Raw genomic sequence first — 288,358 nt, 5'->3', positions numbered from 1 at the left:
AATTAATAGGTCTGGAAGCTAATGATTGGGGCATTGTTTCCAGTCCTGACACAGACTTTCGTTGAGACCTTGAGGCAAAATACAGAAACTCTCAGTTGCCTCAGTTTCCCCATCTGTAAAACAGAGATAATAATACTTGCCTACTGCATAGGTTTGGATTTATGAAGCACCGTGAGATACCCTGAGGGAAGGAGCTATGTAAATGCAAAGGATTATTATTTTTTCTGCTTCAGTCAAAGACATGAATAATTGTAATTTATTTGACTCTGAATGTTTATTTCAGTCCCATATGTCCAAAAAGTTTAAAAACCCAAGAAAACTAGATCAGCGAATAGCAATATACATGAGAGATGGGAGTGATAGCCTCATTCTTCTGAGATTCTCTGCTATGTCACCAGGAACTACTGATTTTATCAGTCACTCCATCCCCTCTTTCATCTCTCTCAGGCACTCCTCTCTTTGATCCAACAGTTAAATCCTCTCATTCAGATGTTTGTCACCTTTCTGGTGCTCTGATGGATGACCTGTTCAGATTGCTTATGCTTCTATAGTTCCCCATTGATCTGTACCAGAGATTTATTGACAGAGAAACTCCATGTGTGACCAGCCATCCCAGACTCAGAAGAAGAGAAGACTGGTTGGATCATGTTACAAAGTCTCCTTAAAGGTACTGAAATCAAGGGCTGGGGTTGCAAAGAGATGAAGAAATAAAGCTTGGGGGTGAGGAAGGAGTCTAGTGAAGTCATGGGGAGGAGGGAAGGAAAACCCTAAATAAAGTAGGGTAGGAACCTTCCAAAACAAAATAGTGTTTCCATTTCTTGCTAGAATGATATTCTTGCTGTTTGGTATCTGAGTCCACATACATTCCTGCCAGTATCTAGACACCAGAAGATATGCAGAACTGCATGAAACTTTTGCAGTGAAACCCCCAACTGTATGAAAGTTGGCAAGTATAGAATTCACGTATGGAAAGAAATCAGCAGAATTTTATCTCAAGCCGAGAAACCTTTCAGCAAAACTCAAAGTGAGGAGTTTTGTTGTCTTTAGATAAATCAGTCACATGATAGGTTTCTGGGCCAGGTAAACTCTTGTGGATGAACAGAATTTCCAGGTCAAAAGAAGCTAAATCTTAAAATGAAACTCAAGGAATTCATAATAAAAAAGTTGAACAATTTTGGTTAAAAAATCCACATCATCCAAAACTCTGGCAAGTTTCAAACAGTTCTAAAGATACAGTGGGAGGAAACCTGGATAAGTGCAATGCAACAGAGGACAGCCAACATGGACTCACTCAGGAAGAGTCAGGCTTAATGGATCTGCTGAAGTTCTTTGAAGATGCTACAGCAATAATGAATAGAGAACAAATAGGTGGTTCTGGAGTGCACTGACCTTTGGTTGGGAGGAGATTGGAATTAAGTGGGCCTAACATGCAAACTTTGCTCCTCCCACTTCCAGCTCAGATATTCAGTATCCCACACCACGCTCCTGAACTCCTGGCTTGTTAGGCTTTCAGAGAATAAGCTCTGTCTCTGCAACGCTCTGTGTGTACTGTCTGCCTTGACAGGAAGTCTAGAGCACTGATCTCTGAAGTTCCTACAGTTGCCACAGAGAGCTGCAATCTAGCAGTCTTTGGGGAAAATCAGAGTGCAAGCTACAAAAAAATGCAGAGTAAAATACAAAAGCTGTTTGTATATTAAAGGGTGGAAGGGCAAAATCAGTCTTCACTCCTCTGTGTCCACTTTATTGTCTTCTCTCACTCCCAGCCCCTAAGCTGTATTTTCTATTTTTCCACAGCATTATCTCTCTTTTTTAATTGCTCCCATTCCAAGTTTTGCCTTATTTCTTGCTTCCCTCCTTCTATCTCTAAAATGTGTCCTAGTCCTCCTTTTCTGCTTCTCAGTTTTCAGGGCCTAATGTTCTTTGCTTTTTTTTTTTAGTCTCTTCGCTTTTTTCTTTGACTCTCCTATCTTTCCCCTCAACTTTCTATCAACAACGTCTTTCTTCCTCCTTCCCTTTCCTGTTCTTCCTCGCCAATAAGGTTTCTTTCTTTTTCTCCCTCTTTGTCTCCAACCACCCTAAACCCAAATATAGGTGTGTCTCTTTCATGGCCCCCAAACACCTACCATCTGTGTCCTCAAATGTCTGCTGGAAATATTTGTATGTGTCTCTCTGCAATTTTGATACAGTTAAGAGGCCTCAGCAGAACCCAGTACTCACCTCTTTAATAACACAATGCTTATTTATATGTCTCATTGCACAGGTGCACCTTCAGCAGCACTGTGGCTCCTAGCATGGTGCTTGGGCATTTCATTCAGAACTTACTCAGAGTGAAGAGTGCCACCAACTAAATCCCCATCACAATTTCCTACCCCAGTTTGGAGTTCCCCCATTTCCCTAATTGTGAGGAGAGGGGGCAGGAAGAGCCAGAACCGGGGTAGGATGCACCAGATGCCTGTTCCTTGGGCTGAGGGGCCAGGCTGTCATAGAATCACAGAATATCAGAGTTGGAAGGGACCGCAGAAGGTCATCTAGTCCAACCCCCTGCTCAAAGCAGGACCAATCCCCAACTAAATCAGCATTCTGTCACTCAGCACAGAAGGAGAACAACTCTGATTAGCCAATCACAAAGCAGGGGATTGAGGAAAAGTAGACATTTGGGGAGAGGGATTTCACATAGAACGGCCCAAACATCATGGTCTATGGGGAAAACCTGTAGAGTTAGTAGGTGTGTATCTCTCCATGTGTGTGTGACTATGCCTGTAAGTGCATGTGTATCTGTATTCAGGGCTCTCTCTCCACGGTCTGTGTCTCCCAGTGTCCATCTACCACCCCAGTGCTGCCCATCAGTGAGGCAAAGAGGACTCTGTTGCAGCACAGGAGGAGAACACAGAGCATGGTTTGGTTCAGGAGGCAGTAAATAGAGATTAACAGCAGTATGAGAGCATCTTTTAAGGGAGAGAGAGAACCCTTTTTATTCTGTCCTTTCCAGCCATAGGTAAGCAAAGTTGGAAGGAAGGGGATGTGTCCCTGTGGCTGCATGTATGTGGACAAAGTCTCCTAGCAGCTAGAGCAGGAAGAAGGCATTTTCCCCCTGCTACTTGGGCATCTGGTGTTTGAGAAGTTCAGTATACACCAGACTACATCATAGCATACTGCGGAACAGAGGAGGAATACCCTGGTGTTATGATGAGCACCTCAAACATTTCCTGAGCCTTGCCCTCCATGATGGGATGTACCAACCCCACATTGGACTAGGGCGGTGAGAGAATAATGGTCTGCCCTGGAGACAGGACTTAGTTCTTCACCTGCCAGAAGTGACAAGCCTGGAGGGAGAGGCCCTCTGTCTGTAGTAAATAATCAGGAGGTGAGAGGAAATTAGGTATCGGAAGGGGGCCTGCCTTGACTGAGACAAGACACACCTCTCCCAGTTTTAGAAGGCATGGGCTCATGAAGCCTAAGGATGACAGCCAATTTGTGAGAAAAGGGATAGTGGGACTTCTTTTGGGAAGGGGAGGGTCAGCCCACATCTTTTTTGACCATTTACTGAGTGGGGAAGAATGGCCAGATTTCCCCAAGGTAAGGGAAAGCCTGGGAAAATAATATGAGGGGTTTTTTTTCGTCCGAGGTCAGATGGATGACCCCTCAGTGAGATGGGATGGACTCTAGAGTCCTCCCTGAAGAAAGGGAAAGGGATATAGAGTAGATGGCCAGTTGGTTGGCCAAAGTTATCCTTCAAAACTGCCCCTAGTCGATAGGTGATTCGGGAAGTTTACTGGTTGCTTTGATTTTGTGGTTTGAGTAAAGATTCCCTCACCCCCTCACACATCCCCCAAGGTGTTCTTAGGCGCCTTTCTTTTTGGCTCCAGCTATGACCTGTTGGCAATCTACGGACATGACACTTGCACATCCAGGTTCAGTTTGAGCCATCTACTCTTCAACTTCTTGCATGCACTGTGTCATGATTGGGATGGTACTGCTCATGTCTATTACAAATTGTTGGCAGAGGAACTCATTCCATCTTATAACCGCTTTCATACAGTAATTGTAGAAGAGAGTGGACAGGTCTTGTGTGACTCTAGAAGTGAGTGCTCTTCTGGAAGAGCAGAAGTTGCCCGTCATCACTCTCTGGGTCTTATTTGAGAGGAATGAATGGAGCCATTGTAGTGCTGCACCATCTGGAAGCAATAGGATGCAGAGTAAATAATGAGGAGCAGTGCAATCAGATTGAAAAGGATTTGGATTGCTTAGGTATTAGGTCAGTAGATGGCACACACATTTCAATGTAAAAAGTGCAAAATGATCAGGAGCAAGGAACCAAGCTAGTGGGTATTAGCTAAATGGGACAGTCATGTTACACATGAATTAGGGAAAGGATTTGAGGGCCATTATGGGGAAATAATTTAAACTCTCAGCCAAGTGTAAATGCACATGAATTTTGATGCTATCCTACTGTAAATGAATGGAGATCAGTTCAAGGCTGTTAGCTTACTGTATCCTATTGGGACTGACTACATATTTCTGACTTAACTCAGTGTCATTAGTGAGTTTTAGTGCAAACATTTTTAGTACGAAGGGTAGTTGTAGGTGGTTAATATTAGGTATTATTAATACAGGTATTTATACACATCAAGTGTAGGTTTAGGCTATAGGCTAGGGGCAAAATCTTGACTCCAATGAAGTCAGTGGAAGCTTTGTCACTGACTTCGGTGTGGCCAGGATTTCACCCTGGTCTTGGGTTCAAGGCTGAATCAGGGCTAGGTTTCACATTTAGATACAGATTTAACTATGCTGAAATGTAGTGATCTTTTCAGGTATGACATTGACTGCATCCTAAAATAGAGGTCTCTTCAGGTTTGCATCTGACTTGGAGACAACACCTTAGGGGCAGGCATGGATGTGATAACTCAAATCTAAACCTTCACAAAAATTCAAGGGATTTTGCTTCAGGTTTCTGATTTTGGTCTGTCTCAAGTTACTGTCAGTAATTATTTCAATAAAATTAAGTCCCATAGTGTGCAACACATATCTTTATTATATAACCAAACATTTGTCATGTTATTTCTTGTGATTATGTTAAGAGTTCAGAGGAAATGCTTTTAAGTATCTCTGCACTTTCCCCCACTCTCCATAGTCCTGGCTCCCTGGCATGGGTGCTTGCAGCAATTCCCATTAGTAGCAATCGGTATTGAATAGAATTTTGTTTTCCTTAATGCTGCTTCAACAATGCAAGGTCAATGATTCTTTCCCTCTGGTTTTCCCATCCCAAGAAAGTAACATTTTTGAACAGCAATCTCCAGTGTTTAGAGCTAGGATGAACCCAATCCCGAACCTTTGCTACTAAGAACAAAACTGAATTCTCTATAGTGCAACGTGCACATGATATTAACCCTGTAACTGGCTAGACTCCTTTCACCGTCTGCAAAAATAAATCCGAAGAGTCTGTTTACAAATCATAGTGATTTTCCCAGAAATACTACCTTGTAAAACAACAGATTTGCCTGGAACACATTTGGATTTTTCAAAACAATTTTATCTTGAAAGAAATCCTGTAAGCCTTATGAAGCAAAGCCCTAGTTCCAGTGTATCAGTTTGCTGAATTAAACAATGCTAAACAGTTAACATTAAAAATGAATTATGCTGGGAGATGTAAAGAAAGCTGAACTGTAAGATGAAATGTAGGACAAACTCAAAAGGATGTTATGCCTGTTTCATTCAGCATTGGTATCTTGTCTATAGGCCTCCCTTTGAAATAATCTCTGAACATGGTTACCATATAATTAGCTGAGCAATAAGTTAGGTGTTTAAAAATATTTTTTCAGGTGCTTTTTTGTATTCATGATAGCTTCTCAACACCAAAAATCAATCTCAATCAAAGCTGCAACTGAGTTTATCATAAATTATCATGAAAAGATTTTCTACTGAGTAGATGGTTAATTACTATCTAATTTGAATAATTTTGCATATTAATGAGAAATGAATGAAAATCATTTTTAGATTTTTAACTTCAGCTGAGAAACCCGTGGAGATAATGGCCCCCTTTTAAGATGCATGTGAGCCTGTTACTAAAAGAGATTGAGAATTTTTTTTCATTTACCAACTTGTTTTAAATTGATTAATGGATTAGTGTTTTTGTCATTAATAAACTATATCCAAATGAAAGACAAGTTCATTATTTGACTCTGTGGCCTTATATCTGCTGCCAGAAAAAAAGAAACTGATTGAAAACAGATTAAGCCTTTGCTTAGGGAATATGTAGCCTTGCACAATCCTTTGTAAATGCCAGAAAGCCAGGAAACTGCAAAGTTATGCTTTGCTGGTTTTAGGTGAATAGCAGTGCACATATTTCAATATATGCAAACATGGGTATGTGTAACATGCACAGACTGTACTAAAGCCAAAACCTTCTCCTCAACACCTACTTCAGACAGCTTGACTGGGTGCTGGAGAACTCGGTGGTCATAAAGGGAAGGAATCTTCCTTGCAGGCAGCAAAATAGCAGCAGAGATATTTCACAGCTGCTATTTCATCCTAGTGGCTGGAGTAACGTCTGTGGCTCAAGCAAGTTCCTGCATAGGTGGGGAAGGACCAGAGGAGCTGTGCTGTAGCAGCATTGCCCAGCCCTCCGTCCATTCCTGCCAATCCAACACATGCCGGTTGATGTATCAGTGTACAGAGAACTTGGCAATGTTACTCTCTGAGCCATTGGATCACCTGTGCCCTTTTGTTGTTTAGCAGGATCACACTGGTTCTGCTGCAAGAGGACCCTTTGCACCCACAATGGAAGAGAATGAGGTGCAAAAATCTATGTTGCATTAAGATTACAAAGTCAATTACACAAGAAGTTGGGAAGTGTAACTTGAGATTAATCTGGCTTCATTGCATACCTTATTTATTTTGTTATACTTAGACTGTAAGCTCTTTGGAGCATGGATGGTCTCTTTGTTATATTTTTACAGAGCTTAGCACATTGGGTCCCTGATCTTCTAGGGCACGACTGTAATCCAAATAAATAATTATACAACACAGACTAATATATTAAACTACACATTTAACCAGGAAATATTAGAAAATATCATCTTTCTGCAATATGACTGAGTTAATGCAGCTGCTGGAATTCTGACTTTTGTACTTCCTCACTTTTTGATTTTAATTGTAATATCTGAACACACATTTAAGCACAGAGAGACAGACAATGAAATTGAAAGGTTGTGTATTAAAAACTGGGCACACAATGCATAATAGACTGTGGAATTCATTGCCGCATGATATTGTTGAGGGCACAAGCTAAGCAGTATTCATAAAAGGATTGGACATTTATATAGATATACAGAGTTATAATAGTAAATGTTAAAAAAAAATCAAGAATTGTGGAAGGGACATAAGTCCTCCTGCTTCAGAGCATCTGCCAGCCTTTGACTAATTGGAATTAGGGAGCTACTTCTTGTGGACAAGTTATTCCATCACTGCCTGCTGTAGGGTCTCTTCCTCTAGCCACTGGTAGTAACCACTGTTGGTGACAAGACATTGGACTAGATGGATGGTGATCTGATCCAGTTTGGCAGTTCCTATGTTCCCATATAGCTGAATTTATTTTTCATTTTCTTTCTTCATTTTTATGAAAAGGAAAAAATAAATTGTGTGTTTTTAATATTAGCATTTAACTGTCCCCGAGTAATGAGGGATGTGGCGGTCATTCCTCACTGAGGGTAACGGGGAACTGGGTTGGGGCTGGATGATACAGGGATACTCGTATCTTCATGTCACAGGTGGGACTGGCCCTTTGAGAAGGAGTGTGGCCAGTTATGTACTGTCTAATAAGGTTAATAGGGGACAAACTCACGTAGTTGTTGGGGAGTAAAGAAGGAAACAGGAAATGTCAGCAGACTTGGCCTTGAAGAAGGTGCTCAAGATTCCTGAGCTGGGAAAGGCAGGTAATACTGGGCCAAGGAAAGGAACCTGCCTCCAGTGAGAATTGCAAAGCATCACTCAACAAAGGGTGGCTGGATTTGCTGGGGACTGTACTTAAAATGGTTTCAGAAAGAGAAGCCTGGGAAGCGTGGATTGAAAGACTGTCTTCGGAAGAATTGCCAGGGCAGGGTGGAAGGCCTAAGGGGAATTTTATTTTGGCTGGACAGTTGGGAGTTTAGATGTGGGGAACCTTTTTATTATTATGGGAATATGAGAATTACACTTGTGCCAATAAACAAGCCCAGGCAGGGTGTAATAACAGTAACTGATTTGTGAAGTTCATGCTTGGAGATCCATGGAGCAACTGAAGCAGAGCTGTTACCCTGGTGGATGAGGGGGGCTACAAGGGCTGCCTTTGTGACACTTCTCAACAGAAGATGACACAAGCTATTTTCAAAGCAGTACAGAGGCTTTAGTAGCACGTCTTTTGTTAATTTTAATAGCAAATCTAAGGCTCATTCTGCTGCATTGCATTGAAAAATCTCAGCTTACTACTTTTTTTTAACTAAAAGTTTAGAATGTGCAGACCATGTGGAAAGCAATAAAAAGTGCAGGGTGATAGAAGTTACAAAATTAAGTCCTGGCCTGGACCTTTCTGCAACCACTTTGCACTGCTCTCCTGTGTCTTTTAAAAACACTTTAAATGCTAAACATTTTCTGGATAGGAGTCATTTAGGTGATTCAGGTTTTCCATGTTGACAACAACTTCCTCATATACCTCCCTGTTCAAGTACAACTCCCCACCCCACCCCACCCCACACTGCCTATGGATTTACCAAACCCTTGATTTGAGTTATTAAGAGTTGTTGGAGCAGAGTTGGTCTGTAGACATTACTCACCAGCCCAATTTAAACTTACTGATGCAAATTAAAAAAAAAAAAAAAAAGGGCAGGGGGTGGCTATCTTAACAGAAACATTGCACTGGGGAAAAGCGGAGGTTAAAAGTGTGTTTGAGTGGTGTCACTACATTTTCTGTACCAAAACAACTCTTCTTATGACTCAAAAGAAAACACAAATGTAAATGATTTGGAAACGAACAATTAAGGAAGCCAACAGTCTTTCCTCACTCACTATCGTCCAGATTTACAGTGGCCACCCAAACTTACCTTTTGTTTAGGAATATCATTACCATTTTTGACATTGTACTGTAAACAAGGAGGCTGCAAAAGCTTGGAATATATAGGGTTGTATCAGGTACCCATTTACTTTACATGTGCACCTACACCAGTGAGCTTAAAACCTGCAAAATAATAAAACATAATGAAGAGGTTTTTCATTTTTTTCCAGGTTTAAAACATTCTCTGATGTGTAAATTAATATATTGTTATCAAAAATATAACTTGGATCAAGTCTTACAGTCTTTATTCTGGCAACATGCCCACTGACTTCAATGAAAGTTCTGCCTGAGTGCTGAGTACATGCTCTGGTCCCTTCTTTCATAGGAAAGAGCTCTATTTAAACAAAAATAGCCTCTGCTTGTTGGGTGGTCCATCTCTGTAGATCCTACCAACGACTTAGTCAATTGGGCCAAAAAATAACAGAACTGTAACCACAAAAGGCTGCTTAGCCCCTCTAAATCATTGTGTATGTTTACGCAGAGTAATTGGGTGCCTGCCACTGATGCCAAAGACATTCTAATGATTATTTTCAGGTGGTACCTTGGATTCTTCCCATGATGGAGGGGTCTCCATGGCTTGTCTGAATTCAGTTGAGGGGAGAAGTCTCAATAAGTGTGAAATATTTGCCCCTGTGGTGTGCTTACATCAGTAAAAGATCAGGTCTAGCAGCATAAGGTAACATTTTAGGAACAGAGACTTTCATTACAAAAATTAGTTTCCGTAATGAAGCCTAAAGGGACCGAGGGAGAAGGTCATTTTATTTATGTTAGATCATGACCTCTACTACTATTCCAATAGAACAGAACTAGACAGTCAGGGGGCGTGGTTTTGATCTGGTGTAAATCAAGAATAACTCCATGGAGGTAACTGGAATTACTCAGGTATAAAACCAGCATGACTGTAGAATCAGGCCAGGGTCTCTATTCATATTCATATAGGGTGAGATTCTGATACTAATTCGCTATGAGTAGTATGAGTCCCAGTGATTTAGTGGACTATTTGAGAAGTAAGGTACTAGTCAAGGTGAGTGGGCATCAGAATTTGATCCACTGAATACAGAACATTATACTAGTTCAGTATGACAGTACTGTATATCAGTAAGTATGAGCTATTCATTCTCACCCAGAAGCTAGGAAATTTCATTCTTGCTAGACCATTCTAACAAATTGTAATGTTGGACAGAGACAGGGCAATCTCATTCATACCATACCTGAATATAGAAGTTTGCCATATAGCCCGCTTTTTTTTTAATTGACCACACATAGTTACTGTAAAAAGAGTGAAGGCAGCCAAATGTTAAGAGCTTTGCTGGCATTATGTTTTCTCTAATTTTGTGATATTTTAACCTTTTCACTGCATAACCAGTTTCCTGCATACAATTTTGATTGGACCCTTTTTGAACCTTTCTCTCAAATGACAAAGCCCTAGATTTAGAAGCAGAAGGATCTTTTCCTGGAAGCCAACAAGTCTGTTAAGAACTAAAATGGTTCAAACATTTTTAAAGATATCAAGGGAAGAGAATACTCATGGATTAGTGGAAAATTACCTTAAGCCAAGAGACTAGGTATTTAAAAACTAAACAAAAGAATGATCATTGGACTATCCTTACACTCTATTAACTGTCAGAATAATGAATAAACTGGGGCCAAACTCCCCTCTCTGTTACATTGATTGTAAATTTAGAGATACAAAGTGGGTGAGGTAATATTTTTTATTGGATCAGCTTCTGCTGGGGAAAGAGATAAGCTTTCAAGCGCCACAGAACTCTTCTTCAGGTTGAAGCTTGTCTCTGTCCCCTACAGAAGTTGGTCCAATAAAAGATATTACCTCACCCACCTTGTGTCTCATATCCTGGCACCAACACTATAAATTGAAAGTAACTCTAGTGAAGTCAACAGTTACTCAGGATTTACACAGGTATAACTGAGAGCAGAGTTTGGCTCTCAGAGAAGAAATGAACGAATTCTATGGATTCATGAGTGGCATGATCCTGATTTGGTCTCACAGCCTTTGGCCTCTGTCCAGTCCAGGGCAGAAGAAATGAAAATGAACAAAGACCTAAAGCTTCTAGAAAGACTGGAGGGAGGAACAATCCACATTGTATATGTGGCCAAACCGTGCCATTTAGGCTTGGGCCTGTGAGGGCTTGGCAGATATGCACTTCCCCAGACAGAGCTTCACGTGGGATTCTGCTTCACAAAGGTACAATCCTTCCATGAAATTCGTGATGTGCTCAACAAACTTTAAAATGGTGCAACCTGCTTCTCTCCAAATGCACCTGATTGAGGTGGAGGTCCTGGCCTTCCTACCTCCCCATTCCCTTTTGGGGGTTGTGGCTCTCTGGCGGAGCAAGGAGGGAGGAGACTTTGTGCCCTCGTGAGTGCAGGGCCTGCTACTGCAGCAGGCCGGAGAGGCTCTCAGTCCTCTCTCAACAGTTGGTGGATTTCCTACTTGCATTGTTTGAATTTCTTCATTTTGAGCACAGTTCTGCATACTCCTTACTAAGGTCAGACTCCCCTTGACTTCAGGGGTCTAGTCTGTGTAAGAAATGCCCTTTATCATAATGAAACACCGGCTTCTGGAATTAACTACTCCAGGTGAGTGGAAACCCAGTGGCCCAACTTAACAGCCAGTTGATGAAGAGAAATACAGATGAAATTTCCCCAAGAAGGTAGAACCTGGGCCAGGCCACTTAAGCCCTGTGGATGAAGGTGTCATACTGGCTCCAAATAGATTGGCATGGATGAAAATAGTCCAGGAGGGGCCTTTGGATTCACACATGCAGATCCAGTAACCTCAAACACTTGCATGAGTGGCAGTGGCTAGTATAACAGACCGTAGGTTTGAATAATAGCTGTGGAGGGGCTGCACTGCAGTCCCTAGCCTCTCTCTCCAGGCCGGGGTGGTGATGGTACCATGGTGGGTGCCAGTTTGAGAATCTACAGTAGGTAGTGTTTGTGTGAGTGAATACCATCTCCCCACCCTTGCTAAATTTCCCACAGAAAACCCATTTACACAGGCTTTGTGAATTTCAGGTGTTGTGCAGATGTAATCTGCTGGTCATTGTGCAGGGTCCCTCTCTCTTCCCGATCCACAAACAAGGTGAATCTGTTATAGCATCTGGCTACAGAGTCCCATTGTTATTCTCAAACTGCAGAGACTTATGCTTTCAGCTCTGAAGTGTCCCCAGACTAATCCCTGCTGTGTCAGCCAAGATGCAGGCATCACACTAGTGCTTCTGAACTGCCCCAGTCTTTTGAAATTAAGTTGCTTTCCAAGGAAATATCTTGACCAATAACATGAACCTGATGTACAAATCACACCCTGACACCCAGGAAGGTGAAGCAGAGAAGGTGATAGTTTGGTATAATAGGGGTAGAAAGGTAACCTTTATAACATATGGGCATCAATATACATTTGTAGATTAATATGGAAATATTCCTCTGAAAAATATACAGTATTCCAAAGTTGTCCTTTCCCCTTTAAGGTCAATGATGATTTAATTTAAAAAATCTACACACACACAAAATATAGCTGAGAGATATTCTGGAAAAAATTATGAGGACACAATGTAAATAGGGCCAGATCCTCAACTGGCATTAATCTGCATAGCTCCATTGACTGCAATAGAACTATGCCAATTTACATCAGCTGAGGATCTGGCCCATAGTATATATTTAGCATGACATGACAGCTTGGGTCCTTTATGATGTTCATCTTCAGTCATTAGGATAACCCAGGTAACTATGAGGTTCTATCTTGCTCCTGAGACAAGTGTCTTAAAACACCCCTGTTGTCTTGTGTTCATTCATCTCCTGTGTCTGTACATGTTCATAGGAAGATCAGCTATATACTGTATCATGGACTTAAGTGTGTTATGCAGTTGGTTTACACACACACACACACTCACAGAGAGATTATGTAATTAGTTGTGTAAACTTGTACCTCTTAGGTAAGACATTGCAGAAATCAAAATAGTGAACACCAAACACCACAAGTACAGCTGCAGTTTTAAATATTTTATATCCAATCAAATTGTTTGAGTAGTAATGCATTTAAATGTTGTTATGGAATCCCCTCTAGACTTTTTAAAATGGTTACTCTGTTCTTGTCTTTGTTATTTATGAAATTCATATGGGATGACATTTTTAATAATAGAGCATTTGACTTACAGAGTAGCAGTTCCTGCAGTGTCTCAATATAATCTATAATTTTCTGACTTAACTTTCAGAGGGACACAAACACATATTGTCCTTTTATTAATGAACATATACAGCTGTTGTGGTTGCCATAATTGAAATGACCTTAAGTGAGAAGACCTGCATCAGGCATTTTGCATGTTTTATGATGCTTGGGTGAAGATGCAGTACAGAGGCAACTTTAGAAAGCTAAAGAGCAGCACATGATGTCAAGACAAAATAATGTGAGGTACTTAATTTGAAATAAAGGCACAACCCTCATATTATGAAGCCAGATCTGGTACTGTATGTTTGGGCGGAAGAGAGAGCCATCAAAAAGGCTAAATTGCCTGTCATCCCTGTAGGGGATGGTACTGTCAGGTCAGGGCTCTACTAAAGGCTCCGTAATGGAGGATGTTTGATTGCAGTTGCTTGAGCTCCACAGAGGTTGTGGATAAACTGAGGACATCAGTTTTGAGAGGCATAAATTCCTTAAATTCCATAAATTCCCAAACACAAATATCTATCAGGAAGGCACTTAAAGAAACAACCATGAAATGGGAGAAAAAACCCAAAACACTCCATTCCTTCTAAGTTTATCAGTTGGGGGCCTTATTCTCTCTTCTGCTGCATGGCACAGAGGGAAGCAAAATAATGGTAACTGCGCTGAAAGGAGGCAGAAAATCATGGAAGGAATGGTGGGAGGCAGAGCTGCTACGATATACCCCCTCCTACTGCCCAAACCGACAGAAGTCTCTCTCTGTAACAACTCCTGGCTGAGTCTGCACAAGTTCCAGGTGGGTGGCAAGATGGCAAGAGGGATGAAGTCAGGTAGTAGCTGTGGTCCCCCGCTCGCAAACCCATGCAATTTCAGTCAGAAGTACATATGTCATTTATTGGTATTCCAGAAGATTTGCGGCTTTTACCTGCCCAGCCCCACTCAAGGTTTGAGGTAGCACACGGTGCAAACTGAGGGGTCTGTGTCAGTGTGGCTACCCACTTGCTCTGCTGGACAGCTTTGAATCTCTTTCAGTGAGTGCAGACTGTGTTAGCTTCTCCTACTGATTCAATGCGCAGGACCAGACCCTCAGCTGGTGTGAACAGTGTAGATCTAATGACTTCGATTACAGGTTACAGCAGCTGTGGATCTGACCTGTGGAATTTTGCACTCCTGCCCCTCTTACTATGGAAAGGTATAATTTGGATTTTAGGCTAGAGAAACATTCAAGATAGAGCATACAAATGGTGGGACTGACTCTGCTCCTACTTACACTGGGGTAAATCTAGTTACATTAAGGTCAGTGGAGTTACTCCAGATTAATGTCAGGGAAAATGAGTCCAGAATCAGGCCCTGTGGAGCCTGAGTTACTTCAGAGTATTATTAATTTGAAAAGAGAAAACTAATTCTTGATAAGGAAAAATAAGCAGTGTTTATTAATAATGATTAGAAAGGGAAGATATTGGCTTTGATGTATTGTCTTAATATGGTAAATAGATCAGTAAAAATAGAATTAATACTTTTACCAACTGGCACACATTTTCTGTGTTACAATACAAATGGTGCTTAAATATTTCCTAAAAACTGTGCTTGGCTCTGGTGCTAGCGGCCACACCAGTGAATTCTCTAATTGCTCGCTCTCGATCGGAAAGTTGTACTTCTGCTTTATCCTCAGTCCATGGAATGGGGGGATCATGAGAGGCCTGAGAACCGCATAATCAGGCAGGAAGCAGTGCTAGGGTGTGTGTCGGGGTGGCCAACCGGTGGCTCCGGAGCCACATGCGGCTCTTCAGAAGTTAATATGCAGCTCCTTGTATAGGCACCGACTCCGGGGCTGAAGCTACAGGCGCCAACTTCCCAATGTGCCGGGGGGTGCTCACTGCTCAACCCCTGGCTCTGCCATAGGCCCTGCCCTCACTCCACTCCACCCCTTCCCACCCCGTCCCCGAGCCTCCTGCATGCCATGAAATGGCTGATCAGGAGTTACGGGGAGGAAGGGGGAGGCGCTGATCGGCGGGGCTGCTGGTGGGTGGGAAGCGCTGGGAGTGGGGTGGGGCTGCTGATATATTACTGTGGCTCTTTGGCAATGTACATTGGTAAATTCTGGCTCCTTCTCAGGCTTAGGTTGGCCACCCCTGGTGTATGTCATAGGTAGCTGGTTGCAACACCACATATTTTACTTTTCATAGGACCCCACAAAAGCTAAGGCTGGCCCTTGTTAAACAGAATTAATTACCTGAGTTGGGGTTCACACCTCTATTCTTATGAACTATGCCATAGGATTTCTAGTTACTGCATGAGTTCAGGGTCATGACAAATGGAAGACAGCACCTGTGAAAGCACACCATCATTATTATTACAGTAGCATTGAGAAACCACAACTGAAATTGGGACCCTATTGGGCCCCAAAGAGTTTACAGTCCAAATAGACAAGACAAAGGTTAGGAGATGGAAAGAGAGACTTGCCTAAGCTTACACAGCAAGTCAATGGTAAAGCCAGGAATAGAATCCAGATCTCCTGATTCCCAGTCCTACCTACTCAACCACATTCCTTCTGAACCATCGACTTGGGGAACTGGTTTAACACCAGCTAAGGAGGAAGAGTGCCACCTTAACCAACATCACTTCCTGAAGCTCCTAGTGGTTCATTAGAGTTTTCCATCCAGTTACTAGCCTGGCTTTACCCTTCTTAATTTGTGACTTTTTACCAGGGCCACACAGAGGTTTTGAGGGGCCCAGTGTGAAATCTGAAACTGAGGTCCTATCCTTCCCAAAAAATTACTGCTGAAGGGAGGCCCTGAGGGATAGGGGGAGAGTGAGCCTGCAGTACACTCACTGCTGCAGCAGGGGCTCCTGTTCCATGGGACTGGGCCCAGCTGCCCACTCCAGGCATTGCAACCTGGCATGAGGGGTGCAGTGTCACTTAGATTTGTGCCAGGTCATACCACCATTCAGTATGGGGACCATCTCAAATGCCCCTCCCTCAGATTAATTCACTCACTAGGCTGGACTGGCTCCTTTCTCCCTCTCAAGTATCTGTAATGGTCTGTATGTTCCGTAATGTGCATTCTGTAGAGCCCCTAAATAGGTATTTAGATGTTGGAATGAAAAGGATATTTATGTGACCACCTAGTGGGTCAATAATTAGTATTTTACAAGTCCATTAATATGTACTTAGACAATAACAGTGTTTATGGTGCATCATGGTAACTTTTATACACCTCTATTTATAAAGAAATGTTTTCCTTAAAAATCTATAAAAACAAAGAAAATATACAAGCAAACAAATGTATACTGTAAAATACAAACATATATTGCTTGAGAGAGAGAGAGTTGCTCAAATTGAAAGTTAAAAGGACACTGGCCAAAAGCATTTTCCCCCCACAAAGCTTTAAATAATTTTTTCTTTCTGTTGTTTTTAAGAACCCACTGGAAGATAGTCAGTGAAGTCTGTTTTCTTATCAAAACCCTTTTTCTTCCATCATGATCACACACTGGTTTGCTATTGTAAGGTTGCTTATGAGTGCTACTCTGCTGCCATTGATTTTTTTTTTAAAGGAATAACACTACTATGTATTTGTTCTGGTGAAAATACAAATATAAAGAATTATATGTTTTGCAAACATATTATAAAGAAACACAAACTTACTTCTACTAGCTATGCCAATGACTCTTCAACTTCGGGCCAGATCTAGATCTCACATATGGCAACTTTATGTTAGAGTAATTCCAGTAATTTCAATCCAAGCAAGATCAAAATCCATCCCTTCATCTGTATCTCATACTTTTCGGTCCAAATTCTGCTATCTTATACCGAGGTAAATCCAAATGGAGTCACTCTGGAATTACATTGTTGTTACTTAGAGCAATGTTTAACCCTTTGTGTCTAGATACTGTTTGTAGGCCACTGTCTGTGTGTAATATTACAGTATGCTGCAAGATCTGGGCTCAAAGGAATGTGTTTCATAAACAAGGTACCTTTGAATGCCCTTGTTTTTTGTCTGTTTCAAAGCCATAGCATAGAGGCATTTACCTTAGTCCCTGTTGCAATAAAAGTTTAATCACAAAGGTGTATAGAATGCAGTTGGGTGAGTGCTTGCATGGCTTGTCTGTAATATGAGATAATTAAAAAAATTAAATATACACTCCAAAATAGTACAATAAGGCAGACAGTTCTCAGTTGAATTCAGAAGAATCTGAGACAAAAATGAGCATCCCAACATTCTCAGGGAAACACAAAATGAGTGTTCTGAACTTTATACAACAGCATAGACTAGTGGCAAGAGGAAAGATTGTAACAAGGAAGCTTCAATAACATATTGCATCTAGTTCTTGACCTGTCTAGACTCTAGAACACACTTACCTGTAGCTGTGGAAACAGGTCCTTCAGGGAATTAGATAATGCTGGTTTAAATTATAACTATTTTAATTATCTTAATGCTTACTTACCATTGACTAGGTAAGCTGATAAAAAAAATTCTCTCTTTCTGGCTACTGTAATAAATAATGTGTTGATTACACATGCAAAAGGAAGCAAATAGAACGATGCTTTATACTAAAGAGAAACCATGCATTTTAACCTGCAAAGTTTGATTATATGTGGTTTGGGGATACTGTGTATACTAGTAGTTTTTGCATTGTGTTTTTCTGCCTAGATAACTGTATATGCCCTTCTGTGAGCCATAAGTGAAAGGGAGGAGTACAATAAACATGATTTCTTTTACTTGTCCAAATTGATTTCACCTTCACCAAGTATTTATTAGGTCCATTTCTGGGCTGGTTAACTATTTTTGTCAATTCCTCCAAACCCACAGGACTTAGCGGGTTGACCAGAAATGACGTTTATGTCTGATATATATTAGGTGGCCTGATTCTCCTCTCGCTTCACGCACTTTCCACCATTGTAACTCCACCGACTTCAGTGGAGTTATGCCTGATTTGCACCTGTATAGGTGACAGGAGATTCTGTTCCTTAGGCTCTGTGGAACAAATTCTGCAGTCCTTAAACAAGCAAAACACCTGTTTACCTCACTAGGGTTTTTGCTCCATAAAAGATCACTAATTTTAGCAACACCACTCAATAGTCTTAGCTATTCAAGAACGGATTGCTGGCTTTCCCCTGGAAACACCATTGTTTTAGGCCACCTGTGGGGTAATAATGAGATTGACTTAGATAATGGACATGACGGTCCTGATTTTCCATTACCTATACTTCTTCTTATTTAATTCCATATTAAGGAGTCTACTGTATATTCCATGCACCAGCCCCTGCCCGCCATCGTTTAAAGGATATATTCTCCAAATGGTGCTCAGAGGACTTACCTGGATAACTCCCTGAAAGCTAATAGGAGTTATGCACTTATGTGCTCACGTGCATATGCGTGAGTTTAATCTCCTTCACTTGAAAAAGATTATATACATTTTGAAAAGGGAATGCAAGAAAGCATAGCATTTATTTTATCTCTAAGAGATTAAAAAGAGTGAAGGAATTGGAGAATGGAAGAGACCACAGTGTCCAACCTTTCTGGTTTGTCACTGCCAGGACTCATCTGTGACACAGGATTATGAGAGACACCTGAAGGAAAGACAAAGGATTTTATTAGTCTATTTAAGGATGACATTAAAGTGAGATTTGTAGCAATGCATTTGATGAAATTAATGCTTATTCTTTTAATGCTTTTGATGCCAAGAAATCGATATGTATGGCAGCAGCACTCCTTTACTATTGGCTGCCACAGTGGAAGAACTATATAATTACTAACATTTCTTTACATGTGATCCTCCCAACATTGACGTCACTGGGAGAAATGCCCTAGGACACATGGGCAGGGGATTTACTTTGATATTCTGTGAGGAGAAAAGTTGGGTATCATTTCTAAAGAGACAAGGGAAAAAGAGAGGATGAGAAAATGGTGAAGAGAACAGTAAGGAGTTCAAGGTCCATGGGATGCTTGTTTCTTCTCTGTGGCCCCCTATCCCACATTCCCTTATCACTCCCACTGCCTTAACTTCTCTACTTTGGCACATTCTTTTCTCTTGCTCCTTCTGTGTCCTTTTTCTCTTCACTTCCTTCCTCCCTCCGTAGCAGGATATGATGCCCTGCTGTTTACAATTCTGCCTCTCTTTGAGCTGCCAAGTTTAAAATTCTGAAGGCTTTGTGAGGTAATCAATGAAATATTTTGTGTTAGAGAGAGGACAAAGCTAGGTCACCACCCTCCCAAACAGTATTTGATGGGAAATTTAAAAAGCTGAAAATTTGACTATTTCTGAGTTCACGGAGTACTGCAAACATGCAAGGGCAGCCTGTGGAGCAGGTCCCAGTGGCAAAGCTTAAGTGGTTTTAAGGTAGCTGTTTGTGGCCCCTTGTTTGTAGGGGGCAGAGTCTCATACAAAATTTTACACATCAGCAAAATCTTTGTGGTTGGGCATGACTTTTTTTTTTTGCATTCTTTGGATGTTGGCAAATGATCTTGCAGCCACTTTTCTGTAGTGTAATGTTGTGTTTTGAGTTGGGAATGGTTACATGGTGAAATTCAAATAGTTGAAGCCATGTGGTATTTCTTCTAGTTCTTTGATTGGCTGAGCCCACCCAATGTGCTCTGGAAGAGCAGAGGAAGTCTACTGTTCATGGGTTATTTCTTGAGCCAGTCAGAACAATACTAGTGTCTCTTATTTTTTCCCTGAGTTTCTCTAGCAATAACTCACAAAGGCTTATGGAGTGTATGTCCTCCATCACTTCCAGCAGCAGAAAGTAGTTCCATGCAGCTTCTTGCTACAGTGTGAAAGGATTTTCATCACTTTTGTGCACAGCTGTCCTGAGCCAGCTCTATATGAAGGAAGTATCTTTTGTTGGTGTAAGTGGTAGGATGAACTTTGCTACAGGGAATGTCAGCATACTTGGAAGGCCTGTTTAGAAATTAGGGGCTAACACAAAGTAGGAACATAAGTGTGGCTTTTCATACTCCACATTTTGCATCTAGAATCTACGTTGCAGTTCCTCCCTTTGTGCTGACTCAGACAAATCAGATAGGAAAGATATACTTTTATCTATATGAAAATTCCCACTGAATTACTATAGTTTCCAGATTAGTCTTCTAGTCCATACCTATCAGCACTCTTGTCTGCCCTTCATAAGTACACACACTGAGATACAACTCACAAATTAGGTGCTTCAATTCAAAACGTATCCTTTATTCGCCAATATCCCTCTATTTTTCTGAATATTATGTAAACAGACTGATTCTAACTACTGCATCTTTTCTTGCTTTTTAATAAATACTTTCCAGCTTCAGGCATGGTGCCTACAGCAGATTTAACAAAGGGAACGATCCATTAACCTCTTTTACTAATGGATACATAAAACTGGGTATAAGTTGGCTGGGAAAGGGTGTAGCTGTCACCCCCCATTCAAAATTGTTTTGTTTCAGTACATAGAGACCCTAGGGAAAAAGATACAATATTCTGTGATGACTGCTTCTAGGTCCACATGCCAACTCTCCACATCCTTTCACTCTCACCATGTGAACATATTTCAGATGCCCACAACCTTGAACTCTTGGCAACATATTCCGCATTTGTAGCACTTTGTGGTAAAATTCACCCCTGACCTTCAGCAGAAGTTAATTTCACCTTATGTGAATTAACTTTACTTAAACTCTTCTTTTTTCCCCCTGGGGCTATGTTATTTTAGCTACAGATTCTTTGCAAAAAGATGATGTTGGAGGATTCTTTGGATGCCTGTGATCAGTCCATGTCATAATTTAAAAACAATTCTATAAAGATGCCAACAGCTTACTATTTGTATATTAGAGCAGCTTTTCTCAGTTTTTCCTGATAGTTGTATTTAAGACATGATGAAACTCTACTTCGTATGCTATCCTCATGAAATCTGTGTATATCTTTCTTAAGATATAGTCACCCGTACTCTAGGTAATGCTAACTTCTTTCTGTTTCTTTTGATTTGTAGAGTATCCCTCTAGCAATACATCTCAGAGTCCTGTTTGTTTTCTTCATTGAAACTGTATGTTGGACAGAAGCCTTCAGTACTGAATCTCTTTCTTGGTTAGTATGCTGTATCATTTTCCCATTCTGTAGTCATTCCTCTGTTCTTCTAATATTTGTTAAATCACATGTGTCTTAAGTGAATAAACTCTTAGATGGTCCAAGTGTCAACCCCTGGTTCACAACTCATATTTGATTGCAGAATTTTTTGGTGCAGGAAGAGAGGCACATTAAGGGAGTTGCTAGAAATGACAGAAAAGAACATATTTAAAAGTGAGTTTAATATTCTGGAAAGAGACAGACTGACAGAAATTAATAAAGCATAAGGAATTGCCCACACTGCCCAGCCACTGATGCTCAAACCTGTTCCAGAAGGACCATTTACAAGAGAAGATTATTCCATTTTTGTATGGATTTAGGCCCCGATCCTGTGATCCAGGCAGGTGAACTGCTATGCAGATTGTTTGGTCTTCAAATGTAATCCCTGTGATTAAAGTAAGTACTGAAGTGGCTATCTGATTCCATGGGTTCTCATTTCTGCTATGCTTCTCAATTTACCAAAATCTCAGAAATGTTCCTTGCTATGCAATCATCCAAGTCATTATTGTGAATAATTAGAAAGCTGGGCTGTACCCTACTGCTAACCTCTTTCAACCTTGAAATAATCCCATTTACTTCCCCCTGTTTGTTCCTTGCCCTTCAGCCAATCTTCAGTCTCCGTAACCAGCCAGTTTTCTTCCTATTGTGTGACTCTAAGCCTTTGGCACTAGCCTTCCATATGGAAATGTTTTCAGAGAATAAGAACTGTATTGTATTCCTGTTGTATCATTGCACCCTCATAATCCTGGTGTTATATCGTAGCATTCATACCTTCAAATGTCCTTTTTTTGTCATGAGGAAACATTTAGCCAACTATTTTGCTGGTACTATTCTTTTACAGGAGTTCTGGATTGTCTTTCCATCCTCACCTTATTATGTTTTATTTCTTAATCATATCCCCAATCAGAGATTATACTTCCTTTCTACAGTTATCCATCAACAGGAATCTATTTAAACATGTACCTCTTCGTATCTCATGGACAGAAAATGATTTGTCCATTCTCCACCTTTACGTAAGTCTCTGAAGGGGCAATAGTGTTGCACTTCTCATGTTTGTGTGGAATAAAAGGGGAGGGAGGATTTTGACTGTACAGGAAATTTAATTAGATTTAAGGCTAATTAAATTCATTTTTCATATTAACATGTTCACAAATATTATTGCATCTCGTTAGATTTCATTCTTCTTTCCTTACTGAACAATATTCAGTAGTAGTTTCAGATTACAATAAGTTCATTATGAAGATAAGGTGGAATTAGTGTAGGAAGCTCAGCTGGTTGAAGGGGTCTGTGCTTTAATTACTGCAGAGGGTGTGCATATTAATTACAACACAAGTGATATTTACTGTACCTCAGGAACATATGACAGGGTAAAGATACTGACAGCACCAGCTAATAAACTCAGTATGATAATGAGGTGAAAAGACCATAAAAATAGAAGGAAATAAAATTATTCATAAAGTATATTGATCCCAAAGTAAAGACATTAAGCTCTGATGAAGGGCAACAAAAGGGAAGCGCCTCACTTTATCAAACAAATAACCAAAGTTGAGAAATGTTAGCAGAGAGACAGATTGTCATTATACAGGTCATGTGACCGTGGTCTAGAGAATACCCATGAGTAGTAAAATGTAAGATTTTTTAATAAATCAGCAGAAAGCCAAACTGTCACCTGCAAGAACTCAGGTCATAGGGGCTCCTGTACTAGGAAGAAGGGCACGCTGTGAGGTAAAGTGTGAAGAAGCATGATTGCAGCATATCACACTTTGGATGAGGAGTCACCACCAGCAAACAGTGATCAGTTGGATTGGTAGTAATCATTGCTATGGATTTTTTTCAAAATCTTGAGGATTTCAGAGTCACCCAGCAAGATAATTAAGCACATACCTAACTTTAAGCACATGAGGAGTCCCTGTGTGCCTGCTTCACCACTAACCACAGTCCCCACCCCATGGGACTTTTCCCATTGCTTAAAGGCACCTGGACAGAGACAACCAGTCTAGTTGGTCAGGATTTCTGCTCAAAGTGCAGAATTGCTGATCAAAGTGGTCCAAATATAATAGAATACAGTGCAAGGGTGATAGAAGTGGATAAACAATAAATTTGAAAATATTGTAATGCCATTATATAAATCAGTGGTACATCCTCAGCTTGAAAATGTTGTCACCTTATGGTCACCTTATGTCAAAGACATAACAGAAATAGAAATAGTGTGGCGAAGAAAATGAGTGAGACATCTGAAAAGCTTTCAAACAAGAATGCATTAAAAGGGACAACACTATTTAGATTAGAAAGGAGAAGAGCAAGATGAAACATGGCAAAGTCATATAAAATAATGAAAGGCATAGAGCAGGCCAATCTAGTGTTCCTCATTATACTTGTCTATAACAGAAAAACAAGAGGACACTCAGGGTGGAACAAACAACACATCAAAGAGTGATTCATTAGAGTGGGTGAAGTAGTGTTACACAATGTACATAGTTAACTCGTGGAACTCATAAAGATTAAAGTTTAAAACAGAGTCAGACTTTTAGTCAGAGAATTCTAGCTTCTATAATTATACTAACCAGGATTAAAATGATAAGAGGTATCATCATCCCTCTTGCTGCATCACATAAACTGTTCATCAGCTGGGTGGAAGAATACGTTTTCCCCCATGGTATTGTATTGGACAGTTAGGTACATTATGGGGTTGCAGCAGAGCTATGCCTTCCTTTGAAGCATTTTGCATTGCCTACTGTCAGAGACAAGACACTGTACTACACACATCATGCTTTGTTGACCATTCCTATGTTACTTGCCTACTGATAATTTATTATATCTATTAATGATCCTCTGTGCAAAGAGATTCTGCTTACATTTCTTTAGTGCCTGGGCTTTACTCAAAATTTGTGTCCTTTTTTTTTTTTGTTTAGCACTTTGAAAGCTTGAAAGCTGTATTTGGTATACTCAAAACTACTTCTCCCTGCACTCCACTGCCTCAAGACTCATGGCTACTATAGAATCAGTATAGTATATTTCCCTTTAAAAGCCATTGTTGTTGAAAGTCATATACATATTAAACTTATAAAACTTCAGCAAAAATAGTACTTAATAATAAATAATAAATAATAGTAATACAGTGCTATTTTAAGGCACAATTGTGAATAGACTGAAAATCATCACTAGTCTCTTAGTGGAATGGTCAGAGCTACTGGTAGGCTTTGTAGTTAACACCTATTTAGATGTATGGGGAAGGGGAGAATATACCTCATTAAGGTCCTGATTCAGAAAAGCATTCCTCTTTAGGAAGAGTGCTTAAACATATTTAACTTTAGGAATTTCTTTGCTTTTTGAATTTAAATCAATGGGACTTAAGCTCATGCCAAGTGCTTTCCTGAATCTGGGCCTAACAGATCTGAGCTGAGCAAAGACTCAAAAAAATTCCCATGATATTTTTTCATATTCAAAATAAGTTGCAGGTAAACCATGTTTGTGACCATGTCATGTTTGCTTTACGTGAACATTGGGTGCCCAAGCAAGACTAGCAAAAATTCTTGCAAAGAGTGGATTTTATGTTCAAAAGCCTGAATATGCACAGTGAGTGAAATTCACAACTGTGCAGAGGCCAAGCACAAAGTCTATGAACCACTTATTACCCATACTAGCCCTACTTTGAAGACTTAAGTGGGACTTAAGTGATATGCAGACCTCTTGCAGGCTCCCTGTATGCAAGGATGAATTTCTCCCTATGTGAACTGCACAATCCACCCGAAACTGTAGTTTCTTCCGTCGCTGAAACTTGTCTCCTGGCCTGCAACTTGCAAAGGATGTTCCATTGTCTGGAATACTGGTGTTTGTCTCTTGTCTAGACCACTGCTAGGTCTTCACAATACCCCATCAACATTATGCTATGTACATGTTAGCCATAGTATATTACTGTTGTCAAATGGCTATGCTGTCATGTAGTGTTTAAATGTAAAAGATAGAGGTGACAATGTGAGGCTGGTGCGCTTGTGCTGAAAATCTGGATTTACAGTGCACAAGCTGAAAAGCAGAGACAGTTTTACAATAAATGCAAACAGTTTAAGCAGGCTTGTAACTACCAAGATGTGGATATACGTTTTCCTTCCAAAATGTACCTTTCAAGAACGCAAGTATTCCATTTAGGTGACACTATACAGCACATACACATGCCCTTTAGGGGATATCTGTGTCTTTCTCTCTCTCTTTGTCTGTGTGCACTGTGACTCCGAAGGATACTGAGTGAACCTGCCACAGGCTACAATACTGATGAGCTAGGGAGGCATCTAAACTTTTTAGTGATGTAGGACGAAGTGACAATGGATAAAATGCAATACTTTTGTGTTACTAATGCCAGCTTCATTTCAGGTTCTGGATTTATTCCTCTTTGACAGAATTCCCCATTATTCTATTTTTTATATTCTTCTTCCCTGGTTCTCTCTCTCTAGAGATTTCTGTTTTGTGGGCCCATCCCTCTGGATATGTCTGTCTGTCTAGGCTTCCCCCAATTCTCACTCCATTAATTTGAGCTTCCCATCTTTTCTTTCCTGACCTTAGCTTTATTAAACAAATAAATAGATCATAGTAAAGGGTCAAATTATGGCCAATCCCTAAGCGGGGAGAGTGGCAGAAACCTCCCTGCTTACCTCCCATTTTTCAGGACCACACACATTTGCTGTCCTTGCATTGTCCTGTGTGGGGGCAGGGAAGATGGGGGACGAGGCAGGGCCAGAGTCTCTCTCCCCTGTACCAAACAGAGAGTATAGCTGCAGGCAAGTTCCCCTGCATGCATGGGATACTGGCACAATGTCTGCCAGGACACCCACTAGGGTGGCGATCCCAATAGTAGCAATGATCTGCCCTTGGATTATCCCTCACAGCTCTCCCATGACATCAGTAAAACCCATTTCACAGGTGGGGACACTGGGCACACAAAGGTTTAATGACTTGCCCAAGGTCACAGAGCAAAACTGAGCAAGAGAAATAACTCGGAACACTCCTGACTTTCAGTCTGGATTATCATTGCAAATAATGTTAAGAAAGGGCCCTCTTTCCTCTCTCTTACCCATCCTGTTGAAGAAACCTAGAGTGCACATATTACTTCCCCCACCCCCAAACCAGTATGGAGGGAGCTGACATCAGAAAAAAGATCTTTGAGTCAGGGGAAAGCTATGTGGTGCTGGGAGTGGGCACTCTGTATTATTTTGCTCTGGGTGCCAAGGCTCTTGGGCTTCTCACTGGTCCTGCACACACAAGCCCCAATTCAGGAAAGCATCCCTACTGAAGACAACACTCATGCGTGTGCCTGACTTTAAGCAATTTAAGCTAAAGACATTCCCTATGTTTGGGAACCAGCCACTCTTGTCTGTTCACCCTGAAAATGCTTCATGGCCCCATGTGTTCAGGTTTTTGCTTCATTTTTCTTTTAGCATGTTTTATGGGAGGGCCATATAGTTATTAAGAACTTATTCAGCAAAGCACTTGAGCATGTGCTTAACTTTAAGCATCTGATTAGTGCCATTGATTTCAACCTGTGCAGGGGTGGAGAGGAAACGTAATGGCTCTGTGGAACTTGCACTGCTACCTGTGATGCAGGTAGCTGGCATAAGGCACATGTTCGTCTCTTGCACTCCTGTGATTTGACCCTAAATCTGATTTGGGGTCAGGCCAGGCTAGCAGTGCACATAAAGCAACCACAAGGTGGCCTGTAGTTTTTAAAATATTAATTGGAAAGCTATTTCCTATTAAAAATATGGAAAATTGCTTGATGTACTGAATGGACTAGATCCTCAGCTGATGTAAATCAGCCAGGCCTCATTTAAGTCAATGGAGCTATGTTGATTTACACCAGCTGAGGATCTGGCTGATACGATTTAAAGTTTCCTAAGTAGTCATATAAGGGGCAGGCATGAAATAGTAGAGCAGACATTGCACTGAGAATTGCAGAGTCCGTTAAGATTGGATTGCAGTTTTCCAGAAATTTCATTGAAATAAGGACACTGTTATTTATCAGTTCTTAAAAGCAAAAGACATGTTTCTTTTTATTATTACTTTTTCCATTTTATCATAATTTCGATGTTCCTTGAGAAAAGAACTTGTTAATTATCCTGTTTTAAAACATAAACAACTCCCCAACACTTGCAATTAGTCACTACCTACTGTTACTTGCAATTTGTTGGCAGATCAAGCTACAATCTGTTGCACTGTGACAGACAAATTCCTGCAACCCACAAATTCTTTCCAGAACTGAGAGGAAGAAACCCAAAAACCCATAACCCCCAACCCTTTTCTGTTTAACTGCCCTTATCCGGCTTTTAGGGAAAAATCTTCCTTCAGTGTGCACATGTAACTGTTAATCTGAATTATGCATGCACATTGAGGTGAGAGCAGACCTCCTTAGCAAACACCTGTGCAGTCCCAATACAGTGTTTCAGCTGCCATATACTGTAATACAACAGATTTTGCATGAATCTGCCTCCACACTGTAACCTCTTATGCCCTGCCAAGTGCTATATATTTCCCTTGGTGGTGGTACTGGTGGTGAGTGGGTGGGTGGAACAACATGTATTATATTTCTAGTTATAATATTATACTACTGTATGCTTCCCGATGAACCTTTCTGAAAGCAGTTACTATTTGCTGTTGTGAGAGCTGCCCTTTATCTTTTTTTTTTTTTTTTTTGCATGAGAGCACAGGGCTCTCTATGACTTGGCTGTTGTATTGAAATGTATGATATTTTAGAAATCATTGTATTGTCTTCATCAGTACTTAATTAAAGTATTAATGTTTAGTAAGAGAAAGTAAGATAAAAGAACCATTTTTTTTCTATTAGCTTTTGTCGTCTGACTTAGTAAGACCACCTTCAGTGGAAAAATAGCACAGTGACATTTTCAAAACATGCAGTCCCTTGAGCCTGGAACCTAACACAGACAAGAAAGCTCAGCTTGATTCCAACACTGCTTTGTGATGTGTGCTTCTCTTTTTTCAAGAACTGGGCTGCAACAGCTGCTAAATATAGAGAGGAATAAAAGGTTGCTATTGTACCGAATTTAGTTGTACAAAAAGCAGATGCTTTATATGGATTTTATATACACGCAGTGTTGTTGCAGCCATGTTGGTCCCAGGATATTGAAGAGACAAGGTGGGTGATGTAAGATATTTTATTGGAGCAACTTCTGTTGGTGAGAGAGACAAGCTTTCGAGCTTACACAGAGCTCTTCTTCAGGCCTGGGAAATGTATTCAGGGAGGATTAGATATGTGAGCATGCTCAGTATCCCAGCATTCCAAAGCATTCTTGCTTTGCAGTTGTGCGCAGGCTGCTTCCTCAGTCTTCAGCAAATTTGGATGCTGATTGGCAGTTACCAAATTGTTTGATCTTCCTCCTATGCAACTCCAAAAAGGGCTTCATCCTTTGTGGTGCTTAGAGCTATCAACTCCCGCAGAGGTCAGTGAGCCCTGATGCTGGACAGTGGTTTGCAGGAAGGTCTTAGCATTTAATGGAATTGCATCCAAAGAGAAGAAAAAGTAGCAAGTCTTACCCCAGACTTTCAAAAGTGCTTAGCATCCTCATTTGCGGCCAGATTTTCAAGTGTTCAATGCAACTCCCATTGAGAACAATGTTCTACTCATGTAATGTTTACGGCAAGGGATAGGGTGGTAAATGGGCAAGAGGGCTGAATTTGTAACAGCAGGAACAAGACAGCACAGTCACTGTACTGCTACGTACATGTGGACTGGGATATAGCTTAACAGAACTGTCATAGGATGGCTGGCCCCTGTGATTAAAATAGGTCCAGCTCCCCTGTGGCAGAGCAGGCGCTCCCAGGTGAGCCAATTAAGAGGGCAGGGGGCTGCACCTGGGCTATGAAGGATTAGAGGGAGTTGCAGGGAGGGCAGATCTAGAAGGGGAACTGTAGAGTGAAGTTGCAGGGAGGGAGAGTCTCCTGCGGTGGTTTCTGAGGAAGAGAATTGAGACTATTTCACTAGGAGGGTGGTGAAGCACTGGAATGGGTTACCTAGGGAGGTGGTGGAATCTCCATCCTTAGAGGTTTTTAAGGCCCAGCTTGATAAAGCCCTGGCTGGGATGGTTTAGTTGGGATTGGTCCTGCTTTGAGCAGAGGATTGGACTAGATGACCTCGTGAAGTCTCTTCCAACCCTAATCTTCTATGATTCTATGACTGGGAACATAGGCCCAACATAGGTGCCGACTCCATGGGTGTTCCGGGGCTGGAGCATCCACGGGGAAAAATTGGTGGGTGCTCTGCACCCACCGGCAGCGCCTCACCCCGCCCCAGCTCACCTCTGCCTCCGCTCCACCTCCTCCCCTGAGCGCGCCGCTGGGTCCTGCTTCTTTCCCCTTCCTCCCAGTGCTTGCGCTGTGAAACAGCTGTTTCACGCAGCAAGCCTGGGAGGGAGGGGGGAGGAGGGGGAACGTGGCACGCTTGGGGGAGGGGGCAGGGCTGGGGCGGGGATTTGGGGAGGGATTCAATAGGGGCAGGGAGGGGTGGAGGTGGGGGGGGTGGGGGGCCTGAGCACCCACCTGTGCTGACAAAAGTTGGCACCTGTGACTGGGAAAGAAGACCCAGCTGCAATTTTTGTTGTTCCTTTGGGAAAAGGCAAGTAAGGATGGCCAGGCCTTGTGTCTTCTCCAGCTGCTTAGAGGGCAGGAAGGGACAGTACCTTTGGGAAGAAGGGCTGGGAAAAACAGACCCCCCCCCCAAAGGGCTGTGATTGGATGAGAAAACCTGTATGGAGTTTGTTTAAATAGTCCTGAAGAAAGGGTAAACAGAAGCAGGGCACTGCAGAGGCACCCCAGCGACAAGGAGGTGCTCTGGAGGCAGCTGACCATGTTAGCAGAATGTTGTCCTGCTTGTGGTCTATTGTGTAAGTGCCAGAACAGTTCAGCCTTTCTTCTGAACTACTCAGGAAATTGAATTGTTGACTAATAAATGTCTGTGCTGAGTAGTTTATAAAATGAGGGCGATATTGCTGGTTTAGGGTTGCTCTAGTGCATTCTCCCCCACTGAACATTTTTGGAAAATACCTGCCAAAAACTAATACAAAATTTGCTTTTCCAAAGTATCCTTATCAGCACAGAATAAAATGAATCATTGGCAGGGATGATGTACCAGGACGCAGACAGGAGAAGGAATGAACTTCATCCAGAGCTTAGAAATTTCCTGCATCCTGTACTGCTGTGAAAACCGCCCTCCTCCACCTCATTGTATATGCTAATTTGCACTGTATATTTTGTGCCAAACTGCAAAATAATTGATTTTATTACCAATATTTTTGCAGCTCCTGCCTAGGAGCCTCCGTCTGATGCTTGTTATAAATAGTGTTAAGATTCTGACTTTACCCCAAGCAAGGAAACTAAGAGAAGAGTGTCTGCTATTAAACAACTTCAACCATTGCAGGGATGGGCTGGTTGTACAAATGACAGTACTGTTTTTAGTCTTTAGGAAGGGTGTAAAGTCAGTGACAGGAAACGTCACGTAGTGAACAGTTATTGGACCGTATTTCAACATATTAACTTATTTATCAACATTTAAAAATGCTATCCTGTTGATGAATGTTAGCGGTGTATTTAAGAATCAAAGGAAAATACTGAAATCTATAATATCCTGCATACAAAATTTTGTCTTAGATGTGTGCAGAAATTCACTGATTCACACTGCATTTGAGGTGTTACCAAATTATTTGGCTTTCATTAGTATTGAATAAATAGAAACATTCAGAACCTAATTCTATCAGATTTCTTTGTTCTGGTAAATTACTACCTGTGCCTCTAGCTTTCCAGTTACTGTGTTTCTATAAAGGAGAGTGCTTTTCCCCTCCTTGTGTTTTGTTTCAGCATTTCAGAAACCATTGTCATTTCACAAGGAGTGATGTAAGTACATTTGGATCAGCTATGAGTGCACCCCTATGGCTATTTTTTTGAAGTTATACAAGTTCTCTTTTTGGCACTTGAGACTTTCAAATCCTTCCTGGGCTGAGGCAGGAAGAAGAAAGTGCTTTTCCAAAGGTATCTTTCTACTCGAACAGAACAATTATTGTATGATACATCCTGTTCACTCTAATTTCCATGAGTGCCAGATCACAGTGTTTATACCTTCTCCATTAGCTCATGTGAAAAATTTGAAAAGAGATTTGAACCGCAGGCCTGTGTGTCAGTCCTGAAGAGAACCAGCTCTCTTCCTTCACATTATGGCACTACCTTTTAAAGAGGAGCTGTAGACACAGTAAAACAATTGCAGAAAATATCCCTAATGTTAAATACAATATAAAGATTCTGTTTTTCCCCCTCTTATTATTCCGATTCTTTTATTTCCAGCCCTCTTGCTGGTGGCTGCCTTTGTGGCACTTCAGCTGTGATTAGATGGGCGGGCAAGCAGCTTCCTCTAGAGCTGAAGCCAGCTGGTTGAAAAGACTGGCAAGCCCTCAACTTTTCCTCTGCCCACTACCTTAGAGATTGAGTTTATTATCTCCATAGCTCTATGACATGCTCAGTCTGTGTGGGCCAAGGGTCTGAGAGCACAAGTCAGTGCCCTACCGTCAGAGCTCCCTTATCACTGCTCTGTTATTGTATTTATTATGGTTTAGTTGTAACCTCGAAAATTGCCTTACAGCCAAAAAAAAAAAAAAAAAGTCACCCAGTCCTAATGCTGGAAACCCTGTGATAATCTGTTCCATGCATTCAAATGAAAATATGACTTCTTGGCAGAGAATAGCATTATAATGTAAAATCCCATATGCTGTTATACAGTATGTTGCAATCTGTTTTACTGCTGCCTCTATTCTAACGAGTGAATACTGCCAATAAAGCAATTGAAGATAACACTAATTGCTTATTTCTGTGATCCATAATTTTTATGGCTGCCTTATAGCTCTTTAGTCAAATAGACGTTTTTTGGCCTTTAAGATCTAGAACTCATGTGCTGTAGCGACTGAGGCTGGAAATCTGCAAGCTGGCCTGAGAGGTTAATCTAAGCTCATGAATAGCATGCAGAAGGACATAATTGAAAACTGTTAAAGAAAATAGAAGTCTTAAATCAGTCATAACACTGCGTTTCATCAATACGTTTTAAATAAACTTTGCTCTTTCTGTATCCTCTCGCTTCTCTGATGTCATCTTTGGGTGCTGCGTAGTAATCAGACACAGTGGCTTTTTAAAATAAAACTCCCTACGGCTGGTGCTGCTTGCATAGGGTTCCACAGATAGAAGATGTCCCATTCTGCTACGGATCCAGTCCTGATTCTTCATATCAGGACAAATTCTGCGACTATGCAGATCTACTAGTCATTCTCTCTAGAGCAGTGGTGGGAAAACCTGCATGCGGCCCGCCAGGGTAAGCTGCTGGCAGACTGCCAGACCATTTGTTTACATTTGCATGGCCGCCCGCAGCTCCCAGTGGTCGTGGTTCACCATTCCCAGCCAATGGGAAGTGCGGGAAGCGGCACGGGCCTGGCTGCCGCTTCCTGCAGTTTCCAATGTCTGGGAATGGTGAACCGTGGCCACTGGGAGCTGTGGACAGCCGTGCAAATGTAAACAAACGGTGTGGCGGCCTGCCAGCAGATTATCCTGACAGGCCGCATGCGGCCTGTGGGTCACAGGTTGCCCACCAATGCTTTAGAGACTAGGTCTTACCACAGGCTATAGCTGCTGTATTTGCAGCATGGTTCTGCTACCACTTCACAGCCTGGCAGAGGGGGAAAGGATGTTTCCTCCCAATCTCCCTGGAGAATCCCCCACCAAGGTTTGGACCTAGAACAGGGCGCAAGATTTGGCCCTCAAGGTAGAATTCTGCAGGCCTTGCTGGGGCAAAACTCCTTTTGAAGACAATGGACCAGATTTTTAGCCCTGTTTAGGCCCCTGTGTGCTGCTCTGATTGAGCAAAAGGGCTGGAAAGTCTGCATAACCATCTACCTGGGAATCCTTCAGCTGTGTATTGCTGGTGTAACTGACATACGGGGATATGATGGGAGTATGGCTGGAAGAAAGGGGTTATCTGGAGCACTGCTGTACTCTAGTAATCCCCAGCTGGAATGGTCCCTTAAGGGACAGTCTGCACAAATCAGAGCTTCCCAAAGGCTGTACATCCAACTTTGTCGTCTTCCCTGCAGGTGCAACATTGAACAGATTTGGTCAGACCTGAGGACTGGGGCCAATTGTTTTGCTGGATCTAGGACTCACACAGGTTAGGAGGGCCCAGCTCTTCCCTGCAATGGCCACTTTCATAGCTGGGCAATGTATTGCCCCCTTTATTCAAAACAGACACCTGTGAGGAATTTCTTTGTATACTCAAGGAAAATGGATGAAAACAACCTATTGTATTCTATACCTGCAAGTGGGTTGTCAGACAGTACTACCTCTCAACTTATCTGAAGCCCTGAATTTGGAGGGAATCACATTCCTGGGAATACCTAGGCTTGTGCTGAGCAGTTTCATTGGGAAGTGAAGGTTTTAGCTAAGGTGGATGGTTTTTAGATGTGGTGGTGAGGGTATAGCTACCTTTTATTCTTTATATTTATGAAATTGGTTAATGCTTGTGTTTTTAGAGGTTGTGATTGTCCATGTTCCTAGTGGATTGGTAATATTCACATTGTACACATTGAAAGAAAAAAATATATGTGAGTGATATTGCAAAGGAGTGTAGAGGTGAACTGCATTAGTCTAATGCATTACTAGTCCATATCTAGTTGGCAGCCGGTATCAAGCGGAGTGCCCCATGGGTTGGTCCTGGGGCTGGTTTTGTTCAACATCTTCATTAATGATGTGGACAGTGGGATGGATTGCACCCTCAGCATGTTCGCAGATGACACTAAGCTCGGGGGGAGAGGTTGATATGCTGGAGGGTAGGGATAGGGTCCAGAGTGACCTAGACAAATTGGAGGATTGGGCCAAAAGAAGTCTGAGGAGGTTCAACAAGGACAAGTGCAGATTCCTGCACTTAGGACTGAAGAATCCCATGCACCGCTACAGGCTGGGGACTGACTGACTAAGCAGCAGTTCTGCAGAAAAGGACCTGGGGATTACAGTGGATGAGAAGCTGGATATGAATCAGCAGTGTGCCCTTGTTGCCAAGAAGGCCAATGGCATATTGGGCTGCATTAGTAGGAGCATTGCCAGCAGATCAAGGGAAGTGATTATTTCCCTCTATTCGGCACTGGTGAGGCCACATCTGGAGTATTCCATCCAGTTTTGGGACCCCCACTACAGAGAGGATGTGAACAAATTGGAGACAGTCCAGCGGAGGGCAACAAAAATGATCAGGGAGTTGGGGCACATGATTTACAAGGAGAGGCTGAGGGAACTGGGCTTATTTAATCTGCAGAAGAGAAGAGTGAGGGGGGATTTCATAGCAGCCTTCAACTACCTGAAGGGGGGTTCTAAAGAGGATAGAGCTCAGCTGTTCCCAGTGGTGGCAGATGACAGAACAAGGAGCAATGGTCTCAAGTTGCAGTGGCAGAAGTCTAGGTTGGATATTAGGAAACACTGTTTCACTAGGAGCATGGTGAAGCACTGAAATAGGTTACCTAGGGAAGTGGTGGAATCTCCATCCTTAGATGCTATTAAGGCCTGGCTTGACAAAGCCCTGGCTGGGATGATTTAGTTGGGGATTGGTCCTGCTTTGAGCAGGGGGTTGGACTAGATGACCTCCTGAGGTCTCTTCCAACCCTAATCTTCTATGATTCTATGTGATCCTGTTTCTTTCTAGTGACCAGTCCCTGTGAAGATTAGAACTTGCTATTTGCTTAAAACTAAAGGGGTTACTTTAGCCCAAGTGAGAAGAGCTTGTACTTTTACAGTCCGATCCAACTCTCATGGACTAGAGTAGTGGTGCATCTCTCCCACACCCCACCCCGAATGAAAATTGTTGGGGACAGCAATGGCTGTCTGCACACACCTTCTGGGTGACTGGCTGGTTGTGAAGGGGAGGCAGCAAAGGGGGCAGTGAGGATAGTCTGAGGTAGTTGAGCAGCAGTTTAGCTGTTTCCCTCCCCCATCAGCTGTTTAGCTGCTCAGCTCTACAGGAAGCTGTGGTTGGAGCTTTTCACCCCTAGGGACCACTCTGACCCCCTGCCAAGTAGCCAGTGGGCTGCAGCTCTACTTTCTTTGAGAGTAGGAGTTAGAAAAGCAACTTCTATTTCCATTACCCACTTGGTGCAGAGTGTGATGGGGGCCAATTTTGGGCAGAGAAATCACCAGATCCACGGGGGCGGCGGGGGGAGGGTGGAGCGGAGGAACACCTATGGGGGATGGATATCTATGGGGACAGGAGGAAGCCAAAGTAATTGTTGGGACCTTTATTTTTTCTTGTCTAAGCACGGTGTGGGGAAAAGGAACTTATAGTGTTTGAATCTTATTGCAATTTCAGTTGGGAGGGAATGGTCCCATGGCACTGCAGGTGAATATCTTTATCTCTTCTTCCACTGCTCTCTGAGCAGAATTATCTCACTGACACCTGTGCAGTTCAACCCACGGTCTAACCCTGAATATGTGGTTTTATGTTTCCCGCCAGTGTCTGTGCCCCAGAAACCAACAGCCTGCTATTTACTCACTACTGAAAGAATTACTCCCTTAGCTCAGATAGTGGGACCATGTGATTTTTTTGGCACTGAAGAGCCTGAGTTTTATTCCCACTCATGACCATACTATTGGTATGTCTTGGGCTGATGTTGCATTACACAGGAGAGCTCTTTCTGAACTCTGCTATTTAATTTACAGGTCAGATGAAATTGGGATGTTATATTTCAGCTGCTTACAGTTCATGAGGCTCTCAAGTTGTAGAGACCAGTGCCCCAAGCTAAATGAAAATTACGTCAATCAACTGTAAAACAACTATGCACAGACAAGACAAATCATTGTGTGAGGTAATTTGCAGTTTGTTTGGGTAGGCCTCTATTTAAAGCAAACAGTGAACACTAGTAAATGAGTAAAATGATTGAAACAAAATAGGGAAAGATACTAAAATGGACTTAAAGTGTGAATCAGCATTAATGTGATGCATCTGGTTTTAAATTCTGACTACTTTGTGTGACTTCTCTAAAGCTGCACATTGCTGATTTATTTGTTCATGCAACAAACTTACTAGTGGCTAACATTCATTTATGCAGGACCCTCATAATGAAAGGAATGTAATTAGAACTACACAATATAGGTCCAATCCTGAAGTCTTTACTCAGGCAAAATTCCTGTTCATTTCAATGGCTGATAAATTAATGTATAAGTATGCCTGTTCTACAGAGAGAACCTTGATTATGTACGTGCAGTCTCTTTTTTATTTCTTTTTTATTTTATTTATTTATTTTTTATTTATTTATTTTTATTTAAGGCATAAACAAAATTCCTGCAATTTTTCTAAAACATTTTTCTCCTGTATTATTAGCTGTCTTGATTCTACATTACCTCACAGTTTTGCTCTTGACTATGTAATTAATTTTTTATTATATTGAAGACAGTGATCAATCAATAGTTTCTGGTGGTTTATGATGCCATTTGGACATATCGTTGTATTTCTGAGATGTTGTCTACACACTATGAGTTTGTTGAGAGGAGAGAGAAAGATAATAAATTGCCTCTTATCTACCAAAAATAAAAAATGTAGACAAAACTATTATTTCTGTCCTCTACAGAAATCTTCATGCAATATGCAGACTATCAAGATTATTTAAATTGAATGGCACCCTTCTTTTGTTAAATTCTGTTACTCTTAAAAACTTTGTTTTTTTCAGAAATGTTACTTTAATACTCCCATCTTCTTGTGCTCTTATTACCTTAATTTTTGGCAGTTTGCGGTTTTATTTCACCTCTGTGTAAAATTGATTCCCTATAACCTTAGATTCCTGCTATTGTCATTTTACACATTAGGAATAAAAAGAACAACAAAAATAAAGCAAGAGAGAGCTCTGATATGGTATTATTTTATAACTACATAAAACTACACTTTAGAACTGGAAATAGAGAGAAAGGCTAAGTGCACAGATGGCTGAAAAGTTAAAGCCAAGTAAATGATTAGAGGGAGAGGGGGAGGGGGAAAAAAAAGCCAAACAAATGAGGATTGCATTGCAATCACTGCTCTTCTGTATTGGTTTTTTTTATGCATGTCTCTGAATTTGAAATGCAAATAAGGCATTTTATATATATTTGAAAACAATTTTTTGATAAACAGGTAGAATAGGATGTCCAAACACAAAGATGAAGGCTTAGCCCTCTCTTTTGTTATTTGTTTCTTTATTTTAGCCATGGCCACCTTGACTTACCTTATTTTACAGGTGAGCTGATACAAGAAGAGATAACATGGAACTTAACCCTTTTTAGCTTACCATCATATGTGTTTTGCATGCATGTCCCAAGAAGGCTTAAGTGAGAAGAGGATTTAACCCTTTCTAACTTATTGATGGGAAATGAAAAGTAACTCAGAAATGTAATTTAGGGATGACCTCGCTGGTGGGTGAATATGAAAAACAGCTTTGTTTTCTTTTCTAAAGAAATGCTGGCATGCTTGACTTTAGTGAATCAAGAGAATTGTTTGGCAAATAACAGTGATGGCTTGTGTCCTTGTCAGAACACCTGCTGTATTCTCCCAGCAAACACTGGGGCCATAGTGTTTCTCTTCTAATGACACCTCATCAATCCGCTCCTATCAACTTCCCAGCCATGGAGGTGACTTGGAGTGCTCAGAAGCTATAGAAAATGTCAACGTTTTGGGAGAAAAGGTCAGTCACAGCTTCCCCCCCTTCTCCCCTGCCAAGCCACAGTGGGCCTGCCGTTCATTATCCTAATTAAATCCAGCAGCTGAACATCTTCTTATCTATAGGGGAGGAGAGCAGGGGCATGATGCAATAGGATTGATTTGCATATCCAAAGTTAATTAGTGCAGAGGAGCAGGTGTACAGTAATAATAATTATCACACATGACAATCACCTGTGACCACTTCTCCGAGCCCCTTCCGGGATTCAGCACTGTGATTGCTAGCTGAGGTGTGTGGGATTTTTTTGTTTGTTTTTTTTTTTTGCTCCATACCCATCCGGAGCTGTTTATGTCCTTGTGTCTCTGTTCACAAACCTGCTGTGAGTCACTCGACTGTTCCTTAACATGCACACTATTTTTCTAAAAGCCTTATTCCTCCCTTTTTATTTGGAAGGGGAGTCTTGCTTACACTCTTTGCAATTTCATTTACACAACTTGCAATATGCTTCTGGGGTCTAATTTACAAATTTGTAGAAAATACATGGTTAAAATAAAAACACATCTGAAAATAGAAATTAAAAAATGTTTGGAGGGTTTTTTATATCATTTTGTAGATTTTGTCTTGAGCGTATGTTGGTAAATCAGGCAGCTCTGAGATACACTTATTAGCCAACAAACAAATGAACCAATGATGACTTGATATTTGTCCTGAGCCAGTCCATGCCAGTTTGAACACAGCAGTTGGAACTCAGTGGACACGCTCCTAATATCACAGCATGAGGACAATTGAGTAGGATGAGAATTAGTTCACTTATCTCCAATAAGTTTGAAATAAATGTTTTCCTTTTCTTGTTTTTGTATCTGCAGTTTCAGGAGTAAACACACTGGATGTTGCATCAGAAGCAAATAATAAAACACAAAGAAATTCAATTCCACTTTGAGGATAACATCTTTTTGGTGATGTTTCCATCACTCAGAGCTTAGATTAAAATATTCAGGCTCATCCATTTTAACATGCCTGCATAGGTATATACATTTTTTTTTAAATGTCATTGGAAAACAGAGGACTTTTTTTCAAATTAAAGCAAGAAAGCACACACTACACATGTAATGTTCTTTTACAGAAGTGAATTACTACTGTATCCTACACTCAAATTTAACACTCACACTGTGGAATAATAAGTAGGTAGAGAATATTAAATACAAAAGAATTTTATGGTTAAAGGGGAGGCATTAATGTTAAATTATCTATGAAGCTATATAGCTGTTTAATTTTTTTTTCACTTCCACTTTTGTCTGTTTCACTTTTTATTTGTCAGGCTACACTTTCGCCAATCAAGTCAAGTATAACAGGTAGTCCTTCCTTTCACACAGCTTTAATGATAAGTGACAGAATAGGCAAAAGGCACTCAACCGCCTGCAGAATGCATTAAAAATTCAAAACTTTACTTATCAGTCTTTTATTAAAACTTTCTGTAATTGTGTAAAATTATTTCCCCACTGGGTTAGCTTTCAATATGGATTGCAATTATATTTCTGACACAAAAATAATTACAGTTTAAAAAAACTAAAAAAGGGGGAGGAAGTATTTATTTTTTTAAAGGAAAATCTATCCATTTACATCTGTGAAGAGCTACTGTGATGAAAAATTAAGCAATTACTGAGCTAAGGCACCAGTTTGTGGCATTTAGCTCTCAGCTCTGGAGAGCTGGATGAAAACCTAGCCTGAAGAAATTTAAAGGGATTGCGGCTGCTAAGTGTGTGCATTTTTTAGACTTTGCATTTTGTTTTTGGCTGACAAAGTATCTTAGAGCAGAATCCTGTAGTATTCACTTTTTGTGCACTAATGTGAACATAATTATTTTAATAGGGCTACATTAATTTTCCTAAGATCCTGCCCCAATCCTGCGAACTAGTGGTACTCCAACAGATCCTGATACAGGATTGGGCTCTAAATTAACATTCTTCTCTGATTATGCATGTGTTAAGATCTAAAATGGTCATCCTTCAAACCTTTCCAAATGCCTTAGACAACTAAATAACATGCTTCCAGGATCTGCAATACTCTCTAGATATTCCCTGCACTATTTGCAGGGAAGCACAGAGAATACTGTAAATGGATAAGTAACATTATCTATTTACCTAAGGTACAACTGGCAGGTTTGTAAAGGTGATCACTGTACAAAGAATAATGTCATGTTAGACCAGTGGGTTTATCCTCTTAACTTGGTTACTAGTCCAAAATCCAGTCCATGTTGGGGTTACTGTATGATAACTGTTTAGTGACCTATGTGAAAGACGGTGGGTTCCATTCAGGTCTTAGTGGAAATGTTTGTATACCAGCTCATATGACATTAATTGGTAGTAGTATTGGTACTAGTCATCTTAGCGGAGAGGACAAAGACTGAATAGGCATATAAACTTGATACTCTGTAGATCAGAACTCAGCTGAGAGGGCTGTGAACATATATATAAATATAGCAGAGTGAGGATTGATTTGAATGAGGTGAATGCCTCAGGGCTGCCAGAGCAAAGATTTGGTCATCTTCTCATCCTGAGTCGTAATGGCAGAGCTTCCTAAAATGGTGTCAGTGCAAACTTCAGGGCTCTTGGAAAGTTGAAGCACCTCATCACTGTTTATGCCTATCACATATTACCTGATGCAGAAGTGACTTGTCTCCTCTTAGCCCTGTTAATGTAAGTTTACAGCTCTGTGTGAAGTGGCACAGGCAAGGTACGTGATGAGATGTAAACAGCAGAAAAAGTGCTTATACTGATGTTCGCAGAAGCAGGTTGAACACCTGTGAGAAGCATGTGCTTCAGGGACACCCACATTTGCAAATTGTTTATGGGTATCTTGGAGATAGCAATTCTCTACTTGTGGAGTGATTAGTTGCCTCTTCAGCATTGGCAAAAGCTTGTAGATGATGAGCTCTGCCTTCACCTGCAGGTGTTGCCATGGCAAGGGACTCTAGAAATTCAGGCAACAACAATAATGACAAAGGAAAAAAATGAGAGATGAGAAAGGAATGGCAACATGTTAAGGCACCAGGAATAACACATCAAGCTGCCTCTTTCACAGTGTGCGTGGCCATTGTTTGCTGTTGCCTCACTTAATGTTTAGAACCCTCACATGCTGGGAGATAGAAGGATTTTTTAAATGGTCGATCTATCAGTTATTATGTGTATTTCAGTAGTGTGTAGTCATTCTAGTCAGGGCTCGGGGCCCCGTGGAGCGGGGTACTCTACAATATAATGCAAAAGCATATAATGAAAAGATGAGCTCTGTTCCAAAGAGTTTACAATCTAAAACCCTGATTTAGTAAGCAGTGAAGCATGTGCTTAACTTTAAGCACATAAGTAGTCTAATTGATTTTACATGTGTGAGAGGGTCAAGGCTTAAGTATGGAAGCCTCCGTCTCTCATAAATTTATATGGCCAAAGTCATCATAATTTTGAGTGCTTGCCAAGTTCAAAAATCAAAACAACAAGGTTTCTCTCTTCCTTTCCAGCCTACTTGATTATTATGACAGCCTGTACCCCATGTTCACCCCTTTCTAAGTTTATGATCTATTTTGTGCAAAGTATGCCTCGTGAGATATCATTTGGGAAAAATCATAATTTGCTGAACATTGTTGTCCTGATAAAATATGGGTGGCAACACTGTATGTAAAGTTATAAGATTTTACCCTATAACATTGTTATAACATACTCCAAGGTTAGGAAAAGCAGGCCCAAACCAGTTTTTCAGCGACAAAGACATACTGGCCTCCCAGCTAGGTGCTAATGGGTTATCACCTGCTTAAGCAGCCATTCTCCAGCAAGGGAAAAGGGGTAAACAAGAAACTGACCTTTCATCACAGACACAGTTCAAACCTCACGTCCACCATGATTCAGAAAGGATGTTTCTAGCACAAGAAATTGAATTACAAAGAGGGGAGGAAAACACTGGGCTTCACTCCTTTTCCTCCCATCTCTCTGCTCATGTCATCAATGAATACATGAAGGACACTGAACTAAGGGGGAGGGGTCCAAGGCTGAAAAGAGACCCAACCTGTGAAATTTATTGCAGCATGTGGTGAGAGAAATACCTTTGCATTGAATTCTGTTAGTTTGTTAAGTTAGCCATCAGTTTGCATTTTATCCTTTATTTTTTGTAACCAATCCTGACTTTTATGCCTCATTACTTGTAGTCACTTAAAATCTTTCTCTTTCTGTAGTTAATAAACATATTGTACTGTTTTATATTAACCAGTGTGTTTGGATTAAAGTGTGTGGGAAGCTCCATTTAGGATAACAAGGCCGGCACATATCATTTTGCATTGATGAAATGATGGACTTTGCATTGTTAAGCAATGTATTGGACAGTACAAAATGCACATTTCTGTGTAAAAGTCTGGGACTAGAGAGGTGCTGGTGTTGCCCTGCAGTTTAATGAGTGGCTAGCTAGTAGCATTCAATACCGTGTAACTGGGAGCAAGTTACATGCTGGAGACACTGTTAACTTGTCAGGAATGGCTTTTCTCACAGTAAAGCAGTGTAAGAGGCACCCTAGGCTGGAGAACTCAGGGGGACATAGCTGTTCAGCAGTCCCGATTGTACCCTGGGTAATGTCACAATTATACAGTATGTGTGTGTGCTTGCGTGCATGAGTAACTGAGTGTTGTATACACAAAATTATTAAGGAAAAGCTAAATCAAAAAGATGAGTTTTGCATTTAATTCTTAAAGTAGAATCCATGGTTGTGCCTATTCTTGTGGGAATGAGTTCTGAGCTGAGGTCCTGCTTCTGTGAAATTTCCTTCTCCTGCATTCCCATACTTCACTCTATTGGTTTAGCATTTTATTGTTCCAGTGGAATATAGCTGCTGTGTGAGGGAGATTATCCCTAAGGTAAGTAGGGCCAGTCACATGGAGGGCTTTGAATATCAGGACAGAGACCTTGAACTATACTGCATATTTAGTAGGGAGTCAGTGCAGAAAGTACATGGCAATCTACATTTCTAAGCACATCAATTTCTGTGTTCTATACCTGCTGCAGTAGTCGTAGAATATCAGGGTTGGAAGGGAACTCAGGAGGTCATCTCATCCAACCCCCTGCTCAAAGCAGGATCAATCCCCAATTTTTGCCCCAGATCCCTAAATGGCTCCCTCAAGGATTGAACTCACAACCCTGGGTTTAGCAAGCCAATGCTCAAACCACTGAGCTATCCCTTCATCCCACCCTCAGTCTACTTACACTTGATCTTAGCCAAAAGGCCAAGAAGAACTACACTTGATCTTAGCTCCAAGGAACCAAAAAGCAAGCCAAAGATCATGAATGCACAGGCCACCGAGGCCAGGTGTGTGTATGATAGAATCGTGTGTAGTGGTCTGGCCAGTCACAGAGGGAAGAGAAGGCTTTTTGCACGGATCTGTCATAATTATTAAAAATAATACAAGGCAAGCATGACACCCTAAATGTATCAAATGTATCCTTCCCTCTCAAAAAGACCAGAGCAAACAAACCAAACGCCTAAACAAACAAAAAGAAAAGTGCAAAAAATGGGATTTCAGGCTTGCTTTTTAATCATCTCTTTTGTAATAAAGATGCGGCACACCAGAGTGTTGGTTCCTTGGTCAGTATCCAATGACTCCAGTGGCTTCTGTTATGTCTTCCCTTAAAAAATAAAATATATTACCCAAAATGAACAACCATTAATGGACCAAATATGCAAATTAGGATTTTCATTGTCAGTGAGTGGGCGTTGTGATGAATTGAGAATATGCCTGTGCAGTTTTTGAATTCTGTGTGAGATTTTGTATCTGCATCAGGCCGAACACTCCATTTTGTGTAACCGTTTGCTTTCTCTGTGGTCTGTTTGCCTCCCTATTGGGTTGAGATTCCATACACTGATGGCAAAAGTAGGGGGTAGTAGACTCAAGTACTCAATCACTGGAAGTCTAGTCACTCCAGACAAAAGAGTGTTCCCTGCCCAGAAGAGCTGGTTTAGCAGGAGGGAAGTCCCCTTGGCAACAAAGTCCTCTAACAGGGATTTGTGGTCATAGAATCATAGAATATCAGGGTTGGAAGGGACCTCAGGAGGTCATCTAGTCCAACCCCCTGCTCAAAGCAGGACCAATCCCCAATTAAATCATCCCAGCCAGGGCTTTGTCAAGCCTGACCTTAAAAACTTCTAAGGAAGGAGATTCTACCACCTCCCTAGGTAACGCATTCCAGTGTTTCACCACCCTCCTAGTGAAAAAGTTTTTCCTAATATCCAACCTAAACCTCCCCCACTGCAACTTGAGACCATTACTCCTTGTCCTGTCATCTTCTACCACTGAGAATAGTCTAGAACCATCCTCTTTGGAACCCCCCTCAGGTAGTTGAAAGCAGCTATCAAATCCCCCCTCATTCTTCTCTTCCGCAGACTAAACAATCCCGGTTCCCTCAGCCTCTCCTCATAAGTCATGTGTTCCAGACCCCTAATCATTTTTGTTGCCCTTCGCTGGACTCTCTCCAGTTTATCCACATCCTTCTTGTAGTGTGAGGCCCAAAACTGGACACGGTACTCCAGATGAGGCCTCACCAATGTCGAATAGAGGGGAACGATCACGTCCCTTGATCTGCTGGCTATGCCCCTACTTATACATCCCAAAATGCCATTGGCCTTCTTGGCAACAAGGGCACACTGACTCATATCCAGCTTCTCGTCCACTGGTCATAAGGGGAAGCTGGTAAAAGGGTTGCTTGACACAGCGGACTGAAGGTTCTAAAAGTGCAGAGGCTGCTCTGTTGGGGAAGGTTTTTCTCCAGTCCATGACAGAGAAAACACTCGCTATATAAGAGTCTGCATGAGGTAGGGGACATGCTGCCTGCCTTCTTGGATGCAGATTGTTCCCCAAGGACTCACAAGAGAAGGGTGAGCTAGTGAGGGACATTGCAGTTTCAGATGTTTATTGTTCTGGATGAGCTGTAAATCATGTAAGGCTTAGGATAGAAGTATAAAACAGCATAAAGGTGTTAGCCTGTACAACGTGTGAGTGTTGATTGCTCCACAGCTGCAGTGTGCCCCTGAGAGAGTTAGGCTGTAAACTAGAAGCTTCGCACCTTTGAGGCGGAGTTCTGGCAGAAGGTGTGGAGAAGGGGAAGCAAGCCCAGGAAATGCGCCAAAGAGGCCAAAGGAAAAACTGAAGCTTGCAGCGGCTCTAGGTGCTTGAAAACACTCTGAGCACAGAGGCTTGGTTTCCCCTTGCTGCAATCCCCTCACAGTGGGTAGCTACGATGGGGTGTTCACTAGGATTTAAGTGCCACCACTTGGTTGGTAGAGGGACCCAGGCTCACCTCTTCTCTAAGTTCCAGCCCACAGACCCTGCAACCAGCAGCTAAGGTCTTGCTTACCTTGCTGCTCTTTCCCTGGACTGCTTCCTGCATTGTCTCTATCAGGCTCCTTCCCTCACCCTCCTCCAAGGATGTTCTTCCTTCCAAGCCAAGCTCCCTTTTCGCCCTAGCTTCAGAGAGAGTGACTGCAGACCACCTCCATGCAGGCCCCTTCCTACCTTCAGCTACCTGGCTTTATAGAAGCCCTACCTGTTCCTGTCCAGGTGAGCTTCATCCTTTAATTAGTCTTCATTGTTCTCTGGCTCCTCCTCCAGGTGCAGCCTAGGTGATTAACTGGCCCACCTAGCCATCTACACTCCTTCAGGGGCTGCTGTGGTGTGAACAGCATATCACAATGACCTTGGTGTGGCTGTTAACTTAGGTTGCTTGCCCCTGTATGTTTGCAATCTAACATTCTGTCCTACTTCCAGTGGTGGTAACTGTTTGGTATCCTTATCCTAGCATTTTTTCTGCTCTAATTTCTTTAATAACTTCAGGGTTACTTGTTTTTTGGTTCAAGAAGCTTTTCTGATGTTGGCGCAAAGTTTTGTTTTTTCCTTCTGCCCATAACTTTCTGAACCAGTGATCAGAGTAAAGCATTGTGAGGTTTGTTGTGATAGTCTAACAATGCTCAGTCAATATGATCTCTTGATTCTGTGAATGGCTTCTTTTTTCCTACCAAGTTCCTTGCTATTTGTACTGAATTTTCTGGTAACCCATCAAACTAAGTAAGGGCTTGACATGATGTGCTTGAACTGACCTAGCAAAAAGAATTGCCAAAATGAGTTACTGATGATTCGTGGGCTATCACTAGTTATTAACCCATCTGGAATCCCATCACGACCACACTGTGATTTACAACATGTTATTACATTGCTGCTCAACGTGTTGTGCAACAGTTCAATTAAAAATAAGAATATGGGCCTGATTCAAAGCACACTGAAGTTAATGGAAAGACTTCCATTGACGTCAGTGGTCTTTGCATTAGGCTCAATATGTGCAGCGGTCCGCTAATTGTGGGTAATCTTTTCCATTCAATTTGAATGGAACAGTACCAACTATGGATCAAGTCTGATCGGGAATCTTATGATTTCAATGTTTCTTTTGCATTACGTTTCCTACATTTGTTGTTGCTGATTTCATATCTAGGGAGAAATCCTGATTCCCCTGAATTCATTTGGAGTTTTGCAATTAATATCAATGGAGCCAGGATTTAACTTCTGATCTTCAACGACAGAATTCAGCCTGGCTAAAATAAGACATGTTGGGCTCTTTTCTTATATTTCTTAAGATCCAGATGGACACTGTGAATTATGTTTATAATTTCTGACCTCATGCTGTGTATTATTATGCCATGATGTTCTTTGTACAGAATCCCTTTATATGTAGCAATTCATCTGCATAGTGTCAATAAGTTTTTGTACTTTAAAGTGGGTGGGTTTTTTCTGTCGGTCATCTCTCTAGAATTACTCTCTCAAGTCTTGTAAGCTTGAGTCACTTTGTGTTTCTTGTCTGAGTTTGTCACATTTTGTTACAGAAATTGGCAGTACTTGACTCATATTTACTTCACGCTCCTCTTCCTTGCAGCTCCTTGCTTTTACTACTTCAAAATTCTCTTAAAAGCAAGCCCACTATAATAAGCTCCTTACTGGGCTTGTATTTCTTATTTAATCAGTAGTTTTGCAATTTCTTGATCATTTTCTGAAGTCTGGGCATCGCTTTATACAATGGTTTCTATAATATGGCTTCAAAGGTTTGATAGACTGATTCTACCTTGACCAATTTTGGCCCAGAGACATATTAATGAAACAGCTCACAACCATAAAAATTGCTAGTATGTCTTATTTATTCTGAGCATAGTTCTGTTTAGTTGTAGTCTGAGCTCTGAAAGCATGTACTGCTGGGCACTCATCTTGTAGAAGTACTGCCCTCATGCCACGTGATCTGGCATCAACTGAGATCTTAAGCTGTTTGTTAAATTAAAATTATTTAGGTCGATAAAATAATAATGATATACCAGTGGTTTTTGCCAGATGGGCTTATTTTGTACCTGCTATTTGAAACAAAAAGTTTTCTCTTTTAACATAGGGCAGTCTAATAATCTTTCTGTATATGTTTACAGATTACATTAAAATCCACTCCAGTATCTATTTTGAAATTCACTTTTTGTTAATTTATTTTTAATGTCACAAACTGACAGATTGTAAAATCTACTTTCTAAATATATTTAGAGGCCCACAAAAAGAGGTCTTTTTCATCATTATCAAACTTTGTTCTTCACCTGTATGTTCATGTATATATTTTATTTTGATATTTCTTTACAATTTATGCAGTGACTCGAGAGGGACACTTTTTCAACGTGGCTGCTTTTATCACCTGTATTGTGCCTTACCCTCCAGCCTGGCTATCTTTACATTATTTCATGATTGCCTCTTCATTTTTTGCAGACAAATCGGATTCTCTGCCATTTGCTTACCCTTGCATTCATTCTGTCTGCCTTGGTATGCTTTTTTAATTAGATGCACTTCTGTTCTTTCATTCTTTGTTAACCCTTTCATTTGGGAAGCAGTTTTCATCAGCCCTGAAAATATCCACTGTTCTTTGCAAAGTCAAGTCTATTTCCCTCAATAACCTTGGTTTCACCTGGCTATCAGTTATACCAGAAATAATTCAGCCTCTAATTAGTCCATCTGTTAACTATTCAAGTACACATGACTTTGCTTTATTATGTGGGACTGTAACATAAGGGTCAGGCATCTTGCCTGAAAGCTATTTTTTGGTAAGGAAAATGTGCCTTTGTGTATATGACATTCTTGTGTTGCCATCATGCTCACAGTAGAATATATCACAGATTCCAAAGTGTATGGCCTGTACTATGTAGCAGGGCGAGGATTTTATCCTCTCTGATATCTCTGCAATGCCACTTGCTTCCAGGAACATTTAGAAGCTCTGCAGCCACCTCCTCTCCTATCTGCCAGGTTCTCTCTCAGACTGGGAGATTTAGGTTGCTCTATTTTTGTGAAAAAACATAGTTAACTTCTAACACCATGTAATAAGGGTTGGACACAGGAGTGCTTGCCTTAATTTCCTGGCTCCAATCAGATGACATGGGCCAGGATTGCAAAATGTTGCATCCCTATCACATGGCAGGAATCAGCATCCACTGACTCACTTTTAAACTTTTCTGAGTCCTCAGTACACAACACCTGACTTAACCTCTAGGAGGATTAAGACCCTTTCACTCATTCATGAATGGCATGATCAAAGATAGCTAAACTTTACTGATGGTGAACAGTGCTGTGAGAAGTACTCAAGTTTCCAAATGAGTTTTCAGCAGACTTTGAAATCTTTGGTTTCAATTGCACATATGTTTACAAGGATTCACAAGGGTTCAGCTTAATTTGACTAAGAAGTCCAGCCATATGTTTGACTGCCACAATCTTTATTATGAGACCAAAACAAAACTACAACACTCAGTTTAAAAAAAAACATGACTATCCAGAGTCAGCAGAAATATCTATGATGTCTTGCAAGGTTTAATTTTCATGGGCTGAAAGTGAACTTGAAATCAGTTGAGGTTCATATAGTTTCTTGCTTTATTAGGAAAGTTTCACCTAGCTCAACTAGTTACAGCCCATTTGCTAAAAATCTGAACTTGGATCTTTTGAGCTTGATTTGTCTAAATCCATTATTATAAATTTAGTAGGTTCTGAACCCATCCACCTCAAGCTGGAAAGTCTATAGTACTGGATTTATAATTTGTTCCCTGATTATATTCTCTACATCGAATTTACTGAGATAAGTTGAATGTTATCGGATTTTGATATGGTCATCTTACAATCTACCCTAGAGATCATATCAAATAGCATGTTGACATGATTGCAAAGTGCCTCGCTTCCTTCTATATCTTATATTAAAGTTCTTTGAATGGGACAAAAAAGAATAAATGCCAAAGCCTCTACCACCTAATTAAAATGATTTTGTGCCAGGTGCTTTTGTTGGGCAGGATCCACACATAATATAATTTTAATCCTGTTTATATACACCCATGGGACAGATTTGAGATCAGCATTGCCATTTAAGTGAGGTTAATCAAGGATACTGTATGCAGCTTTTATTTCTCTATTGTATGTGAAAGGTGACTACAGCTGATGGGATACCGACTGGCCGTTCACTTTGAAAACCACTACTTTCTTGTTAACAGAGTGTCTGATCATTAACCTAACCTCAGCCCCAATGACTCTTTCTGCCTAGTCCTTGGAATTGTACAGCTGTTGTTATTCACAGAGGAGCTTATAGTTATGAACTGGGCTATACTGGCAATGGATACATGATTCTACAGAAGGGGAAAAACAAATGGAAAATAAATATACCTCCCCTAAAAACAAACACGATTTTTTCACATTCTTGGTAGAGTTTATGTGTATATATAAAAGACATTATAGCAAAATGAAAAAGACCCTCATAAAAATCCTTCTTGAAAAGTATTGTTGCTGACAGCCGTGACCTCTGTGAGTCTGCATGTTTACCCATAATTCATAATTAACAAAGACATTAGAACTGCCACTGGAGGTTTCTGGGCTTTATTTCTTTCTAACTGGGCAGTACTAATGCTGGAAGTGGTCCCAATTCAGTGATTTAACATTTCAGGAAATCTTGGAGAGGCAGCAGAAGCCTCCTTATATAGTTCATACTCTGGGACTTTGGTTACACAGATATGGCTGAGATAATTATTCAGCTCTTGTTATTGCTGTAGTTCTGCACCTGATCCCTGAGCCATTAGAGCACTCTGCAGGTTATTACAACTATCAAACATCAAGGTCTCTTTTCTAGTCTCTTGACTATGTGGTTATCATTTTGCTTCTTTTAAATCCTCCATCTGCATAAAAAGCATCTATGCTCTAACTTGGAGATCTTCTAATGTTTTTTTTTATGGTTCCCCAAATGAAGCCCTTTTCTTACCAGCACATTAACATAAAAATATAAACTTAGAGATTCTTCTCTTGTGTTGTTTTTATATTCTATCTCTTGCTTGATTTTCTCTTGGAGGCAATGTGCACCTACACTTTAATTTGTTCAGAGTGAGTGGAGAGAGGTGGGCTATTCAGAGCTGTGGAAAACTTCAAACCCTCCCCAGGATAATATCATTTGTGATGATGGGATAAGTTTGTGCCAATTTTTAACCTTCTACTTAGCTGACATACCACCTTGCTTTATATAAATTTCTACATTATTGCCATTTCTTAAGATGGACAAAATCAGTGAATCAAAGAAAAGTGGAATGGCAGCTTTAAATAGGGCTTTGTGTTTAGCTATATTTAAAGATTCATTACATTAAAACCTCTGCACCAAGGTGAGAACCCTTTCTTAGAGTTTAACAGAAGGAAGCCTGTTTGTTGACACATATATTTCTTTTTTGCTTGTGAAAATATAGTTGTATAATCAGTTTGCTTCTATTACTGAGCTTCAGAGATAAACCATAAGATGATCAAAAACATTAAGCTCTGAATATCCAGGGCACTGTGTCAGCTATCTGGGGGCAGCCATTCACTCATGATGATATATAAAATATATTATAAATTAAGAGTCTTAAAGGAGACCTCTGTGAATTGCTGCTTAAGCGAAGGCAAGTAGTTAATATTCCTGTATGCATTAGAAAGTCTAGCTTCCTGAAATTTGTGTTTTATGTTATATCAACAAAGCACCTGCAACAGACATCCCATCAGCATGCAAACTGATGAGACATTTAATCCATCCAGAATCAGGGGCAGTCACAAACAGTACGGTAGAAGTAGGAGACATATGGTTACTGTACTTAATATTGCTTTACTGTTGTTCCTACAACATATTCCCCTAAATGGTCATTGAAATTATTGGTCAATTAGAAGATGTGAAACACAACTGAAAAGAAAACCTTATACTTTTTATATACTTTTTTTTAATAAACTGGAGATATAATTTAACAGACATACTGTATGTATAATAGATGTTTCACGATTTTTAAAATGATAGCTACAAATGGAGTGCTTCAAGCAGGCAGTAAGTAATTTTATCTAAAGAAAGCATCGGGTAATTATATACTTTAACTTATGCTTTACTTAATCTTCATTTAAGGGAAACATTTCCTTTTCGTGGCCTTGTGTAAAGATCAGTAGTTTTTCTCCAACTCTCTATAAAAATCTTCATTTAAGCAGCAAAAATGAAAGCATGAAGTTTTAAAAAATATATCAGCTTCTCAAGTCTCCCATTTTGGTCTATGCTGTATATTGTGCTAGTCTAACAGAAAAGTAAAAGGAATCTAATGATGAGTTCTTTAGGAGCCTGAATCTTCTCTCACATGACAGTAAATCATGATTAAGGTCAATAAAGTTGCTCCATGGTTAAAACCCAGAACAAATGAAAGGAGTATAACACCCTAAGATTTTAATGTGGGCAGTAGAGCTGGTTTAAAAATGCAGGAAAAAATGGATTTTTTGTGTCCTCTAGAAATTGGTTGAAAACCATAAATAAATAAATTATTAATATTTATATATTTTTATATTTTATAATTATTATATATTTATATATTAAAGATTACAAAAAATAGAGAAAATTTGAATTTTTTCAACCCCCTCTACTGGCCAATCTTAAAATTCTTTTAACATCAGGGAAAATATATCTGAAGGGCCAAATTCTTCACATACAGAAGTCCCATGGACTTTAATCCACGTCCATCTTTCGGGATAGTCTTTCAATCTCAGTAAATATTTTAAAAAGTCCACTACTCTGTTGCGAAGATTTTTTTAAAATGGCTAAAACACCAGTCACTATTAATGTAGGACCTACACAAAGAGTGTTTTGTGTGTTTGTTTTGGGGCTCCCTCTGCTGTAAATAGTGAACATTAATCTCAGCGCATGTTAAATTCTTTCTTTCTTTTCTTTTTAGCACAATGTGATTGGTTTTCTTAAAGATAATTCTAATTAGTGAATATTATCATAACACATTAGATGAGATAGAGAAGAAGGGGAAGGGAACATCACATCAAGGACAAGCACTATCACAGGAAAAATACAAAATGTATTATTTATACATAAATTTCAGACTCATTGAGAAACACCATGTGTTTGCAGCCTATAGCCCCGCTCCTGCAATCTGATACATAAGGGCAAACCCATGTGCTTATAAAAGGTCTCACTGGAGTCAGTTGGGCTTCACCTGGGCACAGGAAATCACTGTCATGTATCACATTGCAGGTTCAGGGCCTAATATTCATTAACCCATCTTTCTCCCAATAATAATAATTAATAAATAGATTTTGTAACCATTAGCTTATAACTGCTTAGGAATGTGAAACAGGTCATTGGTTTTTCACTTTTTATTTTGCAGATGAATAATAACAAATAAACAGAGCCATTTATGAGAATCATCATAATAAGACATAGCATGGGAAAGAAGTAGAAATGGTTAATTATGCATTCACAATATACTTTCAAGTGGAACTATGTAAACATGAACTAGGTACCTTTTAGTTTATGCTGGCAGAGTCTACATGGGGCAGTTAAAGTGCAGCATCTTAGAGGGCTCAACAATTCACATCCCTGTAACCCAGACTGCGGCGCCATATAGATGAGCCCTTAGGTAGATAATTCACACTGACAAGAAAAATTTTGGCATCAATGTTTTATGGGGCTGCAACCGTTCTTGCTCCAAACTCTCACCAGCTTCCTTGTGAGTTGTGTGAATGTGCTGTCTGTAAACTATAATATTTTAAAATCTTGCATTAAAGATGGTATTCACTTGCCAGTCTGGAAGCTCTTCAGGAGCTCAATCCTGTTAATAGTTTCACTGATGAGTAACTTTACTTGTCTGAGTAATGCCTTGGAAGACAAAAGGGCTACTCACATGAGCAAAATTACTGATGTGTGTAAAAATTTGCAGGATCAGACTCCAAAGGGGCTGCTGTGGCCTATTGAGCAGGTGCTGAACAATGCATACTAAAGTAGTGCAACATCTATGTATATATATTTATCTTTACATGACAGATAGCAATAGCTCTGCATTTTGGTCTGTTTTATATTTGGCTAGATTCAGCCATGGTTTACATCATCTGCTGCTGGGGTGAAGCAAGGTGTGAGGCTGACAGTGGTGGAAATTCTTCCAAGGGTGGGAGGGGAGTGCTCAGTGGCAGGGGAAGGGGGTTCAGAAAGAGATCAGCACTACGCAGGGCAGGAGTGGGACATGGGTGGCTGGGATAATGGACCGAGTCTCTATATATCCCCCTCTGCATATTCCCTTCTTCCAGGAGTTGTTTTTTAGGGAGCCCCAAACACAAACTATAGCTACCCACCCCTGAGAGAGAGCAACACTGCCTGCCTTCCTCTGGGAGCATATGTCCAATCAAAGTGCAGTCCTCCTGCCTTGCAGAAGGGAGTACAATTTACATCTTCCTCCAGCAACCACAGTGAATTGGGTCCTGAAATATTTTCTTGTCCTTCCTTTTTCAGTTTTCATTAAATAATACAATGCAAGTCCCCCTCCCCCTCCCCCGCAACCCTCCCAGAAAACGACTCACTTTTAAAGTAGTGATAAGGCTTTACCACAAGGCACCATGAGCAAGAGAATCTGGAGTATTCTGAAATATACTGGTGTGCACAGCATGTGGGTGAGATCAAAATCATCCTGGCCTTTAACCTGCCCCACTGCAACTAGGTATTGCAACAAATACGTTCTGTAAACTCACCCACTGCTCAGAGACCTCTCCAGTAACTAGACAGATGAGATATCTTATGGCTAGAGTTTTGGTTTTAACTCTTCATTTCTTTGTTTTTGTTGATTTGCACCACAATTATACTTCAATGTCCATTGTTTTTTTCAAAATTAAAAAGAAGTCTGAAGCGGATGGACTGAATTATTATCACCAATACATTCCTTTTTTAAACATTGGAGTAACTTTTATAAAAGAGCCTTATAATGAGGGCAGGTTGTATATCTGATTCTTGCACATTTTATAGTCTACAGATAATGTTAAAGTCTCTCTTAGGATTTAGATTCTCTATTTCATATCACCTGCACGCCATCCATATTTAGCCGTGAGATGATATATCCTTTCTCATTCCAAAAGCATTGATCTCAGTCTCCTCCTTTGGTTTTTTTTAAATAAATCTTAGTGAAGCAATGTAACATTTCAGGTCAGTCCTGTAGGGCCACTCTGGTCTTATTGTAACGGCTGCTGCAGAGCATGGAAACTTGCTGGCACAGAATTGCAAAGTGACTGCAGGGGCTGGATGACTTCCAGCCAGCAATGAACCACAGCCAAGAAATGCCAATATGGATAATGCAAACAAGAGAGATTTGGGGCACATTTCGATTTAACCATCTGATTTAATTGACAGAATAAATGCACCTGTCATTGGGTAATATTCTTGTGATTAGTTTTGGCTGTGATGATGAGATGATGTTAAAAGAATGTCAGAACAACCTGTCCTGGGACTTCTATAGGCAGTTTCAAGCTAAGGAAGGTCAGTTTTCAATGAGTTAAAAGACACAGGATTATACTCTTTTTAATGTGATGGTCTTTTACTGAGACAGTGAACAATTTATCTTGCATTTTCCCTCTACAGCCATCCTTATCCACGAGTCAAAACAAACTGAGAATACAAAACAAACTGAGTAAAGCTGTAACTTCCTCATATATGAGCCTTGTTGAAGGCATCCTTCATTTGGGAAAAGTCCTATTCATGAGGTCTCAATTCCCACCTGCACACACTGTCATTTAAGACTGGAGACTCTTGCAGAAATGATGTGAGAATCTTCAAAATACCCTGGAGGTCTATGGGTCTTCCAGAGTGTCTTTCATATTTTAAACAGCAGGTGAATAGGACTCAGTGTAAGGAGCTGAGATTCTGCCTCCCCAGAATTGGGGCAGGAGCTATCCCTACACCAATAAATATAAGACTGTATTTGATTGTGAAGAGGGAACCATCAGGCTAGCCCTGAAGAAACTTGATGGCCAGCTTTATGCACCATCTTCTGTAGAAACCCTAGTGTTTTATGGAGGTAGCAGGTGATATACCATATGTAATATGGGAGCATGTAGGGAACATGTTGAGGCAATAGAATAGCGGGTATTCCTGAACAAAAATTTCCTGATCCTCAAGTTGAGAGACGGATGAAGCTTTGAAAGGGGTAGGCGGGGACCACAGACCTGAACAAAAATTTCCTGATCCTCAAGTTGAGAGACGGATGAAGCTTTGAAAGGGGTAGGCGGGGACCACAGACCACAGAACCAGGTTAGGAGGCACAGGATATGGGGGGGGGGCAGAGAGAGTGGGACACACAGAGCTGCAGGGGGTCACAGACTGGGGTTCAGAAGGGCTAGTGAGGGGACAGACTGGGGTCTGAGCTCAAGAGCTAGTGGGGTGACAACACTGAGCCAGGTGCTGAATGAGAGGGGGGATGGAAGGCCACATGGGGATGTGAGGGCATATGGGCTGCATGGCCATGTGGGGACAGGAATAGGGGATGCAGGGCCACATGGGAACAGGGCAGATGTGCCTGACTGAATGGGAGAGGCTAAGGGTCAGTCAGGGTCTGCATGGGGGAGGCTTCTCAACTCCCTCCACCTCCATCAACAATCCCTCCCTCCACCCCAAAAAAACTTTTCCATACTTCTCCCACCCATACCCAACAACCCTCTAGGTTCACTCCCAGGCTTCTTCCCTCTCCTTCATTACCCCTGACTCCCCCAAGCCTTTGCACTGCTTCTGAGGTGCAGTTTAAAATATGGTTCTGTATTGTAGTTTAAATGAATTACTCAAAGTACTGTATTAATTTGTCTAGTAAGGAATCTATTTGTCAAAAAAAATTCCTGAATCTTTGTTTTTTTGTCTGTATTGTTACAGACATACTTGCTGACAGGTATTTTGAAATTAATTATCAAAATAATTGAAATTGGTGTGATTATATTGTGTTATTTTGATAAATAAAAATGCAGATTTTTGCAGAATTTTAAAACATTGTGCGCAGAATTTTAAAAAAATTTTGGTGCAAAATTCCCCCAGGAGTAGGTAATGGATATACACCAGGCTTTGTAATCTGAGCAGATTCAGCAAGCAGTTTAGACAAACTCATTGGTAAAGATAAAACATTAAAATAAGTTTATTGACTACAGAAAGATAGATTTTAAGTGATTATAAGTGGTAGGGCTAAAGGTCAGAAATAGTTACCCAAGAAATAAAAGTAAACACGCATTCTAAGTCATAAACTTTATCAGACTCGTAAGATTTGAATCAAACAGCTTTTCTCACCCCACTGGATGTCGCAGGCATGTTACAATTCTTAATACACAGGCTAAATTTCTGACTCCGCCTGGGAACAATCTCCTCAGTTTTTCTTCCCAGCATTCTTGTTGCCTTCAGAGTAGGTAGGGATGGAGAGAGGTGGTCTCATGATGCCACTGTCCCTTATTTCATACTCCCAGTTCCTGTCCCAGGAAAGATATTGGCCTAGACATGTCCTGGTGGGTCATGAGTCACAGAGTTGAGCAGTTCCCATTGTATGATGCCTGCGCAACAGTCTCTTATTGAATTGTAAACCTCCAATTTACAATTCCCCTGCTGGTCAATGGCTGGTGATGGTTGTTCAATGCCCACCTGCATGTGGGTCACTTTGTTGCCACTTGAGAACTAGCAGTAGGCAACTCCCAGATTCAAAACATATTTCAACAATATAATAAAATCTCCTAACTTTATACACAACAGTGATATGCATATTTTGACAGAATAGTGAGTTTCAGCAGATCATGACTTTCATATGTTACCTTACAAGGTATGTTTTGTATGAAATATCACAACCATATAAGCAATGATGAATATGGGGTTACAAGGTGCTACTTTGAGGTACAGTGCATCACACTCTCATTTTCTATGACACTACCTCCCATGATACCCACTTTCCGCATGTCATGGGGACTATAAATCTCTAAGTGACAATTTTTTGATACTCTAATTTACATTGGGTCGGGCCAGACTCCAGGAATGTGCCCATTGAGAGTATAAGAAACAGGCCCTTTTTCTTCCTCAAAATAGTTCTCAGATGTAAACCAGGGCATTTTATTTACCAATAACAAAATAAAAAGCAGTATAAGAGAGAAATCATAGGAAAAACATTACAGAACAATCATACAAGTACAACATATGTGTGTGGGCAAGCATACAAGAGGAGAAGAGAAGAAACCAGAAACAAATATTTGACCTATTTCTGTATCAAAGGAAGACTGGCCATTTCTCATTATTCACTGATGGACCTTGAAAAGAATGATATTCAGGACATCCATGAAAAAACATGCTGGAGAGCTACCTATAGAAATGTAGTTAGAAAAACCAACAAACTAACCCAAATGGGCTTCACAGCTGGGAAAAAAGTCTGTTAGATAACAGGTGATGGTTACATAGCTTTGGGTCTGGAGCCAACATTTCAATAGATGCATTCAGTAAATAAAATATGGATAATTTTTCCGTCCTTTCTCCATCTAGTTATTGGCATTCTAGACATAAAAATAAATGCATCATTTTGAAGAATGCCTGGAAAAGGATCTCTCCTCCTGCCACCCCCTGTCCTACACTAGCTGTCTGGAAACTAACTAATCCTCAGGTGTATGTACCTGAGGGACTGGCATTTGTCTTAGCATTTCAGTTGGGCTCCATTAGAGCACATACCATGGAATGATTATGGGTGATGGGAGGTGGGGCAGGAAGAATGAGTCCTGCATCATATTCCCTTCCTGGAATCCCCTCTTCTCTCCCCACATAACATATGCTATTGATTCTGGGCCCATCCCTCAGTCAGCAGAGTAAGGAAAATCAGGATGTTAGCCCAGTGGACAGGAAGAACTGGTGTTGAGCTGTCAGGGAGGAGCATAATGGGGATGGAGCCAGCAGCTGATAGGAAGTAGTCAGGTAGCTGTTGGCTTGCTTGGAGAGGAGCATTGTCTGTCTACAGTCAGTGGTTGGGGGAGGCTTTGGGTAGACTAGGGAAATCGAAAGAGTCTTTTTGTTCTTAAGGGGGGGTGAAAGAGGGAGTATAAATTGGGAAAGGTTGGGCTCTGGGAAAGGAAAGGAAAAAACAAATTAAAAATGTGTTTACTTCTCTCTAGTCTCAAAGTAAAGAGCAATAAAACCAAATATATTCATCTGTAGTTCCCCAAGAAGCATATTAAAGTGTGGAGTAAGTGGGCACAAATCCCTCTGAAGTTAACAGGCAACGTGCCTGCTTTGCAGAGCTGACTTTGGCTATAAGTCTTAATATTATTGAACTTTTACTCAGTGACAAAAAATAACGTCCTAGTTCTCATACAGCTGTCTCATTGCATCATTAAATCTCATAGGAAACACAAACACATGTTGCATGAGATTTATCAATGAAAATATTGTCTTACATTTTCAGTGTATGCACAGCCCATTATAAAACTCAGTGGTGCATGGTCAGAAGCAAAATGTATTACAGTAGATATCAGTAGATAACTATTTATAATTAATCCTGTAGGAATAGCAATTCTAAAACTAAGAAACATCTAAACCAAGTTAGTGGAGGATGAAAATGCTTGTTTCCATGGAAATGTAAAGATCTGGTTTGGTCATTTCAGGGTCAGCCTTCAGTCAAACAGTGCTCCCCATGAGCCAAAATTCATTGCCCATCAAACAATAACTAAGTGGGGATTGGTATTCACCTATAATTCTAGTGGGCTGCCTAGTTTTCAGTATCTTGAGTAAACACCACTTGGTTTGCCTTGAATCAATGTATGAGTATAGCGCAGCTTTTACTTGGTACCTCTAGTCAGCAAAAGACCATAGGGTATCCCACACACTCTTGCTCACACATTACCTGGGGAGTGCATGCCAAGGACATTTCAGCAGCATGTGTAGTGATTTTATAATCTGCGTCCATCAAAGGCAGAACCTTTAATTTCCTTAGTCTTCACATCATCAGTTGGTGCATTTCTACCTTGTCTCCTGTGAGCACTGTCTGCAACTGGTAGGGCAAGAAAAATGGTCTGAAGTGAATTCATAGGTCATCTACCTGAGAACTGACTCCATAGTCAAATCCCCTTTCCTCAACTGAAAAGAGTACATTGCAGTAATAAAAATACTGGTCATCTGCTTGTGACTCTGTTATGGCCACCTGTACCTCTGTCCCTTCTTTTGGTCTCTCAGAGTTACCCCTAGATGAGGCGTCTTTTGCCACTCACCTTTCACTCTAGTGGAATCATGTGATTCTCCCACTAGACTGAGGCCAGAGTACAGTGCTTGTAGGTGTACAGGTCATTTACACATGGTTCTGCACAAGGACAGACAACAATGGAATTGCCAAGACAAAGTCAGCAGATCTTTTTTTTAAAAAAACAAGGGTTATTTAGAAGTCAGAGAAAAGGTATTAAAAACAAACTTAAATGCACATCTTATCATACCTGAGGATAGCAGTGAACCATTACTACTAAGGCAGGCTACTCTACCGTTACAGAGGGCATGGTTGTCTGTTTGGCTCTATCAGCCTTTAGTCCTTGATTCTGATCTTCCCCCAGGCCAGATTTCGGAGCCTGGGCAGGAACATCTACACTGCTCTTTTTAGCCCCGTAGTGCAAACCTGAATCAGTTTGCTACAGGTTTTTTTTTTCAGTGTAGGCATATCCTAAGTGTGTTTGCCTAAGGTCCTTATGAAGCTGGCACATGATCTGACTCACAGCCAATAAATATATTCCCTGGTGAGTGTATTTCCTTAAACTGAGTTTTCCTGGTTGGCTAGAGTTTTCAGCTGAGCTAATCAAGATGAATGGCCCCAACAATGGCTGCTCCATTGACTGGGTGGTTTGACCCATTGAGTCTTAATGGATAGTAATCACTGTCCTGATTGTTGTATCTTGTCCATGGCTGAGGGCATTGAAACAGTCTGGGCAGATGGGGTCTCCCTGGTGTGGCCACAATGTACTCTCATCAGTCAAGCATATAATTGATATCACATAGTTACACTGCTGTTTTACAGAACAGACATCATATTATATGATGACAAATTCCCACCACCATCAAGATGACTGCATACATTACTAACTTTATTGTCTTCTGGGGTGTTTCATTTACCTCTTGAACTGTCGTTCATTTATTTTCTCCCTGTAAAAGAAAATCTGAAGACAAAGAACTGATGCATATTAGTTAGGGGAAAAAAATCAGAGATTAAGGCTTCTACTTTTGTAAGCACTATTTAGAGGCAGCTTTAATTTGCATTAAGGGTTCACCACTGCTTACTCAGGTTCCTATCATCACCTCTTTTTATGACTAGCGAGGACAATGCTCCAATAGACCCCTAAAGCAGATCATCGGTATATAGACTTCTGCTTCTGTATGTTTCTAGCTGGATGAGGGTGATTTTTCCTCCGATCTTTCTCTGTGCCCACAATGGCCTTCCACAACTAGTCTGTGGCATTTTTTTGGCAGAAGAGCACAGCTTTTTCCGTTAATATTGCTAGGTGGGCAGAGTTACCTGTTGCCTCCTCCCTCCCTTTAAGTTTTCTTTGTGCATGCAAACAGCAGCTGCTCCAGATAACAGTCAGATCTTCAGTGCAGCAAAGCCTGACCCAATGATGTTTACATTGTCAGTTTGATAGATATAGCGAGAACTACAAAATAAAAGGGAGTTAAACTTATATGTGTCTTTACAAATCTATGGAAAGCATTGCTGGTATGGCACTAAACTTAAACAAGACAGCAGGATTTTCTGGGTTTACAGCACTGGAGAAACATGTCTAGTTTCTGGCCCATATCAAAGAAAACACCTTTGTGACGGGCTTCTGAGAGGATGATCCTCCAGGGAGCATGCCCAAATTTTTAAAAGTGGCCTTAATTTTTGGTGTGCCTGTTTATGGACACTTGATTTGATACACTGAGGGCCTGACCTTCACAGGCAATGAGCACTCATAAGTTAAACTGAAGTTTATGCAGTTATACAGCAACAAGCCCTACGTGCCTCAAATTGAGGCACACAAAACATGGTCACTTATGAAAACATTATCCAGTGTGAGTAAGGCCTCAGTTTTAGATTATAGGTTCCTCCCCCACTCTCCTCAAGTCTTGTGTCTGTTAGCTGCTCCGCTGCTATGGCTACTGAGCTAAAAATGTCCTTTTCTCCCTCTTACATTATATTGACTTAAGTAAGTTTTGAAAGACTTGCCATAAACAGACAGGAGTGGAGGAGCTTCATTACTGCCTTAAATGCCAGAGACGTAATGAGTACTACCCACCTACCTACCTACCTAACACTATTGTATCATGCAAGTGGAAGCAGACAACTTATGTGAGCCATAGTTTAAGATAGCAACATTTATCTTTAAGAATCATACAGAACACAGATGTGCTAAGTGTGACATTTCTCTGCAGTGTCTTTGTAAGATCTTACGGTATTAAGTTTAGGTTTCATTGTGATTCAGGGACTGTACATAATTCCATAGGGGACTGTGACCACAGATATCTGGGAACTAAGAACAGTGGGGGATGATTAGACAAATTCACTCAGGTTGTAGCACCTCCCAAGAAGCACCAGCACCATATTCTGGTTCAAACTGGATTTTCCAGAGACCAACAGACAAAGAAAGAACTTTTAGATAAATAGCCTGAGTTTAAAGTGACTTAGGGCCTGCCTTCTGCTCCAGCAAATGGACAGAACATTCTGTCCAATGGCTGGCCCCCAAAACTTAAGGAAGAGTTGAAAGGAAAGACATCTGACAGAGCCCTAGGTTGGAGTTACCTTTGGTAAGCTTTTTAGCGTGTGTGTGGGTTTTTAAATTGTTTTCTCTGTAATGCTTTCCTCTCAAGAATAACTGTACTTGCTTAGAAAGCCTCAGAAGAGAAAACAAAGAACAGATGCTGGTCTGTTTAGATTATCTGACTTGCTGGGAACTCTCAGTGTAGGCTGGGAACTATCCAGCCTAGAAAACCTTGTCAGGAAGGGAGAGATTTGGGTCTCGATCCAAGAAAGGTCATGGCTGAGGAACCAGGAACCTTGCTGGATCACAGAGGGGAAATACAGGAATAATTGCCCTGAACTGTGACAACCTGTAATTAAAATAATCTCTATTAATACAATAGAATTCATATCGGGCAGGCTGCATGCGGTAAATCACAACTATATTATTGGTGGAAAACTAATATTTCACTTATTTGTAGTAACTGATAGCATCCCATTGTGTGAAGAAGAGGAACGACCTGGAATAATTGTTTTAGGTGGAAGTTTACTTTTTTTAAAAAATAGAAATCATATAAACAGAGTGAAAAGACTCTGGGGAAAAAACAGGCTGATCCAATGAAAGATGTTTTCTGTGTCTCCATTTTGTCTTTTCACTGGGATGCTGGAAAGAATAGTAATTTTTGGCAATATATATAACTCCAACTGTACAAAATGGTAATTAGGTGTTTGGACATCTTATTTAATAAATTACCTACACATAATTACCCCTGTATTACATTCACAAAATAAAGTGTTAAAAAGAGGTTTTATATGCACCTGCAAATGAATAATATGACACATTATGCATTGGCATGCATTTCAAATACATTTTTGCAATGCTTTTATTGCATAAAATTCAACAACTGGAGACTGGATTGTACTTTTCTTTTGCAATAAACAGAATCTCTACAGATTTTTGAATTTTCTCTAGGTAACCTAGCTTTTCGTTGGGGGAATTCCTAAAGATCAACCAACATTATACATCATACTACTATGGAGCTTCATGCTGTAGCCTGTACTTGTATAAGTTTGGAATCAAAGGAATTATTTGTGTTATTAAGGGCTACTTACATGAGTAAGGGCCTGATCCTGGACTGAGAATTGCATTGGGCACAGGGAGTCCACCACCTGCACAGTTCTTAGTGCAGGATTGAGGCCTCAGGATGGAAGAATAAGGCCCATAGACTAATATTCCTTCCTGTACTTGATTATATAATGAAAACTAATTAAAACTATAACTTTGGTTCATAGAGAACTTTCCTTTTAACATGTTCATTTAAGACAGATTCATCATGAGGGAAACAGTATAGTCACATCAGACTTGTCTATTTGGGATTACTGTGGAAAAGATATTAATTTCACAGCTATTTTGAACTTCCTACCACTTTCCTGATGAATGGAAGGTTTATTATTTCAACTGGTTTATTTATTGCAAACATTAATCTAAGACAGCATCATTGGTTGATACTTTCATATTCTGTTTTGGGCTAGGAAAATTTATTCTTTTAGTAAACATACATTTAATTTAGCACCATTGTGTATGAAATAGACTATTACAGTAATTTCAATAGTCTTGCTCTTCATAAAAGTGGCTTTTAGTTAGTTTGATGCTAGAGAAATAGATGATAAAGAGGATCTTGTAGTATGTCAGTTACCCAGCACACTGTCTAAAAATCTTACTTTTAAAATCCATTGCATTTCTGTTTTTAATTTCTGTCCTCTAGCCTTCTTCTCCTTTTCTCTAGCCTCCCTCTCATAGAGGATCTGAGTGAAAGCCATTGGTGGTGGAAAGCTGCAATAGTAGTCATGGTTTCTTCAGCTCTGACTCACTGCTCCCAGTCAGCATTGATTTGAATCTTCCTTATTGCATTATAATAGGAGAGCTATCACTAACCACCATAACAATAACTAGCACAGAGTTTTCTTTTGTCTGCATGCAAGCTGGGTAAGTGGTTCATTTGAAAAAGAATGGCTCAATTCATGATGGTTTGAGATATTCAGACCTTTTGGAAGCTTGAGGCCAAAAATGGCTGAGTGATTATTCAAAACAGGAAACCGCATGGGGAAAAAAAATCCTGAAAACCCCTATGAACTTGCCAACTTTTACAAGAATTCTCTGTAGGAAAACACCAGCCCCCCTGCAAAGTTATGCCAAATCATTAGCATCTGGCAAAATGCCACAAACCACACCGTAGAAATTACCTTCCTGTTTATTTTTGAGTTGACAAACCTTTTGTGTCTTAAATTCAAACAACTTAAAATCAGAAATGCTAAAGATTCCCCACACTGAATATTGTGATTTGTAAATCTTTATTTGGATCAGCCTCTTTTTTACTAGGACCCCGATAGCTAAATTCTAGTATTGGGACTGGGATGAAAGAGTATGAGAAAAATACCTGTGCCAAACATACAAAAAGTGGTGAAAATAAGAAATTAAAATATTTCTAACTCTTAAAAATTATGTGAAAAATACATATTTCCCAATAACAACGAGACTTGTAAAAGTCACAACGTCTTTTTTATAAAGCCTATAATTGATATAATTTCTGAACCTTATAAAACTAGGTGTTATAAGATCAACTGCAGGACAGAAGTGACGTGATAAAGTGTATGTTATAATACAACATATAACCAAGGTAATTGGAAATGTGTAAGTACAGAAAAAAATGTATTGATAAACAATGCAGTTTTACTTAGCTTATCAAGCTTATACTTTGTGGTCTGCTTGTACAACTGGAAATGGGTTACTTGGGGCCAGATTTTCAAATTCTCAGCACCCACAATTAAGGTCAGAAGAGCTCAGCTCCCATTTAGGCACATAAATAAATGTCAAATTTGCAAAAATCCTCAACTCCCAGCAGTTCATATTGTGACACTTAGGATCAGATTTTCAAAAGAGCTCCACTCCCCAGTGTGCTGAGCTCTTCTGAAAATCTGCTCAGTTAATTTGTTATCAAAATGGATGTTGAGGAGTTTTGAAAATCTGGCCCTTAACTTTCATTTTGAAAACAATGTGTATCGCTATCCGGACAGTAATAATATGTGGTATATGTAACAATAACATATGGAGTGCAGGATATCATTAACCAGAATTTAGCCTACGTGAAACCTTTTCTTTTAAAATAAAGATTTCCTAGCATACTTATTTAAAATTGTAAAATGAGCAGAAAGGCTTATATTACAACCCCCACCCTCATCAAACTAACCCTATGTGTTCCAACAACAGTAACTAAAACCATTTATGTGACTGAACAAATGTATGAGCTCACATTATAGTTTGGAGCCCTGTAAAAGTGCACACTGTAGCTTTGTTTAACCTTTCTTTTAATGTTCAAGTAGTTCTGAAGTGCCATTAAGAGGTGATCAGTGGTAATTGTCTTAAGGAAGCCACCACACCCTCTAACAAGGATGTTCACTGAGACCTGACCTTAAGGTCTGATTTGATTTTTAAAAAGGCGTTGCTAGAAAAGCAAAGTGTGAGCTACCAGTTAAAACTAAGAAAGGTACCATGCAAAGGAGCATTTAATTTCATAATGATTCAGAACTCATAATATCAAATGAAACATTATTGTAAGGTATATCAATTTCCAAATTTCCCTGGTTACAAATGCTTTTGAATTGATATGAAAGATAGACAACACATCTATCTAATGTTATAACAATCGTCACATGATTAACATTTTCTTGATATTATTAGTACAATTCTTTTTTTTCTGTCTCCGTCATTCTGTTCTTTATTCTCTGTATTTAGCCGCTAACTTTGTGCTCTTAAAACAACACATACTATCATCAGACCAAAACGGATGGATCCACCTGCAAGATGGACTCTGTAGCACTCATGCCAATGATATGGCATCAGGGACTTTGGTTAATTTTCATTTCCAGCTTCCTGAAATACTAGTGACAAGATTAATTTTTCACCCTGATACCAAATCAGAGGGGTAGTTGTGTTAGAGGGGTAGCAGTGTTAGTCTGTATCCACAAAAACGATGAGGAGTCTGCTGGCACCTTAAAGACAAACAGATTTATTCGAGCATAAGCTTTCATGGGTAAAAAGCCCACTTCTTCAGGTGCCCTGAAAAAGTGGGTTTTTTACCCACGAAAGCTTATGCCCGAATAAATCTGTTAGTCTTTAAGGTGCCACTGGGCTCCTTGTTGTTTTCACCCTGATGTAATACAACTGATTTCAATGTATAAGTATTTGATCACTAATTTGTTTTGTTTTTTTTTGTTTAAAGGCTTGTTCTATGCCACTTACTGTGATCGCAGCATTTTATTTGTGACTTTCATATCTGTGATCATCAGGCAAATTGCATAATCCTGTTTGATGTTTGTTTTCACTAATGCAGCAGTTGGTTATATGATGACAATCGAATTTTGCTAGAAAATTTTCCTTATATTGCACAAGACATTTATATTCTAGTGTTTTCTCTTATTAGACTATCTCAGATGTGACATGGCTTCCTATTTCATATAATCCTGTTATGAACACTCTCTACATTGAACCTACTTTCAGATACAAGTCATTTGGATCCCATGAAGAAACTTATTATGAGGATGAGCTGTACTAGCATCTTATTATACTGTAATTCATTTTTGTCTATGATACACAGTAATGTTTGTTATAAATTGCTGGATTTTCCATTATCATTGATCGGATTATTCATTTTAGGATCACTGCATAGTTATGTATGAGATGCCCTGATACTAATAAACACATTTTCAGATTTTCTGTTTTTTGTTGCGCTGGTGGTAATGCATGTTATTTTGCCCAGGTTCCTGCAGTATAGGAGCAATGTTTCCAGATCTAAGTTACATGGGCCAGCGTTTTAAATGGCGTGTAAGATGAACATGCTATATTGTTGCAGTCAGGAAATATAATACTAGCTACCACTACATTTTTGAAAGTGTCCAGGCAAACAGGATTACCATTAAGATTCAATTATTATTTCCCTTATACAAAGTCTGTCTAAATTTGCCTTGCACTTGGGACCAATGCTGGGAATGGAGAGGAAGGAATTCTCCCCTCTACTCCTAGCTTGGAACCAGGTACAAGACATCTGTCCAGATGATCTGTGATTGCTACAGCCTATTGGTTCTGGGTGCTGTATAAATGCACAACTTATGGCCTGTAGTAGAGGCTGCTGTAGTAACTCCGGTGTGGAATTTGTGGCCATTGGATCCACAGAAATTGTGCCTACCATTCCTGCCTACCCTCTTTCTGTAGATGCATTTATGTGGGGATTATGCAGTGCACAACAGTGTCAACTCTTCCTTTGTGGCCTCTCAATCTCTTGTCTCCATCCCTGCGCAGAGGAACAGAAATGGCCTTTTGTATCTGTGAGAATTTCTCCTTTATTAGACTGCATATAGAAAATATAAAGTTATAACATAGACATACACACACACAGGACTGTCAATGTACTTGTGCTCATAGGTTTTCTCCCTTTATCATACCTGAATTCATTTAAAATATGTGTGCAACCCTTTGAATACTAAGAAGAAATAGCATAGGCAATTTTGGCAGAACTATAAGAGGATGTTAGCATCCAGTCAGTACTTGGATTGTATGGGCATATCCCTACTTCTTATTTGTGCACACAACTATATCTTGAGCCCTTGAAAAATTGGTCAAGTAGATTTCAGAGAACATTGACATGGAAAAAATGGTGTCAGTATCAAGCATTTCAGCCCCAAATGCAGCCTGCACAGTTCAAAGCAAAAAGTCTTGCAAACGTCTAATAAAAGTAGAGAAGAGAAAGCACATGAAAGGAGAGTCACAACACCAGAAAAAAGGCAGAAACATGAACAGATAGTTGATACAACACCAGAGACGCATTATATGGGATTGGAGCACTAGAACAATGGAATGACAGAGAAAATGAAGATTAAAAATATATCCTAGAAATATTGTTACTCAGCTATAATTACACTCAACAGGAAAGCATTTACATAATTCTTACCTCTGCCTGAAAGGTAAAAACGGAATGCTTTATAAGTAAAGTGATGTGCTTAAATGGAAAGTTGTGTAAACATGTTTTCTGTTGTAAATTACAACAGTTCATATATTTAAAAAAATCCCATAGCTCCTGACTTTTTAGAATGAGCATATTTAAGTGTATGGTGTATGTGTATGCTAATACTGCATTTGGCCAGGGAAGATGAGTTGTGTGACTATACTTTTTTCTTGCTAAACTGTATACTAACTGTAGTACACAGATATATTTTTCAGGTGGACAGCTTCTGGACACGTAGTACAAGAACTGTTTTCCTAAAGCATGTTTTAGCAAATTTTAGAGTAAAGTGGCCTGCCAGCTTCCAGTACTGTCACTGTAACTGATATAGAATTTACTTTATTTGATTTTAAGGGAAAAAAAGTATCCAGCTCTCAAATCTCAGTTAGACGATCAGGGAAGTCACTGTTGCTGTGTGAAATATATTTCTGGAGAGTTCTGAAACATAATAAGCACTATTTTCTACTCAAGAAATTGTTATTGAGTTTGTCTTTGGGCTTCATACTGAACCTGTGAGAACGGGGATTAGAATGCTGTCTTGCCACAATCACTGTGCATCACCACACAGACAGCGAACAGAGTGCCCTTGTTTGCCCGAGACACTAGTGACACCATCTTTCTTGTAGGGTGACCTGTATTTTGGGCAGCTTTCAGCAAGAAATGGGTGCTACAATCACCACTTGTTTAATAACAATATTGTGGCAAATTTAAGTACAAATTTAATAACTGAGAGTTTAACATGCTTTTAGGTTTTGGGTTTGTTTTTTTTGACATAGCCTTTATCTTGGGCATGGGAGTATTCTTTAAGGGGTATCTGAGAACTTTTACATCATCAGCTAGATACTACAATGAATGATAGCCTACAGACGTATATGGGACAGATTCTGATAGTTTTAGCTCGCTGAATAGAATTTTACTCCTCAAGTAGTCACACTGATTTCAATAGGGCTACTTATGGAGTAACATGCTATTTAGAATCTGACTCACATGGCAGAATAAAGTCCAAATTCTGTTCTTTAGATAGGAAGTTCAAAATGACTGCATTTTGCATGGTGTCTTTCAGAGAAAGTTTTAGACAACAAGTCTGTTATGTATCCAGCAGTTTTTAACCATTCTGCAGCACTGAACATGAGACTAGTAATAATAACAACAATTAAATATAAATTAGAGGTATTAAATCAGGTAGCATACCAAGTAATTTCTGCATTTTAGGCCAAATTGTATATTCAACATATAGCCCAGCCTCTGTACAGAGGATCTCCTGATGATTTTTGTGCTGCTATTAAGGTCCTCCATGGCTGTTGGAGGAGGGAAGGCTACAATTTTGTTCTGTTTAAGAATTATGAGCATATTTTCTGGAACACCACATGAAAGCCTTGATGCACTTCATATAGGGAAGGAAACATTGTTTAATCACTGGCACATGAGATTGGGAGTTGATAGTTAAGGAGGGTTTTAGTTCACAAGGGTATTTGAGACCATCAGATAAAAGGTACTATAGGAAGATAGATTATTTATATTATTGCACAGCTATGTTAAATGGGTGATACCTTTATACATGGAGGGGCTGATTCTGCTCAGTATTGAGCAGAATTTAAGTGGGTGAGTAAAGAAATTATGCTTCAGAGCATGGGTCTAAATTGGTTCAGCAGAGGCAGGATGTAAACTCCCCAAAGTGCAGAGGGTTAGCTAGCAGAAATGTATACCTCACTTGCCTTTGTGTTCAATGGAGTTGTTACCATAAGAATATCATGAAAAGAGATGGCTGTTGGAGGAGATATATGTAGATGTCCTGAAGGAAATGGACTACTATGAGATCCTAGGATGAGCATACAGAAGAGCAAAAGCAGCCATCTGATTCTATGTTTAAACAATAGCCACAGCTGTAACCTATTCCTTCTTTCCAACAGTGGTGGGGAATAGGGCATACAGAAAGACACCAAACACATCAGTGCTCTCATTTCAGGTGTCTTTTGGACTTTGTGGGGTTTATTAGCTATTAATTTATATTTTGCACAATTTTATTTCTTATGATAGCTACTTAAAAGTATAAGTAGGAACTCTTTTTCATTGAGTACATTAAATTCAACAAGTACTGCTAAACCACGTCAAAGGAGAAATTGAACAATTTAATGTAGCTAAGCAAGAAGTCAAATTTAGATGGACCCAAAGCTAATTAAATAAATAAAAATGTAACTAACAAACTTAAATGGATTTGTTCTGGATGCTGAATTTATTGGAAATCAAGTGCCTAATCCTCTATGCTTTGAAGCTAATGGAGGTTTTGTCATGGACCTCAATGGGAATAGGATCAGCTCCCCAGTTTTTGTATTGGCCCTCTGGTTAAGATTCTGAACTAGATCACTAGGGATAGATGAAACAGTTCAGATGAAGTAAATGCTGACCCAAAACTCAAGCCTACCCGGATTTAGAATTTTCATAGGCACACAAACACTCTCTCTCTCTCCCACACAGAGCTCTGCACTTCCTGATTTCAAACTGAAGTTCAGGCAGCAGTATCAAAAATAGCAGGAAAGGTTGTTTATGAAACTTGGGAAGGAATACGGGAAATCTCATGAGAAATCCTGTTCATTCCAGATTCCCAGACCAGACACCCAAATGATTCAGAGGTTTTGGATATGCATCCAAAATTGTCAGTGCTTATTGGAGCAAAACTTGAGTTTTGCCCATCACTGAAGTTCATACCAACACAAAACTGATATAAATAACAGTTCAACTTCCAAAGTTTCTGCCATATCTTACTAAAATATTTCATTTTTAAAAGGGTTTACATATGAAATTTTAATATTAGGACCTGGTCCTGCAGTCTTTACTCATGGAACTAATTCATACTCACTTGAATCCTGATCCAGCAAAGCACTTAAGCACATGCTTAACTTTAAACATGTGAGTATACCTATACCCTGCTTTAATGGTAAGCATAGGCTTTGCTGGATTGGGGTCTTGAAGAGTCCATTCGATACTCAAGTGAGTAAGGTCTACATGGGTAACTAAAGGGTACAGTATAAGGTCTTTGCTTGTATTAAAATCAAGTATTCTATAATTTATATATATACAAGAGGTCACTGATATGTCAATGTGAAGTAACTCTTAACATAAAAATATAGACAGACAGAACATTGATCTGGTGCAATTAGAGTGTGTGAGGTTAACTTCCAGCCCCTGGGTAAATTAGAGATGCACTGATGAAAAATAAACACAATGCCTTGGTGACTTGTGGTAGACCAACATATTCTAGCCAGATTTATACCACTGCTAATGCCAGCTTTAACCAAACATGCACTTATTCTACTGAAGTTGTATACTCCTATTCTTTTCTTTTATGATTCTTGTTGATCATACTATGAGTCTTTTTTTAAACTATATTTTCCTCAAAAATATCAAATAAAATTAACTACACTGCAGACTGGGAATAACCAAATCTCTAAAAGGAAAGTAAGAAGTCACATTTCAAAGGGCAGCACAAAGATGAAAAAATGCTTGATATGGTTAAAGCATAGGAAAAGCAAGTTAATATGGAGGTTAAAATAATGCAGATTATATTTAGAACTCAACAGATTATTTTAAGTAAAATAAAATATCTATTTGCTATTTTTTCCTCATTCTCATCCACTTTATTTTGCTGCATGCTACATTTGTGCTCAGAGAAGAATAGCCTAATTTATATAGATTAAATACTCTCTCTTGCCGTTTCAGTCTTGTGCAATGTTAATTAATTTAAATACTTGGAATCTGATTTAATAAAACTATGGGTTTATTTCCAAAATATATTCTGCAACATCAGATTAGAGAGTTTCTCTTTTACTTCACATTTACTGTATGTTTTCTTCCGTTGAGTGATCTTTCTGTTCCACATTTCCTCAGGAATTGGGATTTTCTTTACCTGGGTCTTATTTAAAGGCCTCTTCAACATCTGATAGCTAACCATTTTCATTGTCAATCTTTGAATATCAATCATACTATTGTAATACTCTTGAACAAAATATAGGACATTGAGAAACACACTAGTGGCTCTAGTCAACTTATAAAAAGAGCACTACCATAGTTATCTTAACAGAACAAACTGTATGGGGATATTGAGGGCATTGCCATGACAATTCTAGTTGCTAGAACTTTATTCTTGTTATGTTCTTACACAGACTTATTCGTTCCAACATCAGATGCAAATAATCATTATAAGTAGCTGTGCCTGTTGTGGAGAATATATGGACAAAAAAAATCTTCTGTTTGTTGGAGTTACAAAGTACATGGTCAATGGAGTCTAATTTGAATGAATTTATGGGCATGCAGAGGTTGGTAGAAAGTAAAGAATGTAATATTTTGACCTCTGTAGCCTCTATAGAGAGCTTAACAGATATATGTTTTAAATTACTGTATGTTCCAATTACTGTACATTTATGGGACCGTGTGAGCTCCCTCTATGGGCTAATTTAACGTCTACAAATTCCAATAATTCTTTTTTGTAACAAAGACTCTGTGTAGCCTAGTGGATAAGGTGTCTGCCTAAGGTTTCTAAGGTTGTGCTCTTTTGAGCGTGTGCAAGATGGCTGCCACAAAAGTGTTTGAAGCTGCCGCGTTTGAAGCTGCCGCGTGTGTTTGAAGCTGCCGCATTTGAAGCTGCCGGGTTTGAAGCTGCCGCGTGTGATTGAAGCCGGCCGGTTTGATGTTGCTGAGCACGTTTGTAAATTTGAGGCAGACTTTAATATTGTTAGACGGTAGGGGAGTCCTTTTCAACCTTTTTTTTCATTTTTCACTTGAACTTTAAAAAAAGTTCTATTTTAACTTTTTAAAAAACTATTTTAACTACTTATGTTAGCTGAGGAATGCTATGATTCACAGCCATTATTGTAAGGAGGCTGTTATGTATTTTTACTGCTGCTGGGACCATAGGAATTTTTGAGTGACTCTGACTGCAGACAAGAATGTGGAGAATAATCCTGACTGTGAAAAGTGCTGTTGGGGGCCGCAGAAAAGTACAGAATAATTTTGACCAAGGGCCATAATGGCTGCTTTTAGAAGAAAACTGAGTATGCCCGGGTGTTGAATTTGTGAGTCGCTGGGACTGGAAGGAAAAAATTGCTGGCAAGAGAAGTTGGAGATTCATAGAGATTTGGCATAGTGTGCAGTTAGCCAGGAGCCGAGAGTTTATAAACAAATTCCGATGGGACTGCAGAAGAGACTTCAATAATGCTGGGAGTGGAGAACTTCAGCTATTTGGACAGCAGGGGAAAAGTATGAACAATATCATTTGTTGAAAACTGAAATATTGAAAATGTAAGGAAGCAATTGCCAACTATAGCAGTTGGGAGATGTAAGGAATAGATTGTTTCCTTCTGGAAAAGTGTTCTATAATGTTCTGTTGATTTAGGAATGCAATGTTTGGAGTACTGTCTGAAACTGCTCAAGAAATTATCTGGAAGTGAAAGGTCATTAGCTGTCAGATTAGAGAGAGAATAAATTTTAGTAAGTATTTGAATTCTGGTTTGAGTTTTTCAAGAGAAAGCAAGATCCTTACCCTACATGTAACGTGAATATAGGTTAGAAGTTAGATGTTTAAACATTTAAACTAACTACTGAACTTGAAAGTGGAACTGATTAGCAATAATCAGGCCAAAAATGGGCTTGTTATGCTATTGTTCATTGTTAACTTAGGTACTTGAATTGGAGCATCCTTCACAGTTCATGTTTATTCCCTCTATAGTTAGAGATCCTCTGGAAATCCCAATGGTTCTAGTTCATTGCTTTATTAATCAGAAGATGAACCTGATCATTCATATTCCATCTGATAGACGCAGGGTGGCTCCTTTAACATATAGAGCCAATATTTATTCAGATTACATTACTGCCACTGGATTGGGATATTTGGTTCAATATTTCAATCCATTTGTAACAAGGTACTAAGTTTCCTTCAAATAACTGATTAGTTTGTCTATATTATCTGATCACACTCAGATTGAATTAATGCCTTTTACTTTCTCTGGGCCTAACAGTTTTGTTCTGGATCAAATGAGCTTTATTTTAATATCTGTGCTGCTAACAGTAAGACATTGTTTTTACAGAATGACATGTCTGGTGAAAAACATAAATTAATTGTGTGGTACATTTTGAAGACCTGACTAACTGCTCATGTCTCAGTTTCCCTGAATAAATTTGCTCTTAGGGTTTCTCATATTGTGTACCACAGTGGGCACTGGGTTGAGCTTGTTGTTGTTGCTCATGATAATTTACCACTCTCACTTCTTTTTTTCAAACATTTCTTCTTCCTACATTAGAATATTTGTTACTTCACTTTAATTTCTACTGTTTTTCTCACTTCCTTTAGCTTGTCATCCATCCCATAAAATTAACTTCAGTGTTTTTCTTTGCTGATTGCATTAATTGTTTGACTGTCTTGAAAAAGTTTCTTAGATAAACTGAAATACTTTCCGTTGTCTTAGTAGAATCTCTTGTAAAATAGAACAGGGACTTTTTTGGACTGTCAGTCTTACAGTTAAAATGGACATTAAAATCTTTGGGGGCCTGGAACCTCAATCAGATTCATTCCTACACATAGTTGGAAGCATTGGCTGCCATCACTCTATTCATCGAACTCCCATTGACATCCAGCATAGTATATATGGCCCAAGGTGATCTTAATTATCATGTCGGATGTTATGTCTTCTTGATCTTAACTAATCTCTTCTTCCCCCTTAGTCATAGTCATTAACATAGTTATTTCTAATGATCTGCCTTTATAAACTTTATTGCCTTTTGATTAGATTATTTCTGATCATTTTATTGTACAATTTACTTGCTTGCTGCTTTATCTGTATTTGTCTTCAAGGCTTATTAAATCATCTGGTTGATTGTCATCAAGAATAGTCCTGTTAATATGAGATCAGTGTTCCTTTGTCTCTACAGGTTTGAATAGTTTATCAATTTAACATTTTTTTGCATTATTTTCTTTTTCCATTAATTTCTTGTTCTATTCTTTTCAGTGTATGGTATTGTAAATCTCTTACACATTCATCTTGGTTTATAGCAGTCTTCATTAATTTTAAAAGTCAATGTCATATAAACTTGAGTATCAGTGGATCAGATCCAACATTGAGTTCACTGTGATATTTATAAAGCTTGAGCTCCAGTTTATGTTCTTGCTCTTAAGGTTGCAAAACGTTTCTAGGTGGTTATCTTTCTGAAATGACTAAGTAACTGCCCAACCAAAGAGTTTACTACTGGTCTTAATTAAACTGCCCAACCCTGTCTTATAGGGTTGTTAAACAATTTTCAGAGCAAGCCTCTTGATTTTTCTAAAATAAAGGTGTTTAACTTTTTGGCTAACCTTCATTAGTGAAATGACATTTAGCAGCCTGAGTCCCTAATATATAGATCTCGCTCTTTCCTCAAAATGGGAATATATTTTCATCATTTTATTTGGTTGAATATCATTGTGATGTTTTGTAGTCCTTTGAAAACATCTGCTTCAATTTTTACTTTATTTTATTTTTCTAATGCTGGAACAATTTCATTTTTATTAGATTCAGTTGGTGACATTTTGGTAGTTTATACTACCACATTTAATAATTGTTCTTAGAAGTTTGGCTTAGTACCAAATATGGTAAAAAGTGTGGTCATTTTGTTAAAAATGCCTCCTTTTGAATCAGGTGTAAATAACAGCTATCATCTCTCTGTACTGTATATCATGCTTTCATTTTTTTTCCAGGCTGTTAGAAATGATTGATTCATTGCCCTTCTCCCACTCTTCCTCGTGTGTTTCAGCCATTTGCTATATTACTTGTATTTCTTGGAATTTTTTTTCCCAAATTGTTCATCTGGTTTACAGAACTGGCTGGCATTTAGTTATATATCACTACATTTTGCCTTCACACGCAAATGGAGGACACCAATGGGAGAGGGAGCTTTTGGGATTTTTGTATCTTTTCCTCACAGAATATTTTGCATTTAACACATAAATGGGATTCCTACAAGTGGTCCTGAGTTATTTTTCATATACCAGTCCTTGTATTTAAATTCTAACACAATTGAGTTCCTGCTTTTGGTCTCCTGAATTGTATTTTTCTTGGAAAAATGGTAGTCATATGGCTTCAGTTGAAGCTGTCTTATATCTAGGCTTGGCAGAATTAATTTTTTTGTAATTGTGATGGATTATATTGATTTTTATTTTTAAGCATTTTTTCCGATGTGTATAACTTTAAATTTTCACAGTTGTGCAAAATTGTTGGTTTTAAACATTTTTTTTTCTATTTTTATCAGTTTAAATTTTCACAGTTGTGGGAAATTATATTAGGTGTCAGACAATAATTAATGACAGTAGATGTTGATATTCAAAATGTTAAAAAGCTTTATAACCATTAAAATACAAACTATCAACATCACATGTCAAAATATACAAACCTAATATCCTTACATTAAACTCTAAAAAGTTCGCAAGCAGTATTTTTCTTACTTGACTGATCTGTACATTTTGATTATCATGGATGGACATATTTCTTATTGGTTTGTGTGTGGTGAAATTGAGATTTACCAATAAAATCTAGTCCTTCCCTTTTGTTTTTAATTATTGGCCTGTTTTTTTTTTATTTGGCACTTACCTGTCTATTTGAACATCATGTTGCAAATGGGTTGTCATCTGATTAGACATATTGGCCTACATTTCAAACCTGGGTGGCTAAAAATAAGGCTACTAAGTGCACATTTAAGCACCTAAGCAAGTGGCCTCATTTTCAAACATATGGAGCACCCAGCAGCTGCCATTGATTTCAGCAGGAACAGTTGGGTGCTTAGCAATATGGACAATCAGACAGAGCTGGTAGAATACTGGTATAATACTGCAAAAACTATTCAGGCATGTTTGGGTCCCTTCATATTCTCTCTTAGCACACATTTGCATTAATGGATTTTAGTTCATCTGAATGTTTCAGGGATGGCGGTTCTATTAATGAAAAGCCAGGAAAAGAGAGAAACCCCCAAAATAGCAAAGTGGTTATGGTACTCACCTGGGAAATCTACATTCAAGGACTTATGTGTCCCACAACCCCAGTGAGTGCTCTAGCCAAAAGGCTATAGAGTTTTCTCTTCTCCTCTGAATGTCTAATTATTTTTACAAAGTGGAACCACTCCAGCAAAAGAGATTAATTGAGCCCCTCACAGAAGAGCCAATAGTCAGGGCATTGACCTGCGATATAGGAGACCCACCTCTGCTTGCAAAAAGAAAAGGAGAACTTGTGGCACCTTAGAGACTAACAAATTTATTAGAGCATAAGCTTTCGTGAGCTACAGCTCACTTCATCAGATGCATACCGTAGAAAATATAGTGGGGAGTACACAGAGAACATGAAACAATGGGTGTTACCATACAGACTGTAACAAGAGTGATCAGGAAAGGTGAGCTATTTCCAGTAGGAGAGCGGGGGGTGGGGGAGCGGAGAGAAGAATCTTTTGTAGTGATAATCAAGGTGGGCCATTTCCAGCACTTGACAAGGACAGTAGAAGGGGAAATAAACATGGGGAAATAGTTTTACTTTGTGTAATGACACAACCACTCCCAGTCTTTATTCAAGCCTAAGTTAATTGTATCCAGTTTTCAAATTAATTCCAATTCAGCAGTCTCTCATTGGAGTCTGTTTCTGAAGGTTTTTTTGTTGAAGAATTGCCACTTCTAGGTCTGTAATCGAGTGACCAAAGAGATTGAAGAGTTCTCCGACTGGTTTTTGAATGTTATAATTCTTGACATCTGATTTGTGTCCATTTATTCTTTTACGTAGAGAGTGTCCGGTTTGGCCAATGTACATGGCAGAGGAGCATTGCTGGCACATGATGGCATATATCACATTGGTAGATGCGCAGGTGAACGAGCCTCTGATAGTGTGGCTGATGTGATTAGGCCCTATGATGGTGTCCCCTGAATAGATATGTGGACACAGTTGGCAACGGGCTTTGTTGCAAGGATAGGTTCCTGGGTTAGTGTTTTTGTTGTGTGGTGTGTGGTTGCTGGTGAGTATTTGCTTCAGGTTGGGGGGCTGTCTGTGAGCAAGGCCTGGCCCGTCTCCCAAGATCTGTGAGAGTGATGGGTCATCCTTCAGGATAGGTTGTAGATCCTTGATGATGCGTTGGAGAGGTTTTAGTTGGGGGCTGAAGGTGATGGCTAGTGGCGTTCTGTTATTTTCTTTGTTGGGCCTGTCCTGTAGTAGGTAACTTCTGGGTACTCTTCTGGCTCTGTCAATTTGTTTCTTCACTTCAGCAGGTGGGTATTGTAGTTGTAAGAACGCTTGATAGAGATCTTGTAGGTGTTTGTCTCTGTCTGAGGGGTTGGAGCAAATGCGGTTCTATCGTAGAGCTCGGCTGTAGACAATGGATCGTGTGGTGTGGTCTGGATGAAAGCTGGAGGCATGTAGGTAAGTATAGCGGTCAGTAGGTTTCTGGTATAGGGTGGTGTTTATGTGACCATCGCTTATTAGCACCGTAGTGTCCAGGAAATGGATCTCTTGTCTGGACTGGTCCAAGCTGAGGTTGATGGTGGGATGGAAATTGTTGAAATCATGGTGGAATTCCTCAAGGGCTTCTTTTCCATGGGTCCAGATGATGAAGATGTCATCAATGTAGCTCAAGCAGAGTAGGGGCATTAGGGGACAAGAGCTGAGGAAGCGTTGTTCTAAGTCAGCCATAAAAATGTTGGCATACTGTGGGGCCATGTGGCTACCCATAAAAGTGCCGCTGATTTGAAGGTATACATTGCTGCACTGAATCAGGCAGATCAGGGACTTGTACTTGGGTTTCCCCCAGGTGAATACTCTACCATTTGTCTATTCTCAAGCGGTGTGGTGTCTCTCCCTCTTTGGTTTATATCATCAATTTCATCTTGATGCGGCGGTACCTTCCCAATTAATGTTTAGTTGAAACTGATATATTTCTGCAAAAAAGTTTTGGTTTAGTCGAGTTGGCATTTCCCATTGAAATTTTTTTTTTTTACCAATTCTATTCTAAAACACCCAGCTTTCCTAGGCTGTCCATAGGAGAATGGACAGCTCTGTGCTTTTGCTGATGGCAGTGCTGGTTTCCCTGTGACATAGTAGTTCAAGGCAGACATCTATCAGGTCATGGTCTGAACCGACCCTGCATTATCTAATTTTATTATTAAGTTCATCAGATATGAACCCAAATCCCCAGTGTTATGACACTATCATAAAACAGATGCATGTTGCTCAACTTCTTCTCAGCCTTTTAGCTAGGAGCAGGTGTAGTAGACCGCCGGTCAGGGAAAACAGGAAAACAAGACTGCCGGTCAGGGAAATAACCCACTTCCTCCGCTGATGAACCAAGGGATGCACCCTACCTATTTACTACACCAACACTGACTTGGACTCTAAATACCTTATATGGGTGGCATACCTGAGATCACTTATTCACTGACTCTTTAAAAACTCCCACTCCCCAGTCTGGGTCTGTGCTGGTTATGTATGTATCTTGTGAACCTTGTAACCAATAATTGTAATCTCCCATAACTCAAGCCTGACCCCAGATGTACAGTACCTCCCCTCTTAACCTATGTACATTTGATTTTAAACATTAGCTTTAATAACATTTTAAAATCTTTAATATGTTCTTTAATATGTTTAGTATGTTCTGGGTCTGTATTCTGCCACTACAGGAAGAAGGACTCAGTGATCTCTTGGCCTCTTCCACTTTTGACTACTGCAATCCTGACCTGATGACCTCTCGAGGTCCCTTCCAGTCCAGTGATTCTATGAATGCTGCAAAATGCTGCAACTCCAGACTGCTTTGTGTTTTAGTCAAAACTCATAGTATCGGTAAGCATGAAAGGGGTAACTCAAGGCCTCTTTGATGTAATATCTTTGGTACATATTGTCTGGGAGCAGTTTAGTGATGTGTTGTTGCCAGTCTTTTGGTGGGGAAGTCACTGAATACCAAGTATTTTACATTTAGCATTTGGCAAACACCCAATACCAATAATGGTGGGATGGTGGAAAGGAGCAAAAGAATGAATCTAGAAATCACAAAGGAAGAGGGTACCTGAGAAGACAGCTGAAAAGGGGGCCAGGAGAAAGCCATGCAGGCAGTTATAGAAAGAGGGCTGAATTTTTCCCTCTCTTAGTAACATGCAATGGAATAGCATTCCCTCCCCTCTTCTCCCATATCCACACAGTGTAACTCAATAGACCCCTCCCTCATCATTGCTTGGAGTTGAAGTGGATGGAAGGAGGTTAATGGTGGAAGGAAAGAACTAGCCATACTTAAAATGGCTGCTACCCTAGGATTTAGTCTGAGTAGATTTAATCCTTCCTTGACCCTGCCTAGGAAACTGGGCATGGATGTTGTTGCTGATTGCCTATGGATAGACACTGGAGTCAGACTGAGACTAGTAACACTTCTCCACAAAAAATAAATTTGCAATGCTGCACATGAAGGGAGATCAGAGCATTAATATGGATCCTTTTCTCAAGTTTCAGGACCACATTATCTATCCATATCTTGGGCCTAATAAAATGAATTAATTCTTTTTGTTTCCCTACTCTGATGGCTTTAGTACAAGGAACGTCTATTTTTGTTGTTGTTGTGCACAGCAATTTAATCTAATTTTAATATTCCCCTGATAATAGTGAAATGAACCAGTTCTGTCCAATTCTGAATTAGATAAAAGCATCAGCATGTTTGAAACATAAACCTTATTTTACCTTTTGTTGAGCTGCCCAATTTAGTAAGAGCTATTCAGTGCTACATCTTAAATGTACTATGACTTAGAACACTGGAATCTGCCTGGATTGTGAAAAAAGGGAATAATTTATATTTAATTGGTCTAAACCTACCTTTCCTAGGTCAATAAGAGGAGGAAAATCAGCAGCATTAATCAAGATAAAATTATCAGCTGATTAATCAGTGTTCTAATTACTGCATAGTTCTTTCCCTTTTCAGTTTTAATTACTAAACTTCATTGTCTTTTCCATATGGCCATCATGCATTCACAGTACAGTTTTTCTCCTGGTGAGATCATTAATATAAAAAAATGTACATTCTAGACATTACTGAAGATATAAGAAATTGCTACTCTCTACTAAGAAATTACAAAAAAAGCTGCAAATCAGCCATAGGTTACACAGGAAAAGTCCAATAAATCCACTAACACTTAAGAAAATAGGGATAGTAGAAATGTAATTATGATTATCAAATCAACCTTTGTCCTAAAGTGAGTTTTACCAGTCTTATTTCATCAAATCTATTTCTCTGTTAGGTCAGAAACCAATCACAATTTGATTTAAATTGGCAAAATACATTGGAGACCTCTTAAATTCATAGCTTTAGTGCAGATCACATGAATATTCTCGTAGCATGCATATGTTCTTCAGCTGAAAGTTCAGTTTCTATGAGAATAGATCTGCAATGTAACAGTTTAATAGAAATGTTCATGGTAGAGGCATGCTTCAATGGAAATTTAGACTGGGTTCTTATATCCTATGCCATGCTGTAACAACATGCCCAAATGCCCTTTTTTGCAATGGAGGTACTAGAATGAGGACACAATGCCAGCTGAGCTGGGTTTATGGAAGAGTGAGGTATGTCCTGGATATGCTATTTTCAAAGTCAGAACCTAACTGAAATGCCATGGGAGACATGTCAGTGCTCGCTAGGAGTAGCTCTAGCAGCCAGTGTGTGCATCTGTCATACATTATTTTATTTATGATATAGGCGAGATGGCATTTTTGTCACTCTGCTATATTTTAGTTCTTGAATAACATTTAAAAGGGTTTCTCCTGTTGGAAATCCTTCACGAGATTTATCTTAGATGCACTAAGGGTCTATTCCCACCTTCGATATGTGCATAAGGGTCAAGCATCAATGCTCAGTTAGAGCGAGTAAATCCAAAGTAACTCCATTGATTACAGTGAAGGTATTCCAGATTTACACTGGTGTAATTGAGAGCAAAATCTGGTCCACTGGGAGTTCTGTGAGTACAGCAAGGGGCTACTGTGCCGCATCATTTAATTGTAATTGTTGAACTCTCACAGCAGGTATTTTAGCTGATTTTCAGTGCACTATCTAAATATAACTGCTTGTCTCTAAGTGCAGGAAAAATATATTCTCATCAGTTTGTTTATTTATTTATTTATTTATTTATTTTGCTTAAAAGACACTGAATTATCTACATTATGCATTATGTGGACTTGGAATTGGAAAACCATTGGGCTTTGCCACCACTTATCACTAAATGACTAGGACACTCAATAATTCCATTTGCATGATCCTAATGCATGAATGGGAATACTGATGTAGTCGGTAGGAAATTGTGTTCTATAGCTACTTAACTCCATTTTAAATACTTTTCGAAACGCATAGCTTTTGAATACTACAGCAGTCTGCAAAGTGTTACTGTCTGTTTTTTTATTTTAGCTTTTCATTTAGGTATTTGCTATACTCTTGAAATTCAGTACTCTTAGTATGTATGGTAAATGAACCTTTCACTGAAGAATTATCTATAAAATATAAATAATGAACTGACCTGCACTGAAACAATTTAAATGCATGTAAATCCACTGTTCTTTCTTTGTATAAAGGTAAAGGACATGGTAAGTAATAGATTGATCTTGGTGTGTATGTGTGTGTGTGAATGAATAGATACCAAGATTAGCCTATATTTATATTTCCCTCTCTATAAAATATGTTCTTTTTTGGGTCCCCATGAGTTCCTCCTCTGTTTCTACAATTTCAGAGTAACAGCCGTGTTAGTCTGTATTCACAAAAAGAAAAGGAGTACTTGTGGCACTTTAGAGACTAACCAATTTATTTGAGCATGAGCTTTCGTGAGCTACAGCAGTGAGCTGTAGCTCACGAAAGCTCATGCTCAAATAAATTGGTTAGTCTCTAAGGTGCCACAAGTACTCCTTTTCTTTTTGTTTCTACAATGTCACCCTGCCCCTGGCAATCCTGCTGGGAATATCTTCATATTGGCACAATCCTTCAAGGTGCTGAGCTCTTACTACATGCTGCTGAGCAGCTTCCACTCCCATTGAAGCCAGGACATGTTCTGTACTTTGTATATTTGATCCCTATGTCATCAGCCAGGGAGAAGGTCTATCAGTGGAAGGGAATCACAGAGGCGGCCTGAACACAAGTTCTGCCTTCTGCTTCCAGAAGCACCAGCTTCTTATATAGAAAATTTTTATGTGAGTAGCAAACAGAAACTTGTGGGTTACTTGTAACTCCACTCTGTTTTTTTAAATGTTCCTCATTTTTCTGGTTAAAGTATGTCACCTCAGCATGTATACAGTACAGCAAAGGGTTCTCTTGCTTGTGTTTTTTAGCCCCTGGATAGTCTTATGACTAATGCTAATCTTGGAAGCTATGCAAGCTCGGAGAATGCCAAAGGTTATCAAATACCCTGCTTTAGCGTAAGTAACTCACTGTGGCAAAAGTACCACCCCCCCTTCCCCAATATATATCATTATAGAATCAGTTAGGTGTGTTATGAAGTGTGAGGGCATGAGGATGGAGGTTGGAGGTGGTGGTGAGTTCACCTTTCTCTGAAGCTTATGCTATCAGACACGTGCCAGGTTCCTGGACTTGGTATACCATAGTCTGACCAATAGACGAAACCCTATGCTCCTGTTTATACACCAAGGCAAGTTCCCTGGCTGCATTGTATGTTGCACTCTCTGCACCATGTCCTTTGTCGTGTCACGTTGCCCATTCTTAGCCCATTTTGCAGACCCATTTCTGAACACAATCATCAAATACGGGTATAGGAGGGTTCACCTCCAAAGGGAACAGTCTACTGTAAGTCTGAGCAGCATCCAAAATGTGGATGGATAATTTCTACTGTCTACTTTATGCTGTTCTATTTTTTTTTGTACCTGCTTGAAAGGTCTATTTCCTCTTTAAATCAATTTATCCTCAGAAGAAATAGACATACCAGTTATTTAGTTAACTGATTTGGAAATTGTAGGCCTAGTTTGGAAATTGTACAAGTTTTCTATGAATATTCATAAAAAATAATTAACTTGGCTCCTGATTTAGAACTCAACAACAGTTCACTTCAGTTTTATTTATTTATTTTTTTTTGATAGATGACTTAATTATATGCTGAGGTCTAGTTGCTGGGGTTTCTTTCGTAAGTGGCGATTGACTAACTGCTGCTGGTGACAATAACCCTGTGTTTTATGTGGCTTCCACAGTGGTACTCTGCAGCTGGATGGAGGCACAGAGACATCCCCCTGGGAGAAGCACTGGCTCCCTAAAGTGAAGGCCTCTTTCTCTTTCCAAGGATGGACCTATTCTGACTCCCAGGGGCTTAGTTCTCCCTTTCTTCTCCACGGACTACAAATAATTCCTATTGGAGTCAATAGTTACTCAGATACTGTGAAGGGTGAACTTGTCCTCTGCAGGAGTAAAATTAGCCCCATAGTGAATCCCTATAGCCACTGAATTTTAAAGTATAGGTGGAGAAAAAAGGAGAGAGAGAACAGCATGGCTGTTATCAGTACATGGATGAAGAAACTTTCCTGGCTCTTAACTCCTGTGGGAAAGAAGCAGGAAGGAAAAGTTTCCCTCCACTTGTACCACGTGAATTTTCAAGAGTTTCAATGTTGTTTGCTTTGGGTTTTACACATTTGCTTACTAGAGCTCAGATGGAAGGAGAGCCCGATCCATCTCCCCTCCACCAAACACTAGTGTCCACTGAGGAAAAGCAGCAGAGAATGGTAGGGCAGAGAAAAAGGAAAAAGAGTAAATGCAAAATCTTCAGGTGACTATTTTCTGTTTTACTTAGTCTAGGCAGGCTTCCAAGCCAACATCTTCTGAGCCTTAGCCTGCTGCCAAGTCACATCCCAGACAACAGAGCAACACTGCCATCTAGTGCCATCCTCTTCCTCGATACCCAGCTTTTTTTTTCTCTCTCTTTCTTTCTTTCTTTTTTTTTTTTCTCTCCCCCTAAAAGGTTTTTATCCCGTCAAGGAAAAACTGGCTCTTGGAAAACAACCAACTCTGTTGGAACTCGGAGATAATAATCAGTTTCTCTGGGCTTGTGAAATTGGCTCATTAAGCGTGCTTTTTAACAGAAAATATTGGAAGCGATTAAATCTGCTTTACTGAGTGGGCATGAAATGGCTAACCTTCGGCCACCCACAGCTCCTAGGTGCCTGGCGTTGTTTTATGCATGCAGCGTAATGTCTTTACTTGAAGTGCTGTTTATTCATCACCTGCTTATTTATCTCTTTGCATTTGGCAGGCACATCGATCAATGTTAAACTGTCACACAAGGTTATTTTTCTTTTACATAACAGTACAGGCCTAGGGTAGTGGCATATTAAAAATAATAACTTTCTAACTTGTAGCTCAAGATGACAGCGCCATTTTTGCCTGTATATAGTACAGCTATAAATTCTTAATATATATATTGTTTAATATATACATTGGTGGGGAGGGATAGCTCAGTGGTTTGAGCATTGGCCTGCTAAATCCAGGGTTGTGAATTCAATCCTTGAGGGGGCCATTTAGGGATCTGGGGCGAAAATTGGGGACTGGTCCTGCTTTGAGCAGGGGGTTGGACTGGATGATCTCCTGAGGTCCCTTCCAACCCTGATATTCTCTGATATTTTAAGTATTAATGCTCTTCCAAGGTCAAAGGCTGTGACACTTCATTCCATGTGTTGCTATAATTGTGTGTTTGTGTGTGTATATAATTAGTGAAAGGCTTCTCACCACAAAACAAATCCTCCGCTAACCTGCTTGAGTTATCTTTAGGCCCTTCAGAGCTGATAAACCTGCACAGAGCATATTTTACATATGCTACTGTACATCCAACCTGATTTATCTTATGACAATCAGGCATGCTTGGGAATGGATTTACTCATCCTAGTGTTTGGGGAAGGACATAGACAATCGTATGCCTGCATTCCCCGTGCAAGCCATGCCGCTTTGGCAGAAGTTTTGTTGTAGGCATCATCTGTTTTAGGTATGCTGCCTGGATAGAGCTACCATGCACACCAATAGCCTGCAGTTCTGGCTGAATAAACAGGAGTGGTATAGCTGCAAACAGTTGTGAATGCAGCTGGCAAAGGACAATCTAAAAAATAGCAAAAAGTCAATGTGAAAGCAACTCATTTCTCCCCCACTCTCCCTCTTTTTTGGTTCCAGTATTTTGTTGCTTTCAAACACTGCCCAGCTTTGATAGACTTCCTGTCTTGGCACAGGGCCAGGCAAGCTTTCTCTGAACAAACAGGTTTTCTTTTTATTTTCAGTCCAGCCTAAAAATGCCTACAGATAGGAGAATGTCAGATCTTTTTAGTGTTGAATTTCAAAGCGGTCCTTAGAATTCCTTCCTTCCCTTGATCTTGTCTTTGGATTACAGCTTGGACTAGTACTCTGTTTCTAAATATAAGCCATGGACAGTAGCTTTCTAATAAAATCCTTTGTTAGCCTTGTGTACGTGGGAATTAAGTATATAGACGTGGTGGACATGGTATCAGCAATACTGCTTGAGCTGACATGAGGCACTACCCCTTTCTTGCCACTGAACCTTGCTGGCCAAAACAGCTCTGCTATAAAGTGTGAAAAGTGTAGACACTCAAGAAAACCAGACCAGGTAATGTACTTGCATTTGATACAGACAACATCCTGCATTCTGATCTGAATTTAACATTATGACTGGCCTATCTTTGAATCTATTAATTCATGCCTGTGCTTGGGCAAATAGACAGCTGAGACCTGGACACATGGTGATCTATTTTATCATGTGAAGAGAAAACCTAGACAGAGAAAAAAAGCATATCCATTAAAAAAAGCAGCACCTCCACATGTCTATGCTCTTTGGATCAATATTTGCATCAAAGTGTTTTAAATGTATGTGGCTCTGGAGCTGTCCATTCTTTCAACCTGACCTGCAGCATTGATTAGGGCTAGTGAAAGGAAGGGAAAACAGCAAATCTGGTAAGGTAAAATTAAAAAAGCAAGGAATGTCACTATGACTCCTGAGAGGGAAGCACTTAAACAGCTCGCAGTATTTGTATGAACTCAGCAATAGCCTAGGTTAGAGATAGCCCCTTGTCTGCCATTGGCACATGACATTTGGGGGTCATTTGATCCCGTTTCTGAGAGCTACAAAATATATTTCAAATTTAAGCTGAACAAAGGTAAAAACGGCTTGTTCAGGATATATAAATACTCTCAATCGGGGGTGAAACAATCACTTGAATTTTTAATCACTAGTTCAGTTTGTATTTAAAATCATAATGTACCATAATGCATGGAATTCCTTGGGATTAGGCATTGCGTGGATAATAATTATATGTTTAGGTTCTACTTTCATTGTTCTTAGAAAAAATACTATTGTTATTACTATATTTATTTTCCAGTAGCAACTAAAGGCCCTCCATGGGCTTAGCACTATAAACATAGAATAAAGACAATACCTGTCCTAAAGAATTTACAATAAAAGAGGCCAAATAGGCAAACAGATATAGGCAAACAACCAACTTTATTTTTGGGAAAAGCTAACTGAGAAGGGAGCAAAGCAAAAGTAGCTGTTTGCTCACCCAAAATTTTCTATTTTCTTTGACCTCTTTCACTCTGATATTGCACTTGGATTTATTCATTGTAGTGCTGGAAAAAAAGTGCCCATGCTAATTCTTTTGGATCTGTTAGCAGCATGATAGTGGTATAAATTCCTAGGTAACTGAATAGATAATATAGACTGGGACTAGTTAAAACATTTCAAACAGTTTCATTGAAATCAAACTTTTCCATGGGAAAAGAACAATTAGGGCAGAACTTTCAGTTGGACAAATCTAAAGGAAACACTTCATTTTGAGTCAGTCTGAATCGAAACATTTAATTTTGACAGGTTTCAGAGTGGTAGCCGTTTTAGTCTGTATCAGCAAAAACACCTTAGAGACTAACAAATTTATTTGGGTGTAAACTTTCATGGGCTAAAACCCACTTCATCAGATGCATGGAGTGAAAAATACAGTAAGCAGTATATATATTACAGCACATGAAAAGATGGGAGTTGCCTTACCAAGTGGGGGGTCAGGGCAAATGACGCTAATTCAATTACGGTGGAAGTGGCCTATTCTCAACAGTTGACAAGAAGGGGTGAATATCAGCAGAGGGAAAATTACTTTTTATAGTGACCCATCCTCTCCCAGTCTTTATTCAGGCCTAATTTCATGGTGTCCAGTTTGCAAATTAATTCCAGTTCTGCAGTTTCTCATTGAAGTCTGTTTTTGATGGTTTTTTATTGAAGAATTGCCACTTCTAAGTCTGTTATTGAGTGTCCAGGGAGATTGAAGTTTTCTCCTACTGGTTTTTGAATGTTACAATTCTTGGTGTCTGATTTGTGTCCATTTATTCTTTTGCGTAGTGACTGTCCAGTTTGGCTAACATACATGGCAGAGGGGCATTGCTGGCAAATGATAGCATATAGCACATTTTGAGTTTATCTCTGCTTCTGCCTGAGCTTCTATGTGCCTCATGAAAGTTGTACATCTGGGTCCCACATATTCCTATACTCTTCTATGGGCTCAGCTCCTTGGTCAGACTACATCTCCCATGATATGCTCTGGTGGCTCTGAGGAAGCAGAGTTTAATGTCAGCCTGTAATATAATAAAATATTTCATTTCAGACTGACAAACTGACATGAATAATTTTGATTCAAGAATCTCAAAATGTTTAGTTCCCACCTAAATGAAACAATTTGACATGTCTGAATCAATTTTTCAGAACTTTTCATTCCCTGGAAAGTCTTGATATTTCATCTTTTTATCCAACTTTGGAATGAAAACAAATGTCCAAATATTGGAATCTACTGTCGAATAGAAATTCTGTTTTTGATCAGCTCTGCTATTGTTGTTCATTCATTTACACACCCTAGCAGGTTTGGATGAAATCATGTTTCAGAAGCTCTTCTCCTTCCTCTTGGAGAGACTCCACTCTATTGCTCAACAGTGCTGAGGATTCTTTCATATGGAGCCTGCAAAAGTCTGTTCTGTTCTATTATATATTGTGTACAGTGGTCACCATTTAAAAAAATATTACCAAGCTAGTTACTCCATGGAAAGGGCTAGGGCACAGAGATTGCACAACCTTCTGATGCCAAAAAGCACAGCTCCCTGGAGGGCTCTGTGATGGCCCTGTGGTGGAGGGATTTTTGGCAGAATGGGGCAAGTGGGTATGTGACTATGAAGATATATTGGCCAAACTCCCAGCAGAGGGATACCAACATTTTTTATAGGGGTGATACAGTTCTCTGAGTCATTACCCAGCTGCTTCTACATCATTTTGGCCCCTTGTGCACATCCCATTTGATCAGACTGTATGCTGGGACCAGGATTTAGCATTTATATCTCTATTTTGTCAGTTTGCTTAATTGGCAGTGGTCAATTTATATTGAGTGTCGTTAATTACTGTACATTTACTCAGAGCCCTGGGATGGGCACCTAATATAAATCTAAGCATAAATACAATTTAAAGAAAAATGATACATAAAACTCTGCATGTTCCTTGTTAGGACTGTAATATATTCAGAATTGTCACATTAAAATCCATCAACTTGTTTATAGAATCATAGATATTAGAGGTGGATTTAGATGATTTGGGCCAAAACTGTAGAACTATTAGGTAACAACAGTAAGTGCAAATCCAGGCTCCTCAATAAATGGCCTGATTTTCAAGGGTGCTGAGAACCCATTGTGGTCATCAGCTTATGTCTTTCAGCACCTCTGATAACCATGTTACTCATACAGGGGCTTAAATATGGATTTAATTTTCTAACTTTAGGTAGGCAAGCTGTCAGATTTTCCATTTCCTTGTAAATGCAGGAATGCTTCATATAGTATATTCTTTAGTGCTACATTCACACCAGGTTTATATGTCTTAAGCAATGGGGCTGCCCTACTTTCATTTGAAGGTTAGTGAGCAGTCTAATACATCTCACTATATGTCATGTGTTCTAGTATCCCAAAGCACTCATTTAAATTTCCTTAAAGTCGGCTTAATTTTTATTTAAACACAGAAAGAAGACCCTGAGGAATTAAAGCTGAGAATAGCAATCTAACCAGTTTAAAAGCCAGCACACTTTTCTGTCTGCTCTTAGGAGTTTATTAACAGCACCATAAATGTTCATATGAAAATAAAATGATGATTAAAAATATCTTTGTATGAGATACTTTCACCCAGACATATGTGGGTGATCTGACCATAATGCAGTGTCAATGGGAACTGGCATAACACAAAATAAACCCTCCTGTATACATGGCTCAAACTTGTAGAACTCTATTTTTCCCTCACAGCATGGGAACATTAATGAAAGTCATGTATGTTTAATACTTTCATAGAGTTTAAGGCCAGAAAGGGACCATAAGATCATCTAGTCTGAGCTCCTGTATATCACAGGCCATTAATATTCACTCGGATACCCCTGAATTGAGCCCAGGGGTCTTTAGTTAGACTAAAACATTTCAGTCCTCAGGAAAATAAATGATGTGCCACAGGCAGAGAACAGGGGAGAGTGAAGTGCAACCAATTCCTGAAGCCCCTGCAATGGTAGGAAATTGAGTAGGTAAGATATGCCCAGGTGAACCTCACCCCATGTGAAGGGTAAAATTCCCCACTTTCTCTGCCAATCTCACCTAGGGAAAAATTCCTTCCTGACCCCAAATCTGGCAATCAGTGTCACCCTGAACATGAGAGCAAGACCTAGAAAGAGCATTCTCTGTACAACCTCCAAGCACTGGTCCACCCTTTGGATGTCTCATCTCTCATTCTGTGGCCAATCTTTGATGCTTCAGAGAAAGACAAAATAATAAATAATAATTAATAATAAATAATAAAATAAACCAATTGTGCAGCAAGGGAATAAATTCCTTCCCGACCCTGACAGACTGAAGCCCTGATGCATGGAATTTGATTTGATGTGGGAAAATGGATACCTGACATCAAATTCTTCCCTGGGATGCACATGCAAAGTTCCTAGTGACCTCCATGCATCCATGGACAATTTGAACCATACTTTGTTTCTCACTATAGTAAGTGAAAAAGATACCCTTTAATTGCATGTAAAACTGAGAATATGTTTTTATCCATGCCAAGATAACTTCTGATATTTACCAAAGTAAACAAAAATGTGAATCAACTTCAAACATCCATTAAAGCATTTTCAGTTATTTGGATGCTTTTCTGCTGCATGAAAGATAAACTGTATAATAAAAAGAAAAGAGAGTTAGGGTCTGTGTTACGAGAATGACAGGATTCACCTACATATTCTCTCATTTGTAAAGAAACACAGACATATAAAGGGCAGTAGTTCTCTCGTAATGGGATATTGCTCTTCCCTTTCTGCATAAGTTACAAAACTGTGTTAGATACATTTTAATTCTTTTACATGCCTGTTGATAAGGCATGAAGTGGAATCCATACTTAGTAATCACTGACTATAGTGAGCATTTGGTTCTGTTGATAAAAAAAGTTACTTTCGAAAAGTTTGTGTTTTTCCTCTTGGTGCTGGTACATTTGTATACATCACAGCAGGGCATTTGGTTATATGGATGAGGTTTTCTTGGACATGGACCAAAGTTTTACACCTTTTAAAGTAACAAACAGCTTACTAATCAAGGGTCAAATTGTGTGTGATGGACGTTAAGCCTCCATGGGGGAGCACTGCCCCAGGGGAAGTGCCCTGGGAGACTGTCACAGGAGAAACAATCCATCTTTCAGCTCCTTCTTATGTACAGAGGAGGCGCAGGCTGCAACATCTATTAAAATGGTGCATCTTGTTGCCCTCCAATGCTCCTAACCAGCTTTTCTGGCACAGTAGAGTGAGGGCTAGGCCACTGCTCTGACTCTTCCCAGTCTCCTGAAGGATGTCTTGTGTTCCGTTGGATGCACATAAGGAGCATTCCTTGCATTCCTCCAAATGCATGGGCTGGTACCTGTGGCAGCTTCTTATGCAGGCCACACAGGTAGGTGTAAGCTCCCTGCACATTCTCTCTTCCCTGCATCCTCGCAGATTAATAAATTTTAAGGACAGAAGGGACCAATATAATTATCTGGTCTGACCACTTGCATAACCTAAGCTACTGAATTGCACACAGTAATTCCTGCATCAGGACCAATAACTTGTGGCTGAGAGAGCATATCTTTCAGAAAGGCACCCAACCTTGATTTAAAGACTTCAAGTGATAGAGAATCCATCCCATTACTGCAGTAAACTATTTCAATGGTTAATTACCCTTACTGTTAAAATAACTCACAGGAGTCAATATGGCTTACAGCATGTTACAGTTTTTGGGAGAGCCAGTTTTAGCCCAAGTGACCTATTTTGCCATTTATATACCCCATAGAATCTGATCTGTCTTTGCAAGATGGACAGTTGGTTTCTGTGCACTAATCGGATATTAGAAGTTCACAAATCTGGATTTAATGTCCATTCAAACATAAACACAGGTTCCCCAAATCAATACTTAGTAAAAAAATTCTACTGTATAGGCTTTATAATGAAGCTATACAAGGCAATTTCCTTTTTTCCCCCTCTTTCTGTTTATTAAATATAATTTTTGTTGTGACTAAAATGTTTGCACAAAAAACTAAGGAGAAAGATTTCTTAGGAATCCAAACAGAAGTACATGTAATGGTATGAATTGCTAGGAGAAAGCTAAAGCTCTAATGGATAGAGACAATAGAGGATTATTTACATTAAAATTATTTACATATACTCTAGGGCAGCAATCCTCAGACTTTAGGGGCCAAATTAGCGATCCACATTACCCAAAAGAGCCACAGTAGTGTGAATTCATTGTTTTATTTACTGTAGTAATGAATGTACTATAGTAGTGTTGCAACAGGTCCGGCACCGCAGTGCCCCTTTGTGGCAGGGGTGGATGTGGTGTCAGGGCCTCGCCACTCTTATGTTCCCACGCCCGTCCTTTAAGGGCGTTCCGATGTGGCCCAATGACCGGTTTCCCCGTGCTCACCCCTTGGTCGGTGTAGCAGGACCTAACCATCTGAGTCCATGTGTCACGCCCCAAGTATCAGGGCAGCGTGGCCCAACGGCCAGAGTCCATATAACTCACCCTGTGTATCAGGGCAGAGTGGCCCAGCGGCCAGAGTCCATATAACTCGCCCCATGTATCAGGGCAGTCTGGCCCGATGGCCAGAGTCCATAGCTCCCCATCTCAGGTGGGGAAGTGTATCCCAATGGTCAGAGTGGTAGGGGGACCCAGGACCGCCCTCTCCACCAGGTCCCAACCCAGGGCTCTCCTATTGGTGGGGTTTCCCCTCGCCCTTAGCTCGGCAGGGATCCGCCCACAACACACCGAGCATCAGTGCAGCTTTAACGCTGCTTGTCTCTAAAGTTCCCCTGGGTCATTGCCTACCTTCACCATCATGTTCTCCACTCCTCTCGGGGGGTGGGGAGGTCCTCCAGTCCGTCCCCTCCTGTCTGGACCTCCATCTGTGACACCAGGTGCCTCCCGGCTTGGCTGACCCCTGGATCCTGGAGCGCTGGCTGTTCCTCCTCAGGAGCTGGCACTGTGCCTCCTTCTCCTCCAGTGATCAGCCCAGACTGAGCTCCTTTGCAGGCTTTTATACCTAGTCACCAGTTGGAGTATGCCCACAGGGCTTCCAGGGCGGGGCTTCCTCTGCCAGGAAGGAAGGGTTAACCCCCGCTGTACCAGTGTGGGGCCACTCTGCCTTGTCACACATCCCCCCCGTTAAAACCGCAGTTGGGCCGGCGGTCCCTGGGACCTTTCTTCCCCCCCCCGCCCCCGCCATGGGAAAAGAAGTCCGCATTCCCATGGGCCTTCCGCGGTCAGTGTGACACGTGGAAGGAATAGGGTTGGAGAGACAGATACCACTGCATGATCCGCATATTCGCTTCCTTCATTCTGTTAATCCATCTAAGGGGTGCATGATCCATCACCAAGGAGAAGGTGTTCCCTAACAGGGAGTACCTCTGTGCCTCAACTGCCCATTTGACTGCAAGGGCCTCCTGCTCTATGATGGAATACCGGGTTTCTCGGGGAAACAGCTTACAGCTTAGATACAAGATGGGGTGCTCCTCTCCCCCCTCCTCCTGGGACAACATGGCTCCCAGCCCTACGTCAGAGGCGTCGGTCTGAAGAACAAAGGGCTTTGAGAAGTATAGGCTACCGGGTCAACTGTTTGCTTAGGGGGTCGAAGGCCTCCTCACAGGCTTTCAACCACTGGACCTTCTTCAGCTGGGAGCTTCTCATCAGGTCTTTGAGGGGGGCTGCGAGTGTGGTGAAGTTAGTTACAAACTGTTGGTAGTATCCGGCCAGCCCTAAGAACTGCCGAACTTGTCTTTTTGTCTTGGGCGTAGGGTAGCTTTTCAAGGCCTCTACCTTATCCACCACAGGGTGGAGTCTCCCCCGGCCCACTGTATAGCCTAGGTAGGTCACTTCTCATTGGCCCAAGTGGCATTTGGATGGGTTTGCGGTGAGACCCGCCTTGCCCAAGGTGCACAGCATGTCCGCGAGGTGCTGGAGATGTTCCTCCCAGCTGGAACTGTAAATGACGATGTCGTCGATATATGCCGCGGTGTACAAACTTTGGGGGCTCAGCACTTGATTCATGAGCCGTCGGAAGGTGGCCATGGCCCCGTGTAACCCAAAAAGCATCATTGTGAATTGGAAGAGGCCGAATGGTGTGGGAAAAGCTGTCTTTTCTCTGGATGTGGGTGTCAGAGGGATCTGCCAGCATCCCTTGGTCAGGTCTAGGGTGGAGATGAATTCTGCTTTACCTAATCGTTCCAGCAACTCATCCACCGAGAGCATGGGATAGGCATCAAAATGAGAGATTGCGTTTACCTTGCGGAAGTCAATGCAGAACCTGACTGCCCTATCCGGCTTGGGGACTAGTACTATTGGGCTCCGCCATTCGCTTCTCAACTCTCTGACCACTCCTAGGGCCAACATCATCTAGAGCTCCTTTTGCAAGGTCTTCCACATCTTGGTGAGCGGGTGTGGCTCTCTCTCACTTTTTTGGCCGGGAATGGTGGTGATATGGTGGCTAGTCAACCCGGTCTTCCCTGGCTGGGTTTACAGGACTGTGGGGAAGTTGGATATCAACTGTTGCACCTGCTCCTGCTGTGGCGGGTTGAGCTCTGGGCCTATGGCTGCCGCTCCTGGTTCCACGGGTTCCCTGGCCAATGGCCCCAATTCGGGTTCTGGCAGGTATGGGGCAATCATCAGGCCTTCGCAGTCTTTCCAGGCCTTGAGGAGGTTCACATGGTAGACTTGCATATTGCTCCTTCATCCCAACAGGCGAATTTCATTGTCGACAGGCCCTATTCGTCTGGTTACCTTGAAGGGGCCTTGCCACTTTGCCAACAACTTGGATTCCGAGGAAGGTAGCAACATGAGGATGCGGTCCCCCAGCTCAAAACTTCTCATCTTGTTTATTATACTGAACCCCCTGGTTTATTATACTGAACCCCCTGGTTACTCTGGGCTTTCACCAGGTTCTCTCATGCCCAGGCTCCCAATGTGTGTAGCTGTTCCCGTAGTTGGAGGATATATTGAACGGATCCTCTGACCTGGGTCTCCTGCTCTTCCCATGTTTCTTTCAGGAGATCTAGAATTCCCCGGGGTCTCCTCCCAAAGAGGAGTTTGAAAGGGGAGAACCCTCTGGACGCCTGTGGTATCTCTCTCACGGCAAAGAGGAGTGCTGGGAGTAGCTCATCCCAGTGCTGGGGATGGTCGTCCACAAACTTTCTCAGCATGGCTTTCAGAGTGCCATTAAATCTCTCTACCAACCCTATCTCTGAGGGTGGTAGACGGAGGTCTTCAGTGCATGGATATTCAGCAGACGGCATAACTCCGCCATCAGTCTAGAGGTCATGTTAGTCCCTTGGTCTGTCAGTATCTCCCACGGCAGGCCGACCGGAGTGAAAATCTGTAGGAGCTTGTTGGCAATGATCAGGGCCATGGTGGACCGTAATGGTACCGCCTCTGGGTACCGGGTTGCATAGTCAACCACAACCAGGATGTACTTGTGGCCTGAGCTGCTGTTTCCCAGGGGTCCCACCAGGTCCAGGCCAATCCTCTCGAAAGGTGTTCCCATCACCGGCGTGGGCACCAGGGGGGCTTTCGGTACCTCCTTCGGGCTGGCCTTCTGGCACTCGGGGCAAGAGGTGCAGCACTCCCGCACCTTCTGATGAATGCCCGGTCAGAAGAACCTCTGGGCCACACATTGTAGCGTTTTCCCCCTCCCCAGATGCCCGGCCCAAGGTATGGAGTGACCAAGTGGAGCAACATCCGCCGGAACTGCCTGGAGACCAACAATTGGCGCAGTTCTTCCTTCATATGGGGTTCCTGGACCACCCGATAGAGTAGGTCATTATGGATCTCAAAGCGGGGGCCTTGCTGCCTGCGTCCGGGTGGGTCTTCCTTCCCCGGGGCACCCGTCGCTTGCTCCCTAGCCTGGCTGAAGGTGGTGTCCCCCCTTTGTGGTTCTAGGAAATCAGCATCGATATCCAGCCATCCCTGGCTCTCTGTCACCCAGTTCTCAGCCAGGGCCCGGCCTCCTTCGTCTAGCTTGGGCTTCTCCGAGGGCCCCTCCAGGGGGGCGGCTGGTGTGACTTGGCCTAATAACCTCGGCCTTTTGGCCCACCCCCCGCCCCTGGCCGCGCCGGTAGGGTACCCCATTCTTTCAGGAGTTCAGCGAAGCCCGGCCAGTCACGGCCCAGAATCACCAGGTAAGCTAGCTTTGGAGCCACCTCAACCAGGCACCACCCTCCCTGCTGCGCCATCTCGAGCTGCACGCAGACGGTGGGATAGGGCTTCACATCCCCATGGATACACTGCTTGCATATGGGGCCCCTGCTGGGCCAGTGGACTCTACCGGCCCCACCTGGATGACTGACGGGATACATCCGGAGTCTACCAAGGCCATGGTTGGTGTCCCATCTACTCTCACAGGTACAAGGATCTTACCCGGTTCCCACCTCCGGGCACGTTGACCGGCAGCCCAAAGCTGTCCATAATTGCAATCCATGTATGGGCATTCCCTCTGGAAATGCCCTGTCTGTCCTCACTCATAACACCGTTCCCGTTTTCCTTCTCCAGATGGGGATACTCTGGGGAATACTCTGGGATACTCTGTTTTGGGGGATACTCTGTCTTCTCGGCGAGTCATCTTGGCTCCGCATGGGGTTCGCCCACGGGGGATACCTTGCAGCGCAGGTCGGTGGGGTCCCTGAGGGTTGGATGTATGAACGGGGGCTCCCCTGCTCCGCCTTGCAGGCCCTCCTTCCTGGGGCTGGGTTCCATTCACCTGAGATCCCCCCTTTCGAGCCGGCCTTCTGCTCTCCCTCTGCAGCCAGGTAATCCTCCATTAGCGAGGTTGCCTCCGCGAGGGTCTTTGGGTGGTGCCGCTGCACTCATTCCTTCACCCTGGTAGGGAGGGTCTGCAGGAACTGCTCCAGAGCCACTGTCTCGGCAACCTGAAGACTCGTCCAGCTTTCTGGCTTGAGCCACCTCCAGCAGAGGTCGTGGATTTGTTGGGCCATGACTCGTAGTCTAGCCCCCGGCGCGTATCAATCTCAGTGGAGTCGCTGGCGGTAGGTCTCAGGGATGATACCGGTCTGGTGTAAGATGGCCGCCTTGACCTTGGAATAGTCCAGTGCCTCCTGCAGGTCGAAGTTACGATAAGCGGCCTGCGCGGGGCCCATCAGGTAGGGGGCTAGTATGGTAGTCCAATGTGCATGGGACCACTGGACGGCGGTGGCAATCCTCTCAAACGTCACGAGAAAGGCCTTGGGGTTGTCTCCGGGCCCCATCTTGGTCAAGTGCATCAGTAGCCCTCCGAGGCCCTCCCCGGCCCTGCACCCAGCCATGCCAGAGGAAGGAATTGGTGCGTGTCCTAACAGCATGGTCATCTGTTGGAATAATCGCTCCTGGCTGGCTTGTTGTTGGGCAGTCAGCTCCCTAATCAGCTGCTGCTTTTGCTCCTGCTGCCACGCCACCTGTAGTTGTTGTTGGGCTGCTAGTTGTTGGAGCAACTGTGTTTATTGCTGCTGCTGCTGCGCAGCCTGTTGCTGCTGGTTGTCCAGCAGCCACTTCAGTATCTTTTCTGGTTCCATCTTGAGCATCTGGGTCCTTGCGTCAGGCCCTTATTGCTGCCCGCATTCTCCACCAGTTATGACTGGTCCGGCACCGCAGCGCCCCTTTGTGGCAGGGGTGGATGGGGTGTCGGGGCCTCGCCACTCTTACGTTCCCACACCCGTCCTTTAAGAGCGTTCCGATGTGACCCAATGGCCGGTTTCCCCATGCTCGCCCCTTGGTTGGGGTAGTGGGACCTAACGTTCTAAGTCCATGTGTCATGCCCCAAGTATCAAGGCAGCGTGGCCCAATGGCCAGAGTCCATATAACTCGCCCCACATATCAGGGCAGTGTGGCCCAGTGGCCAGAGTCCATATAACTTGCCCCATGTATCAGGGCAGTGTGACCCAATGACCAGAGTCCATATAACTCGCCCTGCATATCAGGGCAGTGTGGCCCAGTGGCCAAAGTCCATATAACTTGCCCCGCATATCAGGGCAGTCTTGCCCAATGGCCAGAGTCCATAGCTCCCCCTCTCAGGCGGGGAAGTGTATCTCACTGGTTGAAGTGGTAGGGGGACCTGCCCTCTCCACCGGGTCCCGACCCAGGGCTCTCCTATTGGCAGGGTTTCCCCTCGTGCTTAGCTCGGTGGGGATCCTCCTGCAACACGCTGAGCGTCAGTGTAGCTTTAATGCTACTTGTCTCTAAAGTCCCCCTGGGTCACTTCCTACCTTCACCATCATGTTCTCCACTCCCGCCAGGGGGCGGGGGAAGGGGGTCCTCCAGTCCGTCCCCTCCTGTCAGGACCTCCGTCTGTGACGCCAGGTACATCCCGGCTTGGCTGGCCCCTGGATCCTAGAGTGCTGGCTGTCCCTCCTCAGGAGCTGGTGGTGTGCCTCCTTCTCCTCCGGGTTCAGCCCGGACTGAGCTCCTTTGCAGGCTTTTATATCTAGTCTCCAGTTGGAGTGTGCCCCGCAGGGCTTCTGGGGCAGGACTTCCTCTGCCAGGAAGGAAGGGTTAACCCCTGAGGTAGCAGTGTGGGGCCACTCTGCCCCGTCACAAGTATATATTATTTTTCACAGCAAATAAGTTAATAAATAAGTTAATAAGTTGATAACTTAATGGGTTAATAACATAGTAAAAGCAATGTGATTGGTTAATAACTTAGATTGGTTAATAATTAAATCAGACAGTATTTTAAGATCACATGCTTCAAAGAGCCACACGAGACACCTGAAAGAGCCACTTGCAGCTCACGAGTCTCAGTCTGAGTATCACTGTTCTCGGGCTAAATTTGCAGTCATTCTGTATACAGTGCTTCTATTGAAGCCAACTGTCTTACATTGTCTAGAAGTCCTACTTCATCACTGCAAAGCTTCATTCAGAAGTACCGTTCAAATGTCTTAGGGCTAACCGTTGGCCTTGACCTTGATGTCAATTTAGGTCTGTTTTTTGGACTTTAATTTAAGGCTAGTATTTTCAAAAATGCCTATGAGAGTTAGGCACCCAAATTACATTGAAAGTCAAAGGAACTAAGAGTCAGATTGTTAAAGGTATTTAGCTGGCTAAAAATGCATATAGGTGCCTAGTGGAATGTTCTAAAGTCCAGGACCTCCATGGTAGCATTCTCTGAAATGCTTCCAGTTCCACTCTCAGGGCCAGTTACAGGCAGTACTGCAGGATCTCAGTGGGTGGATGAGATGATGGTGTAGAGAGGAGGGTTATAGGCTTATTAGGAACTGGGGAAATTTTTGGGAAAGGAGGAGGCTATACAGCATGGGCAACAGGTGGAGCCCCCCTTTGGGGAGGCTAGCCCTGGCTCCACCCCTTCTGCCCATGCTCCCACCTAGAACTCCAAGACATCTGCCCCCATGGCTGGAGTCCTGAGACCCATCCACCCAGAGGAGCCCTGAGACTCCCCTTTGGCCGGAGGAGCCCCAAGCTGGCTGAAGGCCCGAGACACCCCCCGCCCTGTGGCAAGAGCCCAGAGGACCCCCCCAGCCAGAGGAGCCCTGAGATTTTCCTTCGGCCAGAGGAGCCCCAAGCTGGACAATGCTCCAAGCTCCCTGCCTGGAGTCCTGGGCCAGCTTCAGATGCTGCCATACATCCCGTCCCCTCCTCAGACCCCAAGTTGCCTGGAGAAAAGCATGCATCTCTTTTCTCCAGAAGAAGCCTTTGCTATGCCCTATTCAGGTTCCGGGATGGCGGAGGAGGCAGGAGCACATACTGCCTCCTCAGCCACCCCAGAACCTGCATGGGGCATAATAAATCAAAAACTTCCCCCCAAAACCCTGCAACCAGGGGTCCAGCGACCGCAGCAGCGCCATGGAAGGCTGAGCCTCCCCATGCCTATTATTCCTGCCATCCATGCTACGCAGGAAGGATGGGATCCACCTGCACTGAAATGGAACCAGATTGCTATCATGTAAAATTAAAAAGGTTATAGGGGAGTTTTTAAACTAAAGGCTGGGGGAAAGCTGACAAGTGCAGAGAAGCACATGATTTGGACAGAGACATTCCTTGTGGTGGATCTATTAATGTGGATTCGATATATCTTAATAAAGAGGAGATGATAGAAGTTGACAAAGTACAGGAAAGAGCTAAAGAGAAACAGTCAACTGAGAAAGAGTTCCATGCAATGACATCACATGAAGGCAGACAACTAAATACTGACAAATTTTATAAGTGCTTTTATACACATGCTAGAAATCTAAATACTAAGATGGGTGAACTTGAGTGCCTGGTATTAAATGAGGATATTGATATAATAGGCATCACAGAAACTTGGCGGAATGATGATAATCAATGGGACACAGTAAACCCAGAATTTAAAATATATGGGAATGACATACGAGAAAGAATGCATAGAATCAAACATAGTAAAAATCTTAAATGAATCAAACTGTACCACAGAATGTCTATGGATAGAAAGTCCATGCGTGAATAATAAGATTATAGTAGTAGGAATATACTACCAATCACTTGACCACGTTGGTGACAATGATTGTGAGATACTGAGGGAGATAGGAAAGGCTACAAAAACAGAAAACTCAGTAATAATGGGGGATTTCGGCTATCCCCGTATTGATGGTATGCAGAAATAAAATTTCTAGATTCCATTAATAACTGCTTCTTGAAGCACACAAGCGGAGAGGGAATTCTTGATTTAGTCCTAAGTGGCACACAGGATCTGGTCAGTACTGCTGAACCACTTGGTAATAGTGACCATAATGTAACTAAATTTAACATCCGTGTGTGTGTGCGTGTGTGTGTGTATGTCTGTGTATCTGTGTGTGTGTGAGGGTTGGGGGGAATATCAAAGAAGCCCACCATAGTATCATTTAACTTCAGAAAGGGGAACTACACAAAAATGAGAAAGCTAGTTAAATGGAAATTAAAAGGAACAGTCACAAGAGTGAAATGTCTGCAAGCTGCATGGAAACTCTTTAAAAACACGATTATGGGGGCTTAAATTAAATGTATACCCCATATAAAAAAAAACAGTAAGAGGACCAAAAAAGTGCCACCATGGGTAAACAACAGAGTAAAAGAGGAGGTTAGAGAAAAAAAAGGCATCCTTTAATTCTTGGACATCAAACCCTACTGAGGAAAATAGAAAGGAACATAACCTCTGGCAAGTCAAATGTAAAAGTGTAATTAGGCAGACCAAAAATGAACTTGAAGTGTAACTAGCAAATGACACAAAAGCTAACAACCATTTATTTAAGTAGATAAAAAGCAGGAAGCCAGCCAAAAAATCAGTGGGGCCACAGACAATTGAGGTGCTAAAGGAGAACTTGAGGAAGACATGTCCATTATGGAGAAGCTAAATGAATTCTTTGCATTGGTCTTTACTGCAGAGGATGTGAGGGAGATTCCAATCCCTGAGCCATTCTTTTTAGGTGACATATCTGAGGAACTGTCCCAGATTGAGGTGTTGATAGAGGAAGTTTTGGAACAAATCAATACATTAAACCGTAGTAAGTCCCCAGGACTAGATGGTATTCACCTAAGAGTTCTGAATTGGAGTACTAACTGTGGTATGTAATCTATCACTTAAATCAGCTTCTGTACCAGACAATGGAGGATAGCTACTATAATGCTGATTTTTAAAAGAGGCTCCAGAAGAGATCCTGGCAATTACAGGTTTGTAAGCCTAACTTCAGTCCCAGGCAAATTGGTTGAAACTATTGTGAAGAACGGAATTATTAGACATATAGATGGACACAATTTGTTGGGGAAATGTCAACATGGCTTTTGTAAAGGGAAATCATGCCTCACCAATCCAGTAGAATTCTTTGAGGGGGTCAACAAGCATGTGGACAAGGGGGATCCAGTGGGTAAAGTGTACTTGGACTTTCAGAGAGCATTTGATGAGGTCCCTCACTAAAGGCTCATAAGCAAAATAAGCTGTCAGGGATAAGAGAAAATATCCTCTCATGGATCAGTAACTGGTTAAAAGATAGGAAATAAAGGGTAGGAATAAATGGTCAGTTTTCAGAATGGAGAGAGGTAAATAGTGGTGTCCCCCTGGAGGTCTGTACTAGGACCAGCACTGTTCAACATATTCATAAATGATCTGGAAAAGGGGATAAATAGACAGGTAGCATATTTTGCAGATGATACAAAATTACACAACATAGTTAAATTCAAAGCTGACTGAGAAGAGTTATAAAGGGATTTCACAAAACTGGGTGACTGGGCAACAAAATGGCAGATGAAATTAAATGTTGATAAATGACAAGTAATGCACATTGGAAAACATAACCCCCTCTCTGCATTCAAAATGATGGGGTCTAAATGAGCTGTTACCACTCCATAGAGAGATTTTGGAGTCATCGTGGATAGTTCTCTGAAAAAGTCTGCTCTATGTTAGTGGCAATCAGAAAAGCTAACAGAATGTAAGGAGCCATTAGGAAAGGAATAGATAATAAGACAGTAAATATCACAATGCCACTATATAAATCCATGGTATGCTAACACTTGAATCCTGCGCACAGTTCTCGTTGCTCCATCTCAAAAAAGATATATTAGAATTGGAAAAAATACGGAGAAGGGCAACAAAAATAATTAGGGATATAGAACTGTTTCCATATGAGGAGAGATTAAAAAGACTGGGACTGTTCGGCTTGGAAAAGAGTCTACTGAGGGGAGATATAATGGGGGTCTATGAAATCATGCATGATGTGGAGAAAGTGAATAAAGAAGTGTGATTTACCCCTTTACATAATACAAGAACCAGGGGGTCATCTGATTAAATTAATAAGCAGCAGGTTTAAAACAAACATAAGGAAGTACTTCTTCACACAACGCACAGTCAACCTGTGGAACTCATTGCCAGGGGATGTTGTGAAGGCCAAAAGGATGAGTGAGTTCAAAAAAGTATTAGATAAGTTAAGGGGGATAGGTCCATCAATGGCTATTAGCCAAGGAGGTCAGGGATGCAAATCCATGCTCTGGGTGTTCCTAAGCCTCTGACTGCCAGAAGGTGGGATTGGACGTGCAAGGGATAGTTCACTCGAAATTGCCCTGTTCTGATCATTCCCTCTGAAGCATAATTTTCATCCTTGATCAGCAAGCTGTTTGTTACTCAGAAAGGTGTGAATCTCTTTCTGAATGCAGCCTGGTCATAAGTATGGCCATTCTTATGTTCTAATTCCCCTTGAAATCAAGGGGAGTTGGGTACTTTTGAACGTTCCACTCGGCACCCATCTGCACCTTTAGGTGCTGAAATACCTTTAAAAATCTGCCTATAGGTTTCTTAGACTCTTTTGAAACACACAGCCTAAATTTTCTAGTAGTCTGATATACAGATAAATACACATTGCATATGACTACTGATTTATGGAAAAGTGCCATGCCCTAATAGGATACAATAAGAGAACCACAAATACTGAGGTGACATGCTTAGTGTCTAAGAAGAAAAAAGTAACAATAGCATGCAGGAAAAATGTAAGGACCAAAATAAAATGTAACAAGCCTCTATTGACCCTATGAAAGCTTTTAACCCTGTCAGACTTCTAGGACTGTGAAAATGCCTGGCAACATTTGGATGTCCAGAAAATTTCATGAAATTATCTATCATCTGCACAATGGTAGGCTGGATAGATTCTGTGCTTGGCACTCTGTTGGAGCCATTTGTAATAGCAAAAGGAGTCAAGCAAAGGTGTATTTTGGCACAGAGTCGCTTTGGAACATTCTTTGTAGTAATGATTGATGATGCCACTAGAGACGTGATGCCAGGAATATTTATTAAATTTTGAACATCTGGCAAGCTCTTTAACCTGAGCAGATTGAAGGCCTCCAGAAAACTAAATGAGAAGGTTATATGTGAACTTCTTTATGCTGGTGGTTTTGCTTTTGTTTTGCACTGTACAGAAGACCCCTAGTTCATGACCAACAAATTTGCTGTGGCAGCTAAAATCTACAGATTTATTGTCAGTCTGAAGAAAAACAAGGTTACATACCTATCCATAGCTAAAAAGTCATATGTAAGATTTAGCATCAGAATCAATGGGTAAAGCATTTTGATTTGCTTTTAAGGACTTCTGTCAAACATTCTGTTAATGTCCAAGAAATCAGATGCTTGTTTAAAAGTCCCTCCGTACACATGCCATATTGTATCATAATCTGACACCAGTATGGTATCCACAAAACACCAAAGTTCATTTTTAATTTCTACATTACTCCATGGCTGTGAAACATGGACAAGTCATGGCTGGCACATCAAAGAGCTGGATACATTCCATCAACAGCACCTTTAAGCTATTATGCATATCAAGTTGCAAGACAAGAATAGCAAATAATGAGATTTTCCAAACAGATTGCACAAATGGCACTGACACAATGGTTATAAAAGCACTGCTTTACTGGACTGGACATGTTCTCTGTATTTAGGATACACGGCTCCCATAGAAAATGTTGTATAGTGAACTGTTAGTTTCATAGGGCAGAAGATCAAAAGTTAGACAGAAGAAGAGATTCAGGTGTCCAGAAAAAGAACCTTGCCCACTGTGATATGCACATCAACATGTGGAAAGTTACAGCAGTACAAACAACTAGTTTGGTAGTAAAAGTTACAGCTGATGCAGGAAGTTTTGCAGGGAGAATGATTGATCAACATTGCTGAGGGAACAATTCACAACAGAAAATTTGTTTAATTTGAATAATTTTAGTCTCTTGTTCTACTCACTGAGCATCCGTGAGCAAATCATGATTTCCTTAAATACAGCTGAAGTGAATTAATTTTAAAATTCACATGAATATTTAAGGAAAGTTTTTAGTATTATTCATTCAGCTCTATTACTCACCAACAAAGGAAAAGGATACTTCTTAGAGAATAGTTACAGAGTGAAGGGATTACAGACACAAATAATAAACTACACTGCTAATCTCTGCCTAGCCCATGGAATGGCCTGTGATCTGGATTTTAGACAGATGCTGGTCAACTAAAGCTCTTTCTTTATTGATCACTTTTAGCAGAGCGAAAGGGCTACTACCAGTAATGATGTTAACAGCTTCTTTGTTTTCTCTCTCAGTTTTAATAAACATAATTATATTAGTGCTGAACAGTGTGTTTTATTTAAGTGTTTGCACTAAAAACTTAGATTAAAGCCTTTTCTGAGAAGCTAAATGAAAGTCCAGGTAATGCTGTGAAACAAAGGTTCAGTGGAACTCTGCGAAAACAAAATCAAGAAAGGATTATTTATGTTAAATAAAGCTAGTCCAGTTCTGCAGCCACTTTGAGCTTGAGCCAATTGCTTTTCATCCAGATGTTTATTTCCTTCTGGTTGAAGCCAGACCTGGAGGCTCAACCCCACACTGGTAGAATAAAAGAGGTGTGAGCTGCCTCCCCTCCATTCCTTTGCTGCTGTAGGTGCTAATGCAGGGATGAATCTAGCTCCCAGTTCTCATCTTGAAAGCCTGCAGTGGGTGAGGCCTGACTACTCCTGAAACTATTTCTCTTTCCACCCTGCTGAGAATGCTACAGTCTGTAGGGCATTGACAGTGGTCAGAGTCCAAGGCAAAACTCATGTGATCTAGGCATGAAATGGAGAACAGAGGACCCTCAGCTATGGAACTCCCCAAGAAATCAGGATACCCTCTAGTCTCACTCCTTTTAGTGTACAGTGTAAGGATATGTCTACACTACGAAATTAGGTCAATATTATAGAAGTCGATTTTTAGAAATCGATTTTATACAGTCGATTGCATATGTCCACAGTAAGCACATTAAGTCGGTGGAGTGTGTCCTCACTACCGTGGCTAGCATCGACTTATGGAGTGGTGCATTGTGGGTAGCTATCCCGCATTTCCCACAGTCTCCACCGCCCATTGGATTCTGGGTTAAGCTCCCAATGCCTGATGGGGCAAAAACATTGTCGCAGGTGGTTTTGGCTACATGTCATCAGTCGCCCCTCCCTCTGTGAAAGCAACGGCAGACAATCGTTTTGCGCCTTTTATCTGTGCGGACGCCATACTGCTTTCAGCAGATGGTGCAGTAGGACTGCTAACCGTCATCATCCACCGCTTCTGCTGCAACTCTGCTCTGCTGCTGTTGTCTCAATAGCGAATTTCTCCATGTTGTCTGTCATGAGCTCCTGGGTAGTGTGTTCTTCCTTGGGAAATGTGCGCGGTGCTAACCGTTGTCCTCCACCGCTTCCGCTGCAACTCTGCTCTCCTGCTCTCATGAATCCACCTCGCAGGTCCTCTCGTCATTCTCTATAAATATCTATTCTCGTGGCATCCGTCGTCAGCCAGCACTTCTGCTGCAACTCTGCTCTCCTGCAGACGCCATACCACAGCAAACATGGAGCCCGCTCAGCTCACCGTGGCAGGTATGAGCATTGTAAACACCTCGCACATTATCCTGCAGTATGTGCAGAACCAGAACCTGCAAAAGCAGGCGAAGAGGCGATGGCAGCACAGTGACGAGAGTGATGAGGATATGGACACAGACTTCTTTCAAAGTACGGGCTCCGGTAATTTGGACATCCTGGTGGCAATGGGGCAGGTTCATGCTGTGGAACGCCGATTGTGGGCCTGGAAAACAAGCACAGACTGGTGGGACTGCATAGTGTTGCAGGTCTGGGATGATTCCCAGTGGCCGTGAAACTTTCGCATGCGTAAGGGCACGTTCATGGAACTTTGTGACTTGTTTTCCCCTGCCCTGAAGCACATGAATACCAAGATGAGAGCAGCCCTCACAGTTGAGAAGTGAGTGGTGATAGCCCTGTGGAAGCTTGCAATGCCAGACAGCTACTGGTCAGTCGGGAATCAATTTGGAGTGGGCAAATCTACTGTGGGGGCTGTTGTGATCCAAGTAGCTAATGCAATCACTGAGCTGCTGCTATCAAGGGTAGTGACCCTGGGAAATGTGCAGGTCATAGTGGATGGCCTTGCTGCAATGGGATTCCCTAACTGTGGTGGGGAGACAGACGGAATGCATATCCCTATCTTGGGACCGGACCACCTTGGCAGCCAGTACGTAAACCGCAAGGGGTACTTTTCAATGGTGCTGCAAACACCGGTGGATCACAAGGGATGTTTCACTGACATCAATGTGGGATAGCCGGGAAAGGTACATGACACTCGCATCTTCAGGAACTCTGGTCTGTTTGAACAGCTGCAGGAAGGGACTTACTTCCCAGACCAGAAAATAACTGTTGGGAATATTGAAATGCCTATAGTTATCCTTTGGGACTCAGCCTGCCCCTTAATACCATGGCTCATGAAGCCATACACAGGCACCCTGGACTGTAGTAAGGAGCTGTTCAACTATAGGCTGAGCAAGTGCAGAATGGTGGTAGAATGTGTATTTGGACATTTAAAAGCACGCTGGTGCAGTTTACTGAGTCGGTTAGACCTCAGCGAAATTCCCATTGTTATTGTGGCTTGCTGTGTGCTCCACAATATCTCTGAGAGTAAGGGGGAGACGTTTATGGTGGGGTGGGAGGTTGAGGCAAATCGTCTGGCCGCTGATTACGCACAGCCAGACACCAGGGCAATTAGAAGAGCACAGCAGGGTGCGCTGTGCATCAGAGAAGCTTTGAAAAAACACCAGTTTCATGACTGGCCAGGCTATGTGTGACAGTTCTGTTTGTTTCTCCTTGATGAAAACACACCCCCTTGGTTCACTATACTTCCCTGTAAGCCAACCACCCTCCCCCCTTCGATCAACACTTGCAGAGGCAATAAAGTCATTGTTGTTTCAAAATCATGCATTCTTTATTAATTCATCACACAAATAGGGGGATAACTGCCAAGGTAGCCTGGGAGGGGTGCAGGAGGAGGGAAGCACTGGGTTGGGCGGTGGATGAGGAGAGGAGGGACGGAGAAGGCCACACTGCACTTCAAAACTTATTGAATGCCAGCCTTTTGTTGCTTGGGCAGTCTTCTGGGATGGAGTGATTGGGTGCCCAGAGCCCCCCTCCTCTCCCTCCCCTGCATTCTTGGGCATCTGGGTGAGGAGGCTATGTAACTTGGGGAGGAGGGTGGGCAGTTACACAGGGGCTGCAGTGGTGGTCTTTGCTCCTGCTGCCTTTCCTGCAGCTCCACCAGACGCCGGAGCATATCAGTTTGATCCACCAGTATCCTCAGCATTGAATCCTGCCTCCTCTCATCACGCTGCCACCACCTCTCCTCTTGCTCCTGCAACCTCTCATCTTGCTCGTCCCTCCTGTCCTCGTGTTCATTTTCTGCTTTCCTGGACTCTGCCATTGTTGGCCTCCATGCATTCTGCTGAGCTCTTTCAGTGCGGGAGGACTGCATGAGCTCAGAGAACATTTAATTGCGAGTGCTTTTTTTTCACCTTCTTATCTGTGCTAGCCTCTGGGACGGAGATGATAGGGGGAGTATTGAAACATTTGCAGCTGCGGGAGGAAAAAAAGGGAGAGTAGTATTTAAAAAGACACATTTTAGAGAACACTAGACTCTTTCACGGTGAACCAAGCTGTTAACATTACATAGCACATGTGCTTTCGGTACAAGGTCGCATTTTGCCTCTTATAGTGAGGGCCTGCTGGTTTGGTGTGAGAGATCACACATGCAGGGCCGGGCAACAGAATTTGGCTTACAGGCAGCCATGGTAAGCCACAGTCTTTCCGCTTCTTCAATCTTCATAACATGTGGGAATGGTTTCAAACAGCAGCACCCTCCTTTCCCATATCAAGCACCCGTTGGGTTGGCCATTTAAAAGGAGGGGCTGCGGTTTTTGGGTTAACGTGCAGCACAAACCCAACTAACCCCTCCCCCCCCAATTCTTTGGGATGATCGCTTCACCCCTCCTCCCACCGCATGACTAGTATCAGGGAAGATCCCTGCCAGCCAAACGCGAACAGCTCAGTGTGAACGCCCCCTCCCCCCACCACATGGTTAAAAGCGGGGATGATTTCTTTTCAGCCACAAGCAAACAACCCAGCAGGAACAGCCACCTCTGAATGTCCCCTTAATAATGTTTCTGGAGGATTTCCGCTCCATCCCCAGACACATTAACAGACTTTTCCAGTAGCTGTACTGGCTGCGAATGCATCTCAAGTCTTCAGGGCAAATTAATCATTAAACATGCTTGCTTTTAAACCATGTATTATATTTACAAAGGTACACTCACCAGAGGTGCCTTCTCCGGCTTCATGGTCCGGGAGCCCGCCTTGGGAGGGTTGGGAGGGTATTGGCTCCAGGGTGATAAACAGTTCCTGGCTGTCCGGGAGAACGGTTTCTCTGCTTGCCTGTTGTGCACTATCCTCCTCCTCCTCCTCCTCATCTTCCTCATCCCCAAATTCCTCATCCTTGTTGAGTGAGACTCCCCCCTTGCAGGTGTCCATGGACAGGGGTGGGGTAGTGGTAGGGGCACCCCCTAGAATTGCATGCAGCTCATCATAGAAGCAGCATGTCTGGGGCTCTGACCTGGAGCAGCCGTTTGCCTCTTTGGTTTTTTGGTAGGCTTGCCTGAGCTCCTTAATTTTCATGTGGCACTGCTGCAGGTCCCTGTTATAGCCTCTGTCCATCATGCCTTTGGAAATTTTTTCAAATATTTTGGCATTTTGTCTTTTGGAATGGAGTTCTGATAGCATGGATTCATCTCCCCATACAACGATCAGATCCAGTACCTCCCGTTCGATCCATGCTGAAGATCTTTTGTGATTCTGGGACTCCATGGTCACCTGTGCTGATGAGCTCTGCATGGTCACCTCTGCTGATGAGCTCGCCACGCTGGCCAAACAGGAAATGAAATTCAGAAGTTCCCGGTGCTTTTCCTGTGTATCTGGCTAGTGCATCTGAGTTGAAAGTGCTGTCCAGAGTGGTCACAATGGAGCACTCTGGGATAGCTCCCGGAGGCCAATACAGTCGAATTGCGTTCACACTACCCCAAATTTGAGCCGTCAATGTCGATTTCAGCGCTAATCCCCTCGTCGGGGAGGAGTACAGAAATCGATTTTAAGAGCCCTTTAAATTGACTAAAATGGCTTCGTCGTGTGGATGGGTGCAGGGTTAAATCGATCTAACGCTGCTAAATTCAACCTAAACTCATAGTGTAGACCAGGGCTAAGATACACCCCTTTATGTAGGTCTTCCCTCCAACAAAGGTGCCTACAAAATGGCTAGTTCCCTAACTCCTCCTGTCGATACAAAGATAGGATATAATGGAGGTAGGAATGAAGAAAATAGTCTAATCAACGACAATGTTCGCTCTAATTTTTGACAGGCCGTGAGCACAAAAAATTTCTTCTGTGCAAATTTTTGACAGGCCATGTGCGCAAAAAATTTCTTCTGTGCAAATTTTTGACAGGCCGTGTGCACAAAAAATTTCTTCTGTGCAAATTTTTGACAGGCCGTGTGCGCAAAAAATGTCTTCTGTGAAAATTGTTCTGCTTCTGTGCGTGTGGTGTTTCGCCGTGTGCACGGGGTCTAGGATCTGTGTGCGCATGCACACGTGCACAGCTTCGAGGGAACAGTGATCAAGGACATTAATTACTACTTCTCTTAATTGCTGTATTTGCCATTTGAACTGAAGAGTGCACAACAGAGACTGAGAAACAGATTGAATTTAAGTCTGCAGTGATTATTTAAACTACAGGCATTAGGATAACAATCCAGGATGGTTGACACTCAGGAGTATCCCAAATTTTAAAGCACACCAGTTATAAATCTAAATATCTCTATACTGAAGTAGAGTATTCTATTTGCGCAAAATAAACTTCAAAAATATAGGATTACTTTATACAGTCAATGGAAAAAGAATCTAATACACTTCACTATGTATAAAATCGATAGATGGTTTTTATCTTACCATTGTTGTCTTTTAACTAAAGCATCTGAAATTCAGTAAATATATTCACTTGGCCTACTTCTTAGATTTTTTTTTTTTTAGTTTCCCTGTAATTGAATATCACATATTTAATGGCCTTACTTTGTATTGCTGGGATAACGAAAACTTGATTTGATAAAATGAATTAAACAAGTTAGTGTAAGCAGTTTTTATAGAGGAATAAGCTTGGATGTCTTTGGAACTAATTATCTAGAACACGTTTGAAAACTTTTAGGCTTGTTAAAAAAAGCAAACCAGTGATATACAGCATTTCATCCCTGAAACAAGATACTGTTTATTGAGAGAAAGCAACTTTTCTTATAAAACCTGGCTGTATTTTTACTGCATCTCTGAAAGGAGGAAATACTTTTGTCTGGGCAAGACCCCAAGGGTGCATTTCTTAATTTCTCAGTTAATTTGATTCTGGTATCTGAGGTAGGTGTGAGGAAATTTATGTAGTTCAGTTATGAAAATGTGCAGATTTTACCGCAAAAGAAAAAAAACCCATTTTTATGGTGAATATTCCTTCAGAAGACTCACAGTCAATGTAGTCAGCACTAACAAGCAGATGGATGTATTTGAATGCCATTATCTTGTGTACAATGATATTATCTCTTTCATGAAAAATTCAGCAGTTTGGGATGCATTAGTCAAGGGGAAGGAGGAAGTAAAAAAGAAAAATATAGTGAGAAAAACATGATCAGACTCGGAATCCCTGAGGGGGGTCACATTGCATCATTTAGCAGGAGAATGAGCAATGCAGAAGGAGCAAAGTTGGTGGAATTACTGTCTGCTTTCCTTATGGTATTCTTGGCTCCGAGTTCTATTCAAGCCCTGCAGCTGTAGGTGGGCAGCTCTTGGGCCTGCTAAAGCATCACACCATGACATTTTTATCATCAGTCTAGGAGAAGAAAATAAATTTGCTAACAGAATAGAGTTGGCAGGCTAATACTATCTTGTCACATTCCAGCCATCTCCAGGTCTGGCCTGAGCCAGAGGAAACAAGGATGTGGGCCAGGAAGTCTTGATGGACACATTGTTACATAGAGAACATGGATATACAAGAAGTGGGGTTTATTGCAGTATACAATGCAAGATATTGTGGAGGAGTCTGGGGCTATAGCCCTGTCTCCACTGTCCCCATACCCTTTGAGGATGCTCTGTTGGAGCTTGCCTTGAACACACACTAGAAAACAATTGAGAAAAAGTGTGACTTCCATTAGCACAAGTCAGTAGTTGTGAAAAAGGGTATGTTCCAAAGCCTAATGAAGACAATGGGACTGTTTCTGGGCTTTGGATGTGGCCCATATTGTCTTACTAAAATGGTGTGCAAATAAACTTTGTGAATGACTAAAAAGGGAAAATATGCAATGTCCTGCATGTATGGCTGCAGGCATAAGTGTGGGAACAGACATGTAAATCCAGATAAGACCTTCACAATTCATTGCACAATATGTGACCTTTGTACAAGATCCCCCTGCTATCTTATATGTGAATAACTCCCAAAGGAAGTCTTATGTATGCACCAACCAGACGATTAGGTAGTATAAAAATAAGAATATTCTGTTTGATTTACTCAGATGTTTGTCATTTACATGTGCCACCTAATCATAATGACCGTGGGCTTTGTTTTCACATACTGTCTCTTCATGTATCCCAGTTGAAATGGTGTCAGGCCCAGGTGTATTAATTTTCTTAGACAACTCTAACATTTTAATCTCTAATTGGGAACTATGTTATCGAAATGGTGTGTTATCCAATTCTCTTGTGCAATGTTCTCTTTAAAACAAAACTTTGGGGCAGAAATAACATCTGGTGGGTGAGAAAAATGCACGTTGATCCTATAAGAATAAACTCTCTTTTCCTACTGACGGGAGTTGCTCTGAGAACGCTGCATTTTGGGAATGGAGTGGGATGGGGTAGGTAGGTTAAGGAAGGTTACACAAGGAAGAAGTGGGACTGAAAAGAATATTTAATCTAAGTTGTAAAGGAGCTTGGAACCACACCACAAGCATCATAATTAACTTTAATAATTATAAATGTAAATGCAGACAAGCCACAAGGTTTTAATGGTGTGCCACATGCTTCTGCTAATTATTTTAGAGTTTGGACACATTCAGTGCCAGCTAATTATAAACCCTGCTATGGAAATCATCTGTTTATATTAGACTTATTGATCTCTAGTGTTTAAGCAATATGAAAAGGGAAATCTACAATGCTGTACCATCTGCTTTGTATTCCTAATTGCCTTTAAAGAATCAAATATATAAATAGTCAGCTTTTTATATGTTGAGCTTCAAAACCATTCAAGAAACATGTTTTGCAAATGTAAGCGAACAAGAAAGAGATGGAGTATTAAAAATGTTGCCTTTTTAAAAAAAGTTTGCCGTTCTTCTGTCTGTCAATTCACTGACTTCAACATGGGACTAGAAAATGCCCATGTCCCAGAAGTCTCACATATTGGTCAAGCCAGCTGAGAAGTTATACAGTTTATCATTTACATCTTTTAATTGCCCATTTTCTTTTACTCCCTTCCATCAAAAATACCTTATGGCCATGAACATTTCTTGTTATTCCATTTAATGGATACACAGGAAAAGAGGAAAGGAAATTAATGTTCAAACTAACGATCACCTCCTTTGGGAAGTATTTGGCTTTATAGCTGATTAAGTCTATTGGGCGGTGTGATGCGTATTTGGTTTTGTGGGGTTCAGACTGGTTATTTCTAGTTAAAAGTGAAACCATTGTGCATTTCTATTATTTCATAATAATTCCTCATTAAACCTATTGTATGTCAGGTAATAAGAAATGTCCTATTTTCAGTATGTTTTATCTACCTAGGGCTGCATTCTCAAATGGGTGTATTCTTTTTTGTTCATGAAATTTGTGCCTACAAATATGAATGAATGCACCTCTTGCTGCCTGATTGTGGACACAGATAAATACTCTGCTTACAGCCACTATTAATTGTGTCTTTAAAATGACTTCCTTGTATTAATCATAATACTAAAGTTTACATGTTCAAAGTGCTGTACAATCCTTATACAACTCCAGTGAGATAGGTTTCAGAGTAACAGCTGTGTTAGTCTGCATTCGCAAAAAGAAAAGGAGTACTTGTGGCACCTTAGAGACTAACCAATTTATTTGAGCATAAGCTTTCGTGAGCTACAGCTCACTTCATCGGATGCATACTGTGGAAAATAGAGACGATGTTCTTATACATACAAACCATGAAAAAATGGGTGTTTACCACTACAAAAGGTTTTCTCTCCCCCCACCCCACTCTCCTGCTGGTAATAGCTTATGTAAAGTGATCACTCTCCTTACAATGTGTATGATAATCAAGGTGGGCCATTTCCAGCACAAATCCAGGTTTTCTCCCCCCCCCCCCATACACCTCCCCCCCCCAACAAACCCACTCTCCTGTTGGTAATAGCTTATCTAAAGTGATCACTCTCCTTACAATGTGTATGATAATCAAGGTGGGCCATTTCCAGCACAAATTCATTAGCCTCATTTTACAGATTGGGGAAAAGCAGCAGAGAATAAGGGCTTGTACACACTACCGCTTATATTGGTATAACTTGTGTTGCTAAGGGGTGTGAATAAGCCATCCCCACCAGTGATAGAAGTGACCGACCTAAGCGCCAGCGTGGACAGCGCAATGTTTGGAGGAGAGCTTCTCTCACCGACATAGCTACCACCTCTCACGGACGTGGTTTTATTATGCTGATGGCATAGAGTGTTTTCACCAGATGTGCTACAGCAGAGTTTTTTGTGTAGACTAGCCCTAAATCACTTGCACAACATCAAAGAGGCAGAATTAGAATTCAGGAATTCCTGGCTGTCAGGCTTAGACCCAGGCCCATTCCTTCAGACCACACTGTTTTACTTTGGAGAAATGCGGGGGGTGGGTGTTTAGGCTAGAATTTCAAACTGACCATCCTGATGGGTAATCATTTGGCTGCATTTTTAATTTGGATCTTCAGGTTATATAAGAAATTACTTTACTTTTGGAGTAACCCCACCATGAGCATAAGAAGAAGAATAATAAAGCAGATCCTCATCTGATGTCAATTGCTATGTAGCGCTGTTGACTGTTTCAATTTATACCAGTTGAGGACCTGACCTAAGAATCTTCATTACCCATTTTGACAATAGGGTATTTCATTATATACTGTTTAAACTAGGAAATTGTGCCGATTGCCAGTTGGTGTATATTGGTGTAGTTCTGTTTAAATCAGTGGAACTATGCCAATTTGCACCAGCTGAGGATCTGGCAATGATCATTTAAAATTAAATAAGTTAAAGCACTTTGAATGTAGCAGTTAAAAGGCCCTGGTCCTCTACTGCCTTTCCCTCTTCTGGAGTCATTTATGTGAAAAGTGAGTGTAAAACATTCTGATCCAGTATCATTTTATACCTACTTTGCTCTCATATTGCATTGGTGTAAATGCTTACATATGGAGTGAGAATCAAGCCCTAAGAGCACACTGCTGTTATTTCCTGCTGTTAATCCCTTACTTGCTTGTTAGGAAGGTATTACTTTGTTTCCCATACTCTTTAAATTGCTCTGCTTAGTCTGGCACTTTAGAAGAAAAGTGTATCACACACTGCTTTGTGCTTATCCTTTTCTACTGCATATGCACCCCCTTACTTTTAATCTCTCCACATGTATATTAGTAGTGCAATCTGTTATTATTATCTGAGTTTACTATAATTAGGGCTCCCAGTTTTCTGCAATTCAGCAGGGGAAGAAGTGGAGCTTTAACTTTCTATTGCTTTAAAATTCCATTGTTCCCCCTTTCCCCCCAAAAGTAAGGTACTAAGACAAAAGGCACAAATGGAAGTGGCTTTTCAATAACCTTTCAAATAACCTTACCAATTACCATGAATAATATTATTTTAAAGCTCTTAAAGAACCAATCAGCCCCCTAATCAGGCTCTCAGATAATTATAATCTTTTCCCTTTATTCCACCAGCATGAATAGGAGTACTGCATTAGCCACGTAGCGTCATTTGTAATGCTGGTGTCAGATAGATCGCTGAACGGAGCTTGGGAAGACAGTTCAGCATCTTGGCACCATGTGACCTAGAGCTTGGCTATGGCAATATGGGGCTCAACTGTGCAACTTGAAAAGTTGACTTCATTTATAATGCTAATGTCTGGCAGCTGTCTGAACAGAGAGCACCAGCCCTGTTCTGGTGGGCTGGGGCAGAGGGGGGACAGGACTGTTACTCCATCTCCTTCCCACTTCTCCCTCTTTTGTGACATTGCTCCTTGGAAGGAGAAAGGACTAGGTAGCTCCTTCACACAGAGAGTACTATCATGCTCTGTCCTCGTGAAGAGGCCGTGCAAGAGAAGATTACAATCTAGACTGTATTGTTTAACCTTTTCAGAACATACTACTGCATGAGCAAACACCATCATTTTGCCTTGGCACACGTTATGTCCTCAACTGCCTCTTGTTGTACGATTCACATTTCTAGCTTTTTTGTTTTTGCACCTGTGTTTCCACCACCACCCTCTGTGCAGCCCTTGTTCTCTATAGGTTTTACACTGCTAGAATTGTGCAGTTAACTCTGAATCTATGAGTGAAAGTTGTCACCTCAGAAGAAAACCCAGAGAATTGAATTGAATTAATTGAATTGTGACTCAGGAGTTGTGAATCCTGCAGGATTTGGTTAATAAATCAGATCCTGCCATTTGGTCTGGTTCACTTCCAGCCCTTCAGATTTGGTTGGAGGTTCATGTTGAGAAGGCGGCAGTAGGGACTAGTGAATAGGGCATGGCCATAAGGATTCAGAGGACTAGAACCCAGATTGATAGGTCACCAGATCACTGACGCTTCCACGCCACCACTCACTAGCCATGGCAGAGCTACAATCCATGAACTAGCAACCCTGGGGGTTGGTGGGGAATAAGCCCCTCAGGAAGTGCTGCCCGTGGAATACCCGATTGGCAGCACCCCCAGTGACCTCTGATTAGTCAAGACACATTATTTAAGCCTGGAGGGAGTTCCAGGAGGCTGTCTGTGGAATCTGGTAGCATCTGGCTTGTTGTTACAACAACCCTGCTCTCATTCCCTGTTTTGGACTCTGGGTCTGACCCTTGATTTGTGATTTCTGGCACTGACTTAGACTCCTGCTCCAACCACCAGGCACTACTGCTGCTCTGACCACTAGGCCAGACTCCTGGTCCTTACCTGCTAGGCCAGTCTGCTCATGACTCAGTCGCGACAACTGCCCTGGGTATCAGGGGACCTATTTCCAGCTCTGTCACTGACCGACTCTGACTAGGGCAAGTCACTCTCTGTGACTTTGTGTCTGTTCCTACTGTTTCTCTCTCTTGTCTATTTAGATTGCAAGCTCTTTTGGAACAAAAATCTGCACTCCTCTGTGGGGCACAGTAGCCCTCACTGAAGTGGTACTTTGTGAAGCTTTCTTACAGAGTGTAGTTGTGGAGGGGGCCAGGCCAGTTAGGGCTTTGTAGGTCATGACAGGCATCTTGAGTTTCACCCAGAAGGGAATTGGCTGCTCGCAGAAAGTAAGGAGCACAGGTGGGAGATATTCTTATCAGTGTACCTTGCTTAAAAACATACAGCTGGCTTAGCTGCCTATCTTCCAACTAGTTCTCCAATATCACTCCAGGGAGAGTGACTTACAGGAATGTAACCTTGAGTTGACAAAGGCAGGAATCACTTTGGGAAGGGCAGGATACGAGAGGAAGAGACTTCTTCTGGCTAGATCGTGATGAAAAAAGTTGTTTCTTGGCACTGCTGCTATGTGGACAAAAAGAGAATGCTGGAGCCTGGAGGGTTGTTGAGGAGGTTGCTGCACTGATTTTTTGGTCACCTGCTTGTCTTTTCCAGTGTCAGTACTAAATATCACCATATAGTAATTAGCAGGCTCGCCACTGACTCAACCACCCCCAAGATGAACTTCACATACATAACCCAGAACACATTACTGGCTAAAAGCTCTGGGACTCTGATGACATCACAAACCAGGACAGCTTCAGGAGCGTTGTGTCTACAATTCAAAACCTCCTGGGGGTGAATATACAATAGTTTGGTACTGTCTTGTGTCATCTGCATGTCACATTCCATTTAAAAAATGGAACTGTGCTTTTGTGTAGATCTTCTCAATAACCCATCAAGATACATTTTTAGTAAGAAGCGGGCACTGTGGAGGAAACAGAAACTAATCTATTGCTATAAAATGGGAATTGTAATTTAAAATAAACCCCAAACAAAGTGCATTGCCAAACTATATTCCAAGTTTTAGGCTGATATACTTTGAAATGGCAAAGATATTAAACTCCCCCAAGATAAGGGTTTATAATAGAAACTCCAGTGACCCTCCACTATAGTGGGGCTTCTATGGTACTATAATTAGGGTTATTGAGATGAAGTCAGGCATATAAATGTTAACATTCTGCTCATTAAAATAGTCTTATTCAGAGAATCAAGGATACTGCATTTCATAAAGTGAATAATATAAACTTAACTTGCAGCTTCTTTGATTACGTGTTGGAAAGAGTTAAAATTCTCTACGTAGATCACTGAAGTTTTATTATATAAGATGACCTTAGGAACTGTCATCCCCCTTGAATTTATACAAAGAATTCAAAGTAAAGGTTTTCTAGGTTACGCTTCCTTTTTCAACCCTTTGTCCTGTCAGCTCAGTCCTTGATATCTTCATCTGCCGACATGCCCAGATGTGCAATGAATGTTGATTTGAGCTGGCCCCTCAACCCCTCCCTGCTGGTGTCATTAAAACCAGGGAGGTAGCTGCTCCCCTGGCATCTTTGGCAAGGCTTGGCTTTACACTGTGGACTAAATTATTGATGAAGAGCACTTCTGTCGCAGTGTGTTTTACCCACCTTTAAATGAAACAGTGCGGATAGAGCTGTCATTGCCTCCTCACTCCCTGCAACTTCTACATGACATTTATGATGTGGTTCAGATTGCACTGAAGCAATTAATTTCCAGTAGAGCCTGCACTCAGAATGAAGATCCCTGACAATTACCCTGGGTTGCTTTTTCAATGAGCATACTACACAGTCATCGATACTGTATACAAAAGAAAACATCACAATATACTGTAATGGTTTGATGAATTCATAATTCACCCTTTCTTTTTTTTTTCTGAATGTGATGCCTGACTTCTGAACTTCTCTCTCACATGCTTTCGGCACCAAGATATTTTTCTAGCAGTTTGGGTTCTCCATATTTGCAACCCATGCTTAGGGCCCAATCCTACCAGGTTCTGAGTGGCCTCAGCTCCCGTTATGTCACTTGGACCCATGTTTTGTAATTGCCTGCAGAAAGTTTTACCAAAGTCACAAGACCGATCCATTCTCTTTATAGCATGCATATCTATGTACCTGCGAGCAAATCATGTTTTAAAATCTGTATGCTGCCGATAAAATGGCAGTGCTATGGCTGCTGTTACATAACTCTTTTAGTTACAGTCTATGTGAATGTAGTTATTTTTGCATGTGAAGAGTGCTGCTTTCTTAGAATTTCTGCAGAATACTATAGAATAGTATTCATTCATCATGACTTTTGTACGTCAGGTCTCCCAAGGCCTGATAGTGCCCCTCCCCCCATTTATATGTGACCATTGCCAATATGTGGTCAGCAAAATTTCATGCACAGGCTTTGGAATAATGAGCTATTCTATGGAGGTAGAGACCATGGGCCAGGACACTGGAATGCATCCACTACTTCATCTGAAAAGATGCCATCAACTTCCACATGAACAGTTGCCAAAGTTGGACAGAGGGGGTCATGGTTTCTCATTTTGGCTTTAGAATAGCACAATTTTGCTTTCCCCAACAACTGCACTGTCACATGAGCATGGGGTGAGAATTCAAACTGGCACCTAGGTATTATGGTGATGCCCTCTTTAGTAATGCATTAGACAGACATACAGACAGGTAGCTTGTCCTGTTAAGCATTAGACTCAGAGGTGAATATTCTGAAAGCTAAGCCATTTTGACACAAGTACTTATTACTAGGAATGTATTTGGATAAAAGAAGATGAACTTTTATACAGATCCTGAAACAAACCATATTGGAGATTTGGAAAACTCTATATAATTTTAAAACATATTCCATGCCATTTTCACACGCCTCTGTATTTCCTGTCTTGGCAGGGACCAGAAGTGCATTCTCTGGCTTACTGCTAATACTGGTCTTATTTGTTTTGGCCTAATATAATTTGACTTCAACATGAGGCCTGGCTGCTCAGCACTTTTGAAAAGTAGGCACTTTTAGACTTAGGAGCCTAAATTTGGGCATTAATTTTTGAAAATCCTAGCTTTAGCTATTTGGTGTTCTATTTATTTATTTATTATACATCTGCACTTCCAAATTTCAGCTGGGGAAGGAAGTGGAGATACTGCAGTTAAAAAGTTTTTCTTGCAGTTTGTTTGACCTGACTGAAACTACGAATTTCAAATTCTGAATTCTTACTAGAAAGCCTGTAGAGATGAATTTTTTAACCCAATGAGATGTGGATATGTTTGGATATGTCAACCAAATCTCCAGACCTCTTAAGGGTCACTTATTATTAAAAATTACACAGGCCATGTATCAAAATTACTGCTGACTGAGATTATGATTCTGGATGGCAAATCCTCTAAAACATTTTAAAGAAAACACAATGGACTGGCAAGTCCTCTTTGTGCTCTGGAGGAGTTTCTTTGTTCCTTCATTATTGTATTAAGGTATGCTACTATGGGTATGTGTAGATCACATCAGAAGTTAGAAGTTGCTGATCTAACTGAATTATTGAAAATTACCTTAAAATGTCTTGATCATCTTTCATCATAGTGTTTCTAAAATTATTGGGCTGAATTCTGAAATCCCAAGGGATACAGTTTGAATAAGGACTGAGTAAAAACTGAGAAGCCCGTTCTTCATATTTTAGTGAAGTTTCTGTTTTTAATAATTTTGCCATTCATTCTGTTGTTCAGCTTCTAAGAAAAGTTTATGCAATTCATTGCAGTATTATGAAAGCAAATGAGTAATGTTTGTTACTTTTATGATAACATGTTTGTTGTCTTTTATCATCATTTTTAGGGTCCTGAATGTTTTAAAATCTCCTGTCTGAGATATGAGGGGGGTCTCTTCCATACACCCTATTGGCTTCCCTCTACAGTCCCCAGCACTCCCCAAGGCATGATTTCATATCCAAATCCTCCTGGCCAAGGACAGCTCCCTTAAACACTGATTCCTCTAATCCCGGGAACTGATGCCATATACAGATAGGGGCCAAATCTAAAATCTTTTGTCAGTCATAGGTCCAACATAGCTATTCTGTCTGAAGTCCCTCTTATAGATGCAGTTATATCAGTAAAACTATGGTTTCCCCTCCCCAGTATAGCTTGTTTTGTTCATGGGGGCTGGAATAAGCTATACTCCACACTTAGAAGCACTTCACTGGTATAGCTACACCAACAAAGTGCTCCTAGCCAGGGAAAAGATAGTAACGGAAAACACCATTTGGTGTTACCCTTCCTCCACCTTGCCAATAGGTAGGTATGAGGGATGCGCTAACCTCACACTGTTCAGAATTTTGATGATGATTTAAATACGTGGATGCCTGTGTGAACTATCTGGCCCTTTCATGGGTCCTGAACAACAGCCCACTGAAGTCAATGGGCAAACTTCCATTAACTTCAGTGGATGTTGGATCAAGCCCTTAGTTACTTCCCCATCCAAACAATTCTACTCTGGCCACATACACACACATGCCCATTGCTCCCATAGGCCACTTGACTTACTGCCAGCAGGGTTGGACTCCCCATATCTTGAGTTGTTTTAGGGAAGGGAAAAGGACCAATGGCCTTCTACCCACCCCCTATGTTTTAAGGATGCAATTGGCTGGCCTAATTCCCATCTTACTTTTGGGGGTGGGGCATGAACTAGTAGACCAATTCCCCATGAAATCCTTTAGGAGACATGTTTTGAAGTGTTGGCTGCCAGTCCATCCCACTTTTCTACTATAACAGAATAAGCAAAGTCCGCTCTTGTCCAGCAACTACAAATCCTTTAATCTGGTCTAGGGATGGGATGCCTCTGAGAAGGCAAGGGTCATCTCAACCTCTTTTTAAGCCAGGAATGTATAGTAATGAGTTTACACAAGTTATAGCTGCACCATTAGTGCTCTAATGCCACCCTCTAGCCCATGAAGTTAAGTGCCACATATAAGACTAAGATATGCATCTTTCATATAAAAGCACAAACATATCAACCAACATTTTCAAACATGGTGCTTAATGTTAGCTGCCTAAATCAAAGCAGCTTCATTTTCAGAGGTTCAGGGAGCTGTGGGAGATGGGTCAAAGGAAGAAGGAAGTTCTGAAGGGCTGGAGAAGTGAGGTTTTGTGTGGGATACTGGACTCTCCTTAGTGCTACTGGCTGGTGTGCCAAGGCAGTCAAGTTGGCAGAGAGGGGTGAGGAGCAGAACTGGTGAGTTGGGGAGACAGTCTGGGAAATATCAGGAAGCAGCTACAATAATTAACAGTATGTCAGCTTCACCTGCTGGAGCTGAAGAGAATCTATGATGAATTAGAGGGATAACTTAGATTGAGTTACATTTTAAAAATAGGAAAAGGGCCTTCCTGTAAGATGTCATCAAAATTTGTGTGCGTGGTTTGGAATTTGTGGTGACTGATTCTTTAGTTACTGGGAGCCAAAAAAGGTGAGATTCCCAGAGGCAAATTTTTAAAAAATGGGTATTTGAAAATCTTTCAGACAAAGTTAATATATTGAAATAAAGAAACAAAAATCCAAAACCAACCAACCAAACCAAAAACCTCCGAAAATGTCTGTCTTAGCTGTAGAATTGGGATTGGATTGTCCACCCCATCGCCAAACAAAACAAAACAAAGATAAAAATGCTGTAATGGTCAGTATAACTCCACTACTTCAGTGGAGTTATACCACTATATAAGTGCTATAATGCAGCCAAGAATCAGCCCTCTTGTATGTAAAATTTGGAGACAAAATGTAGTAATTTAAGTATGAAATACAGGGATTTTCGTACTAGTCTAAGTGCAAATTTCAACATAACTTTAACTCCAGAGTCACTACTGAGGCCTCCATAATGTTATTTTGAGGTTAATTTGGAAAGCCTCATTCAGTGTTTTGGCTGTGTAACACCCAGTGACTTTAATGAGAATTGCATGGTTTAGTTCAGCACACTGCTATGAAAATATCCCTTTCTGTGGTTGCTTATGTATATTGTTTCGTTCGGCAAATGTATACCTTTCTTTGAAATGTTATTCTCAGATAGAACGTATTAATGTTTTTAATACAGTCATCTGTTCTCCCACAAGGTAGTCAAAGAAGCTTTGGATCTGAGTTCTGAACCTTTTCTTATTGACAGATTTCTTTGGTCAGAAGCAAGTCAAGCTCTCCCTTTTTCATCCTGGCTTATTTTTCACTCTTGCAGTCTTTCCATAAGACAGCAGTGAGAGATTGTTATGAAACTAATTAATGTCTGACAGACAAATCGAACCAAATATCCAAAGAATTCAGAGTATAGTTTGTTCCCCCTAACAAAACAGAACACCGCAATGCAAGAAACATATAGATGACATTATTACACTAACAAATAGCTGAGGGAATTTTCTTGCTCATTTTATCCAAATTAGACAATTTAAGACAATGGTGGTTAGAGTCCCCTCCCAGACTGCAGCTCAGTTACCTTGGTGTGTTGGTAGTTGCAAAGAGATCCATATGAAATATTACCTAAGAGGGAGGCTGTGTGCTTTACTGGACCTCTATTGTCTCTCGGAGTGCAACCACAAGGGAGAAATAAGGGTCATGTGTCATATATGCATAGCCAAAGTATAGAAGATTTATGACTTAGTGAATATGTAGATATGTTAGTGTTCTTGACCAAGCTGTGGATGCTGTCCTTGACTGTGTCTGAGGGTTTACAGTTTAAAAAAAAATACTTCAAAGAGAGAAAGAGACAAACAATTATACACACACTGTCTTGGCACACTTGGGCAGTGTTCTCTGCATTCGCAAAAATAATGACTGCTCATCCTATTCTCTTGGGGGGAAAATTTCCATATTTTTGCTTTCGAGGCACTTTCAAAGCCATTTACTGCCATAATTCATACACCACTGGATTAAGAAGCATATGCCTCTTAAAATCAGCAAGAGGCTATGTAGTGGATTTGCTGATTTAAGGAAAAGCAAAAAATGAAATAAAAACAAAATAAGGCAGATTGAGACCTACTTTTACTTTAGAGTAAATATAGCAGTACACAGGTCCAGCCATTAGGAAATAGTTTTAAGTTAATTGGATACCGTAAAAACAGATAGTCAAACTCCAATTTATTGACCACTACACTTGATAATTTCAAGTGTTAATGTCAAATCTTTTGGTCACCAATTATCACTAATTGTAAATTGCATGTTAAACATTCACTGTGATGAGCTTGCATCTAGATTCTGAAACACTGCTTGAGGATGGTCAGAGGGACATTTAGACTGAGAAATAGATGCTGTCTCTCAGAAACGAAGAATGATCCTGTCATGCTTACTGTGAATGATCATGATTTGCAACATAAGCCTACAATATGGTGCAAAAATACTGTACTTTTCTGAAACATATGCATCCCTTTTACTGAATGAGCACTGGGGTTGTTAGTAGTTCCAGTGTGGCTTTTGGGTTGTCTAATCAGTTGTCTGGGCATTTTGTCTTTTGGGATAGGATAACCAGGGCTCTGTACATTCCTGCACAGAAACTGTGCCACAAAATCTAAGATTTCATTGAAAAAAAATTCTAGCCTTTAAGGTTGAAAAGAAAACCTTTCAAATATGAACCAAATATAAACTCATACTGCAGGAGTCTGCAGGCAGCCTGAAATAATAGCTCTGAAAGGTGTAAACTGCTCCATTCATCTTTATAGGTGTTATATATGAAGCTTGATGATGACATTTTAAAAGGCACCCATAATTATGTCAGTGTTGATGATTTTTTCCAGAAACACCCAGCTAACATATTTATTCATGATAACTGGATGACACAGAGGAGACTGGGGTAGGGTGCATTGGGATATCTGGCTGTTGTCGAGGGTTGCTAAAATGGGAAATGAGTAATTTATACTTCTCTCTAAAATTTGAATTCACCCCTACCTCTGCCCACAAGGGGAAGGGAAAAAGGAAATGTATCCCTTCCCTATCTTCTTGACTCTCTTCTGGGTACCAAACCCCAAACTGTCTCAACTGCCCCTACTCAGCTGGAAAAACCTTCTGCTTCCCCATGGCGACTTCTACAATGGAGCTGTGTTTCTTCAACGCACAAATTTACAGCACACTGAAGATCTGGGGTCAGCACAAAACTGAACATAAAAATACATAATGGAAGGAGTACTGTGCAGAATGGATTATTTGTGTTCATCTACATTTGCTAAATGTTGCTGTTTTAAAATTTTTCTGAATCTGTTGCTGATTTTCAGTGTGCGGCTCCAAAGCGCTACAGAAAACATAGTTATCTGCTGTGGGATTTAGGACCATCTTGCCTCAGGGTAGAAGGGGTCTTGACCATAAACTCTTGATCCACTTCTCTTTGAGTACAATTAAGACCCTGGATATGCTTCCACACAAAGGAGTAAGGAGGCATAATGAGCGTTCCTACTGCCCTGCATGGGCTGTCCATTCTGCAGGTAGTTGTGTGGAATGGAGACACCTGCATTTCCTCTGTGACAGGGGAGAGTTGACAGGGAGTGGTGCAACCTGGGCTTCATCACTCCGACCACAGCTGAGCCAGTACAGAAGAAGAAGAAATCTGTGCCAGAAAAAGGACCATATGTGGAAAGCAGGATCACCATTTAGTCCCCACAATGCTCCTGGGACAATGCAACTACACACCACCCCTTACATGGGGCAGATTGCAAGGTGCTGACCCAGGCTATTATGAATAATCTACCTAAGTTTGCCCTCTGCAGGAGTCCAGCTGTACTCTCTCATTGGATTAATACACAGGCATTGTTGTGCTCCAGGGGAGTGTTTACAAAACATACACTGGACTTCTGTGCAGATTGGAGCTGCTCATAAAATTGCTTTTGTTCAGTGTATTATTCTACCTGCATTCAGGATTTGGTTGAACCAGGGGGCACTTTATAGGATTTCTGCCCTACAGTAAGATGACATAAATAGGTGGAAAACTGGATGACAAGATAATTTATTTGTTGGGAATTGGGACTTCCAAGGGAGAAGATAAGTTAAAAAATGTAAAATAAATGAAACATCTCATGTACTTGTGAGGCTGGTGACTACTGCTGTTAACACTGTGTGTGTGCGTAAATCTGAACTTTGGTACAGTATGCCCAATGTGTAAGTGGTGAGGGAATTCTGATTGGGCAAGTGTTCCTTCAGCTGTGACATGTACATATTACCATCCTTTAGAAAGTGATGCATGTTCTCCAGAAACAAATGAGCAGAACATGTATTGAAATGAACAGGAATCCTGTATGCATATCAGTATAGTGGTCATGACCTAATTAAGCCACAAAATATTATACATACAAATGTTTAAGGGTTTAAATGTTATCAAGCTTTTCTAAAATTGGTGGCATTTCTGTAGAGCCAAAGTCCACCTTTTGATATGCATGTGCAATGTTGAGGTCAATGAGAGCTCTCTGCATGTTTGATGGTGGAGCTTAGTCCACGGAGTTAAAGTTTTCAATTACATGGGGTAGCTAATTTCTGTATTTTTTGGGTTGTTGAAAATCTCTACATTTGCTTCTAAGAGGGAGCTTCTGCACTGATAGTCTGGGTTAAACTGGAGTGATACAATAGTTACCCCAGTGTATCTGAAATCAGGCCCAATATAATTTTGATCTTCTTTTGATGTCTTAAAAGCTTTCACACACAGATCTGATTTAAATCTCCGGTATCCTCCTTTTTCCTGAACAAAAATACAAGAAGTTTGAGGATACTGATTGAATAAGCCTACTGAATACAATCTTGGAATTCACTTTTTACTCCTATTTGAATGAACAAATAATCACATGCCTGTAATAATGTAAATTTTACTTTCATTATGACTGTACTCCCACAAACTAATTACATTTCAAATACAAAGCCTGTCAACTTTCCTGTTCTGGAGTGATAAAGGAACCTGCTGGGTAAAATAGCTGCCACTCATATATTATTTCTGGAAACATCCAACCTACTGCAAGAAAGAGTTCTTATTTTTAAATTGGGGTGGGGGGAAACCATAGTAGATTTATTGTACATCTAAGTGGCTATCACTATCAATGTGATTGGAGGATTAATCAAAGTCTTTGTTTCAGGCATCTGTCTTTTTTTAACCTTACTGTTTCTTCTTGGAAAACCATGAATTTCCTGAGAATGTGACAGAGAATGAGACAGTGCAGATTCCAAAATGTGAATTGTTCTACTTAGGAAAGTTACTCCCATAATTTATTCAGGAAAAAAAAGTCAGATGTACTTTTGAAGATCAAACTATGGTTTCCAATGATACTTAAGCTTAAAGGGATGCCTTTGTGACTCTGGAGTTAACAGGATTCTTATTTTCCAAATCAAAGGGTGCTAACACATTTATTCATGTGGAATAGTGCCTTACTACACACACAGTCCCATTCATTTCAATGGGGCTACACAGACTAAGGTATGGGTGGCAGGATCTGTCAGGAACTGCATAATCTTAAATAACTATCAATAGTCACGCATTTTCTCCTGCACTCCTCATCTCGCTGGTAGTTTCATGTCTGATTTTTTCCATCTTCACATTAGCCTTTGCTGTAGAGCATGACTTGGAGCACACATGATGCCTAGCAATGGGAAATATGAGCCAGGCTGCTCACTAGTGTCAACTGGTGCAAGTACTGGTTACTGTCTGTGAGTGCTCATAGTGTATCTCAGCAAGAAATATGAACATCAGAATGAGCACATTCACATGAGATGCTACTAGGAAGCTTCTAATGTGGAGTGGCCTCGTTCAGGGGTCGGCAGCCTTCGGCATGCAGCCCATCAGGGTAGGATGACCAGACAGCAAATGTGAAAAATCAGGATGGGGTGGGGGGTAATAGGAGCCTATATAAGAAAAAGACCCCAAAATCGGGACTGTCCCTATAAAATCGGGACATCTGGTCACCCTACATCAGGGTAATCTGCTGGCGGGCTGTGAGACAGTTTGTTTACATTGACCATCTGCAGTAGGGTGACCAGATGTCCCGATTTTATAGGGACAGTCCCTATATTTGGGGCTGTGTCTTATATAGGTGCCTATTACCCTCCACCCCCTGTCCCGATTTTTCACACTTCCGGTCTGATCACCCTAGTCTGCAGGCACAGCCCTCCGCTGCTCCCAGTGGCCGCGGTTCGCTGTTCCCGGCCAATGGGAGCTGCGGGAAGCGGCACGGGCCACAGGGACATGATGGCTGCCACTTCCTGCAGCTCCCATTGGCTGGGAACAGTGAACCATGGCCACTGGGAGCTGCATGGGGATGTGCCTGTAGACCATTCGGCACACGGCCCACCAGGGTAAGCCCCCTGGCAGGCCAGGCTGGTTTGTTTACCTGCCGCATCTGCAGGTTTGGCTGATCGCAGCTCCCACTGGCCACGGTTTGCTGCTCCAGGCCAATGTGGGCTGTGGGAAGTGGTGGCCAGCACATCCCTTGGCCCGCACCACTTCCCTCAGCCCCCATTGGGCTGATCAGCTGAACCTGCAGACGCGGCAGGTAAACAAACTGGTCTGGCCTGCCAGGGGGCTTACCCTGGCGGGCCGCGTGCCAAAGGTTGCCGATCCCTGCTGTAGACGGTCAACGTAAACAAAATATCTCGCAGCACGCTAGCAGTTTACCCTGATGGGCCATGTGCCGAAGGTTGCTGACCCTTGACAGAGCACTGGACTATGAGCTGGAAAACAAGGTTCTATTCCTGAACCTGACCCAGTGTATGGCCTTGGCCAAGTCACTTAACCTCTTTGTGCCTCAGTTTCTTCATAACTCAAATGACCTCCTTTGTAAAGCGCTTTGAGATCTACAGTAGAAAAGCTTTGTTTAAGAGTGTGCTATTATTATTATTAGTGTGATTATTCCTCAGAGGTGCTCCTTAATAGAACTGGGTGACATTTTTCATATGAGTAATTTATTAGCTGATAAATGCAGTTTCAGGCCAACTAAAACTCTTTGCAAATTTGAGTTGAATTTTGAGAAGTTTTGGCTGAAAAAATAATGTTGGGTTTTTTTTCTGAAAAGATAAAGCCATTCTGACATTTTCTAAATATGTTTCTACTTTTAATTCTGAAACAACAATTCATTTTGAAATTTAGCTAAATTTATTTTTTAAAAGGTAAAATGCACATAAAAACTAAACAAAATGAAAAACCAGAAAAATCTTTGTTTTGCGTTGAACAAAATGTTTTGTTTGATCTACATTTTTCTCCAGTTTCTCATTTCACGGAGAAATTAAAAAACAGGCATTCCAGGTCAACCTGAAATGAGTTTTTTACCCCAGATTTTTTGATTTGGCCTCCAAACTGAAAAAATCAATTATTTTATTAGCTCTGCTCCTTACCATTAGTTGCTTCAAGTGTAGTCATACTGCTGCTTAGTGCCTTCTGCTTTTTGCCTGTTGCTAGTCAGTGTGGGTGAAATTCACCCCTGTGCTTATGGCCTGGCCAAGACCTATGCACCACTTATACCTCATGTAAGCCCTCAATATATGACATTGGCCTTCTGCAGGCTCTTTGCATGGTGTGACTGTCTCTCAATGAGCACTCTGTGATAAAAGTGTGACAATGCTCAGAGCCACTTTCCAGGGAGTCACCCTGCCCGCACATTTAGGCAGAGTTGCTATAAAATAATAGAGCAGAATAACCAGTACATAATGCACCAGACCCTCAGCTGATGTAAATTAACATAGCTCCAACTCCATGGAGCTGCACTTACTCACCCCAGAGGATCTGGCCCAAAGTGCTTGAATGACTCAGTGCAAAGGGGAGTTTTTATCTAAGTGTTTTAAATTACTTTTGCGCCTGTGAAAGACAAAAAATGGCTTCCTTTCCTTCCAGTGTGAAATGGCCTCGCATCTCAACGGAGTTAGTCTTTCAGGAGGAAACATGTAAATGGCCAGGATACTGTGGTTTAAAAACTGACTACCTATGTACAGAAATTTTCTCATAAATTGTCAAAGTATTGTTTTTACTATGCAAAGCACATGTCTTAAATACATAATTAGATGCTGTCCTGGTCAACTGAGTAAATAATACATCTTTTTTAAAAAAAGAATGAATATTTAACCAATGGACTGGAATGGCTCCAATATGGGGAACATAATATGGGTTTTCAAAAACTGCCTAATTATGCACTTAACCAAGACAGGAGGACAGTTCCTGAAAAGCCACTCTGGCCTGTCAAGTAAATGATATGCATTTTACAAAACTGACTAATTATGGATTTACTCATGGGACTGAAAAGATCTGGGGGTCTCAGGTAAGTAATATGCATTTTATAACCAGCCTTGCAAAGAGGAGATTAAATTAATGTCTGATTAATTAAAATGTGAAATAAAATACAAAAATAGCAATGAGTAAATAATGCCAAGAATATAACAAAGACCAGGAAATTTGAGTCACATGCCTCATGCTCCACCTTGAAAAGACCAGTGTATCAGTGGCAACTCTGACATCTATGCTCATGGGGCACATCTCTGTGCTGTGGGGAACCTGACTGCATTCATTGGACTCTAGGAGGTGCAAGGGTCTGCTTCCATAGGTCTGATCACAGGATCAGGGCCCAGGTATAAATTTACATCATGATTTTAGTTGGGTGAGAGGACCTGATTTTGCCTTCAGATACACCCATGCAACTACTTTGACTGAAATTGGTGAAGCTGAGGGCAGAATTTTCTCCCAGGGATGTGTACTTAATTAGCTCTAGAACTGCACAGAAAGCAAAACGAGGAAAATCAGGCCCATATTTGTTTTAGTTCATTAAGATGCACTTTCGTACCATCACCAACATTTTCTGACTTATATAAGGGATATGGACATAAAGTAAGTTGACTTTGTATTGTTTCCGAACCACTAAAAATAAGTACAGACCCGTGAATGCTGTGTGATACGTTTTCTTTCAAAAATCCCACACTGAAAAGATGGCAAAATGGGTTCTTAAAAAGGGTTGAAATAGAAACATGTTGTGGGCTTTGAATGCGCTGAAAGGACACGGAGTACCTCCAAGGATCACTCTCTGTCTCTCTTGCATTACTGTACAAAAAGTTAAACCTAGGTAACACTGACGCATTAACAGACTGCTTTTTAAGTTCTGTGAAGCAAGAATATTCAGAGTTGAGATAAGGTTATAATTAAGATTCTTAATTAGAGCACACAAACAATGCTAATTATGTGTGAGTGTATACAAATACTTAGGTGTGCCAAACAGATGATTTCATAACTAAAGGGTTTAATGGGTGCTTCTGAAGGACTGCAAACCAAATCTTTCCTTCAGGGAATGTTGTCTTTTAACACCATGTCATGTAATAGCTGCACACTCTTGCCACTTCTGAAACAGCGCAAAGGTCACTTTTTTCTTGTTCTGTGTTCTGAAGCCTAAAAAGCAATGCTGGAATAAACAAAATACACCAATCCTCTTCCAGAGACTTCTGGGTAATATACAAATATATTGTCAGACATTTTCCAGCTTCATACACTAAAGCTGTATTCTGAATATGAATTCCTGCAAGCTATTTAGATCACAAGTATGAAATCTGAAACTGCTGGTTCTGTGATGATAAAGGAACATGCTGTTGAAAAGAACCCCGTTTTGCTGCAAGCAATCAACATGCCATGCGGAAGGAAACCTAGATCTGAAGTAGAGTTTTGCTGCAGGGATTGCATTACATCCTTCTGACACTCTTCTTCCTTGGTCAGGTTGAGGCGTTTTTTGTTTGTTTATGTGTTTACTTTGAGAAAGGTAGATTGGAAAACTTGTATCACCCTCTCAGCCCTCTGCATACACACAACCCCCCAGTGTTAATTTAATATAATGATTCTTTTCTGGGTCTTAAGGACGGTACTGTTTAGTGCTAAGAATAATTTTTCTTTGCTTTTGTTCTTTCTTTAAAAATGAAATAGTTTTACATTTTGAATTGTATATGTGCTGCACATTCTGAAATCAGATACAGACATTCACTATTAGGAAATAAAATCTCAGGCCCAGGGAAACTGGAATCAAGCCATCCCTCTAAATTATCTGACTTTCCTGTGTTTAAACTACTCTGTGGAGTGGTTTCATGTGAGAATAGAAACAATAATAGTAAATAATAGAAAACTATTGACATTCGTTGTACAGAAGTGCTGCTTTTTCTTCAGATACTTTGGAAAGCTGAGGACAGAAAGGGGAGAAGAGTATGTAAAGCTTTTGGGGGTCCCAGGACAAACACTGCAGTCCCCACTCAGGTAAAGCTCATATTGAGCTTTTGAAGAGTGGAAGGTGAAGCCTGCATTCAGCAAATTCTAACCAGCAATTGTCTTGACCACTGGAGTCAGAGTTAGAAAAATAATATGATAGGTTTTACATTAAATTCAATCATTTTCTTTGTGCCAATTGCTACTATTATTGCTATGCTCAACTGAGCTGGCATGAAGGAATCGATTGGGGGACTTGGGGGGCGGCATGGCGGGACTACTTGAGAGAAGACTTGCTTGAGTTCTCAAGCAAGGTGAATAGGACTTGGATAATCTGACAAAAATGTTTTATATGAGCTGTTTTCTTAATTAAATTAGTCCCATTCCAATAGCCAGCTGAATGGTGATGTCAAGGAGGAGACAGCCACCGTACGAAACCTCTCCTGTAAAACTTACTGTATTTTTAGATTCTTGGATTCTTTCAGAGCCATCTCTAATACACACATAATATCTCTCCCCCATACTAATGCCTTACAGAATTAGGTTGAGGAATAAGAAATTATTTTATCTAGGTCATGTACTGAGAGAACCCATTTGTTCAGAGGGTAACCAAAATCAGGACACAACACTCAGAAACACATGGACACTATTATTTACACATACATCCTCCTATTAACAATTGCAATAGCAATGTATCAGGGATATAGAGAAGCTGATACTTTCATTATGACTTGATAAGCTTAAATAAAACTTGCTTGAGGCTTATGCAGTTTAGGAAGTATTACTTGGTCCCTCACCATTGCTGCTGCAAAGAATCTCAAATCCCTAAGGCCCACATCCTGCTCACTTACCCACTGGAGTAGCTCCACTGGAGTCTATGCCTTACACCACATGATTAAGGTCAAAGCAGGAGTTGGCCCTGAGCACCTCAGGGTGTATGTGAGGATTTTGTAGCTCTGAGAGAGTTTGTTACTGTGGTTTTTCTGTCTCTCTTTTTAAATGCACTAAGAATTCACAGGGAGTTAGAATAAAATTTCTGTGGAATTTTCTTGAAGAATAGGGGAGAGTTCTGCTTGCACAAGGCTTGACAGCTCTTGACAGTACTGCAGACAATGCAAATGTGCTGCAGTTCAGCCTGTGCTGTGTAGCACAGAGTGTGACTGCCCTCTGCTGCTCCTGGACAGACTGTACATTTTTGGAATGCCTCTTATTGTTTTATCATCTTCAGCAAAGATGAAACAGCCCAAAACAGTGTATTCACAATATTGATGTACTCATTGTACAGTGAATGAACAGTTATTGTATTTAATTAAGTCACATTTCTATGCCGTGGGCCAGTTTCTGAGTAAATACAAACCAAGAGAGTTATTACATAGTTACACCAGTGCAACAGATTTACACCTTTGTGTGCACTGACCAATAATTTTCAGAGCTGTACTTACTAGAATTGAGGATAAAGAAAGCAACTGCACTTACATAAAGTGCAATGCTCCGAAATGCTAAAAAATGGCCAAACTCCATTAATATTTCCTAAGCACTAAGGTCACTTACAGACATGGCTCCTAATTCTTTTATTTTATAACAGAATTGTAAAGAAAAGAGTCATTTTAAAATTTGTAAGTGGAAGCTCAGACTAAACCAATCTTTCTTTTTTTAGGTAAATGTTTTGATATTAAGTATTCATATAATTTTTATGCATCCCTCTATAATTTAGAATGACACCAACTCCTGTAGAATAGAAATATTCTTTTACACATACAACATATTGAAAACTAGTAATTACAAATTTTAACATTTTGTGCAATACACTTTTAAATCTTCTAGTATGAAATAATCATTAGACAAAACCTATTATGAGAAAAGGCTGCCAGATTACATAGCCATAGACTTGGAGATGTTTTCTGCCACCCGAATCCTCCAGGCTTTATTCAGAGAAAGCTCCCATTGAAGTAAAGAATGAAGTGTTTAGGCCTGCAGCAGTAAAGCACAAAAGAACATGTGAACACTAGTTTGTAGAAGTACCAGTAATGAAAGATTATGAGGTAAATGGTTATTATAGTTTGGGAATCTGTTACAGATACTATACACTTCTGATGCAACTGAAAAAATTTGTGGCCGTTTGCAAAATAAACCAAGTACATTATTAAGACCCAAATTGTCTTCTCAGCCAAACCAGTATAAAGCATGGGTAACTCCAATTCCTTGTTTAAATTGAAGTAACAGAACAGAATTTGGCCCTATTTGTAAAGGACTGTTCACCCACCAATTGGACAATTTATACCTTCAGTAGCATGTGTGGAACACCTGGATGTGTAGCTCCTCCAGATGTTGGTGGAAGAATACACCCTGCAGATTGGTATTAGTCAGCAGCAACTTGCAGGATGTCTGTACATCAACTCTCTCAGGTCATTAAAAATGGCTACATTACTTTTTTATTAGAGGTTCTCCTGCATTCCTGGGAAGTGCTCAACACCTTTGCTCCCCCTGGCTTCAGTGCGCAACATGTCATAAGTGTCCTCAGCACCTTGCAGGACTGAGCCCTAATGAAAGTAAAAGTACCTGAGCAGGATTATCTACAATTTTTCCACAAATGAAGAATGTTACAATTTTAATCACCATGGTGAAGTTAATGCTGTGGAGGATCAATATTATTATAACATAATACCATGCAAATTAATGGAGTAATTGTGTTAATATTCTATTGAATTGATTGTAAGAAAGGCTCCGGGGTTATCCAATAGCCTGACACCTCTGGGGGTGTATTAATTTGGTTGCTTCAAGCCAGTATTTCTCCATGCCATGTCACCTGTGTGCAACTGGTCTTGTTTGGCAGTCGCTGCTCAGGAAATTAGGATAGCAAAGATGCACTGACAAAGTGGTGAAACCTTGTATGCGTCTTCACTATGTCTTGTTCTACTCAATGCCACCGTTTTTTTTTCATGTCCATGAGGACTGAAATTCACCAAAAATCTTGAAGATGAATCAAATTAGTCTCCTTAATTGGATGTACAGTTTCATAGGGAACAAACATGACTACGGGTATGTCTGCACTGCAATTGAATGGGCATTTCCCAATGCAGCTAGACAGACATGCTAGCTCTACTCAAGCGAACGCACTAAAAATAGCAATGTGGCCATGGTGGCACAGGTCGTGGCTTGAGTTAGCCACCCAAATACAATCACGCCCCACCCTGGGTACGTACTTGGGAAGCTAGCCCATATGGCCACCTGGGCCACTGCAGCCACACTGCTATTTTTAGCATGCTAGTTCAAGCAGAGCTAGTGTGTGTCGATCTGCCTGTGTTGGGAAGCATCCTCCCACCTGCAATGTGGACATAGCCTAGGCCAATGGGGGCTAATACAGTTTTCAGAGAGCCACCTATCCTAGAGGTTTCCTTTAATGTTACTGCCTCCTCACTCTCAAAGTTGACAGGTTCAAACCTGGGATGAATTGAAGCTATTGTGACGCTACATTCTTGATCACATGCATTAGCAGAGTGACTGCAGTGTGCTTTAGCACCACCTGCTGCCTACTTCATAGTGTGTTGACAGAGTACTTGGAGAGTTAACACTTCCCACATTAGGAGGTAACACAAAAAGCTGCACATTTGTGGCCTGATCAGTATACATCAGTTATTGAAGTCAATGATAAAACTGGTGTGAGATCAGAATCAGGCTGTTGGTAAGTACCAGTTGAAAAGAGGAAACTCTATGACCTTAGAATGAAGCATTTTCCATGTGCTGGTAGCTAAGTGGGAGGGTGGAAAAGAATGAAAAATTAGGAATAGTTAATAGTTTTTAATGCAGAGGATTTTGAGCCTTCTTCATCTGAGCTTTCTACAACTGAGCCTTCTTCATCTACCAATGTATTTTGCAGTGTCTGTGTGTTTAGACAGTAAGGCTTGGTCTACAGTATCAAGTTAGGTTGATGTAAGGCAGCTTATGTCGACCTAATTATGTCAGTGTACACACTACAGTCTTGATTCTGCTGATGTAAGTGCCCCACTACACTGATATAACCCAAGAGGCATAGGGCTTATGTCGATGTAGCTAGGGTGCCGAAGTGTCTTCTGTGTAGATACTGCATTCCTTACATCGGCTGTTGGCTGTCATTCTTGTCAATTTCATGGCTCCATGTGGAGCTCTGAAATTGACAATAAAGCCCTGGGCCAAGTGGTGGGCTCCAACTAAAGCCTGGCTGCCCCCATCTCAGCTCCCCACTCCCCGCTCAGGGAGGCAAGAAATCTGGGGGGCAGCTGGGCTGCTGGTGGGGAGCTGCAAGGAGCTGAGAGCCCTGGTGGGAGTGCTCCTAGTGAGGACACGCACCACCAGCAGAAGGAGTGTAGTGTGGACATCAGCTGGAATTCAATCTAACATAGATCTACTTAAGTTTGTAGTGTAGACATGCCCTAAGATCCGTAGAGCAGTGGGGCTGTCTACTATTGTGTCTTGAACAGTTCAATGAATAAGCAATATTTTTTTCTGTTTTGTTGGGTTTTTTTTTCCATCTGAAGTGGCTGAACAGATCTAGGTAGTTTGTGAATAACCTCTCTTTTCCTATTACAACATTTTCCTGTTCTGCTTAGCACAATCTCCTCAGGAAGGTGTGGGCGAATGATGCTCGTAAGAGCCACCACAATAATATGCCATGAATCATCGAGCTAACTGGGTGCTGTTTGAACACCTTCCATTTCAGCTCTGCCATTCTGCGTAGCACCTCATTTGATCCAGGAAAGCTGGTGAGTAGCCCTCATGAGAGTTGCTGTGAATGTGATTCCATGAAATGTCTCAGGCAGTGTCCAAAAGCACGTCTCACGCAATACCATAGGGTGCAATACAAAGAACTCATATGGCAGCTATCATGTACTAGGTTCTTGCATTGATACATTGCAACAAAGCTGCTGTGAAACCGGAGAGCCAAGAGAAAATGGCTTGCTTCAGCGGAGCCTTAGACATAGAATAGTGATGCCTCTGCTGCTGCTGAGCTTGTCACCTGTTCGATGCATCGTTCGCCAGACTAAGAAAGTGGCAGACTCATGGTTCGTTTTTTTTCTTGGCCTTCAGTTTTTTCTTGGGTGCATTTGTCATTTTTAAAAGACTGGGTTTTTGTTCAGGAAAACTTTTTATCCTACAAAACTGCCACATATTAATGTAAGGCAAAATGCTACAGGGTCGTTTTGTGAAACTAAGAGTGCTGTAGTGCCCTGAAGAAGTGTTTGTGGCATAGGGGAGGTCTTTGCCAGAATGCTCTCAGGAAGTGATGCAACATCTGTTCAGTGAGGAAGTCTAAGATCTGCCAGGTTCTTCTGCCCTGAGACTCAGCTATCCCCCAGACAAACCCCAGAGCCCTCCGCCTCCCATGCCTCCTTCATCTGCTCCTGCTCTAGTTCCCAGTCCTTGTAAAAACTCTCTAAGTTCCCCTGCCAAGTGCAGAACTCCCATGCCTATCAACTTCTGGTCCCAGTTCCTTTACCAGTCTTGCCCAGCCTCCTCTAAAAAAATGGCTTATTGCCTCTTGTTACCTTTGGCCTCACATCCCAAAACACCTGCCTTGATTTTGTTTTATTCCTCTCTTGAGTTTCACAGTATCCAAAACTGTCTCCAGACATAGGCACTTTTAAGAAAGCAGCACAATGTCTTCAGGCTTCAGCCCCTTTTTCCCTGACTGATCAACAACCAGCTGGTGAAGTGCTCAGAGCTCCAGTTGTACTTCTGGAGGCTGGCAAGGGAGGGCAGGGAGGAAGCAGCAGGGATACCACAAGGAAGAGCTGGGCACCATCAGGGGAAGAGAAAAGCTGCCTGACTCCAGGCCTGGAGGAAGCTCTCACTACTGTTTCCAGGAAGCAGGATAAATTGCTGGCAGTTGTTTTGAACCTGCTCAACAGTAGCCAACCTGAGACAAGGGCAGGAAACGGGGGTGGGCGCTGGACTCTATAGATCAGGGATCGGCAACCTTTGGCACGTGGCCCATCAGGGAAAACCGCTGGCAGGCCGGGATGGTTTGTTTATCTGCAGTGTCCACAGGGTCGGCCGATCACAGCTCACACTGATCGTGGTTTGCCGTTCCAGGCCAATGGGGGCTGCGAGAAGTGGCATGGGCCGAGGGATGTGCTGGCTGCCACTTCCTGCAGCCCCCATTGGCCTGGAACGGCAACTTGCAGCCAGTGGAAGCTGCAATCGGCTGACCCTGCGGATGCTGCAGGTGAACAAACCATCCCAGCCCATCAGCGGATTTCCCTGATGGGCCACGTGCCAAAGGCTGCCGATCCCTGCTATAGAAGCTTGAATTTAAACTAGGGCATCTGGATAGATAGGAAAAGCAGCTAAGTGTGGGAATGGCAGCAGTTCAAAACTAAGGGCTTGAGTCCCCGATAGGATTAGAAATCTGCTCAGGTGTTATGATGGTGGGGAGAGGCATGCACTGAACTCACTTAGTGTAGTCCCCCGACATCACTCCCATAACTTCATTGCCCTGTGGCTATCAGTCTGGGTATAGTCAGCAGCTTGCCCCCGGGGATGCAGGTCGCATGGATTTCTTAAGCAGACATTTGAGAATGGTTCTTTAGACCTGTAATCACTCTTCAGGAGTATGGAACCCAAGAGACCCATGAAGCTTCATTTGGGCCAGCAGTCACAGAGAATATTTTTGCCTCAGAACTTTAGCCTAACAGTGTAAATTTCCAGGGATAAGTGTATATAAATTTAATATGCAAGCCCTTTTATTGAGAGGAAATATCAGAAATTAAACCTTATAAGTATCCAGAAGCAATTATAAAGTGAGTAGATTATACCAGTAATACTGTAAATGGAAATTCACTGAAATGTCAAGGTACTTGCCATAAAATGCAGCAATAATATGATACTAAACACAATACAGAGAGCTTTCAAATATTAATACCTTTATTATTTTTTCTATTAATAATGATAAAGTTCAAACAACTCTCACCAAACTGTGAGGAATAATAATATTACTACCATCATCTGCTGCAGCGAGCTATAATGGTTCTGTCATTCACTCCTGCGGGACAATCACTTATGAATTGAGTTGGATTCAGATGTAAATCCCTATAGGTAAACGACAGGACATTACAAAGCTCAAAGCAGAATTGTAAACTTGCATGCTAATGACTCAGATTTGTAAAGATGGTACTAAACAGTAAATTAATTTTTCAGCTTGCTTGGCGCTGTCTGTTCAGAGTAAAATGTTATTGGCACCAGCTAATTTTATTTGAATGCTTAGTGACATCTCCTTGCTATTTTGAGCCCACCATTATTTCCTTTACAGCAAACCTTACATAATGCCACTCTCTCATGGCTGGTTTGTATAGTGACAGGAAGAGCCGATGATTGCTGTAGTTGTAGCAGCGAATATATACCTTTTACTACAAAGGTGCCGGCTTTAAAAAGATTGTTTCAAAGTGACACAAACAAAAGGCTTTCTAGTAATGCAAATCAACACATCACTTGAGCATGTTCTGAAATTTCTAGGCAGCATTCAGTGAAGATGTTTTATTATGACATCTTACATATATGCATGTGTAACAATATACTGTATATGGCCCCATAACCACATTTGTGGTAAACATTATCTATGTCTGTTAAAAAAAACTCATGGGCCAAATCCTGCCCTTGTTTATATGCATGGGACTAAATTCTTCACTCGGTTATGCCTCTGCAACTTCATAGGATAAAATTCTGTTCTCAGATACACAGTTGTGACTCTTTTACACCTTACTGACTTCAGTGAAGTTGTTCTGGATCTAAAGCTTGACCCTGTAAAGGTATTAAGCATGCTGTGCTTGGTCCAGCAAAACTCTTAAGCGTGTGCTTAATTTTGAACATGTAAGTGTCATGAGAAAATTTGAAGTCAGTGGGACTACAGTTGGGTTAGGGTTTTTTTGTGCAAATAGTTTTTTTTCCTGCTGACAAATTCAGATTTGGGTCAACCAAAACTATTTGTTAATTCAGGTTGAATTTGGTGAATAGTTTTGGCCAAATAATAATAATAAAAAATAAACAAACCCCAGAAAAGTTGAAACATTGTTTCAGCATTTCCAAAATGAAATGTTTTGATTTTTCATTTCGGAAAGATGTTTCATTTTGGAATTTACCTAAACTTAACTGGAAAAAAATTAAAACATTTAAAAATCCCTAAAAATAAAATGAAAAGAAAAAAATATTTTTGCAAATCAAACAAAACACTTTGGTCTGAAATCAGTCCCTGCCCCCCCATTTTTCAGTTCAACCACCATGAAAAAATTTCCCAGACCTAAGTGGGGTTGCTCATATGTTTAAAATTAAGCACATAATTAAGTGCTTTGCTTTGCTAGATCAATGACAGAATGCTCAGCATCTTATGGGACTCAAGTGCTCAGACCAGTGTAAGTGAAAGCAGAAACTGGTCTATTTGAGGCCTCATGGGCATAGATGAGGGTAGAATATAGCACCCTTGGTTAATTTGAGATCTGTCTGGCTGTTTAGGTGTTTTGATAGTGACCATCCCTATAATATCTATGGTTTGCATCTAAAAGACGTATTAAAATTAAGTATGATAATTATCCTCATATCCCCCCCTCCAAAACAGATATGACTAGGTATATTCGGTTCTGGCTCTGCAGGGGGCTAGACTAGATGACCGTTCAAGGTCCCTTCCAAGCCTATATTTCTGAGATTCTAAGGTGATTTTATATTTGTAAGTACTATGCCGTATTGTTTCAGATGAGGTAACTTGGGTGCAAGCTGTCAAATCAAGTCACGTAAATATTTGATTTTTATTATATATGTAAAATACAATATTTAGTTTAAAGATAAGATGAATTTATAAGTAACTTCATTATCCACTACCTAAGGGAGCATATTTCAGATGGCAGATTTAACATCAAGGGCATTACTGGTAGTTAAGGATGGGTTTGGGAATAATGGGGCTTTGGTCAAAGTTGCATGGCATATTTGCTATAAATTGGTGTATACATTATAATGCTTTGTGGAAGGTTGTATGGCCAATCGCATACTTCACAGATATATTTTTTAAAGTTATTTGTGTTTTAGAAACTAAGTTTGATTTGCATAAGAGCAGTCTGCACAATTAATTATAATACTGAATATTAATTAATCCAAACCATCAAAAATAAGTTGCTGGCTGCTGTATAATTAGGTATCTACACCCATCAGATCAAAGTATGCAAATAGACTACATTCTAATAAGCCCAACTGTTTAGCTCAAGAATGGTAATGAATCTAATTTGCCTGCCTTAACTTAGCCAAAACCACTATATGATTTTCTTTTCTTTGTACATTTTTTTATGAGTTGGTACAAAAATGAGATAATCAATAATGGGGAATAGTCTCCTGAGTGACTCCCACTTGTGCTAATGGGAGTTAATTGCTCATATTGAGAGGAGAATGTGCAGTACTGGCACACCAATGAATATAAATTATATAGCAGAGGAGACTGCACAATGGGCTAAATCATCCCCATCCACAGGTGGGGGAAAGTTGCTTGGGGAATTCGGCACATTTCATCGATGGCATCCCAAGGAATCCCTGTTGAGGTTACAGGGACAAACCATCCTGATGAGTTGAAAGAATAGAAAATATGGCAGGCGACCAGCTTGGCTTAACGGTGAAATCCTAGCATATCTTAAACATAAAAAAGAAGCTTACAAGAAGTGGAAGGTTGGACATATGACCAGGGAAGAGTATAAAAATATTGCTCGGGCATGTAGGAATGAAATCAGGAGGGCCAAATCGCACCTGGAGCTGCAGCTAGCAAGAGATGTCAAGAGTAACAAGAAGGGTTTCTTCAGGTATGTTGGCAACAAGAAGAAAGCCAAGGAAAGTATGGGCCCCTTACTGAACGAGGGAGGCAACCTAGTGACAGAGGATGTGGAAAAAGCTAATGTGCTCAATGCTTTTTTTGCCTCTGTCTTCACTAACAAGGACAGCTCCCAGACTGCTGCGCTGGGCATCACAACATGGGGAGAAGATGGCCAGCCCTCTGTGGAGAAAGAGGTGGTTAGGGACTATTTAGAAAAGCTGGACATGCACAAGTCCATGGGGCCGGACGAGTTGCATCCGAGAGTGCTAAAGGAATTGGCGGCTGTGATTGCAGAGCCATTGGCCATTATCTTTGAAAACTCGTGGCGAACAGGGGAAGTCCCAGATGACTGGAAAAAGGCTAATGTAGTGCCAATCTTTAAAAAAGGGAAGAAGGAGGATCCTGGGAACTACAGGCTAGTCAGCCTCACCTCAGTCCCTGGAAAAATCATGGAGCAGGTCCTCAAGGAATCAATCCTGAAGCACTTACACGAGAGGAAAGTGATCAGGAACAGTCAGCATGGATTCACCAAGGGTAGGTCATGCCTGACTAATCTAATCACCTTCTATGATGAGATTACTGGTTCTGTGGATGAAGGGAAAGCAGTGGATGTATTGTTTCTTGACTTTAGCAAAGCTTTTGACACGGTCTCCCACAGTATTCTTGTCAGCAAGTTAAAGAAGTATGGGCTGGATGAATGCACTATAAGGTGGGTAGAAAGTTGGCTAGATTGTCGGGCTCAACAGGTAGTGATCAATGGCTCCATGTCTAGTTGGCAGCCGGTGTCAAGTGGAGTGCCCCAGGGGTCGGTCCTGGGGCCGGTTTTGTTCAATATCTTCATAAATGATCTGGAGGATGGTGTGGATTGCACTCTCAGCAAATTTGCGGATGATACTAAACTGGGAGGAGTGGTAGATACGCTGGAGGGCAGGGATAGGATACAGAGGGACCTAGACAAATTGGAGGATTGGGCCAAAAGAAATCTGATGAGGTTCAACAAGGATAAGTGCAGGGTCCTGCACTTAGGACGGAAGAACCCAATGCACAGCTACAGACTAGGGACCGAATGGCTAGGCAGCAGTTCTGCGGAAAAGGACCTAGGGGTGACAGTGGACGAGAAGCTGGATATGAGTCAGCAGTGTGCCCTTGTTGCCAAGAAGGCCAATGGCATTTTGGGATGTATAAGTAGCGGCATAGCGAGCAGATCGAGGGACATGATCGTTCCCCTCTATTTGGCATTGGTGAGGCCTCATTTCGAGTACTGTGTCCAGTTTTGGGCTCCCTGCTACAAGAAGGATGTGGACAAATTGGAAAGCGTCCAGTGGAGGGCAACAAAAATGATTAGGGGACTGAAACACATGACTTATGAGGAGAGGCTGAGGGAACTGGGATTGTTTAGTCTGCAGAAGAGAAGAATGAGGGGGGATTTGATAGCTGCTTTCAACTACCTGAAAGGGGATTCCAAAGAGGATTGATTGAGACTGTTCTCAGTGGTAGCAGATGTCAGAACAAGGAGTAATGGTCTCAAGTTGCAGTGGGGGAGGTTTAGGTTGGATATTAGGAAAACCTTTTTCACTAGGAGGGTGGTGAAGCACTGGAATGGGTTACCTAGGGAGGTGGTGGAATCTCCTTCCTTTGAGGTTTTTAAGGTCAGTCTTGACAAAGCCCTGGCTGGGATGATTTAGTTGGTGTTGGTCCTGCTTTGAGCAGGGGGTTGGACTAGATGACCTCCTGAGGTCCTTCCAACACTGATATTCTATGATAAGTCTTAAAAGAGCAACACTCGGATGCGGAAACTACAGAATCTGAACCATCAAAAAAGAAAATCAAACTTCTGCTCGTGGCATCTGACTCAGATGATGAAAATGAACATGCGTCGGTCCGCACTCCTTTGGATCGTTATTGAGCAGAACCTGTTATCAGCATGGACACATGTCCTCTGGAATAGTGGTTGAAGCATGAAGGGACATATGAATCTTTAGTGCATCTGGCACATAAATATCTAGTGATGTTGACTATAACAATGTCATGCGAATGCCTGTTCTCACTTTCAGGTGATATTGTAAACAAGAAGCAGGCAGCATTATCTCCTGCAAATGTAAACAAGCTTGTTAGTCTGAGTGACTGGCTGAACAAGAAATAGGACTGAGTGGACTTGCAGGCTCTAAAGTTTTACATTGTTTTATTTTTGAATGCAGTTATTTTTTGTACATAATCTACATTTGTAAATTAAACTTTCTTGATAAAGAGATTGCATTACAGTACTTGTATTAGGTGAACTGAAAAATACTATTGCTTTTGTTTTTTACAGTGCAAATACTTGTAATTAAAAATAAATATAAAGTGAGCACAGTATACTTTGTATTCTGTGTTGTAACTGAAATCAATATATTTGAAAATGTAGAAAATATCCAAAACTATTTAAATAAATGGTATTCTATTATTGTTTAACAGTGTGATTAATTGTGTGATTAATTGAGATTAATTTTTTTAATCGCTTGACAGCCCTAGCAATTTCACTTGACAAGCTCATATGTAGAAATATTTCTAGAATTGATTCTCCCTCTGCTTTAATGCTTAACTAATCAAACACAAACGGTTGTACAGGACACAATATACAAAACCTAAAACCAGAAACATATATCACTTATAATGCACACTGGGTTGTGTGTGTGTAAAAGAGAGCTCAGGTTGGTAACCTGTAAGCTCAGGTTGGTAACCTGTGTACCAACTTCAAAGGAAATCCAGGAAAAAGGTAGATGCTAACCAACAGTAGACCAATATAAATTCTTACTGCATGCAGGTGTAATGCTGACAGACCCTGGTTGTTAGCAGGTGGGATTGAACCTGGGAACTCTGGAGCTTAGTGCATGAGCCGCTACTGCGTGAGCTAAGAGCCAACTGGATGTTAGCTAAGGCTGTAGAGCAGACTCATTTAACTCTCTCTCTCTCTCTTTAAGTGGTCTCGGTGCCACTAGATGGGACAGAACACCAGACCCAGGATGTCTGTGGGTTACACAGGGGATCACGATACTTCATCATTAATGACCTGATATTGTCCCATGTGCTTAGTCCACAGGTATCTCAGTACAGGGCTGGCAAATGTATTCAGAAACATAAAATCTGTTCAGCATTACAATTGCAACTCTAACTTGGCGCTCTTCAAAAGCTCATTTCACTGGTGCATTGTTGCCCCTTCTTGACCCAAGCAGCTAGTCAAATTTCAGGGCCCTGGAAGTAGATATTGATGCATTAGGCTTTTTTTTTTTAAATGCAATCTTGTTTATTTACAAGGAATGCACAAAGCCCTGCTCCAAGCACAGAAGGAACCAGAAACAAAAGAAGCCCCTGTACACCCCCTAACCCTCTTTAGCCAACAGACGCAAAAGCTCTCTGCCCGGTTTTTTCCAAGGTCACAGCCACAGTGTGTTCACTGAGGCAATTGCTTGACTCTCTTGCTTTTTGGCTCTGCCTCTCTCTCTCTGTTCTCTTGCCTGTTCTCAGTGTCTGTGTGTTCTCTTCCCCATGCACACTGGATTACAATACCCAGTGAAAGCTCCACCCACCTGGTGCTAGTCTCTGGGCAAACTCTATTAGGGGTTGTTTTAGGTGTGGACCCTTAGGTGTTACTTACAACTATTTTAAATGGAGGGCATGTACACACATTAATTTGAATGAGGTTTTAACTCCACCTTTAACAAGAACCCACCCCCATCATCTCAGCTTCGGTCATCATCTGGATGGTCCTAAGTGGTGACACACAATAACCCATCCCAAACAGAATGAAAAGAAATAATGTAACAAATTATAAATGATACAAGCTAAACTATTTGCATATGTACAATGTCTTTCTGCCAGGATACTCTCACATCACCAGATAAAACAATTTTATTCTCATCCTTTCAGTTAGCCTCTGAGGAATGCCTATTGTTTCTCTGGAATTTGCTGGTTGAGGCAGATCCTGCCCATTTTGATCTAATGGGAAATTTACTTCTGTAACAATTTTTCTCACCTCAACTTCCACAGCCACATCCTCAGATTCCAGGGGCAGCCAAGCTGAAATTCTGTGCCCCTGATAGCTCTTAAAATGGTCCTTATGTATAACTTCAGGGTTAGTCTGGGGACCAAGCTGTATCCTGTACATCTCTTCACTTAGGGTTCCTACCAAAGTGTGTCCAGTTTAGGGCTCCCATGCTTCTTTCACTGAGGATTGTACAACCAAACCAAGTACCCTCTTTTAAAAGTTTCCCCAGTGGGGGCTGCGGGAAGGGCGGCCAGCACGTCCCTTGGCCCGTGCCACTTCCCGCAGCCCCCATTGTCCTGGAGCGGCAAACCGCGGCCAGTGGGAGCCGCAATCGGCTGACCCTGTGGATGTGGCAGGCAAACAAACGGGTCTGGCCCACCAGGGGCTTTCCCTGAACAAGTGGTGGACCGGCTTTGAGAACCACTGCCTTACATCATACAGCCTTTTCATTTTGTCAGAGGCCATCCTCAATTTTTTTCCTAGCAACGTGTGGACTTTCTCAGTTTTGGGTTGTAGGTTTCTCCATAGTCCAAATAATTCAAATGCTGTTTTTTCTCTTCAGGAACTGTATACAGGAGGTTTGTTGAGGTCCTTAGGTCATGTCAAATGTGAGGAGTAATTGGGTACACTTTGTACTTTCATTGATGGCTGTTCTATAAGACATCAAAAGGAATGAGAAACTCTGTTTCCAGTCCCTTTGGTGCTGTTCTACAAAGGTAGGCAGCTGAAACCCCAGACTTCTGTTGAATCTTTCCACCGTCCCATCAGATTAGGGGTGTACTGTGATGTGTGAGTTTTCTGGATCCCTAGAATTTCACAAACCTGCTGTAACATTTTGGATTTAAGTTTCTCCCTGGATGTGTGTAACTTACCTTGTGAAGTGAAGCCAAAGATAGCAGCCTCTGAGCAGAGCCTTTCTTAAAAGGCAGATGATAGGGTTGGACAGCCATGTTGAGGAGACTGGAGAACCAGCACTCTCTCCTTCCTGATGTCTAGGATAGCTCTAGATTGTAGAATGGAAGGCATACAGGAGGTGTATTGGCCACCACTATGAGAGTGTATCTGATTGCCCACGGAATCCTCTTTTGACATAGATAAGAGAGGTTCTGTGGCCTGCAATGTGCAGGTCAGATTAGATGATCATGATAGGCCCTTCTGACCTTAGAGTCATGCAATCATGCAAATAGGTCTGTAAGCGAGAATCTTGAATTTCCTCACGAGGGACTGAAAAACACCCAGACGAAAATTCCACACCACTTGCTCTAGCTGTTTCCTGCTTAGCCAGTCAGCAGTGATGTTTTTATTTCCTCGCATACATAGCTCTCAGAGTGAAGGTTTCACTGTGCCCAGGATATCAGAAGGTGGACTTCCTTTTGCAAGGATGATGAACTCCTTGCACCCTGATGGTTCCATTCCACTGGTGTTATCTGTAATGATTAGGACATGGGAATTGTTGGGGTGGGGGCACTGAGTCCACAGCAATATCATGAGCTCTAACCAATTTACACTCTTTCCACTCCTGCTCTGGCCAAGTTCCCAGTATTGAATTAATCTCTCTTCGAGCTCCTCAGTCCTTGAGCTGGCATCAGAGTAAGCATTATTTTGTTTTGCTTGGCTGTAGAAAATCCCTTCTTGAAATGAAGAGTGATGAGCCTCTTCAGTCCCCTCTGGTCTCAGGTGTGTCTGAGAAGGAAGTGGAGGAGGGAGCAGGGGATGAGCTGCATGGCTCCTGCTTACATACATTCCTGAAGGCATGGCTTGGCCTCTTCCTTAGCGGCTGTAAGGACCCAGGACTAGAACCCAGGTCCGTGGGACCTGGGACGGCAAATAGTCCCACTGAGCCAGCAGGAGAGCATGCAAAGGCACAACCATGGAGCTCTATGGAGAGTAGGCATCACAGTAAGTGTCGCCCAAGAGACCAAGAGTGATGGTACCCTGTGGCCCTCTGATTGGCCAAGCCCCCCATATCACCCAGGGGTTGCTCCAGGAAGTTGTCTGGGCAACCACATAGACTCTGGTCTGCTGCAATGCCAGACCCTGCTTGATCTCCAGCCCTGACTCTGACCCTGATTCCTGCCTCTTAGTTCTAACCAGGTATTGCCTCTGATCTCTGGTCTTTGACGCCAGGCTGATCCTGACCCTGACTTGTTTATGAAACCTGACTCTTATGATTTCCTCCAGCTCCTGCCTGGTGACTATAGTTCCCTGGTGGGCAGACCTCAGCCCAGTCATGACCACTAGGCCAGACTGCCTACACCCTGGCATATTACCGAGAAACTCTTTTGTACTTTTGTTCCATTTGTTACCAGAGGGGGATTGAAACCCCATCCATGATCCCATGTTCCTGCTGGTCTGAGTCTGAATTTGTTGCTCCTTGTTTGGGAGATGTAAGGAAGGTCCTTACCCTGTCTGGCTCTGCTGAGATGTGCAGGGCTCCTAATCACAGAATATGCAGAGATCTGCATCCATGCACTTCACAAGGGGTGGGGGGAGTGGCAGAGACAGCATACTTCTGTGCTTTCTCCTTCTTCTTGATCATCTTCTCCATGCTGCACTTCATAGAGGTTGGTGTAGGTTGGTGGGCAGCAACAAGAATGGATGTTTTCAGAGAACTATCCACAATGACTCCAAGATCTTTCCTGAGTGATAACAGCTAGTTTAGACTCCATATGTATAGTTGGGATTGTTTTCCAATGTGCATTACTTTGCATTTATCAACATTGAATTTCATCTGCCATTTTGTTGCCCAGTCACCCAGTTTTGTGAAATCCCTTCGCAGTCCGCTTGGACTTAGCTAACTTGAGTAGTTTTGTATCATTTGCAAATTTTGCCACTTCACAGTTTACCCCTTTTTCCAGATCATCTATGAATATGTTGAATAGGACTGGTCCCAGTACAGACCCCCGGGGGGGACACCACTATTTACCTCTCTCCATTCTGAAAACTGACCATTTATTCCTACCCTTTGTTTCCTATCTTTTAACCAGTTACCGATCCATGAGAGGATCTTCCCTCTTGTCCCTGACAGCTTACTTTGCTTAAGAGCCTTTGGTTAGGGACCTTGTGAAAGGCTTTCTGAAAATCTAAGTACACTATGTCCACTGGATTACCCTTGTCCACATGCTTGTTGACCCTCTCAAAGAATTCTAGTGGATTGGTGAGGCATGATTTTCCTTTACAAAACCATGTTGACTCTTCCCCAACAAATCGTGTTCATCTATGTGTCTGATAATTCTGTTCTTTACTATAGTTTCAACTAGTTTGTCCGGTACTGAAGTCAAGCTTACCAGCCTGTAATTGTTGGGAACACCTCTGGATCCTTTTAAAATAATTGGTGTCACATTAGCTATCCTCCCATCATCTGGTATAGAACCTGATTTAAATCGTAGGTTACATACCACAATTAGCATTGCTGCAATTTCACATTTGAGTGCCTTAAACTCTTGGGGAAATACCATTTGGTCTTGGTGGCTTATTACTGTTTAATTTATCAGTTTATTTGAAAACCTCCTCTAATGACACCTCAATCTGGGACAGTTCCTCAGATTTGTCACCTAAAAAGAATGACTCAGGTTTGGAAATCTCCCTCACATCCTCAGCCATGAAGACCGATCCAAAGAATTAATTTAGTTTCTCTGCAATGGCCTTATCATCTTTGAGTGCTCCTTTAGCATCTCAATCGTCCAATGGCCCCACTGGTTGTTTAGCAGGCTTTCTGCTTCTGATATACTTAATTTTTTTTTGCTGCTACTTTTTGAAACTTTGGCTAGCTGTTCTTCAAATTCTTTTTTGGCCTTCCTAATTGTATTTTTACACGTGATTTGCCAGAGTTTATGCTCATTCCTATTTTCCTCACTAGGATTTAACTTCCACTTTTTAAAGGAAGTCTTTTTGCCTCTCACTGCTTCTTTTACTTTGTTGTTTAGCCCCAGTGGCTCTTTTTTGGTCCTCTTACTATGTTTTTTAATTTGGGGTATACATTTAAATTGATCCTCTATTATGGTGTCTTTAAAAAGTTTCCTTGCAGCTTGTAGGAGTTTTACTTTTGGCGCTGTTCCTTTTAATTTCTGTTTAACTAACTTCCTCATTTTTGTGTAGTTCCCCCTTCTGAAATTAAATGCTACTGTGGTGGGCTGCTTTGGTGTCCCCCCGCCCCCACAGGGATGTTAAATTTTATTAGATTGCGGTCACTATTACCAAGCAGTTCAGCTATATTCACCTCTTGGACCAGATCCTGTGCTCCACTGAGGACTAAATCAAGAATTGCCTCTCCTCTTATGGGTTCCAGGACTAGCTGTTCCAAGAAGCAGTCATTTAATGTGTCAAGAATCTTTATTTCTGCATCCTTTCCTGAGGTGATACATACCCAGTCAATATGGGGACAGTTGAAATCATCCATTATTATTGAGTTTTTAATTTTTATAGCCTCTCTAATGTCCCTGAGCATTACACAGTCACTATCACCAACCTGGTCAGGTGGTTGGTAGTATACCCCTACTGCTATATTCTTATTATTCAAGCACATGGAATTATTATCCATAGAGATTCTATGGTACGGTTTGGTTCATTTAAGATTTTTACTTCATTTGACTCTACACTTTCTTTCACATACAGTGCCATTCCCCCACCGGCATGACCTGTTCTGTCCTTCCGATATATTTTGTGCCCTGGTGTTACCGTGTCCCAGTGATTAACCTCATTCTACCAAGTTTCTGTAATGTCTATTATATCAATTTCTGCATTTAATATGAGGCACTCAGGTTCACCCATGTTAGTATTTAGACTTCTAGCCTTTGTATATAAGCACTGAAAAAATTGTCACTTTTTAGCTGTCTGCCATTACATGATGTAATTAAATGTGAATCTTTTCCATTTGACTGTTTCTCATCAGATCCTACATGTATTTTATCATCTTCCATTCTCTCTTCCTTACTAGAACATAGAGAATCTCCATTAACAGATCCTCCCCTAAGGGATGTCTCTGTCTGAAGCACGTGCTTCTCGGCACCTGTTGGCTTTCCCCCAGCCCTTAGTTTAAAAACTGCTCTATGACCTTTTTAATTTTACATGGCAGAAATCCATTTTGGTTTAGGTGGAGCCCATCCTTCCTGTATAGGCTCCCCCTTTCCCAAAAGTTTCCCCAATTCCTAATACAGCTAAACTCTTCCTCTCTACACCATTGTCTTATCCACGCATTGAGACCCTGCAGTTCTGCCTTCCCTGCGCATGGAACTGGAAGCATTTCAGAGAATGCTACCATGGAGGTCCTGGACTTCAATTTCTTACCCAGCAGCCTAAATTTGGCCTCCAGGACCTCTCTCCTATTCTTCCCTATGTCGTGGGTACCTACATGTACCACGACCACTGGCTCCTCTCCAGCACTACACATAAGTTTGTCTAGATGTCTCGAGAGATCCACAGACAAGTCACCATGCAGTTCTCCCAATCATCACAAACCCAGCTATCTATGTTTCTATCCTCTGTCTCTTCCCTCTTTCCATTTTTTCCCCCTTGCTTCCTTTCCTCCCCAACTGGATTCCTCTCCCCCGCACTGGATTCCTCTTCACTTACAGATTTAACACAGAAGACTTATCCTTTTCCCAGTGCTGCATACCCCAGGCAGACAGGATCAGGCACTGGACTCCCTAGCTCTTGCTGGCTGTGTGCAGAAACAACTGGGAATCCTGAAAAGCAGTCTAATTTGGGAGCAACTTGAAGGGGAAAAAAGTACCAAATGGATGAATCTAAAGGCTGCAGGAGAGACATTTGTCTCTGTAGGGTTCCGGGAGGTGATTCCTACCATGGCAGACAATTGTGTACAGCTCTCTGATGCCTGCTCATACATTCACAGATGCCATATTTGTTAACTAACTGCAGACAATGTGGCCTGGGAAACAGAAATCACAACCTTTTGCTCCAGCACATCAACCAATGCATTTCTTGGTTTGAGGGTCAGAGAGAGTTCATTTGGATGAAGGGATTGTGAGAATGGGGAAAGGGAAGATGTCAATGGGTTAAGAAGAGGCAGGGTGGGGATCCTGGAAAACATCTAGACTACTGGGCAGTCTCTAAAGGAAGTAGAATTGGGAAGGGAGGCTTCCATATGTACTGGAGCACTGGTTGGGACACTAGTTCCCCAAGCTGGATATTCCTAACCTGGGATGGCATCAGCCAAACCTGGACTGTTTTAGGTATGGAGGAGCAGGGCAGGAAAGCTAAAGCTAGTAGAGACCTGGGACCCCGCAGGCTTGTTGCTCCCTCCTATGTAAGTTCTACCCCCACATTGTTCACCTGATGACACACTAAAGTGAAAAGAATGGTGGAGATGCTGCTGTTAGTGCTTCCTGGGGCTCTGCAGGGTCATTTCCCAATGTTTCCTTTGCCCAAGTTGCTTCTTGCTTCCTTGCTCCATGCATTCTGGCCAAGGATGGTCACAGATCTGAGATTCTCAAGAGGCAACAAGTCTAGGAGCAGTGGTCTCTGGTGGCAGCAGATCTGGGAAGTGCAGCCAAACCCCTCCAGCACAGGCTGTCAATACCAATTGCCTTTGCTGGCTGTGGCTGGAACTGTAGTATCACTTGCTGCTCTGCACTGAGCATCTTTTGAAACCACTGCAAAACTGTAGGATTCACAGGTTTCTCCAGAGAGCTGACCAGTGATTGCAGTTGTGACTGGCTCTGGGTTCAGGGCTCAAGGGTAGAGAATCTCCTGGTGCCCACCTTCTCACACACACTTGTGAAAAGTCCACTTTTCTTTCTTTCTTTGTCAAATTTAGCTTGATAAGAGATGCATAAAGTCCTCTGTGCATCACTTACCAAGCCCCCATTCTGAAGCAGCCACCCTGTTATGAGGAAATGAATAGTGATTTTTTGCTAATGCCTGTGACTCATTTTAGCAGCATTTCAGACTTTGCCAACAAAAATGGCACGCTCCCTTTTCCCACAATTCCAAAATTTGACAACTGGAACTACCAAGAATTGGTTGTTAGCAGCTACGACAAGCCATCAAGAAGCTGTGCCACTGATATATAGAAATAGCAGGGCTTGCAGCAGCAGAAACATCAGAATATCAGCACCAGTGACTTGAAGTTTTCGTCAGATCTCTTGTTTGCTGCCATCTTGCTGTTTTGATGGGCATTCATCATTTAGTTAAAAAGAAGTCTCCAACAAATTCTTCATCACAGAACACACGTAAAAATGGAGGGTGTTGAGATTGATGTGCTGTGCTAAAAGATTAATTATGAGAAGATGAAAATATTTGTGTCCCAGTTATAAAGGACTTGTACGTGGGAATGGCTTGTATTACATCATGCTTGGGAGAAGCTCCCCTTAGCTTTGCAAATGTTTATCTCATTGCCCCACTTCAAATCCCTTTGAAAACTCTTTTTTTTTGCCATGACAGTAAATAAAAACTTGAGAATGGCTAGGCTGCTAGTGTGCTGAGACCCGTGCCTAATTATGGTTGCTAACATTATGCCACTGTCCCTTTGTGCTCTCCCATCTGCCTGATTCCACCTGTTGTCTTTTGTCTTACACTCAGACTGCAAATTCTTCGGAGCAGGGACCATCTTTTAGTTCTGTGTTTATACAGCATGTAGCACAATGGGTTTCTGGTCCATGTCTAGGTGCAATATGAATAATAATCACCTTATTTTATAGTATGAAGTGCATGGAAAAAATGGAAGATTTTCACTACCATCCTCCAATTTGTGTTGCTAAGTTGTAGAAAGGGGTGGAAGATGCATTCTCTAGCACATCAATCCTGCAAGGTCCTGAGAGATGGGGATGCACAGCACCCTGAAAACGCAGATCCTTAGTATAGTTTTCTGAGGGTGCTTTCTGATAGTTTTATAAAAAGTGCTGTGGAACATCCCATTTGAAAACTTTTTCCTGTCCCTTATATTTTCACTTTGCAAGAAGGATCCTTCCTCTCACAATAAAAATGAAAAAAATCCTTTTCGGCAACATAACACAGTTCTATGCTGTGCACTGAGGAGTATCAGAGCCATCCCAAAGTTACTTTCGGACTGTAAATCAGAGACCTAGAGAGCTTTCATTCAGCTCCTTGTGACATTAAATCAAGTGAATTGACCTAAAGTGCTGGAAACAGTTTCCACTGTATCAACTCTTCTGTCATTACTCGTTTCTGTTCTCTTCAAGGACATGCGTGCTGGAAGTTTTACATCTGGTGCTGGAAATGAAAAGGTGGCAGAGCTGCCACAGCGCTCCAAGAGATATCATTACTAATTCCAACACATTCTGTGACTGAGTTTTGTTGACTAAAGCCTTCTAAGCAGCTAAGTGGTAATGTCACTGCTATTTAAATGGAACCAGTTTTACATGTCTGCACTGTGGGCTTTTGGTATAAAGAATACACAGTCTGAATCACCAAGTGTTTAATCTTTAGGAGCAATGATAACTATAAAAACAAGACTTTATTATTTTTGTAGAAAGTAAAGTGCATCTAAGTTACCTTTAACTTCCAGCTCCACTTTTCCAATGTGTGTTATGACTAAGGCGAGCAAAGCTCAGGGAGATGATTGTATATCCTCCTTTCAGGAAGCAGGGGGCATTTTGGGAAGGATATTTGTACGTAAATTGCTTCCCTTGTATTAGGAGGATTATTGATTTAAAAAAAATATTTTCAAAATATACCATAAGATAAAACACATTTTGTGGGCATCATTTTGGGTTTGATGTAGGCCAAGTAGCAAACTATACATCTCTCTGCATCTGAGAATACTGCATTATATTCAGAGATTGTAATAGTTGTAAAATGGTTTTATTATATGCCTGTGCATATTAATCTGCAGTTATGTCTGTAATAATAAAAAATATACCATATTTATATAACACAGTTCAGCCTCCAGGATTATAGTAGTGTCAAATTGGCATGATTCCACTGACTAAGGTAACTGTGAGTTAGACTGGTGAACTCAGATCAGATTCTGGCCCTATGTGTCTTAGACTGCTGAAGTGGCAGGGTGGTTTCTGCATGGTTCAGCAGTGGCAGATTTAGAGTTAGTGGGGCCCTCTGCTCAGCTTCATTTTTGGGGCCCCTCCTTGGGAGCCAGCCAAGAAAAAGAATGTTCTCTCTTATTGCCCACTCGCCCCCCATTTTTCATTCTTTCTTTTCTTCATCCTCCTCCTTCCTGTAAATGAAAATAAAGTGAGGTACCTTGATTGTTTTTGTAGTCAAACTTATTTTTCCACAGACCACTTGAAAATCGCTGAGGGTCTCGGCGAACCACTTAATGATCTGTCCAAATATTGTTTGTACCATTAGCTAACTATTGTAAAGAACTTTGGATAAGAGCACTTTATAAAAAAAAAGTTAAAAAACATTGGGGTGCTGAGTCTGGCCAGGACTTAGGGGGCGGGATGGTGCTCAGGGTCTGGGAGGAAGTTAGGGTGAAGGAGCAGGGCTCAGGGCTGGGCCAGAGGTTGGGGTGTGAAGCGCTTACCTGGGGCAGCTCCCATTTGGTGGTGCAGGTGGGGATGTGGGGAGGTGCAGGAGTCAGGGTGGGCAGGAGTCAAGGAGGGCAGGGGGCTGGGTGTGGCGGGGGTGTATGGGCTTGCAGGAGTCAGGAAGAGTGTGAGGGGGTGCAGGAGCCAGAGAGGGCAGGTGGCTGGGTGTCTGTGAAGGGGTGCGGGAGTCAGGGCTGGGGGTGCAGGGTCTGGGAGGGAGTTAGGGTGCAGGAGGGGGCTCAGGGTTGGAGCAGGATGTTGGGGTGTGGAGTGCTTACCTGGGGCAGCTCCCATTTGGTGCAAGGGATGTAGGTGTGAATGTGGGGTAGGTGCAGGAGCTCCTGTTTGGTGCTCAGGGTGGGGGTGGGGATGTGGCGGGGGTGCAGGAGCCAGGGTGCTGGGGGTGTGGGCTGGGGTCATGGGGGTGCTCCCAGCCCCCTGCCCTGAGCAGCTCACAGAACAGTGCAGGGGGGGCGGTATGTATAGGGGGAGTGTGGGGGCCCCACCTTTGCTCCGCCCTGCCCTGATTCCACCCCCTCCCCAAGTCCCTGCCCCCACCTCTTCTCCACCTCCTCCCCCGAGTGCACTGCTGCCCCACTCCTCCCCCTCCCTCCCGGAGTGACCTTAGCGCCGGCAAACAGCTGTTTGGCGGTGGGGGAGGGGCAGGAAAGCGGCATGCTTGGGGAGGAGACGGGGGCAGGGGGAGCTTGGCTGCCAGTGGGTGCGGAGCCTGCAGCAGGAGCCCCAGGAGCCAGCAAGACCAGGCTTCTGCCCCCACAGATGCCCGGCCTTGGGGCCCCCTGTCATTGGGGGGCCCCCTGCCAGGGCACCCTGTGTTTTACTGTAAATCCGCCTCTGTGGTTCAGCATGGTCATAACTGAAGAAAATACTCTTTCAATCCATAATACATTACAATGCAAAGCAAACAATTGAAAGTAATGTTGACACCACCATCATTTTTTCTGTAGTCCCTGGAGAAGTTCTAATTCTCATTTCTCATTCTGGTTATACACTGTTTTAACGCCTTTGACTTCACTGGAATGTCTCATGAATTACACTAGGGAAAGTGACAAGAAAATCAAATCTATAGTTTTCTCTGTGATTAATAGTGTGTGTGGTCTTTTGTTTTGTTTTTTTTGTCCTGACAAAATCATACCAAAAGACAAGGAAGAATCTACCAGTAAATATGTGTTTAAATCCTTAGAGCTGAATTCTTGGTGTAAATCAGTATAGCTCCAGTTCACACAAGCTGAGGGTCTGGCTCTTATTTTCCACATTTCAGCACATTATCCATACTCCCAGCTCTTAGGCTTCACTGAGAAACAGGGTTTAGCTGATTTTTAAAAAGACAGAAGTTGCATAAGAAATTATGGCAAAACAAGTATGTGTTGAAAACTGCCCTGATCATTCATTAAAATAATGCCAAATCCAAAAAGGGTTTCCATTTCTGTAAAATTAGTGTGTGTGATTTATCAGTGTCTAAATGATAGTTGTCCTATGGAGGAGATGCCAATTTTTTGGTCAAACTATCATTTTGTATAAGTATTGTGGGTACAGTGATACGTTAGTTTCTATCATGCACTTGAGTCTTCTTTTTAAAATTACTTACTGGGGCCTGATCTAAAGCCCACCAAAGTCAATGATCTAAAGCCCACCAAAGTTTTCCACTGACTTCAATGGGTTTTGGATTAGGCACTTCAATGATGGTTTTATGGATAGTCCAAGGCCTTGCCTGCATTGGGAAACTTCATTTTGCAACTGATGCAGTCGCACCAGTGATAATAATAGAGGAAGATGTAGACAGAGATCAGACATTTTTACCTTACTCAGGATTAGATGATACAGTTGTCAAAATGCCCAGGCCCTGCATATGCTGCAGTTTACACCATTTCTAACAAGAATGGAGCTGCAGCTGTGGTGAATTATGGCTACAAAGTTTGCTAGGGTAGCTGCAGCTACAGGCATTAGAAATAGGCATGCAATAGGAATATTATATTGTTCTCAGTAACATATATCAAAATGGTCTGGAAAAATGTTTCTTTGACTAAGTTAATCCCTAAGACAGCATTAGGCAACCCTTCAGGATGAATGCAGGAAGTTCTATAACATAGGAAAATAGGACCTGACATTAGAATATAGAGAATCCTACAGGGAGCTGGTTAAAATCTACTTCACTTAAGTGGCCATCCTAAGAGAACAATGAGGTCAATATATCCATAATTATTATTACAATTTTCTATTTAAAATATGCCAAGATTTTTTTTAAATAGCTCTTTAAAAAAAAAACCCTTTAGATTATGGCTTCAAAGCATTACCTTGTCTAGTAGCTTCCTAATTTCCCCAAGGATCTTAGAAATGAGTATTAGGATTCCTGGAGCAAGACCTGACTTTAAAAATTCTAGAGTTTTACTATACAAGCATTATATATACATTACAGAAAGGGGGTAGTTCATGTTGTATGTCTTTTATCAGCTGGTTACTGGATCGCATACTAGTAATTCTGTAGGACGAATGTGCTCTGTTTTCATCCTTAGAGGAACCTCTGTAAACCTTGATCTTTGGAAGAGGCAAAAATATTTTCATCCCTGCATGTCTATTTGGAAAAATGTTCAGCTGGAAGAATGTGATTTATATTTCTAAGTTTGGAAAAGCTTGACAGCTTGTAAATAATAACTGTTCATGTTTCAGATATTTTTTTCCTTGTATGCCAACTACTGCAAATGAATGACCATATACTTGATATTATAATAATAATCATACTTGGCATTCATGTGGCTCTTTACATGTTCAAACAGCTTTAGAAACATAAATAAATAATCTGCCCACCTTGCCTTGGTGGCTAGGTAAATCTTATCAGCCCCATTATACAGATTGGAAAATTGAGGCAGAAGGTGAAATTACTTGACCAAGGTCATTTAGTAAATAATTGGCAGCCCCAGTGTTAGAGGTCAGGATCACTTGACTCCCAATTCTGTGCTTATTCACCCAGATCTTTCATTCTATCTCTAGCTAAATTATTTCTATAGAACTATGCCTGTCTAAGCAACTGTCTCCAATGCTGAAGCCCAATCTGCAGGGACAGCAGTGCAGCTGGACAATAGTGCAAGAGGAACAATTATACTGCCGTGGAGCCATAGCAAATACATTCATTATTATTAATTTATTTGTCTTAAAGTACTGCCAACCAAGATTGGGGTCCCAATGTGCTAGATATTGTACGCTGACACTGCAAGAGACAATCCCTGCCCTGAAGAGTTCCCAATCAAAATAGACAAGTCTGACAAAGGATAGGAGAAAGGAATTATTACCCTTCTTATACAGATGAGGAACTGAAGCAAAGAGATCTTAAATGATTTGCTCAAGGTGAAACAAGAAGTCTATGGTGGAGTCAGGAATTGAACCCAGATCTCCTGAATCTCAGTCCAGTGCCTTAACAAGAAATTCTTCCTTCCTTTGTTATCACAACTTCTTCCATGTTATTTGTTTGGCTTAAAAGAGCCTCACGCTTTCCATGAACCAAGTACCATTTTGCCACCTCATTCAAAACTCTTCAAAATGTCCTTCGTCAGCAAAGTCAACTGGTGCTGGTATTCTCACCCACAATATCACCAAACGATCTTGCCCCGTAACCATTGCTCCATGTATTACATTTACCTGTACTGGATATATCCATGAATAAACCCCCCTGTTTTATCATGGGGGACTTCAGTTGAGTGACATATGATGGAGGTGTCAGTCTGCCAGTACTAAAATGTCCTTGAACTTTGTAAAAATTATAGATGACCAATTTCCTAATTGAAAAAAATGTTTCGTCCAACATGCGGGAATTCTATTGTAGACCTCATCTTGACAGATAAAGAGGAATTGATCACAGAATAAGAAATTAGTGGTTACTTAGGTGCAAATGATCATGGGTTGATTACATTTGTTATGTGCAAACAGAATAAAGTCCAAACTAGTAACATATACACTTGGTGTTTTAAAAAGGCCCATTTCACAAAGCTGAAAACAATTATGACCCAAATCAGCTGGGAGAAAGAATTTAAACAGATTAATGTGAATGATAAATGGGAACTATTTAAGAACATTTTACTAACTACCCCAAAAGCCAGAATCCCAAAAGTAGCCTAGCTTAGAGGGAAAGTAAAAGTAGCATATAGTACATAAATGATGTATATGAAAAAATCAAAAGTTGATAGCAATGAATATAAATTAGAAGTTAGGAATTGTAGAAAATTGATAAGGGCACCTAAAGGACACAAGAAGGCATCTATGACCAGCAGAGTTAAGGATGATAAGAAAGAGATTTTAAGTATATCAGTAACAAAGAGAATTATAACCACAATTTTGGTCCGTTACTAGATGGAAATGGTAGAATTGTCAATTATAATGTAGAAAATGCACATTTCTGTTCTGTATTTGGGAAAAAGATATATTAATATCTTATGATGAAGATGAAATATTTTCCATTTCAATAATAACTCAGGAGAATGTAAACAGAAGCTACTAAAGTGACTTTTAAATCAGCAAGTCCAGATAACTTGCATTTGAGAGTTTTAAAAGAGCTGGCTGAGGTGCTATATGGACTGTTAATGTTGATTTTCAATAAGTCTTGGAATGGGGGGGAAGTTCCAGAAGGCTGGAAGAAAGCTAATGTTGTGCCAGTATTGAAAAATGGTAAACAGGACTACCTAGGCCTGTCAGTCTGACATCGATCCCAGGCAAAATAATGGAACAGCTGATATGGGAATCAACTAACATGAAGTAAAGGGATTAAAATTAGAGGGTAATATAATTAATGACAATAATACAGGTTTATGACAAATAGATATTTTCAGACTAATTTGATATCTTTTCTGGATGAGATTACAAGTTTGGCAGATAAAGAAAATAGTGTAGATGTAGTATATTTAGACTTCTGTGATGTACTTGCCTTCATACACACACTTTGATTAAGAAGCTAGAACAATACAAAATCAACATGGCACACATTTAATGGATTAAAAACTGGCTAACTGATATGATAATTGTAAATGGGGAATCATTTGGAATCATGTTTCCAAAGGCATCCCAAAGGGATTGGTTCTTGTTCCTAGGCTATTTAACATTTTTAACAAGGACCTGGAAGAAAACATAATTACTGATGAAGTTTGTAGATGATACAAAGATTGGGTGGTAAATAATGAAGAAGGCACGTCACTGATCTTTATCACTGGATAATCTTGTGGAGGCAAACAGTATACATTTCAGTAAAGCCAAATATAAAGTGATACATGCAGAAACAAAGAATTCTGGCAATACTTACACAATGGGGAACCCAATCTGGGAAGCAGTGACTCTGAAAAAAACTTGGGGGGATCATGCTGGATCATCAGCTCAACGTGAGCTCCCAATGCAACACTGTGGTTAAAAGGGCTAAAGCGATCCTCGGATGTATAAATGGGAGAATATCAAATAGGAGTATTTGGCAATGGTGTAATAGCTACTGGTATACTTGTCCAGTTCCAGTGTCCACTATTCATGAAAAATGTAAAAAAAAATTGAATTGGTGACAAAGAAGAGCCACAAGAATGATTAAAGGATTGGAAAACATGCATTATAGTGAGAGATTCAAGGAGCTCACTCTATTTAGCTTATCAAAGAGAAGGCGGAGGGTGACTTGATCACAATCTATAGGATTCTAAATGAGGAACAGAAATAATAATGAACTCTTCACTCTAGCAGACAAAGGTATAACAAGTTCCAATGTTTGGAAGTTGACGCTTGACAAATTCAGACTAGAAATAAGACATACATTTTTTAATAGTGAGAGTAATTAACCATTGGAACAACTTACCATAGGTAATGTGCCAATATATATTTATGCCTGTATCTGCAATTTTCGCTCCATGCATCTGAAGAAGTGAGTTTTTTACCCACTAAAGCTTATGCCCAAATAAATCTGTTAGTCTTTAAGGTGCCACCAGACTCCTCGTTTTTTTCATAGGTTATGGAGGATTCCCCATCACTAGAAATCTTTAAATCAAGATTGGATGTGTTTCTAAAAGATGTCCTCCAGTTTAAAAGGGAATTAATTCCAAGTTCTCTGGCCTCTGTTATACAGAGAATCAGACTATGGCTTTGTATAGGTACTATTGTCCTATAGTAATACATGTGAGAGTAGAAGCACAATGGAATTCCTACAGAGTATTACACTGATCACTGTGGGCTCTCACGTGCTGTTGGCCTGTTTATATGATGCAGAAAGTAAGCCAATTTTTACCAATTTATGTTTTTGAGGCTACTTTCTCAAGGAAAATGCCAGAAAACATTTTTTTTTAAAGTGGAAGTTTAGTTTTGCACTTACATTTTCATCCTTTTGTTGGTTCTGAGCATTATCCTTAAAATATCATTAAAGAAAACTACAAAGGATTTTCAGAATGTATTCTGGAAATTAAGGCTAATGACTTTCATTTACATACCAGGTCATTATATTAAAAGGGCTTTTATGAGGCAGCACAAAAAGGACAATACTCTTTATGGTTAACAGTTAAAACATGAGTTATAGAAATCACATCTCTCCCTCACATATATACACTATCTGACCCCCCTATCCCTTCAAAGCATTATGCTATTAGTCTTCCTTGCACTGATGCCAAACCAAACTCTTAACGATAAAGTACTGGTGTTGATATTGACTTTCTTCCACCAGAGTCCTATCATTGCTTGCCATTGATCTAATGCCCTTTTTGGCTCTCCAGTATAAAGGTTACTGTAATTCTTGCCCTTAGAGTTTACCCATAATAAGGAACTGCTGACATGAACCCCATGGGTCCAGGGCTCATCATAGAATCAGAGAATCATAGCATATCAGGGTTGGAAGGGACCTCAGGAGGTCATCTAGTCCAACCCCCTGCTCAAAGCAGGACCAATCCCCAACTAAATCATCCCAGCCAGCGCTTTGTCAAGCCTGACCTTAAAAATATCTAAGGAAGGAGATTCCACCACCTCCCTAGGTAACGCATTCCAGTGTTTTACCATCCTCCTAGTGAAAAAGTTTTTCCTAATATCCAACCTAAATCTCCCCCACTGCAATTTGAGACCATTACTCCTTGTTCTATCATCTGCTACCACTGAGAACAGTCTAGGTCCATCCTCTTTGGAACCCCCTTTCAGGTACTTGAAAGCAGCTATCAAATCCCCCCTCATTCTTTTCTTCTGCAAACTAAATAATCCCAGTTTCCTCAGCCTCTCCTCATGTGTTCCAGACCCCTAATCATTTTTGTTGCCCCTCGCTGAACTCTTTCCAATTTCTCCACATCCTTCTTGTACTGTGGGGCCCAAAACTGGACAGAGTACTCCAGATGAGGCCTCACCAATGTCGAATAGAGGGGAATGATCACGTCCCTCGATCTGCTGGCAATGCCCCTACATATACATCCCAAAATGCCATTGGCCAGCATATCTACCTGATGATCTACCGTATCTACCAAAATGCCAGCGTATCTACCTCTTCTCCCAGTTTAGTGTCATCTGCAAACTTGCTGAGGGTGCAATCCACACCATCCTCCAGATCATTTATGAAGATATTGAACAAAACCGGCCTGAGGACCGACCCTTGGGGCACTCCACTTGATACCAGCTGCCAACTAGACATGGAGCCATTGATCACTACCTGTTGAGCCCGACAATCTAGCCAACTTTCTATCCACCTTATAGTCCATTCATCCAGCCCATACTTCTTTAACTTGCTGGCAAGAATACTGTAGGAGACCGTGTCAAAAGCTTTGCTAAAGTCAAGGAACAACACGTCCACCGCTTTCCTCTCATCCACAGAGCCAGTTATCTTGTCATAGAAGGCAATTAGATTAGTCAGGCATGACTTGCCCTTGGTGAATCCATGCTGACTGTTCCTGATGACTTTCCTGTCCTCTAAGTGCTTCAGAATTGATTCCTTGAGGACCTGCTCCATGATTTTTCCAGGGACTGAGGTGAGGCTGACTAGCCTGTAGTTCCCAGGATCCTCCTTCTTCCCTTTTTTAAAGATGGGCACTACATTAGCCTTTTTCCAGTTGTCCGGGACTTCCCCGATCACCATGAGTTTTCAAAGATAATGGCCAATGGCTCTGCAATCACATCCGCCAACTCCTTTAGCACTCTTGCCATGGACTTGTGCTCGTCCAGCTTTTCTAAATACTCCCAAACCACTTCTTTCTCCACAGAGGGCTGGTCACCTCCTCCCCATGCTGTGCTGCCCAGTGCAGTAGTCTGGGAGTTGACCTTGTTCGTGAAGACAGAGGCAAAAAAAGCTTTGAGTACATTAACTTTTTCCACATCCTCTGTCATGAGGTTGCCTCCCTCATTCAGTAAGGGGCCCACACTTTCCTTGACTTTCTTCTTGTTGCTAACATACCTGAAGAAACCCTTCTTGTTACTCTTAACATCTCTTGCTAGCTGCAACTCCAGGTGTGATTTGGCCTTCCTGATTTCACTCCTACATTCCCGAGCAATATTTTTATACTCTTCCCTGGTCATTTGTCCAATCTTCCACTTCTTGTTAGCTTCTTTTTGTGTTTAAGATCAGTAAGGATTTCACTGTTAAGCCAAGCTGGTCGCCTGCCATATTTACTGTTCTTTCTACACATCGGGATGGTTTGTTCCTGTAACCTCAATAAGGATTCTTTAAAATACAGCCAGCTCTCCTGGACTCCTTTCCCCCTCATATTATTCTCCCAGGGGATACTGCCCATCAGTTTCCTGAGGGAGTCAAAGTCTGCTTTTCTGAAGTCCAGGGTCCGTATTCTGCTGCTCTCCTTTCTTCCCTGTGTCAGGATCCTGAACTCGACCATCTCATGGTCACTGCCTCCCAGGTTCTCACCCACTTTAGCTTCCCCTACTAATTCTTCCTGGTTTGTGAGCAGCAGGTCAAGAAGAGCTCGGCCCCTAGTTGGTTCCTCCAGCACTAGCATCAGGAAATTGTCCCCTACACTTTCCAAAAACTTCCTTGATTGTCTGTGCACCGCTGTACTGCTCTCCCAGCAGATATCAGGGAGATTGAAGTCTCCCATGAGAACCAGGGCCTGCGATCTAGTAACTTCTGTGAGTTGCCGGAAGAAAGCCTCGTCCACCTTATCCCCCTGGTCCGGTGGTCTATAGCAGACTCCCACCATGACATTACCCTTGTTGCTCACACTTCTAAACTTAATCCAGAGACACTCAGGTTTTTCTGCAGTTTCATACTTGAGCTCTGAGCAGTCATACTGCTCCCTTACATACAGTGCAACTCCCCCACCTTTTCTGCCCTGCCTGTCCTTCCTGAACAGGATTTAAAAACTTCAATACCTTCAGAGTCTTTCTGCTAAGACAAAGAGTCAGTTGTCTTTCAGTTTTTGAGTTGTGAATGCACTGAGATACATTGCTATTTTGTTTAAGTTTTTTATACATAACAGGGCCAGAGCCTCAACTAGAGGAAATCACACGTAGCTCCATTGACTTCATTGGAGCTACGCCAACTTGCACCAGCTTGAGACTTGGACCACAATATATAGAAGAATGATTTTCCATTCATAGGGCATTCAAGCTGGTCAGTTTTGTTTGAAAATATATTGTTTCCAAGGCCAATGTTTTTAGGCTTATGTTTTAATTAATGAACAAGTATTTATCAAAATAAAAGAGAAAGCAATTATAATGACATTAATTTATATATACCTTAACATTAGCCTTAACAGAGTAAGTCCATAAAAACTATAATAGTGCTTTCCAAGGTAAAATGCTTCCTGGTTAAATGTTATTATAAACTGCATCTGTTTATAGGAGGCACACTGTATTCATCAGACTTAAATACAATATTATGCCTTTGTAGTCTTAGAACATTTTCATGAAAAGCTCTCAATAATTATATATCGTGGTGCAAAGTTCAAACTATTCTCTCAAGAAATGTTGAAGTGACTTAAAGAATCCCATTACAAATGTCTTTGTCTGGAGATGCGTTGATGGGGTTATAATTGATTCACATACAGTCAAATATTAAATGTAAAAATATTAAAAGCTAAAGCTATACAAATAACTCATTTAAAAAAATCTTAAAAGCTAAAACTGTAGTGAAGATCCCACATTTACAATGGTCCAGAAAGTATCTGCTTTGTTCATGAGGTGCTAATTAGAGGTTCACATGTACTATATTATTTTTCTTTGGAAATATGAAAACATTTAAAGAATATTGACAAAATAAAAGATTTTATTAGCATAAAAAGTCTTTTGATATGGCTAATCTTTTGATAGATGTTCATGGTCATGACACCTTTTTATCACCTCCTATGTTAAAACTGTGTGGTAAAGAAACATCTGTGATGTTAATAACTTTAAAAAAACAAACGTATTCCCCAGCATTCTAAATGAATTCTTTTGAAATCAGTTGCAAGCTAGAAAATACCATACGGGGAAAAAAAGATTAATGTTGTTGTTTGTTCAGTGGTTGATGATAGCAATTGAGAATCTGGTGAAATGGATTTATACAAAACTGTGATTTCCTAAATGTAGTTTCAATAATATGGAACTGTACATTCTGAGAAAAAATGGGTAAAGTGTAGGAAATTGTAGCATAAACTGCTTTGACTAAACCAAACATTCTGATGAAGTACAGTCTCCTGGAGTAAACAGTCATTACTATAAGAATGGAGAAGCAATCACACTGGTGAAGTGTTTTGCTCTTGCAAGTTTCCCTTGTATTTTCCATCCTTAGCTTTAACTGAGCGGATTGGCTCCTGCCACTTCTGCAAGAAGAAGACATTAACAATAAGACTGAAGGAATCATGGTATATGGACAAGAGAGTGTCAAACAAAGTGCTGAAGTAATTTTGAGTTTAGCTTCCTGCCTAGTGAAAGCATTAGCTTGATCTTATTAGGATTCCCTAGTCATAGCTGAATATAGAACAACTTTTTTCTTGTTTAAAATAATGCTATCTGTAGGCAGGATGTATTTTGCTATTTTTAAATAGTTTTGTTCAATTTAGAAAAAGAAATTGAGTGTTTTTCTTGGAAGCGCATAGGGATCAATATTCATATTTATTTTGATTCATAATTTAATAGCCTATCCACAGCTCTAAGCAAACATTATAATATAGATGCATGCAATACAATAAACTGTCTAATTTACTGTGGACTATGTTTACATTTGGAATGAGCTATGATTTTTCCAAGTCAGATACATTCCAAAATTAATTGCATGCTTTTGTCCTGAAGACTGGGAAGTGACATTCTTGTCTCATACATAGAGCAATAGTTATGATCATAATACATAGTTTATACATTGCTGCTCTGTCAGCATCCATGAAAAAAGGAGTCCAGTCTGGGCATCCTTTTTCAAAATGATTGAATGTAATTAAAGACTGATTTAAGTTTGTAAAAAATAAAGACAGGACACAGTTTAGCTTTCCAGGCTTATTGTTGGTCCAGTCAGCTGCAATACTTTTTAAAAAACTCTAAATTGAAACATTATGGGTGGGATTTTCAAAAGTGCTCAGCCTTGGTGTAACTCTTCTCCCTTTGAATGACTGGGAGGTTTACCATTGACTTCAAATAGCACACTGGGGTTTTGCTCCATGACTGGGATTCCTAGGTTCTACAGCAATTAAAAATAATAATATGAATAAGTAAGACTAATAGGATTAGAATATGGCCAGTCCTGAGTAGTTTCAAATATCTCACCCTATGGGCTAGATTCACAACAGCACTTGGGTGTAGCAACACTGAGCATTGCCACGCTTAACTTTTAGGTGCCTGGAAAAGCACTGGAATTCAAAAAGCCTGAGTCAGACATTTAGGCTTCCTATAGACAATGAATGGAGAGAGATAAGTGCCTAAGTATGTGATTCGCAAAAAGGCAACATGCGTGACAGGTCTCTGCCTAAGCTACCCAATGGGAGATGCCAAGGCACCTATGAGTTTTTTTACAAGAGGCTGGCAGGGGAGGTGGGAAGGACTTCCCTCCTAAGTTTTAGTCCAATGGTTAGAGTACTCACCCAGAATGTGGGAGAGCTCTGGTTCAAGTCCTCCCAGTCCACCTGAGGTGGAGAAGGGATTTGAACAGGGATCTGCCACTTTTCTGGTAAATGCACTGGTCAGCTTCTGGTCCCCAAGTAATTCCACAGAAAAGTGGTACACCAAGCTCTCTCTGAACACAACTCTGTGGTTATAGGAGGTCTCTTGTTTGTGCTGAGCCTGCAGAAAGTTTTTTTTCTAGCAAATGATCCCAGTTCATTAAGTTGTTTCTGTAATCGGAGAATGTATTGGATCACATTGGACCCCTGAGACCCTGTTGTTTCCAGGACTCTTGTAACAGGTCTAACACACTGTGAGGTTGTCTTCCATATAAAACCTCAGAAGGCGAAAAGCCCATGGAGGATTGAGGGACTTCTTGGATGGTGAATAGCAGGGTGGGAGTAGTTGGCCTCAATCTTTGGGGTCTACAACATTTCTTTTAAATTTCTGCAACATTTCTTTTGAAGTTTTATTAAAATGTTCTTCCAGGCTATCCATTTGCAGATGATGGACTGATATTCACAGCGTTTAAACTTTCAATCGATTGCATAATTCCTTCGTCAACCAGGAAGTGAAATTAGAACCTTGGTCTGTCAGGATTTAGTTAGGAAGTCCCACAAAAGAAAGTAGTTTCACAAACTCATTTGCCACGGTGGCTGCATTAGTTGATTGAAGTGGAATGGCCTCAGGAGACCAAGTGGCATAATCTAGGATGACTAAGATGTGCTGGGAGCTGAAAGCACTCTTCCAGGGGTCCCACCAAGTCTATTCCTATTCTTTCAAAGGGTACCTCCATAAGGGGAAGTGGAATAAGAGGTGCCTTGGGGATGCTCCTGGGGTCTCTCAACTGACATTCTGGAAAGGATCTGTAGTAGTGACTCACATATTTATGGATATCAGGCCAATGAAAACAGTCTGTGATTCAGTTGAGAGTTATCTCCCTCACCAGGTGCCCTGTACATGGCATCTCCTGGGCTAGGCTCATCACCTCCTTTCTATATATTGTAGGGACTAGAAGCTGGGGGCCTGAATTCAAGTACCTGTTTTTTTCTCACTCAACACAGAATAACTGCTCAAGCTGGAGTTCAAAATGAGGCCACTGGCTCAGTAGTTGGGTTGCCAGCAGCTCATTGTTTACCACAGTGAGCTGATCGAAGGCTTGGCTAAGCATAGGGTCAGCCTGCTGTTCCCACAAAAAGTCAGTGTTTCAGGCAAGAATGTTGGTACTGGGATATTCGTCAAAGCCTATAAGATCATTGAGGTTGTGGGGTTCCCACTCCCTGAGGATTCTTCCACAGGATAACGTTGTTCACCTACCCCAACCAGTTAACCTTGGCCTGCCTTTGTCTCCAACTGCTAAAAGGAGTTGATCTTTTCAAGGGGATGTCTCCCACATTTGGGTAGCATTTCTAGAAATTACTGCTAATCCCTTCCTAGTATAACTGGATATGCTAAGGTGAAGGCTAACCCCATGAGTTTGGCTGTATGGCTCCCCACTGTCAGTTGTGCATTTCGTGTTGGTTGGGCATCACACCTCCATCTATACACTGGAGCATGGCTGTCTCCCCAGCCTCGCCTTCCTGTCTGACTTGTTGTTCCTATACCAGGGTCTATCCACAGCCATAGTCTACTAGGACATTGACACTTTTCCCATTGACTTGTATGGGCACCACTACCTTGGCCATCTCCTTTTTCTAAGCTCAGATGTTGGTTGATCATGCTTTCCCGTTATTACATTCCATGTAGGAGCAATCTCAGTGGAAGTGTCCTGTCTGTCCACATGAGAACCATATACAGGGGGCTGCAGAGGCATCTGGTTCCGTTTTAGGGGTTTGTAGTTCTTGCAGGAGAAGTCCTTTGGGAATCCCTATTTGGTCTTAGGAATGCATCCGATGGGACTTTGGTTTCATGTGGGGAGATCCCTCTCCAGATGACCATAGCTTTCCAGGTACCCTGGGAAACCCTCTGCCCCCCTTGCTTGCATTTCTTGCTGCTGCTGAATCTGTTTCTAGGAGCCCTTTATGAGGTGGTTTGTCTCCTTGGCTGGTCCCAGGTTACATTTGGTCAGGTCCTCTCATTCCCCATATACTGCTCCCTGGAGCCACTGGTGGGCTATCAGCAGCCCTATAATTTTCCATGAGGTGGATTGTCTCTGCCAGTGTTTCTGGGCAATGTTTTAACACCCAGGCCCTTCCCTTAGCAGGTAGGATGTGCAGGAACTTTCCCACCAACACAAGTTCAGCTACTTGCATCCCTGTCCTGGCTTCTGGCTTCAGCCAGCACAAGCAGTGGTCCCTTAAACACTGAGCCATCACTCGGGGTCATGCTCCTGAGGGGAACTTCTCTGCTTGGAAGTGCCAACGGTGGGTTTCCTGTGTGCTATCTAAATAGCCAAGGACAGCCACTTTGACTTTCAGGTAGTCCTGCATAGCCATTTTTCAGTACACTCCCTCAGCCCCCTGTTCAAATGTTATGAGTAAGGTCTCTGGGTCATTATCCAGCCTCATTTTGTTAACTTCACCGGCATGGGTGGGGCTTCCTTCGTCAGCTTTGTTGGTGCCCTTGTTCAGCTTGAAAAAAGACAACATGTGTTGCCCCAGCTGTTGCTGCTGGTCTTGCCATTGAGCCATTATTTTCCTTCACAGCTGTTGTCATTGCTGTTGTTGCTGTGCCATATGCTGCTGCTGCTGCTGTGCTTTTAGCTTTCTATCAGCCATTTCAGCAGCCTAAGTCCATCTTGCTTAGACAGCCCATGAGTGTAAGTAACCCCTCCCACTGCATTTTCCCTCATCTCAGGGGCAATCTTCCACCTGCATTCGCCACCAAGTGCCACAGTTCTCAAGCTGCTGACAGGCACTTCCCATTGCATAGACACTGAAAAATCCTTGTGGCACCTCCATCTGCCTAAGTAGGGGTGTCAGTGATATAAACTGAGTCAAATAGTCTGACTGTGTTTGAAGGGGATGGGGCTCTTGGCTTCCACTCCCCTAGTCTTTTTAGTACAGTCACAAATTCCCTAACCCTGAAAGGGGTAGAGGGTAGTGGTAACAACTGCTTAAGGGTGCGCCTTGGGGCTTGCTAAACCTGTCCTACCCAGCCAGTACACCACTTTGCTGTCTCTTGTAGGCACGGGGGGTTGGGGAGGGATGTGAATGGCCTTCTTGAGCGCAGTTCCCATGAAGACTTGCAGGAGTCCCTGATGGGAGCTGTAGAACCACTGTCTGCTATCTCCCAGGGCTTCTCAGCAATGGCCTGGAACTTTCGGCTTTTAAGGCCTTATTTCACTCCTGACATGATTGGCAGGGACAGAGGGGTGGGGCCAGCCTTGCCCATTACAATTCTTTAACTCCTTCATGACTAGTGTGTGGTTTATACACACCATTGCAGATCACCACCACTGGGACTGACTGCTACTACCCCTACTGTTTGCTGTACAGGAGGTCCCTCAAGCCTCCACAGGGTTTTTGCTGTTTGTACTTCTGTATTGGAGGGTTGCCCCGGGGATTTTGGACAGCCTTTGAGCAACCTTCCCCAGAGCAACATTTCCAACAAAGGGCTAGCATATCTGTTTGCAATTTAGGCCGTCATAACTGGCAGTTTAAGCCTGCAGCAGCTCTCCTGGTCTCCCTGCTGCTTCAGAGAGTGAGTAAACTGCAACAGATCCTTATTTGTCAAGGTGCACTCTCCCAATGCACTTGTGTAGCTATGCTGGTGGGTGCATTGGAGAGTGGGCAGAGTCATGGCTTTGTCACCCCACCTCACCTGCACAAAGGGGAATGTGGTACCTCTGTGCAGCCTGCTTCCCTCAGGTACAGGCAGTGGTGTACAGCACCTGACACCCCCTCTGCTCTCTCTGCTCCAGCACCCAGGACAGGCCATGATATGGGCCAAAATGGACAAAATAGTGACAGAAAAATAAATCCAGTTCCTGCTGACCAGTAGTTAAAGTAGATGAAAACAGGAGGGGAAGTTCTCATCTTAGCAGCCAAGAGGGGTGGGGGAGCATGGCTTCCCCAAGCCTGAGAGAGAAGGGAAGCTGAGTCTCTCCCCACCCCTTACTTTCACCCCTGCTGCAGATTGGAGGGAAAAGGGAGTCACTTTCTACTATCTGGGGGGCATGGATAGAGGGGGCATAACAAATTTGATAAATATTTATATTAAATCTCTAAATGACTCTGAAGGCATCTTGTATAGTAAAATAAACCTGCGTAAGCTTTGCCCAAGGCAAACATTTATTCACTGACCACTTAATAGCTCCTGGCTGACAGCAAGTATGGAATGTAATTTAAGCTATCCTGTCCCCAAAAAGCTATCACTCTGGAGAGAATCCCCCTCATGCTAACTGCTGGAGACAAAGGCTACATGAATTCTTTTTTGAAAATTCCACTTGAACTCGGGTTCAAGGATAAATGTTACTTCCCCTTGGATATGTTAACTATGTTTTAATGATGTGATCTGATATTTTAACAGTGTACGCAGTGCAGTGGAGCTTTGGGTTTGTTGTTTAAATATCTTTGATGGTATGTCACAACAAATTAGTTTCTAAATGTTGCCAATTTGGCAGACAAAGCTGATTATTTCCTGCAATCACACTGCATATGTGCACAAGATTATAATTAATGACCAGGGATGCCAAGCACACTTTAATAATGATCCTTCAGCATTTAGGGGACTGTTAGAGCTATTGGCATTTGTGCCTTGTGTTGCAGAGGAAAGGGGCAATGAATACTGATAGATCTATCAGTGTCATAGAATTCGATAGTGTTCTGATTTTCCTTATAAATTGGAGGATTCTCTGGGAGTTATTGACAAAGCAGCTGCCGTGAATATTAACAGTGTTTGTGCTGTTTTCACTGAAGCAGTAGAAACTCCTAATTAGATTGGAATTGCTCTTTTGGCAACTTTGCACTGCCGTTTTCCTTAGCATATTGTCGATTTCATGTAAGGATTATAAGAAAATCAGTGATGGATTTTAGAAGAGCACCAGAATATCAAGGTCAGGCTTGACAAAGCCCTGGCTGGGATGATTTAATTGGGGATTGGTCCTGCTTTGAGCAGGGGGTTGGACTAGATGACCTCCTGAGGTCCCTTCCAACCCTGATATTCTATGATTCTATGATTCTATGTATCAGAAGGCTTGATCAGAATGAAAAAATGAAGGGAAAAGGTAGAGTTGATGCAAATGAATGATTAGTCCTGTAAAATAAGGCAGAGGAACTGTGGATTCAAGTTCAGGTTTCTTTACAAACGACTCACCAGGACATCTCTTTATCAGTGTTCCCTGGCATAACACAGGGACTATTACATCACTACATTGGCTGGGAGAAAGAAGGCGTCCAAGAGAGACAGTAAAGAATGAAAACACAGAGCCAGGTCCTGCACTGGCTTACACCTAGTGCAACACCATTCAAACAGAATGTGTCTAAAGCATCTCAGGTCAGAGAGTGAAAAAGAGATGGAGGGCACAATTCCACTCTCTCTCTTGTGATTTAACTGATATTAAAGTGACAAAAGTTGCATGAGTTGGTATGCATGTGTTTGTGGGGAATAGGAGAGGGGTTTTCTAGCACCCCTGAAGCCTTAAGGATTTCCATTTGCCCATCCCCCTAATGTTTATAACCCACCACAAGCAAAGCTCAGTATCATGATGATCTGCAGCTCCTTCTGGCTGAGGAAATTGGATTAAACTCCTTGTAAAGGCTATCATTATGCTGGCCGGAAGGTGGTTGGAGAGGCACTTAGAGCATTCACTCTCCATGCCAGGCAACATGATGCTCTCTCGTGATCCCCAGAGACATGAGACGTTTCCTCCCTCCTGCTACCCAAGGCTGGCATGAGTCATTTCTTTCTTCCCTCTTCCCTGACAAAAAAGTGCATATTTTTCTCAGTCCTGTGCCAAGGGTGACATAAGTGACTCTTCTCCCTGCACATATCACAGGTCATTCCCTCCCTTTCCTACTAAGGCAACACAAAGCTCTCCCTACACTCTAGCCTCCATGTAACTTCCCCCTTCAAGAGAAAAATGAGATATTCCCTCCTTCCTCATAGGGGTGACACAATATATTCCTTGCCTGCAGAAGTTGCCCCATGGTGGGTGTTTCCTCCATGCACCCAGGGTGGTCTGGGGCTTTGTGGGGTATATACTTTAGGGGCAGCTTTTGCAGTCTATAAAATTCATTATGTTGCATGTGGCATGATTAAGTGTGTGAATGCAATCTGAATGAAGTGTTAAAGAGACAAGGTGGTCGAGGTAATATCTATTATTGGACCACCCACCTTGTGTCTCTACTATCCTGGGACCAACATGGCTACAACAACACTGCAAACAATGAATGAAGTCTGAAAGATCATCCTTTCTTGTTTTGTTTTTTTCTTTCTTTCCTCTGTTTTATGTCTGTCTATGCTATGGTATTTTTCTGTTTCAGTTCCTTTCTCAGTTTCTTTTAGTAATCGAAGGAAGATGAGAGGCCCCTGTTACCTGGGGATCAGGTGGGTTGCATTAATAACATTTGGTCAGAACAGGCAGAGGCTAATGGCCCTGGTTCAATCCTGAAAGGCCAGGTGAGACTTGTTGAGAAAGGTTTCAGAGTAGCAGCCGTATTAGACTGTATTTGCAAAAAGAATAGGAGTGCTTGTGGCACCTTAGAGACTAACAAATTTATTTGAGCATAAGCTTTCGTGAGCTACAGCTCACTTCATCGGATGCATCAGATGAAGTGAGCTGTAGCTCACGAAAGCTTATGCTCAAATAAATTTGTTAGTCTCTAAGGTGCCACAAGTCCTCCTGTTCTTTTTGTTGAGAAAGGTAGCATCTAGGCCCAGTCTGGACCAGAGAAGGGCCTTATAAAAACTGCTCTCCTGACATGTTGGGAGTAAGTATGTAAATATGAGGATGTATTTCAAGCAGTGAAGGCTGGGTCTAAACCTTGCAAGCTTAAATAAAAAACCCCAAAACAAAAGCCTTCTGCTGGGAAGCCTGAATTTTGACTTTGGGGTTTTGTGTTTGGAAAGTTTTGGTGCATGTCCTTTCCCAGCTAAGTAGAGGGCAAATAGAATTTTCATTTCATGAGAGAATGAATGTGTGCCTTTTGTTTTATGAAAGTCAGACTTACTGCCGGAGGTGTCCCTTGTGACACTCCTGTTGAGAGCAACATGAGGGGTTCCTTTAGGCTCTCCTGGGATAGAATTAATTTTGCAGTTTAAACTGTGTGGCAATCTCAGAGAGCAATGTAGCCATTAGAGAGCAATAATTAACATTGAAGTATTACATAGTTTGTATTTAAGTCGTCTAGACTATTTTGCTATATGGAGCAGAGTTAGATTTTCAGTGTATCTCTGTATCTTCCCTCTCCTATCAGATATCTGAGGAAATGAGAACCAAATCCTCTCTTCTGTTATACTTTACTGGAGTTGTAACTAAAGGCAGTGTTTGATTCTAAAATCTGATTATGCCGCCAAAACCTCCGTATCCCGGTTGCATTTGTCTGTGTATGTTCACTTTGATGCTAAATATTCTGTTTTAAATGGAGCTGGATGAATTATTTTTTTGGCACTAAAAGGCTTTTTGTCAAAAATAGCTTCATTTCAAATAAGAAACTTTTTTCGTGGAAAATTGTAGACCAAAATTTTCTAAACTCTTCAGTCAATATTTTTGACACTTTTATCACTTTCATTTCCCAAAAAACCCAGTTTTCAGTAAAAAGGGTCTGGTTCAAACCCGGCAAAATGGAAACAATTTCAAAACTTGACACACAATCCTTTTCCTCTTGTATGACCAGCTCTAGGTTTGCAGTATTTATTTTAGTCAAACGGGTTTAATCATCAGTTTTAAATAAATACCTCTTCATAATTCAGACCAAGAGTTCTCAAAGGTGGGATGTTGCTTCATAAGCAATATGATCCTAAGAGATGAAGAAACTTGCAAAAAGTGTTATCCTACAAGCGGCAGCCCATTATTAATTAGGTGCTGGTTTCTTTAAGAAGTTCAGGAGGACTACCTTGATTAATCTGCCTCAAATTGTAAATGAGTCACGTCATCTCAGGGCAGAACCCTCATGTCTCTAGCCAAGCATTCAGGATCAGCCTCAAGCAAGTGGTTGCTCAGAGCCATGTGCAGAATTATAATTCACAGGCCAGCCTGATGTTCAGAAATGGTGGAAAAGGTAACACATGAATACCACTGATAGCACTGCCCTCTGTCAAGCAGTTCGAGACCCTACTTTTGCTTAACCCCTTTAAAATTGTAAGGCCAGCTCAGAAAGCATATTTGCAGTTTGCTTTTCATGTTTCTTTATTCTAGGGGGTTTTTTTTAGAGTGCATAGCTCTGAACCTCAGTTGGTTAGGGTTAATGCACAAGAGAGTTCATTTCAATGATTTTCCATTGTCCTCAATGTGTATTTTTAAGCAGTACTGTTTCCCATAGGTAAGATAAAATGTCTGTGATGTCCTTTAGTTAGTGATATATTTTATTATGGTGGCATCTAGAAGTCACAGTCAAAATCAGAGACCCATAGTGCCAGTTGCTGCATAAACACATAGTGAAATGACATTCCTAAATAGACAAGGCAGACAAAAGGTAAGAGGGGAAACAGAGGCACAATGAAATCAATGAGAATTAGGTACCTGATTTCCTTTGAGGATCCATGTCAGAGTGCCCAAGATTACACTGGCAGAGTCAGCTTCCTAGATGTTTAGTCTAGTGACCCAGCCACTGGGCCATGATGATTCTTCCTTATACAAGACACTTCTGCTGAGTAGGGATTTCTACTCTGCCAAATTGTGTTGTTATGTGTGGTGGTTTTGCACTTCATTATAAACATTTTCCAGAGCTGTAGGCCACGAAATACGCAGTTTTGTCATGTGGGGTTATAGATGGGAATTGGCGAAGGAGATATGAAAGAATTGTTCTTTCATACCTCCTTTGCCAATACTTAGCTCCAAATGACTCAAACTACTATTGTAAATGATGGTGCATCTTTCAGTATAGCAAACTAAATTCTTGTAGTTCACTAAAATATTTTAAATGCCTTTCAGGCATGTTTGCATTTTAATATCACACATGCACAGTATCTGGTCTTGGCTTTTTGAATCACAACAAGCTAGAGGGCAAGTTATTTTGGTTGAATACTTTGATTTACTTATTGTTTGCTGCTATTAAAGAGAGAGGTCCCTCATTAAAAAACATAATGCTACAGAGGATATTTGGAGGGAGCATCCCTGCCTTATATTACCAAAGACTTGAGGTCAACGTTGTCTAAATAATATAAGGGAAATAGAGTTTCTTTGGTGATAAAAATTATTTCCTTCATAAGAAGGCAGTTATACGATGAAAGTGTAGGGAATATAGTTATGCTCTAGTATAAATGGAGCTCAGCATATGAGCTGCTCATGATATCGATCAATAACGGTTTTTTTTCACCATAATTGTTCCAGTTTGTTTACTGCTTGGCGATGTGAGTTATTGATCTGATCCTCTTTCTTTGCTCTTCCTAGCTTCTTTGTGTTTTTTCCACTTTCTAATCCATACTTGCTTTTGCTTTTAGAGTGTTTAAACAAAAGCTTGAAAAAGGTAATCAAACTGAGCCCTAAGAAGACATTGTTTAAAGCCAGAATTTACAGAAATTTTAAAGTCAATAATCCTAATGACCATCCCAATTTATCAGAGAGCTGTCTAGTAAAGACAACAAATTAGAGTAATTTAAAGTCTGATCCTGTTGTAGATGCTCAGCATGGTTCAGGATCAGTTCTCTGTACTTAGGGTACAGTACAGGCTGAGATGCCCAGAACCCACAACGGAGGCCAGATTTTCAAAAGAATGCAGCTCTTGTCTAGGCATTTGAATGAAGTGGCTGGATTTCAAAAGTGCTCAGCAAGGGGCATCTTCCACTGAGGACTGGAGAAAACAATAGGAGCTGCTGGATGCTGAGCACTTTTGAAAACCTGGACATTTCATTTTGGTGACTAAATGGGAGCTGGACTCTTTGGGAAATCTGGCCCTATATATACTAACTCAGGAATAGGAAAATGAATCATCTGAAAATCTCAGGCCAAATTCTGCCCTCATCTGCACCCATGAAACCCAACTTTGGCCTTATATAAGCATATTAAAGAAGTCTGGACTAGTCTTGATCAAGTGTGGATGAACTTTAGCCCTTCAGAAACAGACAGGTTTGTACAGATGTTCAAGGGAATATTATAGAGGTACCCATTTGCAAATTCTCAGCAACAAAAATGGTCCCTTAATAAGAATGATTTATGATGCAATATATACACTAGCAATCAGGTTAAGCAACAGAATTCATCTGAATCCCAGTTAGGATTATATTAGGGTGTACACTAGCCAGTCTATTCTCAAATTAGAGAATTAGTATATCAGTTCATCTGGAGCAGGCCGACTTATCCCAACTCTTTCGTTTTCTTTATTTTCCTGGGAGTGGCGGCCCCATGTTCTGCTAGTTTCTGTGGTTCCCGGGAGAGCCCTACAGTTCTGCGGTTACCGATTTATATTTGTATCCGCGCAGGGCTCTACATGTAAATGATAAGGTGTGTGTGTGTATTTTGGAATTTTTTAAACGTAAGGTGGAAGAATCTGATGTCCTGTTCCTTTAAAAGTTTGAGCACTCCCCCTTCCCCAGTGCAAAGCCTCAGTTTCATGTTGTTTTCTATTTTGCATCCTGAACGATAAAGCGAGCACAGTAGACAGCTGTGTTTCTATCATCTCCCTCTGTGTCTATCTCCTTCTCCATTGTGTCCTCATATAACAAGTAGTTCCATAAGAAAAAGCCTTATTTAGAGGGAACATTTATGTTTCATTCCTTTGCATAATGATATAAAGCTAATGGCTTGCATGTAGTTTCTTAAGATGATCTTATTCCATTCTGAATGCTGTGTGGTACTTCATTTGACTCCCTGCTCAGACCTCAACTTCGTGTAGCACATTCTTTTTGATGTTGCTATCTACTTAGAGATTCTGCCCTGTTCTTGAACTGCCCTTACAGGCTTAGTGCATCTTAATGTTTCACTAACTCTAACAAAATTTATGTTGCTGGATATACAGAAAATGTCAGATAGTGTACATACCTCCCATCCAAATTCTGCCTTGATTTTGATCCAGTGCAACCCCAAAAAAACAGTGTTTTGTCTCATAATTATACCTTGGAAGAATTAGTTTGATATTGCTGCTCTTTCATCACTACACCTGTTAAGTCCAGGTTTAATCTATTGAATTTTTATCTAACCAGGATACACTGTCTCAAACAATTTGGATTCCACCTGTTCATAGGTAACTAGCAGTGTAAGCTAATATCACGAGAAATATATGGCAAAATGGAATAAGCTACATTACAAATGAAAACTAGTCTATCTGTATCTGAGTCCATTTGAAATGCCTTTATCATTGTTTGACATAACAGATCATTCGTGTTGGGTGAAATATTTATAGGCAAAAGTTGATTGTAACTTTTAGATTGCCAACTGGAGGTTCATCCACAGGGCCCGGCTCAACTGCGTTCCGCTGAACGGAGACATCTGCCGTGGAAATCGGGACAAGCAACACAGGAAGTGCGGCTATGCCATCAAGATGTTACCCCATGTCCTGTGCAGCTGCAAGCCCCATTCCAGAGCCTGGAAGCTGTGACATAATGCCATCCAAGATCACCTAATCAGAGTCATCCTGCCACCTATAGGGAAGGTGGCCATGAACTCCGCCGTCCCCGGAACCGACAGCCAACTGTGACAGGACATCGTCATCACCAGCGAGGACCTGAAGAAGATCATCATGGTGGACGTCACAGTGCCTTCGAGAACAGGACCCCGGGTGAAACCTTGAGAGCTAAGGGTTACCAGGTTCTGACACACGCACTGATCGTCGGAGCCCTGGACGCATGGGACCCCAGGACGCATGGGACCCCAGTAATGAGCAAGTGTTGTGGGAATTGGTCAATGGTACGCTCGGCTAATGCGGCAACTCATGGTGTCAGATGCTATCAGGTGGTCGAGGAACACCTACATAGAACACATCACCAGACATCGGCAATACCAGGAGAGATGAGCTGGAGTGCCAATGAGAAGCGAAATCGGAAAGTAACTGAAATACTTCTCCGATGGATTACATCTACTAAGGGACAACCCATCCTAAATGCTCAATTATTCAGGGACAATGTACACTCATTCCTATATTTGCTTTCTAAAATCAACTCTCTGTATAACTTTTCATGAGTGATGTACCCGAGTATTCAGATTCTAATATCTAAATTGTATCATTAAATTTATCTAAATGTGGGTTATTGCAGATTATGTACTATTTGTATCGTATGACGTTTTTAAACAAACTTTGTATTTGTGGATAATCTAAGCACTATACCCAGATGTACAGAGACTCTTTTCTCCACCTGTGCACTACATAACTCTTTAACATTAGCTTTAATTTTGCTATCTGTCAGGTTATGATTTCTGAAATTGGAGGAATAAGTACCCTGATTTTCAGAGATACTGAGCTGACTTGACTTAAATCAGGATTCTTACTTAGATGTCTAAATATGGAAATAGGTGCATAGGCCCCAAGGTGTGAAAAATTGGTCCTGAGTGCTAAGTTGTGACTTAAAGCCACAGCCAGCAATACGGGTGATGTGAAGGTGCACCATCCCACTAGGAGGAGTTTCCCCACCACTCTATGGCCACAAATTTCATTGGGGACCCAATGCCCACTGAAGTTGATGTAAAGATTCCCATAGATATCACTTGAGTGGTATCAACAATACTTTGTAAATGACTTTTATGGCACATTTGGGGGCTCAGCACCCTGAAAATCAGGACACTTATTTAGATGCCTAAATAAGATTTTAAGTGCCTAAACGTATAATGTTGCTCCATATTATGAATTTCTGGCATTTAACTTCATAATTTTAGTAATGACTGATAAGAATAGATCTAAAAGTGTTTCTTTCCATTTCTATCTCTATGTTCTCTATTCTCCCAGAAAAAAAACAAAACAAAAAACAAAAAACCCTGGCAATACAATTGTTCATTTCTAGGATAAGAGAAATATGCCATGTTAAATGTCTGTGGTTTTCTAAATGGCATGCACATCTCAGTAGTTTAGTATTCTTTCCATTGGTCACTAGATTTATTACTTTTCAAACCATAATTTTTGACTTAATTTTGACCTGATAGTACTTCTAAAATTAAATTCTGCTCTACCATCCACCCTGAAGTGTTCCAGGGAGGAAGCTTTTTGCATTACATTATCATCTGATCCAAATTTAACCAATTTAAATGTGACATTAATAAAATGTTCATTAAAAGGATAGTAGCCATCTGTCTGTGATCTTTAGCAATGTCCCCATTAACTTTCAGTTGACTTGCAGTTGACGATTGTACCTCTCCCAGTGAAATACTCTTGCCTTTCTAAACCTCCTTGGCACAATTTTGATTTACACAAAGAACTTAGCCTACCTTTTGCTTCTCATTTCTTAAATCGCTACTGTATAATTCTCTAAGTCAGTGGTACTCCTAGCATAAGATGAAAATACTTCCCTCTAAATTAAGCTTGAAGTTCTGGCTCATTATAACTGGGATATACTGTGTCATCATTGTCAAATAAGCTTTGAGGAGGGGATTTCCATATATTAAAGTATCACTGTAAGATTGTTTGTTTTATACTGTGTTGTTGTAGCTGTGTCAGTCCCAGCATATTAGAGAGACAAGGTGGGTGAGATTGGACCAAATTTTGTTGGTGAGAGAGACAAACTTTTCTGAAGAAGAGATCAAGAGCTTGTCTCTCTCACCAATGGAAGTTGGTCTAATAAAAGATATTATGTCAGCCACCTTGTCTCTATAAGATTTTTAAAAACTCATGCAGGTCACCATCTATTTGGACCCAGTTACTGAATTTCAGTTAATTTCCCATGGAGTTCAAAGGGAGCAGAGCTCAATCAATGCTGAGCTTTTTTGAAAACCCCACCCTTATATTTTATATCATAATAGTAAAACAGCTATTAGGAACTAGAAAGCTCATGGGTTAGGTATATAGGTTCTGACTCTGGGCCATGCTGCGCTTGTGTCAGCTCAGGAAGGATGATGGGGATAGGGGGATACTCTTCCATCAATGGCTCCAGGGCTGGCCTGGGACAAAGTCTGTCCCTCCCTGGCATAAGTTACAGCAGTCTGAGGGCTGCTGTAACTTATGTTGGATGACCAGCTATGGTGACTCTATACTATCTAATGATTTCTCTGTGCTACAGATTCTTTTGTGCCTGGTTAAGCCAGCATTATGTCTGGGTTTCCACCATCAATGCAGCACGAAGTAGCCATAGGAAGAGTCAGTATCTGATCTGTGAAGCCTTTCACCTCTAAGTTGCTGATTTCATATAGACCTGGCTAAGAGTGCATCAACAGAGTATACGGTGTTAGTCCACCTACAGGTGGACAGATATTTATATAACAAAGACCAGCATAACAGCTGGCAGAAGTTAGCAGTCTTTCTGATACACCAAGGATTAAATGTGAATGGAAACTGAGCTTTCCTCTCATTTGTAGGTGTGGTCCTTTCAAGAAAGAGTTGAGGCAGATAGGTATGGCACGTGGAGAACTTTGGACTGTTGCTACTATCCAGGACCTGTGGATAACTAGAGTCATTTGGTTTCCAGAACTGTCAATGCAGCCGCTTTCATGGACATTTAATCACTGTAAGTATCAACATACAGATAGATAAAGTTCAGGTATAAACTGAATCAAGAATTTACATGTAAAATTCTTCTGTCTTACCAATGGAGAATACAGTATTCAGAAGGGAGAGAGGACGAAGAGATGGAGGGAAAGACAGCAATGTTAAATAACAGATATTTCCAAAAGTGAATGGGCAATAAATTAGCTATATATCCGTTTATGAAATGTTTAAGCCTTGAGAACATACAAAGCTGGCTGCAGGGAGAACATAACTTATCATAGACATTAGTCTGTGCCATCCATAAGCAGAGAACAGTATATAGAAAAGAGACAGAAAAACATGGTGAAATTCCATCATGGTGCAGGTAAAACAGTATCATCACTATATATCACAGAGAGCAGTGGGTAATCCTTATGACACAAATACTAAACAAGAGATTTATAAAAGTCCAGGTTCATGAAAAGGTCACTCTACAGTACAGCAGCTTTAAAAACAGAAAGCTTCCTGTGTTTTTGGAACGATAAGCCAGTGTGATGATATGCAATGATTATTGATCAAAGGAAGAATAAGGAGCAAGTATCTGGCAATGGGATCTTTTTATGACATCAAACTCTTAAGACTCTTTTTATTGCTACCTAAATAAAATAATAATTAATAAAAAGACGGAGCCAGATTCTGCTACACCCATTCACAGGCCTGATCCTGAACCATTAAAGTTGATGAGGGCTTTGTCATTGAATTTGATGGGCATAGGATCAAGCCTGTACTGAGTAATGTAGTAAATGGCACAGTGTGATTAATGGAACTGGAGGACAAGGGTTAGGTTTCAGGAGTGACCTAGATTGGTGATGGACCAGGGGCTCGGGAATGACAGGAAGTGTTTGTTGGCTACTGTATAAACTGCAGAGCCCAGCATGTTCCACCAGCCTTTCAGCAAGATTTTATAAAGTTGCTGCTTACCTGTCACATAATTTATTGATTATGAAATAAGTAGCACTATTCCCCACAAGAAGTTAATTATTGGAATTTTATGATGTCAATTAGTAAATAAATAGAATAAATAAAAGTCATGAAGTAAGTCACATCATTGCTTACTAGAGGAACGTTACAAAAAGTGGATTTACACTCTGACAGGAAAGTCTTCAGACTCTCAAAAAAGGAAACAGCCTTTTAAACATATTCTCAAAGTTTCCCTGCATGTATGTAATAAACACATGTAACTGCAGATACTGCACTGTTGTTAAGTGATGTTGTTAAGTGATGATGTTTAGCTAGCTATGTGCAATGATTTTTATTAAACTTCAAGGGTAGCAAATTCAAGTAGTCAGATCATGCTCATATTGTACATGTGAGCAGCTCCATGGACATTGACACAGCATGTTCCACTTCCAGGTATTCAACTAGGTCAGAATAGTCCCAGCTGCAAATGAAATGAGAATTACTTGATGGGCTAGATCCTCAGTGAGTGTAAATTGGTGCTGTAGATTTCAACAGAGCTGTGCTGCTTTACATCAGCTGATAATCTGGCCCAATTTTTTTGATTCAGAGTTAGAAGGCTGGCTTTTGCTAATTTATTTTTCAAATTGTAAGCCCCATCCCTCATGAGCACAACCTGACTGCAGACCATTCTGGCCATGTGGGTAACCCCAGCTCCTGACACCAGACAGCCTCAGCCCCCCTCACTTAGGATCTTGAAGCTGAGGTCACAGGTGCTGCCCATGTTGGCCACGGGCTGGGGGCAGCACGGTGGCACTGGGTGATACTTTCCTTCACCCTCCCCTCACCCATCACCTCCACCAAGAAGGAGTTCTCTGCTGTGAAATGATGACTCTATATATTTATTTACTATTAAACAATACAAATAAAAAGATGAGTCCTTTCAACTCAGTTTGTAACAGGTGAAACACTGGTTAAACAGAGATTATCTGTACTTGCATTATAGGATCAGCTCTACAATAGTGTGACTGAAACACAGAATAATCCTGATGTACTTTCTTTGCTATTGCTTTATTGATAGATTCAGGAGGTGGTGTTTTTTCTTAGTGATTAACAAATAGAGGGCTTGTTCTTACTAACACCGATAGCAAAATTTACATTGACTCCAAGGGGAGCAGGATGTAGCCCAAAATATTCACAGCTGTCGTCATTCTCCTGTAGTAAAGGGTCAATACTTGTTTGAATGAATTATGAATTTCTTTCTCTAGTTCAACACCTTTTTCCTTTTCAGAGCTTAACATCTGAAATTTTAAAGACTTGCAAGTCCTTAACAGAATTCTGAGAGGGCTTTTAAAAATGTCATACCACTAATGTAGTTTTTGAAATGAAGAGAAAAATTGTAGTAGACAGATAGGTGATAATAAAAATGATATCAAGTAACCTGAGGCCCAATCCTGCACTCCCAACTAAGGCAAAATCCCTAGTGAAACCAATGGCCCAGATTCTGATCTCTGTTACACTAATGTAAATCTGAAGTAGCTATACTGAAGTCAATGGACTTTTGTAGCTGAGCTCAGAAGAAGCCCCAACTGCTTGAATGAGAGCTTTGCCAAAGAGACATCAGATTATTTTGGTCAGATCTCTAGGCACTGCAGTCATTCAATAATCAATACTGAAGCAGTCATGCAAAAGTAACAACCTCGCAATTCTCTGCACGTGGTGCCAGGTTTATATGTCATATATTAAAGTGGAAGATTTATATCTATATGAGACACGAGGTACTGTTCTAAGTAGCAAGTAGTTTGTGTACATTTAACTCATCATATGTTGCATTTAGGAGTGCTGACAAATCTGATCCTGTCAGTCTTCTGAGCACAGACCTCCTACTTAAGCAGACAGGAGATTTGAGAAGAGATGGAAAGATTAAAGTAATGTCCCATAATTCCTTGGTTTGCCATAGATTCTCAGCTCTCCCAAATTAAAGTACTAAGCTATTTGTCCCCAAAGACCAGCCTGTGACATGTAGAGAAGGAAACTTCTTCCAGGGTTGTCCTACTATATTATTATTATTTATATTATGGCAGCACCGAATGGCTTTAACTGAAATTGGGGTTCCATTGTGTACCCATAATAAAAGACAGTTGTTAGGCCTTGCTCTGAAGAGTTTATAATCTAGATCAGGGGTCAGCAACCTTTCAGAAGTGGTGTGCCCAGTCTTCATTTATTCAGTCTAATTTAAGGTTTCGTGTGCCAGTAATACCTGTTAACGATTTTAGAAGGTATCTTTCTATAAGTCTATAATATATAACTAAACTATTGTTGTATGTAAAGTAAATAAGGTTTTTAAAATGTTTAAGAAGCTTCATTTAAAATTAAATTAAAATGCAGATCTTATCAGTTTAGTGTGATCCTTGCCCTTGCTTTTCCTTGCTGAGTTTTCCAGTGTCTGGCACATATTTGGATACTTTAAGCTGCACACAGGCTTCTGAGTGATCAGTTGTTAACCGGCTCCGAGAGGGACAGAGGACAGATTTCATGTGTGAAAATACCTGTTCACACAGGTATGTGGATCCAAATGCTGAAAGCATTGCAAACGCAATTTTCTTCAAACAGTTAAATTTCACTGGAACGGATGTCCAGCAGGTCAGAATAGAGGCCCTAATTGCTGGAAATCTTGAAATCTGTCAGAAAATTCTGATTCCAGTTCTTTCATGTACATTCTAATCTCAACGTCAAACGCAGCATGCTGTTCCACATGGCGTGATAGTGATGTAAGCAGCAAATCAGGACTTAAAAATATCCCAGTACAGTGGCGCTGGAACAATTTTTAAGGTAAGGGTGCTGAGCTGTGCCCCCTCTATCCCCTGTCTGCACCCCTCACTGCCAGTGGGCCACAGCTGGGGGCAGCTGCAGAGGCCCGGGCCAGCAGCCAAGACCCCAGGCCGGCAGCAGAGCCCCCGGGACCGGTGGCTGGGATGTGGGGCCATCAGTGGGCTGAGCAGGACTGGCAGCCAGAACCCCGGCTGGCAGGGGGCCGGCGGCCGGTACCCCAGACCAACAGCGGAGCACCTGGGACTGGTGGCCAGGACCCAGGGCCGGCAGCAGGTTGAGCAGGGCTGGCGGACGGAAACCCAGTTGGCAGGGGCCAGTGACCGGTATAGAATCATAGAATCATAGAATATCAGGGTTGGAAGGGACCCCAGAAGGTCATCTAGTCCAACCCCCTGCTCGAAGCAGGACCAATTCCCAGTTAAATCATCCCAGCCAGGGCTTTGTCAAGCCTGACCTTAAAAACCTCTAAGGAAGGAGATTCTACCACCTCCCTAGGTAACGCATTCCAGTGTTTCACCACCCTCTTAGTGAAAAAGTTTTTCCTAATATCCAATCTAAACCTCCCCCATTGCAACTTGAGACCATTACTCCTCGTTCTGTCATCTGCTACCATTGAGAACAGTCTAGAGCCATCCTCTTTGGAACCCCCTTTCAGGTAGTTGAAAGCAGCTATCAAATCCCCCCTCATTCTTCTCTTCTGAAGACTAAACAATCCCAGCTCCCTCAGCCTCTCTTCATAAGTCATGTGCTCTAGACCCCTAATCATTTTTGTTGCCCTTCGCTGGACTCTCTCCAATTTATCCACATCCTTCTTGTAGTGTGGGGCCCAAAACTGGACACAGTACTCCAGATGAGGCCTCACCAGTGTCGAATAGAGGGGAACGATCACATCCCTCGATCTGCTCGCTATGCCCCTACTTATACATCCCAAAATGCCATTGGCCTTCTTGGCAACAAGGGCACACTGTTGACTCATATCCAGCTTCTCGTCCACTGTCACCCCTAGGTCCTTTTCCGCAGAACTGCTGCCTAGCCATTCGGTCCCTAGTCTGTAGCGGTGCATTGGATTCTTCCATCCTAAGTGCAGGACCCTGCACTTATCCTTATTGAACCTCATCAGATTTCTTTTGGCCCAATCCTCCAATTTGTCTAGGTCCTTCTGTATCCTATCCCTCCCCTCCAGCGTATCTACCACTCCTCCCAGTTTAGTATCATCTGCAAATTTGCTGAGAGTGCAATCCACACCATCCTCCAGATCATTAATGAAGATATTGAACAAAACCGGCCCCAGGACCGACCCCTGGGGCACTCCACTTGACACCGGCTGCCAACTAGACATGGAGCCATTGATCACTACCCGTTGAGCCCGACAATCTAGCCAGCTTTCTACCCACCTTACAGTACATTCATCTAGCCCATACTTCCTTAACTTGCTGACAAGAATACTGTGGGAGACCGTGTCAAAAGCTTTGCTAAAGTCAAGAAACAATACATCCACTGCTTTCCCTTCATCCACAGAACCAGTAATCTCATCATAAAAGGCGATTAGATTAGTCAGGCATGACCTACCCTTGGTGAATCCATGCTGACTGTTCCTGATCACTTTCCTCTCATGTAAGTGCTTCAGGATTGATTCTTTGAGGACCTGCTCCATGATTTTTCCAGGGACTGAGGTGAGGCTGACCGGCCTGTAGTTCCCAGGATCCTCCTTCTTCCCTTTTTTAAAGATTGGCACTACATTAGCCTTTTTCCAGTCATCCGGGACTTCCCCCGTTCGCCACGAGTTTTCAAAGATAATGGCCAAGGGCTCTGCAATCACAGCCGCCAATTCCTTCAGCACTCTCGGATGTAACTCGTCCGGCCCCATGGACTTGTGCACGTCCAGCTTTTCTAAATAGTCCCTAACCACCTCTATCTCCACAGAGGGCTGGCCATCTCTTCCCCATTCTGTGATGCCCAGCGCAGCAGTCTGGGAGCTGACCTTGTTAGTGAAAACAGAGGCAAAAAAAGCATTGAGTACATTAGCTTTTTCCACATCCTCTGTCACTAGGTTGCCTCCCTCATTCAGTAAGGGGCCCACACTTTCCTTGGCTTTCTTCTTGTTGCCAACATACCTGAAGAAACCCTTCTTGTTACTCTTGACATCTCTTGCTAGCTGCAGCTCCAGGTGCGATTTGGCCCTCCTTATATCTTTCCTACATGCCCGAGCAATATTTTTATACTCTTCCCTGGTCATATGTCCAACCTTCCACTTCTTGTAAGCTTCTTTTTTATGTTTAAGATCCGCTAGGATTTCACCATTAAGCCAAGCTGGTCGCTTGCCATATTTACTATTCTTTCGACTCATCGGGATGGTTTGTCCCTGTAACCTCAACAGGGATTCCTTGAAATACAGCCAGCTCTCCTGGACTCCCTTCCCCTTCATGTTAGTCCCCCAGGGGATCCTGGCCATCTGTTCCCTGAGGGAGTCGAAGTCTGCTTTCCTGAAGTCCAGGGTCCGTATCCTGCTGCTTACCTTTCTTCCCTGCGTCAGGATTCTGAACTCAACCAACTCATGGTCACTGCCTCCCAGATTCCCATCCACTTTTGCTTCCCCCACTAATTCTACCCGGTTTGTGAGCAGCAGGTCAAGAAAAGCCCCCCCCCCAGTTGGCTCCCCTAGCACTTGCGCCAGGAAATTGTCCCCTACGCTTTCCAAAAACTTCCTGGATTGTCTATGCACCGCTGTATTGCTCTCCCAGCAGATATCAGGAAAATTAAAGTCACCCATGAGAATCAGGGCATGCGATCTAGTAGCTTCCGTGAGTTGCCGGAAGAAAGCCTCATCCACCTCATCCCCCTGGTCCGGTGGTCTATAGCAGACTCCCACCACTACATCACTCTTGTTGCACACACTTCTAAACTTAATCCAGAGACACTCAGGTTTTACCACAGTTTCGTACCGGAGCTCTGAGCAGTCATACTGCTCCCTTACATACAGTGCTACTCCCCCACCTTTTCTGCCCTGCCTGTCCTTCCTGAACAGTTTATAACCATCCATGACTGTACTCCAGTCATGTGAGTTATCCCACCAAGTCTCTGTTATTCCAATCACGTCATAGTTCCTTGACATCACCAGGACCTCCAGTTCTCCCTGCTTGTTTCCAAGGCTTTGTGCATTTGTATATAAGCACTTGAGATAACCTGTTGATCGCCCCTCATTCCCAGTATGAGGCAGGAGCCCTCCCCTCACAGACATTCCTGCCTGTGCTTCCTCCCGGTATCCTGCTTTCCCGGTACTCCAGGCCGGCAGCGTAGCCCCCAGACCAGTGGCCAGGCAGTGTGAGTGCCACTGAAAATCAGCTCACATGCACCTTTGTCATGCGTGCCATAGGTTGCCTACCCCTGGGCTAGATAGACAAGACAGACAAAAAAGGGTGGTTTTTATTCCCACTTTACTGATGGGAAAGAGGCACACAGAGTTTAAGTGACTTGCCCAAAATCAAACAGGAATATGTAGCAGAATGGGGAACAACACCCAGAGCTCCTGAGTCCTAGTCCAATGCTTTAACCACAAGATCAGCCTTTCCTCTTTCACTGTTTGTGCATGATGTTTCTGTTATGGAATCTTAGTCCATTTTGAGGCTTGTCTACATGAACAATTAGTTTGCAGCAAGCTGGGGTGGGAATCTACCCCACACTAGCCTGCTGCTGACTAACTGTCCCTGTAGACTCTACTGAGACACACTAACAGTTTGTCAATGTGCTTTGATTTAGTCAGTTTCAGAAATAACTAGATTAGAGTGCTTTAATGAACTGTTAATGCATGTCAGCAAGGTCCACATAGGTAGTTAGTCTGCAGTAGGCTAGTGTGGGGTAGATTCCCTCCCCATCTTCCTGTGAACTAATTATTCATATAGACAAGCCCTTGGAATCTTAGGGATTTATGCTATATTTGGGTCTGATGCTGTGAGGTGCTGAGTGCCCTCATTTCTCATTGAAGTCAGTGGGAGGTGAGCATGCTTGCCTTGTTGCTGGTTCACTCCCTAATGTGTGTGTTATCACTGTTCTGTAGTTTATCTTTGGTAGCGTCAGCAGCATTACATTATCTTTCTGCACATTATGCATCACCAAATCCCTACAGCACCTGTCACTAATTTCAACGTTTTCATCTAAAAATAAAGACCAAGCTCACAATTGCGATGCCTGAGTCTGTGACCTGATATTACCTTCAGAAAAGTTGATGGAGCAGGATATAATGGCCTAAAAAACTCAATAGTCATCTGTGAGTAAAAAAATAACAAACCAAAATTGAGTTTCATGTTGTGAATTTGAATGAGCGATAGAAATTTCCTGGACTTTGTTTCAGGTAGGTATTTACACAACTAAGCACATTTTCATTTGTCACCTACCATTCTCAGTCTGAACAGAAACATTTGTACAGCAGGCTCCCAGCTGGAGTTTCATTTTAGTGAGGCCCTAACCGTGACTGAATATTACAACAGTTGCAGTCTTCCAGTGCTAGTAGGTCTAAACCCATGCCTTTCTTGTTTCATTTGCTAATATTATTCAAATGATTGAATTTGCAAGTTTTCAAACTAAATAAAATGCTCAAATTTCAATCTTATTGTAACATTTTCATAAATTTGTAGATTATGAGGCCCAAAAAGCCAATATGGCCATCTAGTCTGACCTCCTGTATAACACAGGCCACAGAACTGCACCAAATAATTCCTGCAGTGAAGGGAACTATTATATAAGTGAACACTCAGAAGCTGAATAACATGTGGATGAGCTAGAGCATATCATAGAGTATCAGGGTTGGAAGGGACCTCAGGAGGCCAGCTAGTCCAACCCCTGCTCAAAGCAGGACCAATCCCCAATTTTTGCCCCAGATCTCTAAATGGCCCTCTCAAGGATTGAACTGATAATCTTGGGTTTAGCAGGCCAGTGTTCAAACCACTGAGCTATCCCTCCCCCCTATCTTTTAGAAAGACATCCAGTTTTGATTTAAGGAGTCCAAGTGATGTTAAGACTACCATTTCCCTTTTTAAAAATGGTCCAGTGGTTAATTACCCTCACTGTTAAAAACCCGTGTCTTATTCTCAGTTTGAATTTTTCCAACTTCAGCTTCCAGCAGTTGGCTCTCTTCCAAGTTCTATCCATGCAAACACACATTGGCTAGAAGGAAAGTCCTGTGGGTAAAACCAACACTGTCATGAAAAGTAGAATATTTGGAACCATGGCCTTGAACGTTTGGTATTGTGAAAGCATTGCTTTTGTAAACAAGAAATTACCTTTTGGGTCTTATAACAAGTGCATCTTGTTATAAGCCATTCTCACTAACAAAAATGATTCCATTAAATATTTACTCTGTAAAAATAGTTCAATTTTAAAATAACTTTTTATAAAAAAATTAAAAACAAAAATGTTTTTGCAGTGAATTGTTTAATATGTAAAGGCCTTATCGTGTGAGATGCTGAGCACCACCTGATTGCACCTGGGAATAGAGGGTGCTCAGGAGCCTACATTATCAGTCCCTAAAATGCAGTAGTTTCTTAAATTCTAAATCGGTCCAATTCCTCTTCTTCTTGCTCTTCGTTAAATACAGGGCTTGGATTTTACTGGTATGTGTTGGAACAGTGTTTCAGCAACTATCTTAAGTCACTTCCCCCTCCTCATTTAGAATCTTAGTCTACTGGGTTTTTTAATTAAAGTCTTTAACTGTTATGATTGTGAAGAAAACCTCAAAAATGTGAACTGAGTGTAACGGATGTAGTGATATCTAGGTAGTTCTTCAAAGAGCCTGAACAATAGCTCGGAGAGGTGTGAACTGCTCTGTTCATCTCAGTGAGGTGTTAACTCGCATGCCTAGTAATGATAATGTAAATATCAGTATTATTAACCGTTTCATTCCTTGTGTAATAAAGGAGAGTGGAGATCATAGATTTGCACAGTTTATAGTAAGAAGCATCTCATTTTGGTGCCACAAGCAGATAGCAATTGGGAGATACCATCACTTCCCTCCCAATCAAGAGCATAGCAAAGCCCATCAGCATAAGCCCCACTGCGGGGGAGCCAAGCTCAAGGAGTCTATTGGGTTCAGAAAGCACACCTCATATTTTAAGCACCTTCATAATCTACTGTGGGCAGCATTTCATTTTGGTGACTCACATGGGTAGAACTTATTTTGTGGAAGAAGCTTGAAGAAATACCATCTTTCCCTCTCCCCCTTGCCCATTTTGACCCCTGACTATATTGTTCATCTCACAAGTTCCCCTAAATTTTACTTCAGCTATGATCAAATGCTTCTACCGTCTCCTCCCCTTTACTCTGACCTCAGGCATTCTTGATATTATGATGCTCTTTCTCAATGAAAGATGCATCTCAATATAGAGAGTAGTTTTAGTAGATGGATGTTAGACATACAAGCTTCGATTGGAGCCACTGCTATACAGGGTAGCAGAGTTCTCCAAGTGAAAAAGGTGAATGGTCCAAGTAAAGTTTTCTTTGGAAAGAAGATCATGGTTCTGTTAATCTAATTTATATATCTAAGTATTAATACAGAACAGCAGGGCTAGGGCAAGAAAATTAGCCTACAAAGGTAGCTAAAAGACTATAGAAATAATTTTTAAGAGGTTGCCGCCACAAAGAAACAGTGACCGGACAGAAAAAGACATTAGGCCAGTTTTCTGCCTATCAAAATAAAAACAGTATTTTAGATGAGGATCAAACCATCAGTTCCATCACATCCAGCATTCTGTTTGCTGAAGTGGCCAATATCAGATATTTCACATATTTGGGAAGTGAAAGAGAGAGCCTTTCCCAAACCAGTTGTGCAATAGGGTAGACACACTTTTTTAGGTGTCATCAGAAGCTTTTGAGGCAGGTAGAACAATTTTTTGTGCTTTGTGAATTACAAAAACCTATTTCACAATTAGGGATATCTGCTTCTTCTTTTTTTTTTTAAGACCTGTAATTATTTTTATACTGTTGAATGTCTGATTCATTTTAAGGAGTCAAGTGAGTAGACAAAAATCAAAACCAAAGTTAGCTCAAGTACTGTCAAATCAATACAGTAATAATGAACTTATAAAATACTGTATATAGATAGAATATATACTTATGACCAGCCAGGCAAATGATGCCAATATGTGCCAGTAGGCTAACAAAGAGAATGTGCAGTTAAAGCAGTTGAGTAATGAATAGTATTTGGAAGTGATTACAGCACGCAGATGAGTGATAGTACAAAACGTTTGCGCTAATTTTTGCTTGCTATATCTTTCTCATACAAAAAATAAAACCTGTGAAGTGGATATTTTTCATGCTGACAGTGACAATTTATGGATCCAATAATTTCTCACATGCTACTTGAAAAATGTTTCTTTATCCAAAGGTTAACTCCTTTAGGAGTACAATCCTCTAAATTTTCTCAGTTGCTCTATTAGTTGGTACAACTAGATTTGCCAGAGTTGTAAATCTATCAACTTTCTAGTCTGTAGCAGAATAATCCCTGAAATCTCACAGATATAAATGGAATTGCTAATTTTCAATAAATCTGCAGTAACAGGTAATAGTGTCATGGTCCCCAGTCCCAATCATTTTTGCAATAATAAATGAGCCTTGAGAGGACTCGTATTTGGCCATAAAATTTACTGTTCAGGGCACAGACTTTAACTCCAAAAGTACTTAACCATTTCCCCTTTCTTTGTTGTTGCTTGGTCTGTGTGCTAGAGCAGCTATTTCCTGTTTAAGACCAGGGCCAATCTGGGCCACATACACTTATTTGCGGGCTGAGCTTTGGGTAAATGGAATGTTTCTCTCTAATGCATGCAGCCTGACAGTATACAGTGTATTGGGGCAAATCCTGAGTGCAGCTCTGTACAAAGTTCATAACACCCACGGATAGGAGAACTCGTCTGGGTTTTTTGAAAACCTGAAACTCAGGCTGGGATCTTCCTGCCTTTCAGCTCATGCAATATTCACCTAGATGTGTTCAGTGAAGGCACTCAAGCTGGATATCAGAGAGAGGGCTGGTAGCAAGGTGTTCTCTCATGGGTGCTTTGAACATGTAACATCTTGGTCCAAATTGTCTGAATTTGTCGACCATCAGGGCATTCTGTAAGGTGCATTTGCTGTCTCAGGCCTTTGAGGTTTGTGAGTGAGATGAGTAATGGTTGGTTTGAGATACTGGGAATTACTGGCTGGACTGATGACATGAAGCTTTAAGCAAGACTGCTGTTATTTTTGTTGTGCAGTAGTGAAGTGAAGGATATGGATCTTGTCTGTTCTTTCATTTTAAATGATGACAGAGTGTCCAGAAGCCAGGGCATCTGCTGATTTATGTGATGTTGTATATTAGTTGAGTGAAATTAAATAAATAAAGGACCACCAACAATCATAAAACTTTTGGTGAGCCAGGAATCAGTTTGGAATGAGCCTAGCTCAATTTATTGTTTCAGGTGATAACCAGGCAAAATGCAATTCTGCCTCATTCAGCCTGATACCTGGCAGAACTTGGTGTTTCCAAATCTCAACTTTAAAGTGAAACATGCATAATGTAAACCTATGTTAACTGGGGCTAATTTTGCATAATCTGATCCTGAGTTACTGTTCATACACATGACTCTTACCAGAGAGCTCCCTAGAGGTAGGGTTTTTTAAAGCACTCAGTGTTGGCTTAACTCTGACCTGCTGAAGTCAATGGTCAAACCGCAACTTACTTCAGTGGGAAGAGAGTTAGGCCAATGCTGACCGCTTTTGAAAAGTCCAACCTATATACTGTATTTACGTAGAGACAGAACTTGATATTCAGTAATTGTTGAAAGAAAAGGAGTACTTGTGGCACCTTAGAGACTAACAAATTTATTTCAGCCTAAGCTTTTGTGAAAGCTTATGCTCAAATAAATTTGTTAGTCTCTAAGGTGCCACAAGTACTCCTTTTCTTTTTGCGAATACAGTCTAACCCAGCTGCTACTCTGAAACCAGGACTTGCTGAGGTGAGGTAGTTAATATTAATACTGTAGATTAGTTAGGGCATTTTGGCTTGTACATTTTTGAGAATATGGTATGCACAGAGAGATACAATATGATTTTTGCAAGTTAGCATGGTTTATTTTATTAGAATGTTTAGTGTATTGAAGCTGTTTTTACAGTTTTACCACTAGATGGCACTATTGCTTATTACTCACCTTTATCTTGTCTGTGTTTTGCCTTTTGCCATCCAGTTATTGGAACAGAAATCCCCCTGTGTTCTTCGAGAAATAACCCATCGTGTCTGTGTCTTTATTGGTAAATAGTAAGGTCATGTGGTTAAAGACACAACAGTTATATTCTATGATGATTCTGAAAACTGTTTCTTTGATGTGAAATGGTAAAAAAATCAGGCCACCTAAGCCTTCATTGTCGCCACCATGCTGCACATCATGATTGCTGAATTTCACAGTAACAGCGCTGGTCAAATTCAGCTTGCCCTACTCCAAAAGAACAGGCCTCTACCACTTGAGTTCCTTAGGTGCAATTTGTTCCTTTGTCTCCATTTTGGAGAAGACTGAAGCTGTAATAGACTCCCAAGGTGGAAGGAGAGGGGCCAGAGGGTATCTTGTACTTTAAAACAATAAAAATGGCACACTATATGGAATCGAGGGCTGAAGTATGACTTAGCATTTGTTCTCCATGTTCTTCAATGTCATGTAACAGTGGGAGGTGGGAGTGGTCTCCAGTCCAATGCATATTGAATCCCATCTCTGAATGAAGAATCATAGACTCATAGAATATCAGGGTTGGAAGGGACCTCAGGAGGTCATCTAGTCCAACCCCCTGCTCAAAGCAGGACCAATCCCCAATTAAATCATCCCAGCCAGAGCTTTGTCAAGCCTGACCTTAAAAACCTCTAAGGAAGGAGATTCTACCTAGGGAGGTAACCCATTCCAGTGCTTCACCACCCTCCTAGTGAAAAAGTTTTTCCTAATATCCAACCTAAATCTCCCCCACTGCAACTTGAGACCATTACTCCTTGTCCTGTCATCTGCCACCACTGAGAACAGTCTAGAGCCATCCTCTTTGGAACCCCCTTTCAGGTAGTTGAAAGCAGCTATCAAATCCCCCTTCATTCTTTTCTTCTGCAAACTAAATAATCCCAGTTCCCTCAACCTCGCCTCATAAATCATGTGCTCCAGCCCCCTAATCATATTTGTTGCCCTTTTCTGAACTCTTTCCAATTTTTCCACATCCTTCTTGTAGTGGGAGCCCAAAACTGGACACAGTACTCCAAATGAGGCCTCACCAATGTTGAATAGAAGGCAATGATCACATCCCTCAATCTGCCGGCAATGCCCCTACTTATACAGCCCAAAATGTCATTAGCCTTCTTGGCAACAAGGGCAGACTGTTGACTCATATGCAGCTTTTCGTCCACTGTAACCCCTAGGTCCTTTTCTGCAGAACTGCTGCCCAGCCATTCAGTCCCTAGTCTGTAGCGGTGCATGGGATTCTTCCATCCTACATGCAGGACTCTGCACTTGGCCTTGTTGAACCTCATCACATTTCTTTTGGCCCAATCCTCTAATTTGTCTAGGTCCCTCTGTATCCTATTCCTACCCTCCAGCATATCTACCACTCCTCCCAGTTTAGTGTCATCTGCAAAGTTGCTGAGGGTGCAATCCATGCATTCCTTCCGATCATTAATGAAGATATTGAACAAAACTGGCCCCAGGACCGACCCTTGGGGCACTCTGCTTGATACTGGCTGCCAGCTAGACATGGAGCCATTGATCACTCCCCGTTGAGCCTGATGATCTAGCCAGCTTTCTGTCCACCTTATAGTCCATTCATCCAGCCCATACTTCTTTAACTTGCTGGCAAGACGTGTGCTACAGCTGCATGGCTCCCAAATGATGTTGTTTTCCCATTAGCTGACTTCACCCACAGCTCTGGAAGTTTGTGTGTGAAGAGGCAAACATTGTGTGGAGTACATTCCCTGGCTTCATCTCTCCTGGCCCTGCTTTCAAATTCTCAGGGGGGCCTATCCCAGTAGAACTATGGCTGAAGAGTTGCTATGGAGCTGGAGTTGGAAGCACGTAGTGGAACCTTCAGTGAACCCTTGTTAGGTTCCATTTATTTTGTCTCCTTTCCCCTTCTGGAAGCTTTACATTTGCATGTTATGTGGTTTCAACATTTACTCCAGGACACCACTAATAAGAAGGCCTCAGACAGTAGAAATCCTGATGGAGAACATAATGGTATTGATATCAACCACGAGGTTCAAGACCCCCTTACTGGGCCTGCTTCCTCTCTTCAGCCAGCATACAGATGGTCCTTATATACATCTGCTGCTGTTGGGAGGTTAGTCCCACAACATCTCTCCAAGGCTGTAGCCTTCACCGCTGGGATAGGAAGGGTTGCAGAGCCTTTTCCTCAGTGGTGATGGATGAAGGAGCCTCCCAGAGAGATTTTTAATATCAATAATGAGCCCATGAGAAATGTGGTGAGAGACTGGGCAGCATGGAATTAGTGGGAATCTGAACGTTTGGAGGGAGCTTTGGTATAGGCATCCAAATTCTGAGATGATTATCTCAACTGAATCTCTGTACCTTCAGAGATTCACCCATAGCTAATTAATATACACTATTTGCCCAGAAACCATTAACCTAATCAGATAGATGAATAATTAAAAAAAAAGGAAATCTGATTCCTCACAGAAAATAAAATGAGTGACTGCTGCAAACAATATTTTGTGTTTTAAAAGTAATTTTTGAAGAATGACTAGAAATATCTCAGAAGAAAAATATTTGTATTTACTGATCCATTGATTGATTGTTGTTTATACATTTAGGGCTTAATCCAAAACCCATTGAAATCAAGTGGTGTCTTTCAATGGACTTCAGTAGGTTTTGGATTTGGGCCCCAAAATGTTATGGACCATGAAAACACATGAAAACTGTAAGTGGTCTGGGGCAGGTATTGTAAGGTCTTCGTCCTGTAACGAGTTACATGCATACTGGACTTTAGGTTAGCTTTAAGTCACTGAGACTACTCACAATGCATGAAGTTAAGGGTGTGCATAAGTCTTTGTAGGAGTCGGATCCAGATAGGTAAAGACTGGGAGAGGAAACAGAGGCACAGAGAGATGAAGTGACTTGTCCAAGATCACAAAACAAGACAGAACCAGGAATAGAACCCAGGTCTCCTGACTCCACTAGATCACACTGCCTCCCTTCTTCAGTAAAATTACATGTTTTCAATATTTTTAATGTAAGAGACATTCTGAAAGAAAAAATCTATTAGCAAACGACGCCTTTTTGAGCAATGTCAATTTTCAGCACTGGATGAGAGAAAATAAAATCCACATACACATTTAAATGCAGCATTGTCCTCTATTCACTGAAGCAGATATTGTAGGATGAGTTCAAGAGGGAAGAAGACAATTAAAATCTAAATCCCCTATAGTTAAAGAAGATGACAATAGCCTGTGTTTGTAATGCTTAGTTTTAATGAGAACACCCAAACCACAAGGGCACGTCTGAATCCAACCATGAAAATCTTAAATGCCATGTACTTTCCCTGCACATCCTCAGTGGCCTTGTCTAAGCTTAAGAAAATACATAAACATCTTTCTTTTAATTAAGCTATGTTTTGGGGATATAGTTGTTTAGCATGGAGTAAAACAAAATAAAATAATTATAGATATTTAAAGTTTATGAGCTGGCTCCTCAGCTCATATCAATCAAAGTAGCTCAGTTGAAGTTAATTTGCATCACCTAGGATCTGGCCTTATTGACAACAAGCCAATACAGGCCTCTATTAATTTACACCTAGCTTTTCTGATGGTATTTGGCTTTCATCTTTGTATCTAACTGTCCAGTAAGCATGAGTCATTGCACCACAATTCACACCAGGTCTTACTGCATGAGTATATTGTATTTCTGCTGTTCAGCGGGGTGAAATTTCACAGCTTCTACCAACACCAAAGAAAAATACACATGCAAATTGTGAATTACCTGGGCCATATACAGAAATTCTTCAGTGGTTAGGAAAGCACCTTCCAATGCACAGCAGGCGCTAAGGCTGTAATGCAACCCGTTTGTGTTCACTCTTCAAGTGTGTGACAAGGGGTTGCAGATAAGAATTTTCCAGGCCCTTTGGCTGAAACTTCTTGCACACACATGGCAACTGGGGAACATGGATGGCACTGTCCCAGTCACCCTTCAGCCCTCCAGTTCCACACAAAGGACCAGTATTTATGGAAACAGTTCTAGACACCTCTCTGACCCTTTCCTGGCACTACAGGAGCCTCCTGGGGCTTAAGTTCTCTCTCTCCAACACAGCAGATACTGGTTCTGTTCCCTTTCCCTCTGTCAAGGATCCACAGTTGAACCCATAGGGAAACATCAGCAGGACCGTGGCTTGGGCCCCATACCATAGAACTAAACCCTGAAGAGCTGTGACGTAACGGGGTATGTCTACACTGGCAGAGTTATAGCACCATGAGTTACGGCGCCGCTCACTGAGTGCTGAACGGAAACCACTGTTGTGTGTTCACACTGTCAGCTGCCTGTGCAATAGTGTGTTCACCCTTGCAGCACTTGCAGCAGTATTCAGAGCAGTGCACTCTGGGGAGCTATCCCACAGAGCATATCTTCCTCTTCTTCTGCTAAGAGTTGTGAGAAGGTGGAAGGGGTCATGGGGCATCCTGGGTCCTGTCCCAATGACATGTGATGCATTCCTTTGCATCCCAGCAATCCCTGTGCTTCTATCTGCATTTGGCACCATCTTTCAGTGGTTTATGTACTGTGCGCTCTGCCTCTTCGATCATAGAATCATAGAATATCAGGGTTGGAAGGGACCTCAGGAGGTCATCTAGTCCAACCCCCTGCTCAAAGCAGGACCAATCCCCAATTAAATCATCCCAGCCAGGGCTTTGTCAAGCCTGACCTTAAAAACTTCTAAGGAAGGAGATTCTACCACCTCCCTAGATAACGCATTCCAGTGTTTCACCACCCTCCTAGTGAAAAAGTTTTTCCTAATATCCAACCTAAACCTCCCCCACTGCAACTTGAGACCATTACTCCTTGTCCTGTCATCTTCTACCACTGAGAATAGTCTAGAACCATCCTCTTTGGAACCACCTCTCAGGTAGTTGAAAGCAGCTATCAAATCCCCCCTCATTCTTCTCTTCTGAAGACTAAACAATCCCAGTTCCCTCAGCCTCTCCTCATAAGTCATGTGTTCCAGACCCCTAATCATTTTTGTTGCCCTTCGCTGGACTCTCTCCAATTTATCCACATCCTTCTTTTAGTGTGGGGCCCAAAACTGGACACAGTACTCCAGATGAGGCCTCACCAATGTCGAATAGAGGGGAACGATCACGTCCCTCGATCTGCTCGCTATGCCCCTACTTATACATCCCAAAATGCCATTGGCCTTCTTGGCAAAAAGGGCACACTGCTGACTCATATCCAGCTTCTCGTCCACTGTAACCCCTAGGTCCTTTTCCGCAGAACTGCTGCCTAGCCATTCGGTCCCTAGTCTGTAGCTGTGCATTGCGTTCTTCCGTCCTAAGTGCAGGACCCTGCACTTATCCTTATTGAACCTCATCAGGTTTCTTTTGGCCCAATCCTCCAATTTGTCTAGATCCCTCTGTATCCTATCTCTGCCCTCCAACGTATCTACCACTCCTCCCAGTTTAGTATCATCCGCAAATTTGCTAAGAGTGCAATCCACACCATCCTCCAGATCATTTATGAAGATATTGAACAAAACCGGCCCCAGGACCAACCCCTGGGGCACTCCACTTGACACCGGCTGCCAACTAGACATGGAGCCATTGATCACTACCCGTTGAGCCCGACAATCTAGCCAACTTTCTACCCACCTTATAGTACATTCATCCAGCCCATACTTCTTTAACTTGCTGACAAGAATACTGTGGGAGACCGTGTCAAAAGCTTTGCTAAAGTCAAGAAACAATACATCCACTGCTTTCCCTTCATCCACAGAATCAGTAATCTCATCATAGAAGGCGATTAGATTAGTCAGGCATGACCTTCCCTTGGTGAATCCATGCTGACTGTTCCTGATCACTTTACTCTCGTGTAAGTGCTTCAGGATTGATTCTTTGAGGACCTGCTCCATGATTTTTCCAGGGACTGAGGTGAGGCTGACTGGCCTGTAGTTCCCAGGATCCTCCTTCTTCCCTTTTTTAAAAATTGGCACTACATTAGCCTTTTTCCAGTCATCTGGGACTTCCCCCGTTTGCCACGAGTTTTCAAAGATAATGGCCAATGGCTCTGCAATCACATCCGCCAATTCCTTTAGCACTCTCGGATGCAACTCGTCCGGCCCCATGGACTTGTGCACGTCCAGCTTTTCTAAATAGTCCCTAACCACCTCTTTCTCCACAGAGGGCTGGCCATCTACTCCCCATGTTGCGATGCCAGTGCAGCAGTCTGGGAGCTGTCCTTGTTAGTGAAGACAGAGGCAAAAAAAGCATTGAGCACATTAGCTTTTTCCACATCCTCTGTCACTAGGTTACCTCCCTCATTCAGTAAGGGGCCCACACTTTCCTTGGCTTTCTTCTTGTTGCCAACATACCTGAAGAAACCCTTCTTGTTACTCTTGACATCTCTTGCTAGCTGCAGCTCCAGGTGCGATTTGGCCCTCGTGATTTCATTCCTACATTCCCGAGCAATATTTTTATACTCTTCCCTGGTCATATGTCCAACCTTCCACTTCTTGTGAGCTTCTTTTTTATGTTTAAGATCTGCTAGGATTTCACCATTAAGCCAAGCTGGTCGCCTGCCATATCTACTATTCTTTCGACTCATCGGGATGGTTTGTCCCTGTAACCTCAACAGGGATTCCTTGAAATACAGCCAGCTCTCCTGGACTCCTTTCCCCTTCATGTTAGTCCCCCAGGGGATCCTACCCATCCGCTCCCTGAGGGAGTCAAAGTCTGCTTTCCTGAAGTCCAGGGTCCGTATCCTGCTGCTTACCTTTCTTCCCTGTGTCAGGATCCTGAACTCGACCATCTCATGGTCACTGCCTCCCAGATTCCCATCCACTTTTGCTTCCCCCACTAATTCTTCCCTGTTTGTGAGCAGCAGGTCAAGAAAAGCTCCCCCCCTAGTTGGCTCGTCTAACACTTGCACCAGGAAATTGTCCCCTACGCTTTCCAAAAACTTCCTGGATTGTCTATGCACCGCTGTATTGCTCTCCCAGCAAATATCAGGAAAATTAAAGTCACCCATGAGAACCAGGGCGTGCGATCTAGTAGCTTCTGCGAGTTGCCGGAAGAAAGCCTCATCCACCTCATCCCCCTGATCCGGTGGTCTATAGCAGACTCCCACCACTACATCACTCTTATTACTCACACTTCTAAACTTAATCCAGAGACACTCAGGTTTTTCTGCAGTTTCGTACCGGAGCTCTGAGCAGTCATACTGCTCCCTTACATACAGTGCTACTCCCCCACCTTTTCTGCCCTGTCTGTCCTTCCTGAACAGTTTATAACCATCCATGACAGTACTCCAGTCATGTGAGTTATCCCACCAAGTCTCTGTTATTCCAATCACGTCATAATTCCCTGACATCACCAGGACCTCCAGTTCTCCCTGCTTGTTTCCAAGGGTGAAATTCGTATATAAGCACTTGAGAGAACCTGCTGATCGCCCCTCATACTCAGTATGAGGCAGGAGCCCTCCCATCACAGACGTTCCTGCCTGTGCTTCCTCCCGGTATCCCGTTTTCCCACTTACCTCAAGGCTTTGGTCTCCTTTCCCCGGTGAACCTAGTTTAAAGCCCTCCTTACTAGGTTAGCCAGCCTGCTCGCAAAGATGCTCTTCCCTCTCTTCGTAAGATGGAGCCCGTCTCTGCCCAGCACTCCTCCTTCATGGAACACCATCCCATGGTCCAAGAATCCAAAGCCTTCTCTCCGACACCACCTGCGTAGCCATTCGTTGACTTCCACGATTCGACGGTCCCTGCCCTGGCCTTTTCCTTCCATGGGGAGGATGGACGAGAACACCACTTGCGCCTCAAACTCCTTTATCCTTCTTCCCAGAGCCACGTAGTCCGCAGTGATCTGCTCAAGGTCATTCTTGGCAGTATCATTGGTGCCCATGTGGAGAAGCAGGAAGGGGTAGCGATCCGAGGGCTTGATGAGTCTCGGCAGTCTCTCCGTCACATCGCGAATCTTAGCCCCTGGCAAGCAGCAGACTTCTCGGTTTTCCCGGTCAGGGCGGCAGATAGATGACTCAGTCCCCCGGAGGAGAGAGTCCCCAACCACCACCACCCGCCTCCTTCTCTTGGGAGTGGTGGTCGTGGAACCCCCAACCTCAGGACATCGCATCTCATGCCTTCCAACCAGCGGAGTCTCCTTCTGCTTTCTCCCCCCAGACGTATAGTCTGGTCCACTCTCTGCAATGGTACCTGTGGAGAGAACATGAAAGCGGTTAGTTACCTGTGTCTGCGTTGCTGGAACCCGGACATTCCCCCTTCTTCTTCTGGAGGTCACATGTTGCCAAGCTTCTTCACTGGCCTCTTGGCTCCGCTGTGCAACCTGCTCTAAATCTTTAGAGCTTTGCGCCCGTAGAAGCATATCCTGACTTTTGTCCAGAAAATCCTCAGATTCTCGTATGCAACGCAGGGTCGTTATCTGTTGCTCCAGACCTTCAATCTTCTCTTCCAATATGGAGACCAGCTTGCACTTTGTACAGACAAAGTCGCTTCTGTCCTGTGGAAGAAAGACAAACATGGCACATCCAGTGCAGGTCACAACAGCTGAACCCCCCCCTTCCATATCACCTTCCTACTATGAGCTTCCTCAGAGAAGTTGGCAAGATGTAAGCCTCCCTGGGCTCACTCCAGGCGAACTCCCAGGCAAACTCCTGCTGTGTGCTGCTCTGCTGTCCCCCGCTGCTCAGCTGGTTCGCGAAGCTCTGGCTATTTTTAAACAGCCAGGCTCCCCTGAAACAAACAAACAGACAGCCCCAAGGCCCGCCCCCTGCAGGCTACCAGCCAATCAGGCACTCGCTCAGGCTCTCACAATGCCCTCCCAGCAAACACACACACACTCGGATACTTACTCAGCAAACAAGCACTCGGATACTCACCAATCCCAGGCAAACTCCTGCTGTGTGCTGCTCTGCTGTCCCCTGGTGCTCAGCTGGTTCGCCGCCGCTCAGCTGGTTCGCGAAGGAATGGATCCTGAACTGTTGACCAGTATGCTGCTCGTTCTGACCAACATGTCATGAGTTGCAGTGGAGTTATTTCTTAAACTACAAAGGCAAGAGGAGTGTGACATTGATCTCACCACACGTAGTAGCTACAACACGAGATTGCTTGTGGCATTGTGACAGATTCATGTTACCAATCTGCCTGGGGTGTCAGGTGATTAGGTTGAGGCCACAGGATCTTTAAGGAGGAGATGACCGAACACACCATGTAACTGAGTTTTAAAGCTTTATTGATAAATTAATAAAATAAGAGCGGAGAGTAATGGGTGTTCCCCACGTCACTCAGAGGAAGGAAGAAAGCGTTAGTGCCCCAAGCCCTAACCCATTTTCATACTCACACCCGCACTACCCAAGGCTGGCCAGGCCTGGGTGTAATGTAAGAAGAAGAGTTGGGGGGGGGGTGGATGGGAGTTCTGTCCTGTGCCCACAGATCGTCCCGGGTTCGCTGCCAATCTCCGAATTGCTCCAGCTCTCAGGAGGGTTTTAAGTCCTGGGCTCATTTGCGGGTGTTCCTCTGTTCCATGACCTCTGTTCCTGGTTCTCTTTGTGCCAGTCCAACTGGCTTTCTGTGGTCTTCTTCGCTTTCCCAAAACAGAACGGCTCCAGGGATGCGAAGCTCTGCTTCCCCCCTTGTCATTTCACCCATGTTTTCCATCTCTGCAGCCCTGGTTTTCTCATGGCTGGCTGTGGCTGGGTGAGATAATTTTTTGCCTAGCGCCATGACCTTGAACTGGGGCCAGCGTCTTATCATCGGACTGAGCTTGCTAGCTGCAGTGTCGAGTTAACCCTTTCTCTGCTCTCTTTATCCTTCCCCCTTTGGCCTTTTGCAGCCTGCAAAAGAATGTTCCACTCCCCACTCACACCTTTGACCCTCCCCAAAATGCTTTGCAAAGCTTGCAACAGTGTTAGCAACATGCAGTGCTGATCTGCCTTCTCCAGGGGAACCCCTGAGGTTGTGACATTATTCATGGAGGTGCTGACCACAGTGGAACACCACTTTTGGGCTTGGGAAAGAAGTCCTGAGTGGTGGGATCACATTGTCATGCATATCTGGGATGACAAGCAGTGGCTGCAGAACTTTCAGATGAGGAAAGCCACTGTGTGATGAGCTCGCCCCAGCCCTGTGGCACAAGGACACGAGAATGAGAGCTGCCCTGCTGTTGGAGAAGCATGTGGCGATTGCAGTCGTAGAAGCTGGCTATTCCAGACTGCTACCGATCAGTCGCTAACCAGTTTGGAGTGGGAAAGTCCACCACTGGACTCATGTTGATGGACATGTGCAGGGCCATTAATTGCATCCTGCTTTTAAAGACCGTGACCCTGGGCAACGTGCATGACATTGTGGATGGCTTTGCACAAATGGGCTTCCCTAACTGTGGAGGGGTGATAGATGGCATGGATATTCCACTTCTGGCACCAGACCACCTAGCCACCTAGTACATTAATCTCAAGGGGTATTTCTCAATGGTTCTCCAGGAGCTTGTGGATCACCATGAGCGTTTCACAGACATTAACACAGGCTGGTCTGGAAAGGTGCATCTTTTGGAACACTGGCTTTTTCAGGAAGCTGCAAGCAGGGACTTTCTTCCCGGACCAGAAGATCAACATAGGGGAAATCGAAATGCCCATTGTGATCCTGGGAGACCTTGCCTACCCCATAATGCCATGGCTTATGAGTCCATACATGGGGTGTGATAAATAAGGGGGGGGGCTCCCTTTTATGGACACCCAGCCACCCAGTTAGCTACAAAATCCCGGTTAGTAGCTGTTCTCTACTTGCTTTATCTGTAAAGGGTTAAAAAAGCCCATAGTAAAAGGAAGAGAGTGGTCACCTGACCATAAGAGCCAATGGGAGGGCTAGAACTTTTTAAAATTGGGAAAAAACTTTCCTTTTGTCTGTCTGTTGTTGCTCTCCGGAGAGGAGACACAGAGCAGCAATGCTATAAGAAGCTTGCACCAGGTATGAAAAATCATCAAATCATATCTAGAAACTTCCTATTTGAAACCCCAGATATGTAAGTAGATCAGGAAATGTCTAAGAAGATGCAATTGAGTTTATTTCTGTAAGGCTTATGGACTCCTCTGTGCTAACCCCAGGTGCTTTTGTTTTGCTTGTAACCTTCAAGCTGGACCACCATTCTTGATGCTTGTGGAAAGGCAGGGGTAAAACCCCTTGAATACCCTGCCAAAATGCTGGCTAAGCCCTGCTTCCTGGTAGGGAAGCCAGGTGCAGGGGCCCAGGCAGCTAGCAGAGAGCCCAGCTGCAGGCCCTAAGGAGGGCCTGCTCACAGCAATGAAGTGAGCTAAGCAGCAACAGCTGGTCTGAAGAAGGGAAGGGCTATAAAAGCCCTGGAGAAAGCTCAGTCAGGAGGCTAGCCTGGGAGGGGATAGGAGGTGTACAGCTCTGTCTCCTCACCAAAGGCAAGGAGCCTTGTGGGCCAGGAGACCCTGAGAAGGGTCTGAATGGGGATAGCTGATGGGGGAATAAAAGGGACTACACAGTTGCACCGTAAATAAAGACACAAGGATGAAGCACCAAAGAAGGCATTGGGACTCTTTATTTGGCTGGCCGGCACAGGAATGAGGAGGTGGAAGCATGTGCGGACCCTGTGACAATGCTTAATTATTATATTTGCTCTTTTTAAATCTAGCAGTAGCTTAAGTTCCAGATGTATTTTCCTTCTTTTTGTTTTTAATAAAATTTACCTTTTTTTAAGAAGAGGATTGGGTTTTTTTGTGTCCTAAGAGGTTTGTGCACTTGTTGTTTAATTAGCTGGTGGCAACAGCTGATTTCCTTTGTTTTCTTTCTCAGCTCTTCCCTGGGGGTGGGAGTGAAAGGGCTTGAGGGTACTGGACAGAAAGGAATTCCCAAGTTCGCCTTCCTGGGTTCCAAGGGGTTTTATGCACTTGGGTGATGGCAGCATCTACCCATCCAAGGTCAGAGAAAAGCTGTGACCTTGGGAGTTTAATACAAGCCTGGAGTGGCCAGTGTTAATTTTTAGAATCCTTGTGGGCCCCCACCTTCTGCACTCAAAATGCCAGAGTGGGGAATCAGCCTTAACATGGGGCAACTTGACAGGACCAAGGAGCGGTTCAACAGGCTGAGCAAGTGCAGAATGTCTGTTGAGTATGCTTTTGGCTGGTATAAAGGCCCACTGGCACTGCCTATATGGGAAGCTGGACCTGGCCGATGACAATATTCCTATGCTTATAGCCACATGCTGTATGCTCCCTAATATTTGTAAAGGGAAGGGTGAAAGCTTCACTCAGGGATGGACCACTGAGGCTCAGCGCCTGGAGGCTGAGTTTGAACAGCCAGAGACAAGGACTATTGGAGGGGCACAGCATGGGGCCATGAGGATCAGGGATGCCTTGATGCAGCAATTTGATGTTGAAAGCCACTAATATTTGTTGCTATGCTCGGGAGTGCAGTGCTTGTAATGCTAGGAGGGGATTGTGACTGGTACAGATGATGCAATATGAAGGTTTAACATAATTGTCTGTTGCTTTGAATTTATAGAATAAAGATTGTTTTCAAACCAAAACAATTCTTTTATTAAAAAACAACAACCTGAGGAGAGAATCAAACAAAAAAAACCCATCAGCACTGAGGGGGATGATGGAAGGGAAGGTCCCAGGAGGAGGTGGGATCCCGGGATGGCTAAAGATTTGTGTATGTCCGGGGATCGTATCCAGCCTTCTCCTTTGGAGTACAATGCAGTGGGTACTGTACTTCAGCAGGGCCAAACTGCAGAGAGATGGATGTTGAGTGCAGTGGGTAGTGGCAGTCCGCAGTGCTGGACTGTGACGGGAGAGGAGTGGAATGCTGCGGGTGTAGACTGGAGCCAGGAGGTTGATAAGAGTGTGTTGGCAGTGTCTAAGGGAGAGCATGGAAAAGAGTTTTGTGACAGCGGCTGCAGGGGAGCGTGGGTTTGCAGTGCTGCTCGGTTTGCAGTGCTAGTATCGTCTGCAGTGTGTCCGCTTGGCACTCCATAACATTTAAGAGCTCCGTGGCTTCATTCTGGCATGCCGCGTTCTCCTTTCAGTCCCTCTTCTTGCTGTCCTGCCACTCCTTCAGTTCCTGTTTCTTGGCTGCGGAGTGCATCATAACATCATGCAAAAAGTCCTCCTTAGTTCTTCATGGCTGCTTTCTAATTCTGCGCAGATGTTCAGCCGCCAATAACAAAGAGGGAGGCTGGGCTCCTAAGGTCATCTCTGTGATATTTAAATGGAACATTTCACAGAAGCAGTATTGTTTGCAACACACAGAACACTGATTCAGTAATTTAAAACACAGCCAGTATTCACACACCTGTCACTAACTGGCTGACCCCAGGCAAGCACACATGAGCCACAAGACCCCCAAAGTGGTGAGTAGCCACAGGGGCAGGGTAAATCACTCTTCCCAGATCCTGCTGTACATTGGGCACGTGGCTCTTGGGGAGAGCCAGCACTGGGGTGGGGGGCGGGGGGGACTGATCATCATTCCTGTCCTCACATTTTCCACAGGATGTGAATGGAAGATGTCTCACTGCTGAGGGTGACCAGAGAATCAGTGAGGGTCTTCTCCAAGACTGTGGCTTCTGCCCTGACTCTTATGCAGTTCGTCTGCGTGCAGCAATGGTTGCCCCCACCCTCCGTGATGGCACAGTGGCACGGGAAAGTTACCATGAAAGGGGCAAGAAACAAAGCAGCTCTGCCAAAGAACCTGCAGCAGTAGATTGGCCATTATCTCCATCAGAGTTTCCTGGAGATCTCTGAGGCAGATTCCCATGAAGTGAGAGAGACAATCAATATCCTGTTCCGCCTCTCAGACTAGGCATGTGGTGGTACATGCATCATACAGAGACAAGCCTGATTTCTGCAACCCTCTTGCCCCCCACAACACACCTCAACGATTCCCAAAATCAAATCCACTTACCAGGGGCCTCCTCTCCTGTTTGCATTTTGCCAGCATCTGACAGCTATGACTGCTAGCCTCCTCTGGAGTGGAAAAGAGCTCCTGGCTGCATGCATCGCTGACCTCCGAGTTGTCCTCTGCCTCTGGGTCCCCCTTCCCCTCCACATCTTCATCCAAGATTTCCTCCTCCTGGCTTGGTCCACTCTCAACTGGCACATGAGCCACTGAAGTATCCACAGTGGTCTTCGCAGTGGAGGTGTGGTTGCCACCGAGCATCACATCTAGCTCTTTGTAGAACCAGCAGCTCATGGGCATAGCACCAGAGTGGTGGTTTGCCTCTCGCACCTTGTGGTAGGTGTTCTGCAGCTCCTTCACTTTGACCCTGCACTGCAGTGTGTCTCTGTCATGGCCCCTTTCTGTCATGCATCATGAAATCTGTCCGTAGGTATCATAATTTCTACAGCTGGAGCGCAGCTGGGACTGGACAGCCTCCTCTCCCCAAATGTTGATGAGGTCCAGCAGCTTGGCATTGCTCCAAGTGGGGGATCGCCTGGTGTGTGGAGCATGCATGGACACGTGGAAAGATGTGCTGAGACCACTGCACACGTCACCGAGCAAACAAGAAGGGGACTTTCAAAATTCCAAAGGAATTTACGGGGTGGGGATGATGGTTGGTTGCCTGAGGGCAGGGCAGTAGAGTTCAAACCGATGACCAGAGAGGCGAGAACAGGCATTGTGTGACACCTCCCAGAGGCCAATCGCAGCACTGTAATTGGGCACAGTGTCTACATTGGCCCTACAGTGCTGGAGCCCTGGCGCAGAAAGCTGTACGCCTCTCATTGGGGTGGGTTTTTTTTACAGTGCTGCAACTGCGCAGTTTCTGTGCACTAAGTGGCATGGCCGTGTGTACACCTCAGGAGTTACAGTGCAGAAAGCTGCTTTAAGGTACAGAAACTTGCCAGTGTAGACAGGGCCAGGGATGCATGAACTAGTGTCAGCTTAACCATCCCTTACTGTGTCTTTTCAATTACCATGTGAGAGACAAGGACTCTCAGAATGACCCTAAATTTCCCCAGACTGCGAATGCATGAATGATCAGTAAAGCTGAACTAGAATAAAGCACAGCTACAGAAAGTGAATGATCTATCTCAGAAACACTGTGTTAAAATGTATTTTTGATAATGGTAGTTTATGTGCGGCCATTGAGTGAGCAGATCATCCTTGTCCGGAAATGTTGTATAACACTCCACTATTAGAGTGCAATTGTTTTTCAGCAAAAGTGCAGAGGTCTGATCGGGTTTTCTCTTAATGTGAAGTGGCATTCATAACAATGCTGGAGTCAATATGTAAATAAGGAGTAATTATTTATGGCACAATTAACAGAAATGGAGAGACCACCAAGATATGTGTCAACTCTGACTGTACTACAGACCACATCATCAAACCTTGAATCGTATAACGAATCAAAGATTAGACCCTTGAGATAGGTGTGAATTTTAATCACTCATCCATTCTTATGCTATGGATTTGATTCACCCTCAGGAGCAGTGGGTGCAACACTGTGGCACCATCATGGATTACTGTACCCTAGAGAGATTAAGTTGCTGAGAGAAGAAAGCTTTAACTTGCAGCCAAGGCTACATAGGAGCCCTGCGTCAGAGGTGCCCAGATGATATTTGGAAACCCCTTAATACCACCCCTAATGATTCCTCTCCATCCACAGTGTTTATTTGAAAATGGAAATTATGTCCCCACTTAGTTGTCTCTTAGCCATTGTAAAGCTCTCTTAGTCTCTTCTCTGCTCATCTGTGTGAAAATAGCTTCAACGCCACCACAAATTACTCCCTATTAAATATGTATCCACCTACTTTCCACACTGCAGCTACCACTGATCAAACCCATTGCTTCAAACACTCCATCTAAGGATGAATGGGGAGGATGAGCAGCTAGGAAGGACTTCAAAGAATGCTGCCTGCTATTGGCCACTGGTGTAAATAGTTGGGCGGAGGGTGGACTCTTCGATTGGTGCTTGTTCAAATGTTATTTACCAATTGGTGTGTGGTAGCAAAATCCCCCCTGAAAGACAGACATCTTGGAAAGACCATTGTAGAGCATCATGAAAATAAGATAATGGGCCAGATCCTCAGCTGGTATAAATCAACATAGCTTCATTGAAATCAGCAGAGATATGCTTATCTACATCAGTAGAAGATGTGGCCCAGTGTAGCAAAGACTAATCATTCTTCAGTGCTTAGTAAATCAAAAGATTAAATCAGGTGGCAACATTTGCAGGGGAAAAAAGGCATTCTTTCTGACTGGCTATAGACCCTATCTGTGGCATTAAGATCAAATCATGAAGGTTATGTTGACAACTTCCTGCAAGTTGTACTACTGAAGCTCAAACACCACAGTGAGGGGCATGATAAATAGAGTGGAATTTACTTCTTTGTGTTGATACTAAATAATACAACAAATGCACAACGTAATGGGGGGAAGTGTGTGTGTGTGTTTGTGTATAAAGAAATTCAAGAGAAACACCCTGCTTATTTGTAAGTCACTTGACGTTTCTGGCTACTTAATAGCTTATTTTGATGTCATACTACTAGACATTTTATTGGTAGTGCTTTTTTTAACAATTGAAGGATTTCATCAGAATAAATACAAGCATTGCTTTGTTGTTTCTTCAGTTTGCATCAAACCGTTCTATATTTTGCATTGGACTCATGCAGTGAAAACATGGTCATGTTTCTGTGTTAGAGACATACCTGGCTGGATTTGTAATATTGGTATGATCTGACGTCTGCACTATGGTTCCTGTTGCTTCTTTTGTTTTCTGTTTGTTTCTTCCAAGGATTGCCTGTCAGTATTACTGGGCTACCTTTCCTTCTCAAATCAGTTTCAGCACCTCTGATGCCATGCTCTCTCCTGCACATATCTAAGTGACCCTGCTTCCATTAGTGTACCTACCACATTTAATCTTGAGACCGTTCCCAGCAGTCTCCTATATCTCTATACTTTGTGTGCTTTAGGAGCACTGTTTTGAGTTTAGGAAGGGGAACTGACATGTACAATTATTAATATTTACTCTTTATATTGTAGTAGAGGCCAGAAGTCCCAGTCAAAATCAAAGGACTTGTATTGGGCTGTGTACAAGCATATAGAAAGGCAAAACTCCTGTCCCCAAAAGCTTTCAATCCAAAAAGACAACACGTGGGGGAAAGAGATACAACAGACAAGCAAACTGACAGCTGGCACACATGATAGTTCTACATATTTTTATATCTAAAGAAGTTCTATATTCTATATATAGTAGTGTGTGTGTGTGTGTGTGTATATATATATATATATATATATATATATATATATATAGTAAATGTGGACTAACTTGCTATTGGAAATATTCCCTCCAGTTGGAGATGTTACTATTCACTCCCTACATCGCAGTGTTGCACCAAGAAACAAGTTAGTTCCTTTAGTCTATACTCTGTAAGCGCTTTATGATCCCAATCCACTTTTAGAAACCAGTAAACTCTGGAGCCAGTTGTAAAAGGATGAACCAGTTTTGCAAAAGAGGCTTTGAAATTTTTCTGAGAAAAGTTTGTTTGCATTTTCAATTTTTGAAAAATTTTGACTGCTCAAAAAATGAAAGCTTCAGTGTGCAAACTCTGTGACCTTCGCTAGGCTGAGGGAATCTTGATCATTTTTCTCACTTTTACAACCATTTAGATGATGCACAAGCAAAGGGAGCAGGGTGATAACAGGCATTGCTATTTTGGGCAGTAAGTTCCAAACTGGATCCAGACTGAAGTACTATCCTCTGTTTCTGAAATGGGCTGAAGCAAAATTCCAGATCTGCACACAGCAAGCATTTGGGAACATTTGTTTTGGAATCCAGTTCTGGATACAAACTTTGTGGGGCAAACCTATCTTTAAAGAGACTCAAAAATCTGCATAGATCAGTGTGGAGGATTATATGTTGGGACTTGCAGTCTGTCCTTACTTTGGTAAAATAACTATTGACTTCAATGGAGTAAAAAACTGAGTAAAGTGCTCTGGAATTGGCCTCTTAGGAGCAGCTGTCAATGTGGATATAAATAGAGGCAAGTTTGGGCATGCCACAAAGAGGTAAATTTGCCCAAAAAGAAGGCACTAATTATCCTAGAGTTCATCAGAAACCATTTTCTTTCCATCATAATATATTCTCAGCATATTAGCAGGCTAGTATGTATGTTTCTTGTATGTTTCTCCCAATAAACATACTGGGTCGGGGAATCAGTACCACTAATCCTTATACCACCATGTATGGACTATCCCAATGTGCCAGCAACTTGTTTGAACAAGAAGTGGAAATATGACCTTTTGCTTCACACTATATTATCTTGATCTACACTTGTACTTTTATGAAAGCTTTCTAATACAATTGAGCATTTTCCAGGTTTCCTGAGATAATTGCAGGAGCTCACTGAGTTTTTCTCTGAATTGGCTCCTGTTATCTTACCTTCTACAGTTACAGTTTTAAGTACTAGCAGCAAAATCAGACATCACAAAATGTTTGTTTTGGAGGTTAATGAGGAATATAAAGGCCAGACTATGTCCACAGCCACCTGCTTAAGAAGGCAGATCTACTGATTTCCTGGTACGTCTAATTTCTCTCTACACTACTTTCATGTGCAGCCATAAGTTCCAGCACAGGAAATACCTGACAAGCTAGCATTTATGTTTATCCAGTGGCTTTTGTTGTGAGTGATAGGTTATGTACAAAAGAAATGATTTCATTGCACATTGACTGTAACAGCATTTGGGCACATGGATAGTAAAAGTGAAGATACTTCACTTTCCTATGACTTTTTTGCTCAAAAATGCCAGTGAGATAAATTCTTTCCTCCCCCTGCCTTTTACATTGGTGCAGCCCGAGGGATCTGATTTTAGCTGATTTGTTTAATGACATGTACGTTCACAAGGAGGAAAAGGAGATTATGATGTGAGTGCTAACAAACCACGCATTGAGTCCTTATTGGAAATGATGGAGATTTTGGGTCCAAAATAAAAAAGGAAGCAGGAAGGGAAGACACTTCCCGCTGTCCCCTGATATAATTACATACCAAAGTACAAGAAGTAACTGTGGGGAGGGATAGCTCAGTGGTTCGAGCATTGGTTTGCTAAACCTGGCATTGTGAGCTCAATCCTTGAGGGGGCCATTTAGGAATTTGGGGCAAAAATTGGGGATGAGTCCTGCTTTGAGCAAGGGGTTGGACTAGATGAGGTCCCTTCTAACCCAGATATTCTGTGATAAGTTTTTAAAGCCAAAAATATGTTCTTCAGAAATTCAGCCCAAGTGAAGCAAAGAAAAAAGAGCATAAACAAATAGCAGTTTAAATGTAAATCAGGACGGCTCAGAGGGAATTTGAAGAGCAATAGAATATCAGAAGCATGAAACCTATGAGACAATGAGCAAGAGATTTTTTTTTTTTTTACATTTAACCAGTGAGGGTAAAGGGAGCAATTAAAGAAGATAAGCCATTGGAGAGATGGCAAATGATTTTCTTGCATCTACCCTTTCTAGGTAATGAAGAGAAGGCACTGTCAGAGACTGAAGTATCAAAAGAAAAATGATATAATAGGGACAAACCAACACAACTTCTGTTAAAGGAAAACTTGAGCCACTTCCAATTATTGCTAGCTAGGCTCTTTTAACAAACATTGTTCTGAACTCAATGTTTCTAAACCTATTTACAATGTGCTTGTACACAACTGAAGTAAGGTGGATGAAAGGTCTTGTTATTCAAATCAGACATCCTGTCTCATACCCCAAGCCAGATGTAATAAAATATTTTTTCCTTTTGTTGTTATGTTCTTGAAGTTACATGTAGCCATGTGTACTTGGTCCTTATCACTACTTGTTTCTGAATAAAGGGGCAGGTCTTTGTGGAAATGAAGAGGTTTCCCATTTCTTTTTTTATTACTATGTAGATTCACAGCCATAAATTAATTTGCTAAATGGGCTTCAAATTTTAATATAGGGAATTTTCTTTCTAGCAGACTCCAAAATCCTCCAGAACAATTTCCATAAGCTGCTCCAGCAGGATAATTTCATCTTTTTTTTTAAACAGATACAGATGTCTTTTCACCTTCTAGCCACCTGTTAAATAAACTTGTCATTTCTACAGCCAATTCAGGAAAAGAGTTATCAGATCCTTTCCTCAGAGACCTAAATGTAACCCTGCAGGTCTCTGGGGTCATCCTCATATCTTCTCAGAAAGGCTCACTGCACAATTTGATAGTCACAGCAGTCATTATCAACCAACTTGGCATAGGCCTCTAGGGTTTTCCCATTGAGCAAGGGACTGAACTGTGCAGCCCATGTCTTCTCTCACCAATTATAAGTTCTGTACAGTTTTTAAAAGACTGCAAAAACATATCAACATCATTCCCTTCCTTGTAATGAGGAAGCAATTTTACCTTATTATAACTGACTAAATATGCATGGGCTGACCCAGTAGGACCCTCGCTCACCCTTCTTCTTTCCCTCTGGAAATCATATTCCATTTTCATCGTTTCCATTTCAAATTTCTCTTCCTCCTCATCCCTTCTCTGCTCTCTCTCTTGATCCCATTCTTGTTCCATCTTTGTCTTTCCCATGCTGAATTGTCACTCTCCACACTCCCACTCTTATTACAACTTTCTTTGTATTTGATCCTCACTCATGACAGTTTAATATCGCCTTCCTTTTTTACCCATTGTCTTCTTATTGGAGGTAGTATGTTTATGCCTGTGCTATATGTTTGCTGTTCAAACTTCCTTGGTTGCATTCTGTTCATGGTTGTTATTAATACTGATTTCCCTCCCACCTTTTTCAAAACTCATAAGACCAGACCACTGGTGGGAGACAGTACAGAGAGATGCCTGAGTAGTCCCAACCACATGCGACCATGTTACTTCGGATTGTGCTCCTTGATTCCACGGAAAGGAGGTCCATGGGAAGGCCTAAGGTGCTGTCATAGAGAGCTGTGTGGTAGGGTCAGAACATGTCCCCCCTTTGTACAAAGCTGTGGCTGACCCCATGACCTTATACTTCTTGCAGAGTATAGCAAAGACCGCCAGTGAATGCACTCCCCTGCAATGCTCCTGGCTGTTAGTGGCTGGAAACATTATACCATCAGAGGCCACAGCTAAATATGCAGTGCATAGCCATCCCTCCCACCACCTCTGTGGAAGACACTGCATTCAGAAGCTAGGAGCCTGAGCACCAACCCTGCACAGCGAGAAGTATGGGGAGGGATCACACCTCCCAGAAACATAATTCCTACCTGATTTCCTCCTCCAGGTTGGCGCCGTCTCCAGTGCCAGACTCTGCCTTAAAGGGACAGTCTAGCCCTTGCTGAATAAATACAACTAGTTTATGGCTAGTTGTATTTATGGCTGTCATCATATTTGATGTGGCTGTCATCATATTTGAAAATAACAGTCTGGATCTTGATTAAATTTGTACGTGTGTGGAAAAATCACTTCTCAGTTTTCTTAGTAGTATCTGCGGAGAGTGTTTAGTGGAGCATGCTTAAGACTTGCCTCCTTTTGTGACATCACACTGTTCATTCATTAGGCCTGACTTGCTCAGCGGACTGACATAACAGGTGTTATTGCACTAAGGCTAGTGGTGGGACATCTTACAAGAGGGTGACAGTAAATGTCTCCTAGAAAAAACATGCACAGTAGAACCCTCCACTGCCTTAATGTCAGGAATGGGAGAAAATCACGGGTGTGCAAAAACTGAATCTTAATGGTCACAGCAGTCCAAGGAATAACTCACTTTGGCTTTGGATCAGGCTTTATGTACTTGCAGCATTAAAATAGCCTTTGGAAGTATATGGGGTATTTTGTTAGCTCGTGTAAATTGATGTAGCTCCATTGATTTCAAAGGAACTATAGCTATTTAAACCAGCTGACAAACTGACCCACTGGCCTCCAACAGTGCAATGAATGCAATACTGTTCCTCAACCCCACCCCTCCTGTAAAAAGGAAGAGTTTTCAGGTATAGTTGTGGATCACACTCACAGACTGCAAGAGACAGCAGTTCCTGTGCCTCTATATATAACCAGCAGTGACTAGCCCAGAACATTTGGGATGCTGAAAGCTGGGTGTCTGTGACTATGTGGATGCACAGTCTATAAACCTCTCCAAGGTCATTCTAGCCACAATAGTGGCCTCAGAAAGGTGTGGAGATGCCCTTCACATTGCCCTTGGGTTATGGGGTAGATTCCATCATCCTACCCTCTCTGCATTGTTCCCTGCACAAAGCCCTTTTATTCAGTCTTAGTACAAGGCTACACTGAGGATGGATCTCACCCATGAGGAATTCATGCTCAGAAAGGATGAGCCCAGATATGTTCCTTTATTAATACACACACTCACACATGCATTGAGATTCATTCTTCCCAAGTAAGCTGAACTAATAAAGCCAACCAAGTGAGCAACTTGTAAAGGCTTCTGATGTACCATCATCTGTACAGTTTCCCTCTTTTCCAGATGCAATCCAGTGCGCAATACATTTAGCTTTGCTGAAAAAGCAATAAAGGTCACATGAAGGGGAGAACACTTCATTCATAATTTTTATGATGAGTTGTTTAAACCCACTCTGTCATTACCCTTCGGTAACTCATGTTCTATAGTACTTTAGAAAAGTTTTCAGCACATTTCAGCAATCACATAAACAGTTCAGATCAGCTGTCATGTTTTGTTATGCGGCATCAGGTTGTGTAGGGCCGTATATTACTCACTGTAACATGATGTGCTGTAACCATTCATGATCCCCTCCTGGTAACTTCAGCATCTCAGAATATAATGGTATGTGATGTCTCTCAATGTGTATCATAGGTACGTTACTACATGCCACAGTTTTAAAAACAGTGGATTTTCAAAGCAAGTGCAGGGGACTTAGCCACCCATCTCCCATTAATTTTAATGGCTAAATCCCTTGAACAGATTTGGAAATTTTGAACATTCCTCTTTTATTAAATCGGGATTATTTTTTAAAATATATATTTTAAAAATAAAAAAAGTAACAGGAAATAACCCATAGGAATTATGCCCCTGGATTATACTTTCCATTACTATCATTACTTTCCTCCAGGTCTGAGTCAATAAATATACATGCTGTTTCAGGGATACATCTTTCCCTGTGAGCTGTCACTAGTGCTGGATGGGCTGCATAGGGACCAAGCAACACCTGAACTCCTAAAGAAGAGGATAGAGCATTTCCTGGAAGCTCCCAGAAGCTGGTACACTTGCACTATGTTAGAAGAAGCACCCTACAGCTCTGTCCACTGGCCAGTTCTGGCCATGGGTGCAGAGCCATGACCTCACTGTCATCCATCCCTCACCTACAAGGGCACTAGGAAGGAGTAGAGACTATGTACCCCCCTGTGATTCTAGCCAGCTCTTATGCAGGAAAACAAGGATGTACAGCAAGTTCCTTTTGCATTCCATTCCTTTACCTACACATGCAGAGAGCTGGCTGGAATCTGCCCTCATTGATTGTCCTGAGCTTGCTTGTTGGTCAGCAAGTTGTCTATAAACATATATGCTATCTTTAAAATATTCTGAAGAGGCTTGGGGACAAGTTTAGGGGTTAAATTTCTCCGGTTTCAGAATTTTTAACTAACTGATCCATTTTGTATATAACCCAGATTAATTATATATGTGGATTTTTTTCTTTAGCAACCCTGCCACATTGGTTCATTGAGTCTGGTATCCTGAGTCCACCACTGGCAAACAGTTGTTCTGTATTTGTCGTACATTTACAGCCATGGGGCTGCATTGGTAGTAAGAATAACAATTTAGCCAAAGACTCAACCACACGTCTCCACCTCAGGTTGTTCTAGTTCACCAAAACAATCGATTATACCTCTATTTTATTCCTGATGTTTCCTAGGTAGTTTTTTTAAATTAAGTGTGTAGTGTACAGATAAAGTATTTTGAAAGAAATACACACGAGTGAAAACTAATGAAACCAACACTATACATTTTTCATGCGTTTGGGATGGCCCTCACCTAAATGATGAGTAGCAGTGAGTGAGTTCTCTTGGATCACACTTAACAAATCATTAGACTATTGCTCCTTATGGTTAAATATTAAATCTGTGCTCTTAAGTGGCATTTGAGGGAGGGACAGCTCAGTGGTTTGAGCCTTGGCCTGCTAAACCCAGGGTTGTGAGTTCAATCCTTGAGGGGGCCATTTAGGGATCTGGGGCAAATATTGGGAATTGGTCCTGCTTTGAGCAGGGGGTTGGACTAGATGACCTCCTGAGGTCCCTTCCAACCCTGATATTCTATGATTTGTTATACTCACAAACAGTTGGCTAGATCCTTTGCTAATGTAAATGAGTATAGCTCTGATGCAGGTATATTGATTTACATTAGCTGTGTGTCTGGCCCAATGATTTAATGACTTGAGTCTCTTGAACTGTTATCCAGTGCATCATATTTGCCTAATACCAGGCCTAGCCAGAGGTCCCAACTCCCAGGGAAGTCAGGCAGGACTAAGCTCATATGGCCTCACTCTAAAACATCAAGAGATTTGCCACTCAATTCGATAGGAGCACAATCAAGCCCTTAGATTGCGAGTTCCTCAGCATAGACACAACATTTCTTTGTACCTCTTCTGGCTCTGCTGTGTGTACTACAATGCAGGATTATGCCCCCGTACAAAGTTTTCAAAATTGCCATGAATATCTACAAGCCCAGGCATAAAATCTTCTAACCAAATAGCCACCATAATGAATAATGGTAAAAAGCATGGTAATAGTTTACTAACTCATCAAAAACAAACCTGTTGGGCATGTAGAACTTTGGTACTCTCAATCCAACTGACAAAACGATTAAGGGCAGTTTGTTAGCTTCAGCCTTCATTTGGTTGTGCCCACATATGCATGCATGTACACCCATGATGAGCATGCAAGTTGTCATTTGTACATGCAAATCAGACAGATAAGTAACCAGTGACATGATCTGCATACAAAAATACAGTTTTTTTGCTTCTTCAAAGTGGGGGCAAGTCACACTTTTGTGGCCACGATTAGCAGCAAACAGAACTTGTGCAAATCTATAGACTTTTTTAGTGCTGGCTGGGCATGTGGTCCTTGAGATCTGTCCATCTCTAGCAGTGCTAGCCATGTGAGGGCTCACAAATGTGAAAATAGTTTGCTTTATGATAATCAGATTTTAGAGCCTGAGCAACACCACTCTCCCACTCTCCAGTTGAATATTATGAGATCTGCAGAGTTCTGAGCTATCATGTAAGATACTATAACAGATTGTGTAGCTAAAATAAAACATTTCTACACTGTTCATTCAAACACTTTAACTGCATCTGCTTTTCCACTACCACCTCATCAGTAGCAATTTGGAAACTGTAACCACAAAATAACTATCAGGACAAGTACGTAACCAACATATCCAAGTGATTTCAAAGCTCTGGTTTCTATAGATTCTAATAGCCTAATAAATGGATTTTTGGTACTGGGCTAAGTACAGTCATATGTAATTGCAGTTATTCTCGCATTAAGCTGTAGGGAAGTGGCAAACCCAATTAGATGAAATCCTACCATGTCTCCTTGGGATTTGTGGTAGACATTTAAGCAGAGAAGCATGTCACATTCACAGACCAATTTGCTTGTACCTGTCTACTTAGATTTATTGTGATTTGTCCTTGTTTTTGTGCATGTTTATTTGCAGAAGCTAGCCAGCTCCAGATGCAACAGACATCAGTGTAGCTTTGGAACATTATTTTTAATTAGCTGGGTTCAGATTCTAGTAACACGCATGAATTGCTTCTGGGCTACTAATGGACTGTGGAAAATAAATATTGTTGCTATCAGATAGTTTAGTTTTGTGTTTGTGAGGCTACAAGGAAAGAAAAATATCCTCCCATGCTTTGCAAATTAAAACAGAAGACAACCACACAGTAGATAAGGTTGCAATTGAGTTTTCATTATAAGTCTGATTCTGGCCCCTCTCTAAAACCCACAAATGAAGTGCCATAAGCTTTGGAAATGGTGGGTTTGGTCTGGGACTGAGGCAGGCTTTTCCACCAGATTTGAAATGAATTAGACAACAGCTCCCTGAATTATTACACAGGTGGACTAGATTCTCCACTGCTTTGCCCCTTAGTGTAGTCATTTATACCTGTGCAAAGAGAGTGTAATGAGCTGGCATTCTGATTTGGTTGTGATTTACACCCACTTAACACAGATGTAACTTGTGATATATTGAAAAATGTGTACAAATTGTAAACTGTCATTTTAAATGTCATGTTTTTTTCCTGGTCCTGCATGCAAGTCAGAAGGCTCAGTATGCCAGAGTGAGATCTGGGCCTAGCAGCAGTAAGTCTGCACACAGCCTTGAGCAGTGGTGGGCAACCTGTGGCCTGCACGCGGCCTGTCAGGGTAATCCACTGGCGGGCCGCAAGATGTTTTTTTTACATTGACCGTCCACAGGCACAGCCACCTGAAGCTCCCAGTGACCACGGTTCACCATTCCCAGCCAATGGGAGCTGCGGGAAGAGGTGCGGGCCACAGGAATGTGCTGGCCGCTGCCTTCTGCAGCTCCCATTGGCCAGGAACGGTGAACCGCAGCCACTGGGAGCTGCGGGCGGCCGTGCCTGCAGACAGTCAATGTAAAGAAACTGTCTTGCAGCCCACCAGCAGATTACCCTGATGGGCCATGTGCAGCCTACGGGCTGCAGGTTGCCCACCACTGGCCTAGAGTAAGGTGGGGTGAATTGTGCTGCTCTCTTTTAGGGAGCAGCCTGCTTTGGATTTTTCTATTGTTGGGTCCTTGTTTGTTATCGTTCTGAATTCTAAGAAATAAAGTAGCATTACACAGCAGCCTTCCAGCAAGAGTATTTGTTTTTTATCTAACTTCTGTCTGTATGCTGTGAACATAATATAACTGACCATACAAGGGGCTAGACAATGGAGAATCAAGCCCAAGGTTATCAATAGTTAACAAACCCTTTCACTTTTTTTCCATTTTGCAGCAATACCAATTTGCACCTCCACCCACACCAAAGAAATGGAAAGAAGGAAAACAATCAAAATAAATTTACTTGACATTAAGGGCCTCCAAAGTCCATGGAAGTTGATGGGGATCTTTGCACTGACTTCAGTGGGCACTGGATTAGTTCCTTACTGCACATAGCAAAAGATTACATGATTAAGTTGTAATTTTAAAGTTAGGGAAGGTCAACATTTCCAAAAGCCTGGTGTCACAGGCTTACTGGCCCCTTTAAGGGGAGATGTGTCTAGCCCTACCTGTGCCGTAATTAATTAGCTGCATCCCACCCAGAGGGGGCAGGACTGAGGAGGACAGATGATTCCCATGGATACCTGGACCTCATGAAGGGGCTAAGAGAGATCAGCCTGGAGTGTGAAACCAGAGGAAATGGGCAGGCTCCTGTAGGAGGCTTTGAGCCAGGGTCTGTAGGAGGCTGGTTACTCCATGGTAACCTGTCCTGGGACTATACTGGGACAGGGATGGACACAAGAAACAGATCTCAGCAGGGGCTGAGAATGGTACTCCAGGGGAACCCTGGGGTGTGTGTATTTGTGAGTGCTCTATACCAGAGTAGAGGAAAGACTCTAAGGTAGCCCTTAAAGGGGTTGGGAACAGGGCCAACGGGGTGAGGGGGGAGCTGAAGAAAAGCCCATGAAGATCGGAAGAACTTTTTTGTTTGTTGGGACTTTTAGTTGGGCTTTTGTTTCCCCAGAAGGGGTTACATTTTGTTTGTAACTTGGCCAGAGGGCTAAGGCACACCTCCAGCACTGACTTGTGCATAGACAGCGGAGGAGACCCACCTCGGGGAAGGAAACTGAGGCAGGGAGTGTTGGCAGTTCTATGCTTGAGCAGAATGGGGTGCTATGGGTTGCCCACACCCTGTGACACCTGGTTACTGAAATGACTAGTTTGGGCAGCTAAGAGGATATTTTGGGGTTGTCTGGCTGTGCATAACATTTTTTAAAAGGGGGTATAAGCCACCCACACACGGGGGGGGGGGGTGTGTGTGTGTGAGAAAACCTGGATTTGTGCTGGAAATGGCCCAACTTGATTATCATACACATTGTAAGGAGAGTGATCACTTTAGATAAGCTATTACCAGCAGGAGAGTGGGGTGGGGGGAGGTATTTTTTCATGCTTTGTGTGTATAAAAAGATCTTCTACACTTTCCACAGTATGCATCCGATGAAGTGAGCTGTAGCTCACGAAAGCTTATGCTCAAATAAATTGGTTAGTCTCTAAGGTGCCACAAGTACTCCTTTTCTTTTTGCGAATACTGACTAACACGGCTGTTACTCTGAAACTAGGCATGGAATGGTAATAGTGCTTCCACCTGGTGCACAAACACAGAATAGCTGGGAACTGATTTACACAGAAGAACACTTCCTCCATGGGGTGTGTGTATTGTGTGTCTTTTTTTAAAATCACATATTGCACAAGGCACAGCTGACAACTTTAATAGCAGGAGAGTAGTTGTCACAGGCATGAAACAAATTTTAAGTGCATGCTCTACGATCTTTCCTTCGACAAGGATAAAGGAAGCCTTACGCCTGAAGAGGTAGTGTCAAATGGAAGCTTTCAGGAGCTCCTAATGCTTTATATTTGCTGATCCTAAATTTGCTGGGGCTGTTGTCCAGTTTTTGATCTAACTCATTAAACCTTTTCCTGAGTGCCCAGCTGTTTCTCCTGGGCAGTCTCCAGCAAAGCATGGTACCTCCGGGGCAGAGTGGTGGGATGTAGCTGTTGTGCTCTTCTTGGGCTACATTTAGGCTAGGAATGTGATTTCCCTGCTCACAACTTGCCTGAATCCCAAGGGTACGTACTTGTCCTGACTAAGCTGTGCCTTTGCGGCTGCTACCTGTGCTAGTTGTACTCATGCTAGCTTGATGACATCCCAAGCTCATAGTGTAGACATTACCTCAGACTGAGCGCATTGTATACCGCTCTGCATGACACCATCAGTGTGTGTCTGGCCCCCTCTGAGAGAGATGGTGCCTTTGGAATCAGTGAATACAGACTCTTGTCTTCTGATGGGTGTTAAGATGTGGAATCATAAACCAGGTCATGTACCAGGCACCAGAACTGAGTCAAGGGAGACTGTCTCTCTCATAAAGCCCCAGAGCACCTCACCTCACTTCACCTTCCCTCTTCTCAGCAAGGGGAGAACTATACCTCTAGGAGGGTGGGAGTGGGGAAGAGTGCCCTATCCATCATGCATTAAGTCTGTGAGACAGTCAGGTTCCCTAGGAAAGCTTGACTATAAAGCAGAGAGGGAAGAGTGGGGATGGGGAAGAGAGCGAGGGAAGAGATGTAGGGGGTAGGATGGGGCAGGGAACAGAGGATGCGGAGGAACAGGGGTGGATAGCAGTACAAATGTACACAGTCAGGCTGAGCACAGGGTGTGTAACCATTAGAGCACACTCCCCTCAAACCTATAATGGAACCCAGGGTTCCTAAGCCACAACATTGCTTTGATGTGAAAATCACTCCCTAGTACTAGGTCTACATAGAAGATAACAGCCTTTTACTGCTACCAGTTATGCCATTATCTTAGGTGATAGGGGACCATGCTGTGTATCTAAAGGCCCCAGCCCTGCTGATGGACCAAGAGAGAGTCCTTATGGTTCCACATGATGATTTTTTTTTTTCAATTTTCTAACTGAAAACCCACCTGTGTTTAAAATAATGTTAAGGCTGCAAAGTCAAGCAAAGACTGTACAACTTTAATTTAGCCCCCTGGCCCATATACATTGTGGTCTTCAATTACATGATCATATACTACTTTCTTTTTCACAGGGCCCCTGCCTCATTCAGTGCATAGTCTGGAGGGTGCTCTGTGGATGAATCAGAGTTTTGCAGTGAAGAAGGCTGTTGTCTGTAGGCCCCCTGCCTCATTTTTTGCAGAAGTTGGAAGGTGAGTAGTGAGTGCTGCATAAGATTGCAGGAAGAGAAAGGATGGTTTCATGGTTAATGCAGTTGAATGCTGCCCTGGAGAAATGGATTCTATCCCTAGCTCTTCCACAGAGTTCCTGTGTGAAGCTGGGCAGACTTTTCACAGATGGTCACTAGTTGTCTTCTGCATTTTCTGTGCACCCAACTTGAGACGCTGAGGTCTGATTTATAGATGTGCTGAGCACTCACAACTGCAGCTGAAGTCAATGGGAGCTGTACTTTGGACATGTAAAATGTTATAAGATAGTAAATACTCAAAAATCAGGCCTTAGTTTCTCAAAATGGCCACCCAAAGTTAGTTGACACTTTTGACAATTTTGGTCTTAATCTCTATATCTCAGGTTAAAGGGTCTCATGAAACCACTTCACCTCACAGGGGCATAGTCAAGATAAATTAATTTAATGGTTGTAAAGAACTAAGATGTTAAGATGAGAGCACTGTATAAAAGCTTACGGGGAAATTAATAATTCTGTGTTTAGTGCAGCGTTTGGATGGTGAGCGGTAAATAAGTCATGACCCCACACGTTGAACAACCATAAAAAAATTGAATAGCTGCTCATTCAGTGAGCACTGTCCGTCCATCACTCAATGAGCACAGAATGAGGTAGGGAAAAATAGTTGTGATCATGTAATTACAGACTGTATCATAATGTATATTCACAAGGGAGGCTGAATTAAGGTTGCACAGACAACTTTAATTCTGTCATTTCCTAAATTTTAACTACTTGACTTTGCAGTGTTCTTTTAACATAGTTTCTTGGATATAGTTATATCTACAATACATGCAAAAATGGCATTTATTTTGAAATGATAATAAAAATAATTGAAACAATAAATATATCACAGCAGTACCGTTTCTGGAGAATGAGTAGGCACTAAACTTCTGGTTATGTCTAAAACAGAGGGCCAAAATCAGGTCTCAGTTATATTTGTGTAAATTCAGAATATAGCCTCTCCACTGAAATCAGTTTGTACTCTGATGTCATTGAGAGAAAAATGTGGTCTAAAACTAGAGCTGTGAGGAGAATAGAAATTTAGTTTCATGGAGGATTTTAAGATTTCAAAATTTGTTTTCATTCCAATTTGGACTAAAACCCCCAAATTTCAAAATTTTCCATGAAAGAAAATTCATAAAAATAATTCATGTTGATTTAAACTTTTTAATTTTACAGTATAATATAATACAAAATAAAAATAATCAAAACAATATCATTTAGAAAGGAAGAAGTGAAACATTTCATTCTATAAAATGTCAGCACAACTTACTCCCCTTTTTTCTCCAAACAATATTTTGGTGAAATTGACAGGATTTTGCAAAGCATTTTGATGGAACTGCATTCTCTGATGGAAAATGATTCTATCTAATGGTATGTCTACACTTGGAGCTAGGGGAGTGATTCTCAGCTCACCTAGACATACTCACACTAGGTCTCATGGAACTAGTGCACTAACCATGTGGGTACGTACTTGGCATGGCTAGTTTGTACTGCTGCTCGCTGCTGCCTATGTTACCCTGGCTATACTTCTATTTTTAGCATGCTAGCTTAATGACAGCTGGGGCGGGTATGTCTACACAAACTGGGAATCATACCCCTACCTCCAAATGGAGACATAGCCTAAGTGTTTCCAACCAGCTGTACCCAAAATATCTCTCAGTTGTCTTTTCATTCTTTTACTGTCAGACTTATGTGCAGTGCTCATTGGGCACAGTATCGTTAATGTATCCTATTCTTATATCATTATGAGTCAGAAGCCTTTGTGTGGACTCGTGCCCTCTATGGAAGAGAAGCTGAGATCATTCATCCTTGACAGAAGTACAATAAATGAGGTTCTCTTGTTAAAAAGTCAGAATTTATTAGAGACAATGTTCACCTTTCAGTTTTCAAGCTGTAAGACCCCGTGTTTGTATTGCTTCTCCAATAACGCCAGTTAATTTTTTTTCTGATTTCAATATATGGAGCAATCAGGGTAATTGCAGTAGAGAAATGGTTTGGTCGTAGGCATGGGCCTGGAATAATAATACTGGATTGTGTCTGGGGCAAAGCAGCTTTTTAATGGAAAGGGATTAACTGTGACATTTCATAGTACTGTCATCAGGTACTATGTGCCACCCATTTTTAACTTTTTTTTAATGGTTATATGAAGCCTTATATTCATTTCAATAATCTTTTTAAAAATAGATTCCTATAAAAAGAGCCATGTGGATTTAAACATCCCCTTGCAGTGTTTGCAACCCCAACTTCTCAGCACTGCGCTAGTGCATGAGTCAGAGGTAGAATCCAGCTAGAAACAAAAATAAAATTGATTAGTTTATGTAAATGCGAGTGAATGAAATGGGGGGAAATAAACTATTTAAATGGGGAAAAGTACATGAGATTAAAAAGCAAGCTGTCCGTTTGAGTAATCTAGGGTTGTACTAGTTGGAATTTTTATATCTTGAACCTGACAGTCTCCTGTTAACACGACTAAAATAGGTTCTACTCCATTTACAATGTAGCAGTGAAGGTTTATTAAAAGAATAACAGTTTGCAACCTGAAACAAAGTTTTACACCTTTTAAATCCATGGACCTCATCCTGAAAACTCTAACGCCTGTGAGTTCGCTCGCTGCAGCTAATGGGAATACGTACATAAGGACTTCTCACATTAATAAGGGTTTGTAGGATCAGGTGGGATGAAATGCTAGAATTGCTAGCTTGCCCATTGTCCCATCAACATTTTAGGGAAAAAATAAAGGCAGTCATTTACGTGGCAGCAAATTGCTGTGGAGCAGATTTTGACTGAACCTTTATATCGGTGTGAAAAGGGAGGGTTCAAGGAGCCTTCTTCTCTTGTGTAGCCCACTTTAGAGTCAGCCACAACTGCAGTCCCTTCGCTAGAGAGAATGCCAGTGCTGATCCTTCTGCATGGGGCAACGGAGCCCCAAAGTGAGTGGTAATGAGGTGAGGCCAGCTGGCACATTCCCTGCCCTGTGCCAGGGGACTCTGGGAGAAATCCTCCCTGAGGCAGAATCCCCCATGGGGCTCCCTGTCCCCACTGCAGTGCTGTGCCTACGTGGCCAGATTGAGCCCTCTGCATTTCTTTGCCCTGAAAGCACTGTGTTAACTGAGTTTCCTGCAAAGTAAAACATTTTTCAATATTTATAAAACCTCCATTAAAACCAATGGTGTAAATAGGAAATGGTCCCTAGACAGCGATGACTAATAGCCTGGTATCTGTCTTACCGGAAAGGCCTCAACGCCCCTTAAACTGTATGATACTTGTGACTTATGAGGCTTTCAGTCATGAAATAAAACTCAATTTATTGCAGTGACTGTAACTCACGATGATGGGTCCTGAGCAGAATGGAACTGATTTACTGGGATTGCTTCTTTTCTCAGGCCGTTGTAAAACTAGCGCTAGGCACTAAATCCTGTCACTAGCAACAGGAATTTAGCAGCACTAAAGCACTTGTACAGGGAGTATGAACAATTAGTGGAGTCCTATCACAGAGCTGCATGATGCTTGCTAATGGATTTATTCCACTGGGTAATAGACAGAGCAAAATCTGGACACTGTTTGGGAACAGCACAGTGCCCCTCTCACAGAATAAGTGCATGAATATGCTGTGAAATCAGGCGCACTCTCACACAATTGCAGCTGCAAAATGGCATCCACATTTATAGATATCCCCAAATTGTTGTTTAAAAAATGGAGACCTGGTTAAAGCTGGGTTGAAAAGCAAATTGAAAGATATTTGATACATTTCATCTTATTTATTATTTGTAAACATCTAATAATTGTGGGACATCGAGGTGTTGTGTGAGTGCAGTGATCTGTAGTTTGCCCACTCAACAACAGAGACATGATTCTTCATGTTTAAATTAATTCTAGCTAATTGGATTTTATTGACATCATAATTGAATAATTATTTTAAAATTATAGTTGTACTTAGTCACCCCACTGAGGACCGTGAGAGGTTCTGGGAAGACATGTTCCCTTTGCCAGTGAGTATAAGAAACAATGGGTCGGTAGGAAGGGTGAGGGTAGTAGTAATAAAGTATGCATTTACTTAGGCTAGCTACATGCATAGCTCAATGATTCTGAATCATTTAAACTTTTAAAAAATACATATAAGTTATTTCAGCAAATTATATTGTAAAAAGTATGGCAAGATCTACATCCTGCAAACTTTAGTAATGTCTCTCCTTCCTGCTGCATTTCGGCATGTCTAACTGCTGAAGATTTACAGTGGGGATGGCACACCTGATCAAAACCTTCATGTAGACATTCCTGCCTTTAATTATGTATCTCCCCCCCACCCCACAAAAAAGTAGCTTTGGAAATTAACTTATTTGAAAATGATATTCCCACACACCCACTACCACCACTGTCTTGAATCTTCCAGCCCAGTTTTGCTGGAGAAGCAGTTGGGGCCACGATCTCAGGAACAGGCTGGAGCTCTGCCGAGCTGTGAGCACAGCTATCAATATTGCATACAGAAAAGGGATAGTTTTTGTACAAGTGGTCAGTTAAACTTTTCACTCGTCATTTGTCCAAGAAAATACTTGATTTGTATGAGCGCTCTCTGAAATTGCAGAGACAAACACAGACATGCTATTGCCCATGTGTTTATACACCTGGATCTCTAATTTACCTCCAAGATCAGGACACCAGCTTTTGATGTTTACAATGGGCTAGATTGTAATTTTTACTGTAATGCCTCCAACACACTGGACAATGGTTGGGCACTTGATGTACTGCGGCTGCTGCTTATTACACTTACAAACATTCCCCTGTCACCTTGCCCTCCCCCATCTGTTTATTTCAGCTGTTGCCTCTCAGCGTACAGGTAGTATTTAGTTCTTTTGGTCAGGGATGGTCTTTCGTTATGTATGCATAAAATGCCTGGCACAGTGGGGCCCTGGCCCTAATTGAGGCCTGTAGGTACTATAGCTATTCTGTTCTGTTCAAATCTTCCCTCTTCACAGTAGTATCTGAGCAGCAGCCAGTAGTAACTTCTGTCATGTGCAGTTCATTCTCTTTCTCATCCTCTCCATGGTAATATTATATTCGTGAAATAAGATGCTGAGTAAAGGGCAGTGTGTAGCTGTAGTGATCCAGGAGCAGACTAGAGAACAAACTGTGAGTGACAGTTTCTCTCCTACTCCTTCCCTTGCTCTGGGGAGGGAGTAGGTTACTTCATTTCTTTTTGTGGAGCAGCTTGACTCCCTGTGAGGGGGACCTGGCCATGTGTTTCAGGCAGCCAGTAGGTGGGGGTGGATCCACAACTCCCCCACTCCCTGTCCCTCTTTGCCCCCATTCACCTGTTCACAGGTTCGGAGTATTAGGTGAGTAACCCCTACTGTCTTCTGCCCTCATGGTTGGAGTCACACTTAGCAGAACTGAGCAGGGGAGAGGGAGGGGCTGTACTCCCCTACACAGCTCAGGGGGAGGGCTGTAACAGTCTAGGCCTTTGTAATTAGGGACGAATATAAATGGTTCAAAACAAAACAAAAAAGAAAAAGTCCAGTTTGAATTTCTATCTTGCTACGCCTTTGTCTGCTAAATTAAAGGGCTCTCTAAGGTGACATATATTCTCCCTCTGTAGGTACCTAGAGAAAAGGATAAAGTCACCTCTTAATCTTTTCTTTGATAAGATAAATAAACTGATTTCCTTAAGTCTCTTATTATGAAGCCTATTTTACTCACCTTGAATCATTTTTATAGTTCTTCTCTTGCCTATATTTGCTTCATGAAGACTTTACAAACCAGCCCATCATTTTGAGTACCAGTTTATGTTTGTGAGGTGCTTTGTAATGCTTCAGAGAGAAGAGTTCTATATAACTATTAATATTATAGTCCACAGTTTTCATATTTGGGAGCCTAAAATTGGCTTCCCAAATATGGGCACCTACAAAAGGGCACCCATAAAAGAGGCCTGATTTTCAAAGTTGCTCAATACTTGCAGCTCCCATTGGCTTTACTGGGATTTGTGGGATATCAGCACTTACAAAAATTAGGTTGTGTCAATGTAGGTACATAAATATAGATTTAAGAGTCTAACTTTAGACAGGTTTGAAAATTGTCATAATAATCTTAATTGTTATCTTTGCACATGTTATGGAAGGTGCTGCCCACTGTGGATCAAGTTCCCAAGATGACAGAGATACCATTATCTTTGAATGGTAATTATCAGTGAATTGATACCCTGCTCTAACCTTGCAGATATATTAGACAAGAAAAACCCCAAACGTGATTCTTCATAATGAAATATGAGAGCCACCTGCTGCTTTTTATATGTTTGTAAACTTGCCTACCTGAAGGCTAGCTAGAGAAGCCTCTTTAGATACTGAGAAAGAACACACCATTTAATATATTTTGGCCCCATATTGAAGAAAGTTATACTGAAGTTGTTTTAGACAGGAAATTAATGTTCAATGAAGCAGAAAACAGGAACAGGTGAAATAAAGGTTATTGTTAGAATTGCTGGGTGAAAGACTGAAACTTTTCTACTTGTCAACTCTCATATTAATGGGAAGTATTAGGCAATTAAGCAACTAAGCATTGTACTTGTGGGAGCTTTGGTTAGAAAAATAACCGGATAACTGTGTATGAATATACTCATCTATATTTACCACATCGCTGGGAGTGCATTCATACTGTTATAATGAATATTGAACCAAATACATGTTTTTACTTGTACCACTTTAAAATAAAACCTTCCAAAACAAATCAGAGCTATTTTCTCACTCAAAGTAAGGGCCAAATGCTACAGTTCTTACCCAGGGCCTTATCATCCCTTTTTATTCCACCTAGAATGGGGCTATGTACGAAAGGCTAGCAGCGTAGGACTGAATTTGGCAAGCTGTGTTGCCTGTGGGTAGAGGTTTGAGTGGCAGTTGTGCGTGGAATTGTCTCACTAATTCATAACATATTAGTTGTTAGTCAAATTTCATCTCTTGTTGTTTTCACAAGTTTTCCACACACAGGATATCAAATTCTCCGTTTTACTCTTTTGTCTTGCCTGGACACTTAGAAAACAGTGAAGCTTCAGAATGAGGTGTGATGGCCTGGAGATACACAGCTGAATATGATCAGTCTCCCATCAATCTTGCTTCCCTAAATCTCTTTCTCCCCTGCTGGTTTCATATACCTACAGAATGAGGGAAAGACAGGATGGAGCCCTGTGGGACACTGCAGGTGAGGGATGTTGGTGAGTGAGCCATTGCCCAGCATTGTCCTTTGTGATTTCTCTGAGAGGAAGGAGGTAACCCATTGAAAGTTTAGCACCACTCCAGCAAGTGAATCAGTAATACTGTGTTTTATAGGCAATGGTGTTAGAGGTTGCTGGTAAGTCTAATGGATTTAGTATGGGGGGAGGGATAGCTCAGTGGTTTGTGCCTTGGAGTGCTAAACCCAGGGTTGCAAGTTCAATCCTTGAGGGGGCCATTTATGGATCTGGGCCAAAAATTGGGGATTGATCCTGCTTTGAGCAGGGGGTTGGACTAGATGACCTCCTGAAGTCCCTTCCAACCCTGATATTCTATGATCTGCCGATTTCTGGAATTGTTGAAGCCACCCCATCTTCATCTTCTCAAGTCATGGTGTTCCCTCCCTGCTCCCTGGGTAGATTCAACCCAGCTGGCAAGGCTGTTAGTGGTCCAGGTTCATTCCTTGATTAAGGGCCTAAACTCCACCTGCTTAAGGGCATGGGGACTTTGCTTTCCACAACAAAGGGGTCAACCAATACTATCAATAATAGACTTAGAGGCTCTCCTTAAGATCCATAAAGGGCATGGTTCCAGCTCACAAGTGGTTGGTCACCAGCTCTCTAATGAAAATTCCAGTAAACAAACCAGGCAAAAACCATTCAATCAAGAGAGTTCATACTGTTGTCACAGAACCAGTCAGACTGGTCTGTATCAGTTCTCTTCACTGCACACTGGGCTGACAGCTCCATGCAGCAAGAAAATCTCAGTCCTGTTATTGAGCCAAGGCAATCTGAGCTAATCATATTTCTGCACAACTCAGAAGAGTTCAGCTGTTCTGAATTTTACAGATACACTCATCATTCGTGTCCCTTTGATAGTCTGACCACATCACAGTGAAGATAACACAACAGGTTTTGCATCATTTGGAACTTTCAAACACAAACTGCAGTCGTGTTTGCAGGGGTGGGCATATCAACCTGTTTGTGTTGATACAGACACACTTGCTGTACATGGTACTGCAGCAGTAAACCTAATAGATTCTTGAGGCTGCTGCAATGCAGTTTAATTGCTTCCCCAAAAATCTTCATCCCACAAGACTGTGTTTCTTTGCCTGTTCACCACTGACATCTCAAATTACCTCCCAAAATGTTTCTTCTCAGACTTGTTCAGTTTACATTTCTGCATTGCTTCAGGTTCAGAGTGGTTTTCAATGGTTCTTTTTCATGCATGTCAGATATGAAACAAAATACTAGTCTGAGCATGCTGTACCAATCCATTAGCCTGTACATGGCTGACAGCACACTCCCAGGAAATAATTCCTTCTGGCAAAAGAAAGATGGAATCTTTTCAAACATTATGTTATGTCTGTCATGGAGTCCAACAGTACTATCTTTGATAAGTGTATGAATTACAAGTGGTAAATAATGATAAAAATGATTCCGGCAATAGAAAGAAAAGTCATATTTCTGGCACAGATTTAAAGATGCCAGCTAGCAATGCATTCAGTCAATGTCTGACCACTTATATTTGTATATCTAGGGGGCCTTTTCATGTTCTAACTATGTAGAGATCTATACATGAGAGGGAGTCATGTCATGACAGATGACACCTTTGCTCTGACTGATGAAGTGCGCCAAAGAAGCAGTGGACTTTTCCAAGTGCTTTTTCAAGATAAGCCTTTAATGACAGTGTTTGGACCACACACAAATCTTTCTAAGAAGGTGATGTTCCCTGCATTTTTATGGCCAGTTGCATATCTTTGCAAAGGCTTACTTATGACTTTTTTGTTCATTGCACAGTGCTGTGAATTGCTTGACAAATGCCAGGATATATGTTTTTTATAGGCCATCAGGGGCTTCTTAGAACAGTGGCTCTCAACCTTTCCAGACTACTGTACCCCTTTCAGGAGTCTGATTTGTCTTCTGTACACCCAAGTTTCCCCTCATTTAACTACTTGCGTACAAAATCAGACATAAATTGCAAAAGTATCACAGCATACTATTGCTGAAAAATTGCTTATATTATCATTTTTACCACGTAATTATAAACAAAATTATTTGGAATATAAATATTGTACTTACATTTCAGTGTATAGTATACATTGTCTATATGAAACTTTAGTTTGTACTGACTTTGCTAGGGCTTTTTATGTATCTTGTTGTAAAACTCACAGAAAAGGCAGCATTGGATTGGACTGATTCAGACCTTGTCTGGGAAATCTCCACAGACATTTAAAGGCTGCAGGAAGTTTGTGCTGCTGCTGATGCAGTAGGTGGCACACAGAGCAGTCAGTATGGAGCTGATGCCCCAGCATAGAGCTAGGGAGCTCTGTTCTTCTGGAGGTGTTATCTTTTCGTATTAAATAGAAAAGCAGAGTCCTGACTAACTGTGATCACAAAAGAGCTCATTGTCTTTAAGAGAAGACATGTTAACCCCAGTAAGCTGGCAAAATTCAAACTCAGTTAATTAGATTCTTCCCACCTAAATTCCCTCAGCAGTTTCAATTGGATACAGTATCTGTTATTAATTATTTTAGTATTTGTGAGACCTCCACCAGATCACCAGAGTATCTCACACTTTGCATAAGTTAGGATAGTACCAGACGCCTGCACATGAATGAAGAACATAACCCTCCATAGCAACTGCCTCAATTTCTTTAAAAATACTCCAACATGGCAGATAGTGCCTAATGAACTATCAGGGGACTGAGTGTCAAAGGATTCCAGAAACTACCATTCATAGAAAGCTATGATGTATGTATTGCCCAGATATTCCAAAGCTGAGACAAAGGCATATTTCTTGTGGGATCTGACTGGAGACCCTATTCTCCTTCACTTTCTGCCCTAAACTGTTTTGTCTGCATTTCAAGGATGAGTGAAGTGTTCTAGATAGGTACCTTACATAATAGTGCTTTGAGACTTTAAATTACTTTGAGATCCTCAGTTTAAAGGAAGTCTAGAAGTGCAAAATATTGTAAATTGTATACTGGTTGGTATAACCTGTTGGTTTTATTGGGACCTTTTCTGTTGGATTTAGCACCTAATCCAAGTAAACCATAAAAACGGTGCAAAAATAAGAGTTCCATTTTAGCAGATACTATTTAGAGCATTCTCTCAATGCTTACTTACTTGTCTAAGCCTCCTTTTTCTCATTAGTTTGCATTAGTTCTTACAGAAGTGAATCTTTACAGCTATAAAGTTATTACACCATTATTATAATAAATAAAGAGCCTATCATTTCATCTTTACATTGGTTTCAAAGTATCACTCCTTCAACATTTTTTTAAATGTGTTTTTGTGGCTTTTTAAATACTTGGTGCAAAGAAGGAAAATACTAAATCAACCCTTCTATAAATATATACAGTGCCTTTATATACGAAATCCACTAGAGGTCTCTGTCTTCCATGCCATAATATTAAATCATACTGTGTAGTCAGTATGTAGTTTTTCAGCTGCAGTTACTTTGATTTTAATGTCATAGGTTAAATAATAACTGTATGGACAAACTTACTGACACAGTCAGTTGTCAGTTGTGTACACATACCCGATTGAGCACTGAAATTGGGGACTCATCAATTTTAATATGAAATAATATTTTCAGGCAGAAATTGGAGTGTCAGCTACCCAGGCACCCAGTCTGGGAGCACAAATGAGAATTGTGCACATGCAGGATGGGTGCATACCCACGGTCAACAGTCTCATAAATTATGTTCACCCCAGGATTGTGAAGGAATGAAAATTTGGCCATTAATATCTCCACTGTTTAAATAACTAATAAGTCACTTCTGTTCCAGCTCAGGTACAAATCTTCAAGTGTTCTCTTAAGCCATATGCATAGCTAGAAAGAGACTTGTCCAGGGCCACCATTGTGCAAGGATAATAACGTGCTGCACTTGGCTTCCTGCATGTTGCATCTTTCATTTGTGTCTGCTGTTAAATGACAAAGATTGCCCCACATATGAGTAAATCTGGCTTTCAGAATCCCCAACTAATGCAAGAATGGTTTCAGAGTAGCAGCCGTGTTAGTCTGTATTCGCAAAAAGAAAAGGAGTACTAGTGGCACCTTAGAGACTAACCAATTTATTTGAGCATAAGCTTTCGTGAGCTACAGCTCACTTCATCGGATGCATATGGTCAAATAAATTGGTTAGTCTCTAACGTGCCACTAGTACTCCTTTTCTTAATGCAAGAATGTGAACCTGAAGAATTTTTATATTGTAATAATACTGAAACTCTCCCCCAGCATTTTCCATTTGACTTGAATCTTCTAGCAAACTGATCCATCTTAGGGTGGAAATCCTATTCTCTCTTCATTGAAAAGTCACATTGGATCTAGCTATTTTGCAGAAAGCCTCTCACAACTCTTCAAGGTAAGTGGAATTTGCTGCAGTTTAAGAAGGGGGAAGAATGAAGCAGATAATATCTCTCTGTGTTGCCTTCCAGAAATAGAAATAGCCAACAGAAATAACAAAACCATCTTTCAAAACCATTATTTTCCTTTAGCCACTCTCCCTTCAGCCACAGTTGCTGCAACTAGTTAAGTATTGTCCACCCAGAGGTGAAGAACAAGGATATGATTGCATTACAATTCACCTGGGGCTAAATTACATTCTGCTTTCTTGGTTTGACTCTTATTTACACTCAGGGGCGGCTCTACCAATTTTGCCGCCCCAAGCAGTTGCCGCCGAATTGCCACCGCCGCAACAACCCCCGGAGGAGTGGCGGAGCTGCCGCCCAAAAGCTGCCGCGGTGGGAAGAGTGGCAGAGCTGCCACCGAATTGCCGCCATGGGACACGGACTGCCGCCCCATTCTGAATGCCGCCCCAAGCACCTGCTTGGAAAGCTGTTAGGGGGCTGTTAGGGGGCTCTGTGGTGTCCTCCTTCCCAGCTCTGACACCACAGAGCCTTACACCTGTGTCCTTGTTCCCATTTCTGCCCTTAGCCAAACATGATTCCAATTTCCTTACTCCCATTCCCTGTTCCCATTTCCCCCTTTAGCAAAACATGATTCCAATTTCCTTACCCCCATTCCCTGTTCCCATTTCCCCCTTTAGCAAAACACGATTCCAATTTCCTTACCCCCATTCCCTGTTCCCATTTCCCCCTTTAGCAAAACATGATTCCAATTTCCTTACCCACATTCCCTGTTCCCATCTCCCCCTTTAGCAAAACATGATTCCAATTTCCTTACCCACATTCCCTGTTCCCATTTTCCCCACACCCACCCACCCATACACCCACCCACTCACTTCCTGATTGACTGCAGGCTATATAGTAAAACTTGAATTCTGCTTTGCTATACCTTAACCAATCATTTTCCTGAAATTTAACTAACCAATCCTAACATATTGTAACATGATTATGTAACCAATTATATCCCACCACCTTAATTAGTTTACACCCAGCAAAATTAATTATACAGCAGACAGAAACAATCACAGAACCAGACAGAGATTATACAGACAAACAATAGCAAAGTGGGAACTATAATGACAAAACAATACAGAAGTGAGGATTTCACATCCCAGCTATTGATAAGTGAGTTCTTGCCAGACAGGATGCTAACAAACTAAGTTTCCTTTTACATTTTCTAGGCACTTCCCTTTCTCTGGAGGTGATAGGCACTATCAGGACAGGATTGTATTCCTAACAGCCCAATAGCACCTTATTTCAATGTGACTAGTTTGGAATGTGAGGATGTGACCGTTCACTTCCCAGCTAATGGCTGCCTCGGTTGCTTAGCCAAAGTCCTTAGCCTAAGAACAGGGCCTCAGACTGTCACAGTTAGAGAAGGCCCTTACATTGGCACACAGTGATTTTGATTCTTTCTTTTATACCTCTATAACTAGCCAAGTAATAAGAATACACCTAAATTCTTAGAGTACAGGCCTGAATATCTATATCCTAACAGTGGCTTATACTGGATACATCAGAGGAACAATAAAGCAAACAACCTGATTTGTTTTGCATAATCCAAGTTTCACCTCACAACTACTTGCTTACAAAATCAGACATAAAAGTACAGCACACGATTAGCTTACTTTCTAATTTTTACCATGTAATTATAAATCAATTGGAATATAAGTATTGTACTTACTTTTCAGTGTATAGTGTGTAGAGCAATATAAACAAGTCAGCGTCTGTATGAAATTTTCGTTTGTATTGACTTCACTGGTGCTTTTTATGTAGCCTGTTGTAAAACTAGGCAAATATCTAGATGAGTTGATGTACCCCCTGGAACACCTCTGCATGCCTGCAGGGGTACATGTATCCCTGGTTGAGAACCACTGTAATAAAGCATTGGACCTTCCCCCCCCAATGTATGTAGCCCCTGGAAGACCTCTACATACCCCCAGAGGTACAAGTATCCCTGGTTGAGAACCACTGTAGTAAAGCATCGGACCTTTTTTTTTTTCAGTATTGTTTGGGTATAATTCTATTTGCCTTTGAGCAAATCCAGTTAATATGTCAATCACACAGGTTTATGCCCCTACAACAGCAGCTGATGACAATGTGATTGAGGTGCTCTCTGAACAAATTGAAGAGACATTCATTAAAACACCAATCAAAGACATCACCCTTGTAATTGGAGACCTGAATGCAAAAATTGGAACTGTAAGCTTTCAAAGGAGTAATGGGAAACAAAATGAGAGAGGAAGCAGTTAGTCAAATTCTGCTGCTCTAATTATCTAGTCATTGCAAACACCACCTTCCCAACATCCTTGATATTTATATACATGGAGACCACCTGGCACCATGACAAAGAATCAAATCAACTATGTAATGATTCAGGGATGCTGGCACTCAAGTGTCCAGTAGACAACGACTTTGCCAAGTGCTGACTGCAGGTCAGACCATCAATTGTTGGCCTTATACATAAAATTAAAACTTAAAAGATAAGAGGTTCAGCAGTTCCAATCTGACTGGACTTGTCCAAAATCAATAAACTACATGACTTCTGTAAATAATGGTTCTGAGTTATTGTCACGGATGAAAGAAGAGAACAACCCAAACAAACCTTGGAATAAAATGAAAACTATCATGGTCAAAGCTAGCAAAGAACACATTCCAAAAAGTCAGTGCTGGACCACACCATGCTTAATGGAGAAGGTGTCTGAGCTGGCAAAAAAGTGACAGAATGAAAGAGAATGGCTTGGAGACTGAGGGAACGCAGGAGTAAATACAAGAAATTGAGCATACAGATTCAAAGGCAGACTGGACAATAAAAGACAAATACATCCGGGTAAAATGTGAGAACTTGAGAATTATAAAGAGAGTACGAAAAGATATGTTCATGGTGGTCAGACATTTTACTAAAAAGTTTTGTCCTTGACAAAGCATAATAAAAGATCATGATGTCAGAGTTCTTAATGAAGGTGATGATATCATAGAATCATAGAATCATAAAATATCAGGGTTGGAAGGGACCTCAGGAGGTCATCTAGTCCAACCCCCTGCTCAAAGCAGGACCAATCCCCAATTAAATCATCCCAGCCAGAGCTTTGTCAAGCCTGACCTTAAAAACTTCTAAGGAAGGAGATTCTACCAGCTCCCTAGGTAACGCAGTCCAGTGTTTCACCACCCTCCTAGTGAAAAAGTTTTTCCTAATATCCAACCTAAACCTCCCCCATTGCAACTTGAGACCATTACTCCTTGTCCTGTCATCTTCTACCACTGAGAATTGTCTAGAACCATCCTCTTTGGAACCCCCTTTCAGGTAGCTGAAAGCAGCTATCAAATCCCCCCTCATTCTTCTCTTCTGCAGACTAAACAATCCCAGTTCCCTCAGCCTCTCCTCATAAGTCATGTGTTCCAGACCCCTAATCATTTCAAATACAACTGGAGAGATTACTGTATCAATCTCTATGCCTCATCAGAGCCGCTTACAATACAGGATGACAAAAGAGAGTATGGCTCTGGAGCCATCAATCCTGCAAGAGGAAGTGGTGTGTGCTATTATGAAAATGAAGCCTGGAAAAACATCAGGGTAGATGACTTAGCAGCAGGATTTCTAAAAAGCAAGGGGCGACTGCAGGATTGATCTTACATGGAAAATTAGCAATGATATGTGGATGACTAGACTAAGTTAATCTTTCTGCCCTTATTAAAGAAAGGGGATATAACAGAGTGCAGTAACTATTGTTTGATATCAGGGAGATGGTACATGAATAAAGGGCTGCTCTGCATAATTCAGGATCACATGAAGCAAATGATAGAAGCAGAACTACCATCATAACAAACTGGTTTCAGGGAGGGTCGAGACATAAGTGATCAAATTGCGAATATCTGTCATCTCAATGAAATAGGCAGGGAATATAATCATTCATTGACTACTCCATGCCATTTGATACCATCAGACATGATGGTCTTTGGAGGACACTGGCAGACATGGGGATTCCACAGCATTTCACTGAACTCATTGAAAGTCTCTGCTGTGAACAGCAAGCTATGGTGCAAACAACAGTGGGTGACAGTGAGTGGTTTTGCATTGGGCAGGTATAAGACAAGTCTTTTCAATATGTACACAGAATTTATTATGAGACAAGCCCTGGAAGGTTTTGATAAAGAGAAAGGAGCTGAGATTTCCACTCATGGACACTTTTAACTGACCTCAGATATGGTGATGCTGCAATGCAATGGATGTGGAAGCCTATAAAACAAACAAACAAACAAACAAAAAACAGTTTTTGAGGAAGATAGACTAATCCTGAATGTGGTGAAAATAAAATGCACGTATGTTGACACAATCATTAGCAGGATGCAAGCAGACATCACAATTAACTGTCAAACTGTGGAGGCAGTATATTAATTTAATTAACTGGGATCATACATATTCAACCAAGGAGATTGCTTCAAAGAAATAAAAGGAAAACTAGGGATGGCTCTCTCTACCATGGCCTCCCTTATAAAAGTGTGGAAAAACCATGACATCTTGAAATGCACGAAGGTTCGACTTACGGAGGCGAATCCTGGAAAACGAATGCTGCTAACAAGAAGAAAACTGAAGACTGAAGCCTTTGAGATGTGATGCTAATGAAGACTCTTGATTTGTCCTGGATGTAAAAGACGAGGAACGCTCATGTTAAAAATATTAGTGGAGAGAAGAGGACTCTGCTCTCAGAAATCAACAGGGGTAAACTTATGTACCTTAGTTACATGAGGCACAGAGATGGAAATAACTTCAAGAAAGTTATCATGAAATGACTGGTGGTGAGTCATCATAGTTGGGAACAACCAGTGAGGACATGGATAGCCGGTATGTGGCTGATCACTCAGAGTTCAACAGCTGTGTGTAAAGTTAGCGATGGATCGAGAAGGCTTCAGAAAATTCTGCTATGATGTCATCAGTATTCAGACGTCACTAAATGGTCTTTACTTACTTACATCACTGTGGTACCTGACCATAGGTACTGTTTCCCTCTAGTGGCCACAGGGATGCTGGCCATGCCAAAGGGGCTGGGAAGGGGCAGCTCCATGACCCCATCACTCTACACCAGCCAGCAGAGGTGGCAAAGTGCACTCAACAATGCTGTCTCTCCTGAGAAGCTCCTCCCATTTACTTGGGAGCTGTGGATAGCATTGCATCCTGAGGTTCATGCTCGACAGTGAGGAGCCAAACCATGCCTGACTCAAGGCTGTGTCTTAAAGGACCATTTAATTCCTAAAGGGTCAGACTGTGGTTGACCCTTGATTCAGATGCATCCCCCACCATGCATTGCCTGCTCAAGGACCAATCACAATAGCAGGCGCTGTGCAGGGACTATTCACTGACTGCTCCCATGGGGCAGTACGTGGGCCTGAGAGCCCTATGCAGTAGCCTGTGGAGGAAGCGGGGCATAGGCAGAGCAATTTATTCCTTCTTAATGAATGTCAATGTGCACGCACCCCATGAGCAACAACCAGTTCTGGGAGAGATGGCATAATCATGTCCAGTGCTTCCCCAGTGGCAAAATGACTCCGCACTAGCTCCCTACACAGGGCTTTGTGTTGATTGCATGGTCTAACCCTAAATATATTAGAGATAGACCTGACCCATGAAATTGTAATGATAATTCATATCAGGATTCACCTCCAAACTCCCATAATGTGTGGGGCAGTTTGACAGTGTGCAGAGCGTTCAGATACTATGGTGATGACCACCAGCACAAACCCGAGACCAGGTAGATAGAATCTGTTACTTTGGACCAATCCACTCACTAGTATGTAAATTTCTGGAAGGGACAATTGAGCAGAAAATATTGGGGTGAGACAGAAAATGTGTTGACTAAGATGACAGCTACTACACACGATTAAAGAGTCCTTTCTACAGTCACCAGTTGCTAATGAAATGATGTTGTATGGATCAATGCCTAATTAACCATCTGCTACATCATATGAATAAAATTGATACTGCAGCGATAGCGGAGGTTAAGGTTACATGTGATTTGAACTACTCATTCAGATACTGGGGTCTGCAAGCTTTACTGACCCTCATTTTCTTCAGGCTTAGCTTTTCCACCCTCCCCACTAGACTCCCTAGCAGATTAATTAAAGGAAATGTGGGAAAGGTATATCAGATGATCTTCATCAGCAGGGTAAATAGGTGTTGGAAACATTCTGACTGCCCTGCTGTAAACAGATACAACTCCATTGAAATCACCAAGGAGACTCGGGCTCTACATCTGTTTGCTTTTAAGTTGCAAGCCTGACTACCTGAGAGAGCCAAAGAATCCAAGTCACTCATATTTCAATATGCAATCACTATTCACCGAAAGAATGCAGCAAACTGGATGGAAAATATTATCAGGGCCATATTGGTTGCTTGGTTAATACAGGAGCATGGAATTTGCTCCAGTGAAGTAAAAATGAGTGTGAGAAGAAATATGCTAATATCTGAGAGTATTAGGTATGTTATTTTGTAAGCAAAAGAGGCACTCGTATTTTTTTCTGGAGTAAATCCTTTGAGATTTGGGAACATTTAAGAACTCTCAGCTCCATGGATGACAAGTGTTTCTATTAACAAATGACTAGAAATGATATAGCTCCATTGTTACCACTGACCATTAAGAAGAGAAAAAAGTGTGTGTGGGGGGTGCAGCTATTGACCAATGCTTTTGAGTTCAGAGGACGCTGTATTGTCTTGTTGCTTCTAAACTGATCTGGCTGACAGTTTTCACACAAAATATTTTGTCATAGAAAAGTGGCCCTTTTTCAGAAGCAAAACTTTTTGCAGAAAGTGGTCAATTACATTTTCTGTCATAGTTTCACCCAAACAACAACAGACATTCTTTGTTTACGGGAAAATATGTTCTCACTGAAAACTGGGTTTTTGGTAACAAGAAAACTTCTAATATGATTGAGAAAATTGATTTAAATCAAAATGTCTAAAAATGTTGCAGTAAATTTTGTATAAACTGGAAAACTCCTCCCAAAGTCCAGGTTTACTGTCAAACAAATGTTTCAATGAAAATAATTTTGATAAAAATATTTCAGAAAAATTCACAAAAATCGTCAGTTTTGAATTCTGTGAAATAGAATTTTGCACTTCTGAAAAATGTCACTATGTTGTTTCCTAATTTATTTGACCATCTCCACCAGATCTTATTAGATCAATTAGCAATGTTTATTTTTAGAGTAGTTTGGCCCAGGAAAAAAGGGGGAAGCAAACATTAAACCACAAGCCTCAAACTGAGCATTGCAAACATTGCAACTAAGGCTTCCTTCCAGTTCTGCTGGTGAGAGGGAATAGAAATGAGATAACACACTCCTCCCTGTCTCAGCCTACAGCAGTTCTGCAGTTACAGCTCTGCAGTTTGTGCTCAGCAAGACTGGAGGAGGCAGAGTCATGTCACACGGAGCCCCATGCTGTCCTGTGGACCTGGCAAGAGTTAACACATAAACATAAACAGCCACATAAACATTTGTTCCATACCTTCACGCAGTGATGAGCTGCCAAAATCTTCACAACGGGTTCCCTCCTCACCCCACGACGGGGTCGTGCCCCCCCGCCCTCCGGGACTCCTGCCCCATCCAACCCCCCGGCGTTCCTTGACGCCCCCACCAGCCCCATCCACCCCCCCACGTCCCCTGACTGCCTCCAGAACTGGGTAGGAGGGTCTCGTGGGCCACTGTAGTGGGTGCCCACCCCACCCCTAAGAGCCAGAGGCACCTGCCGGGGGGCGAGGAGGGGAGTCCCGGCCGTGCTTACCTGGGGCAGCTCCCAGGAAGCATCCGGCAGGTCCCTCTGGCTCCTAGGGGCGGGGGGGAGCATAGCTGGGGGGGAACAGGGGGAGCGGCCGCTCCCCCACTGATCACATCAAAAGTGGCACCTTAGGCGCCGACTCCCTGAGTGCTCTGGAGCTGGAGCACCCATGGGGAGAATTTGGTGGGTGCAGAGCACCCACTGGCAGCTCCCCACCCTGCGCCAGGCCCCAGATCACCTCACCTCACCTCCACTCCGCCTCCTCCCCTGAACATACCACCCCGCTCTGCTTCTCCGCCGCCTCCCACGGCTTCCCACGAATCAGCTGTTTGGTGGGAAGCCAGGGAGGGCTGAGAAGCAGGCGGCGGCTTCCTGCTCAGGCCGAGGGTGGTGGAGGTGAGCTGGGGCGGGGAGCGGTTCCCCTGCGCCCCCCACCCCCGGGTTACCTGCTGAGGCGCAGGCGGCCCTCCTCGCGACCCTCCGCCCCAGCTCACCTCCGCCTCCCTGGGTCTGAGCGGGAAGCCGCCGCCTCTTCTCAGCCCGTCCCAGCTTTCCGTGCGAACAGCTGATTCGCGGGAAGCCTGTGGGGGGTGGAGAAGCAGAGTGGGGCAGTGGATTCAGGGGAGGAGGTGGAGGTGGAGGCGGAGCGGAGGTGAGCTGGGGCTGGGCGTGGGGTGGGGAGCTGCCAGTGGGTGCTCTGCACCCACCAAATTTTCCCCTTGGGTGCTCCTAAGGCACCACTTTTGGCTAGTTAAATTTAGAAGCCCTTTTAGAACCGGTTGTCCCTCGCGGAACAACCGGTTCTAAAAGGGCTTCTAAATGTAACAACCAGTTTTAGCGAACCGGTGGGAACCGGCTCCAGCTCACCACTGCCTTCACCCCATTTAGAAAGGGGCTATGCAGAGATTTGGGCAGGGCAAGGGAGATTCAATGGTAGCCTGTCTCAGGGTGCAGGTGGAGTCAGGGGACTGTTGTGGAGATTCCCTTTGTTGACACCCTGGGTTTTGTATAGTCTCTGCAGGCCTTAAAGCCTTCTCCCCACTGACTGTTATGTAGAGCTTCAGGCTCCTCCCATTTTGAGGACATCATGCGGCAGAGTTTTTGTAAGACTGACAACCATACTCTGAGTTCTTTTGCTTTCCCTTTGTTTTCTTTTCCTTTGGGAGGGGAGAATGTAGCCTCTGATTTTGCCTTTCACCTATTTGAGGGCAGAGTCATCAAGACTGAAATATTTATGAAGTAAGACACTTGCTAATGGGAATATATACAATAATCTGCAGTTATAGAACATCTTCTGAGTGTGCTCAGCATCACAGCATGCTTGTGTAAGCATTGTGGGTTCAATTCTGCAAGGGGACAAGTTCCCTCTACTCCCTTTGGCACCAGTGGGAGTTGAAGGCACTCAGCACCTGGATGGATCAGCCTTAAATATCCCTTAGAGATGGATTAAACTGCAGATACAGAGTAGTTGAGTGACTTAGCTATTATCAAAGGGGATAGCATGGAGGAGCCTGTCTTCCAAGGTTCAGTGGCTCCTCCCCTTAGTCTGGGGGAGGGGCCTTTAGATGTGGGCAGCCTTGTGCCCCGCCCATCCCTGGTGATTCAATAGGTGCATTCTAAACAGTAGACACAGTTCTCCTTGGAAAAGCTGTTGTATAAGAATTCAGGGCCAGACTCTCAGCTAGTGTAGGGTGGAGCAGCTTTGCTGCCTTCAGTGGAGTTATGCTAACTCCAGATGAGGATCTTGTTCTCTGGTTTTACTTAACAAGTTGTTTTACAACCCTTGAAGCCCCTGTTTAAGTAGAAAAGACCCTGTTAGCATACATTTTTTCTGCTTTCTGTTTTCCAGACCATATAGAATACATAATAGACCTACCAGCTGTATTTGAGTGCAGCTTGCATAGATGCACTAATAATTTCAATGGTGGTAGCTGTAAAATGATATACTGTAGGGAAATGCATTTTTCTAATGGTCAGGCTTTCTGATCATGATGGGTGGCTGATTTGTAGACCTGTCTACTGTCAAAGAGCTGTCTTGGGAAGATCTAATGAGAAGAATGTTAGAGAAGCTACAGTCTAACACCTATGAGAACTTTTTGCTAGAACTGGACAACGTTGCACATGGTGCATTAAAACATAGAATGACACAACTCCTATACTGAACTGCTTGTACGATACATGGAACAAAAGTTCAGATGCAACGTGGTGTTGGAGATGTTGTTACAAAGGAGACTAAAATAGGAAAGATTTGCAAAAGAAATGAATCTGAAAGGATTTAAGGGGAGGAAGTGAAGGTGCTTAAGGCATGGGAAATCAGCTGCTATTTGAAGCCAGAGTGGAATGAAGTGTGAGTCCAAGCAGGAGAAAGAGGACCAAATTCCCCATCAGGTATGTGAGTGGTACCCCACTGAAGTCAATGAAATTGCACCCACTTATGCCAGTGGTGAATATGTCCTGCAGGGAGTGTGAGAAGGGGGTGGTGGGAGAGAGGATATGGAGGAGGGTAGGGAACATAACACATAAGAATGGTCATACTGGGTCAGACCAATGGTCCATCTAGCCTAGCACCTGTCTTCTGACAGTTGCCAGTGCCAGGTGCTTCAGAGAGAATAAACAGAACAGAATAATTATCGAATGATCCATCCCCTGTCACTCCTAGCGTCTGGCAATCAGAAGCTAGGGACACCCTGAGCATGGGGTTTCATCCATCTTGGCTAATAGTCATTGATGGACCTATCTTCCATGAATTTATCTAATTCCTTTTTGTACTCATTTATATTTTTGACCATCACAACATCTACTGGCAATGAGTTCCACATTGTGTTCCATGAGTTGTGTGAAGAAGTATTTCCTTATATTTGTTTTAAACCTGATACCTATTAATTTCATGGAGTGACCCCTGGTTATGTGAAAGGATAAATAACATTTCCTTATTCACTTTCTCCACACCTGTCATGATTTTATAGACCTTTGTCATATTCTAGTCATCTCTTTTCTAAACTGAAAAATCCCAGTCTCTTTAATCTATTCTCATATGGAAGATGTTCCATACCCTTAATCCCTTGTGTTGCCTTCTCTGTACTTTTTCCAATTCTAATATCTTTTTTGAGATAGGACAACCAGTGCAAGCAGTATTCAAGTTGTGGACATACCATGGATTTATATAGTAGCATTATGATATTTTCAGATTGAGTGGATGTTTTCAGGTCTATAGCTTCCTCCTGTCACAGAAGGAAATTAGGTTGGTTTTGCATGATTTCATAGAATCATAGAAGATAAGGGTTGGAAGAGACCTCAGGAGGTCATCTAATCCAACCCCCTGCTCAAAGCAAGACCAACACCAATTAAATCACCCCAGCCAGGGCTTTGTCAAGCCGGGCCTTAAAAACCTCTAAGCATGTAGATTCCACCACTTCCCTAGGTAACCCATTCCAGTGCTTAACCACCTTCCGAGTAAAATAGTGTTTCCTAATATCCAACCTAAACCTCCCCCACTGCATCTTGAGACCATTGCTCCTTGTTTTGTCATCTGCCACCACTGAGGATAGCTGAGCTCCATGCTCTTTGGAACCCTCCTTCAGGTAGTTGAAGGAATAGTAGGAGGCCCAAAACTGGATGCAATACTCCAGATGTGGTCTCACCAGTGCCGAATAGAGGGGAATAATCACTTCCCTCAATCTGCTGCAAATGCTCCTACTAATGCAGCCCAAAATGCCATTAGCCTTCTTGGCAACATGGGCACACTGCTGACTCATATCCAGCTTCTCATACACTGTAATCCCCAGGTCCTTTTCTGCAGAACTGCTGCTTAGCCAGTCGGTCCCCAGCCTGTAGCAGTGCATGGGATTCTTCCATCCTAAGTGCAGCACTCTGCACTTATCTTTGTTGAACCTCATCAGATTTCTTTTGTCCCAATCCTCCAATTTGTCTAGGTCACTCTGGACCCTATCCCTACTCTCCAACATATCTACCTCTCCCCTCAGCTTAGTGTCATCTGCGAACTTGCTGAGAGTGCAATCTATCCCATCGTCCTGATTATTAAGAAAGATGTTGAACAAAACCGGCCCCAGGACCGACCCCTGGGGCACTCTGTTTGATACCGGCTGCCAACTAGACATCGAGCCATTGATCAGAACTCGTTGAGCCCAACGATCTAACCAGCTTTCTATCCACCTTATAGTCCATTCATCCAATCCATACTTTTTTAACTTGCTGGCAAGAATACTGTGGGAGACCATATCAGAAGCTTTGCTAAAGTCAAGATATATCACGTCCACCACTTTCCACATATCCACAGAGCCAGTTATCTCATCATAGAAGGGAATCAGTTTGGTAAGGCATGACTTGCCCTTGTATTAGATTTGGACCGATGGACTTGTGCATGTCCAGCTTTTCTAAATAGTCCTTAAACTGTTCTTTCACCATTAAGGGCTGCTTACCTCCTCCCCTACTGTGTTGCCCAGGACAGCAGTGTTGGAACTGACCTTGTCTGTGAAGACCGAGGGAAAAAAAGCATTGAGTGCTTCAGCTTTTTCCACATCATCTGTCACTAGGTTGCCTCCCCCATTCATTAAGGGTCCCACACTTTCCCTGACCTTTTTCTTGTTGCTAACATAGAAACCCTTCTTGTTACCCTTCACATCCCTTTCTAGCTGCAACTCCAGTTGTGTTTTGGCCTTCCTGATTACACCCCTGCATGCTCGAGCAATATTTTTATGCTCCTCCCTAGTCATTTGACCAAGTTTCCACTTCTTGTAAACTTCCTTTTTGTGTTTAAGCTCACCGATGATTTCACTGTTAAGCCAAGCTGGTCGCCTGCCATATTTGCTATTCTTTTTGCACATAGGGATGGTTTGTTCCTGCACCCTCAATAAGGCTTCTTTAAAATACAGCCAGCTTTCCTGGACTCCTTTCCCCCTCATATTATCCTCCCAGATCCATGACAGATCCATGTTGGCTATTTCTTATCACCCTAGTATCCTCTAGGTGCTTACAAATTGATTGTTTAATAATCTGTTCTAGTATCTTTCCAGGTATTGAAGTTAGGCTGATTGGTCTATGATTCCCCAGGTTCTCTTTGTTCACTTTTTAAAATATAGGTACTATGTTTGCCTTTCCCCAATCCTCTGGGTCCCACTCTGTGAGTTCTTGAAGATAAACACTAAGAGACCAGAGATTGTTTCAGCTAGATCGTGAAGTACCCTAAGGTGAATTTCATCAGGCCCTGCTGACTTGAATCTAACTTATTTAAATATTGTGTAACCTGTTTGTTCCCCTAGTTTGGCTTGCATTCGTTCCCCCTGGTTGTTAATATTGATTGTGTTAAGCATCTGGTATCCATTTACCTTTGAAGCAAAACAGGCATTAAATTTAATGGCATCGGTTATTAGCTCTCTTTCCCCACTAAATAGAGGACCTACACTTTCCTTCGTCTTTCTCTTGGTTCTCATGCATTTATATAATCTATTCTATAAGATATATGGTGAATTCCTGGTGGTACAGATTTGGTGTAGCTAGCTTGAGGCCATCCTCTCTCCCAGTGGGAAAGTCAAGGGTATGACCAAGTGAAAGAGGATGTGACCAGAGTGCCACTGAAGTCTTGTGACCTGCAGCTGCAGGTGTATCCCTTTGGGGGTCTAGTGAAGCTGAGCACAACTTAGAGGACCTCCTGGTTATCCCTGGGATCGGTGAGCAACAAAGGTATTATAAAGCCAGGAGCAGAACATTCTATTTGTTCAGTTGGAAGAAATTCTGATAGCATTGCTAGCTGAGTGTGGATCTGATCAAATCCCTTTAAAACTGCTTGTCACCTGAAAATATCTAGTTTAATTGCACAAATTTTATGTGTGGAAAAGTTTAAATTCGGTGTCATACCTTCTTTAACGAATTTCAGACAAATTGGACAGTTATTCCAAACATGTCCACCAGAGACCAGAAAGATCATATCTTTTTCATGTCATGTAGAGGCAGCATTTCTCTCTCTTAACTTTACTTGTGTACATAAAAGGCTTGCCTGGGCACATGAGGTGTTCCTTCCCCCAACCCAAACTGGAAAGGTTTATTCTTATATTAGAAATGTATTCATATCGTCCAAATTCAGCACTTGTGCACCCAGGCATATGGAATCAGTGCAGTTACACATGGGCTGAGTTAAAACATCAAAACTGGGTATCTCTCTGATATGATTGTGTGGCAGAAATATTAAGAAATGCTGATTTTAATGGGACCAAAACCTCATATTGTACTCAGTGGGTGCCAAAAACTATTTTGTCTTTCTACATGAGCCACTCTTAAGATATTATTGTTAAACTTCCGAAGCGAGTTAGTGATTTTAATGAAATGCAGGGTGGGCTGGGGTGGTAGTTCTTTCAAGAAAGATGTGACAGCACTTGGTATTTGTACAAAGTCTTGGAGACCAAGAGCTTGATTGATGAACTTCAGGGATTTCATGTTAAGCTTCAGAAATGAAAATACCTTTAGACATGCAGTTCAACTTTATGTCAAAGCAGTCTGAATAATGTCTAAACAGATCCAATCTCAGCTAAAAAAATTAAACATTAAATTCTACATGCTCATCCCCTTGTATGAGGTCTAGAATTTAAATTCTGACAATGTCGTTTTAGAAAGTTTTCAATGAATGTATTTTCTCTATATTTGGAGCACTGTACTATATTTACAGAACTATAATTTATGGTAAATCCTTTTAAAAATAAAAGTTTTTAGATTGCATTTAAAATTCTTTTTTCTTCTGTGTTCTAATATTTTTTTTGTATGGCTGGCTTATTTGTTTGTGTATAAAGAGGTACTCACATCTTCTTCAAATTATAGAATATCAGGGTTGGAAGAGACCTTAGGAGGTTATCTAGTCCAACCCCCTGCTCAAAGCAGAACCAATCCCCAATTTTTGCCCCAGATCCCTAAACGGCCCCCTCAAGGATTGAACTCACAATCCTGGATTTAACAGGCCAATGCTCAAACCACTGAGCTATCCCTTCCCCCATCCTACAAGGTAGTGTGGTATTGCAGTCCTTTTCTCATCCTTGGTACCCGCTGCAGGCTGCTGGTCAACCATGGCTGGTCTGCAGCAGCTTGCCCCTTCAGCAGAGTCACAAAGTCCAAATGATCTCCTTCAAGGGTATTAAAGACTAGAGTCTTAAGCACTAGATCTGGGCCCTTCAAACTCAGCCCTTTGTTTGGGCTCCCAGCTAAGCCCTGTCCCCTTTGTGGGGTTTAAACTTCTTTACTTGTGGCTGTTAGAGGAACCTGGGCCCGCCCACTACTCCAGGTTCCAACACAGGGATCCTATGGCCACATACCACTCAACTTCAATCCTTTTCTGCTATTTCCCTAGGACTCTTCATCATGGCTCCCTTTATCTCCAGCCCTATCTCATAGACTTTAAGGCCAGAAGGGACCATCATGATTGCAGGCCATGGAACCTCACCCATACTCTCCTGTAATAGGCCTATAAGTTCTGTCTGAGTTACTGAAGTCCTCAAATCTCCATTTACTCTAGTTCAATCAAGCACTCATACCCCATGCTGCAGAGGAAAGTGAAAAACCTTCATGGCCTCTGACAATCTGACCTGGGAGACTAAACCTTCCTGACCCCCAAATATGGAGATCAGTTAACACTTGAGCATGTGGGTGAGACCCTCCAGCCAGACACCTGGAACAGAATTCTCTGTAGTAACTCAGAGGCCTTCTCATCTAGTGTTCCATCTCCAGCTGTTGGACATATTGGTTGCGGATAGGCCATATGTCATTGTAGGCAATCTTATCATGCTATCTTCTTCATAAACATGTCAAGCTCAGTCTTGATACAAGTTAGTTTTTTTGTCCCCACTGCTTCCCGTGGCTGTTCCAGAATGTCACTCCTCTGATGGTTAGAAATCTTTGCCTAATTTCAAGCCTAAACTTGTTTTTTTTTCCCCAATGACAAGAGTTCTTTATTTCCATACTTCCTAAAGCAGTAAAAATAAACCAAGACCTACTAGACCAACAATCGATCATGACAAGCAGGGAGCAATTTCTATGGTGTTTATCCAGAGGACCGTTTGTGGCTGCATGATAATTTTCTTCCTTTGATAATTGTGCCTTTTCCAAAATCTCATGTTAATTCTTGGCCAAGATTCTGTTTTTTCAATAACTGTGGCTTCCACATGGACAAGATCTTTCCCCAGAAATGGCTTTCCAATTAGCGTGAAGTCATCGGCACCAACCAGCAAAGCCTTCTCCAGTTGGATTCGGTCTCCACATTCATCTGGCAGCACGTTTTCCATTAAAATCAAATCTTCGCTGGTTCCCTTCCACTGCTTACTGGCAAAGTGAACCACAGCAAAGAACCTTCCATACTGCCCAGTGGCAATCATCTCATTCACCTTTTGCATGACCTCTGCATGGTACTTTGCCTCTTCTATTGGATCTGGCAGTTTGACTTCAGGCCATGGAGGTGAGGACAATGATGTTTTGGCAATAATTCCTTGCTGTAGTGAAGTGCTTTGAGTTCTCTCGCTTCTAACTGTTGATGGACAGTTTATATCCATTTGTTCTTGTGCCAAAATTAGCCCCTAACTTCAATAAATCCTCTCCCTCAGGGCCAGAGCCTCAGGTCCATCTCTCTTTGCACTCCCAGCCACATAAATTAAGCTAGCCATGAATTCTGTCTGATTGTAAGGCCACTTCTTTGGGCCCAGCCAGGAATTGAACTCCTAAAGCAAGGCAGCTCCTTTCATCTGAGCCTGCTGGGCTCTGATTGTAGGGTTGCCAACCCTCCCAATTTTGCCAGGATTCTCCCGGAATCAGGCTCTATCTCCTGGAGGCTACTGAAGCTAAACCAGGAGATTTTAGGCTGCTAAAAGTCCAGTGGAGCAGCAGGGCTAATTCAGGCTCCCTGCCTGCCCAGCCCCTGTGCTGCTCCCGGAAGTGGACGGCACATCCCTGCGGCCCCTGGGGGGGCAGGGGTCTCCACACACTGCCCATGCCCTGAGCGCCGACTCTGCAACTCCCATTTGCTGGGAACTGCGGACAATGGGAGCTGCGGGAGTGGTGCCTGAAGGCAGGGGCAGCGTGCGGAACACCCTACTTCCCCCCGGGAGCCACAAAGACATGCTGGCTGCTTCTGGGAGCAGTGCACGGAGGGGGCAGTGTGTGGAGCCCCCTGCCCTGCTTACCTCCAGTGGCTCCCGGTTGGTGCACAGTGGGGCTAAGGCAGGCTTTGCTCCCGCAGCAGGCATTGGCTGCAGTTCCTGGCCAATGGGAGCTATGGAGTTGGTACTCAGGGTACGGGCAGTGCTCAGAGACCCGTGGTCCTCTCCAAGGTTTGCAGTGACATGCCGGCCACTTCCAGGAGCAGAGTGGGGCCAGGGCAAGCAGGGAGTCTGCTTTTACCCTGCTGTGCCACCAATCGCAAGCTGTCTGAGGTAAGTGCCGCCCAGCCAGAGCCTGCACCCCTCACCCCTTCCCACACCCCAACCCTCTGCCCTGAGCCCCCTCCAGCACCCAAACTCCCTCCCAGAGCCTGCACCCCTCACCTCCTCCTGCACCCCAATCCCCTGCCCCAGCCCTGAGACCCCTCCTGGCGCCTGCATCCTGCACCCCCTCCTACACTCCAAACCCTTCCCCCAGGCTCAGCCCGAAGCCCCCTCTGACACTCTGAACCCCTTAGCCCCAGCCCAGAGCCACACCCCCTCCCGCACCCCAACCCCTTGCCTTAGCGCAGTGACAGTGAATGAGGGTTGGGGAGAGCGACCAACGGAGGGGGGGGGGGATGGAATGAGCGGGGTGAGGCCCTCAGAGAAGGGGCGGGGCAGGGACAGGGCCTTGGGGAAGGAGCAGGGCCTCGGGGCAGGGGCAGGGCAGGGGGCAGGGAAAGGGTGTTTGGGTTTGTGTGATTAGACAGTTGGCAATCCTGTCTGATTGGCTGTCGCTAGTCCTTCTAGCCGTTTGAAGACGAGGTCCTCTAGCTTCCAAGATGGCTGCTTCAGTGAGGCATCTGTAGGCAGACATGGAGACCTCATCTTTGCTGCTCTTTTCCTTTCATCTCACAGTTTCATGGGCAGGGTGAAGCAGAGCAGTGGGGCTTCCTGTAGGGAGCCACAAAGGCCAGGGGCACCCTATAGCTGTGTGCATAAGGAGATCTGGGATTTATTCCTATTCTGTATGGTAACAATAATACATGAGAAAGGATTCTGAAATGACCATGTGCTTGCGGAGTCCAGTGAACTCTCCCATTCCTTATAATGTTTCCACAACCTGCCAGCATGTTTCCCTATTGAGATGGTCAGGAGTTGTATGGAACTTCATCGCAGGTTCTGACCGCATGTGATTACACTATATGGGTGGACTAAGATTTCCAAAAGGGTCCACACCTCCATCTGAAATTTTTTAGGGGTTTGCAAATGAAAAAAGGTTGAAAACCACTGGAGCTAGATAATACTTAGTCCTGCCTCAATGCAGTAGACTGGACTATCAAGTAGATGACTTATCAAGATCCCTTCCAGTCCTACATTTCTGTGATTCTACATGTTGTTTTAGAGGGAGTATGGGAATCAGTCCCATAGGAAGTTTACATATGCAAGAAATTTAGGTTATAACATGTGCTGCAAAAAATAAAGACCTCAAATTCAGGAAAACACTTGAGTATGTGCTTTAATGCACATGCTTAAGTCCAGTATGGATATTTTTCTGAATCAGGGCCAAAATTTGTGATGCACTGAAACTATACCCATTATAACTTTGCGCTGCACTGAATAAAGTGGAATGACTGCTGTTAAATCTGTGTACCCACTGAGAAGTTATTCTTATATAGCCCTGAGTTCACCAGTAATCCAACCCTCCAGGAGTGAGAAATGAGAACATCTGGATGACAGATAAGTTTTATCCTCTCCTTTTTGTTGTTCCAGCATCCCCCATTGAATACTTGTTAACATAAGCCCTGTACTGCTAATAGCAGAGATTTTGCAATGGCTAAAGTGGAAGGGTCTTAGGCGTTTGGGGAATTAGAATCTAGAGTCTATGCCAGGGTGGGCAAACTACAGCCTATGGGCCACGTCTGGCCCATCAGGCCTTTTAATCCAGCCCTTGAGCTCCTGCCGGGGAGCAGGGTCGGGGGCTTGCCCCACTCTGGTGCTCCAGCTGGGGAGCAGGGTCGGGGGCTTTCTGCACGGCTCCCAGAAGCAGCAGCATGTCCCCCCTATTGCCCCTATGCATAGGGGCAGCCAGGGGGCTCCGCACGCTGCCCCTGTCCCAAGCATGGCCCCTGCAGCTCCCATTGGCCAGGAACTGTGGCCACTGGGAGCTGCAAGGGTGGCGCCTGCAGACAGGGCAGTGCACTGAGCTGCCTGGCCGCGTCTCTGCCTAGGAGCCAGAGGGGGGACATGCCACTGCTTCCAGAAGGCTGCTTGAGGTAAGCGCCTCCCATAGCCTGCACCCCTGACCCTTCCCCCCACATGCTCCAACCCTCTGCCCCAGCCCTGATCCCACTCCTGCCCTCCGAACCCCTCGGTCCGAGCCCAGAGCCCCCTCCTGCACTCCAAATCCCTCATCCCCAGCCCCAACCCAGAGCCTGCACCCCCAGCCGGAGCCCTCAACCCCTCCCATGCCCCAGGCCTGATCCCCCTCCAGCCCTCCAAATCCCTCGGATTCCAGCCTGAAGGACCCTTCTGCACCCCATACCCCTCATCCCAACCCCACCCCAGAGCCTGCACCCCTAGGCGGTGCCCTCACCCCCTCCCACACACCAACCCCCCAATTTTGTGGGCATTCATGGCCTGCCATACAATTTCCATACCCAGGTGTGGCCCTCAGGCCAAAAAATTTGCCCACCCCTGTTCTACGCCCATTGGTACCACAAAATTCTGAGCATCCACAAGGTGGAGCACAGTAACAACCATATCGTAACAGATCATCAGAGAGTTATGCCAATAGGTTTCAGATAAATTTGATTTTGCTAACTGTTTGACATGCAGTACTCACACAGAGATTGAAGAGCTATGAATATGGTGGGACTGCATTTGAAAAAAAATCCCCTCCCCCCTAAGAAAGAACCAGCAGGATGTCTATGGAATGGATTCATCAGGTAATTTCAATCATGAAAGAATTGTGGCTACCTGCGAAGAATGCTGGAGGACCCTAGGAGCAGAATGAGACCTGAATTTATCATGTGTGCTAACTTACTGAGCTGCTAGTTGCTGGCAGGTATATTGCTAAAAAAATTATATTAACTGTGGCACCAGTAGCAGAGAAACCCAATATTATGGATCATTAGCTAGTTTCCTTTTGATGGTATTACTGGGTTAATCATCAGAAAAGAGCTTTAGGGATACATTTTCAAGCATGGGGGGCTTAGACACACAGCTCTGCTGTCAGCAAGTTAAAGAAGTATGGGCTGGATGAATGGACTATAAGGTGGATAGAAAGCTGGCTAGATTGTCGGGCTCAACGGGTAGTGATCAATGGCTCCATGTCTAGTTGGCAGCCAGTATCAAGTGAAGTGCCCCAAGGGTCAGTCCTGGGGCTGGTTTTGTTCAATATCTTCATTAATGATCTGGAGGATGGGGTGGATTGCACCCTCAGCAAGTTTGCAGATGACACTAAATTGGGAGGAGAGGAAGATACGCTGGAGGGTAGGGATAGGATACAGAGGGACATAGACAAATTGGAGGATTGGGCCAAAAGAAATTTGATGAGGTCCAACAAGGACAAGTGCAGAGTCCTGCACTTAGGATGTAAGAATCCAATGCACCGCTACAGACTAGGGACCAAATGGCTCGGCAGCAGTTCTGCAGAAAAGGACCTAGGAGTTACAGTGGACGAGAAGCTAGATATGAGTCAACAGTGTGCCCTTGTTGCCAAGAAGGCCAATGGCATTTTGGGTTGTATAAGTAGGGGCATTGCCAGCAGATCGAGGGACGTGATCATTCCCCTCTATTCGACACTGGTGAGGCCTCATCTGGAGTACTGTGTCCAGTTTTGGGCCCCACACTACAAGAAGAAAAGGAGTACTTGTGGCACCTTAGAGACTAACCAATTTATTTGAGCATAAGCTTTCGTGAGCTACAGCGTGAGCTCACGCTGTAGCTCACGAAAGCTTATGCTCAAATAAATTGGTTAGTCTCTAAGGTGCCACAAGTACTCCTTTTCTTTTTGCGAATACAGGCTAACACGGCTGTTACTCTGAACACTACAAGAAGGATGTGGAAAAATTGGAAAGAGTCCAGCGGAGGGCAACAAAAATGATTAGGGGACTGGAACACATGACTTATGAGGAGAGGCTGAGGGAACTGGGGATGTTTAGTCTACGGAAGAGAAGAATGAGGGGAGATTTGATAGCTGCTTTCAACTACCTGAAAGGGGGTTCCAAAGAGGATGGCTCTAGACTGTTCTCAGTGGTAGCAGATGACAGAACAAGGAGTAATGGTCTCAAGTTGCAGTGGGGGGAGGTTTAGGTTGGATATTAGGAAAAACTTTTTTCACTAGGAGGGTGGTGAAACCCTGGAATGTGTTACCTAGGGAGGTGGTGGAATCTCCTTCCTTAGAAGTTTTTAAGGTCAGGCTTGACAAAGTTCTGGCTGGGATGATTTAATTGGGGATCGGTCCTGCTTTGAGCAGGGGGTTGGACTAGATGACCTCCTGAGGTCCCTTCCAACCCTGATATTCTATGATTCTATGATTCTATAATGTAAATTGGAGTCATTTAGTTAAATCCAAGCCCATTGCCTTTAACCCTTACTGTTTAAACATTACACATTTTCTTAACTATTAAAGCAGGTGACTAGTATTTTTGATTGTAAGACCAGGATGGAAACAAACTGAGGTTTGGTTCCTATACTGCTGGGGGTACAATTGATGCCATATTTAGAATTATAGAGCTGTTGCTAATAGGAGAATCACAAATGTTGCATTCAAAGACACCTGAAAATTTATATGTAGTGAGAGGAGTTTCTTACCATGAGAATTTAATGTTCAGAAAGCTGCACTGATCAGAGTGGCTTTTTTTATAACTAGCACCATGGCATTATTAATCTCTCATCACATTTTTCCATTCCACTCTTCGAGTTTCAATTGAACCTTCCTCACCATTGTCTTTTCTTCCTACACCTAATGTTCAAGCCCTAACTCCATGTTCACAACTGAACAGGTATCTAATATCATAGAATCATAGAATCATAGAAGATTAGGGTTGGAAGAGACCTCAGGAGGTCATTTAGTCCAACCCCCTGCTCAAAGCAGGACCAACCCCAACTAACTCATCCCAACCAGGGCTTTGCCAAGCCAGGCCTTAAAAACCTCTAAGGAAGGAGATTCCACCACCTCCCTACGTAACCCATTCCAGTGCTTCACCATCCTCCTAGTGAAACAGTATTTCCTAATATCCAACCTAGACCTCCCACACTGCAACTTGAGACTATTGCTCCTTGTCCTGTCATCTGCCACCACTGAGAACAGCCTAGCTCCATGCTCTTTGGAACCCCCCTTCAGGTAGTTGAAGGCTGCTATCAAATCCCCCCTTACTCTTAACTTCTGCAGACTAAATAAGACCCGTTCCCTCAGCCTCTCCGCATAAGTCAAGGCCCGAGCCCCCTAATTATTTTCATTGCCCTCTGTGGGACTCTCTCCAATTTGTCCACATCCTTCCTGTATTGGGGGCCCCAAAACTGGATGCAATACTCCAGATGTCGCCTCACCAGTGCCGAATACAAGGGAATATTCACTTCCCTCAATCTGCTGGCAATGCTCCTACTAAATGACAGGTTTCAGAGTAGCAGCCGTGTTAGTCTGTATTTGCAAGCTGTAGCTCATGAAAGCTTATGCTCAAATAAATTTGTTAGTCTCTAAGGTGCCACAAGTACTCCTTTTCTTTTTGCTCCTACTAATGCAGCCCAATATGCCGTTAGCCTTCTTGGCAACAAGGGCGACAAAGGCACACTGTTGACTCATATCCAGATTTCTTTTAGCCCAATCCTCCAATTTGTCTAGGTCACTCTGGACCCTATCCCTACCCACCAGCCTATCTACCTCTCCCCCCAGCTTAGTGTCATCTGCGAACTTGCTGACGGGGCAATCCATTGCATCATCCACATCATTAATGAAGATGTTGAACAAAACCGGCCCCAGGACCAACCCCAGGGCACTCCGCTTGATGACGGCTGCCGTCTAGACGTTGAGTCGTTGATCACTACCTGTTGAGCCCAACGATCTAGACAGCTTTCCATTCACCTAATAGTCCATTCATCCAATCCATACTTCTTTAACTTGCTGGCAAGAATACTGTGGGAGACCGTATCAAAAGCTTTGCTAAAGTCCAGATATGTCATGTCCACTGCTTTCCCCGTATCCCCAGAGTCAGTTATCTCATCATAGAAGGGAATCAGGTTGGTCAGCTGTGACTTGCCCTTGGTGAATCCACGTTGACTGTTCCTGATCATCTTCTTCTCCTCCAAGTCCTTCAAAATGGATTCCTTGAAGACCTGCTCCATGATTTTTCCAGGGATTTAGGTGAGGATTCTCCTTCTTCCCTTTTTAAAAGATGGGCACTATATTTGCCTTTTTCCCAATGATCCGGGACCTCCCCCGATTGCCACAAGTTTTCAAAAATAATGGCCAATGGCTCTGCAATCACATCAGCCAAATCCCTCAGCACCCTCAGATGCATTAGATCCAAACACATGGACTTGTGCATGTTCAGCTTTTCTAAATAGTCCTTAACCTGTTCTTTCACCACTGAGGGCTGCTTACTTCCTCCTCCTTACTGTGCTGCCCAGTGCAACAGTCTGGGAGCTGACTGTCTGTGAAGACCGAGGCAAAAAAAGCATTGAGTACTTCAGCTCTTTCCACATCATCTGTCACTAGGTTGCCTCCCCCATTCATTAAGGGTCCCACACTTTCTCTGACCTTCTTCTTCTTGCTAACATACCTGTAGAAACTCTTCTTGTTACCCTTCACATCCCTTGCTAGCTGCAACTCCAATTGTACTTTGGCCTTCCTAGCTGCTTTCAACTACCGGAAAGGGGGTTCCAAAGAGGATGGATCTAAACTGTTCTCAGTGGTACCAGATGGCAGAATAAGGAGTAATAGTCTCAAGTTGCAGTGTGGGAGGTTTAGGTTGGATATGAGTAAAAACTTTTTCACTAGGAGGGTGGTGAAGCACTGGAATGGGTTACGTAGGGAGGTGGTGGAATCTCCTTCCTTAGAGGTTTTTAAGGTCAGGCTTGACAAAGCCCTGGCTGGGATGATTTAGTTGGGGATTGGTCCTGCTTTGAGCAGGGGGTTGGACTAGATGACCTCCTGAGGTCCCTTCCAACCCTGATATTCTATGATTCTATTCTATGATTCTATGATTACACCCCTGCATGCTAGAGCAATATTTTTATACTCCTCCCTAGTCATCTGTCCAAGTTTCCTCTTCTTGTAAGCTTCCTTTTTGTGTTTCAGCTCACTGAAGATTTCTCTGTTAAGCTAAGCTGGTTATCTGCCATATTTTCTATTCTTTCTGCACATCGGGATGGTTTGTTCCTGCACCCTCAATAAAGCTTCTTTAAAATACAGCCAGCTCTCCTGGACTCCTTTCCCCCTCACATTAGCCTCCCTGGGGATCCTGCCCATCAGTTCCATAAGGGAGTCAAAGTGTGCTTTTCTGAAGTCCAGGGTCTATATTCTGCTGCTTTCCTTTCTTCCTTTTGTCAGGATCCTGAACTTGACCATCTCATTGTCACTGCTGCCCAAGTTGCCACCAATTTCTACTTCCCCTACCAGTTCTTCCCTGTATGTGAGCAACAGATCAAGAGGACTATTGCCCCTAGTTGGTTCCTCCAGCATTTGCACCAAGAAGTTGTCCCCAACACTCTCCAAAAACTGCCTGGATTGTCTGTGCACTGCTGTATTGCTCTCCCAGAAGATGTCAGGGTGATTGAAGTCCCCCATGAGAACGAGGGCCTGTGATCTGGAAACTTCTGTTAGTTGTCCGAAGAAAGCCTCATTTACCTCATCCTTCTGGTCTGGTGGTCTATAGCACATGCCCACCATGACATCACCCTTGTTGCTCTCGCCTCTACATTTAACCCAAAGACTCTCAACTAGCTTTTCTATTGGAGCTCTGAGCAATCATACTGCTCTCTTACATACAGGGCAACTCCTCCACCTTTTCTCCCCTGCCTGTCCTTCCTGAACAGTTTATACCCATCCATGACAGTGCTCCAGTCATGTGAGTTACCCTCCCAAATCTCTGTTATTCCAATCACATCATAGTTCCTTGACTGTTCCAGGACTTCCAATTCTTCCTGCTTGTTTCCCAGGCTTCTTGCGTTCGTGTACAGGCACCTAAGATAACTAGCCTATTGCCCTACTTTCTCAGTATGAATCAGGAGGCCTCCCCTGTTGCACCATCCTCTTTGTGTTTCCTCCCGGTATCCCACTTCCCCACTTACCTCTGGGCTTAGGTCACCGCCCCCCCGGCGAACCTAGTTTAAAGCCCTCCTCACTAGGTTAGCAAGCCTGCCTGAGAAGATGCTCTTCCCTCTCTTCATTAGGTGGATTCCTCTCTTCCTAGAATATGTTATAATCTAAAGCCTAAAAGATCTACAGTGCATAAACATGATCTCATCTAAATTCTACTGTAAGAGGGTACTTTAGAAACAATATAGCTGAGATATTAACTTTTATTTATGAAGAATGAGGCTAACTTCCCATCCAAAATTTGGTCAAATCATGAGAGAGAGATCTGGCTTACAAACAATGTAGCCCTGAACATTTATAACAAGATTTATTGAGCTGACAACAAAGCAAAGAAATTTTAGAAAACTAATCCCTCTTCACACTGATAAAAATAATGTGTTCTGATGTTAGTTTTGCTATTTCTTCCCCTTGAAAATAAATTTGACAGTGATAAAATTCAGGCATGGGCATGAAGCTCATCAGATAGATTCTTAGTGCCACTGTTTGAATGGGTTCTACAGATGAAGACATTTAGAACTTGATCAAAAAAGTCTTTCTGTTCACATCAATGGGCTTTAAATCAGGGACTTTAGAAATTTTTACCCCAGGCTCAACAGTTACTATGAGGGAATAAAAAATGACAATATTAGTGATAATATCATGTAATTTTCACAGGTCCTACCCTGCAGTCTTTGTCCGTTGAAGTCTATGGGATTTTTTTGACTGTCAGGCTCCAGAGATGGTCTTTCCTGTGTTGATGGTGAAACATTTTGGCTTTGCAAACATTTTCACCAATACCAAGTGGTCATTTGATTACATGTGAAAAATGGTAACATGTTCCCCCAAATGACAGCAAACTAACTCACAACTCTTATAGCTGGAAACACTCTTAAATCATTTTTTGTATTATTTTACCAGCTCAAGTATACCTAAACACAGACTGATATTGATAAAATATCTAGATAGTCCAGAAATATGTTACAAAGAGCTATGCTACTAGATCAAACCCTCTGGAGCACAAAATCCTTTGTTGCCCATTTGCATGGGAGCAGATATGCAGCAAATGTGTTGCTGTCACTTTAGGGACATGTTCAGCAAAGTATGACTGATTCACAGGAAGATGCTTTGACCTGTTTTCACTTCAGTCACATATCTCTGTTACTGGCTGATTTTCAAGTCACATCTCAAATTAAATGGGCCGCAGCTCAAACCAAGCCACTTCGTAGGCAACTTATATTTCATTCCTAATTCCAATATATAGAGATGAATCATCACCCTTTTAGAATCTCTTTTAGTATCTGTTTTGTGTGTGCTAACAATGCCCAATCAATATCTGTAGAGGATGATATTTGGGCATGTTCCCTAACCCATCTGCAGTCCCACCTCCTGTGATCGGTGTGCTCAGGAACAGAAGTGCCGTTTATTCATGCAGCAAGTACATAGAAGTTCAGACATATAACACAAAATTACTGACCAGGTTCCCTCCTTCACCTGAGCCCTGTATGCAGACATGGTGCTGCTAGGCACAGGCACAGGCACAGGCACACGCACACAACTTCCGCATTTTTGTGCCCAAATGCCAGTTTGTGTGTCTGTCTTTGGGGAACAGGGGGAATAAGGGTGGGTTCGTGTTTAAGGCACTGGATAGGGATTCAGGATTCCTCTGTTCAGTTCCTGGCTGTACTGTAAACTTGCCGTGTTTACTTGGGCAAGTCACTCAGTGCCTTAGTTCCCCCCTTGGTAAGGTGATGTTAATAAGACTTCCCTCAATCACAGTGTGCTGTGAGATTAAATTCATTACTGTTTGTTAGGGGCTCAGATATTATGTTGTTAGGGGCCATATAAGCACGTAGAAAATGTGTGCAAAATTTGCCAGTTTAGATGTCAGTTGGGCAATCAGATCTATCCCTTTCATGATATGGCAAGTTTGAGATTCAGATCATATGAATTTCAGTTTGCTTTGGGTTAACAGGAGTGTAGGTCTGAGACCTGAGAACCCCTTCCCACCCCATGTTAAACCAGCCATGGGTGAAACTCAGGGAGTTCACCACTAAAACTGAAAAAAAGAACATTCTGCTGCTGATAAAGCTCCCCCACCTCAGGAACGTCCCTAACAAGAGTTATAACCACCACAGTGGAAAAGCAGAAACACCCAGGCGCTGGGAAATTTGGGTGCTCCAGTAGCGCAATTGGTTAGCGCATAGTATTTATAGGGCAGTGCTGTGTGGAGACATGCTGAGGTTGTGAGTTCAAGCCTCACCTAGAGCACTGTTTTTACGGGGGAGGGTTAGCTCAGTGGTTTGAGCATTGGCCTGCTAAACCCAGTGTTGTGAGGGGGCCTTTTAGGGATCTGGGGCAAAAATTGGGGCTTGGCCCTGCTTTGAGCAGGGGGTTGGACTAGATGACCTCCTGAGGTCCCTTCCAACCCTGATATTCTATGAAATTATGGAGGATACAGAGAGAGGTTCAATAAATGGTAAAATAAGCTCTAACCAGTGTTTTTATGCTGATCATCTGCACAAACAGAAGGTCACAACTAAGTTACAATTTGGACATGAAAGATAAAATGTAAAAAACTTGGGCAGGAAGGAGGACACATAGGTGCCAGTGTGTAATTGGTTAAAATTTTTGTTATAATGGATAATGTGATAGGTTTAGTAAATTTGAAGGAGGGAGCTAGTTTTACCTATATAATGTAAATGAAAAACAATGCTCTTTGGGAACCATTTCTGGACTGCAGTTCAACATCAAGCTGCTGGAACTCTGACCCCCCTGCATGACTGCGACATGCAGAGGCATAGCAGGAACCCCCAGATGAGTGGATCCTGATTGGCCATCGGGTGAAATTTGTCTGTATATTGGGAGTGGTGACCAAAAGAGATTTGCTGGGTATACGTATTCTGTGTGTGTTGCTAATAAACAGCTGTGTAGAGCACAGCTGTGTAAGGCTCTTTCACTGGGAAAAGGTTCTGCAGACCTGTAGAGCCCTGAGCCCCTATGGAAAGGGAAGGTACTTAAATTGACCAGGTTTCTTCCTGAGCCCCATGGGTAAGGATAGGTGCCTTACACCCTGAGCCCTCGGAAGGGAAAGGGTGGGAGTGCCTAAATGTATTGGGTCACGCTTTGATCCCTTGGTAGGGTATAGGCGGGGTGTCCTAAATTGAGCAGTTACATGAGAGTGATGCAGGTCTTAAATTCATCCAGAGCTGTCTGGTGCGGAGCTCTGGTAAATATTTTCAACCCCCCCTGGAGCTTTTATAGCATGTTTGGGGAGAGGGGAGTGTAGAGGGCTCCAGGACATACTCTATGAGAATTTAAGTTCTGGCGTGGTGATATCATAATGCTGTGAAAATTGCCAAATCATTTTATGGTAATGGTCCTATCCTGTTTGAGCCAGAACATGTTTCTTTTTTAAAAATTACTGCATCTGTAACCCCACCACAAATAAATGACTGAAATTAAACCACACACACCCCACTGAACTAATATGATGACAATAAGAATCATATTTCCATTTCGCTCTGGTGTGTATATCTACATGGCAATGTTGTGCACCAGCTGACTGAAAGGAAATTAAAAATCATAAGGCAATTCAAAGCAATTACACTCTGAGAGCTCCAACCTTTTAAAACTTACATATGTATCATTTTCCCCAACATAAATCATCTAAGCAACTAAATAGGTGTGTTAGATGAAGAGTATTCTATACTTAAACAGGAATTCTTTATTTAATGTCATATATATATATATATGCATTTTCATGTATAAAATGTGTTTAAATGGCTCTCCAAATCATTGTATCTCAGGAGCTCACAATCACTAGTGGACTTTCATCTTCACCACGTGAGATAGAGAAGTATTATCACCCTTTCACAGAGGGGCAACAGAATAGCTTAAGTGACTTGCCAAAGGTCACATGGGAAGTCTGTGGCTGAGCTGGGACTTGAGCCCAGATTTCCTGAGCCTCAGACTAGTGCCTCATCCACTGGGCCAAGCCAAGATAGTGATCATTCAATTAACAGGCAATACTCCCATGTTCTGAACACCCTAACAATACTTAACATGAGGTCATATCTTTTATTGAATCAACTTCTGCTGGAGAAAGAGACAAGTTTCCGAGCTACACAGAGCTCTTCTTCAGAACTGGGCAGAAGACGAGTTTTGTGTAGATATAAAGCTTGTCTCTTTCTCCAACAGCAGGTGGTCTAATAAAAGATATTACCTCACCCAACTTGTCTCTCTAATATCTTGGGACCAACATGGCTACATAACAATGCTACAAAGTACTTAACGTATACATTCTCATGTCCTTTCACATGCAGGCATCATATAATAACTTAATACATTTCTCATTCCTCAGCAACGCATAGCCCATAATCTTCTATCCTCCTCATGTGCCTGGGAGCAAAGCCGAGCTGTGAAACGTTATAAAGAGATGGATCTTCTTCAGACATCTTTTTTTTTCAAACACATAGATGGGTCTGTTTATTCCCAGAGGAATAATCAAAACTCAGCACTTCAGGAAAACAAGCAACCCAAAGTTTCAGCCTACATTCTGTAAGTCCACTTCTTTCAACAGCTTTTCTATTGTAGCTAAAATGTTTTTAGATTTCAGTTTTTATTTCACAAAGCTCAAGCGGGGGAGTTATGCATCTGCTGAGTTAACTTTTGGCTTAAAAGTATTGTCTTGTAGGTGAAAAGGTACAACAGGAGACCGCTTGCATCATTGCTAGCGGGGGGGTGGTCTGTAGAAGGAGTCAATTCCCAGAAAGGATACTATTTAAAAAATGTTTTCCATTTCAAATGTGAATTCTTCTCAATGGTGCATATAAAGGAAAAGCTAAACAATCTGTATAGAGTAGAAGCACATTTTCTGTGCAGTCTTTAATGGAGAGGCTTGATGGGACTGTGGTTAACAGGGTGGGAGTCAGATGGTCTGAATTTTAGTCTCACCTTTGCCACAGTCTTCCGGTGTGACTCTGAGTACGTCACATATAGCCAAATCTTCAAAAATACTTGCTTTTTTTTTTAATGCTCTAGCTTAATCACAAGCTATTGGGTTTTATTCAGAAATTATTTGGTGAAATTCTATGGCCTGTGTTGGCCAGGAATTCAAGCTAGACCATCATAATGGTCCCTTATGGCCTTAAAATCTTTGAAAGCAGTTGAGTCAGGGTGAGCGTATTTATCTTAAGTACACTTTTAATTGTATTTTACTATTAAAAAACTCCATTTAGTCACAGTTGACTAATGAGCCTTCACTTTTGCAATTACTCCAGTTGTTGCACACCTATTTAATCAGCACTGTTGCAGACAATGGCCATGTTATAAATATAGATCAGACTGGTAATTGTGAGTAACAAAACTATAACTCTGTCAGAGTTTTGCTGACAATGTAAAACCTGGGAGGGAAGCTTAAAATTTCTATGTTTTGACCAGGTTCCCTTGAAAGAATCATATAATGTTAAAATCAGACAAACTTTGAATTATGGAGTTATGACTGATTCCTAGATCTGTATCTTCCACATGCTACTAATGCTTTCTTTCCCTGATGTTTAAGTCATCTTCCATTTTTCCCTTCCCTGTTGCTGCCCCCCATCTTATTTTTTCTCCCTATTGACACATCCTGGCCCTATTTAATTTCCCTTGGTCCTTTTGGGTTAGAAGGGACCTCAGGAGGTCATCTAGTCCAACCCCCTGCTCAAAGCAGGACCAACACCAACTAAATCATCCCAGCCAGGGCTTTGTCAAGCTGGGCCTTAAAAACTCTAAGGATGGAGATTCCACCACCTCCCTAGGTAACCCATAGACGTCAATAGATTTATTCCGTATTTGCGCACATGTGAGGCAAGACCAGAGTCAGTCCCTTCAAGTATAATAAGATAAGTACAGTCAATAAAATAATTATGGCCACTTGAAACATTTTTGCTTGGTATTTTGTGCAAGAGTTCACTCCATCCCATAACACTGTCAGCCAAGAAATAGCTAACTACTCTTCCTTTTAGAAGTATTTGATAGCCAATACATGCAATTCCCCACAATCACAGAAGGGGGAGCTGATGTTTCATTTTAGAGACTAGAATTACTAGCATGCAAAGGCTTCTGTCCACTGTAAAGCAGGAAGAAAGATAATCAGCAACTCTGAGATTTGCTCTTGTAATCTTGCTAGCTCATGCTATTTGATGCTTTATTTTCTTCAGAAGAAAAAGGATCCTTCTTGCTGGAAACAGTTACAGTAATGGATTGCACAGAACACTACAGCCACATGCTTAAAATCTTTCCGGCTTGAAGGACAAATTCTAAGTAATATTGCAAGCTATCCATAAAATGCTTACTACCTGATGTCTATTACTAGAATTGCAGTTTTTTCTGCTTTGAATCTTCTGATGCTAGTTCCTCCTGTGAGTCCCATTCAAAACTTTGCTTTCTCTGCAGTTTACCAAAATGAAATAAAATAAAGCCTCATTAAAGAAAATGAGCGTGTACACATATATGTATATTACATTAAAAATCCTAGATTCTAAGAACATTAAGGGTGAAAAGTCAACCTCTCAAAATTTGGGAAGAATCAGACTTGCCCACGCAACCGTAATTCCTCACCTTGATTAGTGTGCATTATGTACAGCCTGTAAATACAAGATCACATACTATTTTTTCCACAGGATCTCTGCCTCACTCCGTGCCCATGATGGATGGTATCATGTTGAGTAATATTATTTTATTGTTTCCTTGTGCTCCACCATCTGTCTCCACCTGTTGTCTCTTGTCTTGTATTGTCATTGTTGTTAATTGTCTGTACAGCACCTAGCACAATGAGGTATGGGGCTCAAGCCGACAACTCAATACTACTACAACTACTAAGAAACAGCACCCACAGACAGCAAAAGCAGCATGAACCTGCAGCTGGAGCCCTTACTCTACTCTTCAGTTAAACAGCCACCTTAGCCCGAGTCCCCTGAGCCTGAGTCAGCTGGCATGGACGAGATGGTGATGTCTAATTGTAGTGTAGACATGTCCAGGACCAATGCCTAAGACCAAAAGCAGGACCAATCCCAAATTTTTGCCCCAAATCCCTAAATGCCTAGGTGTGATGAGGTGCACTGATTTGGTTGCAAATTCAAAATGAGTTGTTGCTGAATATAACAAATTGATTTATTCATCTGATATTCTACTGTGAGATCTTGTTGATTCTGCAGTGAGCTCAGTGCAGCTGCACTCCTGGGTCTGTCCACACTTAGGTCATTGCAGGATTGGGCCTAATTTGCCTTGTCAGTGCAAATAGCTCCAAAGACTTTTTTTCTTGGTGGAAAAGGTGACTCTCTCTCAATCAGTTAGAATATTTTTGAAAACTTTTTGACATATGGAGTAACTTACTGTGTTTCAGAAAGTGTTGAGATACCTCAGTATTACTAGTCATTTTGAAAATCACAGCCATGTCCTCACTTCAGTAATGCCTTCACTGAGCTATCTTTTAGAGAACTAAAATTCAAATCAATATAAGGAACAATAGATTTGTGTAGCAACTAATTTTAACTAAGGTATAGCCAAGTGAATTAGGAAATCTGAAGAATCATAATTGTTAGCATTACCCAATCAACAGATAAAGGGCAATCAGTAGTAATAAGAATATCAAAGTCTACAACTGGCGTGTAAGCACACTAGTCTCTAAAATGGCCTATTAGTAAAGCTGCTTGGCAACTTTAAGAACAAATTTTTTGAAAATGTCCACATTTCAACATTGTGACCCTTTTGTATGGTACAAAATGGACCCTTTTTTAAAAAAAAAAAATATGTATCAAAACTGTTATGGAAATGAACAGAATTTTTCATTTATCAAAACCTGTTGGTGTTTCCTTGTTTTGTTCTCTCTCTTTTTGGTAAGTTTCAGTAATGGCTTCCATAAAAAAGTTGATAAAGTCACAATTATTCTAAATGAAATATTTTGGAAAATAATCAGTTTTTTACTAAAATTTTCATTTTTTAAAAAAAGGCAATATTTAGAGGGAAAAAACTTTCGGATAAAATATTGACCAGGTGTATTATTAGCAAAGTGATCTCCATGTTAACTGTAAGAAGACAATTAATTGTTTAGTATTTTTATAATGGCAAAAGTATACTGAAGAATTTCTTGGCACTTTCTGGGAATCATCATTGGTGCTCTTGATCCCTAAAATATGCTAGGAGGAGGACACAAGCAGTGACCTTGCCTAGGGCATGACTGTGGGGAGAGGGAAGGACACTGCCAGACAATGACCATTCCAAAGATTACTGAAAAAAATCCTCTAGCCACTCAGATTCTCCCAGATAGATAGAAGTACATTACTGACCCCTTCGGGCCTCTCCAGTGAGGGGTGTGTAGAGTACGGGCACAGTAAGCAAGGAGTGCAGAAGGTGAAATGGCCAACGGGGTACGAGGAAAGTAGTTGCATGAGGCTTGATAGAGTGGGCTCCTAGATCTCCCTTTCATAGGGAGGCGAGGAGTTGAGAAGAAGGTTCAGGACTCTCCCCAGTGGCAGTGGTATTGGAAGAGGTAGTTACATTAGGTACAACTTTATTATGGATCATTTGAGGTGTATAACATCTAAAATATCATTACCACCATGGGAGGGTGCTCTTGTACTAACACAGTGGAATGCTGTCATTACATGTAAGTTCATGGGTGCTCATTTATGAAAGGTCTTTAAATGTAACCCTCAGTAGCTGCCAGGCTGTCCACTGTAAGTGTGATTCTCACTTCTCTTGAAGTCCTGCTGCTGTATGCTGTCCTGGCTGTTTTGAAGTCTCCTACTGCAATTTGCACTATGCAGTCTGGGACACTGGAGCAGCAGATCTGCACAGATCCTTCAGCTGGTAGAGAGAAGTGGTATGCTGTTAAATCGTAGCTGTGAACAGCACAGAGAATTGGGAGGAAAGTCAATTTCACTTTATTTTTATGTCAGTTTTTTCTATGCAGGCAGGTGCCGCAGTAGTAATGGGCATGATCTACAAATCTTAGGCAGGCAGATGAAACTGCAACTATCCCATTAACAACTAGCATGGAAAAGCTGGTTCTCATTGACAACCCCCACTCTGGCCAGCTGGGTAGAAAATCTGGGACTTGCTCTCCATCTAGTTCAGGAAGGCCAAGTGAAGGTTCTGCTACCTCTCAACTCTCCAGAGAACTGGATAAAGAACTATGCTAATACCACCGGATGTCATGGGAAAGGACTCTGGCAGTTCCCAATTCCATCCAAGATCCCTCTGGCAATCCCTTGGGTTTCTTTCCATGTTCCATGTATTAGAGCCATAGTTGCATGGGACACTATTCACAGCTCCATACTGTTGTAGGAGATTGCAGTACTGCAATCTTAGAATTTGCAACTGCACATATATATTATGTGGGTTGTGTGGATTGATTTGCTTGATTTCATTTCATACTTACAACAGCAGCAATTAAATCACACTGAGGATGAATCATTTGGGGAATCTGAACAAAAAAAATCTTCAATCATTTGTTACTTGTTGAAAAGCCAAAAAAACCCCTTAATTATGGTGTGTTTAATGCATACAGAATATTCCCCTTCCCAAAAACTTAAAATGACTAATGCGATCTGGCTCAAACTTTACCCTTTGAGCTGAGTGCAAGAAGATTAGGTCCAAAAGAGGAATAACTTAGAAAGTTATGAACACAAGGGACCAGATACTCAACTGGTGTAATCAGCCACACTCCATTGACTTCAAGGGAGTGAGATCAATTTACACCAGCTGAGAATCTGACCCAGTTGTGTTTAATGGACGTGACAAAGCACTGCGGTAAACACTAGATGCTATTCTGTATGCTAATTTAAAAGTACCAAATGTATAATCCTAAAGAGCTGTCTGATCATGGAAGAGAACAATAAATATAAACCTCTCAATTTGTGATAGTTAAGAGATAGTTCTAGAAGTTATTGCTGGGTTGCAGGCTGTATAGTTGGAAGATTATGTTAATGAATTTCATACCTGCTTTTGGTGGATGAGTAATGACTTTACATTTCTTATTCTTATTCAGGAATTAGCAGGGTTCCATTACATATTCATGGATGTTCTATCTTCCCTGGGTCACTTTAATTAACCGAAACAATGGCAGATGACAGAATAATTGATCTAAAGTACAGGTAGCTGTGATGACAAATTAGAAATAATTTTAAATGCACACAGCAGATGTATTGCTAATGGATAAGTAATAGACCGTACATTTTACACAGGGATATATAGAAAGTTGACTTACCTTTAAATAAATGTAACTACCTAGGCAACCAACTACTTCTTAACAATTAAAGAGACTTGCATAATGCCAGATGTGACAAGTGACTTCTATTTCCTGCAGTTCATAATAGCTGCAGAAGTATTTAGTCATCCATTAACCAAAACCATATTCCAAAAAACGTGGGGAGGACAGAACTGAAGGTGAAGTGTGAGATGGTAAAAATCAGCTACTGAAAACAGGCAGAAAAAAAGTGCATAGAATTAGGATTAAAAGCACTCACAATATTTCTTTCCAGCTCTCTATTGCACCAGTCAGTAGTTAACCATTCTGCTACACCTAATAAAGACACTTAGGTATTTGTGGAGGAAGAGAATACTGATTGTTTTTCAAATAGTCTCTGAAGGGGCCAATCCTATAAGCAGACCCATACTCCCCATTGACCTTAGGCTGGACCCAAACTACCCATGGACATCAATGGGACACTACATAAGCAGACTTGCTTTCAGAATTGAGTCCTTACAGTGTTACATTCTTATGGCCCAATACTTATACCCCTATACAGGCAAAATTGCCACTCCCATTGACTTCAATACGAGTTTTACCTTGCTAAGGAGTACAGGAATGGGTTTGTCCAGGGCTAATGTTACAGGTGGGCGATTTAGGCAACCAACATACTAGGAAACACTATTTCACTTGGAGGGAGGTGAAGCACTGGAATGGGTTACCTAGGGACGTGGTGGAATCTCCATACTTAGAGGTTTGACAAAGCCTTGGCTGGGATGATTTAGTTGGTGTTGGTCCTGCTTTGAGCAGGGGGTTGGACTCCTGAGGTCTCTTCCAATCCTAATCGTCTATGATTCTATGAACCAGGGTGCCATAGTCCGGGGGCACTGTGGTCATTAGGCAAGGAGCAGGGTGGGCATGGGGTGCAAGGCCGTAGAAGGGAGCTTGGGGCAATGGGGAGGAGGTAAACTGGGGAGGCAGCATGAGCCAGAGCGGAAGGGTGGGGAGCTCAGGGAGGCAATGGGTGCCAGCAGCATTGGGGATGGGGAGGCAGCAGGGGCCAGGGGTGCCAAAATGTATGTTTGCCATTTTCCCTAAGGTTGTCCCTGGGCTTGTCTCCTCGAACTTCATATTCTAACTCTCGTTACTTTATGGATGCAAGAATGGAATTTAAGTTGCTGCTAATGCAATCTGGAGTAAGTGATATATATTGTATGCCATGAAAAAAAGTGAATGGCATCTTGGAATGGTAATTGTTAATGGTGGTTTTTTAAACATTTTTACCCAAAGTTTTACATTTCCTATTTTTAAGCCTGATTAGCTTGGGCTGATTGATGCTGGTTGATGGATGAAATGAATGTCTATACTTGACAATACTTTGCCAATGGTTGACTTCCTGCACAGGCATTTGCCAAAGAGACAGTTTGTCCTTTCTGTCAAAAATACCTCATCTCTGTATTTTCAGAGATGTGTTGATGTATGAAGAAGACTGATCATGATGGATTTAAAAATTAAACAATTTTCTCCTTCTTTCACAGGATTCATCATTAATAAAACAGTGTGGTTTTAGTTCTTACAGCAATATACAAAGTTCAGAAAGCCTAATGTGAAGAACATTTCTTTGTGAATACCAAAAAAGTGTCTCTGATAATGACATTGAAGACTTGCATGTTAATTTTATGAGTGCAAGTTGAACGCACATAACTGAAAATAATTAGTTCACTTTTAGGAGAGTTATCCTTGCTAATAATTCATCTACTAAGTAAACATATTTAGGTAGAATATTACTAGTTTGAAAGCTGAAGTCAGAGCAAACTCAGTAGAAAAGAATTCAGACATACGCAATTATTTCATCATGCAGTTAGTGTTAGAATAGACATTCGGTTGAAGATTTTACCAGGAATATTTCCCACACGAATTTGATTGTTTTTGGCAATATGTGTTCCACTTTCCTTTAGTCGTCTCTGGTGCCAAACTCCTAGAAAATGTATAGAACTTCATTACCCACATGCTGTAGATTGCAGTCCAACCTTCTGACTGTTGTATCATCACAAAACATATTAGAAATAGTTAGCCTCAAGCAGCCAACTTCTGCTTTTGGTTACACCTGTGAAATCCCCTGACTTTAATGGGGCTGCAAAGGTGTAAACTAGAAGCAGAAGTTGGCTATAGAACTCTTATGACACCTTCTCTAAACTGACTGCTTGGTCAACTTCTTTGTGGAACCTATCTACCTTGTTCACATAAACATTGACAGACGACATGGTGCTGTGGGGTAGCATAAAAGTTTCATCATCATTAGGGTTGGATGTGTTGCTTTCTGTGGGGAATCAGGTCATCCCAAATAAGTGACAATGAAAACTTTATACCATGACACTATATACAAAAACTATTGTAGAGAGTTTTAAAAAAATATTTGGGATTAAATTTGTCTCTCTCCACCTGTCAAGCCTTAGTTATTATCACTCCAATTAAATAGGGCTCAAAGGAAACATTCTCTCTCTCGTTACAGTGATTTTTGTGTGGGCAAGGAAAGGTGTGCAGGTTTTTTGTTTGTTTTTGTTTCATTTTTTAAAAAGTTAAATAGTCTTCATCCAGGCCAGGGGCTCTGAGTTAGCTTGAGAAGACCTCCGGGGAGCCCAGCACAAAAAGAGCAACCATCCAGCATGTGTGCAGCATCCTCGAAAGCATCACCAATGGACAGTGGGCTGTCCTGGACATCCTAGGCATGGTTGACCTTGGCACAACAAATCAGGCCACACCTGAACTTACTAAACTACCTCCAGTGGCAGTGTGGGAGCTTAAAGTCAGGTAGCCATTCAACTGTTCTGGTAATTATGTAGGTGTTTATGATCATGGGAGAGGCTCTCTCCAATTTTGTTTACTACTGTGAGCTGCTGATTTTATCAACTGGATGGAGATTGTGCTACACAGATGGTGGCAGGGAGCATTCTATAGATCCCTGAACAGTGACAAGCACAGCATTTGCTGTACCTTGGTGATCAGTTTGTTGGAAGATAGGATGCCAGATGTTAGGTGGAGACGTATGGTTACCAGTCCAAGCCAATATAAGATTTGTTGGCTTCATTGTATTTATGATAATTCTCATTGTATGATAAACTATTCTGTTTCCTGTTGATAGCTCAAACAATATTTGAACCGCATGTTTCAGGATAAAGGATTGCCGTGTAATGAACATGTTGTTCACTGACAAATAATGGATATTAAATCAAGTTCACTCCTAAAATGAGCTTGGATTCCATGGTGATTGGCATGCTATAAATATCTAAAATAGATGTGTTAACCATGCAGAGTATGTCTATTCTATATGCCTAATTTGGTGAAACTGTCAGCTTTGACCAAAGGAGAGCCATTAACCTTCATGGTGATGCTGATCATACATGGAGACTTAGCATTGTGGAATGTCCAGGACCCACAGCAAGTCCTCATAGTCAACATGCCTGGATTTATTATAGCTACCAGGCCACAGAGTCTTCTGAACAGAAAAATCCTAGCAGTGTTAGAATGCAGAAATCACCTTATTTTCTGCAAAAAATACCAATTCATATGTGAATCAACTGTTCTGCTGCTTTTCCCTGTCCCATCTTAATGATCTGCATTCATTCTTATGTAAGAATAGAGTTTATAGAGTTACGCTAGTGATTAATCTGTTTGGGTATTTTTAGTAAGGTGTCTTGATTATAAAGGACCAGACTCTCTTTCCTTTATGCAGATAGAGGAGTACTTCCATTCACTGCATGAATAGTGCCACTGAAATCAATGGGACTATTGGAGGAGTAAAGTACCACTCAGTGTGAGTAAGGGCATGAGATTCTGGCCCAAAGTCTGGGTGAGTGACTGATAATGACAAGTTAGACATTTCCAGTGCTACTTGTAGAGCCAATCAGACCATTTACAATAAAATTTCATTTAGTTCAAATACGATCCTTCTGTTGAAGCTGGAATGTTTTGGGGAGATGCATTAGTTCCAGCAAAATCTTTCTTTGTTTTGATAGCGAGAGAGAGATTATCTCACAACTCATAGCCTGATGGTTAGGTTCAAGTCCCTGTTATGGCTCATTGAGAGTAATCTGGGATGAAAAACTCTTGTGAATCAGGCAGAGCAGATGCTCCCAACCCTCAAAAGCAGTTCTCTCAAAGCCATCAAGCTTTGTAAACATACCCCTTCCCAAATAGAAAAGCTCAGGTTTCAGTACAAAAATGGGCATTTCAACACAACTCTTTTTTTGAAAGCTTTCTAGAGGTTTTGGTTTTTGTTCCAATGAGGAACAACAAAAAAATAATTCAAACCTCACATGCTGACACAAAACAGAATGGTTGTCCCCTGGCTAGCTCTAACTCAGGGGTGGGCAAACTCTTTGGCCTGAGGAGCACATCTGGGTATGGAAATTGTGTGGTGGGCCATGAATGCTCACAGAATTGGGGTTGGGGTGCAGGGTGGGGTGAGGACTCTGGGGTGGGGCCAGAAATGAGGAGTTCAGGGTGCCAGAGGGGGCTCTGAGTTGAGGCAGGGGGTTGGGTTGCCAGGGGGTGAGGGCTCTGGTTGGAGATGCAGGCTCTGGAGTGGGGCTGGGGATGAGGGCTTGGGGTGTAGGAGGGTGCTCCAGGCTGGGACTGAGGGATTCAGAGTGTGGGAGGGGGCTCCGGGCTGGGGCAGGGGATTGGGGCATGTATTGGTGAGGGCTACAACTGGGAGTACAGGCTCTGGGGTGGGGCTGGGGGGTTTGGAGTGCAGGAGGGTGCTCCAGGCTGGGATCTAGGGGTTCGGAGGGAGATCAGGGCTGGGGCAGGGTTTGAAGCATGTGAGGGGCTCAGGGGTGCAGGCTCCGGGCAGTGCTTACTTCAAACAGCTGCCAGAAGCAGCGGCATGTCCCCCTCCAGCTCCTATGCGGAGGTGTGGCCCGGCAGCTCTGTGCTGCCCTGTCCACAGGAGCTGCCCCTGCAGCTCCCATTGGTCACAATTCTTGGCCTATGGGAACTGCAGGGGCTGCCATGCTGCTGCTTCTGGGAGCTGCAGCATGTCTGCGTGCCGTGGCCCATGACTCTGCTCCCTGGTTGGAGCATGGGAGCGGGGTAAGCCCCAGACCCTGCTCCCCAGCGGGAGCTCAAGGGTCAGATTAAATCATCGGGAGGGCTGGATGTGGCTTGAGGGCCATAGTTTGCCCACCCCTGTTCTAACTAGTAGTGCTCCTCAGCCCCCAAGGCCTCTAACAGGTTAGCTAATTCTAAGTATAGGAAAAACAGGCTTGCCATGCCTGCAACAGAAGACAGATCTGTCAACAAATCAGTATTTATCCATACACTACAGCACCTGTTTCAGCTGGAGTGAACCAAGCATAATTAGCGCTTGGAGAAGGTACTTGACTGGGGACTTCTGTAAAGGCTTTGGCATCTGCCTGTACTGGGAAGTTGTCTCCTTCATTCTTCCCCCTTTGAGATAGCTACCTAAATTACATCCTCCTGGACTGCTGCTTTGAGGATGGTCACTCCCCTCATCCAATTCCTATAAATCACCTGTCCAAGATGAGAAATGAGTTTTTTGGGAAAAAGTTATGAGGATTAGGGAACTATAGAGGGAGCAAAGCAGCCTACTGTTGTGAACTATAGGTAGAGTTTATATTTCGGTTGATATATAATTATGTGTATACTTTATATTTAGATTCTCATTTGGCTTCAGTCTTAGGATTGGCACAAAAATAGAAACAACTGTAAAAGCCTCAGTTATTTACAGGCATGATGCATCTCATGTTTTTTTAATATCAAGAATTGAGCATTTTTTCAGTACCAAATTGGAAGTCATGGCATGTTAGGCTGTGGGAATGGATATCAGAGTTTGTATTGGGTTGGAGGCGTGGGATTTGTTTAAAACTAGATGAGCCACTCCAATTTTTTTATTGCCTTTCTAGTAGTCACCTGCTTATGGAGCAGAGCAAACATTTATGTCTCTCTATTTCTCATTTTCTGCCTGAGTCACCTAATGCTATCAGCAAAATGATCCCTTCCTTTAAAGGGCATATAAATCAAAGATTTAGTCAATGCAATCTAAGAAGGACACCCATTTGTATCTAAACTGTCCACCTACAGAAGCAATGTATGTACAGTACATGCATTCTTAGTGGCTTATCAGCTCTGATAAGAACTGATAAACTGAGAGCAGTAAAAAAACAGAGCCTCCACAAAAATGTGGAAAGATTGACTTGCATCAGAGTTCATCAGAATAAATTTTGAATTTGACCAAATATAGGGAGAGGCAATGAGGATAATTTGGATCATGGTTTCCTTCCCCCCCATTGCTTATCTTGATTTCAAACAGATCCATTCTTACATCTTCAATCTCTGATAAAAATGAGCTGGCAAAGAGAAGCAACAAGGAGCCTTAGCTGGAGCACTATCTGAAGATTTTATCACCCCCTTTCAGAAGTTCCACAAAGCAGAAGGGCTTCAGGACTTTTCAAAGACATCTCAATAGCTGTTCTTGAAGCAGATTGTGTGTGGCTTTGAATATACGTATATTTAAGAGTCCCTAATAAGGGGTTTATGGAAAAAAAGGGGCTACACCAGAAAATCAAAGATATTTCATTTTTATTGATGTCTGCATGATATTTTCCATTATAGTTTCATGTTGGACCTAATTGTGCTACCCCCTCTCTCACTGAATAATACCATTTGATTTCAGTGAAATTGCTTATGTAGCAATATACTACTCACTGTGAATAAAGGTGAAGCAACTGGACCAAAAGTGAGGATCCTGGGCTGGTGTAAATCAGTGTAGACCAACTGATTTTAGAAAAGATGAGCTAGTTTGGCCCACCTTGCTTACTACATAATAGTAAGTACCCATTCTACAGGACTCATGGGAGTACCATATTTATGTAAGCCCATGAGCAAAGAGAACCCTAGAGGGATGGAGCTCTGTAGCGAGCGACAACTCTCTAGTGTGGTGCCTCCTGCTTGCCATCTCAGCAATTAGCTTTTTCCAGCCTTCGGAGCACCCTCTGCAGGCCAGCGTCTTGCCTGCTGCTAGCCCCGTGTCCCTTCCAGATCCCAGTGCCCCTTTACCTCAGGGCTCTGCCCCAGCAGCACCCCCACACTCTGGGTCTCCCCTCCCTAGGGAACCCCCAACCCTCAAAACCCACCTTGCCTCAGTGGCAACTGACAGTCATCATCTAACCCTCACTCACTGGGGCAGACTGCAGTGTAATGGCCACTCATCATTGGCAATAGGTTAGGACCTACTGCCTTTGCCTATCCCTGGGCCACCCCTCTGCAGCCCCAGTACCTTTTCTGGGCCTCTACCAAGGCCTGCAGGTTTACCAGGCTGGAGCTCCCTTTGCCCTTCCCCAGCATTGCTCTGCTGCAGTTACCATCTTCTCAGGCAGCTATCCCTTCCCACTCCAGGGCTAGAGTGAGACTCCTACTTCTGGCCCACAGTCCTCTTATAAGGGCCAGCTGGGCCCTGATTGAGCTGGCAACAGCTGTGGTCAGCTACTCACTCAGCTTCCCCCAGCTGTTCTCACTCCTCTTCCCACAGCTACAGCCCTCTCCAAGGCTGCTTTTACTATTGGCTCCCCAGGGCAGCCCTCTCCCAAGGCTGTTTTAACTCCTTCAGGGCCTCAGCGGGGTGACGACCCCGCTTACAAGCTCTCACCTCTTTGCTCTGATCAGTTTGATGTGCATGAATTACAGTATTGCTTACCCATAAATTCATCTGCTGAGGTTTTTGGTTTGGAATTTGTTTGCTTTGATGTGTAAATGTCCTAATAGATTATAATCACTACTGTACACATGAAACAGCATAGGAATTGTACAGGAGAAGACCTGGGTGAGGGGGTCACCCTGGCTTTTTTGAGTAATTGACTTTGGTTGGATAACAAAACTTGGGCTCAGCAAATAAGAAAGGGGGAAAGGCTCTGTCTCGAAGAGGAGTACTTCAGGCAGTGACTCTGTTCAAAGTTCTGCTCTACTCTGGGTTCCCCACCTGGAGATTGAATTGGGCTGGATTAGTGGCAGAAGAAGTTGAGCTGGCTCCATGGTATGGCTTGCCAGGACCCGTGGTAGCAGTGCTGAGCTGCCTCAGACACTGAACTGGACCATGTAGATGCTCATCAGAGTAGGATGAAGTGGAACACTTCTTGCAGGACTGCAGCAGAGAAGAACTACTGAGACAGACAGTGAACTGGGTTTTAGGTGAGTGGGGCATGGTGATCCAGAGTTCTGGACTTCTCATAAGTTGGATATTTGTGTTCTGGGATGAGGGGTTGACCAAACTCTTGATGTATTGATTGGGATTGTTCAGACTTCTTATATGCAGATATATATATATACAGGGTTTCCAAGTTTCTTTTCACTGATTTCCCCCTTTCCCCAAATAAATGGTCCCATGTTCCTAAAGGATTTTGAGTGCTTGTAAGTGGGGAAGAAACACCTGCAAAGGTGACATGAGAGATTTTAATTTTCAGACCCTAATGTAGGAGTATGACTCTGGGTGGGGAGTCATGGTTTTACTCATTTAAAAAAATGACTTAACTTAGCCCTTGTTGCTACTATTGGCATCTGGCAGAAGGGTTACACTTATAAGGGGAAATACTGAAAATATCATGGTAAATGTAACTTGAAAATGATACATGTCAACATTGTAGTGGTGCCAACTGCATTTTTTTATTGAATGATCTTGCGTCACGTTGATGATGGGGGTCACTCCATTGACTTCAGTGGAGTTACATCACAGACTAATCTGGTACAGCACGTGCAGTAAAATGGGTTTGCATCATTCTGACAAACATAATTGGCTTGTAATATTTTGGTCTCTTTTTATCAATGTATTGATGTAACAGAAACAGGGATGACTTAAAGGGAAGAGTGGTATTTTAGGGGTTACATTTTCAATTAAATCAGGTTTATAAAAATGAGAAAAAAACAATTTCAGGAGTTTAAGGTGAAAAATCAAATCCACATTTTAACACTTTGGGTGCTAGACTAGGGGGACTATTGTCAGTTTACACAGGTGAAATGCCTCATGGCCATGAAAGGGAGCACAAAACTCCCCCATTTCCAGCTGAATGGGTGTGCAAGGGCATCTTGCAGTAGCGGTCCCTGTGTTTCTTGCATTCTTCAAAGCACAGGGCCTGCTCCTTCTTGATCCTCCAACATCCTTGGGAGCAGACCAGAGAAAAGGGGGCAGGGAGGGATGGGGATGAAATAGGAATGTGGTGCCATTGAAGCCCTGGAGTGAGAGCAGCATCCAGGTGAAACAATCTGCTCCACCCTAATGAATGGAGCAGGCGGCACATGCTACATGTGCACTGATCATGCCCCTGAGAGATTCCATCTGCCTCAAGCGCAGTCTCCTCTATCCTCTACCTGGGCAGAGCAGCTACTGTGTGGGGCTTTGTCATGCTGATTTGTTCAGGGATCTGGACTTGGAGAGTTCCGCATCTATAGGACCAGGTTATCTACCCCAAGGTGGCCCTTTGTGCTGCTCAGGCTGTGTAAAGGTGTTGGATGCTGACCAAATGTGGCAAAATAAGAATAACATTGGTAATGAGAAGGTCTCTGCTGGTGTGTAGCCAGCATAGGTGGGTTGCATGGCACCCCACCAGCCCAGCCCTGGTAAGGAGGGCAAGCTGGAATAGAGAGGGGGAGTAATCGGAGCACTTCTGCACTCCAGCAATTCTCAGCTGGCAGACAGTCCCTTGAGTTGCCAGCTGGTGTAGGTTAGAGCAGTGGTTACCTGACAGGTAACACCCCTCATCTGTGCCAGGCGGATGTCAGCTGGGGAGAGTTTGTGTGATTTTGTGGGTTTTTTTGGAGAGACCAGACTCTATAGTGGTCCCTCGACACTATAGATCCGTAGCATAAATCTGCCTATTGTAATTGCACCCATAAATACCAGTTGAAATGAGTTTTGCTCTTTGGTGGTGAGTTTTTGAGTAGGTGTTGGAAGCCTTCTACATAAAATACAAATAAAACAGCACTTGAACTTAACATTTCAAGAATTTGAAGTGGATTGCTGAAGCTTATTGATTAGATCTGGAAGATAAACACACCTTCTACTTTTTCTGTGTAATCTTTAGCAGACCACACTGAATATATTATAGCTGAAAATGGATAGCAGCTATTTCTTTTTACTTCTCTTACAGAGGAGGATGAGTTGTTATTCTGCTAGAAGTGACCAAACTTCTCTTGGTACTAAGCAAGATGCAGTCATTTGCTGGGGGTTTCTCAGAGAGTAAAAGGACTTCAGTGATCAGTATAGTTTCTGGTGTCATGTTATCAAAAGGAGAATATCAACCATCTCAGTCATGCAGGTGCAACTCTCTTCAAGAAATCTTCTCTTGCCACTGGACCCCTAGCCAATTACCATCAAGTCTTAACTCTCCTCTGTGTGGAATGGTTCAGTTGGTGAATATTCAGTCCCAGGTGCACTTAGATACCAATAAGATCGGATGGTACCAGTCTGGACTCTGGTTTCCATTTTGGAGATAAGACCATCCATGTTAAAATGAGCTGCTGTTTTAGATCAGGGTCAGATACCTGTTTTGATCATTCTGGATTATTCAGCAGCTATGGCTGCAATTGATTGTTGCTTCAGCAACTAAGGGAGCTGGTGCATCTAGAACTCTCCTCCAGTATATCAAGTCCTAGTTAGAAGATAGGACTCAATACAGGTAGATGTTGATTGACAATTTTGTGTCATGAACAAGGGATTTGATTTACAGCATATCTCTGGGCTCTATCCAATCACCTATGTTGGTCAATATATGTATGTTGATGTGGCACAGAGGAGTGCCACCATTGGTTCACTATTCTGTCAGCAGCTCTTGTCAGGCCTGACATGCTCACTACACCTAACATGCTGTTATCATGATATATACCCCAAAGGTGACATGTAATATAACATTGGAAAACTAATAACTCACTGAGCATTGTGTAATCAAAGCCCCATTTTTATACAAATAATCAGGGGGATGGGAAGCCCACAGGAAGGGAAGAACAACATAAGGTCATCCTGCCTCTTGATAGTCAAGATAGTCAACTCTGAAAAAAGATAAAGGGAAACAGAGAGCCATTTTGGCCCCTTTCATGTATGAAGACAAGGAAAACCAGCACTTTGTACTTCTGTGGAAGGTCCTGACTGAGAGAACATCAGTCATGGCTGGAAAAAAGAAAGACTGGTAAGAAATTTACCTTAATCCAAGACTGTAACTTTTTTAGACGTCTTAGCCACTAGAAAGGGTATTTTGCTTTTATTTGCTAGTAACCATATTTGTCTTGTACTTGAACTACTTAACCTTCTCTCTTCTTGTTAATAAAGTTGTTTTACTTTTAATCTGAACCAACCCAGTGCTTTGTTTGATTTGAAGTGACTGTTAACACCAGTGCTTTTGTCTCTTTAAAGGAACAATGGACCTTATTGCATCCCTGACTCTTGCAGGAGAGGGATGGATGCTTCAGGGCAGATGGTTTTGGGGAAATTTGGGACTGGGAATGTGTTGCGGTCACCTGCAAGTGGTAACCAAGGCTGGTGGCGACCAGCGTGGGCCTGTTGTGCTGTAGGCAGACTGCTGGGGTCAGAGTGCTGAACCAGGGCTGCCCAGCACACAGATGCTCAGGGACCTGCATGCGTGTCTGCTGATATCTCGGCTGTAAGCCACAGCAGCAGAGCAGGCACCCAGGGTTACAGGGAAGGTGGTGATAGAACCCCTCACTGAGCTGGGTTGAACCCCAAAATGTCACAGTTGCCACTTAGGAGATCATTCTAAACAAGGAGTAAAAGACTATTAGCATGCCGATGATAAACAATTGCCCTGTTGCCCTTGCACGTTCAGTGCTTGGACTGTCTTGTCATCTGGATTTTCAGAGCGATGTCATTCTTCAGCCTGAGAAAACAAACTGATGATAAATAGACAGGAGATTGTCATTATATGGAAGAAAGATGGTCCAATGTTTAGGGCACTAGCACTTGACTTGGTAATCCTGGATTCCAGGCCCCGCTCAGTTACAGGCTTCCTGTGTAACCTTGGGTAAGTCACTTAGCCTCCCTATTTCTCTATGCACTGCCCTTCCTCACTGGTATGAGGATCAATAAATTAAAGACTGTAAAGCACTCAGGTACTACAGGAACTGTATAACTACCTATCACAGAGTGTGACAATGAACTCTTTACTTTTGCATCCCTGCTTATTTAGGGTTCACATCTGGAGATATCAAATCTGGGTTCAGAATTTTGCTTTGAATATGCCCTTTTTAATGGAAAATTACCTGTTGAATGTACTTAGCTATGCCTTAAAGTGAGAGGATTACTGTTACTAATTTTTATCAGGCCATCTTGCATTGACTCTCTCTCACTTACAGCTCATCCTTAATGTGGCAGCTTGTTTGCTCAATGGTTTAAACAGACAGGAACATGATATCCCCACACTGCATTTTTATACTTGTTTGCTGTGAAAGGGCCAGTTAACTTTAATCTGGTGCTGTTTGTTTTTTAAAGCTGTCGATGGTATATGGCCAAGCTATATCTTTGAGCCTTGGCTTATGAGTGTCTGTGTTCAAATGTTACCCACCCTTTAATAGTCCCACTATCACATCTTAAAACAGCAGGAAATCATCTCTTGGAAAGGTATGGGCCCTAAATGAGGGACAAGATGGTACCTGACTTAAGGGTAAGGTGAGAGTAGCACAGAGGCAGCTGCAAGGGACAAATGCCACAGAAGGGCAATCTTAGAAAGGGGCTAGGAGGGGAGCTTTGGGGAAAAGCCCTGAAGAGAGTGGCAGGAGGGGAGTCAGCTCCTGTAGTGATTGTGATGCTGGCAGACCAGTGCCAGCTCATGCCAAAGGCCCAGGTCAAGTCACCTGTGTATTAGTATAGATAAATGTAATTTTTAAATGTAGATGAGTGTATTTGGTGTTTAAACTTCATGAAAACTAATGGGATGTTACATGCATTGTTTTCACTTATCTGTATCCTGCTATAATGTAATAGCAAACATTTACATTGTGTATATCTCTGTAAGTAAATAACCCATCACGCAAGAAAGAAGCCTTGTGAAATGCAAATAAAGAACTTTAACAGAAAAGTGCTAACCTCAAAGCAAGTGGCCATTGTGTGTGATTGGAGGTCAAAGACTCAAAATGCATTCCTCGCTCTTCATCATCAAAGGGAAATGCCCACGTGGGTAGTGGCCCTGTCAGCTTGTTTTCTGTGAGAAGAAGCTATGGGTATGGATTCAGGGAAAGATCCTTCATCTCTGGACTGCTTGGATTCTAACAGAGCAGAATAACTGAACAAGAAGACAGAGATCCCCAGAGTTTCTGGGTTGTCCTGGGAGACTTTTGGGAAACTGACAGTTTATTATATCACTGCTACCATTTGGAATTAGGCTGTGACTCACCTGTACATATATATTTACCTGCAGTTACCTCTCAATAACTCTCATTTCCTTTTCTTAGCTAATAAATCTCTAGTTAGTTTACTGCAGAATTGGCTACCAGTGTTGTCTTTGCTGTAAGAGCTAGAGTACCATTTAATCAGGGGTAAGTGACTGGTCTCTTGGGACTGGGAACAACCTAAATGTGATGTGATCTTTGGTGGAAGTGACCATTTATCACTAAATCCAGTTTGTCTGGGTAGCAAGACATACTGGAGAATCTGAGGTGACTGTCTGTGGCTCCATGACAAGACTGGTATAATGATCCAGGTGCTCACATTTGTTACTGGCTCAATGAAATCTAATTATAGAACACATCACCACCAGTTTGGGGTGTCTGCCCTGTTTTCTGATGGTCTTCCCTGAGGTAGGCATTCATGGTCAACAGTGATCCCCTTAGAGACTAACAAATATATTTGAGCATAAGCTTTCGTGAGCTACAGCTCACTTCATTGGAATGCATCCGATGAAGTGAGCTGTAGCTCATGAAAGCTTATGCTCAAATAAATTTGTTAGTCTCTAAGGTGCCACAAGTACTCCTTTTCTTTCTCTGAATACAGACTAACACGGCTGCTACTCTGAAACCAATGATCCCCGTGGAATGGAAGTCACAAAAAGTGTGTCTGAGAAGTTGCTTGAAACACTTTGAAAAAAAGTAGCCCATGTAAGGCAGACATGGAATATTAAAAGACTGGAATTACCCTGGGATAGGAGGATATTCTCTTGGTTAACTTTCATTTTTAATGGAACACTGAGGGCCTGTGCCCAGGAAAAGGAAATGGAGGACTAGATGAAGCTGGGGGAGAGAAGAATGGATTGACTGGGGACATCACACTGGGATATTAAGGTCTGCTTTAGGACTGTGGGCAGAGTTATTTGGAATATTAATAAATAAATCTGGCAGCAGGAGTGCTTTCTATGTTAAAATGCACTAGTGGAATAATTGCTGAGACCCTTGAAGAAAGGATGTAGTTGTGGCCTGTTGGGCCATTGTTGGCTAGCGGAGGGCACGCCTCTGAGAGAGCACCCTCTGCAGCATCACCTCACAACCTTTCATTTAGTCAAGCAGACCCACCCTTTGCTTTGAAGTTTTTTCTCAAGAACCCTCCCCCTTGAGACATTTCTACAGCATTACAGTATAGTGTTTACTCTGTTTGCTCAGTTACCAAAGGCCTCTGTGGAAACTGCGGCATTTCATACACATTTGATGAAATGAGAGAAGTGCTGTGAATATGGCACTTGTAGATAAATGGTACAGTTTACAGAGGCAGCCAGTCACTCTTTTCTGTTAAGGAAAATACAGATTGTATGAAATTACTTTCTGGCTGTGTGAAAAATGTCCCGGGCATAAATATATAGGGCCCGATTTTACAGTGTGCTTTGTGCCCCTCTGGCTACGAAAGGGGGCTGGGAGCTGCCTGGATCTTCCCATCTGGTGCTTCTCCACATAGGAGGTCTCCATCAGGTGTGCAGTCAGAGAAGTTGACGCTGGGATGTTCAGAGGGGGTGGAATGGAATGAACAGACTGCTCTATTCTACCCAAGGTCCAGTGGATCATGCACCCACAACTGACTCATCTGCCCCCTTCTGTCCTGCAGAAACTGAGCAAAGTCGATAATGGAGCATTTTTATAATGAGAGAGCACAAAGACTAACACTGGCAGATTATGAACCAATAGGGTCTACTCCTGTGCAGAGAACCAATACCATGAGCTACTGAAATCTCTCTTGAGCCCTCAAATCAGGTGAATAGAGGTGAATCTCATCCACAGTCTTTAACTGTATTGAGAGCAGAGCAGCTCTGACCACACTTATTATTCTGCTATTCCATCATTCGGATTTTCTTGTCTATTCCTGAGAGGATGTGCAGCTATTTCAGTAGCTATGGTGATGAAGGTGGGTGAACAGCTTGCTTATTTTTCCTCTTGTCTGAAGCTCTGACTTTTAAATGAGGGGTGAAATCATGGCCCCACTAAAGTAAATGGAAGTCCTGCCATTGAGCTAGGATTTTACTCTA

General features: G+C 42.1%; 1 non-coding gene and 1 pseudogene across 1 annotated transcript; one reads left to right on the top strand and one right to left on the bottom strand.

The window, feature by feature from the left end:
• Window positions 1–253,239: 253,239 nt before the first annotated feature.
• LOC141984565 (large ribosomal subunit protein bL21m pseudogene) lies at window positions 253,240–253,776 on the bottom strand (annotated as a pseudogene).
• Window positions 253,777–264,837: 11,061 nt separating this feature from the next.
• TRNAI-UAU (transfer RNA isoleucine (anticodon UAU)) lies at window positions 264,838–264,931 on the top strand. The gene is made up of 2 exons: window positions 264,838–264,875; window positions 264,896–264,931. It is a non-coding gene; the product is annotated as a tRNA-Ile (tRNA).
• The last annotated feature ends 23,427 nt before the right edge of the window (window positions 264,932–288,358 follow it).

The sequence above is a fragment of the Natator depressus genome, chromosome 3 (genome assembly GCF_965152275.1).
Source record: "Natator depressus isolate rNatDep1 chromosome 3, rNatDep2.hap1, whole genome shotgun sequence".
Lineage (NCBI taxonomy): Eukaryota > Metazoa > Chordata > Testudines > Cheloniidae > Natator > Natator depressus.
This window is presented reverse-complemented; position numbering and strand designations above follow the sequence as displayed.